The following is a 250744-nucleotide window of genomic DNA, read 5'->3' on the forward strand; positions in this document are numbered from 1 at the left end:
CTCACTAACTGTGAGGTTGGTGCTATTTTTTTTTTGAGCGGGGCAGTGAGGGTTAAGTGACTTGTCCAGGGTCCCACAGCTATTAAGTGTCAAGTGTCTGAGGTCAGATTTGAATTCAGGTCCTCCTGAATCCAGGGCTGGTGCTTTATCCACTGTGCCACCTACCGACCTTGGTTAGTGTTATTTTTAATCCCATTTTACAGATGTGGAAACTGAGGTTAAGTTACTTGGCCAGAGTCACATATCTAGTTTTTGAACTCAGGTCTTCCTGACTCTACCCCCATTGTTTGATCCACCGTAACTCCTAGCTGCCTTTTTAAATATTAGCCCCTTTCAACTGCTCAAATATATTTACCTTTCTAGCTTTCTCCTGATTCCAGGCCTGGCACTCTGTGCACTATGGCGCCACCTAGTGACCTATCTACTCTTAAGCACCTTACATTCTATGGCTTCAAGTTAGAATCTTTTTTGAGGGCTATCAGTGATCTCTTCCTTCCTTCCTTCCTTCCTTCCTTCCTTCCTTCCTTCCTTCCTTCCTTCCTTTCTTTCTTTCTTTCTTTCTGGTGAGGCAATTGGGGTTAAGTGACTTGCCCAGGGTCACACAGCTAGTAAGTGTCAAGTGTCTGAGGCTGGATTTGAACTAAGGTCCTCCTGACTCCAGGGCCAATGCTCTATCTACTGCGCCACCTAGCTGCCCTCAGTGATCTCTTTTTTTTTTTTTTTTTTTTTTTAGTAAGGCAATTGGGGTTAAGTGACTTGCCCAGGGTCACACAGCTAGTAAGTGTTAAGTGTCTGAGGCCAGATTTGAACTCAGGTACTCCTGAATCCAGGGCCAGTGCTCTGTCCCCTCAGTGATCTCTTAACTATTAAATCTGACTTCTCTGCAACTTTGGACACTCTCAAACAAGCCCTTCTCATGTATCCCTCCCACTTTGGTTTCTATCTTATGATTGGCTTCTGATTTTCTTAACTGTATTTTAATACGTATCTGAACAACATCTCATTTCATCTCTTAGACTAAACTGAAATTCAGCCCACTAGGGCTCAAAATAAAAGCTGTTTTTGAGCCAAGGGATGCTTCAGTGTTGAGGATGGGGATGCCCTACAGTTGACGAAGGCTGCCATCCCTGCTAGAAAGTGACCAGCCAGGGTATGGACAGGCAGATCCAGAAGCTCAGGTGTTTATGGGTTCTGAGCACCAACTGGTGACTAATTCAGATATTGCACTCTGAGTTAATTGACTGGATTAGCACAGTGCCTGGCACATAGTTAAGTGCTTAATAAAAATTTGTTGACTGACTTAACTGACTGAATTTATTATCACAGTTACACTCGACTCCTTGTGCAGATGAGGGAAGCAGGACAGAGCCCAAGTGTTACAAGAATATGAGTTGCTAGAGCACACACTTTAATTCCTAAGTCTTAAATTGCATTATAAAAGGGTCTTCTAGAACTAATACATAATTATTTTTCATATTTCAACTCTGTTGTTTTAGTTTGTATCTATTAAATAAAATGATTAAAAGGAATAAATTAGTGTAACATCCCTGACATTAATTGAAAACATATACACACCATACAAAGACATAAAATATGTATGTATGTAATGCAACTCTCCAATATGTCATGGTCTAGGAATTTAATAAGAAATGGCCCTTTATAAATAAATTTGCCACACCCTGGTTTAGAGACATAAAAATAGAGTAGTGAGACTTTTTCCCCCAGAAGCCAAGGTAAATATTAAGAAGGAAAGGGTAGAAATCACTAATAATTTGAAAAATGCTCATTAAAGCATCAGAAGTTCTGCTTCCTTCATCAGATCAGCAAAGCGGACCAAAAAAAGGGAAAATGACAACTATCAGACTAGTTGAAAGAAAAGAGCACATGAATGCACTGCTGGTGGAGCTGTGAACTGGTTCAACCATTCTAGACAGCCATTTTTGTTCTATGTCCCAAAAGTTACTAAACTGTGCATATTCTTTTGACCTACTATTAGGCCTGTACTCCAAAGAGGTCAAAGAGAGAGGAAAGGTTTCTATATATACAGAAATATTTATAGCAGCCCCTTTTTGTTGTGGCAAAGAGCTAGAAACCAAGACATGTTCATCGATTAGGGAATGACTGAACAAATTTTGGTACATGAAAGTAATGAAATGCTATCGTGCCATAAGAAATAATGAAGGGTACTGTTTCAGAGAAACCTAGGAAGATTTAGAAAAAACTGAGGTAAAGAGAAGTGAGCAGGACCAGGAAAGTATTTTAGACTATAGCAACAACATTGTAGAAACACACTTGGAAACACTTAAGAACTCTAATTAACCCAATGATTATTCACAATTCCAGAGAAATTATGCTACCCTCCTCCTGAGAGAGAGGTGATGAACTAAATATGAAAATGCAAGGGGGCAGCTAGGTGGCACAGTAGATAAAGCACCGGCCCTGTATTCAGGAGGTCCTGAATTCAAATCTGGCCTCAGAAACTTGACACTTACTAGCTGTGTGGCCCTGGGCAAGTCATTTAACCACCATTGTCCTGCAAAAAAAAAAAAAAAAAGAGCATGTTTGACCAGAAGAGAATTTGGGCTGGTCACATGGCAAGAATAAGAAACAAGAAATGGACATTAGAGAGCTACATTGGTTCCTTCAAGATAATAAAAGAATGAGGTCTTCAGTCAGTTGCCATTAATTGTCATTGTTCAGTCATGTCTGACTCTTTGTGACCTCATTTGGGGTTTTCTTGGCAAAGATACGGAAGTGGTTTTCCATTTCCTTCTCCAGCCTATTTTACATATGAGGAGACTGAGACAAGCAGGATGAAGCAACTTGCCCAGGATCACACAGCTATTGAGTGTCTGAGGCCAAATTTGAACTCAAGAAAATGAGTCTTCCTGATTCCAGGCCTGGCACTCTGTGCACTAATGGCGCCACCTAGTGACCTATCTACTCTTAAGCACCTTACATTCTATGGCTTCAAGTTAGAATCTTTTTTGAGGGCTATCAGTGATCTCTTCCTTCCTTCCTTCCTTCCTTCCTTCCTTCCTTCCTTCCTTCCTTCCTTCCTTTCTTTCTTTCTTTCTTTTTGGTGAGGCAATTGGGGTTAAGTGACTTGCCCAGGGTCACACAGCTAGTAAGTGTCAAGTGTCTGAGGCTGGATTTGAACTAAGGTCCTCCTGACTCCAGGGCTCTATCCACTGAGCCACCTAGCTGCCCTCAGTGATCTCTTAACTATTAAATCTGACTTCTCTGCAACTTTGGACACTCTCAAACAAGCCCTTCTCATGTATCCCTCCCACTTTGGTTTCTATCTTATGATTGGCTTCTGATTTTCTTAACTGTATGACCACCCCTTCTCAGTCTCCTTTAGTGAATTATTATCTTTCTCCACCCCCTGAAAATAGATGCCCTCCAAGTCTTGACTCTCTTATCTTCTTTCTCTATGCCTTCTCCCTTATTTAGCACATCTCCTCCACTGGGTTCATCTCTTCGCAGATTATGCCCAAATTTAGATATGTAGCCCAGGGGTAGCTAGGTGGCATAGTGGATAAAGCATCAGCCCTGGATTCAGAAGGACCTGAGTTCAAATCTGACCTCAGACACTTGACACTTACTAGCTGTGTGACCCTGGGCAAGTCACTTAACACTCATTGCCCACCAAAAAAAGAGTAGGAAGGGGTCTAGATATCTAGCCCTAATTTCTCTTCTGAACTCTAGTTCCACATGGCCAACAGCATAGTCACCTAGATGCCAAATTCAGCATTATAAAACAGAACTGGATCCTTCCTATGAAACTGGTCAGGCCTCTACTTTTCCCTACTTCTGTTAAGGGAACTACCATTCACTCAATTATACAGGTTCTAAGGTTCAGCATCATCCTTATTTCTTCCCTTTCCCCTATCAACCAAATTCAATCATTTACCAAGTCTTGTCAATTCTAGCTCCCCAAGCTCTTTTTCCTATTTTCCTTTCTCTCTACTCAAAAAGACCATGATTTTAGTTCAATCTCTTATCATTTCTGATCCAGTCTTTTGTAACAGCCTCCTAATTGGATTCCCTGTCTCCGACCTCTCCCCTTCTAATCCACACTCTACACTAGTACACAAGTTCCAAAATAGTGTTCCTCAGGCAATGATGTGACCATGTAACTCCCCTGCTCAAACACCTTCAGTACTTCCCCATTACCACTAGGATAACATACAAACTCCCTATCCTGGCATTTTGAGCCCTCCATAATCTGGTTCAAATCTATCATTCCAACCTTATTTTATAATACCATCCTGAATATAGTATATATTCCAGCTAAATGAGTCTATCTGATATTCCCCAAACTCAGCATTCTATATCCCACCTCTGTCCTTTTCCCCAGGACATCCCCATGCCTAGAATCTACTCCTTCCTTATCTCCTTCTCCCATAATCCTTATTTTCCTATAAGGATAAATTCAGGAGCTATAATATCATACAAAAGGATTTTGGAATCCATCATCATTCAACTGTTCAAGGGCTGGCACCAACTTCTAGAAAGGGAAATATTTTCTGGAGAACATCTGTGGAAGGAGAACCAACAAGTGGGGGAAAGAATCCATGATGTCAGCCTTCATAAGACTATAGCAGCAGAACAGTGAAGCTTGAGGAGCAGTACTTCATAATGGAACAGTGAGGAAGAACATAACACTGGCAAGAAGAGGAGAACAGTGAATAAAGAAGCAATGGATATCTGCCAAAAGCAGAGCCACTGCTATACGTAAGGTAGAGCTACCATGATGAGTGATGAGGGAAGCCATTCAACCTCCCCTCCTTACTGGAAATGCTCTCATAGCAATACTGAAATTTATGGGGACTCCACAGGTTTTGTTCAGTTCAACTGAACACCTAGAAAATTGAGCACTAAGAAATTTCATTGATAACAATAAAAATAGTTGCCATTTCATCTGACAAAGATCAGACACTCTCCAGTCCTTAATAGGCAGTTTTGCTAGTCACTGTGGACAAAAAGATTCATCGCCTCATAGACCAGCCTCTACTCTAAACTTGTCCAAGCTATTCCCAAGGGGGAGAAACACAGAGTCCATTGCCAGACCCACACATGAAGCCTTTTCAATTTGGGAGGATCTGCTACAACTTCTGATTTACTAGCCAAGATCACCTCCAAATTATAATAAGGCATCAGACTAGAGATTTCATAGAGGAATAATCATGATAATAGCTTATATGTACATGGTACTTTCTGGTCATAGCACTCTTCATGCATTATTTTATTTGCTCCTCTGTGAAGCAGATAGTGCAAGTCTCATTTTACATATGGGAAAACTGAGTCAGAGAGATAATATGACTTGTCTAAATTTAAAGAGCTAGATCATAGAATCAAAGAATTATAGATTTAAAGCTTGATGGGACCCAGAGATCATTTCAGTCTAACTTCCTCATTTTATAAATGAGGAAATTAAGGCCCAGTGAGATTAAATAACATATCTGAGATTACCAGCCAGACACAATAGAGCCAAGCTCAAACTAAGATCTTTTGACACCAGGTCCGGGGTCTTTCTATTGCATCACATTGGACTCCAGTATGGTCCTGACCAAAGTAATCTCACACTATAAAACATTACACATGTCACACCAAAGACCTAATCTACAACTTGGTAACCCACCCAGGACTACCTGCTGTATTAAGGAACTTTTTAAAAAAATAAATAAAACTGATCCTACTGAGTCCAAATCTATATAACATGCTTGCCACCTAGTGGCCAAAATAGGCAAAATAATTAAAAAACTTTTTTGGGGATGGTACTTTATATTTTTTCTGGTACTTTTATTCCAAAGATCTCAAAGCATTTTATATGTATAATTTCATTAAGCTTGTGAGACTGAAAAAATAATGAGTAATTGAATCCAAACAAGTCTATGATAGATTAATAGTTGACTGCATTTCAATATCATTGGCATCCTTTGTAATCGCATGAATAGATTTATAGTTTGGAAAGCACTGCTTTACTTAGGCCATTTGAAGTTCAGGAAAAATAAGGAAGGGACAGGAATGTTTAAGGTCTGGCTTCCAGGTCAAGCCCTTCATTTCATGTTTACCTTGTTGAAGGAGAAATCTCTACAGTGTTATTTCATACTGGTCCTATTTTTCCTGAATATTTTTACTCAGGAGCACAAGTATTTTGATACATCAGCAGAACTGTGATCTCATTAATGTATATCTTCCCATTAACAGTGCAGAAACCAATCCATCCATGCCTTCTTATCCCTGTGTCATTCTCTACATCGATCTTCCACAAAGGATCTACCCAACACATTAGAGGCCTTCATCCAGTGGTATGCTGATAAATTTTTCACAACCAGCTCTCTGCAATAAAGAAACCCTTTTAAGTTTAATCTGCATTGTTATTAACATTTTTCCAACACTTTCTTAAGTCTAGACAATCAAGACAAGAAGTCAAGCCCTGATTTGTAGCATTTGCTGGTTTCCAAAGGGTAAATGTTCATGCTAAAAATTTAATAAACAATAACAAGCTATTTCAAGATTGTCCCACATTCCTGCTTTCCTCTAATAAATTCTTTCTGATTGATTGGTTTTGTGGGTACATAAATTGTCCATTCATCTCTCTGCTCTCATCATATACCTCTCTCCCCATATGACCAGCTCTTCTTCTTCTTCTTCTTCTTCTTCTTCTTCTTCTCCTTCTTCTTCTTCTTCTCCTTCTTCTTCTTCTTCTTCTTCTTCTTCTTCTCCTTCTTCTTCTTCTTCTTCTTCTTCTTCTTCTTCTTCTTCTTCTTCTTCTTCTTCTTCTTCTTCTTCTTCTTCTTCTTCTTCTTCTTCTTCTTCTTCTTCTTCTTCTTCTTCTTCTTCTGGCAGGGCAATGAGGGTTAAGTGACTTGCCCAGGGTCACACAGCTAGTTAAGTGTCAAGTGTCCGAAGCCAGATTTGAACTCAGGTCCTCCTGAATCCAAGGCCAGTGCTTTATCCACTGCGCAGCCTAGCTGCCCCTCCCCTTCTTTTCCAATCAAATGTTTCAAATCATATACATTTATGAATTTAGGTCCACTACAGTCTCCAAGGATTCAAAGTTTTGAATATCCCAGAGAATACACGAGAGATACCTAGTAGGTGCAAGCAAGCTGAAATATATTTCCACTGATAACCTGTATTCAAGAAACAACTTGGCTTAAGGAAGTCTAGAGGAACTGTATGATGAAAATGTATCAGGATCACCAATATGGTCCCAATATGAAAATGGACTAAGAAATCCCTGCTTGGTAATTATCACAGAAATGTATGTCATTGCACACTGTTATTTCGGTTTGTTTCTTAAAAGCCAAGCATTACCCAAACTAGATGAAAAAATTGACAATTTTAGTTTGAAATCTGGATATTTAATTTATATAATCCCAAATATACAGGTGGCCAGCAGGTGGCACAATGGTTAAATTGCTGGTCCCGGAGTCAGTGTTCAAATTCCACCTGAGACACTTACAAGCTGTGTTGTTGTTTGACCTTTATTCCCAAAGGGACCATGTCATCGGGATGATGCCATGACTTGTAGTGAACTGGATTTAAGTGAGGGAGGACTGTGCAAGGTCACCAACTTCACTCTCTCCTCCAGTCATCTGCATCTAGTGGCAAGATACATATCAGGAGGGGCAGCTAGGTGACACAGTGGATAAAGCACTGGCCCTGGATTCAGGAGGACCTGAGTTCAAATCCGACTTCGGACACTTGATACTTACTAGCTGTGTGACCCTGGGCAAGTCACTTAACCCTCATTGCCCCACCCCCCCCAAAAAAATATACATATCAGGATGACTGGAGATAGCCCTGGATGTTTAAAGTAATTGGCATTAAATGACTTACCCAGTCACATAGCTAGTAAATGTCTGACATAACTTGGACCAAGTCCTTTAGCATCTATTTGCCTCAGTTTCCTCAACTGTAAAATAAGGGTAATAATAGCACCTCCCTCCTAGGGGTACTGTAAAGATTACAAGAAATAACATTTGTAATGTGCTTAGCATGGTGCCTAGCATACATTAGATGCTATATAAAAGTTTATTGTTGCTATTGTTATTGTTATACCTTTTTTTTTTCAGGGCAATGGGGTATAAGTGACTTGCCCAGGGTCACACAGCTAGTAAGTGTCAAGTGTCCAAGGTCAGATTTGAACTCAGGTCCTCCTGAATCCAGGGCTGGTGCTTTATCCACTGTGCCACCTAGCTGCCCCTATTGTTATACCTTTTATCATTATTATTATTTGTGGTCATCATTGCTATTATTCAGTTTTTTAATAACTAGATCACTGATTGAAGTTTATAATCAGTTTTTTGTAGAAATATTAGTATGATCTCAGAGTAGTAAGCTAGTAAGCTATCCTTTATTATAAATATCCTGGGCAGCTAGATGGCACAGTGGATAGAGTATAGGACCTGGAGTTAGGAAAACCTAAGTTCAAATCTGGCTTCAGATACTTACTAGTTGTATGACCCTGAACAAGTCCCTTAACCTGTTTGCCTCAGTTTCTTGATCTGTAAAATGAGCTGGAGAAGGAAATGGCAAATCACTGCAGTATCTTTGTCAAGAAAACCCCAAATGGGGTCATGAAGAGCTGGACATAACGAAATGAATGAAGGAATTATATCTTATTCTTTCCAGAGGGAAACAGTCGTTTTTTTATCTTGTTTCAGATCAAGTAAAACACCTTCTCCACTTCTGATAAGGTAATTTTGGCTCAGAGGAGAAGAAAGAAGAAGACAAATTTACATAGCACTTTAAGGCTTACAATATGCTTTACATACATTCTCATTTGAGACTCACAAAGGCCTAGTGAAGTAATGACAATAATGAGAATGTATTTGGGGTATCCCAAATCAGTGAAGTTTGAAGCTACTGGAACTCTAAACTGCACTAAGATTTTTGGGACACCCTGTATACCACTTTAAGGTTTGCGAAGCTTTTTATATATGTTAACTCGTTCGATCCTATAATAGTTACTCAGAGTATTTTACTCATATAGTAAAATAGCATTTTATTCATATAGTAAAATACCCTTTTACTCATATGGAAAAATTTGAAGAAACTAAAGCTTTTAGAGGTTAATCAGCTTGCCCTAAGCCACAGAACCAATAAGTATCAGAAGCAGAATTTGAACTTGTAACTAAATAAACATGAAGATACAGCAATAACTGGCCTAGGTTTGATGATAGCTTTCACATCTCCACCCCATGCACCAAAAGAATAATTAGAAAAGAGGAGCTTTGCCTTATAAAGTGAACGTGGGTATTTAAGTATTTCTTAACTTAAGTAGTTCTTATTTTTTGCATTTGTTGATGGAAGGGGCAGCAGAATGAAGTGAGAGTGAAAAGAACAGTGAACTGGGAGTCAAGAGGGATCTGTATTTGAATCCTGCTTCCAACATTTTCTAACTGTGTGACCATGAGCAGGTCCCAAGTCTCATAGGACCATAAACCAGAACTGGAAGGAACCTTTACTACCACCTGGTCCCATCACCTCATTTTACAGATGAGGAAGCCTTGAGGCCAAGGGGGATAAAATGATTTTACCCACAGTCACACAGGTAGTAAGCATTAGAGGTAAGATTCAAATCCAGGTCAGTGGTCTTCCCCTTCCTCATGTAAAATGAGGGAAATAATAACAACTATCCCGAAGTGATTGCCGTAAGGCTCAAATAGGAAAATATACATGGTTTATGAGTCACAGTGGCCAAAAATAAAGTGATGTGAAAAGTTTAACCTGCCATATAAAGGTCAGCAATTATTGTACTCAACTTCCCATTCTAGCTAAAGTTAAGGCACAAATCTTAGATTCAATCGCTCTTATGATCCATATGATGACATATGCCTCAAAGGTCAAGAAGCAAGGGTTCCTGTATCCATGTAGCCATTAGTACTTCATCTGATTCTACCAATTGGTACTGCTTTTAGAACCCCATTTGGTCATATATACGCCAATACCATTGATTACTGACTGTAGCCTCCAACTCATTTCAGAGGTAGTTGTGGTTGTTCAGTCTGATTCTCTGTGACCCCATTTGGGGTTTTCTTGGCAAAGATACAGGAGTGGTTTGCCATTTTCTTCTCTAGTTCATTTGACAGATGAGGAAACTAAAGTAAACAGGGTTAACTGACTTGCCCAAGGTCACACAGCTAGGAAGTACCTGAGGCCACATTTAAACTCAGGTCTTCCTGACTCCAAGCCCAGGACTCATTCCACTGTACCACCTAACAGTCAACAAATATTCTTGAATGATCACAACTTATCCTATATGACAAGATAGTATGTTTATTTAGCAGGGAGGTGGTCAACAAGCATTTATTAAGTGCTTACTATAGGGAAGTGCTATATGGAATAGGCGATATCTTTAGGCTACAATATAGATGATGACATATTATGAAATGAAGTCTTTCTAGTAAGTAAAGTCCTTCTGGGCATGAAATAAAGCCCATTTATACCAATTTGTATGCTAGGGTAGGTAAAAATGTGTTGATTTCTAAGTCTTCAGAGACTATCTGTTCCTTCCCTGCCATTACTTCTAATGCAAGAGATTTGAACCAATTATAGTATTTGAATCTAGTATAGAGAAATAAAATAAAGAGGAATAAAGTCAGAAAATTATACCTTAAGTCAAGTTAATACTATATCTTATGTTTCCCTAAAAGTTGACTACATAGCCTGTCATGGATGGATGGATGGATGGATGGATGGATGGATGGATGGATGAACATATGACTGAATGAGTAAAAGAGCATTTATTAAGTGTCTACTATGTGTTCAATATATATGTTTATACAAATTATTTGTATATACATGCCTGGCTATTTAACCCAAAATCCCTAGGAAGATGCAAACCATGAGAAACTAGTTACTCTCCATTCCCCTTGAAGTCTTCCTGACTTCAATATTTTTATGCAGGTGCAAAAAAAAAAGGTTAAAATTAATATCAGGGCAAACACAAGATAAAAAGGAAACCTTAACCACCTCAATGTTTTCTCATTACCCAGCATAGCTCCATGGGGGGCCGGGGAACTGAAGTTAGGAAAATTGCTATACTATAAGGAGGCACTCAGTTTAGCTATTGCACGTTTGAACATGTCCCTTAGTAAAATTCAAAGCAGGGCCCACTTGAGCTACAGTAGTAGCTTAGAGATGAAAGGGATAAATATCTGAACTATTGCAAAAGCCTGTGTCTACCTCAGTTTCCTCATCTGTAAAATAGAGATGAAAATAGCACAAATTCCCAGGGATGCTATGAAAGTAAAATGAGATAGTTTTTATAAAGCACTTTGCAAACCTTAAAGGGCCATTCAAATGTTAGATATTATTATTATTAGCCTTATAATTATTAGGTCTTCTTGCTTCTGCTATATTCTGTCTACAATGCATAATCCATATAACTGCACACACACACACACATACACACACACACACACACACAAACCCTTCTTAAAGCATGGGTCTGACTAAGAATCTTTCATAGGGTAAATCACAAATTCCTCATCTTGGCATTTAAAGCCCTTTACATATTAATTACCCCTTTCCTTTCCATGTTTTTTTTCACGTCACTCACCTCCATGTACTCTGTGATCTAGACAAACTGGCCTATTTGTTATTCCCCCAATTCAGCATTCCACGACCTGCCTCCATTGCCTTTGCACCCTATTCTTGGAATGCACTTCCTCCTCACCTTTGCCTCTTAGAATTCCTGGGTTCCTTCAAGACCTAAATCAGGCGCCATCTCCTAGAGAAGCCTTTTATGGATCACCATAGTTATTATTACTTTCCCCCTCCCTGTATTATCTTGCCCTTAGTTATCTGTATTAATATTGTGTAAACTCCTACAGGTAGAATATAAATTCCTTGAGAAAAGGGGCTAGCTTTTGACTCGCTTTTGTATCCCCAGTATGTAGCACCTTGTCATGCTTAATCTATACTTTGAATGAATGAATGAATCTCCTGAAAAGCAATAACCCCTCACTGGAAATTATAAAAAACAAACATGGCTCAGAAGAAGAGATATGAGGAGGCAGCTAGATGGCTCAGTGGATAAAGCACTGGCCCTGGATTCATGAGGACCTAAGTTCAAATCCAGCCTCAGACACTTGACACTTACTATCTGTGTAAACCTGGGCAAGTAACTTAACCCTCATTGCCTTGCAAAACAAAGAAAGAAGAAGAAGAAGAGATATGAGAAGAGACCCTCACCCCACCCCCTTGCAGAAGCAGGAGGTTCACAAGTATTAGATACTGGACATACTTTCAGACTTTTTTGATGTGTTGATCAGTTGGGTTTTTTCCTCTTCTTTTTGTTATCTTTTTTTTGTTTGTTTGTTGGGTGAGGCAATTGGGGTTAAGTGACTTGCCCAGGGTCACACAGCTAGTAAGTGTCAAGTGTCTGAGGCTGGATTTGAACTCAGGTACTCCTGACTCCAGGGCCAGTGCTCTATCTACTATGCCACCCAGCTGCCCAGAAATTATAATTATGTAAGAAAACTACAAAAGACATCAATAACTCTTTAAATGTTGCCCTAGAACCACGGGGGAGTTATAGTTCACTTATATTCTTTATACTTGTGTAAAAATACTTTTTTATACTCTTTATACTTGTATACATGTATAATAAGTCCCAGTGTTACTTCAGTTAAGGGAATTTGCCATATAGAATACAACTACAAATTTACCTCATCTTACAAATATTTAAAGACAATAAGAACAGGATACCAAAATGGGAGGAAAGTCTATTGAGTCGAAAGTCTATACAATGCCAAAATATTTAGTTAAAAGTGTGTGTGGGGGCGGGGGGAATCAACATTCATACACCTATTTTGTTTGCATTTATATCAAATATCCAAATTTCTAAACATCAGGGTAATTAACTGATTTTTGTGTCTTATGCCAAAATATCCTTCTATATTATAGAAAAATCCACTCCTTTCAGAATTCTACCAAGAATTGTATAAATTTCCAAGTTTATAGTTATTAAGCAGTTTTCAAAATGTACATATAAATTATATTTTGTTTTTTTCTTTAAGGGTTCATTCTAGTCAAAGGATATTTTTTTGTTAGTCTCATTTTTGTGTTCTGTAAATAATTATTAATTGTTTAAAGGCTTGATGAATTATTTATTTAAACAATGTTTATTTGCCAACTCTGAAAAAATGATTCAGAAGCAATTATTTCTTGGAAAAATATATGAATGAATGAATGAGTAAAAAGAGCATTTTTTAAGTGTCTACTATGTGACAAGTACTGTGCTAAAACCTGGAGATACAAATTCGAAATCTGATGCAATATAACCTTCAAAGAACTTCCATTCTAATAAGAAGAGACAACACATACAAGGGAATGGTGTCCAGAGAAGGATATTTTGATTTGGAAAGTTACAAGGATAATGAGTGAAGCTACAGGGGAGCTGGTTGACACATCCTTCCTAGTAGAAATGTCATTATTGGTACTTAATTATAATTGCAGAACCAGAAAACATGGGGGGAGAGAGGCATAGGGTATACTCAAGTTGTAGCAGGGCAGATGGCAAGAAGGTAGATAGTTAAAATGAAACATGGCTAGGGCAAGTTTAAATTAAATGGGCCATGTGAGATTCACCAATCAGGACATTTGGGCCCCAGAGCAGGCATTGTAGCAATGAAAGGGTTAAGTCCTCCAAGGCTTGATCCTCTGGAATGAAGCCGGCTGTGAAACAGGCTGATAGCTGGCCAGAGGCGCCCCCACCACTACCAAGATAAGGGACTATATAATTATGTTTTACAATCAAAGTTGGGATTTTGAAATGTAACTTCCTTTTGAAAGTAGAAGAAAGATGTGGGCACATGAACAATATAATCCAATTATAATGTGGGAATAAAGTTGTCAAAGCATGCATCTCCCCTACCCCAATATCTTTTTTCTTATTTACATATCTTGATTATAGAACTCAATATCACTGTCCAACATTTTAATCCTGTTATGGAGTCATAGAATCTTAGATGTGGGAGGGACTGCAGAGATCTTTTAATCTGATTGCCTCATTTTACACATGAGGAAACCGAGTACTGAAATGTTAGTTTCCCAAGGTCGCACAGCAAGATGATGATAAATGATAAAGCTCATGGTCTCCTGAATTCCTTACCAATGTTCCATTTGGTTGTATTGCCAAATCAAAGAAAGTTGTGCCAGAGTAAAGACAGACTTCGAATATCCCTGAATAGTTATGTCAAATAATGCATAGAATACACGTTTTTAATTGATAAATGCACTTTAAATAGCAAGGCCAGCTCTGTGATGAATATATCACTGCTTAAGAGCAACTTAAATTGCCAACAATACAATTTGGCTTGGTAAAACACATGCTAAAAGTTTTATAGCGATCAGAATGCAATGGGACATTACAGCAAGCTTAATAGGCAAAGTCAGGCCTCCTTACTCAGCAAAGCTCCCATTGATTCTTAAGCAGACTTCTGCTTATTGGTCAAAGTCAATATGTTGGGGACATTTTTAAAGAAATTCATAAATTACTATCGATAAACAGAAGTTATTGATCAACTATTTATAATTTTATGCATTTCCTAATGGAATTTTTCCTTTTATGCTGATTTTTTTAATTCATGGAACTAATACTTCCTCTTCTATTGAAACAATTATGTTCTCTGATAATTCATTACACTCATAAATCCATGGAAACTAAAAATGAGAACTGGAGACCGGTAGTAAGTGTTGATGGGAAGCTTTTCATATATCCAACCTCTAGCTGTATTAGAAACAAATGAGACTATTACACAAACTTTTAAAAACACCAGGAAAGACTATTAAAGAGACTAGTCCAGTGACTTAACCTTAAGAGCTTGGTGTATGCGTAATAGCTGAAAGGCAAAAGGATTCATCAGTTTTGATCTGGAATCTTAGTTAACAAGTATTTATTAAGCACATACTATATGCTAACGACAGTGCTAGGCACAGATGATACAAAGAAAGGGGAAGAAATCCCTGTTCTCAAGGAATTTACTATCTAACGACAGAGTCAACATGCAAACAACCATGAACAAAGAAGATATATTCAGGATAAATTGGAGATAGACTCCAATGGAAGTCTCTAAAACTAAGAGGGGTGAGGGCAGCTCGGTGGATAAAGCACTGTCCCTGGATTCAAGAGGACCTGGGTTCAAATCCGGCCTCAGACACTTGACACTTACTAGTTGTGTGACCCTGGGCAAGTCACTTAACCCTCATTACCCCACAAACACATCCCAAAAAAATAATTAATTAAAATAAAATTAAGACGGGCTGGGAAAGGCTTCTTGAAGAGGACAGGATATAGCTAAGATTTGAAAGAAATCGAGGAAACCAGGGGGTGGAAATGAGAAGGGAGAAAGTTCCAGGGATGGGGAAATATTTGGAGTTGGGAGATGGAGGGTCTTGTGTGAGGAATAGGAAGAAAGTCAGTGTCACTGAATTTCAGAATATGTAGAGGGGTGGAAGGTATTAGAAAACTGAAAAAGTGGGGCAGCTAGGTGTCGAAGTGGATAAAGCACTGGCTCCAGATTCAGGAGGACCTGAGTTCAAATTTGATTTCAGACACTTCACACTTAATAGCTATGTGACCTTGGGCAAATCACTTAACCCTCATTACCCCACAAAAATAAACAAACAAACAAACAAACAAATGAATAAATAAATAAATGAATATATAGATAAAACATTTTTAAAAAGTAAAGGGGGATGGGTGATATCTTTAAAAAAAAAAAGAAAACTGAAAAGGGAGGAAGGCGTCACATTGAAAAGTAACTAAAGTGTTGAGGCGTGAGTCTTCCTAGTACCAAGGAATGCCCTGCTATACTCTACTTCACCAACTTCCCATACTATTCACTGTGGGAAAGAGGTTAGAAATCCAGAGAGTTCTCATGTTTTCAGTTCAGTGACAGCAATATGATCAGCTGGGAGAAGGAATTTAAGATGTGGTCAGCAAACACAATGCATCTCTGCAAAGTAAGTCCAGAATGATCATGAAAGGAATACATACCTCTCCTCCCAGCCCTTTCAGTTCCATACCAATACCAAACAAAGACAATTTCCCCCCCATCTTGACTAACTTCACCTAAAAAAGGGAAGTATTAGGTGTGAAGAACAAAGCCTTGTTGAGAGAAGTACTTTGCAGAGATGATAATAGTTTAGGTACTTGTTAAAAGAAGAAAATTAATTTATTTAAAGAAAAAGGAAACTAAAAACTTCTTTTCTCCACTCCCAAGATATTTTTGCTGTTTTTCCTCCTGACACAAATAAATGTAATAGGCATGACTGGACAGCCATCAAAAAACAGGTTAAACAAACATCCAAGAAGCCAGGATAAAGAACTGGATTTCTAGATTAGCAGGCCACCATTTTTCTATTTCTGCCCTCTGGAAAAGTAAAAAGCATTTGGCTTCTTTCATGAGGCATTAAGAGGCAGCTTGGTATAATCCATAGAAGGCTGGTCTTAAAGCCAGAATGAGTTCAAGTTTTGCCACTGACACATACTGGCTTTGTGTCCATAAACAAGTCAATTAGCCACCCTTGGAGTAAGGTGCCAACTTGCCTTGGTGGAGGGAATTTCTTCACCTAGGAATTCCCTATACCATTGAAATCACAAATCTAATACCCCACTGGTATAATGAGCCCTCAGGCCAGTGCTGTACTTAGAAAAACCTAAGTAAAGGAAAGCTTGAAAATCAGTTGTTGCCAACTTAAAAGAATCTTAACTTTGAAAGAGAATTGGAAGGGACCTGGAAGGATTAGAAATCATCTGATCCAACTTCCTGTTTTAAAGATTAGGAAACTGAGGTATAAGAACATAGTGTGAATTAATCCTACTGTAGTCTCTTTTTCACTGAGAGCTGAAAGGGAACTTAAAAGTCATTAAGTCAGGGTAGCCGGGTGGCACAGTGGATAGAGCACTGGCCCTGGAGTCAGGAGGACCTGAGTTCAAATCCAGACTCAGACGCTTGACACTTATTAGCTGTGTAACCTTGGGCAAGTCACTTAACCCTCACTGCCCAACCAAAAAAAAAAAAAAGTCATCAAGTCCAAGCCCCTCTTTTTTACAGGCGAGGAAACTGAGGTCCACAGAGCTTACATGATTTGACCATGGTCACACAATAAGTATCCGAGGCAGAATTCATTCCCTTCCTTCTTCCAAGTTCTGTGCTCTATACCAAGCTGCCTCTCTTTTTCTTCACCAACCGTCTCAAATTAATATTGTGAACATCCTTTCATAATTTGTGGTTATATTCTCAAGACAAACTTAAGTATCTCTACGGACACAAAACAAACTAAAAATTAAGTTTTTTATTTTAGAAAAAAGGTTGCATTATAAGAGTAAAGCAACCTCTTCAGCTGCTAGTGCCACCACCAAAAAGTTTCCTCGTATTTATTTTGTTTATATTTTATGTATAAGGTAAGGAGTGTGCAGGAGCCAGCTGTAACAGGCTGCCAGAATTGATCATTCATTTTTCAGTGTGAGCATTTACACCTCATCTTGATCTATTGTTTTGTTCATAGTCTAGACTTAAGAAAATGATGGAGAAAAAGTTAATACAGAATAAACTTACAAGTGTGTTGTATGAGCATTTAGAGGGGGAGGAGAGTATGAGGAGGAGGGTTAAACATTAACTGGCACATCCCTGTACAGTTAGTTATATGTATGTATTTATCCCCTGGTAGGATATAAGCTCCTTGAGGACAAGAACTCCAGCACCTAGCAGAGCCTGGTACATAGTAGGGGATTAATAAATGCTTGTTTGAATAACATTTGGTAGGATCATAGGATCCCAAGATTTAAGGCTGAAAGGACCAAAAATCTGCAGCATGAAGAGGTGAAATAATTTACCCCAGATCACATAGCTAGTAAATGTCTAATGGGAAGGGAGAGGATGTCAAAGGTTTCTATTTTTGCTATAGATGAATGAAAGCGGGGACAGCTAAGTGGCGCAGTAGATAGAGTACTGGCCCTGGATTCAGGAGGACCTGAGTTGAAATACGGCCTCAGACACTTAACACTTACTAGCTGTGTGACCCTGGGCAAGTCAGTTAACCCCAACTGCCTCACCAAAAAAAAAAAATAATAATAAATAAACAAATGAATGAATGAATGAAATCCCCCAAAACGGAGACTATTTGCCTTAGTATAAATTTCATGAACTTAAGAAATGCAGAAGGAAGGGAAAGAAACAAGTATTTATTAAATAACTATGTGCCAGATGCTTTACAAATATCTCATTTGATCTTCACAACAATCATGGAAGGTAGGTGCTATTAATATTCCCATTTTATAGATTAGAAAACGGAGGCAAACATGGTTAAGTGACTTGCCCAGGGTCACATACCTAATAAAATATCTAAAAAACTCTATTCGACTTATTGACTCCAGGCAGGTAGGTGGTAGAGTCAGGGACCTAGAGTCAAGAAGACTCATCTTCCTGAGTTCAAATATGGTCTTAGACACGTACTAGTTGTATGACCCTGGGCAAGTCATTTAACCCTGGTTGCCTCAATTTCCCTATCTGTAAAATGACCCAGAGAAGGCAATGGCAAACCACTCTAGTATCTTTGCCAAAAAAACAAAACAAACAAACAAAAAAAAAAACCCAGATGGGACCACAAACCATTGGACATGATTCAACAACTGAAACTTTTCTAGATAAAGTGCAGAAAAAAAGCCAGATTTCTTTCCTTGTAGATTTGGTTTACATCTAAGATATGACACAGCCCTTTCCCAGCATAGAGGGAAAGGTAAAAGGAATGAATAATTTACTAAGTATGTATATAAAGTGCCTACTACATGGCAGGCAATGTGCTAAGCACTAGTGGTATAAATACAAAATTAGAGGGGGAAGCTAGGTGCCGTAGTGGATAAAGCACTGGCCCTGGATTCAGGAGGACCTGAGTTCAAATCCAGCCTCAGACACTTGACACTTACTAGCTGTGTGACCCTGGACAAGTCACTTACCCTCCATTGCCCCACCAAAAAAAAAAAATTAAAGGAGTGAAGAAAAACATAAATAAAAAAATACAAAATTAGTCAATCCCTTGTTTTATTATATCAGGAAAGAGAACATGTTAATAGATATATGAATGCTATGGATATATACAAAATCAATCAATATATAAAATACACAAATATAGAGCAACTACTATGTGTAAGGTACTCTGATAGGCATTAGAATCACAAAAGGAAAAAAACTGAAATAGTTTTTGCCCTCAAGGAGTTTAAATTTTATGAGGAGATACAACAAATACTGTACATGTATAAATATGTACAAAGTTGATACAATGTGATGGGGGCGGGGAGCAGGGAGAAGGGAGGAAGGGGCTTGAGCTCCTGTGGGGGAAAGAGAGGCCAAATAAGGAAGAAGTTAGCACTTGAGCCTTGAAGGAAGCTACCTGATCTAAGAAACAGAAGCAAGCATATGAGGAATGGGGTTATAGACTGGACAAAGACTTAAAAGTCAGGACATGGGATTTTCTGTGTGGGAAAATAGCAATCAGGCCCTTCTGGCTGGAACAAACCAGGTTTGGGGTGATGATCTATAATCAAACCTGGAAAGATCATTTGGAACCAGATTTTGATGAAGATGATGAGTTTGCATTTTGTCCTAACAGCAAGAAACTTCTTGAATAGAAGAGTGATCTGGCTAAATCTTAGTTTTCGTGATATGGACCCCAACAATGGCAAAGGAAGCTAGATTGAAGGGGAGATGGGAACAGTATACATTAAGACCAATAAGATGACTGCAATGGTCCAGGTAAGAAGTGGAAAGGGTCTGAATTAGGGGTGTTGAACAAAAAATAACTGACAATTCTCTAGTTTCTCCTTAGTACTCAACCTTGTGAGTTTATTATAATAAGTACTATGAATTCCCAGAACAATATTCATAAATACAAAAAAACACTTTCTGGTTTACAGTGGCAGAATACTGTTAAAAGAAAATTGGAGGGGCAGCTAGGTGGCGAAGTGGATAGAGCACCGGCCCTGGATTCAGGAGGACCTGAGTTCAAATCCGGCCTCAGACACTTAACACTTACTAGCTGTGTGACCCTGGGCAAGTCACTTAACCCCAATTACCTCACTTAAAAAAAACAAAAACAAAAACAAAATGGGGTGGGGGGGGGTTGGAAAATCTGCACAAAGTTATTTTGTTAACCTTACCCTGTGATCAGCGCCTTGAAGATCCATGGTCGTCTTCGACTGGTGGAAGCCTACTACCCTGTGATCAAATTCCAACTTAGGGTAATTAGAATGACTATCTAAGAAACTCACTCTAGTTGTTTATTGGGGTGTGTTGTTCTTGATCATTTCTGGATTTAAATAATATTGCTGTACTGGGAATTGCTAAAGGTTAAATTTTTAATACTTATTCCACCACTCAGTTGGCTGCACTTCAGTGGTGCGTGAAATGATTCCCTTTCATTTACAAGGTATTGTAAGATATTCCAAGATTGACAGGGAGAGGGAGAGAAAGAGAGAGATATCGAATGTCATTTTATTATCATTAGTTGTAATGGTGATAGTAATTATAAGATCATAAGTATAACACATATTGAAATAAAACTAAGATGTTAACTAAAGAGATGTTATACTAATTAGAATATTTCATTTATTATATGGGCATTATACTATCTGAAATTCGTGTGTGTATAGATGACAGTGAGAGAAAGAGGGAGACAGAAAGAGACAGAGAGAGACAGAAAGACAGTGACAGAGACGGAGAGAGTATAAGCTTGAAATTGGACTAAGGGGGCAGCTAGGTGGTGCAGTGGATAGAGCACTGGCCCTGGATTCGGGAGGACCTGAGTTCAAATCCGGCCTCAGACACTTAACACTTGCTAGCTGTATGACCCTGGGCAAGTCACTTAACACCAATTGCCGGAAGGAAGGAAGGAAGGAAGGAAGGAAGGAAGGAAGGAAGGAAGGAAGGAAGGAAGGAAGAAAGGAAGGAAGGAAGAAAGGAAGAAAGGAAGAAAGGAAGAAAGGAAGAAAGGAAGAAAGGAAGAAAGGAAGGAAGAAAGGAAGAAAGGAAGAAAGGAAGAAAGGAAGAAAGGAAGAAAGGAAGAAAGGAAGAAAGGAAGAAAGGAAGAAAGGAAGAAAGGAAGAAAGGAAGAAAGGAAGAAAGGAAGAAAGAAAGAAAGAAAGAAAGGAAGAAAGGAAGGAAGGAAGGAAGAAAGGAAGAAAGAAAGAAAGAAAGAAAGAAAGAAAGAAAGAAAGAAAGAAAGAAAGAAAGAAAGAAAGAAAGAAAGAAAGAAAGAAAGAAAGAAAGAAAGAAAGAAAGAAAGAAAGAAATTGGACTGAGACTAAGGCTTTTGGGACACACTGAATCTATCAATGGATGGACCTGTGATTTCACTGGTGTAGGGAATGGATAGTGAACCAATAGAGATCTGAAAATTTGTACTTTGTAATCTTAGAAAGTTGTCTGGGGAAATGAGAAGTTCAATGATTTGTCATTAGCACACACACAGTCAGTATGTATAAGAGGCATGATTGAACCCAGTCTGGGATTCCAAGACCAACCCTCTACTATGCCATACCACTTCTCTTGTATATAGTACATATAAACCATTATATTCTATATATAGATAACCAGAGTTTTTAATACTATAAATCTGGTGAAGAGGGGGAAAAGTAGCTTCAACAGCTTAAAACCACCTTTTCATTAAGGTATAATGCGTTTTACTTGACAGACTAAGTGCTGTTTCTAGGTGCTAAGTATACCTTTCCATTTCCAGGCTCAATTCATTTTACAGCTTCCGAAACCTGATAACAGGGTCCTTCCGATGCAAAAGTCCAATTTGTGTTTCTGTTCTAAGTCCACTGTCTGACACCTTTCAAATTCTGACCTCAGCGGAGTAAATAAAGTAGTCAGAGATTTCATTGTGTGGTTTTTCCTAGTAAATTGTAAATACTAGTTGTAATTTCAATAACTGCTATATCCAAAAATTTTATAGGGAAAAAAATCTCTCCAATAAGAGTTTCTACCATTATTTGTCTTCCTTCCTTTTAAATTTTCTATCATTTAAAGAACCAGCCCATGTTGGCTTTTGTTTTTGTTGTTGTTGATTGGGAAGAGGAGAAAGGAAGAAGAGTCCCTCCTGGTAGTCTCCAAGATCAGATACAAAATCCTCTTGCGTTCAAAGTCCCTTTAGAACCCAGCCCCCTTCTACTTTCCAGTCATTCTTTGAACCATTAACACTGGCCTCCTTGCTGTTCCACTAGCAATCTCCCGTCTAGGTATTTTCTCTGGCCGTCCCCTATGTCTGGAATGCTCTTCCTCATTACTGTGTCTACAGAGTTCCCTGAATTGCTTCACCCCAATGAAAGATCATAGATTTGGAGCTGGATTGTCTAAATCCAACCTCTTCGTTTTACAAATAAAGAAACTGAGGCCCAGAAATAAAATCATTCGCCTATCGTCACACAAGTTGTAAATAGATAAAAGGAAGTTTCAGCCCAGGTCCTCTGACTCTGAAGTCAGTTCTTTCCAATGCATCACACAGTCTCTCCAGACAGAATAGATGATGTCATTAGTGTGGGTACACCCTCCACCCTTGTGGATCACGGCCCCTCTCCGCCATAGTACTAAGTCTTCGGGAGTTACAACAAACAAACAAACAAAAAAACCGCGTGTACAATTCTCTGGTCATAAGTCTCGCTCTCTGGTTGACAAAGTCATAGCTCACGGCATTCATATTGTTAAAACTTTTCCTTTATAGCTTGGGCACACATAAAGATGCCCACTCCTAATCCTGGTTTCTATGTCCCCTCCGTGCATTTGGGATTTCAGCTCGAAGAATGAGAGGTAGGGAGTTGGAGAGAAGTCGGCACCCTCTCACCAGCAGCGTCAGACACCTATAAGAGGAACTCGGGATGCTTTTTTACACTCCCCGCAGCCACCACCCCAAAAACAAAAAAGAAACTTGCTCGGTCTCCTAGGATGGCTCTCCCAGGGCAGGAGTCTGGAGAAAGCACATGCCGCAATTTGGGAAACTTGGAGAGATCCTGGCACCGCCAGGCTCCAAGTTACTCCCCTCTGGACTGAGTTGGCGCGGGAAAGTAGGGACGAGCCAGCCGCCTTCGCTCCCGCCCTCCGAGGGTCCCTCCGCTCGGCCGTCCTGCCCCAGGTGATCCTCGGGACCCCGAGGGTCCTCAGGCCGGCGGGATGGGATGGGGGAGGGACCCCGGGCCTGTGCCGGGGTAGGGGTGCAGGCCCCGGGAGAGGGCGCCCTGCGCTCAGCAGAGCGCACCCGGTACCTCCCGGAGCCGGCCGCCCCTCCCGGGCTGGAGGCGCTCCGGCGGAGCTCGGCTCAGCCCCAGCCCCCGCGCAGGTAGGGCCAGGCCGGGCCCCGCCCCACCCCGCCCCTCCTTCGTTCCGGCTGCCGCGTCAGGCTGCTCCGCCCTCCTCGGTGCGCCCCCCCCCCCCCCCCCGTCCTGCTCCCACTTCTGCTCCTGCTCCTGCTCCTGCTCCTGCTCCTCCTCCTCCTCCCGGACTGGCCGAGGCAGCGGCGGCCGCTGCGGCTCCCCAAGTTTTGACAGTTTCGTTGGGGGCTCCGACGGGAGGGAGGGGCGCTCCGGAGCGGGCAGCGGACAACGCGGACCCAGCCTCGCTCCTCCTCCCCCTCCCTGCCCGCACCCTCACGCGGTCCCCTGCCCGCGGCTTGACTCCCAGGGGCACGCGTCACCGGGAGACGGGAGCGCCCCCGGCCTCCGCTCCAGCTCCCCGCGAAGGCGGCGTGGCCCCGGACCAGGGGACGGCACCGCCTCCTTCCTCCTCTCTGTCCCTGAGGCAGCCGCTGAGACTCCCGGCCGAGGCGCAGAGACACCGGCACCATGTCTCGGGGTCCGGAGGAAGTGAGCAAGCTCACTGAAAACACCTACCGAGTAAGGGACGGGGGTACCCGCCGTGGCTGGGGAAGGGGCTAAGAGTGGGGGGAGGGACCTGTTGGGGGGATCTTCAGGAACACCGAAGAGAGACTCTGGAGGTTCGGTACTCTAGAGCACTCGAGGGATGCCCAGGAGAGTTTTCTGGAGCTTGGAGGGGACTGGGGGGGGGGGGAGGAAGAAGGCGGGGAATCTCCCTGAGATTTGTAGATTGATGCAAGACCACCTTTTGTGTCCCTGGTTTGTGGAGGAAGAACGGAAACAGTTCCTCCCTGCCCTGAGTTGTTTGTTCTCTTGAGTCTGGGCTGGGGGTCATAGGGATTGGAAGGGAAGGAGTGGGGCGGGGGTTGGGATGTGGGGAGTTGTTGGGCGGTGAAGGAAACAGTACTTACCTATCTCCTGGAGCCTCTGCTAGCAAAAACTCCAGTCTTTCATCCCCACGGCTGGGTTTTGTGGCAGAAATTTCTACCACATCTACAACTTAAGGGACGCTATCCAAGAGAATCAAACTCCCTTACGTTAGTCGGAGTAGTCAGAGGTTGACTTGGATTGAGGTAAATAGCCAGATTTATCGTCCCAAGAGGCAAATATTGATCAAGGCAAGGATGGTGCTTTCCAGAGGGATTTTTTTTCCTACATAAACATTTATAAGAACTCTTTGGATGTTAGGGACATAAAGCCAGTCTTTTTAAAAATCAGTAATAATTAATTTGCTGTAAGAAACTTAAATCCTGGAAAAAGGAGCTTCCCTTAAAACATTTCTCATTTTTCATCAAACCACATCCAAAATTATTAGTTAAAACACATAAAGGTAGCAGTGGTATTACTATTACATGCTTTTCTGACGCCGAAAAAGGCATCCAGTGTCTAGTCTTAAGAAAATAATACTCGCAAGAATGTGAAAGAGAAACTCCCCATTTAATTAAGAATTGCCAGGTGAGCAATAGCTCATTTGTAGTTCCTGCAGCTGAAAAGGCTTTATTGTAGTACACTCATCTTGTTGGATTTTACTAAAGTGGCAGTTAGTCTACTTTTCAGTGGATCTTGAAACACCCTTTTCTTTTTTATACCTTCTCTCATGTTAGACTGGTCTTTGATATTTGCCGATTATGATTGTGAAACATTTTGAGTCAACAAAAACTCAAGGTTTTAATAAAGTGGATGTTCCTTTTTTACTCATGACTAACATTTGTGTTTCTTAAGAAATTTTTTATATTCGGTAATGTATTTTACATTTATTTGAGCATTTTTCCAGAAACAGACTTATGATTAGTGATCTATTCAGTAATTAGATACTTTTAAGTTTAAGTATTTGTAAATGAATTCCTTTTGAAATAAGATATACACTTAATTATTTATAGACTGCAAAGCAACTTTTGTTTTAGTACAGGGTATATATATATAACGACTTTTTAATATCTATTGTACTCAGACATATGACTTCCCTAAACTCCATAGATTTTTTTGAGGCCTATATAACTTTTTTTTCTTTTTAATCCAAGATTTAGTTTGTGTTGCCTAACTATTCTCAAAATGAGAAGGACCTTTAGTCTTTTTCCTGGAGTAATGTAAGAGACTAAAAATGTTCCCACAAATTAACCCGATGGATCCCAAAGACTAAACTGCCTTTTCAGATGTATGCACAAAATGTACCTGCAATTCATTTTAAATTGTTTGTTTCATTTTTATTACCTTTAGCACACATTGATTCTGTACAGTACTGTCCCTAACTGAGCTACTGTTGTTATCAAATGAAAGGGCTTATTTGAGAAAAGTGTGTGTGTGCTCGCACTCGAGCATGTAAGACAAATACCTATGGCTGATGGATTTAACAAGGTTGTGCTTTGGGACCCATTAACCTTGACCAAATTGCTTCCTTATACTCCAGTTCCCTTTCATTGTTGACAGGATTTTAAATTTCCAGAGACTTGACTGTTAATACTTTATACTTAAATTGAAAAAAATATTTTCTGTTAGGTGAATATATCAATGATTCTGTAGATATTTGTGACCATGGGTGTGACTGTGTACCATATATATTTGGCATGGTGGATAGGGTGCTGGACTTTGCATCAGAAAGATCTTGGGTTCAAATGCCACCTTAAACACTTATTAGTGTCATTGTAGGCAAGTCACTTAACCACTTTGAGCATTAGTTTCCTCATCTGTAAAATGAGATGTGACCTAAAGTTCCTTCCAGCTTTCAGTCTGTGATTTATGATTCTATGAAATAAATGTCCATCCTTCTGGAGTCAGGAAATTGCTGCCACTCAGCTTAGTTGATGACTGATTGTCAAGAAGGTAAAGTTTTGGGGCAGCTAGGTGGCACAGTGGATAAAGCACCGGAGTACCTGAGTTCAAATCTGACCTCAGACACTTACTAGCTGTGTGACCCTGGGCAAGTCACTTAACCCCAATTGCCTACCAAAAAAAAAAAAAGAAGGAAAAGTTTTCATGCTGCCCTCCATGCCATACTTTTTCAGTGTGTTAGTTTTAATTCCCCTCTTTTTTCTTTGTTATAAGGAATGGCCCTCTGGGGAGGTAAGGGTTATGTTGTATCCCTTGTGCTTTGCATCTAGTAAGTATTTAATAATTGTTTTTTAAAAATTCATTCACAAGAAAATCCAGGCAATGTAAAAAGCAAAAGATATCAATGAGAAGTGTATTTTAAAATTTAGCTTGCCCTCATTCTGTGACATTCTGTCATTGTCATATAATGACATCTAGATAGCACTGGACCTGAAGTCAGGAAGACCTGAGTTTAAATACATAGTAGCTATATAGACTATTTACAAAACATGTACAGAATTCTTTAGTTTTTTAAAGGCTGTAAACTTCCCTGAGGGTACAGGAAGGAAAGGAATAAGCACTTATGTATATGCCAAGCACTATGCTAATCATTTTACAGATATTATCTCATTAAACCCTTATAACAAGGATTGTTGTTATTATCCCCATTTTACAGTTGAGGAAACTGAGGGAGAGATTAAGTGACTTGCCCAGAGTCTCACAACTAGTATATCAGGCTAGATTTAAACTGTCTTTCTGACTCCCAGCCCAGCACTCTATCCCCAATGCATTACCTTTATACAGCTATTTCTCTCTTGGACCTTGAGCATAGAAATGTTTGATGATGGTAAATTTTAGTAATTTTTTTCCTCAACGTTTTGGGTCTACATTTTGATCCGGCATTTGGGAGTGGGAGTCTAAATTTACCATGTTTAAAAAAAAAAACCAGACAATGTAATCTGTGCAATAGAAAACTAAAGCTGATCATGGATGATTTCATTGAACCATGACTGGCCCTCACTTTTTTGCATGTACAGATTAGAAGCCTTGAAAACCTCCATTCCTCATCCCCTGTATTCCCTATAAACAAATCAAAAGCTGAACCCTATTGAAATGAAAATGTGTATGGCTTGGCATCAGTAGGAGTGCTTATTATATTCTTTTAAGTGTTTTCTGTGTCCTTTGCATTACCTGCCAACCTACTATATCTTTATAATGCAAAACACAGCATATCCAGGTGCATTTACAATAACCAGCTCCAGGGAAGAGTATGGGGTTTGCAGAAATTGGCTTTACGTTTTAAAGTTCTCCAATTTGTGTAACTTTGAAGGAACAAATGCTCTAAAGAAAGGGGAAGATTAAAATGCCCCTTCTTTATTTGTTTGTCTAGCTATCAGATATCTTTAAATGTTTATTTGTTTCTTTAGGTGTGCTTATGTAAATATTTAAGATGATATTCTCACAAATTGGGGTGGGGTGGGGCAAGGAGGGTTAAGTGACCTGCCCAGGGTCACACAGCTAGTAAGTATCAAGTGTCTGAGGTTAGATTTAAACTCAGGTCCTACTGAATCCAGGGCCGGTGCTTTATCCACTGTGCCACCTAGCTTCCCCCTTGACCATGACCATTTTATTGTTTAGTCATTTCACTTTTGTCAGACCCTTTGTGATGCCATTTTGGGGTTTTCTTGGTAAAGATACTAGAGTGCTTTGCCATTTCCTTTTCCAGCTCATTTTACAGATGAGGAAACTGAGGCAAACAGGGTTAAACGACTTGCCCAGGGTCACACAGCTAGTAAGTGTGAGGCCAGATTCAAATTCAGGAAGATGAGTCTTCTTGACTCCAGGCCCCACAATTTATCCAGTATGCCATCTAGCTGATCGGACTGTGGCCATAGCTAATAAGGAAAGATTTGAACCTAAGTCTTCATGTAGCACTTAAACTCTACACTTTGCTTCATGTTCACTCTCAGGGGAATTTGTGTGATAATACTTTAAAAACAAATGGAGGAGGGGCGGCTAGATGGCGCAGTGGATAGAGCACCGGCCCTGGAGTCAGGAGACCTGAGTTCAAATCCTGCCTCAGACACTAAACTCTTACTAACTGTGTGACCCTGGGCAAGTCACTTAACCCCAATTGCCTCACCAAAAAAAACAACAACAACAAATGGAAATTTATAAGTACAGCAAAATGTTAAAGAGGTGTAATGCTAGAAATAAATGCAAGTGTTTTGCCAACTGCAATGTTTGGGGAGTTTAATGAGTTAAATTCTCTACCATTCCCTGAATTTGCCCTCACACACTTGCCAGGTTACATGGCTTACTAATGAATATACATACCTTAATGACACATAGGAAACAAAGCTTGAGGGTGAAGAAGCATGTAATTAAACCAAGCTATATAACCTTCCTAGAAGTTAGGTGTTGAGGAAGTCTTTGATAATTCATGGGTGTGACATCATCTAGCCACTGTTTTTAATGCTATCCCACCCATTCACTATGGAATTTGACCAAGAGTAGGGGAATGCCATTTTCCTTTCCATACTTTTGCTATGTAGATGCAAGCATTTAAATGTTCATATGGTGACAAAGAAGGAAGAAAACTACCAATTACACCAGCTATAGAAAACTTTAAAGGAACAAACTTACCCGAGTTCATTTCTTGCTCCTAACGTAAAAACTCAATAAACTCCTAGCTGCGTTTTGGTAATTTATGAAGACATCAACATTTTGTGTCATATTCATCCCTTTGAATCATATTTTTTTTTTGCACCTACCTATATAGGTTTGTTTGTTTTGTTTTGCAGGGTAGTGAGGGTTAAATGACCTCCACAGGGTTGCACAGTTAGTAAGTGTCAAATCTGAGGCAATATTTGAACTCAGATTCTCCTGAATCCACCTTTATGCACTGTACCACCTAGCTACCCCAAGTTTATTTTTTTAAGTTGAGGTTCTTTTTTGCTATATTATAACCCAAATGACAGTAAACAGGCATATTATTTTATTAGGATTCTTTTTCTCCCTTGCAGATTATTCTGTGATATATAAGTGAAAGCCTTATTTCCATTAATAATCATGGAACACATCGAGCACTGTAAAACTCAGGTGCAAGTTATTTATTTGAAGTTTCAAATTGCCTCCACCTTCCTTCCCCAATTACTAGCAATACTTATTACTCTGGCTAAAAATATTTGACATTCCTTTCTCTCTTTTTTTTAAGGCTAGTCAGTTTTCCCCAAAAATATGTGCTTTCATCAGGTTTACTTAAAGGGACTAGGGTCATAAGATAAAAGAGGACTTAACAGTTCAAGGTGTCCCCATTCAAGGGCCCCATGGTGACTATAAAGGGAAAAGAGGGAAGCTTCAGAGAGAAAGGTTACTTGTATCAATAGCTCTGCTTCCGTATCTCTGTTGGCCCTAAATAAGTGAGAAATAAAGGTAGGTAGGTTCCTGGCTGTGAATCTACAAAAAGCCTAAGACGGCAACCTTCTCTTAGGAGCAGTAAGATAAAAATAATAATTTTGCTTCATTGGATCTGTTCTCCACGTGAGTATTCCTCCAGTGATACATCCCATCCATGTGTACCCATCCTTTGTAACTTTTGTCCATGTTCTCCTATAAATTCTCCACAGAGAGTCCACCTGTGTTAGAGGCCTTCCCCTAGCTCTCAGGGTTTCATAGAATGGTTGACTAAGTACTTCATCAGTATCCAAAACCAACATGGACTTTTAGAATCATATTTGTTTAATGTTGAAGGATTTTGGGGGAGAAACATGCTTGTTTAATTTTAAGAGTGATTTTAAGAGTGATTTTTAATCATAATCTCTGGGAATTTACTAGTTAATTTATTATCAACCAGAAAAGCCTTTTTTTCTTTTTACAAAGACATCCAACTTTTTTTCAGCTATTTCAACCCTCTCATTTGACAGCTGAAGAAACTGAGGCACAGAAGGTTGAATAGACTTTTCCAGAACCTTTTCACGATTTAAACTTGGAAGGGACACAGTTGGGAAAAGTCAATAAGTATTAGAACACGGGTATCCTGACTACCAGTTCTATCTTCATAATACCTTATAGATAATGCTACATTAATTTTTGTAACTTTGTGAGGTTTCTAGAGGACAAGTACTGTCTATTTGGCAAGTAGAAAAACAGCTACAGAGCTATCCAGTAACTCAAAATGTTACATGTCATTAGAACCTCTGTCTTCTATTCCAGTTAAGTGTACTATTCATTAAATCACTCTTCAATAAGGAATTTTTTAAAAATAGCCAAAATTTAATATTAACATGATATTTTAAAATGTCCAATGTTTAATGTTAATATGCAATATTTTAGTAACAAATATTTAACATTAACTTGCAACATTCTTAAATGATATTTTATGTTAATATGTAATATTTTAACCAATATTTGAAAAACATTACTCCATCAGAGGTTTTTCCACATTTATACCAGAAGTTGTGGCAGTTATGAAACAATAAGTACAGTTAATTATATCACATAGAGGTTCCTTTCACATTTGTACCCTTGAACATAAAACATAAATTACAAACTAACTTAATTTGAAATATTGTGCTACCCAGCATGACTTAATGAAAATAAGAAATATGAATGTCTTTAATTTTATGCTACTGTTCATTTTTTTAAATGTTAAACTTCAGAGTTAATCATAAGTTACTCCTTTTAAGTGTGTAATATTCTCAGTTATTGGGTTAAAAATAACTGCTGGTAGATCATAAAACCTGAAACAGCTGAGAACATACATATTGTTTAGTTAGGTGTTAGTGCCTACCTTGTCCATTGTTTTGAAAAGGTGTGTCATGAAATAAAAATCAGGGGCGTTTACAGGAAAGCACTTTTTTCCTGAAATGGGCCTCATTTGTTTGGAAGCCCGAAACAACTGAACAGGTAACAGGAACTGGAGACTAGCATTAAGAGATGAAACAACAGTGATTTCGGATGAACTACATTTCTTTTGTGTTTACTAGTTTTTCACAAATGCTGCTCTTATAATCGTTTCTGGAATAATTCTCACATATTTTCTTTATATGTAAACTTCGTGTGGATAGCTTTATGTTTCCTTTAAATGTTTTGCAGTTTAAAAGTGTCTTGTGATTGTGATTCTTTCGGTTGATGTTTCTTTTAAACCCTTCAATTTTCATTACTGCTGAAGCAGAGTTGAATTCTTCACATTAGGCATTCCCTATTAAAAATTCTTCTTTTAATTTTTTTTTGCCATAAATAATTTAAAAGGCAGTTTTTGCTAAGCTTAATTTGAGAATATAAGTGCTTGGAAGAAAAGTATGGCTGTCATCTCCGGTTGGTTTCTAGGGTTATATTATTACTAAGCATAATCTTTACAGAATGAATAAAACACTGTCCAGTCTTTAACTATTTTATAGTAAATGTGTATAGCTTTTTAAAAAAATATACCATCCCTTACAGTCACTTTTTAGATTTAGAACTTTAAAATTCTATTCTCTGATCATAACTTCACATATGTGTAGGGAATTTCTGATGAGGAAATTCTCTGTATCAATGCTGGTCAACACCTGTTCTGCAACTTAGAGTCTTAGTTGCCTGGAGCCCTGAGAGGTTGAATAACTTACCCAGAGCTACACAGTCAGTATGTGTCAGAGGCAGAACACCCCACCCCCCCCCCACCCCTTCTGGACTCTGAGACTGCACTGCCTCTTTTTCATGTTCATGGTGGTAAATTTTTGTCCTTTCACGGTTTTTTTAAAAAACAAGTTCAGTTGCACATTGATACATGTACTCAGTCTCTTCTATCTCTGTCTTCTAGTCATTTATTCAAAGGAATATAATAGGGCAGCTAGGTGGCACCCTCATAAAGCACCAACTCTGGATTCAGGAGGACCTGAATTCAAATCTGGCCTCAGACACTTGACATTTACTAGCTGTGTGACCCTGGACAAGTCACTTAACCCTCATTGTCCCACCCAAAAACAAAACAAAGGAATAGAATGGCGTAAACATGAGTCCATATTTACCAGTTACTCTCTGCCCTGGGCTACCTGTCCTAAAGAGATCGGGGAAGAGAAAGAAGTGTCCCTTCTCTTTTTGTTCTGAGACATATCTTACCTCTCTTTGGGAGAGACAGCTTTGGGCAGAGTGAGTAGACTCTAGGTGGCCAATCTACTAATTCCTGCCCTCCAAGATACCATTGTGCTTGTTTGCCTTCTCAACCACCCCTCATTTCCGTCATAAGCCTCCCATGATTGAATCTATATTTCATCATTTCTTAGAGATGCACCACTCCCAAGATTCAGAACTTTATAGTTCCTCTCCCCAACTATAACCTCTCCCATTCTCCAGCTAAACCTGCTTTCTGTCCTTAAGACATTCAATTCAGTTTCCTCATCTGTAATATGGGGATAGTAATAGTATTCTAGGGCAACTAGGTAGTGAAGTGGATAAAAATATCCAGCCTGGAGTCAGGAAGACCTGAGTTCAAATCCAGCCTCAGAGAAATACTAGCTGTGTAACCCTGGGCAAGTCACTTAACCCTGTTTGCCTCATTTTCCTCATCTGTAAAATGAGTTAGAGAAGAACATGACAAACTACTCCAGTTTCTCTGCCAAGAAAAGCCCAAATAAAGTCAAGGAAGAGTTGGACACAACTGAAACGACTGAACAACAAAAATAATATATACCTCCTAAAGTTATTATGAGGCTTGAATAAGAGAATATATGTAAAGTGCTTTATAAAACTAAAGGGATATATAAATGCTAGCTATTATGTAATTCCTTGATCTCTCCCCTTTCTGGCTTCACTTACCTCCATAGATACCCCTTAGTTTGCCACCTTAATGCCTCCCTAGTTACTTCATTTCCCACTTTGACTGTAGTATTTTGGACTTCATGATGGGACTCTCTTCATTTTGCAAGATCCCATCAGCCCTGATATTCCTGTCTCCTCAGTATCCTCTGCTCCTGGGGCCCCTCTGATTATAGGTTGGAGCAAGGGCTCCTTCCAGAACCTGCATTTAAGAAGCCCCCCATCCCAGGCTAACCAGCTCTTCATTTCCCACCTGGCTAAACTCTTTTGCACTTTGTCATATTCTCTCTACTTTTTCTTCCTCCCTCTTTTCAGCTTCCTCTGTATGTTCTCTTCCCCCATTAAATTGTAAATTCCTTGAGGGCAGTGACTGTCTTTCTTTTTTGTATTTGCATATTCAGCTCTTAGCATAGTCCCTGGCATAATAATCCCTTATACTTCCTCTACCCCCAACCTTCTGCCTCATCCAATCTGCAAGCCTATATCCTTACCATCTGACTGACTTTTCCCTTCTTGGTCCAGGGCTACCTACTGAGCATAATTATTGAATGTAAAATATTTTTTTCCCACTTATTAAAAGACAGCTATGTACAAGGCACCATTAGGGACAGATAGACCAAGATGAAAATCTATATACCCCCTACCCTTTAGGCGATTACAATCTTTTAGGAAGGATATCATATAACCAGGTGTGATACAAGGTAGAGTATAAAAAGGGTAAAGGAGAGATGTAGACAATATTCTTTAGGAATATTTGATATCAAGAGTAAATAAGGGCAGCTAGGTGGCACACTGGATAAAGCACCGGCCCTGGATTCAGGAAGACCTGAGTTCAAATCCCACCTCAAATACTTGACACTTACTAGCTGTGTGACCCTGGACAAGTCACTTAACTCTGCCCCACAAAAAAAAAAAGGAGTAAATAAGCATTTATTAAGTACCAACTATGCCAGGCATTGTGCTAAATATTGGAAATATAAAGGCAAAAGAGGGAGACAGGATGCAGACAACTGTGTATAAGCAATACAAGATAAATTAGAAATAATCTCAGAGGGAAGGTATTAGCATTAAAGAGAACTGGGAAAGATTTCTTGCCAAAGGTGAGATAGATGTTAGCTGAGACTTGAAGGGAGTATTTTCCAGTGGGGACTTAAGATTTAACAAAGGAAATGCCATCATAGGATCATGAATAGACCTAGAGCTTCAAGGCCCCATAATGGAAAGTTACTTCTCAAAGTTCACATAGCTAGTTAGTGGCAAAGCTGGGATTCTAACTCAGGTTCGTTGCTCTTTCCACTGCATTCCCAGGCAAGCGGAAAAAACTTCAGAAAGATAGAAACGAAAAAAAGAGAAGAGCGCATCCAAAAAACCAGTTCTGTTTGCTATCTCAGAAGGTGTTCAGTTATGTTGGGAACACTGGGTTGTCCTATTCACACCAGGGCACAGACTGCAAGAAGGCAGATTGTGCAGGGTCTTGAATTCCAAGTTAAGGAATTGCTATTTTATCCAACAGTCAGGAGGGAAGTTTTTAAACAGGAGATCTTTGTGCATTAAGACTGTTATTTCACCCTAGATAACTTCAACTATGAAAGATAGAATGGAAAGAAGAGAGACCAGATAGGAAGTTATTTTGATAGTTCAGGAAATGGGTGATAAAAACCTGAACAATAATAATTGACAGTGGGAGTGAAGAGAAGAAAATAGATGCTGAGCATAAAAAGGTTAAAATCAATAGGACTTGGGGTCAGCTAGGTGGTGCAGTAGATAGAGCACTGACCCTGGATTCAGGAGGACGTGAGTTAAAATTTGGCCTCAGACACTTGACACTTACTAGCTGTGTGACCCTGGGCAAGTCACTTAACCCTCTTTACCCCACCAAAAAAAAAAATCAATAGGACTTGGTAACTGGTTGGATATTGGAGTAGGAAGCAAGGGAGAGTCTAAGATAACTTGGGTAAATTAAACCTGGGTAATTAGGGGGATGAAGGTGCTATCATCTGAGAAGTTACTATCAGACAAACAGAAAAAGAACCAAGAAATATAAATGTCATAGCAGAGGATGAGGAGCAACTTGAGGCAGGGAGACCAACCAGCAGACCACTGCAATAGTCCAAGGGTGAGTTGACCAGGGCCTACACAAAAGAGGCAGTATTGTCAGAGGAGAAAAGGAGGCATATTCAAGAGATGTTACAAAGATCAAACTGAACTCATCTCTTCCCCCACTGCAACTCTGAAAACCTCTCCTCTTCCCAATTTCTCTATAATTGTTGAGGGTACCATGATTCTCTTAGTCATCCAGCTTAGTGCCCTAGGTGTCATTCTTGATTCCTCAATCTCACCCCCCAGACCCACCTTATATTCAGTTTCCAAATCCTGTTATTTCAGTCTTTGAAACATTTCTCATATGCACCCCCTCTTCTCTTTTCTGACACTGCAACTACCCTAGTGCAGGTCTTCATCACCTCACATCTGGACCATTGAAATAGCCTGCTGGCTGATCTCCCTGCCTCAGGTATCTTCCCCACTCCAATCCATTATCCACTCTGCTGTCAAATCGATTGATCTTCCTAAAGTGTAGCTCTTACCATATCATCCCCTTCCATGACATTGACCTCCTTGTTGTTTCTCACACATGACTCTCTTCCAACTCCGGAGCATTTGCACTGGCTGTTCCCTCATACTTAGAATCTTCTCCTTCAGCTTTCTCCCTCCTTCATCTCTGCCTCCTGGCAAAAAACCAAACCAAACAAACAAACAAAAAAACAACTAGGGTTTTCTTCAAATCTCAGCTAATATTCCACCTTTTGTAAGAAGCCTTTCACAGTCCTCTTTAATCTTAGTGCCTTCACTCCTTGACTTACCCCCAATTTATCCTGTAAGCAGTTTGTTTTATATAGTTGTTTGCATGTTATCTCCCCCATTAGACTATGAGCTCCTTGAGAGAAGGGACCCATTTTTGTCATTTTTGCTTTTGCATTTTTTTTGTTTTTTACTTCTTTGTATCCCCAGAGCTCAGTACAATGCCTGGCACATAGTAGGTGCTTTAACAAATGCTTGTTGATTCACTCTTCTCCAGTCACAGAAGAGATACTGCTTCTCTTCACTAAAATTAATTCTTCTACCTGCTCCCCTTGATCACGTTCCTTCCTGCCTCCTCTTGGACCTTGATCTAGCAATCATCCCCCCAACTCCTGAGTTTCTTCTCATTTGCCTATAAATATCCTCAGATCTCTCCAGTCCTAATAAAGCTTTCACTTGATCCTTCTACCCCATCCAGATATTAAGCCTATCTTTTTTTTTCCTACTACTTCTAAAGTTCTTGGAGGAGCTGCCTCCAACTTCCTCACTGTCAATTCTCTGTTCGATTCCTTGCAATCAGACCTTACCACTCTACTGAGACTCCCAAAGTCAACTGTAACTTCCCAATCAAGAAATCAGAACTCATCCTCCTTGAACTCCCTTCAACTTTTGACAACAGCCTGCTTCCTATTGGATATTTTTTCCTTCTTGGTTTCAGAAACACCCCACTTACCTGATTGTCCTTTGACTTATCTGTTTCTTTCTCTTGTGCCATAATTTCCTTATGACCCCTTAATAAGGATATTTCCCAAATTTCTGTGCTTGTTCCACTTAACTCTTTGTACACCCTTCCTCTGGCAGTCATATTCACTTCCATGTGTTCAACTACCACTAGCATGGAGATTACTCCCTAATCTTTATCTCCAATTCTGATATCTCCCCGAAGCTCTAGCTCTAGCTGCCCTATCTCCTACTGCCTACAAGTTGTCTCCACCTAGTTGTCCTCCTATTATCTCAAACTCAACGTAGATGCCCAAGCTAATTATCTTTTTTCCTAACCCCTATCTTGTTTCTCCTTTTGACTTAATTGTTTTTGTCTGGGATCACATTTATTTACCCAGTCTCCTACGTTTGAAACCCCGAGATTATCTTTAGTTCTTCCATGTCTCATATCTCTCATAACCAGTTGGTTCCACTTCTGAAAGCCCTGATCATCTATTCCCTCCTTCCAGGTCCCACTATTTCTACCTTAATTAAAAGTCCTCAATTATTTATAGAAGCTGTTTTTGTAGTAACAAAGAACTAGATATTAAAGGAGGTGTCCATCAATTGGGGAATGACTGAACAAATTATGGTATGTGAATGTAAAGGAATACTTTTATGTTACAAGAAATATAGAAAAGGATGGTTTCAGAGAAACCTACAAAGATATACTGGTGCAGAGTGAAGTGAGCAGAACCAGGAGAATAATTTATAATAATTTTAAAAGACTTAAAAACTTTGATCAAAGCAGTACCCAACCACAATTCCAGAAGATTGACGATGATGCATGCTACCCACCTTTGATAGAGAGGTAAGGGACTCAGTATACAGATTAAGACATATATTTTTGAATATAACCAATTCGGGGATTTGCTTTTCTTGCCTATGTATTTTGTTAGATTTTTGTTTTTCCTTTTAAATAGGATGGGAGGGATAAAAAAATGAATTCTTATTAATTGAAAATATTAAAAAGAACATAAAGGCCTTCAGTACCTGAACTATTATGAAAATAGCCTTCTGGGGGCAGGTAGGTGGTGCATTGGATATGGTGCAGTGGATAAAGTACCATCCCTGGATTCAGGAGGACCCGAGTTCAAACCTCAGACACTTGACACTTACTAGCTGTGTGACCCCGGGCAAGTCACTTAACCCTCATTGCCCCAGGGGAAACAAAAAGAAAATAGCTTTCTAACAGGTCTTTATACTTCCTCATTCTCCCTTCAAAATGTCCCCTTCAGTGGCAGCTAGGTGTACAGTGGATAGAGCATCGACCCTGGAGTCAGGAAGGACCTGAGTTCAAATCGGACCTCAGACACTTAACACTTACTGGCTGTGTGACCCTGGGCAAGTCACTTAAGCCCAGTTGCCTCACCAAAAAAAATATCCCCTTCATATGGCTGCCAGAAGAATCTTGATTACACCCACCTCTAATTGTATCACTCCTGGTCAAAAATCTTTAGTAGTTCCTTATTACCTCAAGTAAATTTCAAATTCTTGTGTTTGGCATTCAGTGCCAATCTACAGTCTGTTTCCTCTCTACCTGTCTTCAATTCAGTTAAACGAATGTTTATTACATTGGATTGGTAGTCTAGAGGCAAAAGAGAAGCTAGGGAATAAGCATTTATATAGCTTCTGCTTTGTGCCAGGCACTATGCTAAGCACTTTTGCAAACAATCTCTCATATGATCCTCACTACAAAGCTGTGGGGCAGGTTAGAGTTAGAAGACTTAGGTTTAAGTGGCCTAATACTACCCGTATGACCTTGGACAAGTCACTTCAAGTAATAATTGGCAAAGCCCTGGATATGTGTTACCTAAACTCTGGCCCTCAGTTTGGTCATCTCCAAAATGAGGAAATTTAACTAGAGCGAGGGTTCATAATCATTTTTTGTGTGTGTCATGGACCCCTTTGGTAGTCTAGAGAAGTCTATAGGCCCAGACAAAAGACAAAATGCATTGGATTACAAAGAAAATCATATCAAAATACAATTATCACATTTTTTTAAGTTAATGAAACCCAGATGAAGATCTCCTGGTCACTAGACAATCACTAAGGTGCCAGATCGAGTATTTGTTAAATGCCTCCTATGTGCTAGCCACTGTGCTGAGTGCTTTTACAAAGTCCTCACAATGATTGGGGGGGGGGGGGACTTTAATTGCTAAATAAATATGGGCTACTTCTTATTCTTGCATTTTTTTTATGCTTCAGCCAGATTAGACAGTTCTCTGCCCCTGAACTTGTCCTGAGCTCTGCTGTCTCTATACCTTTCCCCAAGTCATTCCCTGTGTCTAGAAGGCCTTCTTTATTTGTTGTATTCCTACCCATCCTTTTTTTTGGGGGGGGGGGTGAGGCAATTGGGGTTAAGTGACTTGCCCAGGGTCACACAGCTAGTAAGTGTCAAGTGTCTGAGGCCAGATTTTAACTCGGGTCCTCCTGAATCCAGGGCCGGTGCTCTATCCACTGCACCACCTAGCTGCCCCCTACCATCCTTTAAGGCCCAACTCAATTGCCACTTTTATGAAGCTTTCCCTAATTCCTGCCATCATCCTTCCTTCTCTCTCTCTCTCTCTCTCTCTCTCTCTCTCCCCCTCCCCCTCCCTCCCTCCCTCCCTCCCTCCCTCCGTTAGAGAACTGCAAAAACAAGTACTATGTGAGGTGTGAATAATAAAATACCTGTTGCTATTTTATTCTTCTAGATTAAGCTCATGGGCCGTGTCTTATCTAAACTTTGCCTCTCCTAACATCAAACACAGTACTCTGCACACTGGACATCATACATATTTGGTTGAGCCTAATTTTCTGGGACTATTTATTTTGAACAGGCTATTACTCTTACTGACATCCTTTTTTTTTTTTAATTCTCTTAAGTTCTTTTACACCTGGTCATTATGGTACATTAATGCTGCCTGCTAAGTTTAAGGCTTCTTCAGGTGATAGCTAAATTCACCATTATAATTGCATGTATACTGCTAAGAGGAAAGAATATGACACTAAAAAAAAAAGAACATAAAGAATTAGATCCTGAGAGAGAGAGAGAGAGAGAGAGAGAGAGAGAGAGAGAGAGAGAGATGGAAATGGAGATGGTTTGGCCTTTGTCGTTTTCAAAGCTGTAATGTTATTGGGTAATTTTTCTGTAATAATATTGCAGCTTTGGTCAAACATTGAGATTACTCTGATGTCTGCAATAACTGAATAAATATGATTGTGGTAGACATTTTTAAGGCTAATCTGATCAGTTTGGTCAAACACTGTCTTTAAAAGATTTTTGAGCCTTTCAGTATTCAAATTGAATAAACAAAACAGGACCTCCTGGTGTGTATATTGTACGTGAAGGACTCATAGTTTTAAACCTATTTTGAGCACCTATTTTGCCACCTTTATGTTTCAGAATAGTTAATAATGGAACTGCTAACATTTTCCACACTTTATTTTGCATTAGGAAGGTAGTTCTGGAAGGCTATGGACTCTTAGATCAATATACATCTTTTTTTTTTCTCTTTGTCATGTACAGCGCTTTTTGTTTTTGTTTGGAGAAGAGGATGATGTTCCTGTGATTTGGAAATAATTCCTAGGGAGCAGATTTCCTCTAGTAATGCAGGTCATCACCTCCTCTGGCGCTTATTATGCAACTTAGAGAGTTGCTTGGTGCAATTAGAGAATAAATAACTTGCCCAGCACCCTGTAGCCACTATGTGTCAGAGGCAGAACTTCAACCTAGGTCCACCAGACCCTGAAGCCAGTTCTCCATCCACAGTACCACACTGCCTCCCCTCATCCATGTCACCCTGGTGCAAAACCTTGAAATCATCCTATACTTCTCACTCACTCTCACCACCTACATCATCAGTTAACAAACTCTAGATGTTTAGCCACCTATTACCACCACCACCACCACTACTATTATGCCACAGTAGCCTTCTAACTTCCTCTAGAGTCTCCAGACTCCATTCTTTCCATGTTAAAGTAATGTTCTTAATGCACAGGTTCAATTATCATTCCCCTGCTCAAAACCCTTCATAACCTCTCCATCAGCTCTTGAATGCAGTATGGAATCATTTGCCTGATATTCAAGGTTCCATCATACCTCAACAGCCTCACCTTATACCCCCTTAATGTATTCTATACTCCTGCAAGGACTCTTCATGATTTCCCAAATTCCTCTTTCTTTATTTTTCATCTGCATTCATATCATCCCATTTACCTAGAATTTACATGACCATATTTCCCACTCCTAACACCATTACCACTACCCTTTCCCACCCCCCTACCAATCTCTGTTGAAATATTGCTTATTTTTTAAGCCTCAACTCAGGTACTACTTCCTTAATAAAGCCCTGTCTGATCTTCCTATTCCATTCAAAGCTGGAAGTGATTTTTCCCTTTTTCAATCTCATAACATTTTTTTTTTTGCCTTTCCATCTCATTTATATTCTAATTTGTATTATGGTTATTTTGTTTGAGATTAGTTCTGCTTTCTATAGAAACAGAAATTTAAAGAGATCAACTAAAATGAAAAAACTGATTATAGGGGGTTTTAAACGTTTTTTTTTTTTAATATGGGGAATTGAGTGAAGAACATGTCACATAACTAGCTAGTCCTCAATTGAAGTTCAAGGTCTAAAAGGAACAATACCCCCAAATCATTGCCTAAATAAGGAACTAGTGTAGATCTGAAATCCTTATAAAGTCTAAAACTTGGTAACTGCCAAGAGTAGAAATGCCCACTTTCTACCACTTGAAAGCTTTTTTGGCACTGGCCCATAACTATAGCACCCTATGGACCTTGAACCAGTGTAATTTTTTGTCTTTAAGCTCTAGGTAAAAAAAAAATTAATGATCTTACCCTATAACCAAATGTAAAACCTTTTTCTGGTATTTAAAATAGAATCACATTTTGCAACCCAGTAATGAAATTGGATCCCTTCAACTGTCATTGCATTTTCTTTGATTCAGTTACTTTATTTTTAATGTTTTATTGATGCTTTTTTCCATCAGTATCACTTCCCCATAACCCCTTTCCTCTTTCCTCCCTACCCCCCCCCACCTCCAGTCCCATGGAATCCTTCTTTATAACAAAGAAGAACAATTAAGCAAAAAGAAATGGGCACATTGACTATGTCTGAAACATACGTCACTCTATGCCTGTAATCTACTGTTGGATCAAATATAAAAGCCTCTATTTGGCATTCAAAGCTTCTCATGATCTGCCCCCTTTCCTGTCTTTCAAACCTTCCCATCCCTTACTCCCCACCTCCTTACTCCAGTGACACTGTCTTACTTGTTCCTCAAACACAACAAACACTCCATCTCCTCATTCTGGGTATTTTCCCTGACCCTCTGTTTCCCATGCTTGGAATTCTCTCCCCACACCTCTATCTCCTATTTCACTGGCTTCCTACGACCCTCAGCTAAGTTCTTACCTTCTACAAGAAGCCTTTCTCAACCCTCCTTAATCTTACTGCCTTTCCTCAGAGACTCTCCCCAACTTATCCTATGTATATCTCTATTGTTGATTACATGTCTCCTCCACTGGAATGTGAACTACTTAAGAGCAGGGACAGGGGATGAATTGTCTTGTGCTAGAGACTGCAAGGAGGCCATTGTCACTAGATTGAAGAGTTCATTGGAATGAATAAAGTTAAGAAGCCTGGAAAGGTAGGAGGGGCTGGGTTAGCTATTATTTGGGTTTTGGCCTTTCTTTGTATTCCCAGAGTTTAGCACAGTGCCTGGCACATTGTAAGTGCTTAATCAATGTTTATTGGGTTGTTGGTCAGTATTCTAGAATCAAGACTGGATATTGTGTTGATCTGAGTTAATTCTGTTCTTTTTCAAATGTTTGTTAATTCAGGAGTTAGCAGAGTTGGAACATGATTCTTTTATAACGAATAAACACCTACATTATTTATCTTCATTGCTGTTGTTGTTCAGTTGAGTTTGACTTTTCTTGACCCCCTTTGGGGTTTCCCTCACAAAGACACTAGAGTCCTTTTCCATTTCCTTCTCCAGTTCATTTTACAGATGAGGACACTGAGGTAATCAGGGTTAAGTGACTTGCCTAGGGTCACACAGCTAGGAAGTGTCTGAGACCATATTTGAACTGATAAAAATGAGTCTTCCTGATTCCAAACTCAGTGCTTTATCCCCTGTGCCACCTAGGCCCATTTAACTTCTTAACTGAGTAGGAAATAGCTATCCTGAATGGTGATCGGTTCTACCTTTTACTCTTGGCAAATAGGATGTGTAGTGTATTCTGTTTTATTCAGAATATCTCATGCTACTTTGACAGTAAGAGGTGAGGAATTTGGAAAACTTTGGTACTAAATTATTTAAATTTTTAAAAATCCATTCACTCTTGAAACATTTGGGGAGGTATTTACTGTGAACAGATACAACAGCACAGACTAGTAAGGCTACTCCTTTCCCTGGACCCTGTGGCTCCCTGAAAAGTCTAGTTTGGTGCATCTTAGCAATTTTTTTGTAAGAGATTCTAAGCTGTCATGGAATAAACCAAATCAGATTGCTCCTCATTCCTGACTTGGCTTCACTACTTTGGGACTTCTCTGAGTTTTCCAACCAACCCCCCCATCGTTCCATGCCCTTCCCCAACTTTTCAGCTTTCCTTTGTGCACTATCCATTATGTTGTAAGCTTCTCTGAGGCAAGTATTGTCTTTTTTTCATATTTTTGTCCCTAGCACTTAGCACAATGCCTGGCACATAGTAGACAGCTTAATAAATATGTATTGACTGACTATGTCTGAGGGCCCTGATCTATTTCAAAGAAATTCAAAACCACATAAATCCTTCTAGGACTATCTTGAACCAATCCAGATGACACTCTAAGGGGAAAGAGGCCTTGGGTCTCAGTTGGGCACAGAAGCAGTTGTTCAGTATGTAATGCAACATCTCTGTGGAGGAGATGCTGCACAGATGCCATCCAGTTTTGTGCTATTGAGAGATGTCAAAGTAACAGAGTCTGATAAGAGTTTCATATGTCTGATGTCACCAGACTTACTGATGCTTTTTTTGTTTGGGCAGTATACCTTCATAGTCCTTGTCTCTCCCCACCCCCACCCCCCACCCCACCCCGAATCCATCAGTAGAACCCTCAGTTATACCAAAGAAGCATACTAATGCAAAACAAACCAACACACTGGCCAGCCATATCTGACATTATTTCCCTTTACATTATTTGCCACCAATGCTTCTTCTTACTCTGAAGGGAGAATCAGAAACCTCTATATATAGTAGCAAAAGATGAAAGGAAAAAGAGTTCAAGAGTTGCTCAGGCCAATAAGAAAACCCTAATCTTTGTTTGCAGCTGAGGATTTTTAATGAAAACTTCCTAAGAAAGTGGCCCTGTATTTTTACCTTGAAATCAAGTTCCTTTTCCTGAGAATAGCTGTTAAGAGCTTCAAACTAGAGAGTATGGCTATTGGATTTGATTTACAAGTGACCTGTTTTAGAATCATATTCCACATATTTTAATTGAGTTCTAATTAATGTAGGAAAAAACACCAAAACAATGAGTACAGATGCTTTCTCAAATTTTCCAGACTGATTCCATTGTTCAGAAAGGGAAACATAACTAATTTCTCTGGGTGATTTAAATTTTTCTGTAGGTGTTGTTTTTACCTTTTAATTTCTATAAATATGTACCTCATGTTTCCCAGTGGCACAGAAAGTGAAAGGTGTCCATACTTGGAATTTTTCATGGAAAGAGGAGCTGTCTAATCTAATACAGGAGGAGGGATCTAAGAAAATGACCTCATGGAAAAAAACAGGTCTGGCGATCCATAATCTTTAGGGAGAGCTCTGATATTTCTCTTTTGAAAGCCTGTTATGGTTCACTAGGTAGAAGCTGAGTCTAGTGATTATGGGTTGGAAAGTTATTAATATGATCTAATGAAGCTGGAGGCAGTGGCCTTGTTGCCACACACTCAATTTTCTTACTTAATTGGCCCACTGGGCCATAGGATGTATCAGCAGTGCTTTCAGATGTGTTAGGGAAGATAAAGAGCAACCAAATATAGCTGACTTACCTGTGAAGACATACATCTCAAAGATGATCCAGATATATTATTTTAAGGTGCTCCTGATATGTACAGTATCATAGAGCATTGTGCATTAAGCATAAATCTTGACCACACTTCTCTGACTTAAATGATGAAAAATCACCAATGATGACATTAAGTGAACATTAAAGATGAAATCATCAATTCAATTCTTGAAAAGACTAATTTTTTTTCAGCTCCTACTGAGAGTTTATCAATCAAATGCATTTTTAAAAGCTGACACACAAAAATAACTGATCACAGAGTTTTTTAAAAGTTGTTTCCACTGTCTGCCTAAATAAAAATGACTTTGTAAAGGAAAATTCATTCTTAAAAAAAATCCATTCTTGAATTTCTTGTGATATTAAAAAACAATAATAAAAATGTTCTCTATCAAAATGAGACATAAGATTATATAGAAGTAAAAAATGTCCATTTAAAAAACCTTCCAAGTGAAAAGGAAAATATTTCAAGCAACTCAATAGTAGTAATTTATATTTATATAGTTATTAAGGATTTACAAAGTGCTTGTTCTCCATAGTAACCCTATGAGGTATAGATAGTTTGCGTAATATTATTTCCATTGTATGCATAAAGAAACTGAAGCTCAAAAAAGTTAACTTGCCCAAACATAGATAATTAGTAAATCAGTCCAGGACTCTTTTCTCTATAGCATTTGTCTTTCATGTGTTTAGTACTTCCATCTCTTCACAGTACTTCCATAGTATCTCATCTTTTCTGAACAGTAGGCCTGTAGAGTCTAATGTATTATATTGGGGAGTTTTGGGGGGGGGGAGAGGTTAATTATATTGGTATAAATTTAGAAGCTATCAATAAACACAAGTGATCAAATATCACATGTTTTAATAACATTGTAATAATTTATTCTGTGTTCCCTTCTGAGTCAGTTTGTGTACTTATAAAATTTTGTTGCATTTGTTGAATATATTCCAATCTTATTAAAATTTGTGCATGTCAGAAACTTTTCACATTATATCATTTGATGGTTTATGAGAATCCTTTGAGGTAGGTGGAATAGGTGGGAGAGATCTAACTTTATAAATGGCAGAGTCTCAGCCTCTACCTGGACAATTATGGAGTTAAATTAATATCTGAGGATTGCCTCCTGACTCTAGATCCTGTGATATCAATGGGGGGAAAAGAGAGAGAGAGAGAGAGAGAGATTGATTGATTTCATTATCTTAGTTTTTAATCTTAAAAAAACCAGACAATGTAAAAACTAACACATTGTCCATCAAGAGATAGGATAGTGCAGGTTGGTCAATAATCAAAATCATATTTTACTTCAATATGCATTTTAGCATTTATTTATATGGACATTTTAAATTTCAAAATTAAAAAAACTTTAGCTAAAATTCGTTTGTCCAGCTTTTCCATCTTATTCTAATTTTCCATGTTTCCCATTTCATGCTTCAGAGATAAAATTTCAGAAGAAACATTTGTTTACAAGCAGATCCTCCTTTTCCCTAAATTTACTTAACCTCTAATACTTTAATTTAGAGGAAAATGGCATAAACAGAGAAATGCTATCATGAAGAAAAAAAGGAGGTGCAATGGGAAAGGATGCTGGATCTGAAGTCAAAGGGATGTAGTTTTTGAATCTCGGCCTTGTATCTTAAGTAACTTTGTGACCATGACGAGTTGATTCACATACTTCAGTTTCTTCATCTGTTTGAGAGAGAGAGAGAGAGAAATAGAGATGATCTGAGATCCCTTCCTGTGATTCTAATAACATTACGAGTGTTCCTTAGATCAAAATCTCAGGGTTGGATGGAACCTCAGAAGCCATGTAATCCAGTTTGTATGGGAATAAGTATTTAGTCTACAACATATGTAACAAGTGGTCATCTAATTTTTGCTTGATGATCCTCAGTCTTTTAAATGTAAATTTTATCCTTAACTGGCTAGATGCTTTTTTCCCCCACTTTCTTTTTTTTTAATGGATTTTTACTGATTATTTTTTGTTTTTACATCATCCACATTTACCCCTGTATCACTCCCAGAGAACCATCCCTATAATGGAGAGGAATTTTCAATTTAGACTGTTTTGTGGTTTTTTTTCCATTTACATTGTTTATATTGTTATTATGGCTTTGCACCTTTATTTTGCACCAGTTCATGCAAGTCTTTGTATGCTTCTCAGTATTCATCATGATCATCTTTTCTTAAAACAGTCTATTCCTTTACATTCAAGGATTGTAGTTAGCCATCCCCCATCAATGGGTGTCTACTTTGTTTGACGTACTGTGCTACCATAAAAAGTGATTTTCATACTATAAATATTTTGGTGTAGATAAAGCTTTTGTTTTTGTCAGCAATCTCTTTAGGGTACATGCCTAACAATGGGATCTCTGAGTCAAAGAGTATGGAAATTTTAGTCGCTTTATTTGCAGAATTCCAAATTGGTTTCCAGAATGTTCTCTAAAGCATAGTGGGGGGGCGGGGGGAATTGTGAAATGCCTTCATTTACCCCATAAGATACAAGTGATGAAAACTAATCTTTTTTAGGACAAAGTGTGAATAAGGAAGAACGGGAGGAAATTGGTTGCAACCCTGTAAAATGAGGAGTTTGGATCAGATTATCTCTGAGGTTTCTTTGAGTTCTAAATATGTAATTTTGATTACATAAAATTAAAAAGGTTTTCCACAACCAATGCAGTCAAAATTAGAAGAAAAAAAGCAGGAAACTGGGGGATTGCTGCAAGTTTCTCTGAAAAAGGTCTTATTTCTCAAATATGTAGAGAACAGAGTCAAATTTATAAAAATAGGAGCCATTCCCCAGTTGATAAATGGTCAAAAGATATAAACAGTTTCAGTTTCTTCTCTGAAAACTACCTATCAATAGTCATATGAAAAAATGCTCTAAATAACTAATAAAGATATACAAATTAAAACAACTCACACCCATCAGATTGGCTAAGATAACAGGGGGAAAAAATGACAAATGCTGGAGGGGTTGTGGGAAAACTGTGAACTAGTCTAACCATTCTGGAAAACAATTTGGAACTTTGCCCAAAGGGCTAAAAAACTGCACATATCCTTTGACCCCGCAATACAATAACAACTAGCATAATATCTTTTACAGAGTAGAAGCTTAATAAACATTTGACTTGTAAAAAGATGGGAGCAAAATTTGTTTAGGAAAATAGCCATATTGCTAGCTGGCTGAAGAACAACCTTTAAAATGTCTGGTATTCTTAATAGACATTTTAAAATAGATTTCTTCTTTTTTTTTTTTTTAGTGAGGCAATTGGTGTTAAGTGACTTGCCCAGGGTCACATAGCTAGTAAGTGTTAAGTGTCTGAGGTCGGATTTGAACTCAGGTCCTTCTGAATCCAGGGCCGGTGCTCTATCCACTGGGCCACCTAGCTGCCCCCAATAGATTTCTTCTTAACCCCAATTGCCCCACAAAAAAAAATAATAATAAAATAAAATAGATTTCTTTGGCTTGTATCTGTGATGTCATCGGCAAAGAGAATTCCCAGTGTGGCTACTCCTCCCTCTGGTACAGTTATAATGACTCCTCTTTAAAATCATAGATTTAGAGGTAGAAGGGACTTTAGAGGTCACATAGTCCAAGCCCTTCATTTTACAAAGGAGGAAAGTGAGACCAAGAATATGAATAGATGAAGAAGTAACTTGGTCAAGATAACACAGGTAAGTAAATGGTAGAGCTAAGAGTCAGACTTTGTCTTCTTACCCCCAATCCAGTGCTCTTTCCATGCTGCCTATTTATTGCTTCTAGAATAAAATAGACTCCTGTTCAGCACTTAAAGCCAGATAGCACCAACTTATCTTTACAAACTGTTCTCCCATCACTCTTCTATCACCGAAGATCCTCTACACCCTAACCAAACCAGATGTGGCATTCTGTCATCTGTCTCCACATCTGTGTACAGGCTGTTCTTCCATGCTTGACATGCCTCCCTCCTCCCTTCCACCTCTTAAAATCCCTAGTTTCTCATGCCTGAAAAATTGATGTTTAATCGTCCTCTATTCGCATCTGATTCTTTGTGAACCCATGAACCATAGTACACCAGGTCTTTCTCTCCTCCACTGTCTCCAAAATCTGTCCAAGCTCATATTCATTACTTCCACGATACTTTCTATCCATCTCATCCTCTGCCTCTCCTTTCCTTTTGCCTTCAATCTTTCCCACCATCAGGACCTTTTCCAGTGAGTCCCATCTTATTATGTGACCAAAATATTTAAGCTTCAGTATTTGTCCTTGCAGTAAGTAGCCTGAATTAATTTCTTTTTTGTTTTGTTTTGTTTTTGTTCTTTGTTTTGGGGCAATGAGGGTTATGTGACTTGGCCAGGGTCACACAGCTAGTCTGAGGCCAAATTTGAACTCAGGTCCTCCTGAATCCAGGGCCAGTGCTTTATCCACTGTACCACCTAGCTGTTCCCAGAATTAATTTCTTTAAGTATTGATTGATTTGATCTCCTTTCTATCCAAGGGATTCTCAAAAATTTTCTCTGGCACCACAATTCAAAAGCATCGATTCTGCAGTGCTCAGTATTCCTTATAGTCTAACTCTCATAGCCATACATTGCTACTGGAAAAACCATAACTTTGATCATAGGGACTTTTATCAGCAAGGTAATGTCTCTGCTTTTTAGTATGCTGTCCAGATTGGCAGCTTTCCTTCCAAGGAGCAAGTGTTTGGGTTGTTCTTTGTTGTTTGTTTGTTTGTTTTTAATTTCATGGCTGTAGTTGCCATCTAAAGTGTTCTTGGAGCCCAAGAATATAAAATCTGACACTGCTTCCATTTCTTCTCCCTCTGTTTATCAGAAAGCAATGGAACCGGTCTCTATGATCTTAGTATTTTTGACGTTAAGCTTCAAGCTAGCTTTTACACTCTTTCCCTCATCAAGAGGCTTGTTAATTCTTCATGACTTTCCACCATCAAAGTGATATCATCTGCATATCTGAGATTGTTGATGTTTCTTAATTCTGGCTTTTAATTCGTTCAGCCTGGTATTTCACCTGACATACCAGATCTGCATACAAGTTAAATAAATAAGGTGGCAATATGCAGCTTTGTCATACTCCTTTCCCAGTCTTAAACCAATAAACTCTTCCATGTTTGGTTCTAACTGTTGCTTCTTGATCCTCATATGGGTTCCTCAGTAGACAAGTAAAATAATCTGGTACTCTCATCTCCTTGAGGACTTAACACATTTTGTTGTGATCTACAAAGACTTTAGTGTAGTCAATGAAGCAGAAGTGGATGTTTTCCTGGAACTTCTTGCTTTCTCCATAATCCAGCAAATGTCGACAATTTCATCTCTAGTTCCTCTGCCCCTTTGAAAACCAGCCTGCTCCTCTGGTCATTCTCATTTAACATGTTGCAGAAACCTAGTTTGGACAATCTTAAGCATAATCTTGCTGGCATCTGAAATGAGTAAAGTTCAATAATTTGAACATTCCTTTACATTGTCCTTCTTTAGGATTGAGATGTAGAATGATCTTTTCTAATCCAGTAGCCTCTGTTTTCCAAATTTGCTGGCATATCAAGAGCAGCATTTTAACAGCATCATCTCTTAGGATTTTAAATAGCTTAGGTGGAATTCAGTCACCTCTACTAATCTTATTGTTAGTAATGCTTCCTAAGTGCCACTTGACTTCAGTTAAGTCCCTACCAATTTTTGCCTTTTATCATGCCCATTTTATATGAAACTTCCCCTTGATGTCTCTAATTTTCTTGAAAATATCTCTTCTTTCCCATTCTATTGTTTTCTTCTATTTTTTGTTTTTTGCATTGCTTATTTAAGAAAACCTTATCTCTCCTTGCTATTCTTTGGAATTCTGCATTCACTTTCTCCTCTCCCTTTTGCTTTCCTTCTTTCCTCTGCTATTTGTAAAAACTCATCTGACAGCCATTTTGCCTTCTTAGTTTTCTTCTTTCGAATGGTTTTTGCTGCTGCCTCCTGTACAATATTGCAAACCTCTGTCCATAGTTCTTTTGACACTGTCTACCAGATCTAATCCCTTTGTTTCCATTTCATAATAATAAAGGATGTTATTTAGGTCATACCTATATAGTTGGATGGTTTTTCTTATTTCTAAAGTTACTTTGTAGATATATTTTATTTTTATTTATTTATTTATTTATTTTTGGTGAGGCAATTGGGGTTAAGTGACTTGCCCAGGGTCACGCAGCTAGTGTTAAGTGTCTGAGGTCGGATTTGAACTCCTGAATCCAGGGCCAGTGCTCTATCCACTGTACCACCTAGCTGCCCCTACTAGTAAGCTTCTTGAGGGCAAGGGTTATTTCCTTTTTGTCTTTGTATCTCCAGCTCCTAACATATAGTAAATGTTTAATAAATTATTTCAGGTGAACAAAAGAATAAAAGAGAGGCTGCTTCTCCTAGATTCTTTATCTGAAATCAGCCTTAGTATAAAACAAGTAAAGGGGTTGCCTCATATAGAAATGAACTGGAAATTAGAGCTATAAAAAAAATTTTGGTCAAAAAATCGAAGAGAAAAGCAAAGATCATGTTCTGAACTTGCAAATTCATTGTAAATGTTCCAAATCACTTTAATACCTTTATTCAAATGTGACTATGTATTTTATCTGGTTTACATATGGGAAAATGCTGATAGATCAAGTAAAATATTAGTCATACAGAGTTAGTGTTAGAAAAGGAAAGAGAACTCAAATATAGAAAATGTAGACCAAGACTGACCGAGGCTAGTCTGAAGGTTCGAGTTTAGGACTGAAATGAAGCAAGATATTCATAAGGGGCAGCTAGGTGGTACAATGGATAGAGTACCAGGCCTGGAGTCAGGAAGACCTGAGTTCAAATCTGTCAAATCAGAAACTACCTTTGTGACACTGGGCGAGTCACTTAACCCTGTTTTCCTTAGTCCCCATATCTGTAAAATGAGCTAGAAAAGGAAATGGCAAACCACTCCAATATCTCTGTCAAGAAGACCCCCAAATGGGTTCATGAAGAGTCAGGACAAGACTGAAAACAGCACAAAACCAAGATATTCATAGACTACTCAGCAGTTAACAAAAGGAAGTTTACTTAAAAATAGTATGGAGAGCACATTCAGCAAGTATACAGAATTGCATCAGTTGGCCACAGCTTCCCTGCCTCTTAATGCTGCAGAGTGAGGGTAAATAGCATTTGTTTTTGTTTTGGCCAGAAACCCTGAGGGCCTTCCCCTCCTAGACTTTCTTTTTCTTTTTTTTCCAAGTGTAGAGCAGGTTTTATATATATATATATAAATAAAACTTGTACCATTCTCCTTAAACAGTCTTAAGCAACTCTCCCTTCCCTCTCCTGTGAGCTATAGCTCAAAGACAACTTTTATGTTCATTCTAAATCTCTTCTCCAGGCTAAACACCCTTTTTTTTTTTCCTTTATTTCTCTTTCTTTCCCTTCCTCCCTCTCTCTCTCTCTCTTTCTTTCTTTCTTCCCCTTCCTTCCTTTTTTCCTCCCTTCCTCACTCACTCACTCCCTCTTCCCCTCTTTCTTTCTCCATTCATTTGTTTTTACTAGGTAAAGGAAGCCATTCTTTGCCTTACTTTTTTTTTTTTTAATGAGGCAATTGAGGTTAAGTGACTTGCCCAGGGTCACACAGCTGGTAAGTGTTAAGTGTCTGAGACCGGATTTGAACTCAGGTACTCCTGACTCCAGGGCCGGTGCTCTATCCACCGCGCCACCTAGTTGCCCCTCTTTGCCTTACTTCTTTTTTTTTTTTAATTTTATTTTATTTTTGAGGCAATTGGGGTTAAGTGATTTGCCCAGGGTCACACAGCTAGTTAAGTGTTAAGTGTCTGAGGCCGGATTTGAACTCAGGTCCTCCTGAATCCAGGGCCGGTGCTCTATCTATTGCGCCACCTAGCTGCCCCCCCCTTACTTCTTATCCAGCCTTTATCAATGAGTGGGTGTTGCCTCAGGCAAAGGAAAAGACCTTAGCTTAAAAAGGTCAAAGTCTCCCACTGCATCCAGGACCATCTTCAGTAGTCTTCACTTTTGTCCTTCCACTGGACCCAGATAGCTCTGGAAAAGAGAGTGAGGTTGGTGATTTTGCACAACCCTCCCTCACTTAAATCCAATTCACTGCAAGTCATGACATCACCTCCCGATGTCATGATCTTCTTCAAGAATGAAGGACAAACAACAACAGCTTATATTGGCCATCCTGGCAAACTGGTAAAGTAGAAAGAGGAGCTCCAGACTCCTCTTGGGATGACTTTAGTACTTAGACCACCAGAAGCTACCTCAATGGGCATAGCTGTATTGGTACTTTTTTTTTTTTTACTACTTTTTTCTTTTCTTTTTTCTTTGCAAGGCGATTGGGGTTAAGTGACTTGCCCTGTTACACAGCTAGTGTCTGAGGCTGGGTTTGAACTCAGGTCCTCCTGACTCAAGAGCCAGTGCTCTATCCTCTGCGCCACCTAGCTGCCCCCTCCCCTTTTATTTTTTAATGAAAAATTAGTCTAGCCTAGAGTACATGGCAGGTATTTTAGTATGTGTTAGTCTTGCCCTAGGGCATAGGAAGCAAGCCCTATGCTTATAACTAAATTTAACTCAAACAGTTTCAAGTGGTAAAATACGAATTTTGTCTTTTAGTAATTTCATGTTGTGATAACAAAAAGCTTACTTTTTGTTGGTTTGGGGTTTTGGGGGAGAGGTCAGTGAGGGTTAAGTGACTTGCCCAGGGTCACACAACTAGTAAGTGTCAAGTGTTTGAGGTCAAATTTGAACTCAGGTCCTCCTGAATCCTTGGCTGGGTCTTTATTCACTGTGCCACCTAGCTACCCCAAAAGCTTTTACTTTAAAAGGAATACATAAAAGCCCAGAAAAAATCACAAGACTGCATTTATTCTACTTTAAAAGACTTTAAGCTCTACAGAAAATAACATAAAATTTACTACTGCATACTAGTCAAATCTGGCCAGCCTAAAAACCTACTAGTAGAAATACACTTTCCTAATAGTCTTCATTTATCAGGATTTTATTTTGAAAATAATCGGGGGAGGGGGGAGAGTTTTTTCCTACAATTTTGGAGCAAATGAAGTATGATGTGGAGAATTTGAAGATTAAAATATAAGGTAAAAATCAAAATTGGAAGGATTCATTTCAGGCACTGGAAAAAACAGTCTCTGTACCACCACCCCTTTTTAAAAAATCCTCTTAAGTTTTGAGGGGTGGGGTACATGTCCTTTGAGCAGAGGGAGAAGTTCCAGGTAGGGTACATGAATATCCTGCTTTTCCCCACCATCAACCAGCCCTCAAATTTGTTGTTTTGTAACCATGGCTACACCATGCCCATGTTCCCCTCTAAGAGGGTGTGTAACCTATTCTGGTTTAAACTGGCACTGCAAATGGAATTTCCTCACCAAGAAGTGGATGGTAGCATGGATAGCAATTAGTTATTGTTGAGTCAAAATGATGATTTGGGTATCTTCTATTTTAAATTAATAATAACCCCCCTTAAATTTATCCAGTATCTCATAATTTCTCTAATCTTTGAGCCAAATTCCTTTCTTGAAATCAGTTTGTTCTCTGTGACTAATATACCTCTGAACTGTAAAATTTCAACAATTTAAACTTTGTACCATTGCTGATACTACCCAGATGCTGAACACACAACTAGGAGCCCTCATGTTCTACTCTATATACTGTTTTTCTTTGTATTTATTTCTCTTCCAACTTGGGAATCTATTCAATTCATAAATGTATTAGAACTACAGAGTTCTGTGGGTTACAAGCTGCACTTGTTTGCTGCTGAATTTCAAACTGCATGTGCTACAGCCAAAATAATTGGATTAATAGCCAAGAGTAGCTGCACAAATGGATTTTCCACCCTCAAAGAGGCCAGGATTACTGAGTTTCTTTTTGAATGTGATTCTATAACTGGACCTTAAAGAGTGAAAACCTAGAGTATACCTATTAAACTTTCAAGCCCTTCTCTTTGAAGCCCATCCTGTTGCCTGCCACTCTGAAAAATTATGTTTAGATTAATTTTATTGGGAAAAAAATCATCCAATCTGAGTTGAGTTGTTTTACTTGAACACGTTTTCAATAATTTAACTTGAGCTCAAAATTTCACATCACTAAAGAAACTTAGTACTAGAAGGGACCATCATGTTAAAATGAAGATCCCAATGTAAGTTAACAGGAGTGTTAGAGATCAGGGTCCAGGTCTTCTGACTTCCAATCTAGCTAATGCTTCTTCCATTACATCAATCTGCCTCAGAGAACCATTTTCACAAGAATATAAAAGCTTCAAGTAACAATCTTTCCCTTATTTGGAAAGTCATTTGAAGAGCAGCCTGACTGCATTGTGTAATGAAAAAAGTACAAGTTGGACTTCTGTAATATAAGAAGCACTGTGCAGGACACTGAGCTATGTACTAGGGGATGTTGAAAGCATGGTGGTTGATACGGGTGCTTTTCTTTCTTCGACTAGGTCTCCCTATCTTTCCCAGGTCCACTCACTGGCCAATTCTACTATTGACTGGCATGAGAACTTTGACCTGCCCTGCTCTGTTTTCTGAACCCCGCTGGTTTGTCCCTCCTTAGGTATCCCTGCTGCTTCTGGGGGCTCATGTTGGTACTGGATGTATGCAGACACCCCATTGCCTTAGCCCACTACAGCTCTAAATTGCCAAGTGCCCCAGCCTCAATCTGCTCAGTAGCAGGCATTATGGGCATGCTCCACCACTCCCAACTAAAGCTTTATTAAGACATAATACCTTCCCTCAAGGAGCTACTGTTTCTAATTATATGATGTTGCACATGTTTGTTAAACTGAGTCTCAATTCCCATAGCTACAAACAAAAAAAAAAAAACCTTGTTTCACCCTCAACTCTTTGTGACCCCATGGACCATATGTCTATGGGGGTTTCTTGGCAAAGATACTGGAGTGGGTTGCCATTTCCTTCTCCACTGGATTAAGACAAAGGTTAAGTGACTTGCCCAGGGTCACACAGCTAGTAAGTGTCAAGTGTCTGAGGCCTGATTTGAACTCAGGTACTCCTGAATCCAGGGCTGGTGCTTTATCCACTGCACCACCTAGCCGCCCCTCGATTTCACAGTTTCAATGACAGTGAAACTAAACATAACCAAACAGGCAAATTAACTAATGGTTGGTCTTTTTTTTTTCCCCAAAGCCAGAACTATAGCCCCTGACTTGTTTAAACACCAAGACAGAGCCTTAACCTCAGGAACCTGTACTCAATATGAGTTGCACTTTCACATTAATGACCTGAGTGGCTGCAAAGCACACCATTTATAGTAGTAGGTCATACCCAGCCCTTAGGCATCTGGAAATGTGCCAATGCTTCATAAAGCATGACAAATATAAGTGCCCTTACTCAACCAGGTGAGGAAGTAAATGCTATTAATTATTTTTAAACCAATACCCTTTACTATTTAATTGGTACAAGTTATACTTGTATATACATAGTCTAGGTTCTTCTGTTGCATTCAGTCAATTCATGTGTAAAAATCTGTGCTTGTGCTTAGTTTACTTTTTAATTGATGTTTGTTTGTTTGTTTGTTTATCAGAATGTAATGGAGCAGTTCAATCCTGGGCTACGGAACTTAATAAACCTAGGGAAAAACTATGAGAAGGCTGTTACTGGTAAGTGTTTTATTACTTTCTGACTTTATATTTAAGATACAATGCCAGGGCAGCTAGGGGGCCCAGTGGATAGAGCACCAGCCCTGGAGTCAGGAGGACCTGAGTTCAAATGTGACCTCAGACACTTAACACTTACTAGCTATGTGACCCTAGGCAAGTGACTTAACCCCAATTGCCTCACCCCCCACCCCAAAAAAAGTTAAGATACAATGCCTTGGGGACAGCTAGATGGTGCAGTGGATAGAGCACTGGCCCTGGAGTCAGGAGTACCTGAGTTCAAATCCAGCCTCAGACACTTAACACTTACTAGCTGTGTGACCCTGGGCAAGTCACTTAACCCCAATTGCCGCACTAAAAAAAAAAGAAAGAAAGAAAGAAGATACAATGCCTTGCACATAGTAGGTGAGCAATAAATATTTGTTCTTTAATTATAGTAACATGGTCATGTTTAAATACTCATCTTTTCTTTAGTAACAACTGCTAAAATAAAAAGAGCAGGTTGATTTCTGCTAAGTTGTATATTGCAAGAAAATAGTTTCTTTGGAAATAAGGAAATTATATAGGGAGGGCCAAAAGTAATGAAGGGGTCTGATGTTATAATAACTTTTTGAAAATTATCTTTTCTTTATTTCCTATATGCATATTTATTTCCTATGTATACTGTATCTGATGCTCCAGTATTTTAAATTTAAAACCCCCCCAAAATAGGAGTTATTAAATATTAAAACCCTTTCGTGATTTTTGGCCCACCCTGTATCTAGTACAATGTTGTGTTAATATGGTTCTGATTTCCATATCTTTATCATAAAAATTATCTTCACCTTTAAATTAGTTCCTAGTGGAATTATGTTAGCCCCAAAAGATTTTTTTTCCCTTTAAATCTTTACATATTCCCCATATTTACCACTCTGGAATTATTAGAATTTTCACCAGCGTAATGGAGCTAGAAGAAGCTTTTCAATTCAATAACATTAAATACCAATGCTCTACAAAGCCCTATTTTAGATATTGAGAATGCAAAGAAATACAAAATAGCTCTTGCCTCTTAAAAATTTATAATCTATCTGGGGAATAAAAATTGTAAGATCATAGGGCACTGGAAGAGAGCTTTGTGGACATCTAGCTTATTCGTCTTATTTTACAAATGAGGAAATTGAGACCCAGAGAAGTTATATATCTTGTTCAAACAGCTATTTAGTGTCAGAACTAGGACTAGGATACAAGTTCCCTGGCTCTCAGTCCAGTGGTCTTTCAACTGCAACATGCTATTCTTATTGTTATATAAGCAAGTTCTTGTCTTTAGAAAAAACCCCAGGTGAGAAATTTTGTTTTTAACCTGAATCAAAACAAGTGAATCAATAGTCAATTTTCATATCATTATCTTGAAATTATTTTCTAGACTTAGCAGAATGTAGGGTTTTGGTTTTTTTTAAGTGAGGCAATTGGGGTTAATTGACTTGCCCAAGGTCACACAGCTAGTAAGTGTTAAGTGTCTGAGGCTGGATTTGAACTCAGGTACTCCTGATTCCAAGGCCAGTGCTCTATCTACTGTGCCACCTAGCTGCCCCTAGAATATAGGTTTTCCTATCAAAACAAAGTGAGTTTTATAATATGTATTTATCTATGTGAAACAAAGTAGTTTGCTACATTTGAATCCCTTATCCTAAAGAGGTTTTACTGAGGAATTCAACAACTTTCTAAGCATTTATAGTCTTTTTCTTTTTCTTTTTTTTTTTTTTTTGGTGGGGCAATGGGAGTTAAGTGACTTGCCCAGAGTCACACAGCTAGTAAATGTCTATAGTCTTTCTTTTAAAATTACTGTGACTTTTTTAAAAAATTACATACTTCTAATCAGAAATTAACAAAGGAAATTTCAACTTGAAATAAACTACTGAAGTAAGATGTGATCAAAACAATTCTCCTTTGCTGAAAATGTATTCCCAAACTATCTGGAACCTATTTTTTGCCCCTTCTTCTTTTCCCCTGCATATAAGTTCTAAAAGACAACATATAATGATAACTAGAAGACACATCTTCATATAGTATAAGATGTGAAGATTTTTTTTGTCATCAGCTTTTTCTCATATACATGCACACATACATATATTAACATTTCCGATTTCTTTTCTACATGATTTACGAGGCCCACTTTGGAGTTAGGAAAACTGGGTCCAAGCTCTGACTCTAACATGTATTAGTGACTATGGATAAGTCAATTTCTGTAGCCTGAACTATTCAAAAAGCAAACAATCTCTTCAGGTCTAGTTTTATGTTTTGAATGCCTCTTTATTATTTAACATCCATCTTTTTCCTTTGATGGATAAGCTCAGATTTCTAGGTTATTTGAGCCTCCGTGCCATTGCTCTTCAGAACATATTATGCTTTTCCCTCCTGAATTTTCTGGTGGGTGCCAGTCTTGTGTTATTCAAATTTCCATCCCTTTGTATTTGAAGTCTTTCTCCTGGTTACTTACAGAATTTGTTGTTTCTGAATTGAATTGTTAAATATTGCCACTATGTGTCTTAAAGTTTGCAGCCATAGGTTTTTTTCTGGAAGCATTCTTTCGACTGGTGAAAAGTTTTCTGGTATTATTTCTTGGATTATGGTGTTATAGGGGTTTTTTTGACCTATTGTCATGTTCTTCTGGGAGACCTATTATTTTTAGTTTGTTTCTACACATCCTGTCTTCAATCAATATGTTTGTTTGAATTTGAGAGAATGTTTTCTTTTAATGTTATTGCCTTTTGCTTTTCTTCTTCTAGATTGTTCTTCACTTCTGTGTATTTGCATTCCCAATTAGTTGTCCTTTCTTTGTTTCTTTGATGAGACTTACTATCTCAGATTCAAGCTGTATGTTTCTGCTATTTAGACCATAAATTCTGCTCTCATAATTCTCATTTCTCTTTTAATCCACTTAAGAAAAGTACATTGTGCTTCCATATTCTCCTCAAATTCTACAGGGTTCTCTTTCTCATGAAGTGTTGACATTTTCTTTAGTTTTACAGTATTTATTCATGGATGCTTGAACTTGTTTATTGAAAGCCATATTACCTTCTGCTATTAATGTTTTCCCTGTTGCTCAAGGTTGGGTTTTCTTCCTTCTCAGATCTTTGGCCATTTTGGTCCATTTTTTCATTACTTTCCCCTATTGCTCTCTTTCTGACTCCCTCCCCTCTGGGGTGATTTCCCTGGGTACTGGCCCTTAAAGCAGCTATCTCAACCTCCTCTCATAACATATAATTCCTAATTCACCAGACTTAAGCTGGGGCCAGAACTAACCTCAGATGGATGCCGAATTCTTTCTCTCAGCCTTAGTAGAGTTCCATGCAATTGCCACATGATAGCTTATCTCATTTCATCTATTCCCCAGTTTTCTGGCCTGCTTGATCAAAGTACTATTCCTAATGCTTTTGCATCTAGAGATTATTTCAGTCACTTGGAGTTTGGATCTTTAAGGCTCTGGGAGGAAGTTGGGGGTGGAGAGGGAATCAGGGGGATAGAGTTAAGTTCTGGCAGACCTGCGATCCACCACATTCTATCTCCTTCTCCACTCTCATGCAGGGATCTTTTGCTATACAGAATGCTTCTAGGGAGCTGGTTACTGAAGCCGCATCAGATTTCCACAGCCTGGAGCCTGGTTCTCCAAGGCACTGTAAAGAGGGAGAGAGGACTGGAATATGTGATTGGGTTTTTTTGCAAGTCTGTGCAACAGATCAGCTAATGCAGTTTCACTGCCAGTAGCATGGCAGAAAGTAGGGGAGAGAGTACTGAGTGAGCTCAAGATGGGCATTATTAGTTCATGTATTTTTTTTTAACCTTTTTGGTTAATAGTCGCTTAGACCATGGAGACAAGATGAAGTTGCTTTATCTTTTTTTTTTTTAAGTGAGGCAATTGGAGGTTAAGTGACTTGCCCAGGGTCACACAGCTAGTAAGTGTTAAGTGTCTGAGGCTGGATTTGAACTCAGGTCCTCCTGAATCCAGGGCTGGTGCTCTATCCACTGTGCCACCTAGCTGCCCCTGCTTTATCTTTAATGCATAATTTCTGTTTTGAAGACCTCTGAGTGATTGTGAGGATCAAAGAAAATGTCTAGTCCTCTCTCTGGCTTATCACATGACCCAGAAGTTCCCTACCTTCTTTCTCAAGTCCTCATACTTGGGAGATTAAATTGTGCATTTTGATGTCCCCTCACACACCTTGGCCTCCTAGTTCCTCAACCCTCCTGTTCTTAAAAACTATCTCAGTCATACACAGGAATAGTCATACCCTTGATCTCACTATCACCTTCAAAATCCAGATCTTTGCAATTCCTTTCTCAGACTGTAACCTCTTATTCTTCCATATCTCTCTCTGCTTCAATCTCAAAGCTATTCTTCACCCTTTTCCTAACCTATAATCACTTCATCCCTTTCATCTTTCTTAGAATCATCCATCCTACTCTAGCCTCATTTTCCTCCACTTGGAATCTTAATCTTATGGGCAACCAGTTCAACTTTGTACTATTCTCTATCCTAGAATCACTCGATCCTATTGATTGAACCTCAACCCGGAGCTCCCCACACCCATCTGCCTTTTCCTCTTCCACTGGTATGCTGCTGAATGCCATTGGAAGAGGTCTTAAAACCATGCCAACTGGGACCAGTAGAAACTTATGTTATCCTATCTCAACTGGGCCTTCACTATTGACTGCATGGAAATCCTTTTCTTCTTCCAAATCTTCCCTATTTCCCTCAACCCTAACCTGTACCATCTTCCCTATACCTTTCCACCCCCATAAGAGGAGCTCACCTCACACTTTGCTGAAAAAATAATTTGTCTGGCCATTAAAAACTCCCTCTTCTCAGTTCTATACCTCACATTCTCTCAAATGCTCTCTCTCCTCTAATCTTCAATTTCTGTTTATCCACTGACTCCTTCCTTCCTGCCTATGAATATATCCAGATTTTCCCCATCCTTAAAAAACCTTGACTTAACTCTTCTATCCCCTGTAGTCATCATCCTATATAGCTCTTCCCTTTCCCAGTAAAATTCTAGGAAAAAGCTGTCTATCCTTGTTATGCCTGCTTCTGCATTTACCAATCATTCCTCAAGCCACTGCAGTCTAACTTCTGACCTCACCACTTGACTGAAACTGCTCCCTCTAAGGTTATTAATAATCTTCTTCCTTCCTAATTCCAATGGTCTTTCTCAGTCTTCATCTTTCTTAATTTCTCATCAGGATTTGGTACTGTTGACACACTCCCCTTTCCACGGTTTTCATGTCATTTTTGTCTTCTTCCTGTATAACTTCTCTTTACTCTCCTTTACCAGATTGCCATGAATGTTCTACTCTATTAAGGACTCTGTTTTCTTTAAGGGATCTCATCAGTTATCTTCAGTTCAGTCGTGTCTTTGCAAACAGCTGCCAAATCTACATATCCCCATCCTTGTCCTTCTCCTGAGCTCCAGTCCCACATTTTCTCTCTCTCTCTCTCTCTCTCTCTCTCTCTCTCTCTCTCTCTCTCTCTCTCTTTTTTTGCAGGGCAATGGGGGTTAAATGACTTGCTCAGGGTCACACAGCTAGTAAGTGTCAAGTGTCTGAGGCCAGATTTGAACTCAGGTACTCCTGAATCCAGGGCCGGTGCTCTATCCATTGCAGTCCCACATTTTCAGTTGTCTGCTTGGCATCTCTACCTGGACATCATATAAGTATCTCAAATTCAATGTATCCAAAACAGAAGTCATCGACTTTCCCCCAAACACATCCTTCCCTCTAACTTCCTTATTTCTATGAAGGGTATCATCAACCTTCCAGTTACTCAGGTTCACAATTACAATCATTCTCTCCTCTTTTCAGTTGCCCATCTTTGTCCAAGCTGACTTTACAACATCCATCCCCTTCTCTCCACTCGCACAACTACTGCATTGTCTCAGGGCCTCATTATCACAGTTTCCTCATTGTTCTCCCTGTCTCCAGTCTCCCCTTTCTAATCCAACCTCTAGATAGCTGACAAAATTGATATTCCTAAATGACATATTTAACCATGCCACTCAGGAAGCTTCAAGTGAGAAAGAATACTGGCTCTGGAGTCAGAAATCAAATTTCAAATTTTGTCTTTTATATATATTATCTCTATGACCCTGAACAAGTCACTTAACCTCCCTTGTCCTCAGTTTCCTTTACTGTAATGTGAGGGGGTTGGATTATAGCCTACAAGCTGAAATATAAATTCTGCCATATGACATTTGAATCTCTTTTCTGAATAACTCTAGGTTATGTTTCCAGACATATTTCACATTATTCCCCTTAACACATTCTATGTTGCAACCAAACTGCCCTACTTACTGTCATCTACAAGAGACATTTTATCTTTGGACAAGCTGTACCCCATACCTGATTAAGCATCAATTAGTCAATGAACATTTATTGTCTTCTGTATGCCAGACCTGTGTAGGAACTTGACAAGATGAAAAAAATGAAACATCCTATTCTTACGTTCTATTGGAGGAGATGAATATATATAAATATGCAACACCAGCCTCAATATCCTCTCCCACAGAGACTAGAGATACTGTTACTATATCATTAAGAGGCATTAAAATCTTGGACAAGAATAGTTTGGCCATCATTCTATATGGAGTCTTTAAGGCGATTGAGAGTTTAAATGTTGTTCTGGGGGCAGCTAGGTGGCGCAGTGGATAGAGCACCAGCCCTGGAGTCAGGAGTACCTGAGTTCAAATCTGGCCTCAGACACTTAACACTTACTAGCTGTGTGACCCTGGGCAAGTCACTTAACCCCAATTGCCTCACTAAAAAATTTTTTTAAATTATTTTTTTAATGTTGTTCTGAAGAGATTGTTAACTGTAATGACTGAAGAGAGAACAGAGAAAGACTAAGATGATTTATATCCTGAGAAAACTGGGTTAGAATTATTGAAAAAAAGACTTTAATTTGTATCCTGAGAGAACTGAATGGTGGGACTGTGTGCCCAAAATTGAGAAGTTAGCATTTGTAGTGATGGTTAAAGATGACTTTGCCTGTGATCTTTCTCACAGCTGACATATTATAAATAATTATTTGTGTCTTTGTTTTAATTGTATCTAGCACTGTTAATAAATAGTATAGTCAGTAACCTTGGTTTATTTAAGGCAAGACAATTAGGGGGTTTGACAGAGAGAGATGAGCAAATGTTTATGGGAAAAGAGGTTACTTACTCTTTTATGAGTTGGGGACTCAGAGCTAACTGTGTAATGAGAAAGATGTTGCAATTTAATAATGTGGACAGTAGAATATGCCCCTTTATTACCTTAAAGTCTAAGATAAGAATGAATAAGTAAAATAAGCTAGGAGGAGGGAGAGACAGATAGAGATTGAGAATGAGTACCCTATCTAGGCTACATGAGTGTGGTCAACCCTAAAGTCATACTTTATAAGTATACAGAATAAATATAAGGTAGCTAAGCACAAGGTAGTTAATGAGGGAGGGCCCTAGGTGGGCATTAGAAAAAGGGCATTGTGTGCACAATGGTATTGAAGCTGCTTCCTAAAGGAAATTTGGAATTCTCTGAGGTACAGGTGAGGCACCATTGCATTCTAGGCATAGAGGATGGTTAATGCTGAGGCCCACAGATGGGAGATGGGATGATGTGAGGAACTTAGTAAAATCCAGTTTGGTTGGACCATAGAAAATAGGGAAGAGAGTAATATGTTAAGGCTAAGGTTGGGAACAAATTATAAAGGTCTTTAAAATCCTAACCGTTTATATTTTATATAAACAGAGACCCAACGGTTATATATATTGTACATATTATAAACTCCACCCACCCCCCAGTAGAATGAAAGATCTTTGAAGACCGTACCAGTTTTATTTTTGTAGCTTTATCACCAGTGTTTAACATATCACTAAACTCTGATCATACTAATAATAACCTGGGTAATTGCTTGTTAAATTGAATTGAATTTTTCTTCTGGGTTTCTATTGTTCTTTGCCAGAAATTTTCAATGCCCTGCCTGGCTGTCACAAAACCATCAAGGTTTTGTTGTGAACAAGGCCCTGCAATGAATAATAGGGAACCTGGGTTCCAGTTTCATTTCAGCTGAGCCTCACTTTATTCCATCTGTAAAACTAAGCACTTGGGAGAAGATCTCTACAGGTCTCTTTTAGCTGTTAAGTTCTATGTTAATAGTTCTATTACTTCTCCCAGGGCCACCTTACCAGCTATTAAACAGAAAGTGGCCCCAGTAGAAGTCCCGGAACCACTGGACTTAATAGCTGAAAGGGACTTACAAAGATTATTTAGTCCAACTTCCTAATTTTACAAATGGAGCGAACTATAAAATATGCCATATTAATATATTAGCACTTTTTGTATATAGTTTGTCTATATAGCATAGCTTATATATAGCATATCTGTGTAGCATAGTTGATATATAACAAAGAGAAGAGAGAGAATTTTTTTTTTTTGCAGGGCAGTGAGGGTTAAGTGACTTGCCCAGGGTCACACAGCTAGTAAGTGTCAAGTATCTGAGGTCGGATTTGAACTCAAGTCCTCCTGAATCTAGGGCCAGTACTTTATCCACTGCGCTATCTAGCTGCCCCCTCTTCCAGATCATTTAACCCTAAAATCATTACTGCAGAGTTCTCCTACAGAAAAGTCATAGTGACCTACCCAGATATTGTTCTTGTTGTTTTGTTTTGTCTTTACAACTAAATTGCTTCACTGAGATGGTAAAAAAACAGTGTAAGGTATACAGACAGCTTTCATACCTAATTCCCAAGTAAGATGTGACTCAGTTTCTATAGATCTTTGTTTTTCTCCTTTTTTAGTCTTTGACATTTTCTAAGCTCCCTTAGGGTCATTACCGTGGTAGTTTTGGGTGGTTTCATGTAGATCGTGGCATTTGACTTTAGCCTTCAAGGATGGTTTGAAATTCAGACAGAAGGGGGTGGGGTAAAAGGGAAATTGAGGAAGTTCCCTAATTTTAGGCAAAATGAACATCACGAACAAAGACTGAGGATTTTTTTAAGGGTACATTCAGGGGCTAGTGAGTAACTAATGAAAAAGGTAATAGTATGAGGCAAGATGGCAACAGATTATGGGGGGGCCAAAGTGATTTGAAGTACAAGTCAGATCATGTCACTCCCACCTCACCTCCCCACCCCCCAACTCCCCACTTAGCAAACTCCAGTGGCTTCCTATTGCCTGGAAGATCATTTATAAAAACCTCTGATATTTATATCCTTCCACAACTTGGCCCATCTGCCTTTCTAGTCTTCTTCCATTTAACTCCCATCTTTGCACTTTGCTGTCCATCCATGCCAATCTGTACACTTACACACCACTCCCTGCCTGGAATTCACTCCTTCCCCATCTTCCTTTTGTAATCCCTGGTTTCCCTCAAGGCTCTGCTCTAGTGCCACCTTCTTCATGAAGCATTTCCAGCAGCACCACCCCAGTTGCTAATACACCTCCTCCCAACTCTGCCTTGTATTCATTTTACACATGTTCTGGATACACACACTTCGTCTCCTCCATTAGAGTGTAAGCCTTGAAGACCAGGGCTATTTCATTTTTGTCTTTGTACACCCACACTTAGTACAGTGCTTCATCCAGAGTAAAAGCTCAGCAAATGCTTGTTATTTGCTTGAAGGGAGGGCTTCCTGGGTGGGAGACCAGGAGTGATAAATTTGGAAATAAAGGTGACACAAAACACAAAACATCAATGTTTTAAAATAAAGGTAAAATGATTGCATATGTGTAACCTATAGCAGATTGCTTACCAGATCAGAAAGGGAGGAGGGGAAGGAAGGAAAAAGGGATAGAATTTGGAATTCAAAACTTTTTAAAAAAATGTTTTAAATTATTTTAACATGTAATTGGGGGAAAATATTTATTTAAAAAAACTAAAATGAATAGTTAATGACAATTTTTAATGGAATTTGTATGATGAAGGTAAACAGATAAACCAATAAATATAATGTTCAAGAAACCCAATGTTTATAACTAGAGAGTATCGCTATAAAAGGGAAGCTTAGGTGTTAAAGTAGATAGAGTGCCAGAGTTCAAATCTACCCTGAGACACTAACTAACTGTGTGATCCTGGCTAAGTCACTTCACCCTGTTTACCTTAGTTTCCTCATCAGTAAAATGAACTGGAGAAGGAAATGGCAAACCACTCCAGTGTCTTTACCAAAAAAACCAAAATGGGGTCATGAAGAGTTGGACACAATAGAACAACCACCATAGATATAAAATATCTGCTGTGGTATAGTTTGTGTAGTTTACCTTCAGTATGACATTTTATCCCACAGATTGCCTTTCAGCTAATTGGTACCTATCAATATTTAATTCTAACAGTAAAATATTACTTTATCTTGACAGTTTAATAAACACAAAGACTCAATGTGTGTGTAGATGTATAATGAGTATGTACTTAAAATGTATATATATTTCTATGCAAGGGGTATACTGGTAAATATTTTACAACCAGCTCTCCAGAAAAATGTATGCACGACATATTTTTTAATTTCTTCTGAATTATTAATGTTTTCTCCATCATTTTCTTAAGTCTAGACAATCATCAAAGAAATCAATCAGACCCTGATTTACCAGATTTGTCCATTTCTGAGACATAAATGTTCACACTGAAAACTTAACAATTGGCTCTTAAGCCAGTTCAGGTTGGTTCCAGCACACCCCTGCTTATGTGTATATATTCTCAAAAGGGATTTTTTAATGTTTACAAGCCCAGGAATCAAAACTGTCATAGCATTTTAAAGGTGGTTGTAACCTTAGGTCATGAACGAGTGTGATTATTCTGCTCCATTTTCCCCTACCATACGAACTTGAGCACTTAAGCTTTCTACCTCCTTTCTTAGTTTAGAAGTGGGATTCCTAAGCTATAAGGAACTCCCGAGGAGGGAACTCTGTCAACGAATTATTTTGCAACTTGATAGTCTTAGAGGGTTGCTTAGGGACTTGGAGAGGTTAAGAGATTTGCCCAGAACCAGTATATGTTCAAGCCAAGACTTGGACCTATGTCTTCCTCTCTCTGAGATCAACTCTTAATCCACCACTTCTCTCCTAACTCCTTGCCCATTAGTAAAATATGAATGATATTATTGACATCTGCAGAATGATGTGTAAATTAGCTAATAAGCCCTAAGCATTATGTTATTTATCTTCTTATAATTGCACTATAAAGTTATTACCAGAGGGTTATAAATTGTATAGCGTTGTTTTGAGAGCATTGCATTTGTCAAAGATATGTCTCTGAGTTGAAATAACCTTGAAGAGTTAACATAACCCTTTTTGACAGGGTTAAAATAACTTATTAATGTATTCTCTATTATACATAAAACAAGTTTGATAAATACTGTCATCACTACTCCTACCCAAAGTTCTTACTATACCTATCATTAATACCTCAAATGTCTCAGCTACATTTATAACTTCCAGTATAAATTTATCTCCAAAGCTACAAAATAAACTTATTTTAATTTTTTGTTTTTTGTTTTTTTGGGTTTTGGTGGGGCAGTGAGGGTTAAGTGACTTGCCAGGGTCACACATCTAGTAAGTGTCAAGTGTCTGAGGCTGGATTTGAACTCAGGTCCTCCTGAATCCAGGGTCAGTGCTTTATCCACTGCGCCACCTAGCTGCCCCTCAATTTTTTTTTAATTTGTGGGTGCATATACCCCCAAAATGTGACTACAGCAAAATGTTAACTGTATAATTGTATCACCATATACAAACAAGAAAACCAGAAGAAAAAATACCTGTAATTCACTCTTCAAGTCCTCAAAGTGAGTCTTTTTTTCAAGGAAAGGAAATTCAAATAAAAGACTCTCTGTGTAAAACCCTTCAATTTCCACCCCTCAAAATTAAATCTCCAGACTCAGAACTTTGGAATGAGAATAGAAACAACTTTATTTTGAAAAAATTTGAATACAACCCACATAATAGATACAGGCTTCACTTTCTCATTAGAAGATATTGACTTTAATTGTTATGGCCTCTTTTTTGGAATGATAAACTCTTTCACAGCTTTCTTAGGTTTTTCATGCAACAATTGAACATGGTTTATCTTCTGATTGGAAAGCAAGACTGCTGTAAAGGAAAACAACTGCCACAAAGTTGATTTATGAACTGATTGTTTGGAAATTGGGATATATTTCCTCATAGAAGTAGTGACTCACTGGTAGTGAGCCAATAGTGGCTCACTTTCCCAGTCCACCCACAAAAGCTTATTTTGACCCATAAAATAACTGAACTGTGGTGCTGTACTAACCAGCTCCTTACAGTAGACTTTTTTCTGTGACTCAAGGCCTCTAAAGTTTTTTTGTTTTTTTTTGTTTGTTTTTGGTTTTGTTTGTTTTTTTGCAGGGCAATGGGGGTTAAGTGACTTGCCCAGGGTCACACAGCTAGTAAGTGTCAAATGTCTGAGGCCGGATTTGAACTCAGGTCCTCCTGACTCCAGGGCCGGTGCTTTATCCACTGCACCACCTAGCCGCCCCCCTCTAAAGTTTTAATAGCAGCAGTTCCAGGGATTTCTACATGTACTTGCTTCAGTGACACAAATTTCCCTCCACCGTGGCCTAGGTATTCACATATGTGGATGATGTCTAAGTCAGACACTGTCAAGTCAGAGACTGCCTGTTAAAGGAGCTATTTAAAAAGATCTTCATCAAGGCATATCTATTTTGAAAGGGTTATTGATTTATTTGAAGCTAAAAGGAGTGGATGTATGTTTTTAAGGGGAAATCTGCAATGTTGGTGGTTTGGTTTGGTGTTTTACCATTTTTCTGTTAATTATTTTGAATATGTTTTTCTTCCCCTTCCAGCTATGATAGCAGCAGGAAGAGCCTACTATGATGGTGTAGCAAAGATTGGAGAAATAGCTACTGGTTCTCCTGTGTCCACTGAGTTGGGTAAGTTGAACAACAGCTCACATTCAAACTACCTATATAGCAGGAGTCCTCAGGTGTTTTCCTCCTTTGATCCCCTCCTCTAATTACCCCAGATGAAGTGTGTGAAAGACACCCTGTCTTCCTCTAACCGGCTTGAGAAAGTACCAGGTTCATTTTGAGAGGCAACATGGTACAGTGGGGAAAAAAAATCAAGTCAACAAGCATTTATTAAGCACCTACTATATGCCGGGTACTGTTCAAAGACACTGTGGATTCAGAGAAAGACAAAAAATGGGGAGACAACATATGAACAACTATGTGAAAGTGATATGTGTACGGGATAAATTGGTAATAAACAATAACGAATGGAGAGAAATCACAAACCTTAAGGAGGACGAGGAAAGCCTTCTTTAGAAGGTGCAGATTTTTAGGCAAAATTTGAAGAAAGCCAGGGAAAACATGAGTCAGAAATGAGGAAGGAGACAGCCAATGAAAATGCCTAGAGTTTGGGATATGGTGTCTTGCCTGAAGAGCAGCAAAGAGGACAGTCTCACTGAATCACTGTACATGGGGGTAAATAAAGTTTAAGAAGACCCTAGAAGAAGAGGAAGGTAGAAAAGGTACCAGATTCTGAAAGGTTGGAAAAGACAAACGGTGGATTTTATATTTGTTTCTGGAGGTTAAAGGAAACTACTGGAGTTGATTAAAAAGAGGAGATGACATGGTCAGGTTTGCACTTTAGAACAATCAATTTGACAACTAAATGGAGGATTGACTGGAGTAGGGGAAAGACTTGAGGCAGTGGATCCTTAAACAACTACCAGAACCTTGATTGGGTGATAAATATGGATTGAATGAACCTCAAAGGAGAAAGGCTTACCAAGTGATTGTGGTAAAGGAAGAGCCTGGAAGTGACATTGGGGAACAAGGAGTATTCCAACTCTCCCACCATAAACACCAGTGATGGAAAGGGTGACTACAGAATCTGTGTCATCAGGAGGGAGCCAGGTCTCAGTGAGTACAAGAAGATGAAGGGTTAGATGAAAAGCAAAAGTTGAAATTGAAAACTAGTTTGTTACCTGTGGAGTAGGAATTCCAGACAGCACCATGGAAAGGGGTGAGTAGCTTAAGAGTGGGACATTGGTAGAGTTGGGTTGAGGTGGATGGGAATAAAGGAGCCATCAGTGGGGGACTGGGATCACAATTTAAAGAAGGGAGCAGGTTTTCCAAATCACTGGGATAGGGAGAGAATGATATAGAGTTAGGAGTATATTAATCATTGAGAATGAGTTTAAATAGGTTTGTTGTTCAGTCATTTTTTTTTTCAGTCAAGCCTGACTCTTCATGGTCCCATTTGGGGTTTTCTTGGCAAAAACGCTGGAGTATTTGCCATTTCCTTCTCCAGCCCATTTTACAGGTGAAAAAACTGAGGCAAACAGGGTAAGTGTTTTGCTCAGGGTCACACAGCTAGTAAGTGTCTGAGGTTAGATTTGAACTCAGGTCTTCCTGACTCCCGCTCTATCCTCTGTGCTACCTAGCTGCCCCTTGAATAAGTTATTTTTGTCCAAAAGGGTTCAACCTAGAGGCGGAGTTGTGCCAGGGTTTGAAGGAGAGATTAAGTAGCTGGAGAGGATGCCCTGAGCATGACAGAATGACTGCACAGGGAAGCCAGGAAGCCCTGGCCCTGGAATTGGTAGTCAGAGGTCCAGAGTTCAAATCCTGTCTCTCTCCCTAATTACCCATTGGACCATGAGCAACTGAGCTTATCATTTTAGGCCTCAGTTTCTAAATCTTCAAAATTATGGAGTTGTGGGGCAGCTAGGTGGCACAGTGGATAGAGCACCAGCCTTGGATTCAGGAGGACCTGAATTCAAATCTGGCCTCAGACACTTGACACTTACTAGCTGTGTGACCCTGGGCAAGTCACTTAACCCCAATTGCCTCACCAAAAAAAAAATAATAATAATGGAGTTGTTTCCTCTTTGTATGACCTTGGGCTATTTAACTTCTCTGGGCCTCTGTTTTCTTATTTTTAAAATTAAGGCTGTGCCAAGTTTGGTGATACCCAGCTGTAATAACATAACATGAGAGGCTTGGTGGATCAATTAAGCTCAGGAGTTCTGAGTTGCAGTAGGTTAAGCCATTCAGATGTCGGCAGTAGGGCTGTCACCAAACTAGTGAGCTCCCAGGGGTAGGGAGACACCAACATTTACAAGGAGAGCTTAAAAAGATCAAAGCTTACTGTATCAATCAAGAGCGTAATGGAGCCCATGAGGGATTGCTGCTCTTCCAGCCTGGGGAAGGTGGGAAGACCAGTCTGAAAAAGAGCTCGAGACAGAGAGAGACACTAGATCAGTGGTGCCAAACTCAAGTAGAAACATCTCTGCTGGCACATGCATAATTGACCTAGAAAACCACAAATTAACATTATGCTGTATTGTATTTTTATTTATTTAATTAAACCTTTCCCAATTGTATTTTCATCTGGTTCAGAAGGCCCTGGGGAGTTTTGCAGGCCAGGAGTTTAATACCTCTGGACTGAATGACTTCTGGGTTTCCTCTGAATTCATCTACTCTGTTTTTATCTTTGGTTTTGTATTTATCTTTTTTAATGTACTCATTGACTCCCCCATTGGAACTCAAACTCCTTGAGAGTAGGGACTGTTTTTGCTTTTGCTTTTTACATGATAGAAGAGTAGTTAGCACATAGTAAGCACTTACAGTGCAGTGGATAGTGGAATAAAGAAGACCTAAGTTCAAATCCAGCCTCAGACACTTACTTAGCTATATGACCCTGGGCAAGTCACTTAACCTCTTTGCCTCAATTTCTTCATCTTTACAGATTTTTATCTCCATTGCAAAATAGCATCTATCTCCCAGGGTTATTATGAAGATCAAATGAGAAAATAAAGTGCTTAGCACAGCACCTGGCACATTCTAAGTTGTATATAAATAGTAGCTATCATTATAATTATTACTTAATAAATGCTTCTTAATTAAGAGATAAAGTGCTGGTCCTGGAGTCAGGAAGACATGAGTTCAAATTCATCCCCAGACCCTTACTAGCTATGTGACCCTGAGCAAATTATTTAACCTCTGCCTCAGTTTCCTTAACTGTAAAATGAGAATAGCACCTTCCTCCCAGGGTAGTTGTGCACATCAAATAAAATACTGTAAATCTCTTAGCCCAGTGCTTCCTTCCTTCCTTGTTAATTGATTGGTTCTTTTAAAAAAATAAAATAAAACACATTGGACTAGATAGACTCTGAGATACACTCCAGCTCTAAGTCAGTGAGCCTTAAAGTGAGACTGAATAAAGAGGAGATGATGATTAAGAAAAACTCATAGAGAACAGTTGCTTAACTGGAAAAAACTGACAACAGGATTCACCAGTAGACCTGGCTTCGGGTCCGAGGAAGACTAAATCTGACTGGCCTTCTTGGGACTTTTTGTTTAAAACTCCTCTGAAACTTCCCTCATTTCTACCTCCCATTTGGTGAGAGATACTGTTGTAGTATAGGCAGGATTTTCCCATCAGCTTTACAACTTAGGATTCATATAACAGAAGTTAGTGGAGCTCTGACCTATATTTTATCTGAAAGGGATGGACTAACTGAGCCTCCACTCTTTTCCTGTGACTCACCTAGTTGAAAATCAGACACTCATTTATGTTATATTCTGATGACCCTCCCCTTTTCCCATGGTTGATTTTAGATTGTGTATTATCAGTTTTGTATGAATTGATCTACTTTACAGAGACATCCATAAAGAAAACAACCTATTTAGTAATGCAGATTTATAGTAACAAGCAATCTCAAGTCACCATAAAGTAAGGGGAATTTGGTTCTCTCGAAAGTTTAATTTTTTTTCACTTATACTTAAACAATTCTATTTCTATTCTTTTCAAAACAATTTTCTCACCTCATAGAAACTTCTAAGAAAACTTGATCAATGTGACAGCTTAAATTGGGTGAAAATAATTGGCAAACATTTCAAAGAGAGAAGCCTGTTTCATCTTCTGAAAATTGAAAGAACCATAGCTGAGAAAAAAGCAAAGTCATTTGTAAGGAAAAGTTTTTGAGGGATAAGGAAGAGAAAACAATGAAGAGGGAATCATGATATGTTAAATTTAATGTCTGAAAATTTTTTTAATTTTATGGTAAGTTGTTTTATGGTTTATATCAAGTGTGATGATTGAAATGGCATACTTTAACGATTGGAATGACACCACCTGCTGGAGAACAACTGTAGGAAAGCTCCGCCATGAGGAGAAGGCGCCTGAGGGCAAGCCAATGTGGCTTTTCTTTGGCGTCACTGACGTTTGCTTGTGGGAGGAAGAAGGGGCGAGTCTGGCTCTCTCACTCTCTTTCATGAGGACTCTGGTGGAGAGTGGGTCTAGAAATGCGCTCTCCCTTTAATAGATAGATCAATCTAGGCCTTTCTCTTCTCTTCACCAAATTCTTATTCTCCTTAATAAATGCTTAAAAGTCTAACTCTTGCTAAAGCTTGTAATTTATTGGTGACCACTCATTAGATATTTTAGACAGACTAGCTAGAATTTTAGCCCCTTAAAACACACAGTTCAAACAAGCCTGGGAAAAGGACTAGATGTGTCTGTAATACACTGTAATCAATTGTAATCAATATCAACTTTTATAATTTGACAGCTTATGAGAAATCTTGAGCAATATGAATTAAAGATAGAATTCAAGTGCAGATCAGAATGGAGTAATAAGCATTGCCTTATTTAATAGAGTTAACCATCATAGGAAGTTATTCAAAATGCTATGTTCCCTTTGGTTATTTTTAGTAGGGTTTTTCCATGTTTTTAGCAAGGTTTGAAGTATAATATTTTAAACATCATGTTAATAATATATAAGTGCAAGAAGAAGGAAAGGGGTAAGGATTTGAGGCACCGCTAAAAGTGCTGGGGAAATGGAGTAGCTAAGTTGATAACGTTCCCAAAATATGACTAACTTGGAATGAAAAATCTGTTTCTTTGGCATCTGAAGAAAAAGAATATCTTCCTGTTGAAACATATGGTTTTATGCTTAAACATCAGTCGTCAGTTTACTATTTTTACATTTTATAGTTCTTGCCACTGTTTGAATAAGACTTTCTCTTCCACACCTTCACTTTATACAACAGTGAGTTCATAATACTGAATCAACTATTTCCACAGCAACAATGTTGTTATAAACACTGGATTAAAACCAGTTCCACTAAGAAAAAATGTGTTAGGAAGGTGCAGTCTTTCTTTCCTATTTCTATATAGATACAAATGATATAAATAGTAACACTGCTGTATTGCTTTTTTCCCCCTTCAAGCTTGCCCCTTCGTGTACAATCTCTGAATTCCATATTGGCTGAAGCAAAAAAAATAATAATAATAATTTCCTGCAGCAGTCTAGAATAGTTTTATGGAGGAATGACATCAAAATAGGTGTTGTCCTTGAAAGATTAATATTGATTCCCTTTTACTTACCTGGCTTTTTTAAACTTAAAGTACACCACTATCATGTGACTTTTCACATTCTGTGTTCCTATGGAAAGAACAGTAAATAAAAAAGAGCAAACAACTTGAAAGTCTCTATTTCTTTTCCTGTTTCGTGGGTGTTTGGTCTAGTTACTGTTCTGCTTTGCTCTATATGTGTGTGTGTGTGTGTGTGTGTGTGTGTGTGTAGAGCTAACATGTTTTTAATACATTGGTCAACTTACTCTGATCTTTTGGAATGTACAATTAAATCTTTCCCAGGGAGAATGAATCTTCCAATGAAAATTAAAGAAGAATATTGTATGAGAAGATTGTGTTTAAGGATTTCCCCCAGATGGGAAAAAAATCTTTTTGACAAAATTTTTTACTATGAGTTGTATTGAAAAGAGTCAGTATCTAAAAGTCATATAAATCTTGGGTCACAAACTAAAGTTATTTTAGTTTACATAATACTTTGTGATGGGTTTTTAAAGTTGGCTTCATTGTAATTCACTTCTCACTGTTTCTTCGTTTTGTTTCATATTTTATGTTAGAATTCCTTATAGTATTTTTTTTAATTGTTTGTAATTTGGGAGTAGGGAAAATCCTCTCTGAAGGAAACTTCTTAAATTAACAGAAATTTGGAATGAAATTTTAGCTTTGGAAACTAGGTGAACTACATTCATGTGAATACTTCCTCAGTAACAATAAAGAAGAAACCAATTCCAGTGTGTTCCCAAATAATAAAAACTAAGGGATTTCTGGTGATTTGGATTTGTCTGCTGGGAACAGGTTTCTTCCTGAAATTTCTTAGATGGCTTCCTAGAAAGTTGATTAAATTTATTACACACACATACCCCCACACACAAATCAATGTTCTTATTTCGCAGTTAAAGCCAACTCCCTACATCAGTCCTTAGAGTCCTCTCAGCATTTTGGGTTTGGGAACCAATTGGTATGCTACTGTTCAATGGGGGTGGGGAGAGGGGTGTAACAGATGAATCCAGGGTTACTCTTATTCTTACAGCCAGGGAATTGCAGAAAAGAAAAACTTAAAAGACTACAAAAAGGAATTTATGTTTAATGGAAAGTAATCTAATTGATTAATTGCTTGAAAAAAAAAAGGTAGGGTAGTTTTGTTTTTACCAAGAATTTAAATCAAACTTTAGTGCCGAGTGATTTGTAAACTCTACTCTCTTTTCTCCCCTCCCCTGCCTTTTTTTTTTTAAATCAGAATAATATTTGCCCTTCTCCAGTCCTGTGCCAACTAGAATTGATTGCTCCACAATCACTTCTGCCTGTTTTCAGGATGCTAAAATATAGTTAATCTGGACCTGGTGATTTAAATTTGTCAAGTGTAGTGGTGTTCTCTTTCTACCTTCTTTCTTAGCTTGGGTTTTAACTTCTTATTCGTCATTTTTTGTTCTTTCCTTTCCAGTCTAAAGATCATTCCCCTTAAAGACAAAAGAGGAGCAGAATAAGATTAAGATCTGTTTTTTCCCAATCATTAATTCTCATCCTGTCCCTTTTACAATCATTCTCTTTTCCCAGTGCATAACTAAAACAGAACCACCATTTTGTTGTCCTTGCTGTTAATTGACCCTCTTCTTATGAACACCTTTGTCTCCATCCTTTGCTACTTCTGTTACACTAACTCCAGCCCTTTTTACCTGAATTGTTTTTCTTTGAGTGCTACGAATTTTCACATCCTTTGGGGGATGATTGTCTTTTCTTTTTTTAAAAGTTATTTTGATGACTTTTGTTTTTACATCAAAATCATTGCTGTATTTACTCCCTTCAGCCCCCTCATGAACATTCCTTTATAACAGGGGTGGGGGGCAGGGATTGCAGCAAGCAGTCTACCTATCAAGTGACCATATCTGATAGCATCTGCAGTATTACACACATATGTTCCCATACCTTTCCAATAGAAAGGGGAGAAATACATTTCCTCGTTTCTTCTCCAAGGCCAAGGTTGGTCACTATAATTCCATAGCATTCAGTTTCAGGTTAATGTTCTTTTCATTGTCATTGTGTATATAATTTTCCTGCTTCTGCCTACTTCATTCTCTAGTGGTTCATTCAAGTCTTCCCAGATTTCTCTGAATTCCACAATATTCTATCACATTCATATACTACAGTTTGCTCAATCATAAAAATGAATGAAGAACCATTTTATTTAAAGGTCCTTGCCACCTCCAAATAAAATCCTGCTATGAATATTTTGGTATGTATGGGATATTTTTTTTTTTAACCTCATTCAAGTAATGACCAGCAGTGAGAACTTTGGATCAAAGAATATGAGCAATGTAGTCCACTTTCACATGATTCTAAATTGTTTTCCAGAACATTCGATCCATTCTTCAAGTCCACTAAAAGTTCATTGTTGGCCTGTCTTCCCCGCAGCCCTGGACTGACATTATAGAATCTTGGGCCATGGAATCCTATCTGTTCTTTCTCTGAACACTTTGAAACCTTTCTCTAAAAGTCAAGACTATGCTTAGTTTTCCACTTCTGTCTCACAGATTTTGAGTTGGCATGTTCATGATTCCCCATGCTTCTCAGAATTTGTTTCCTTATCTACTTCCTCCTTCTATAAAATAAATCTATAATATATTCTTTTTGGTTTTTGGTTTTTGTTTTTTTGCTGGGCAATGAGGGTTAAGTGACTTGCCCAGGGTCACATAGCTAGTAAGGGTCAAGTGTCTGAGGCTAGATTTGAACTCAGGTCCTCCTGAATCCAGGGCCCATGCTTTATCTACTGCGCCACCTTGGCTGCCCCCATAACATATTCTTATATAAATATCACTTCTGTTTTGTTTCCCAGCTTTCCCCAGAATGATTCCCCAGTCTAGCTCCTACATTTTCTCACATTGGAACATCTTAATATTACAGTACTACTAAAAAAAAATTACAGTACTACTATCATATTCCCCCCCCCGCCCTTCCCACTCCTTTATCTGTTCTGTTCCTTTTGAACAAAGTATATTCTTTTGGAGTCATGTTGTAGTCATGAGTTTCATCCCACCAAGTTTCACTCATCTTTCTTCTTAGCCTCACTTTCTGTATTTGTGTACAGATATCTGAAAGCATAGGGTCTGTTTTGCTCTCTCCTTTCTTGGATATTAATTTCTCAGTGTTCCTATGTTGTGACTGAAACTTTCTATGATCTATCTATGTGCATGTATATGTGTGTACATATACATATATGTATGTGGGCACCAAAGGGCTCCAGGGGACATCTTGTTCCATGGAGTTGAAACCAGGTAGAGCAGTAGATGCAGAGTTAAATGAGCTAAGAATCCAGTTCCTACCCTCTATAAAGGAAGGCATTGGGAGGAGTTTGGTACTCTATTCTCCAGCCCTTCTATCAGAGGGGAGAAGAGGCTGAAGGAGGTTTAGTCACTGAAGGCTTGAGTTAGCCACGTGGTGGTGACTTCAGACATGATAAGTTTATCCTGAGAGGTGCATCATGTTCCAGGGAGTTGAAACCAGGCAAAGCAGTAAATACAAAGTAGAAATACACAGATATATAGTTTTCTCCCTTTTCAGTTTAAATGTCTCCTGTATTTGTAAGGTCCCGGAAAAGTTTAAGTCTTGGTTTAACATTTTGTGATCTGAAAAGTAAAAGTTCTGGTTCTAAGTTCAGCTTATTTAAATACTTGGTTTCATGACTGTAATACCTGAAAAAGATACCTTACACAGTTATATGAGGCAGCTAGATGGTGCAGTAGATAGAACACTGGGCCTGGAGTTGGGAAGACCCAAGTTCAAATGCAGGCTCAAATACTTCTAGCTGTGAGACCCTGTCGAGTTACTTAACCTCTCTCTGTCTCAGTTTCCTCATCTGAAAAATGGGGATAATAATAGCACCTATTTTGCAGGATGATTGCAAGGATCAAATGAGATAATATTTGTACAGTACCTGGTACATAGTAGGCACTATAAAAAGAATTATTCCCTTTCCTTCCCTAAAACTGCGCCAAGATTTTTGGAATAGATCCAAAAGAAATAAATGCATCATTGACTTCATTTGCTCAGTCACAATACTAATTTTAAAAATATCATCCACTATTTTGGAGGGGGCGGGGTGAGGCAGTTGGGGTTAAGTCTCTTGCCCAGGGTCACACAGCCAGTGTCAAGTGTCTGAGGCCGGATTTGAATTCAGGTCCTCCTGACTCCAGGGCTGGTGCTCTATCTACTGCACCACCTAGCATCCACTATTTATGCAAAGGGTTTTGTTGAAATATGGCTAGTAAATTTCTATCTTGCCTAATGTCAGTCAGTTCATACAAACTCACTAAAAGGACTTGTATTTCTTAATAGATTTTTAACAAATGGATTCAAACCCCATTGAAATTATTCATTTGGAATATTTTAACTGGCTATAAAATTTCCTTTATTAGGTTTTTTTTTTTTTTTTAGTGAGGCAATTGGGGTTAAGTGACTTGCCCAGGGTCACACAGCTAGTAAGTGTTAAGTGTCTGAGGCCGGATTTGAACTCAGGTACTCCTGACTCCAGGGCCGGTGCTCTATCCACTGCGCCATCTAGCTGCCCCCCTTTATTAGTTTTTAAAACACAAAGATATAACCATTTTACAGGTGACATCATTTTTAGCAAAGAAGGTTCATTTTAAAAATTCTTCTTAATTCTAATGTCTTCATATTATCATTAGCATATTATCATAAAGCGTGATACACACTGAGTGAAAATATATTCCATCAGATTCAACCATTATATCTGTTGCCTTTGTTTATGTGATTCTTTGCTTTGGGAAAGATTCAATGGGGCTAAAACCTCCCTTTAAAGGAAATAATTATAGTATAAAAACTAAATTGAGAAGTATAACTTTTTTAAAAAAATCATTTTCTCCAAAGAAAAATACTTGTTAATGTCAGTTTTTCCACCTATGAAATGGGAGAAATAATACTTGCTTTCATCAATTTAGCAAGGACAATAATTTCTTCAGGTGATCTATCCATTGCTTTGAGATCCTTGCAGTTGGACATTATAAAAATTTATCAGGTTAGAATTACCTGTTTTGTTAACCATAATTCCCTAACTGTGGTTTTAAATGTGATCTCACAGATCACAAAAACGTTATTCTTCTATTGTGTAACGATTGGAATAACGCCACCTGCTGGATACTAACTGTAGAAGAGTTCTGCCCATGAAGCGAAGGTCTTTGAGGGCAAGACCAGGAGTCTTGTCTTTGGTATCAGGAAGTGACGCGGACTAGTGGGAGGAGGAAGGAAGAGACTGGCGCGGAGTCTGGGGCCTCTTTTCCTCTGGACTCTGGTGGAGAAGGGAGCTAGAAATGTGCTCTCCCTTTAATAGATAGAAATCTAGGCCTTTTTCTCTCTCTTTACCAAATTCTTATTCTCCTTAATAAATGCTTAAAAGTCTAACTCTTGCTAAAGCTTATAATTTATTGGCGACCACTCATTAGATATTTTAGACAGACTTGCTAGAATTTTAGCCGTTAACAGATGGCAACCACGAAGGGAAAGCTAACCCTCAGTCTTCTTCTGATCTTCTAGTTGGGTAAGAAATTTCCCCTCCCTCTCCCTTTAACTGCTAAGTACTGGTGTACTGGCTGTGTTTTCCTTTAAATTTTTTCGAATGGACCTTTTAAACTCCCTAATTATCCTATTTTTGATTTTAGTCTGTTTAACCAGACAAATGGGAGATAAGATCATGTTAATGCTTTGTTTTTGTGGATTTTCTATTTTTCTTTTTATTTTTGTTAAAAGAGCCAGCAACTTACTCACACAAGGAAATATCTCTCCCTCTCCCAACCATGCTTTTTCAGAGAAACCTGAAGAGATTCCTGCAGCTTTTCCCAATTCTAACACTAATTGTTGCTCTAATTTTGCATGCCTGGAGGCAATGACCCACCCTCTAGAAGCTTTTAATTCCCTAGCACCTGGAGGCAAAGTGGGGGAAGAGGAATCCAGGCCTGAGTTCAAAATCAAGTCTGATTCAAATTGTGCTGGTCCCTCCCCTCCTCTCCAGACCCCACCCTCTACTCCTCCTATGGCCAAGCCCATAGCTTCCCCTGCCTGGGAAGTCCAGAGATCTGATGCGCATGCTCAACTTTTTCTACCTGCATTTGCAGCTTCAGGCTCAGCCCTTCCCCAGCCTGACTGTGCTTCTGAGACAACCTTAGAAAACCCTTTAAATTCCAGATATGCTCGTTTTGTTCATAATTTTGCTAACCTGCTTTTGTCTTTAATTAGTAATCTTATAAAGCATTTGTATGGTGAAAAGCCTGACAGACAATATAGAGGGGTTAAAGAAGAAAAACTTAAGCTGAATAAGAATGACAATCAACATAGTTCAAGACTCCGCTTCTTTTGCCATGGAAGGGTATATATTTTACAGAAATGTGGAAGTAAGCAGCAAGGTATTGATATGAGTATTGGGGATTTTAGATATCGGAATCAAAAGTGTTCTAACTTTACTCAGAGTATTAAGGTCAGTTCAGAGGTTACATAGGATTTCTATGCCATTACATATACATTTTGAAATTAATGGTATGGGTTTATTTTCATAGAGATTTTCATGCTTTTGAGATTGGATCTTATACTTAGTTTCTAAAACAAGGAGAATATCTGTAAAAGTTTTTTATAGTCATGTGATCAAGTTTATATTTTATAATACTCTTATTAATATTAAGTTCATATTCATTTAGATTTCCCTAGTTTGAATTTCATTGTCTTTTATTGTTCCATGTGTATTTTTTTTCTATTTATTCATCTCTAATTTTGAAACATTGCAAGATGGTTTTGATTTCATAATACAATGTTAATTCTAGGAGTATTGTGCTCCCATATTCTGAGTTATTTGTTTTTGTTATTTTTCTCAACTGATTATTTGATCAAACTCTTTAAAGCATTTCCCTGGCAAATTGGTTGCCATGGCAAGTGTAAATTGATTCTAGAAGTATTATTTTTGATAAGCATATTCCAAAAAAAAAAAAAAAGAGGGGAACATTTGTAAAAGTTTTCTTTGGGATTGTGTTGTGCTTTAACTTGTATTTAAATATGTTCAGATTTTTCAAAAAGTAATTGTATACTAAGTTTTTAAAAAAGGGGTATTATTTGAAATTGTTGCATAATTATATATTGTGTTCTGAGTCAAGATGTATTCACATTTTTTGCAATCATTTATTATCCTCAATTTTTAAATACATATGAGACTTGGATTATGGGAACTTATCATTTAAGACATTAATTGCCTTTATTCTGAGTTATCAGATGCCAGTTGGCCAAGATGCCATCCAATCACAAGAGGAATACACATGAGGGGAGACATGCATGAAGTCAAGGTATGGCCAAGGGAACGGCTTTTGACAAATGTTGAGGTTGGATTCTCTTGGTTTAATATTTTATTTTATTTTTCCCCACAATATTGTACAGATGGCTGGAAGTATTGATCCCACCCATCTCACTTCTACACCTGGCTTCTATGCTCCCTCCTATATGCCTGATGCCATGGACATCTCAATCCCATGCATCTGATTAAGTCTGACTCAGTTTCTTCCAATATGTTCGGTGGCATGGACATATATTCCATCCACCTCTTTTAAGCCTGGCATACTGTATGGGCAGTACATACTGCTCAAGTGTGGGAATGCTCATATCCCATCATTTCTCTGTTCTTTTATGGTAACCCCCATAATTATCTCAGGTGTCATGATAAATACAGTGTTGAATTTGGCCTTGACATCTGTTACCAATTATATTAGATTTTTAAATTTCTCATAATGGCATGAGGATAATTAGGCAGATGATGCAAAAAGTGATGAAACAAAGATAAAAAATTATTTTTAATAATTAATATCGCAGCAATTGTCTTCTCAATTACCCTCCATAAGGGGGGGACTATAGTAATATTATAATTTTAAAGAATGTTTCAATTTTTGTTTTATTATATGTTTCATGTGTAACAACTAAGATTCTGAATTCCCTTAGACATGTTTTTGAGAACTTTCATTGTTTGATTTGATTATTGACAAAGCTATTTTAAAGTTGTGTTAAGCTCAATTTTGTAGGAAATTTCCTGGCTGATTACCAGTATCCACACATCAACCCCTGAAAAGACTTCCATTCCACGACTACACCTAGAGGACATCTAAGAAAAGACTTTCAGAGACTTTAAATGAACAGTTTTGATTTGTTGTTTTTGTTTTTGTTTTTTTTTTCTCTTTCTGTTATAATATACACCATCTGTAATATGTATTCTCTGCAGAGGCCCTCCCTTTGCAAGACTAATGTCAAAGCGTCAGTTCATGAGGACAAAAAAAAATCGCCCCTCTGGACAAAACTTTCCTCTCTTCCTTTTCTATATTGTTGTTCACATATTATTAGTTATCAATAGTTATTATATTCTTTTTACTGTTCCGTCAAGGAAACATTTTGCTTCTTGAGGAACAACAGGGGGGACTGTAACGATTGGAATAACGCCACCTGCTGGATACTAACTGTAGAAGAGTTCTGCCCATGAAGCGAAGGTCTTTGAGGGCAAGACCAGGAGTCTTGTCTTTGGTATCAGGAAGTGACGCGGACTAGTGGGAGGAGGAAGGAAGAGACTGGCGCGGAGTCTGGGGCCTCTTTTCCTCTGGACTCTGGTGGAGAAGGGAGCTAGAAATGTGCTCTCCCTTTAATAGATAGAAATCTAGGCCTTTTTCTCTCTCTTTACCAAATTCTTATTCTCCTTAATAAATGCTTAAAAGTCTAACTCTTGCTAAAGCTTATAATTTATTGGCGACCACTCATTAGATATTTTAGACAGACTTGCTAGAATTGATAAGAGAACTTTTAAAGACCAAACTTCTTTTAAGGATAAATAAGATTTGTAGATACCATACATTTATGATTTTGTTTTGGTTTTTTGTGGGGCAATAAGGGTGAAGTGACTTGACTAAGGTCACACAGCTAGTAAGTGTCAAGTGTCTGAGGCTGGGTTTGAACTGAGGTCCTTCTGAATCCAGGGCTGGTGCTTTAGCCACTGTGCCACCTAGCTGCCCCCATTTATGATTTTTAAAGGAGCAAGAGTTGGTTACTTAAATTTTTTAACCAGTGACCTCTTTCATAATTTTCTATATGTTTGTTTATGTATTTTGTAATACTCAAAACCAGTCTTGAAAGTACTTTTTTTTTTTCATGGAGAGAATGAGAATGCATTTTTTAATAAGATAATCTTTCTAAGAAAGGTTGCTCAGTAATGAAAAGACTTCACAATCACTTTTAAATTGCACATTACACGACATTTGAATAAAATAGAAAAGGGTTTTATGCTAAAGTCAGCAAGAGTGTGATAATGGAGACAGTGCACTACATTTGAAGTCCAGGGAACTGTATTCAAATTCCTACGTTCTACCATTTGATAGTTATCTAACCTCTTGTTAGATCGATTTCTCGTAGCTGCAGTTCCCTCATCATTGGAATAGATGATCTATAACAAAAAAGTGGTTAATAATAACTAATAGGGACAGCTAGGTGGCGCAGTGGATAGAGCACCAGCCCTGGATTCAGGAGGACCTGAGTTCAAATGCGGCCTCAGACATGTGACACTTACTAGCTGTGTGATCCTAGGCAAGTCACTTAATCCCAATTGCCTTGCCAAAAAAAACAAACAAACAAACAATAATAATAACTAATAGCATTCATGTAGCACTTAAGATTTGAAAAGCACTTTACAAATATTTTCTCATTTAATCTTCATACCAATCCTATAAAGCAGGTACTATTGTTATCCCTATTTTACAGATGGGGAAACTGAGGTGTCCATGGACACAGCTAGCAAGTGTCTGATGCAGGATTTGAACTCAGGCCTTCTTGATTCCAAGTCTAACGCTCTACCCATTGTTCTCCCAGTAACCAAAATTAACTTGGATTTAAGTAGTAATTTTTCAAACACAATTGCATGTGTTTTAGAGAAATTAAGATCTCTCAAAAAGGTAGTACAGAGAAACAATTGAGAAATTGGATTTTCTTTCTGCATTCAAAAGTCAAAATTCATTTGTAAATCCAGCCTGTGTTTTTCTAATAAGTAAGTTATATAGGAATTTAGAGCAGAAAGAGACCTGTCCTTGAGTAGGTTCTTAACCTTGAGTAGTTCATGGGCTCTTTTGGCAGCCTAGTGATGCCTATGAACTCCTCGGAATAATGTTTTGGGGTTTGTTTTTGGTGGTGGTGTTGTTTTTTGGTGAGGCAATTGGGGTTAAGTGACTTGCCCAGGGTCACACAGCTAGTAACTGTCACATGTCTCAGGCCAAATTTGAACTCAGGTCCTCCTGACTCCAGGGCCAGTTCTCTATCCACTGCGCCACCTAGCTGCCCCTGGAGTAATGTTTTAAATGTGTAAAATAAAATATATAAAAATACAAAAGAAACCAACAGTTATCAAAACAAATTTTTTTTAAAAAAATTCACAAGTGTTATGTTAAGAACTGATCAAAGACAGGTCATTTTATTCAGGCTCAGATTTTATATATGAAGAAACCAGGGTCCAGAAAGGTAAAGACACTTGGCTAAGATACCATGTCTAGTAAATAGCATCAGGATTCAAACCCAGGTCCTCTTCTTCCAAATAGAACGAGATACTGGTATAACATGCTGCCAGCAGACAAGGCTCTCATCCCTTTAGAAAAAATTCAGTAGGATGGGTGATTATATAAAATAATTAGAGTCAGAGGTCTCTGACAACTGGTTCTAAATTATCTTTAAATTTTTAATAGTCTTTCATAGTTGACATTTTTCAGGGGTATTAGAGGATATGTGTATTCTATAGAGCATCAACAATGTGTAGTTGACACTTTATTACAGCTTTTTTTTTTTCATGTTGTTTCTTTTGACATTTGGAAGTTTTTCTAATGCAAAATGAGAATCAAATGTCTTTTTTTTTTTTTTGCAGGGCAGTGAGGGTTGAGTAACTTGCCCAGAGTCACACAGCTAGTAAGTCACGTGTCTGAGGGCGGATTTGAACTCAGGTCCTCCTGAATCCAGGGCTGGTGCTCTGTCCACTGCACCACCTAGCTGCCTCCTCCCCCCCATTTACTTTCTAAAATGAATATCCTCATAAATGTTGACTTTTTTTTTTCAAGTATAGAGCTTATGAACTTCTCCTTGGCAATATTTCCAAGTATCTATTAGCAATGATATTGTAGCAGCCTAGTTGCAGACCATATTTTGATGACCCCTTCACAAAAAATGCATGCCTGATTACTACCTTGGCAATGATAATCTTTTATGAGGCAGCTAGGTGGTACAGTGGAAGAGGTTTGGACCTGGGAGTCAGGAAGACCTGACTCCTCCATCAAACACTTAATAGCTTTGTGACTCTGAGCAAGTCACCTCTCCGTCTGTTTCCTCCTCTGTAAAAATGAAGATAATCACAGCAACTCTTGAGGTTGTGGTTAGAATCAAATGAGATTTTTAAAAAATCAAATGAAATAATATATGTAAGCTTTACAAACCCTAAAGTCCCATATAAATGCCAACTATAATTATTATCATCTAGTTACATTACTTTTTTCAGCTGTTTAAGAGAAAAGAGGGAGATTTCAATGCTTGGACTAATCTTGATAAATCAAAACCTCTTTTAGAGAATATATATATATTATTCAGTACGAACTATCTAACCTGTGCTCATCCATAGCTTTTAATCATCCACATTGTTTTGTCAGCAAATTGTTTAAGCCCTTCTTCCATGCTAGAATACCAATCACCTTGAGATTTATACATTATTTACTGTGTCAATTTGCACAGGCCCAATATCTCTCCACTGCAGCACCTATCTGATTAAAAGCAAAAGGAGAAGGCTTTGAATTGTGCATTCCAACTTATCTAGATCTTAATTAGTCCAGGTCAAGGTTGCACTTTATTGTTTACTGGAAGTTGTCCCCAGTGGAAAATAGGTAGCATATAAGTAGTTTTATGTTTTCTCTTACTGGGAGTGGTTTTTCCCAAAGTGGTATTCTAAATAATAGTTAAGCCTTTATGGGCTAGCCCAGAAACCTGTTTATCTCCTAAATATCAAAACAGCTGAGCTATATTATTCATAGTGTTTTAGATAACTTAAAGATATGTAAAGATATGTATTCAGATATCTAAAGGTTATCATTTGGGGCAGCTAGGTGGCACAGTGGGATAGAGCACCAGCCCTGGATTCAGGAGGACCTGAGTTCAAATCCAGCCTCAGACACTTAACACTAGCTATGCAACCCTGGGCAAGTCACTTGATCCCAATTGCCTCACCAAAAAATATATATATGTGTGTGTGTGTGTGTGTGTGTGTGTGTGTGTGTGTGTGTGTATGTATATATGTATATACTATTTCCTTCTGAAGGTTATCATTTGCAAGAGGGATTTGACTTGTTCTCCTTGGTGGGTGCTTAATAAATACTGTTGATTAATATGATAGCTCTCTTAAAAATGAATGGTTGTGGGGGCAGCTGTTTGGCACAGTGGACAAAGCACGGGCCCTGGATTCAGGAGGACCTGAGATTAAATGCAGCCTCAGACACTTGACACTTACTAGCTGTGTGACCCTGGGCAAGTCACTTAACCTTCATTGCCCTGCAAAAACAAAACAAAACTAAACTAAACAAAATGAATGGTTATATGTAAGGATTCTTGGAATAAGCTGTAATTTAGCTATTTTTTTTACTTATGAGACAAATAGAATCCCATTCTAGTCTACAAGTGTTTAACTATCATTTATAATATAAATTCAGGAAACTTATTCTTCCTCAACCTGGTGGTATAGAATTAGGAGCAGTAGTAGAAGCTACAAGAAAGATGATTCAGGCTCAACAATTAGAGCCATCCAACTATGGGATAGGTTGTTTTAAAAGCCATTGAGTTGGGAGGGGGCAAAATACTTTTGAGGAGGGATAGGGTGAAAGTTGATAGAAAATAGAGTAAATATCAAGGGGAGGGAATAGGATGGAGGGTAATACAGTTAGCAGTAGTAACTGTGAAAGAAATGATGAGCAGGATGCTACCAGAAGGACTTAGGAAAAATTCATTCCATCTACAGAGAAAGAACTGATGGTATCTGAATACAGATTGAAGTATAATTTTTTTTTGTTCTTTCTAAAGTTATTTTGTCTTTTCTTTCACAACATGACTAATGTGGAGATGTCTTGTGTGACTGCACATATATAACTTATATTGAATTGCTTGATTTCTTAGGGAGGGGCTGGGAAGGAGGAAGAAAATTTGGAACACAAAAGTTTTTTAAAAATCAATGTGAAAAAAAAAATTGTTTTTTACATGAGTTTCCTGGGATTGGAGGTCTTCAATTAAAAGACCACTTGTTGAAGATATTGGAGATAGGATTAATGATTTAAGTAAAAGGCAAATTGGATGGCCTTTGAGGTATTTTCTAAATCTGGGTCTGTTATATAAGCCACTTTACAACTCCCTCTCCCCTCTCAGATAATCGAATTTCTTACTTTACTGAGATTTACTCTGTGATTTGAATTCTCTCAATTCTTTTTTAAAATTTCAGATTACCCCTATCCATCCTTTCTGCCTCCCCTCTGTCTTTAAGCAAAAATATCTGATACAGAAACCCTATGTAAAAAATGAACAGGGGGCAGCTAGGTGGCACAGTGGATAAAGCACCAGCCCTGGATTCAAGAGGACCTGAGTTGAAATCTGGTCTCAGACATTTGACACCAGCTGTGTGACCCTAGGCAAGTCACTTAACCCTCATTGCTTCCCCCTCCCCCCCAAACAAAACAAAACAAAACAAAGTGAACCGTATTCTGTCAAATTACTGCTCTTCTCCCACCATCTTGTAAGGGAGAAGGTATGTTCCTTTAGTTTTTCCATTGTTGTTATTTGTACTTTATTTTTGAAGAGGACATCACAGGGTGATGTTTTGACTCCTGGGTGAACTGGATTTAAGTGAGGCAGAGTTGTACCAAGTAATCAGCCTCACTCCAGTCATAAGAGTTTGGTCATAATTTTGTATTTACCTTAGGTCAATAATAATTCCTTAGAGCAAATGTTCAAAGCGCCTCCTATTGGCACTTCAGTTAAATGGGCACCTAAGTTGGCTTTTATTTGGTTAAATGAATAAAGCCATTACTTGGATGGGTTAACAAGAACTTTTCCTCAGAGTGCTAAATATAAAGAACACCTTGAGTCCTTTTAGTCCTCCAATTTAAAAGCAGCTTTTCCATTACTCAGAATTCAACTTCCTTTGGGAGACTGTTTTTATTCATCTCATAATCATTGTCAGTCTTGTCCTCTTGGTTTTATTTATTTTGCTCTGCATCATTTCATACATAATTTCCTAAGTTTCACTAAATTCCTTATATTTGTCATTTCTTACTGCACAAAATAGCCCATTTTATTCATGTGCCATAGTTTTTCAGACATTCCACAATCAATGGGTATTTGTTTCAAATTCTTAGCAAAGAACACAGTCCTTAGCAGGACCATGGTCCTGCAATGAATATTTTGGTTCATATTGAACTTTTTTTTCTGTCTTTGGTTTCCTTGGGAATTGTTGGGTTTCAAAGGGAATGTATTATTTAGTCACTTTTCTTGCATAATCCCAAATAGAAATCCAGACTGGTTAGATCCCAGCTCCAACAACAAGGCATCAGTGTGCCTGTCTTCCCAAAACACCTCAGACTGAACTGTTGCCATTTTTTGTCATTTTTGACAACTTGCATAGAGTGAGGTAAAACCTTGATTTCTGTTTTCCTTACTATAAATGACATAAAGCAAGTTTTCATTTAGCCATTTGTAGTTTGAAAAGCTTCTTTTTAAAACAGTTTGTGGTACAGTGGAAAGTGTGTTAGATTTGGAATAAGAGAACCTGAGTTCAAATTGAATCAAAGTTCTACTACTTGTTACCTTGGGCAAGTCACAACTGTGGGTCACAACCCACAGTTTACGAAGCTAGGGACTAGATGATGTTTCCAGCTAGGTCCCTTCCAGTTCTAATCTATGACCTTTTAACATATCAATTGTCTTCCTTCCAGTCCTTTTTTTTTTTTTTTTTTTTTTTGCTGGGCAGTGAGGGTTAAGTGACTTGCCCAGGGGTCACACAGCTAGTAAGTGTCAAGTGTCTGAGGCCGGATTTGAACTCAGGTCCTCCTAAATCTAAGGCTAGTGCTCTATCCACTGTGCCACCTAGCTGCCCCCCTTCCTTCCATTCTTAAGGAAGATGTGCCTGTCCTCTTTCAAAAGCTATGCCTTCCATTCAGTAGATAGCTTATCATCTCCCTGACCCTGCTCCATCAAATTATTCCTTCTCTAATGCTTAAATCCCCAACCATTGTATTGCCCTAAACCAAATTTATTAGCTCTCCCCATCCAAGATAAGGCATTTATTAAATATTTACTCCATGCAAGACATTGTGCTAAGTGCTAAGGATATGAATACAAGCAAATAAAATCTGCCCTCAAAGAGCATACATTTATTGAATGGTAGAAGATCGCACATAAAAGGGAACTAGAAAAGTTTGGGGTGTGGGGTGGGGGGAAGGAGAGAATAGTAAAAGAATACTATATACCTTCCCAAGTAAAAGACTAGGTACTATCCATCTTCATCACTGATCACACAGGCTTATTATAAGGTAGGAATTCTTAACCTGGGTTCCATGAACGTGTGTGTGTGGGGGGGTGTCTCTCTGTGTGTCTAATAACTTGGTAACAGTATTTCTGTATAATTGGTTTCTTTTATAATCCTGTGTATTTTCTTTTATGCATTTTAAAATATTGTTCTGAGGGGTCCCTCCTAGACCACCAGACTGCCAAAAGTGTCTATGACTCATACAAAAAGGATGAGGAGGACCTGAGTTTAAATCCAGCCTCAGACACTTGACCCTAGCTGTGTGACCCTGGGCAAGTCACTTAACCCCAACTGCCTCACAAAAAAAAAAAAAAGGAGGGCCTCATATATGGCCTTGTGTTCTCCCCCTCAGACTTCTTGCAGTTAAAACAGCCTGATTTCTGAGGAAACCTCCGCCCTATTCCTAAGACAACTCATTCCAACTATTCCTCACATCTAGATACAAAGACTTGAGTGGCTTTAAACATCAAGGTAGGATGAGCAACAGATACTATTTTAAACATATCCTAAAATTTGATGGGGCAGAAGTACCCTTACTACTCTCATTCTAGATTCCCCAACACAAATTTACTAACAACACCATAGGCTGGTCACCAATTATCTTATCTGTCTCAAGTATTAAAAAACCATTCTAATGTTCCTTACAGGAAAGAATATCATCATCCTCTGCCTACATAACATGGCAGCAAGTGTTATGCCTCCTCACATCATCCACAGAACATCTCTTTGTCCAGACCTGGTGAAGGAGCTGCCCCAGTCTCCTGCCCAAAATTGACTTGCCCCAGTCTGTACAGTGAATACCCATCGCTAAGGTTTGGTGCTATTCAAGTAGGATTCTGCTCAGAAATCAGGACCTAACTACCCCAAACAGTCTGGTCATAAGGAAGGGGAAAAGATCATGGAAACAGGGCATACATTCAATCCACCAAACCCATCTTTTAAAAAACAAAACAACTTCACTCTCTCCCTTGCTGTCCTTGGTTATGGAGGGAAACCCCCAAATCTGTTCTCTTCCTAACTTCCTGTTGCCATTGAGGGGTTCACAACCTCAGTGCCATCCTTAACCATAGTCCAAGCCCTAATCATCCCTCACTTGGACTACTGTAATAGCCTTCTGTTTGGTTCCCCTGCCTCAAGTCTTTCCTCTCCATATATTTTCCACATAGCTGCCAAAGTAATTCACCTAATGCACAGGTCTGATCATGTCATCACCACCCCCAACAAATTCCACTGGCTCCCTATCGCCTGGAGGATCATATAAACTCTTCTATTTGACATTTAAAAGTTTTTACCACCTGGTCTCTTCTATATTTCCAGTCTTCTTACATGTCACTCCTCATCTCAAACTCCAAGATCAGCAGCTCCACTGGCTTGCTTTCTGTTCCTCAAATGTGACACGATCTCCATACCTTTGCACTAACTGACCAGCTAAGGCAACTGGGAAAAAACTTCTGCAGAAGGTGGGCTTTGAGCTGAGTCTGGAAAGGAAGCCAGAGAAACTAAGGGGCAGATCACAGTGTCTGAAAATAATAGACTTCGACTGCAGCCAAGCCAGCTTCAAACCATTCTTGACTCTTGGGCATCTCTTATATAACTAACAAAAGTGCCGGCGATTTAAAAAAAAAAATGGTGCTTTTTCTATATTATTTTCCATCTAAGTCTTTATGTCTCTTAGTTATTTACATATTTTCTCACTCATTAGAATGTAAGCTCATTGAGGATAGGAACTTTTTTTTCTTTTTTCCTTTGTATATTCAGTACCTAACAAAGGTGCTTGGCACATAGTAAGCATTCAGTAAATGACGGCTGATTCACTGTACAGTAGGTACTGCCTTTCATAGATATCAAATCAGAGGATCATAGATTTAGTATTGGAAGATATCTGAGAGGCCATCAAGTCCAACCACATTTTACAAATGAGAAAACTGATATAGAAAAAGGTTGTGATTTGCCCAGGATCCCACATCTGGTGTGTCTGGGGCAGGGTTTGGACCCATGTGTTCTTGACTCCAGGTACAGCACTCTACTCACAGTCCCACCTGTCTGCCTCTTGTACCTGAAGTTTATGAATTGAAGATTGCCTATAACTGATTCGACTGTGAATTTAACGTGTTTCAGCTTATTTCTCAGTGGGGGAAAATGCAAAAAGCATGGCATCTCAAAACTGTGACAGTCCACTTGGGTTAAAAAAAACTTTCCCCCCCAGAAAACTGACTAGTATTTTAGAAACAGTTCAGAAACAAAATAGGCATTCACTAGGCGACTGGTGGGGGAAATTAAACCAAATATCCTGCCATTTATGACAGTGTATATTTCACAGTGAAGAGCTAGACACTCTTCATATGCATATTATCTTAATTCCTAAAAATTTTGATTGTAGTTAGACCATAATATATATCCTGGCTAGGTACTTAATAGTCCCTTTTCATAATAGTGTCATGGAGGGAAAAGTGTGGGTCCTTAGGTATTCCTCAATAAAGAACTACACTCTCTGGTGGAGGATCCAACCATTCTGGAGAGCAATTTGGAATTATGCCCAAAGGGCGATAATGCTATGCATACCCTTTGACCCAGCAATACCACTTTTGGGTCTTTCTTTCCAAAGAAATCATGGAAAGGGGAAAGGGACCCACATGTACAAAAATATTTATAGCTGCTCTTTATGTGGTGGCAAGGAATTGGAAGTTATGGGGATGCCCATCAATTGGGGAATGGCTGGACAAGTTGTGGTATATGAATACAATGGAATACTATTGTGCTGTAAGAAACGATGAGCAGGAGGAGTTCAGAGAAACCTGGAGGGTTTTTCGTGGGCTGATGATGAGTGAGATGAGCAGAACCAGAAGAACATTGTGCACAGTATCATCAACATTAAGTGTTGATCTACTGTGATGGACTAGATTCTTCTCACCAATGCAATGGCACAGAAGAGTTCCAGGGAACTCATGATGGAAGAGGATCTCCAAGTCCAGGAAAAAAAAAAAAAGAACTGTGGAGTATAGATGCTGAATGAACCATACTATTTCATTGCTCTGATTTTTCTCTTATAGCATGACTAATGCAGAAATATGTTTAATGTTATTATGTATATGTGTGTATATATATATAAAAAAACCTATATCAGATTACCTGCTGTGTAAGGGAGGGGAGGGAGGGAGAAAAATCTGAAATTGGAAAGCTTGTATAAACAAAAGTTGAGAACTATCTTTATATGTAATGGGAAAAAAAATACTATTAATTAAAAAAAAATAGAACTACACTCTCTCACACATAGTCCAGTTAGAATTAAAGTGGTCTTTTATTTGGTACTAGAGAAAGTGACTGAGTGGGAAGCCAAAGATTTCACCCCCAGGAGAAGCTGACTTAAAAACATTCTTCTCCCAGAACAGAAGGAGGGAAAAATCTTTTTAGAGGATAGATGGGGGTGTCCATTCAAAAATGGAAAGTTCCTTTTAGGAGCGGGGTGGGGAAAGTTTGTCATATTCCTGAGAGTCAAGGGAGATTTTTTTTTTAATAATGATCCTGACCTTTGGGGTTATCTCTGTCTCCTGGCTCCAGTCAGGTAGTAGCCACACCTAATTGACTTTCCTGTTATAGAATTTTATCTCCCCTTCTTGGTTATGTCTGTCCTGATATCTAGTTGGTCAGTCTAAACTTTAATAGTCCCTTGATTCCTCCATATGTCTGTCCTGTTATCTGGTCATATTTGGTTTTGCTTCTCATTGGTGAAACTTCTTCAGATTAATCCTAAGCCTCATGTCAATAGCTTGGAATTTTGTGACCCTCCAAAGCCTATTAATGTTTTATAATTTTTACAGTCATTTATGACAGCATTCACTTCCCACTTTCATTCCTATCATGGTGAACATGAAGGTGCTTTTTGAAAAGAAAACCTCTTTTGTCTGATGGTTGTTAACCTGTTGTAGCCATAGTTACAAAATAACATTAGTAAATTAGTTTATTTGAATCGAGGAGTAGCTAAATATTATAGTTGCCATAAAGTCATTCTTAATTGCATGTGTTGTACAAGGTACTTCCTTTAAAATGTAATTGGGTGGTTTTGTTTTTTTATAATTTGTGCTATTTAGATAATTGTAATAGCTGTATATTTGGCAAACTATTCAAGTTTTCAGTGGTATTACCCCCCCCATGAAAAAAATATAATTGGTTTTAGATCTCCTTTAATAGTTAAATTGAAAGAATTGCCGTAAACATATGATAATTCTAGACTAATCTTGAGATAGCTGAAAAGGGGGCAATGGAGTGAAGGGTTCGTCATCAGAAGATCTGTGTTTGAATCCTGGCTCAGCCTCTTACTACTTCCTGTGTAACTTTGGGAAAATCATTCAACCTCTTAGGGATTCAATTTCTTCATTTATAAAATAAGCAAGTTGGAATAGGTGACATCTCAAGTCCCTTCCCACTCTAAATTTTATGATGTTTGCATTCTTCTGATGCAAACTAGGTAAACAGAATAGCTCACTCTCTACACTAAACAATATTCTTTAGAAAGGTGTTTTGGGAGGTTAAGTTGAAATAAGTGCAGTTGTATGTAGATATGGTGTTTTATGGAATCTTGGAACTTTCTGCTAACTTTCTGTAAAGGAACCAAGAAGATTCCTTGTTAAAATAGCAGGCTCAAGTTACTAGGTAAGGGGCTTCTACTGAAGCCCCATATTTTAAGATTAAGATTTAAGGTTCTGACTCTTCTAACCTCTTAGTGCCACCATCATATTGTTAAAGGCTAAAATTCTAGCTAGTCTGTCTAAAATATCTAATGAGTGGTCACCAATAAATTATAAGCTTTAGCAAGAGTTAGACTTTTAAGCATTTATTAAGGAGAATAAGAATTTGGTAAAGAGAGAGAAAGGCCTACATTCATCTATCTATTAAAGGGAGAGCGCATTTCTAGCTCCCTTCTCTGCTGGAGTCCTCAGGAAAGAGCGAAAGAGCGTGAGTCAGAGCACCAGGCTCCCCCTTCTTCCTCCCACAAGCAAACATCACTTCTTGATGCCAAAGAAAAGACGCATGGTCTTGCCCTCAAAGACCTTACCTCATGGCGGAGCTTTTCTACAGTAAGTCTCCAGCAGGTGGCGTCATTCCAATCATTACAATATTCAAGGGTTGCCTGTTAATACTCTGTTCTTGGAGTTAACTCTCTTTGAAGAAGGCAGCTAGGTAGTACAGTAGAGCACCAGGCATGGAGTCAGGAAGAATTGAGTTCAAATGCAACCTCAGACATTACTGGGTGTGTGAGACCCAAACTCAGGTTGCCTCAGTTTCCTCCAAGATAACAAGGGCCCCTACCTTGAAGGGTGTTATATGAATCAAATGAGCTAATATTTGTAAAGTACATACATAGTACCTGGCACAGAGGCAGTGAAATACCTGTTTCCCTCCCTCCCTTCCTCCCTTTCTTCCTTCTTTCCTTCCTTTATCAGTGTGCTGCTAACAGTGGCTAGATGTATTAGAAAGCGAATGGGACTTGGGATAGAAGACCTAGGTCCAAACCCCAACTCCAAATACTAGCAGTGAAGTCTTTGGAAAATCATTTAAGCAATCTGAGTTTCAGTTTCCTTATCTTTGAAGTGGACATACAGTCTATACTCCTTAGCTCACAAGGTTGTTGTAAAAAGCTCCCTATCATCAAGCTCCCTCCTTGGGGAGGATGGGGAGGTGGACCGTGACTGTGGGATGTTGCATGTGATTTCACACGGGTCAGATCCATCAACCAGTTTTGCTGAAGTTTTTTTCTTTTTTTAATCTTTGTTTAAAAGGGAAGCCTCCCTTGAGTAGCCTGCAAAGCAGGGCCATGTTCAGAATTGAATATGACTTTAAAACAAACAGAAGAAAGACAGTCTATAAGTATGTGAGTCGTTGTTTCCCTTTTTCCTAAGAGATAATAAGAATAGCTTTTTAACCATTTGTCTATATAGCCAAAGAAAGGATAATTTCCCCCCTTTATCTCCATTAAAATCCTGTATTAATGCCCCTTGATGGTATGCAGATAAACCGGCTTCTCAAAGTCTGTGCCAGATGACATAAGCTCTAGAGGGTTTGATCAAGCTGGAAATGTTCTGGGGACCACCCTGACACAAACTGCATAGGTGTTTGTCGGAAGACCAGGCAAACGAAGTTCCAGAGAGGCTCCTTATCAAGGAGTTTGACCATTAGGTAACTTTTTCCTAGGCACAGCAACTCACGAAGATGGCAATAATAACTGATAACACTAGCTGACATTTATAGAACCTTTTGTTTATGTCATTTGATCCTTCAAGCCTCCGAGGTAGGTGCTATTATTTTCTCTGTATTACAGATGAGAAAGTTGAAGCAAACAGAGGTTGACTTGCCCAAGGTCGTACAGCTAGTAAGTGACTAAAGCACGATTTGAACTCGGGTCTTCCTGACACCAGGCCAGTTGCTCTATCCACTGTATCACCTAGCTCCCTGGTGTTGTGGAGGTGGAATGGGTTGAAACTGAAATAAATAATCTCTTAATTATAATATTTCATCACACAATAGGTTTTGGGTGATTCCATTACTACTCATTGGTATTAAAGAAAGTCTAAATTATCCATCACTGTGAAGGAGCAAGAGAACTGTTTGATACCTAACTTTTGTTGTTGCTGTGCCATTTCAGCTGTGTCTGACTCTCCATGACCCCATTTGGGATTTTCTTGGCAAAGATACAGGAGAGGTTTGCCTTTTCCTTCTCTGGCTCATTTTTACAGATGAGGAAACTGAGGCAAACAGCATTAAGCGACTTGCCCGGCCAGGGTCACACAGCTATTAAGTATCTGAGGCCAGATTTGAACTCTGAAAGATGAGTCTTCCTGACTCCAGGCCTGGCTCTCTATTCATTGCGTCACCTAACCTTTAACTAATCTGAGTTATGAGGGAAAAGATGAGTGATCGGAAAAGGGCTAGACACTCAATGACACTGACAGTGTTTTAATTGGCAGGACTTTTTTCACTAGATTTGAAACTATTGAGAAGTAGCACCTTGACTAGTTGTCGTCGTTGTTAGTTAATGTAGACAAGAAGTTTTCCATGCCATACCACACAATACCATCACTTAAGACTTAACAATTCACTCATTTCTTAATGGTTTTCTTTGTTTAATTTAAAAAATATGATCAGTCCCCAATTTATGAATGGAGTCAATTCCAAAAATTTGTCATTAACTCTGTTGTATGAAAATTGGAATACATTTTTACCATAAAAAAAGTTATGAACGTTGGTTAGATTCCTAAGTTAACCCACAAAACCTATTTAACTAGTAATATACTGGAAATAAATTACTGTACTAATAATTCTAGCTAGGAGTAGCCAGGTGGTACAGTGTGTAGAACATTGGACTTGGAGTCAAGAAGGCTCATCTTTGTGAGTTCAAATTTGGCCTCAGATACTTACTACCTGTGTGACACTGGGCAAGTCACTTAACCTTGTTTGCCTCAGTTTTTTCATGTGTAAAATGAGCTGGAGAAGGAAATGGCAAACCATTCTAGTATCTTTGCCAAGAAAACCCCAAATCAGGGCAGCTAGGTGGCACAGTGGATAAAGCACTGGACCTGGATTCAGGAGGACCTGAGTTCAAATATGGCCTCAGACACTTGACACTTACTAGCTGTGTGACCCTGGACAAGTAAGTCACTTAACCCTCATTGCCCCACCCAAAAAACAACAACAACAACAAAAAATGGGGTTGAGAAGAGTCAGATGTGATTGAAACAACTGCAAATTGACAACAGAATAATTCTAGTTTATCTATAACAATACCACTTGTGGTAAGAAAATTAGACCTATTATCTAACTTGGGACTCCCAAGAACATGGTGTCCCTACCCCAAGATTGTCAGATTCCTTTTGGGACCTTTTTTTGGGAAGCAAGGAAAGAAATAGAGGAAGGGAAGATGTTCTTTCATACCAATGATAATGAGTTGCCAGTGTATATTAGTGACAACATGGTGCGATAGAACAAGTAACAAATTTGGGGGGTCGGGAAACCTGTATTTAAATCCTGGTTCTGACACTTGCTATGGGAAGGTCATTTATTTCACCTTTTAAGCCTCAGTTTTCTTATCTGTAAAACTGGGATATTGCTCTCATAGAGACAAAAGGAGGCTTTGGAAGCTCCTGTTCAGCATTAAGAAATTCAGTGTGAGTTGCATAGTCAGCTGTCTGTTGTTGTTTGGTCGTTTCAGTCCTGTCCAACTCTTGATAGAGTTTCCTTGGCAAACATACTGGAGTGGTTTGCCATTTCCTTCTCCAGCTCATTTTACAGATGAGGAAATTGAGGCCAAAAGGGTGAAGTGACTTGCCCAGGGTCACACAGGTAGTAAGTGTCTGAGGCTGGATTTGAACTAGGGTCTTCCTGACTCCAGGTCTGGTACTCTTATCCTCTGTGCCATCTACCTACCCCCAAGGTACCTGTTTAAATATATGTAATGTAAGGTACAATTCCAAATAATGACAGATTTTCTGTGTAGCTTGAAAAGAGAAGCTTGCCATTTTATTGTCACATGTATGGAGATGCTTCCCATTCTGATGTAAACAAATGATCGGGGGTTTTTCTCTCACCTGACATGCTTAATATTATTTACTTCTGTGGGCAATATTGAATAAGGTTTGTTAGAGAATCAAATAGACATCTGAGGTTATGGAACCTCCTTAAATTTAGATCTTGGGGCAGCTAGGTGGCACAATGGATAGAGTACTGGCCCTGGATTCAGGAGGACCTGAGTTCAAATTTGACCTCAGACACTTAACACTTACTAGCTGTGTGACCCTGGGCAAGTCACTTAACCTCAATTGCCTCACCAAAGGGGGGGAAATTTTAGATCTTTAAGAACAAGATCAGTCAGTAATTATGATATGGTTTATCATACAGGAATGGGTGAGCTGATAATAAAACAAGCAATATGGTGTAACAAGGGACCTGGGTTCAAATTCCAGACCCTTCACTATTTATGTTACTGGGCAAGTCAGTTTCTTCTCTGGGCCTCATCTTCCTTATCTATAAAAAGAGAAGAGGCCTAGAGGATCCTATCTGGATCTAAATCTTTGATCTCAAGGGCCCTGGAAGATCTCTGAATTTTTTTAAGCTTTCCTGACCAATAGAAGTTAAATTCTTCCTCCTTTGCATTATAACCCTCACTTTAAACTTTAAGAATAGTTCCATTTGCTGATATGTTGAGATCTTCGTTTTGCCTCAGTGTTTTCTTTGCTTGACTAATGTTTAGATTGAAAGCCATCTCTTTGCATAGATGGAGGCACTGTTTTCCTTTTTAAGTTTATATTTCTTGGTCTTGACCAACATGTCTGCAGGTCTTCTAAAGTTTGTTACTGCTATGAAATGAAAAGACCAAGTTTTGTCATCGTCATTCATTATTTATAGTACACCTGTTTAGGTTTTTTGTTGTTGTTAACATTAGATGGTGGTTCTTGCACCTTAATTTACCAGTTGCCTAAAAAAAAAAACAAGATTAATTTTTAATGTTAATTTGCCTTGCTTGATAGAATAAGCCTTTAGTAAAGTCTTGATCTCTTAATGGTGAGGGTTTTTTTTTATTTTCATGCCTGAAGAAAACAATCTTTTTGTGTGTGTGTATGTATATATATATATATATATATATATATATATATATATATATATATATATATTCAAATTAGTAAATTATTTCCTTGATATACATAATTAATACACTTAAACCTTTTTATAAATAACATTTTTATTGAGGTTTTCAAGATAAGAATCCAAATCAGACTTAGAAAATATATTCTTTTTTCTTAACATATAGCAAGTTTATTCGTTAATTTGTCAAGATTTGTAGCACAGTTGGGTAAGCTTAGCTAGAAATTAGTTAGTTGCCACTCAGGAGCAAAACATAAAAATAAACTTTAATTTGCTTCTGGAATCAAAATTTATAAGATATAAAATAATACTGTGCAGAATTATCCAGGCCCAGAATCCTTCTGGATTCCACCAACATAACAGTGTTCAATAATTTTTTATTTACCATATGTCAATAATTATTCCTTAAAGAAAATGTTCAAAGTACCTCTTATTGGCAGTTCAGGTAAATGACCACATCAAGATAATTGGCTTTTATAATGTTAAATGAATAGCCATTACTCCAGTGGGGTAACCAGACTTCCTCTGAGTGCTGAATATAATGAATACCATAAGAACTTTTCGTCCTTTTGTTTAAAAGCAGCAGAACTTAGCATCTAATTAATATAATTAGTTAAATTATCTGGGGGTGAATTCTGACTTCAGCCTGCCCTTAGTAGCAACCTCAAATGACACTCTGAGGTCCCTCTTCCTACTCTTCTCAGTCAATCTTCACCCTCACCTGGCCTTTGGGGTTTTCAGGAAGTAATCAGTGGATTCTTTCAATTTCAACTTTGCTCTCTAAGAGATGTGAGCAATTTTCTTTATAGTTTTCTTAAGATATAATGATTAGTCTCCTTTATTGGTCATAATTAGCTGGTCCAATGATTCTTAGGTGTTTTTTTTTCCTTTTTGATCTGTTATCCAGATCAGTTGTTTTGCTATAACACATCCTACATTTTTTTCCTCAGTCTTTTGACTTTGTTTCTTGTTGTGTCATGGAGTCATTGGATTCTAGTTGGTCCATTCTTAATTTTCATTTTATTGTATGGGCAAGGTTTTGTGCTTCTTATGCCAAACTGTTAATTCCTTTTCTAATTCTTTCATAACTCTCATTTCTTTTATAATTTTTTCCTGTAGCATTCTTATTTCATTTATAAAAATATTTTTATTATTATTCATCTCTTCTAGGAATTCTAGTTGAATTTGTGCCTGAGCCATATTTTCTTGTGAGGCTTTATTTATAGATGTTTTGGAATTATTCTTTTTCTAGGTTTGTCTTAAGCATCTTGATAATAGCTGTCTTGGTAATAGCTTGGTGGGATTCTTTTTGTTGTTGTTTTTGTTTTTTGTTCACTCATAGTTCTACCTTCTTCCAGATTTTGGACTCAGTGCAAGTTCTTCATACTCTTAGAGGGAAGATCTAGGCTGGTTCTGGGGTTCTGGACTTCTTTTTAGGTTATTTGTATTCCCAGCTCTTCACTCAAGAGGATTATGCTTTATCCAATCAGCTCTTAGCCAGTCAAACCTCCTTATGTTAAAGCAGATGCAAAGCCTCTATTTCCCCTCTATTTCTCTCTTTTAGTACAGAGCAACCAGGAACATCTTTAAAGATTTCCTTTCTCTCAAGCTGTGAAGGGCACAGGAGGTCAGTAGCCTCAAACAGCACCATAATTCAGCTAGCTTCCAAAGAGCTTTCAAACAAGCTTCCAAGCCTTTTTTTTTTTTTCAGCCAATCAGAAAGGCAATACTTCTTTTCCTACTAGTAGGCTCCCAGGAAAGCTGCTGAAGCCTTCCTGTCATCTTATTCCCCTTTTGGCTTGGGTTTTTGGTTTTGTTTTGGTCTGTTGGTTAACCCTATTCTCTGTGCGTCAAATCAGAGCTTCCTATGATCAGTGACTTTTACTTTATGAAGTAAGACTCACAAAATCCACATTTCTACCAGCTATGGACCAAACAGCTCTTATTGAATCTTTCCACAGCCTCCAGTTGTAATCTTTAAAACATAGTCACATGCAAATGACCTGAAGAACCATAATGCCCTGCAGCTATCATTACCTCAGTCATTTCCTTCAAAGAGGTCCTGTCCTTTTTGTACATTTTTCTGAGGGGCAGTTTTCTCTCTCTGCTTATCCCAATAGTCTGTGTTGTCTCTCCTTCACATTTTATCTGAGAGACTGTTTCTTCACAAGCTGATTGCATCCTTTTTTCCTTACACAAAAGTTCTTTTTCTTCTTTCAGCAACCACACTGTGGACACTTTCTTACATTCTGAAGAAACACTATAAAGAGCCATTGCTGGATTAGAATCCATAATAAGATTGTAGAGTTTGGCCCATAGATAATTCTTGTCTACCAAATCTGATGGTACATCAGTGAATGCTATGTTCTATGAATAATGGTCTTCTTAATATTTTCTTTTTTAAAATGGAAGAAAGATATCAATAATCTGTAGTAAAATAATTGTGTTCTGTTTGTAAGATATTAGAAATTCAGTCCTATAATTTCTTGAGAAAACTGGCATAGAATTTTAGGATCAAAGGACCATAGATTTAAAGCTGCAAGGAATCTTTTGAGAACTTTCAGTACAATACTCTCATTATAGATGAGGAAATTGATGCCTAGGGTGATAAAATTATTTGCCCAAATGCATTCAAGTAGTAAGCAACAAAGCTAGAAATAGAGCCCAGGTCCCATAGTTACAAATCCACTGCTCTTTCTAGTACTGTCTCCCAATAAATTGCAGAAACAAAAAGACTGCCCAGGACTGAGACCCATTTTATATTTTTATTTTATGGGTTACCCTGACATAAGAATTTGTTAGCTACTGACCACCCTATTGATGATGAGCTTCTCTGTACTTAGACTGGTCCTTGGATAGAAGACATTGTTGCTGGGATTTCGGTCAAAATCCTTCCAATTTGGTAGAAACCACCAGAGCTTGTTCTCCATTGACATAACCTTCAAGAATCACTGTTTTTTAGACCACTTGTAAACATTAATTTAACTCTTAGTATTCTAAGTGCAAGGTTCTTGTTCAATGACCAGCAAATTGATATACTACAAGAAGATGTGAACCACATCAAAATTGGCATACTTACTATAAATTAAACCAGAAGACACATAAAAACAATAAGAAACATTATTCCACACGACAGTTGGTCATTTTTACCTTGCAGCATTCATGAGCAAAAATGCCAGTGAAAAATTAACTGAAGCTTGAGGACTAACATGGTGAAGAACATGAAGTAAACATTCTATCAGGAAATTGACAAGCTCTTCAAAACAAATTCAAGCATCTGTCTTAATACTAAATGTTTTCAGTGTAAAAGTAGGCAAAGAGGAGGGCAGGGAAAGAATGTCAGAAAATATATTTTGGAATTAAATGAAAGAGACCAAAGATCTGTAGATCACTCAGAAGCCTAGTGCATGTACATCATGAATACTTCCTTCAGGAACACAGTTGGAAGTCATTGGACATTGTAATGAGAACTTAGCTTACTGAAGACACTTGGTTGCCAGCAAAGAAATTATTTTCAAATCATCTGTCTGTGTGCAGTCAAACAATCAATGAGTTAAAGTAAAAGGCAAAGCCAACACCAAATTGGGGGGGAGGGGTGAGAAGATAATATTGTATATTGATAAAATACCCTTAATCTGACTTATTCAAATAAGATGTTGCTACCCAAAAAATACAGGAAATGAGTAAAGACAGAGATTCCCCCCAAATTAGAAGTAGACAAAGTGAACTTCTTATGGAAGATTAACCAATCATAAAGCACAGCAAGGAGACCCAAAAAGCCTAGAAAACCACCTTATTCTATTTAATTCAGCAGGCACTTATTAAGTAGTTAATATGCAAGGCACATTGAGAATCACTGAGGGTATGAAAATACAACAAACTTACATTCTACAGTGGAGAGAATAACACATGCATAAATATATGTGTGTGTGTACATATATACATACATCTACATGTATACATATATACCTATACCTATATGTGTGTATATAGATATATGTGTATATGTACATATATGTAAAAAGTGGGGGAGAATGAATAACATGAAAGACTTCTTATATGAAGTGACAGTTGAACTAAGCTTTGGGAACTAGGGATTTGCAGGGGTAGAAATGAGGAAAGGAGAGCATTCTAGGCATAAGAAACAGATTGTGTCAAGTCATGGAGGCAGGTGATGAAATATCATGCAGAGGGAACAACAAATAGGTTAGTTTGCCTGGGAATACAGAGTAGGAGGGAGGACTGATATGAAAGCAGCCTAGAAAGATAAACGAGACAGGGCAGGTAGGTGGTGCAGTGGATAAAGCACCAGCCTTGGATTCAGGAGGACCTGAGTTCCAATCCAGCCTCAGACACTGCCCCACCAAAAAAATAAAAAATAAAGAAGAGCCACAGTGAAGGGCTTTGAATGCCAATCAGAAGCAACAGGGAGTCACTGAAGCTTCTTGAGCAGGGAAGTGATACAGTCAGACCTATGCTTTAGGAATATTGATTTCATAGCCATGTGAAGATGTATTGGAGAGGGGCAGCTAAGTGGCACAGTGGATAGAGCACCAGCCCTGGAGTCAGGAGGACCTGAGTTCAAATCTGGTCTCAGACACTTAACACTTACTAGCTGTGTGACCCTGGGCAAGTCACTTAACCCCAATTGCCTCACTTTAAAAAAAAAAAAAAAGCTGTATTGGAGAATGGAGGATGGAAGCCAGAAGTCCAAATTAAGAGGCCGTTGCAGCAGACCAGGAGAAAGGTGATATGGATCTGAATTAGGAATCTTTCTAAAGACTGTCTTCATGTATGTCAAGAATCACAATATGTCTAGGGCCTCCAAAAGTTAAATCAGTTGCACAAAGCACCTACATTGAGTAACCAAAGTTATTCATTAATTAAATTAATGTTTATAGACGGTCTAGAAACTGAGGTTGTTAAAATAGATCAGGGCTTCTTAAACTTTTTCTATTCTTGACCCCTTTTCAACTGAGAAATTTTTACTCGACCCCAGGTATATAGGTGTATAAGAGAGGTATACTTAACCTTTTACTGTTAACAAATTTTTTGCAACCCCCATATTCAGTCATGTGACCCCATATGGGGTCACAACCAATAGTTTAAGAAGCTAGGTAATAGATTACTTCGAAAGTCCCTTCCAATCTCTAAACTCTAGGTAAGGCAACAAAAAATCAGATCAGTGTAACCAAAACCATATACCCACCAACTCTAACTATGTTAGGGGTGTGGTGGTAGTGGTAGTCATTTTAAAGGTTAGGCAAGAAAATAATGCCAAAAGTCGTGGAACTGGGATTCTGAAAGGGGACGCAGAGCAAATGTACTTTTTTTTTTCTTTTCTGCTTGCTAACTTTGATCATTCATTTGGTTCTGTCTGGTTAAAAATCTAGGATTTGGGGTAAGATTTTTCCCTTGTTTTATATGTGTATTCAGTAGTTTTTTCAGTGGTTAAGTTTATTTTTTTAAATACATTTAATTAAATCAGGCAATAAAACTTTGGTTAAGCCCATACTGTGTCAGGCACTGTACAATACAAAGTAATTTGAAGGAGGGGCAGCTAGGTGGCATGGTGGATAGAGTGCCAGATGTAAAGTCAAGAAGATTCATCTCCCTGAGTTTGAATTTGGTCCCAGACATTTACTAGCTGTGTGACCCTGGAAAAGACACTTGTTGAATATTAAAATATAGTATTGTATCTGCCTGTCTCCTACAAACAGATCAGAGAAATAATGTTTAATTTCTACTACAAAATAAGAGAACATGAGATCCATATCTATCCTCCTGTGAAACAGATCAGAGGCAGACACAAAAAACATAATATCAATTTAATATTTTGTCCCAGGAAGAAAGATAACACAACATGATCATGTGGAGACTTCCCTCCTAAGAGAGAAGCTCAAGGAAGGGACTCCCCAGTTTTGAGGGAATATATGGTTTTTGTCCACTGATTACAGGGTGTTGTCAGTTTCAGTAGTATCATACAGAAATCAACCCAGAAGCAAAAAGCAGTTTAACAATTTCAGTTATAACAAGTATTGAGGAAATACAGAAGTATCATGATAAGACTACAGGATTCCAAAAAAGGGTTTGGCAAGGATGAGGATGCCCAGATGTTACCATAAGATAGGGACTTACTATCCTAAGGGAAAAAAGTCACATGGTAGGGTCTTTTATCTGCTATCTGGGTTCAGGTTTGGAGTTCAGTTGAAGGACATTTTGTTCCTATTAACCCAGGGTTTCATAAAAAATACTTTTGGATGATAAGGTACCTCCATCAAATCCAGGTGATCCATATATTCATATGAACACACTTACCCCTGTTTGCCTCACTTTGCTCATCTGTAAAATGAGTTGGAGAAGGAAATGACAAACCACTGCAGTATCTTTGCCAGGAAAACCCCAAATGAGATCACAAAGAGTCAGACACGACTGAAATGACTGAACAACAACAAAAATTTGGAGTAAGCCACTAGCAGCTGAGGGGGATAACAACAACAACAACAACAATAATAATAATAGCGTTGTGTATGTGTACTTTAAAGTTTACAAAGTGCTTTGCAAATATCTCATTTAATCCTTCACAGTAACTCTATGAGATATTATCATCATCCCCTCTTTACAGATGAGAAAATTGAGGCAAAATTGAGGATAAGTGACTTGCCCAAGGCCAACTAGTGTTTGGGGCAAGATTTGAATTCAGGTCTCTCTAACTACATGTACAATGCTTATCCACTGTGCCTGCTGACTTCGTGTAGGAGGTAGCTCTGGAGCTTAGGTCTGAAGGAAGTTGGGGGTTCTATGAGGCAGAGGTGAGGAGTTAGCTTGTTCCAGATATAAAGACACCCTGTGCAAAAGTTGTAAAGAACATCCACAGGGCTAGTTTGTCTGGCAGCGTAAGTATTTAAAGCATGGCAAGATCATAAAACCTACTTTACCTGCTCAGCTCCCAGGTGAACCACCACCAGCTGTCAATCTGGTATTCATAGGGTGTGTTCTTATATGTAAAAATATCTTTTTTCCCTTACATTATAAAAATATTTAATGATGTTGGGTTGCTGCAGTTGGTATTTGGTTTTAAACTTTCATTTTAAGATACTAAATTTGCCTTATTATGTGTGCAATCTTAATGCTATAGACCTGACAAAGTTTGCCAGTTTTTTAAAACCAAGGTCAGGTTCATTAATGAATATCTAGAGGTGTACATAGATGCTGATTTGATTCAGCATTTGTTTAATGCATGGTATTTATTCAAAGCACTATCCCTAGGGGTAAAGAGATGAAATAAATAAATAGAGTCTGCCCTCAGAGGCTTACATTCTAATATAGAAAGGCAGAGGGGAAATGGTAGATCTAGAAATAAATAGAATACAGATCTGTATGACATATAGGCTGCTAGCAGAGTTCTTTTTTTTATATATTATTTTCTAGTTACATGTAGAGATCATTTTCAACATTTGTTTATTTTTATTTTTATTTTATTATTTTCCAGTTACATATTACATATTAGGATAGTTGTCAACCTTTTTTTTTTTTTTTTGCAGGGCAATGGGGGTTAAGTGACTTGCCCAGGGTCACACAGCTAGTGTCAAGTGTCTGAGGCAGGATTTGAACTCAGGTACTCATGAATCCAAGGCCGGTGCTTTATCCACTGCGCCACCTAGCCTCCCCCTAGGAGAGTTCTAATTGAAGCAAGTGTAAGTTCTTGTTCTTTTTTCTAGTTTTATCATTTATCAGTTTCTTTCTATTTTCTCCTTGAAACATCTAGTTGGTATAATGGATAGGGTGCTGGACTTCAAATCATTTAACTTCCATTGTCCTCAAGTTCCTCATCTATAAAATGGAGATGATAATATCACCTACCTGACAGGATTGTTATGAGAATCAAATGAGATAATATATCTATGTAAAACACTTTGCAAAGCTTAAAGTGTCCTAAATTAACAATAATCACCTCACATTTGTAGAGTCATATACTTCTGTATTTATTTCTTTGCTAAGTAGATTTAATTGAGTTTTTCTGTTTATATTTTAAAATAAATTACCCTGCATTTTGTATGTTTATAAATCCCTTCTATTAATTTTTCATTTTATTTTCTCTGTCTCATAAATAAATGAATAAAATTTGCCAGAGACAGTACCTTCTTATAATCTGTAGTGATATGTTTATGCTTAATAAAACCCAAGTCATAGAGGAAAAAGGACAAAATAGCTGTCAGCTCAGGGAGGGCTTCATCTTTGACACGTGCTGGGCCTCTTGCACACTCTGTGCTTCTGGAAAATATGTTTCCGGTGGTTCTGGAAAATATGCCAATTCAAAGAGACATTCAGGAAGCCCCAGGAGTCCCTTAATACCCTCGATTGATTTGGGATCAGATTTTAGATCAAACCTATTCCAAATATCACCCTAATGGAGAAAACTGAGAAGAAACTTCAGCACATCACTGTTCTGTCACATTCCCAGAAGTATTACTTAAAATTAAAAGGCTAGGGAACTGTCATGCTGCCCTCCCCTCCACATACACACATTTCTCAAGGCTAAGTGCATGCTACTGCTCAACAGATTGGCTTTTCTGCCATTTGAATGACAACAGTCTTCTTTCTATCTATTTAAAAGAGCTAGGAGCTCAAAAAATGCTTACGGTTTGCATCCCTGCTTGGGGGATATTTAACATGAATCCAAAGTTGGGGGAAAGGGGGAAGGAGTGATACTGGTCAAAACCTATGATCTTTTCATCTCTGTAAGGGACCGCCCTGTACCAATGCCAGATCATCTACAATTCCAAAAATGAAAGTTTACTGAGAGGCATCTGTTTTAATAAGATTTGTTTAATTCTCCCTCCCTCCCTTCCCTTCCCAAGACAATCTGATATAGGTTATACATGTACAATAAACATATTTCTGCATTAGTCGTGTTGTGAAAGGAGAATCAGGAAAAAAAAAAAAAGGAAAACCTCAAAAAAGAAAAAGAAAACCAAAAAAAGTAGAAACAGTATGGTTCAATCTGTACCTAGATTCCACAGGTTTGGTGTTTTTTTTTCGTGTGTGGGGAGCATTTTCCATCATGAGTTGGACTTACTTTCTTGATGGCTTCCCTAAATTTCTGGTCCTAGGTTCTTTGGAAGTTTTTCGAGGGCAATACAACATTTGTCAAGTAGAACATCTTGTTGTTGTTTTTATCTACAGGGTCTTTTTTTTCTTACTATTATTTTTGCACTTGGTTATCTCCAGTTTCTCTTGTTTTCATTTGTTTTTTTTTTTAATAAATATTTATTGATATCTTGTTTGTAAATTCCCTACATGTCCTCAGTATCTCTTCTCCTCCCCCCCCCCACCTTTCTAGAGAGCCATTACACATAATTTTTTAATATATATAATAAAAGAGAAAGAAGGGGTCAGGTAGGTGGTACAGTGGATAAAACACCGGCCCTGGATACAGGAAGACCTGAGTTCAAATTCAGCCTCAGACACTTGGCACTTACTAGCTGTGTGACCCTGGGCAAGTCACTTAACCCCAATTGCCTCACACAAAAAAAAGAGAGAGAGAAGAAATAAAACTAATCAATTGGGGAGGGGGGGTTGAGAGGTAGGGGAAGATGAAAATACATGAACTATTCCATACTGAGGTATATTAGAGACTTCCTGTCTCTAGTGACTTCTTTTCAACAGAAGGTATATTTCTGCTGTCTTTGTTGCTGTTGTTTTTAAGTGGAAGAATATGTAATTGGTAATTTAGCTCTAATTACATTCATTTTTGGAACTGTTAAGTATGTAGTTGTATATGTACCACAAAATATGCATGTTATGTGCATATGCATATATATATATATATATACACATTCCTGCTTATATTTTTAGTATATGCTTTTCATTTCCAGTATCAAGAGCAATAAATACCCCTCTTTTGAGCCCTTATCTATATCTTTTAAATATTCATCATTATTATTTACTTTGTAATTTGTTTTTATGGTAAGTAATCTTTGTGAGTTGATGAAAATTTTCAAATTGAAATACATCAATGGGGTTATGAATAGGTTTCCATTTAAAACAAGGATTCATTATGGTGTAGTTGAAAAAGCACTAGATTTGAAATTAAAAGACCTGGGTTGGAGTCTGATCTCTTCTACTTATTGTATCACACCTTTGCCACATACTAGCTGAATGAATGACCTTGGACAAATAATTTTATTTCTCTAGGCTCCAGTTTCCTAATCTATAAAATGAGGGTCTTGTACTAGATGGCCTGAAGTCCCTTCCAGCTCTAAATTTCCTAACCTGCCTGGTAATACTAATGGTAACTTTTAATAATTTGGTTTCCAGGTCACTTGTGTTTCCAATCAGAGTTCATATTTCTTCTATTTTTTCATTCTTTTTACTTTGGTTTATTGTTTTTTGATGTCTCCTGGTGTCATTAGCTTCCACAAGTGCAATTTTCACTTTTAAGGTATTGTTTTCTTCAGTGAGCTTTTGTACCTATTTTTCTATTTAGCCATTTCTGCTTTTTTAGTTCTTCAGTGAATTTTTGTATCTCCTTTTCCATTTGGCCTACTCTGCTTTTTAAGGAGTTCCATACTTCAGTGAATTTTTTGTGCCTCTTTTATCATTAGGCCAGGTCTATTTTTTTTAAGTGTAGTTTGAGAGAAAGAGAGAGAGAGAGAGAGAGAGAGAGAGAGAGAGAGAGAGAGAGAGAGAGAGAGAGAGCACGCGCACGTGCGCGTGCGCGAGCATCTTTTACCAAGCTGTTAATTCTCTTTTCATAATTTTCTTGAATCATTCCAATTTCTTTTCCCAATTTTTCCACTATCATCTCTTTTCTTTAAAAACTTCAGGAATTCTTGTTAGGCTTGGATCCAATTAGCATTTTTCTTCGAGGCCTTGGTTGTAGCTGGTTTCATATTGTTGTCTTCCTCTGAGTTTATGTCTTGGTCTTTCCTGCCACCATAGCAGCTTTTTATGGTCAAGTTCCTTTTTTTCTTGTTTGTTCATTTTTCCAGCCTGTCTCTTTACTTTGAACTTTGCATTAAGGTTGGGCTCTGCTTACCTGGGGATGGGGAGCACTCATCCAACCTTCAGGCTTTTTTGTGATGCTATTTTCAGAACTAGTTCTGTGGGTCTGCAAGTTTTCAGTGCTTCTAAGATGGTAGTCACTGCTCTCCTGTTCTACATCTGATTTTTACCCAGGAAGGGTCCCTGCTCCCCTGCGGTTGAATATGCACATGTTCCTCTTATACTTAGAACTGTGGCCAGGCCCACCCCCCGTCTTCTGCATCCACAAGGGTTAGTGCTTTTCTGTGCCTTAGAACTACAACTAGGGTCAGTGCTTCCTTGTAACAAACCACAAGCACTCCTCTCCACCTTGGAATTGCAACCTAGAACTATGTATCTCTGGGCTGTTGCTGCTGTCATCTTGGCCACCTCCAAAGCCCACCACTGGTATTGTTGCTGCACAGACCTCGGCATCACAAACTTATTCTACTGACCTCCAAAGTTGTCTTAGGCTGGAAAAAATGTCACACTCTGACCTCTTGTTTGCTTTACCTCTCCAAAATTTGATTTGAGGAGTTATTTTAAAGTTATCTGAAGGAGAATGAATTTAAGTGGGAAATTGGTGGGAGAGATTACTTTTAAATTATATTTAGTTTCTTACATATATGTAATCCCATTTCCTTAGTATGTCCATATGACAATATACTTCATTCACTCTTACCAAATCACAGTAAGTTTATGTACTCCAGGTTTATTCTCCAAATAACTAACTCAAAATCTAAAAGAGAAGAAATGATTAAGCCTTTACTTACGGTAACTCTGAGGTTCTGATAGCATCAAGTTAATTCGAGCTTGGGCATGCCTTTAGATCTACTCTTCTGATCTTGGACTAGTCTTTTCTCCCTTTTTCCAAGCTTTTTTCTTCCTCTTTCAAAACAATTTATGTAAGAGGAGGTCACAGTAATAAAAATAAACAGGCGTGTGTTGTGAAACATTTCAAACATAAAGTAACATTTGATATTAATATTAAGCTACTCTAAATGCTTAAAATAACATACAAGATATTTTCATTTTCTATTTCAAGATAAACCTTTGGCAGCATCATAATAAAGATGAGGGGGTTTTTTTGTTGTTGGCTTACTAAATCCTTCTGACCAAGGATTTAGTGTCTGATGCTTTGAGGTCTACTTTTAAATTCCATGCACTGTGAGGGACAAGAATAACAAGCTGTGTAAGGTTAAGTTTTCCATTACTGGCCCACAGAGTGAATGGCTTATTTTATTAAGCTTTTGCACCAGGGTGTGAACAAGAAACCATAGGAAGGGTGTGTTAGTGATGAGAGAGTTCAAAGTCACAACTATATTCTCTTCTGTCTTGTGTCTCACTGCTTTCCAGCATTAGCAGGTAATTTTCAGAATGGCATATAAAAGGAGGCAGCTAGGTGGCACAGTGGATAGAGCATCGGCCCTGGAGTCAGGAGGACCTGAGTTCAAATCCATCCTCATCCACTTTAACACTTACTAGCTGTGTGACCCTAGGCAAGTCACTTAACCCCAATTGCCTCACCAAAAGTTAAAAAAAATAAAATTTTAAAAAACAGTATGGCATATAAAGTTGGAGAAATATATTTCATGAAAAAACATGTGAATGGCATGTCCCTAGAATATATTACTATTTAAGTAAAAATATTGTAATTTAAGCAATTTTTAAACTAAACTTGCTTTAACAAGAAAAAGATGCTTAATTTTTAGCTATTTGAAGAGTCTATCTTTTTGCAGTTTCTGTCAGGGTTTTGCCCATGGATTTATAATGTGTATTTAATTTACTCACAGAAAGGACATTTTCACCACTTTTATGAAATCTTTGAAAATTACTTACATTGAAGGTCTTCTTGATGCAAATATGACAAAGGTAGAGGAAGGCTTTTACAGAAAGTTCTCCATAACAGACTATATCTTTACAGTAATGTAATTGACTAAAAAATACTAATAATACTAAATCCCACTCTTTATTATTTGTTAATTATCTGTGGATTGTTCCTTTTTATATATGTTTGACTCAAGGCAAAATCTCCACCGTGATCTCTTCAATAATTCAGGCTTGAGAGTAAAAATGCATGCAATAAGGTAAATGTGGACCATAAAATTCAGTTAAGATCAACTTTACTAATCAGATACTAAAGATACAAAGTTAAAAGGATCCTGAATTATAATAAAACTACCCCCCTTTTTATGGTAATTCTCACTTAGGTGGGTCTTTCTTATACTCCTGTAAGCAAGGCAGTCAAATGGCCTCCTTTCCCCTAACATTAAAGAATCATCCTAGTATGTATTTTTCCCCCTGGTATGTCCAGTGCTGGGCAGGGTTGAAGAGAGTGAAGGTGTAGAGAATGAGGTTAAGACACCCCATGTGCCTCATATAGATCCCCAGCACAGCCACCAAAAGCAGCAGCATCATGAACATGACTGTAGCAGCACTGAACAAGTTCAAACCACGTACACATATTTTTAAATCCCATAAAAATCCTTGATAAAAATAACCACAAAGATAACTCTTCAATAGAATTCAATAGATCATTAACATCCAGCAAGGTATAAATCAAATTTTGTTGTTCTTCAGTTGTTTCAGTCATATCCAAGTCTTCATGACCCCATTTGGAGTTTTCTTGGCAAAGATACTGGAATGGTTTGCCATTTCTTTTTCCATCTCATTTTTACAGATGAGGAAACTGAGGCAAACAGGGTTAAGTGACTTGCCCATGGTCACACAGCTAGTGTCTGAGGCTGAATTTGAACTCAGGTCTTCCTCACGCCAGACTTGATCCACTGCACCACTTTGTTATCCATAAATCTAATAGCAAGCATTTATTAATGTGAGGGGAAAATCCATCCTCTTCTCAATAATTCTCAGGAACTCAGCAGCGAAGTGACAAAGGCTCTTTATTTTCGTCTCATGAGAAGGAGGCACCCTAGTGTGGAGCTAGTGGGTGCCCAGAAAGGGGGCTCACAGGTCCTGTTTTATACCCTAGTCCCTAACACGAATGGACCCTTCCCTTTTTCATCACTGGTCCAATTACTCAAGGGTTACAATCTACACGCAAAAACTAGCTAATCAGGATGCAGTATTCCCACCCCTCTTCCTTGTATGGGCATAACTCAGGAGTGGACCTTATACTTCCTTATATGGACACAACTCTGGAGTGGACCTTATTGAGACCAGGGCTCCTTGAACCATTTGATTGTGTTAATCTGAGGGGGAGGATGGAATCTGAGACCTTTGTCCTACAGACAGGTCAGGAGGAGTATGACTGACTGTTACATCCACATGGAGAGGCGACAACTACCCATTTTCTCACAATTAAGTACTTGCTGTATACAAGGCACTACTCTAGGTGCAAGGGTTAGAATCCAAAAAAAAGGAACCATCTCTACTCTCAAGTTTACATTTAATCAAGAGATACAATATGGGTTCAGTAATAAAAGAAAATGTTCTTTCAACCAAGAGTGATATAAATGTTTCTACTAGGGCAACTGAAGAAGGAACTATGCACCAAGAAAAAGTTTGGTTTGTGTAACATTCAGATGGATCTGTGATGTGGGTTTTAACTTCAGTGATACAGAATCAAGCTAGATAATATATGAAAAATGCTTTGCCAACCTTAAAGCACTATGTAAATTCTAAATATTATGTTGTTATTATCATCACAACCCATTCGTGCATAGCTGCGTGCCTGTCCTGCGAATTCCTGTCTTTGTATTCCCATAAATTAACTTAAGGGGTTCCACCCAATTTGTCTTTGGCATAACAAGAATCACTCTACTCCAGACTTATGTGTGTATACATGCATGAATGAATGAAGAGACATTTACCAAGATTTTATTATGTACTAAGCACTGTGCTGGGAATACAAATATAAAAAGCTAGACAGTCCCTGCTATCTGGGAGCTTTTACACTCTTATTGAAGGAGTCAAACTTCTAGGCAGATTGAAAGGCCTGGCAAAGTTCTAAGGGTGTGACACATATGGACTAGTGTGTTTTTAATTCTGAGGACTGTTTAGGACCTACCACAGAGCATCCAAAGGAATGCAACCAGTGTGAGGGGATCTTGCCATGTGAGGATCATTTGATGGAATTAGAGGTACTTATCCTGGAGAAGGAAAGGAGAGCCTTATAGGAGAGAGTTGAGGGTTGACATTTAGAAGGATTACATTTGTTCTGCTTGGCCTCCTAGGGGCTAACTCTTAGATCAGTGGATGGAAGCTGCTGGGAGATAGACTTCAGCTGGCTGTAGGGAGCAAGTTCCTAATCTTTAAAATTATTTATTCAAAAGTAAAATGGAGGGCAGCTAGGTGGCACAGTTGATAAAGCACCAGCCCTGGATTCAGGAGGACCTGAGTTCAAATCTGGCCTCAGACACTTGACCCTAACTATGTGACCCTGAGCAAATCACTTAACCCTCATTGCTCTCCCCCCCCCCCAAAAAAAAAGTAAACTGGGCTAGCTTTCTATAAGAGCATGTAGTGGAGCTTCACAGGCAATCAACAAGCATTTATTAGGCACCAACTAGGTGCCAACTACTTTTTTAGACTTGAGGGATACAAAGAAAAGTCAAAAATAGTCTCTGCTCCCAAGGAACACAGTCTAGTAGGTGAGATCACTTGCAAATAACCATGTACAAAAAAGATGTTTGATCAATTGGAGATAATTAACAGAGCAAAGATGCTATTATTAAATGGGCAGTCAAGAAAGGCTTCTGGGGGACAGCTGGGTGGCGCAATGCATAAAGCACTGGCCCTGGATTCAGGAGGACCTGAGTTCAAAGATTGTTGTACATAGCATGAAAGAAAGAAATAGATCTGTGTAGATGATAGGCAGCTGGGCAGCACAGTGGATAGAGTGCCAGGCTTGCAGTCAGGAAGATTCATCTCCCTGAGTTCAAATCTGGCCTCAGACACTAGCTCTGTGACCCTAAGCAAATCACTTAACCCTGTTTGCCTCAGTTTCCTCATCTGCAGAATGAGTTGGGGAAGGAGATGGCAGACCACTCCCCATTATCTCTGCCAAGAAAACCCCAAATGGTGTCACAAAGAGTCACAGGACTAAAACAACTTAAACAAGGGCAGCTAGGTGGTGCAGTGGATAAAGCACCTGCCCTGGATTCAGGAGGACCTGAGTTCAAATCTGACCTCAGATGCTTGACACTTAATAGCTGTGTGACCACGGGCAAGTCACTTAACCCTCATTGCCCCCACCAAAAAAAAAAAAAAAACAACTTAAACAAAAAGATAATAAATCTAGCGGGGGGAGAAATAAGCATTTACAGAATGTCTACTGCGTGGTAGCCTCTGTGCTAAGTGCTTTACAAATATTATCTCATTCAGTCTTCACAACAACTCTATAAGACAGGTGCTATCATTATCCCCATTTTACAGTTGAGGAAACTGAGACAATAGAGGTTAAAGTGACTTGCCCAGGGTCACACAGGAAGAAAGTGTCTGAGGCCAGATTCTGAATTCAGGTCTTTCTGACTCCAAGTCCAGGGTTCTACTCATGCAGCCACTTAGCTGCCTCTTAAATCTACCAGCAGGCTCAATGTAAAAGCAGCTTGTCTAAGTTCTCTCTCTACTGATAGCCTTCAAATCCAATAATCACTATGTAAATAAGCTACTGCTGTTTGGATATTAGTCCTGGAGTTGAATGAGCAAAAAGATTCTGGTAGATGCCATCTTGCATCTATAACCACATACATACATACATACATACATACATACATACATACATACATACATACATACATACATAGGTGTGTGTTGTAGCTAAGGGTAAAGGACCAACTAATAACCATCCCTAACAGATTCAGTGAGCAGATATGTCATGTTGTGTTTCTGTTTACATATCTGATGACTTAATGCCTTTTGCCTTGATCATAAATATTAGTCCTAGATTGTGGTCTTTAATCATGGCAAGTACAATTGAACTGCTATGTTGCTTCAGATGAGGACATCTCCAACCCATCCTTCATGGTGGTGAGAGATATACAGGTTACACATTGCACATGTTTTGGGACTTTTTTCAATGTATTGATAAGTCGTGCTGATTTTTCTTCTGAGTTTTCTTTGTCTTTTTGTCTTTAAAAAATACTATTTATGGGCAGCTAGGTGGCGCAGTGGATAGAGCACCGGCCCTGGAGTCAGGAGTACCTGAGTTCAAATCCAGCCTCATACACTTAACACTTACTAGCTGTGTGACCCTGGGCAAGTCACTTAACCCCAATTGCCTCACTAAAAAAAATAAATAATACTATTTATTAGGGGCAGCTAGGTGGCACAGTGGATAGAGCACCGGCCCTGGAGTCAGGAGGACATGAGTTCAAATCCAGCCTCAGACATTTAACACTTACTAGCTGTGTGACCTTGGGCAAGTCACTTAACCCCAATTGACTCACCAAAAAAAAAAAAATACTATTTGTTATATAGGATGGCTCTCTGGGAAGAGGACCAGGAGGAATAGTGGGGATAACTATGAGAATGTAAAAAACAGAAGACATCAATGAAAACTTTTTTAAAGTAATATAAAAACAAGGCATCAATTAAAAAATTCTTGAAAATAACAGGACTAGAACAAAAACTTTTAACATCTGGTTCTTTGGTGTAAAATTCAGATAAGTGAAAATGCAAAGATATTTTCTGATGGGGATATGAGATCTTAGACAAATTTAAGAACCAAAGTATGAACTAGAAAATAATCTTTTAAATGTGTCATATTTTTATGACTTTGTTATTCTTTCCTGTTTCAGACTTGGTTGAGGGAAGATCCTCCAAATGGTCTTAAGAAATATTCCTTCTGGGGCGGCTAGGTGGTACAGTGGATAAAGCATGGGCCCTGGATTCAGGAGGACCTGAGTTCAAATCCAGCCTCAAATATTTGACACTTACTAGCTGTGACCCTGGGAAAGTCACGTAACCCTCATTGCCCAGCCAAAAAAAAAGGAAAGGAAGGAAAGAAATGTTCCTTCCTTTGTATAGCATAAACATTCTGAACATAACATGCATTCTCTATATTTCGCATACATCAAGGATCCCACACATCAAATGGTCCCAGAACTATGTATACATAGCATATTCATTGAGCACATAACATACATACTTACATACACTGTACACATATATACTGTATATGTCAAGGATCTGTGGTTTTGGCACCAGATGCATATAGCAACTCCTCTGTAACTCAGCAGATACATTCTTTGATACAATTTAAGAATTTGCCCGAGTTTCAGAGAAGTAGATTTACCCTTTGTCATACATGTAAATGTCAGAAACAAGATTTGAACCAATCTCACTCTGTCTAGCTCTTTTCCCAATATAACGTATACCTTCTAATAGCAAATATATCTCTTTTCATAGAAGTAGAGCCAAAAGGGACGTTAGGGGCCATAGAGTCTAGCCCCCTCATTTTCCAGATGAGGGAACCCTAAGCAAGCAATGACATCTTAAGGACTTGCCCAGGGACACACACAAGCTAATAAGTATCTGAGGCAGATTTTGAACCTGGGTCTTTCTGACTCCCAGCTCAGTGCCCTACTCTCTGCCATACTTCAAAATTAAAATTACTACTTTACCAAAAATTTACTGAAATTTTAATGACTTTGACTTGTTTGTTTGTTTGTTATGGGGCTATGGGGATTAAGTGACTTGCCCAGGGTCACATAGCTAGTCTGAGGCTAGACTTTAACTCAGGTACTCCTGAATCCAGGGCTGGTGCTTTATCCATTGCGCCACCAAGCTGCCCCCAATGACTTTGACTTTTGATCTGTGTGTGAAGTGGCTTTCAAACATTTTTAAAACTTTAATTTTTTTTGTAATATCAAAATAACCGGTATCATGAAGGGCCTTGAGTCTTTGTCATGAGGATCAGTTGAAGGAACTGGGCATTTTAGTTTGGAAAAGAGAAGTCCCAGAATTACTGACAGCTGTCTCCAAGCAGTTGAAGACTGATCACTTGTAGGAGCTGTTAGAATTGTTCTTTTAGGGGGCAGCTAGGTGGCGCAGTGGATAAAGCACTGGCCCTGGATTCAGGAGTACCTGAGTTCAAATCCGGCCTCAGACACTTAACACTAGCTGTGTGACCCTGGGTAAGTCACTTAACCCCGATTGCCTTACCAAAAAAAAAAAAAAAAAAGAATTGTTCTTTTGGACCCCAGAGGAGCCAGAAACAATGAGTGAAAATTTCAAGGTGGTAAATTTAGACTTGGGGGAGGGGAACAACAACCTGGAGCAATTAGAATTATCTGACATTGGAATGAACCGCCTCAAGATTGGATTCCTCATCTTGACCATTTTCAAGAATCTGGACAACCACTTCTTGCTTTGTTAGAGAGAAGGTTCCTTTGGTGTATAGATTAGATCAGATGGCCACCGAGGTCCCTTCCCACTTTCAGGTTCTGGGGTCAAATCACAAGCATGGAGCTAAATACAAGCTTTTGAGGAAGGAATTTAAGAACACCTAGTAATCATCTAGGCGCCATGCTCTCTCTCAAAGTGGTTACAATGAATAGGAAAATGCTAAGTCCAAAGTCAAGGGATGTGGGTCTTTATCCAGGCTCTGCCCCTTACTACCTTTTATTTTGATCCTTGGGTTTACCATTCTTCCTTTTAGATTGTGCTTTTAATACTCCTCTATTGGTTTCTTTTAAAAATTTTATTTTATTTTTAACTTATGGAATAAAACAAGCATTTCCATAACAGTATAATAAAAAAAAAAGATGATTACGCATGGAACTGCACATCTATTATGTACAATTTGCTATTCCTTTGAAATATATAATAAAGTTATCATGTAAATTTTTTTTCTTCCCTACCCATATCCTGCCCTTGAGATGGCTACCATTAAATGCAAATAGGTATATAGATGTAAAATTATTCTATACATTCTTCTATTATCAGGTCTTTCTCTGTTTGCAAATAGCATCTTTCTTCATGTCCTTTTTTATAATAGTCAAAATGACATTTGCATTTTTCAAAATCATTTTTTTATTTATTTAGAATTTTATTTTCCAAATTACATGTAAAAACAAATTTTGACATCATTTTAAAAAAACTTTGTGCTCCAAGTTCTTTTCCTCCCTCCCTCCCTACCCCTTCTCCCAAGAACTAAAGCAATTCAATATAAGTTATACATGAGTAATCATGCAAAACATCTCCACATTAGCCAGGTTGTGAAAGAAAACAGACAAAAACAAAACTTCAGATTAAGGAACTATCAAAAAAATTATGCTTCATTCTGTTTTCAGATACCATCAGTTCTTTTTCTGTAGATGGACTGAAATTTTTCTAAGTCCTTCAGAGTTATCTTGGATCATTGCATTGCTGAAAATAACCAAGTCATTCATAGCAGATCCTCTTACACTATTGCTGTTATTTTGTATACAGTACATTTCACTTTGCATCAGTTCATGTAGGTCTTTCCAGGTCTTTCTGGATAGTATCCTGCTCATCATTTTTTTAAATAGAAAACTACATCAGAATCATTCTTTTGGGGGGGGGGGGCACGGGGATTAAGTGACTTGCCCAGGGTCACACAGCTAGTAAGTGTCAAGTGTCTGAGGCCAGATTTGAACTCAGGTACTCCTGAATCCAGGACTGGTGCTCTATCCACTGTACCACCTAGCACAGTTTTGCTGTTACTATATACAGGGTTCTCTTGGTTCTGCTCATTTGCTAAATGCTCTAGGTCACCATTCTGTCTAGGGTAGTTGGGAATCAATCTTTTGTCTCCCTTTATTTTATTTCAGTTATTATACATATATGTTTGCTTCTCTACTCTGTAAATTCAATTTCTTTTGGCTTTTTTTTTTTTAGCTCATATTATATTTTTCTAGCATCACACCATTGCCTTCTGCTGAAGACATTTGATGGAAAGTTGGTCATATTTAACTGTGCTAGAAAAACACAGCAAAAAAGATAAAGATATACATCCCAAAGACAGAACAGATATATGAGCAATGCAAACCAGAATATCTTTAATATAATGTCAGAAACTTATTGCCAGGTCTTTGGAGAAAGGATGATGCCAAAATATCTACAATTCCTTGTAGCTTCAGCATTCAGTGAGCTACAGCTAACATCCAGTTAGTAAAAATAATGAATCCCATGAAATGATCACATTATTCTTATTTGAAAGGCATATTTCTATTGGGCTGGAACCAGTTACCTTTTTTTATGTAATCACACCTTCAAATAATTCTAATTCAAATACACTTCACTAGATTAATCATTCCTATTAATCTGGACCTCCCTGTACTTTGTTTTTAAACAATGTCTTCTTTCTAAGTGAAGGGCTCCTGACAGAATTGTTGCAGTTGTTTCAATAAATTGATTAGTCTTATGTCCAATGAGATTCACATTCCAATAGAGTTCATGCTGCTTACCACAGCAGCACTACTTTGTTCCAGGTTGAGGAAATTGCAAATGTTAGAAAAAGGAAGTAATCTCTTCCTTTAACCCTGACAGATAATCAGATTATCTTTGAGGATTATACTTTTTAAAAAACCACTATAATCTGCTCCTATAATTAGTTACTGTAATCATGCAGGTAATTGTTTGTCAGACCCAACATCTGGGGCAAAGTATGGTGAGCTTACGTTAAAAGATAAAGGACAATGTACATTTTAAGAAGTCACTTTATGTTACATGCTCTTGTAATGTCTCTATACTACTCTGTTTGCATGGAGCAAAAGTTAGTAAAAAGTGCCCCCCACACACACACCATCCTAGGGAGACTAGCAATGAATATAGCCCCAAAGAGTCTTCTTAGAAGATAGTACCACAATAACAGTAAAGTTTTGATATGTTATTACAGCAATTTTATATCAATTTCTGAAATGGAGATGCTGTTTTCCAATGTATTTGGGTTTATTTGCAGGACACGTCCTTATAGAGATTTCAAATACACACAAGAAACTTAATGACAGTCTTGATGAAAATGTAGGTGAACCTTTTTCATTTTTACCTTTTTGAAATTCATTCAATTTTGTTTTAGAATTTTCAACAACTATTTTTAAATGTCATGTTCTATTTTTTCCTCCTGATAGTTCAAAAAATTCCATAAAGAAATTATACATGAACTGGAGAAGAAGACAGAACTTGATGTCAAATACATGAATGTAAGTATGCTGTTTTATTTCAATCATGAGAAGCCCCAGAGTCCTACTGGTGAATGTCACCAAGGAAGTAACTTAACTGACTGCTTTCAATCCTGGGTCAATTTTTTCAGTTTAATTTGAAAACCAGAGTCCTGTTGTTAGCTTCCCAACTAGCTTCCCAGTTTTCCCCAGCCCTAAAATCTGGATGGAGTTTCTTCCTTTCTTTTTTTCTTGCATTCTTACCTTCTTACTCTTTTCATCTCTCCTCCTGTCTTCCTTCCTCCCTTTCATCTTTTCTTCCTTTCTTCCGGGATTGCTTTTAAAGGATACTTAGATCCCTGCTTAAAATGGATAGAAGAGGGGGCAGCTAGGTGGCGCAGTGGATAAGGCACCAGCCTTGGATTCAGGAGGACCTGAGTTCAAACTCAGCCTCAGACACTTACTAGCTGTGTGACCCTGGGCAAGTCACTTAACCCCCATTGCTCTGAAAAAAAAAATGGATAGTAGAAATATTATTAAGAAATCATTAAAACTTTTTGCAAAGTTAATAGCTAACATTTAGATACTGCCCACTAAGCACTGTGCTAAGCACTTTTTATAAATATTATCTCATTAAATCAATTTAATTTATTTAAATAATTACTTTGATTTATGTAAATATTTAATTTAAGTAGCTAAGTGGCACAGTGGATAGAGTGGTGGACCTGGAGTCAGGCCGACCTGGGTTCAACACTCACCGGTCTGTTTTGCCTCAATTTCCTCATCTAAAAAAATAAGAGCACCTATCCCACAGGGTGTCATGAGGATTAAATGAGATGATAATAATAAAGAATGTATGTTGACTATAGCATTTTCTTTTTTAATAAAGCAGATATTAAATTTCACAAATTAGTGACTTTTTAATATATTGAAACATAGTGAAAGATGTCACAATAACTTAATAAGAGATCAGTACCGTCACCCCTAAAATACTGCTCTAATCCAATCAGCTTCAACATTTATTAAGTGCCTGTTCCATGCCTTCCAGGAGCACAGAAGAATAACCATGATTATTTGAGGACAAGGGATTATGCACTATTAAGAACATCAGGGGGGCAGCTAGGTGGCACAGTGGATAAAGCACCGGCCCTGGATTCAGGAGTACTTGAGTTCAAATCCGGCCTCAGACACTTGACACTTACAAGCTCTGTGACCCTGAGCAAGTCACTTAACTCCCATTGCCCTGCAAAAAAAAAAAAGAACATCAGGGAAGGCTTCCTGAAGGAGATGCTACTTCCAGGAGCTGAAACTTAAAGGAAAACTAGGGATTCTAAGAGGCAGAACTTCTCCCTTTCCTGTCCTAGTGAGGCAGGCAATTTGGTGGCCCAGTGGATACAGCACAGGATCTGAAATCAAGAAGCTCTGAGTTTCAATTCGGCCTCCCAACATTTTGCTAAGGGTCACCTTCTGGTTTCTTGTCCATAGGCAAATCACTCAACTTCTGTTTGCTTCACTTTCCTCAACTATAAAATGGAGATTAGTATTAATGTTAGGATTAAATGAGATATTTGGTTTTGTTGTTGGGGTTTTTTAAATGCTTAACACAGTGCTAATCCCTTAAGTATTTTATAAATGCTTATTCCCTTCCCCTTTCCCCTTTCCCCTTTCTCTTTCACCAATCTAAATAACACTTTTGGCCTTTTACCTTTGGTCACTTGTCCACCTTTTCAATAAGAATTTTCTTTAGTGCTCCTAGAACTTCCATTCCATCCCACACTTGTCCTTTATGCTCCTATAATTGTAAAATTGCAGCCAAGCAAAGCTTTCCATATTTAGGCTTTCCTCTTTTCTGTTAGTACAAAAAGCAGCTAACCATTTTCTTTCTTTCTTTCTTTTTTTTTTTTGGCTCATTTTCTTTCACTTTGATGTGGCCTTAGGGCTCCCAATCACCTTATCTGAGCCCTTCCCAGAATTGCCCATACATTCTTACATTCTTACATCCACCTAATCTGCCCAAGGTTTTGGGTGTTTTTTGTTTTTGTTTTTATTTTTAATCCAATTCCGTTATCTTGCTAAATATCTTTTGCAGTTCTTTTGTTTCCTAAATTCCTTTCATTATATCTCTTGCTTCTTATTCCTTCTGTCTTCCGGTCCTCTCTGAAACCTAATTCCCTTCTAATGACCCTCCCTTCCATCACCACCCTTTCCAATATTGGCTGTTCTTTTTCACCCTTGGGGAGGGTGAAGGGGAATCAAAATATTTTTTATTCCTTGTTGCCCCTTCCTATCTATCCCTCTACCCCATTTGCTATATCCTGTTGATTATTATCTATGGACTGCTACCCCATCTCTCTCTCTCTCTCTCTCTCTCTCTCTCTCTCTCTCTCTCTCTCTCTCTCTCTCTCTCTCACACACACACACACACACACACACACCTTCCTTCCTCAATGAGCCCTGTGCTAAATTCATAAGCCTTCTCTCCTCTCACTCGCCTGTACTCATACTAGAAGACTTAACCTCCATAATGATTTTTCCTCAATCTTCTGACTTCCCATGACTTGTTCCTCCACTGCACCTCAGCTACACACAGACATTCATACCCTTGATTTTGCCATCATCCATAAGTGTCCCACTTCCATGTTTACAAACTCTGAAATTCCTTTATCTGATCACATCATTTATCATTCCATCTTTCTCTGTGCCCTATGACCTTGAAGACTATTCTTTCTCTTCACTGTGACCTCTATTCCTTACATTCTCCAGTTCTAATTGGTCTCCCTTCTTCATGTCTCTGTTGACTCCAGTCCATCTCCCACTCACTGGATTTCTCTAAAGTGTAGGTCTGAACACTGTCACCCCCTGCTCAGTGGGCTCTAGTGACTTCCTGTTAACTTCAGGATCTAATATAAATGCCTTTGGCACTTAAAGCTTTTCTTAACTTGACCCCTTCCACATTTCCTGACTTTTTATACCTTACTCTCCTCCACACACTATGTTTGAGCAATATGGCCCTATTTACAGTTCCTCAAACACAAAAGCCCGTCTCCTCAAAGCAGAGTTTTTGCATTTCAACCAGCAATGCTTTACCTCCCTACTATAATTATAAGATTTTCAGAGATGCAAAATAGAAGACCTGGCCCTTCATTAATGCTAATTGACAGTGATAATTGAATAACCATGCATATGGCGTTTTAATTACAGGCAACTCTAAAGAGATACCAAACAGAACACAGAAGTAAATTAGATTCTTTGGAGAAATCTCAGGCAGAGTTGAAAAAGATTAGAAGGAAAAGTCAAGGTGGGAGAAATGCCCTGAAGTATGAGCACAAAGAAATCGAGGTAAATAGAAGCTTCCTATCTGATTTTTCCAATGTCACCTTTGGGGTTGATTTGATTTCTTTGTTATTTTGCCTATAGATGATTCCTGGTAAATGGTAGGCTTCCCTATCTCAGTCTTTATCTACTAATATTCTACCAGATAGGATGAATGAAAACTAATTTAATTTGATTTAGTTTAAAGCAATTAGTAACCAAAAGCCTAGAGGCTGTTGAGTTTTCTATAGTTAAAGACTGTTCTTAAGTAAGCCCTAAAAATGTTAGCATTTTCTCCTGAATCAGATTGAATATGTGTGGTGCCCTGTTGCCCAGTTTAACAATGATCACCTAAAAATAGGCTAAGTGACCTTGTTGATATCTGATCCAGCAAGGGTATCTACATTTCGCTTTCACTATTTTCAAGCTTTAAAAAAAATAATGAACTAACATTACCAAGTGTTGGACTACAAATATTGAACTTGTACTGTGAATTTGGATTCTGTGCTCTGGATAGCTTGACTATTAACATTGTTACACTTGTATAATTGCCATTTGTTTCCTTAGTATGTAGAAACTGTCACCTCTCGTCAGAGCGATATCCAGAAATTTATTGCAGATGGCTGCAAAGAAGCTCTCCTTGAAGAGAAAAGGCGATTCTGCTTTCTGGTTGACAAACATTGCTCTTTTGCTAATCACATAAATTACTATCACCTACAGGTAAGTATAAAAGGGAAATAAAATTGCGAGGGGGCTAGCAATCTTATTTCCAATTTCAGATAGAATTCCCACTCACATAGGATTATAAAGTTGTAGATTTAGAGCTGGGAAGGGACATCCTAAGCCAGGGGATCTAGCCTAACCCCTTCTTTTTATGTCTGAGGAGAGGGAGGCCTAGGGAAGTTGAGTGATTATATTATATATAGAGAGAGAGAGAGGTCATAGAGGTAATAGGCAGCAGAAGTAGAATTTTAACTCAGTCCTCTGACTCAACTCTTTCTACTCTATCTATCACCATGCTTATGTTCTGCACACACACACACACACGTGTGTGTATGCAGGATATATAATATATCAAATACAAGCATGTATATTTCCTATGATGCACTACTGAGCACATAGTAAGTAGATTTGTTGTTGCTTTTCAGTAATTTTAGTTATCTGACTCTTTATGACCCCATTTGGGGTTTTCTTGGCAAAGATCCTGAAGTAGTCTACCATTTCTTTCTCCAGCTCATTTTACAGATGAGGAAACTGAGGCAAAAAGGGTTAAGGGACTTGCCCAGGATTATACAACTAGTAAGAATTAGAGGCTGGATTTGAACTCGGGTCTTTCTGACTCCAAGTCTGGCACTCTATCCATCGTGCCATTAATAAATGTTGTTGAATTGAATTCAAAGCCTAAGTCCTTTTGAGTAAGTGATGATATCTTCATGTGTCACAAAGGCAGAATTTGGGAACCAGAAGCTAAAAGGCAGGCATTCCCATTCTGAGCCATGCAATAATGGTCCAATCTCTTACCCTCTCTGAGCTTCAGTGTCTTTGTTTAGAAAATGGGAGGTTTGGACTAAACGATTTCCAAAGTCCCTTCCAGCTCTCTAGCTGATCACTACAGGAGATGTCTTTTATCACCAAGTTCCTCTTTAACTCTTTATTTCTTTTGCTTTTACAGTCTGCAGAATTACTCAATTCTAAACTACCAAGATGGCAGGAAACTTGTGGTGATGCCACCAAAGTGCCAGAAAAGATCATGAGTATGATAGAAGAAATAAAGACACCAGGTTCCACCCCAGTATCAGGAACTCCTCAACCTTCACCAATGATAGAAAGAAGTAGTATGGTGGGTACTTTTATTTCCACTTCTATATTATTATGTGTTTAGGCATACCTTTTTCTAGAAGACAATCTGACCCAAGAGTTGTCTTGGTATAATGAATAGAGCACTGGGCTTCGAATCAAAAAGACTTAGGTTCAAATCCTGCTTCTTTCTTTAAAAATAATAAACATTTTTATTTGTGATTTTGAGTTTCATATGGCCAAAGGGCTATAAAACTGTGCATACCCTTTGACCCAGCAATACCATTATGTCTTTTCCAAAGCAATCATAAAAAAGGGAAAAGGACCCACATGTACAAAAATATTTATTGCTGCTCTTGTTGTGGTGGCATGGAATTGGAAGTTGAGGGGATGCCCATCCATTGGAGAATGGCTGAAGAAGTTGTGGTATATGAATGCAATGGAATACTATTGTGCTGTAAGAAACGATGAACAGGCAGATTTCAGAGAAACCTGGAAGGACTTACATGAACTGATGTTAAGTGAGATGAACAGAACCAGGAGAACACTGTACACAGTATCAACAACATTGTGTGTTGATCAGCTGTGATAGACTTGACTCTTATCAGCAACACAGTGATCCAAGATAGTTCCAAAGGTCTCATGATGGAAAATGCTCTCCAAATCCAGAATCTAGATGCAGATTGAACCATACTATTTCTACTTTTTGGGGGTTTTTTTTGAGGTTTTCCCCTTTTGTTCTGATTCTTCTTTCACAGCATGACTAATGCAGAAATATGTTTAATGTGATTTTATATATATATATATATATATATATATATATATATATATATATATATATATATATATATATATATATGTGTGTGTGTGTGTGTGTGTATATATATATATAACCTATATCAGATTGCTTGGTTCCTTAGCCGGGGGGACAAAAATTTGGAACTAAAAATCTTATAAAAACAAGTGTTATGGGGCAGTTAGGTGGCGCAGTGGATAGAGCACCGGCCCTGGATTCAGGAGGACCTGAGTTCAAATCTGGCCTCAGACACTTAACACTTACTAACTATGTGACCCTGGGCAAGTCACTTGACCCCAAATGTCTCACTTAAAAAAAAAATGTTGAAAACTCTCTCTGCATGTAACTAGAAAACAATAAAATACTTTTAGGATTAATTTTGAGTTCCAAATTTTGTTCCTCCTTCTGTCCTCCCCTCTCTCCTCCCTGAGGTAGTAAGCAATCAGATATGGGTTATACATGTGCAATTATGTAGAACATTACCATATTAATCATTTTATATAAGAAAACTTGAATAAAAGGAAAAAAGAAAAGAAAATGAAAAATAGCATGCTTCAGGCTACATTCAATCAATATCAGTTCTTTGGAGGTGGAAGTATGCTTCATCATTGGTCCTTTGGGATTGTCTTGAATCATTGTATTACTGAGAATAGTTGTCATTCTCAGTTCTTCATCAAACAATATTGCTGTCTCTGTGCATAATATTCTCTTGATTCTACTCACTTCATTATACATCAGTTCATACAAGTCTTTCCAGGTCCTTCTGAAATCATCCTGCTTGTTATTTCTTATTGCACAATAATATTCCATCACCATCATATTTTGTTTAACCATTCACCAGTTTATTTAACCATTCACCAGTTGATGGACATTCCTTTGTCAAATCCTGCTTCTGATACATACTAGCTGTGTGATGCTGGGACCAGTCACTTAACCTCAGTTTCCTCATCTGTAAAATGAGGGTGTTGGTCCTTTCCATTTCTAAATCTTCTCTGCCTCCTAGTGGAGATTCAGCACACTTTCAAGAAGAAGCCACTCTTTCTGAAAAGATCCTTTCATTCCTTTCTTCTGCCCCTCCCCCAACCCAGGTTTTGAAACTCTCTGTGGGAGGTTTGCAGCATCACCTTAAACAACATTCTGGGTACTGTGGAAATTTCATTTCTTTTTCTAATTTTTTGAAGGTCCCAAGGTGAAAACATATATTTCTCCTGGGAATTTACAAATATCTGGAACTATAGCTGTGAAAAATTATTATGTTACATGCCTCTAACATCTCTTACAACAACTATTGTATACAACAACATGATGCAAAGATCATTGCCCTCCCCACCCCCTCCAAAAAAATGAATGATACTAATAGGCGGATGGAAATCTATCCTTGATATCTAAAAACCCTGGGTTTAGGTCCTGTTCCTTACATGTACTGACAGTGTGATCCAAAACAAGTCAGTTAATTTCCCAGGCTCTTAAGTAATGTACTAGGGTTATAAATTGCTAATCTCTGCCTTGATAAAGGGAGCTTACTCGCTGCCAGTTTCTTGTACCAGTAAAATCACAATTGTCTAGTGCAACTCAAAATAATAATAATGTTCTAGGTTTAGGTTGGGCTTTCCAATAAAGACTGTAAAGCATTAAATCAATCAACAAGCATATATTGAATTCCTACTATGTGTCAGGTGCTGAGTATACAAATACAAAGAAAGAAACAATCGCTATTCACTAAGTAACTGTTGTTTTGTTGTTCGGTCGTTTCAGTCATGTCTGACTATTCATGACCCATTTGGGGTTTTCTTGGCCAAGTTATTGGAATGATTTGCCATCTCCTTCTCAAGCTCATTTTACAGATGAGGAAACTGAGGCAAACTGGGTCAAGTGACCTGCCCAGGATCACAAAACTGCTAAGTGTCTGAAGCTGGATTTGAACTCAGGTCTTCCTGACTCCATGGCTGGCATTCTATATACTGTGATACCTAGCTGCCTCTTAAGCAACTTGGTCATGTCTAAATTTAATAGAACTTTACTAATAACACAGAAATGATATTTGTGCTATAATTTCAGGCAATTAATTGAATATCATTACTTTTGCTTTGTTAATGTAATATTAATTATTATTCACAGGTTGGGAAAGAATATGACACTCTCCCTAGGTATTCACCAAAGATGCCCCCAATTTCTTCGGCCAAAGCATATGCGAGTCCTCTGGTTGATATGTTTAACAACCCAGCAACCATCCCAAAGACTTCAGAAAGGTTAAATAATACAGCTGGTAAGGAATTTGGTTGTAGTCTCTTTGAACCAATACTTAATTTGTAATTATACTTTATGAATACTTTAAATAAGACATGTAGTGAAAAATAGAAATCTATCTAGTGCCAGCAATAAAAATTAGATTTAAAGGATTAATCCTTCAAAAACAAAGGTCCAAAAACCCCAAAACAAAGGTCCAGTAATGTTTTAAGAACATTTTGATTAGTGATGTGCTGGTTATTTTGTGATACATGCTGAATTTATACATTGATAGATGGCTTAGGACCTGGGAAGGAATGAACAAGCATTTTTTTTTTGTTTGTTTTGTTTTGTTTGGGGGGGGGGGTTGAGGTGACTGGGGTTAAGTGACTTGCCCAGGGTCACACAGCTAATAACTGTGTGAATCCAGACTTGACCTCAGATCCTCCTGACTCCCAGGGTCCATGCTTTATCCTTTGTGTTGCCTAGTTACCCCAGTGAACAAGTTTTTGGGTTTTTGTTTTGGTTTTTGGGTTTTTTTGTGAGGCATTTGGGGTTAAGTGACTTGCCCAGGGTCATACAACTAGTAAGTGTCTAGTGTCTGAAGACGGATTTGAACTCAGCTCCTCCTGAATCCAGGGCTGGTGCTCTATCCACTGTGCCACCTAGCTGCCCCTGAATAAGCATTTTAATGAATGTTTACATTCCAGGCACTGTACTGTATTGTACAATGCTCTGCATTGTATTATCTCTTGTATTCAGAACCTTACTTTCTAAATCTTCACTGAACAAACATTAATTAAGCATCTACTTATGTCCAGGGCACTATGCTACAGTCTGGGAAGACAAAAACAAAACGAGTCCCTGCCCTCAAGGAACTTACCTTCTACTGGAGGGGCTCATATCCTGGGGATATAACCTATAGCCAGTGATATCTGTGGCCATTATCATGAAACCGTATTTACAATGAAACATTCTGAGACACGTTTCAGATTGTAAATTCACAGACTATTACTCCTCTTGCCAGTAGGCTCAGAATCCAAATAAGTGTTTTTCATCTTTTCTAGCAAAGAATTATGTGTGCAAAATCAATACTATTGGGTGACTTTCCCAAATGATTAAATTCTTCATGCAGCCAAGATTACTAAACAGTTCTGAAAATTAAAAACCAAAATGTAAACTTGCATTTTTAGCCCTAAGCATAGAAGGATTAATTTTTGTATGAAAACTACTAAGCCCCCTAGGAGGTCATGATCCCTTTCCTTTTCCTCTGTCCTCAGTCTACTTTTTGAGTCCCACTTCAAATAAAACTGACAAGAATCAACTGTGTGTAAAAAAAAATAACATAAGATTTGGCCTTTGAAGTAGCTGGGACAAATATGAGCATAGGAAATCTTTAGAAAGACTTTTGATTGAGAGAGATCTGTATGGCAAGAATATTCTGTAGTCTTTTACCTTTGGGAAATGCTACAAGCAGTAGTAGTTTAGAATGTGTAATTAAAATATTGTTTATAAGATTCATATTCATGTGACTTTGATTTTGTGGTTTTGGCAAATGTCAATGAAAACATTTAGTTGTTTCAGTACTACCTGGGTAATTAGAGTTTGGAAGGATTGCTATATTTAAACATTTGAGTATTACAGTCTATACAAGTACTAAAGAGGAACAAAAGCAACATTTTGTTAAAAAAAGAAATACACCAAAACGCATCTCAGGTTTAAAAGTTGGGAACAACAACTATTTGTCTGGAAAGAAACAAATTTCTCCATCCCTTCATATTATGCTTTTCAAAGTGGTATAATGTATCTTTTTTATTATTATTATTTTGTGTGTGTGAGGCAATTGGGGTTAAGTGACTTGCCCAGGGTCACACAGCTAGTAAGTGTTAAGTGTCTGAGGCCGGATCTGAACTCAGGTCCTTCTGACTCCAGGGCCGGTGCTCTATCCACTTCGCCACCTAGCTGCCCCAGTGTAATGTATCTTGATTGGAATGTTTAAAGTATTTTCTCTACTCTTATGTTTCCATTTACTTGTTTTTTGGGTAAGCCCATTAGGTGAAGTTGGGGAAACTCACATTTTTAGATTTTTCCGTCCTGAGTAGTGATGTCAAGATCCTTTGATCAAAAATTTTCTCTCTCTCTCTTTTTTTTTTTTTTTTTGGAGGGAGAGTAAAGGAACAGTAGAATCTGTTATTGGGATTTGAGTTGTAGTTTTAAAATTTGGCATTTATTTCCTTTGAATATGATTAAAGTGTAGAGTACATGGGATGAGAAAATACTTTCTTGCCATCAGGGAGTAAAGTAGCTTTAGAGTTACAAAAAGAATGACCATGAACAGAATCAGACTGGCAAACTGAAGAAAGTTTTGGTTTTCTTTAATGATCTAAGGGAAAATGTTTGTGGTCTGGGGGGAAAAAAAAATTCCTCTGGCTATGTTTCTTTCTTTCTCCCATGCCCTTAGTCTGATACTGATCAGAAGCATTGTGAAAAGCCAGCCAGTAACTTGGTTGGATAGCTTGGGATTGTTGGCAAGGGTTACAATAAGTGGCTTGGGGATTCTACTGATTTGAAGCTGGCCTACATTTTGTTTAAAACAATTTAATGTTTTATTGTATTGATTAGCCATCAATGTTGCATTCATTTTAACAGATAATTCAGAGGATCCCAGTTTACAGCGATCTATTTCTGTGGCAACGGGATTAAACATGATTAAAAGGCAGAAAGTAAAAACAATCTTCCCACATACTGCTGGAAGTAACAAGACATTGCTTAGCTTTGCACAGGGAGACATCATCACATTGCTCATCCCAGAGGAAAAAGACGGCTGGCTCTATGGAGAACATGACCAAACCAAAGTGTAAGTCAGTGAGTTGTGTGCACCGTGGTTACACAAGAATTAGAATGACTATAACCCAGAGTAATTGTGGTATTTGGAAAAGTCCTGTTAGATTGCTGCTGCAATGAAATTTAGCAAGCAAAAGTAAGATTGTTGTTGTTCAGTCATTTTAGTCATGTCCAACCCTTCACGAGGACATTTGATGTTTTCTTTGGCAAAGATACTGGAGTGGTTTGCCATTTCTTTCTCCAGCTCATTTGATAGATGAGGAAAACAAGGCAAATGGAGTCGAGTGACTTGCCTAGGGTCACATAGTGTCTGAGGCTAGATTTTGACCCAGGTACCTCTGATGCCAGGGCAGGTGCTCTATACACTGAACCACCCAGCTGCCCAAAGATTTTTTCCTAGAAAGACTTTAAAACAGAAAATAAAACCTTGGCCAGATTATATATATATATAGTTTTCTATGATCATTTAGAATAGAGGCAGTGTGGAGCACTGGATAGACACCCAGTCTCAGAGCCTGAAAAACCTGGGTTCAAGTCCCACCTCTAATACATACACTCAACAGTGACCCAGGGAAATTCACTTTATTTTTGAATGCTCTGGGACTTGCCCAGGGTCACACAGTAAATGGCTGAGATCTGACTTGAACTCAAGAAGATGAGTCTTCCTAACTCCAAGCTGGGCACTTTATCCACTGTGCCACCTCACTTCTCTAAGGCAAGTTTACAGTGAAGGAAAATAATAATAATAGCAGATGCATATAACCACTTTGAAGCTGACAAAACATTTTATACGTAGACACATGCGTACATGCAGAGTAAGAGAGAGAGAGAGAGAGAGAACAATGTGCATAATTTTATCTTCTAAGTATAGTCCAAGGCAAAATAATGTTAAGTTCCTAAAAAAAAAAAATACAAGGTGCTATGAGGGTTAAGTACAGGAAGAACTGACACACTGTTAAGGGAATCAGGCAATGTTTCATGGAAGAGGGAACACTTCAGATGTGCCCTGAAGGATAGGCAGGTAGATTTTTGACAGGGATGCAGGAGGAAGCCACTGCAAACAAAGAAACCTCACAAGAAGAGGCATAAAGGTAGGAGAAGACAGTGCATATTGAATAGTTCAAGTTGGCCAGAAAATAGATTAGGCCAAGGGAGCAGTGACAGATGAAGATTAAAAAGATAAAACGGGCCATACTGTGGAAGGCCTTGAATGCCAAATTGAGGAATTTGGACTTCATTAGGTAAGCAGTTGGGAGCAATTCCCATGTTTTTGAGTAGAGCATGATCAGAGCTGTATATCTATCTACCAGATATCTATCTACCATTTCAATAAGGAGGGCCACCGTACCCTGCTCACCTTTTGAGATAAAAATATTACTGGAACAGTGAATAAAGTGTTAGACTTGGATTTAGAGAGAAATGTTCAGATTCTACCTCAGACTTGCCTCTCTCGGCCTCAGTTTTTCTCATCTGTAAAAGGGGATAATAACAACTGCAATACTTAATTCACAGAGAGATTGTAAGGATCAAACAAGATGACATATGTAAAGTGCTTTGCAAACCTTAAAACACCACATAAAATCTGTTATTGTTGTACTTATGTGCCAAAGAGAAATGTTACCCATGATTTTTCATTTCAGACCTTCATATTTTTCTTTACTAGTCAAGCCTTATGGTAAATTATTTCATTATAAACAAAATAAAATTCAAATGAAAATATAGGTGATGGTTGTTTTTTCTTCACTGTAGGAGGGGCTGGTTTCCATTATCATATACAAAACCACTAGAAGAAAATGAAGAAGAGACACTAAATGTGCCAACTCCCAGGTAATCATTTGAGTTGTTAGTTGTATTTCTCTATGCAGAATGCACTCTTTGCCTGAAAGTTTTATTGTCCAATACTTCTCCAGGTAGAGTCATTATTCATTAACAGACCAGAGACTCATTGCATGTTGAATAGTAATAAAAAGCAGCTTCTAAGTTGTTATCACTATTCTGCATTTTTTACCTTACATTTATGTAATTCCTTTCCTTAAATCTTCTACAACATGAAAATAGTATTTCAGGCCCAGAATCTCCAAATAGGAGAGGAAGTCGATAACAGATTGAGATATTAAGAGGAAAGTAGATGATAATGTATAATATCTAACAAAAATAAAAAATTCATCTTAATTATTGACCTCCCTCACATATTTCTTCAGTACCTAATGTGTTCTAAGGAGGCCCATAACAAAACAAATGAGAAGGATAACAAGCATAATAGAAAGTGATAAAAACTATTGTACTTCAAGGGCCAGCGTACTGGTTTAAAAACAAACAAATTAGGCCAATTTGATACCAGCAGTACTAAATACAACTGACATTTATTATGTGTCAGGGGCTTTAAATTTCAATGTATTTAGAAATCTCCCAGATATCATAAATTGTTCTCTCTTATTCCTAATGCTTTTTCAGGATTTCTCAAGTGTCTAGTTATAAGTTCTCTCAATATATAGCCCTTTCTTTTTTACTTTGCAAATAAATTTAGTGCAGGTTCTGATCACTAGATATTAGAAGCTTTGTTGTTTGGACTGTGAGACATGATCTAATACATTTCTCCCCCTTCCCCTTCATTTTTTGGTTTGTAGCCCTGCACCTGTTAGAAGCATCAGTACAGTGAACTTAGCAGAAAAAAGTAATGTTGTCATCCCGCCTCCTGATTATCTAGAATGTTTGTCTGGAGTTGCTGCTGCAGATAGAAAAATAGATACTTCTTCGAAAAGTTCTACATTTAAACCACCAGCACCCAAACCAGAAATCACATCTCCTGTGAGTAAAACTGACCAATTCCCAACCTGAACAGCAAAACCATATTCCCTAGGCTAGAAATATTTCACCTCTTGACACAATGAGGTCATTCTTTGTTGTTCAGTTGTTTCAGTTGTGTCCAATTCTTTTTTACCCCATTTGGGGTTTTCTTGGCAAAGATACTAGAGTGGTTTGCCATTTCCTTCTCCGGCTCAATTTATAGATGAGGAAACTGAGGCAGACAGGATTACACAACTAATAAGGAGTTTAACTCAGGTCTTCCTGATTCTATATCCAGTCCTCTATTCTCTGCCATCTAAGCTGCCCTGAAGTCATTCCTACCAATACTTTTATCTCCTTCACGAACTTTAGGTAGTATCAATACAATAAGGAGTGTTTCCTCAATGCCTACCTTCCAGGTCCTTCTTTGTCATACAACCCTTAACTTAAATAATTCTTTTGTTCTTGTGTTATCCTTTAATTGTTTACAAGCCATTATTCTCCTGCTGGCCAGATTGTTTTTTCATATACACATCTCTTATCAAGCTCTTCCCCTCTTCTTGTTTAAGCCACGAATGCACACTAATCCTTTGTCTAGTTATCTCTTTGGCTTTTCTTCATTTACCAATGTGTTGTTTTTTCTTTTCTGTAGAGCCACTCTAAAATTTAGGTTTACCTATGTAACTTACTGTTGTTTACTTATCTTCAGTCATGTCCAGTTCTTCATGACCCCATTCTGGGTTTTCTTGGCAAAGATACTCAAGTGGCTCCCCATTTCCTTCTCTAGCTCATTTGACAGATGAGTAAACTGAGGCCAGCAGGGTGAAGTGACTTGCCCAGGCTCACACAGCCAGTAAGGATCTAAGGCCAGATTTGAATCCAAGAAGATCCTGACTCCAGACCAGGCACTCTATTCACTGCACCATCTAACTGCACTTATTACTTATACATAAATCAACTCATTTTTATTATTCTTCACTTGACTCTTTAAAATATCTTTACTATCCTTATTTGACTAGAAAATAACTAAAGTTTTAAAGAGGATGAGGGCTGTTCATTGATTCCTTCCTATCTTAGGGACATGGGAAATCTCTGTGCTGGTTGGGCCTTTTCAGGAGGAAGAGTAAGTCTCTTCATAGTTGTACTCTGCTTCTGCTCACGACCTTTTCTCTTTTTACAATTCTGTTTGTTATATTAAATGGAGGAGTGACTTGTATAGTGAAAAGAGCAACAGACTCTGAGTCCTAAGACCTAAATTCAAATCCCAGCCTACTACATACTACTTGTACAAATTGGAGCCCGATGGGACCTCGTTTTCTTCATCTGTAAAACGAAGGGGTTCTACTTAAATGATCTCTGGTGCCCTTCCCAGTTTTAAATCTTCTGATCCTAAATAGGTTGTCCTTCATTTAGAGTTAACCTTGAGGAGTGTTGGCAAAACAAGTAGACTGCCTAAGCACTGAGCCATATTGTAGTGTATTTCAGTTCCCACAAGTTCAAGCTCTTGGATTCACATTGAGGAACATATTTCTCCCACATATGTTCCTTTAGATGAAGAGACCATATTTCATAATATTTATACCCTGTATTACTCTAAAGCTACTTTTAAAAGCAGTTCCTCATAAGAACTTAATGCAGTATTGAAAGTAGACCTTTAAAAAATAAAAAGTAGGACTTTCCCATTTAGCTAAGGGAATACAATTATACATATGGCAATTGACTAAAAAGTTATTTGTTAGGGAAGAAAATTAAAGGCATATTTGTTGTTTTTTTCATTTTCAGTCATGTCTCACTCTTCATAACCCCATTTGAGGTTTTCTTGGTAGACATACTGGAATGTTTTGTCATTTCCTTCTCCAACTCATTCTTAGAGATGGGGAAACTGAGGGTTAAGTGACTTGCCCAGGATCACACAGCTAAGTGTCTGAGGCTGGATATGAACTCAGGTCTTCCTGACTCCAGGCCTAACACACTTATCTACTGTACTATCTAGCTAGTATATAGATATGTTGGCATGCATCTATCTATCTACCTATCTATGTATACACACACACACACATATGCACATACATATATACATGTATGTATTTGGTTTTTAACAAATTGTAATTATTTTATTCATGCATTCATTCTATCAAGAATCTAAATTGAAATTCAGTTTCCATTGATGCAAACAAAACTATCATTTCTCTGGGCTGAGGAGGAGGGGGGAAAAGAAATTACTTTGGTTCTATTCAATAACTAGGTGTTAAATTTGGAACTGGTCTCCACATAATTCTTGGGACACAAAAATAGTTTTTCACATGACAAAAGAACCTCTGTAGTGCATTTTATAATGTTATAGTTTTCTTAAAAGTAACTGCATTTTACAATAAATTCAAGGTAGGGTTAAAAAAAAGTATATTCCTTTTGAAGAATTAATGGTTAATCTAACAGTGCTTTTTAAAATGAAATAAAGAAATCTCAGCTAGAAAGTAAACAATTCATTCAAGAAGCATTTATTAAACACCTACTGTAGACACTGGGGATACCAAAAAGAAAAATGTAAACACAATCCCTACCTTCAAGGATTGCAGATTTAGAGTTGGGCAAAATCTTAGAGGTCTTTAACTTAGTCCAAACCTCTCATTTCACAAGTGAGGAAATTGTAGCCCAGGGAGATAAAATAAACTAATAACATACCCATGGCCACATGGCCACTAAATGTTAGAGAGAGGATGTGAACCTAGTTTTTCCTGACTTTACGCCTGACTCTTAAACAACTCTACCACACAATCACTCATGAATCCTAGAATAGAATGATTTCATATTGACTTAGATTATGGACCTAGCACACTTCTGCTTACCTTCTGTTGGGAAGAAACATACTCAGATGAGTAAATATGAACCATCTACAAATACATTACACAAAGTAATTTCCAGTAGGGGAGGGCACTAGCAACTGGGAGGACAAAGAAGAGGCCTCCCATAGGAGGGGGCCCATGAGCTGACCCTTGAAGGGAGCATGGGATTCTGGGAGATGGAAGAATATGCTAAGCAACACTTGACTATCTGGCTAAGAGAGAGACTGGTATCTAGTTTTAAAAGCAAGAATTTTTATTCCTTTCTTATGTTTTTACTTCACGTATAAAGTGATGGTTAAGAAAATACATAATAATAGGCAGCATTTCTATAACGCTTTGAAGTCTGCAGAACAGTGTATGTATATTGTCTCATTCCTCCTCACAACAGCTGTATGAGGTAGGGGTTATTATTATCATCCCCATTTTACAGATGAGGAAACTGAGGCTGAGAAGTCAAGTGATTTGCCTGTAGACATGTAGCTAGTAAATATCTGAGTCAGGATTTGAACACATGTCTTCCTGACTCTGAATGTTCTGTGTTGTACCAACTCAGTATATATAATACACACATGCATATGTGTATATGCATGCATATATATATATATATACACACACACACACACACACACACACACACACACATAGAAATGCATATATCACTGATTGTGAATTGATTATTTGGTATCTGAGATCTAAATTTGTACCTTAATTTCTGAGTGTACCATGTAGATAAGGATATCATGAAAAGTGATCAGATTACATAACATGCAAATGAACTGACACCCATAAAATATCTCTTTTTTTCCCCCTCTACTTCCTTGTATCTAAGTCTTTTGAATGGAGAAGTTCTAACAAGGAAAAGAATTGTGTATGTTATTGCAAGGTAATATAACCAAGAAGGGTGTGGAGATGAAAGGGAAGAGAAGGGAAAAGTTAAGGTGTGTTTTCTTCTCCCTCCTACCCCCTAACAGCAAGCAGACGTGCTTAGCTCTCTGATTTGCTTTTGTCTCCCTCCATGTACTCCCTTAGTGAGCTAATTCCCTCTCTCATGACTTCAACTATCACCTTTCAGGAGATGAATTCCAAACTCACATTTCTAGTCTTGACTCTTCATTGGAACTTCAAGCTGTTAATTGAGTTCAAATCCAGCTTCATATTCTTACTAGCTGTACAACCCTGGGCAAGTCACCTAACCTCTCCATGCTTCACTTTCGTCATCTGTAAAATGGGGATAATATTGCACCTTCCTTACCAGGGTTGTTTTGAGGATCAAATGAGATAATATTTCTAAAGTGCTTAGCTCAGTTCCTGGCACATAGCAGATGCTATATAAATGTTAACTATTGTTATTATTATTAATGGAAAGTTGGCTTAAAATCTGGCCACTAGGCTATATGGATTCCCAAGCCCAGAGTCAACCTTGCCTCGGATGACCATATCTAATGAGTTGTCAAATCATATTAATTTTACCTCCACAAAAGTGCTTACATGCATTCCTTTCCATTCACATAGCAGCCATCCTAGTTCAGGTCCTCATCTCCTTTCACCTGCACTATTGCAACTTTTTTTTTTTTTTTTTTTAGTGAGGCAATTGGGGTTAAGTGACTTGCCCAGGGTCACACAGCTAGTAAGTGTTAAGTGTCTGAGGCCGGATTTGAACTCAGGTACTCCTGACTCCAGGGCCGATGCTCTATCCACTGCGCCACCTAGCTGCCCCTATTGCAACACTTTTGTTGTTGGACTCCCAGTTTCCAGTATCTTCTCTTATTTTTCCTCCACAAAACTGAACAAAATAATCTTCATAAAAGCATGACCTTTTCACTTCTCTCCTCAAGAATCTTCAGTGACTCCCTCTTTTCTCTAGAATAAAATACCTACTCCTCGGTTTGGCCTTTAAAAACCTTTCACACTTTGGCTTTAGCCTATATTTCCCATTGCTTCCCCATAGGCATGATGTATTCCAGCCAAACTGGCCTATTTATTGTTCCTTGAATTCAGCACTCCATTCCCTACCTCCATGCCTAGAATGCATACCTTTATCATCTTGGCCTCTTCAAGGACCGACATGGATCTCCTTATATATCAGATATTTCCTATTGTTAGCACCCCTCCCTCCTAAAATTATCTTTTATTTACATCTCTGTTTATTTCCCCCATAGAATGTATTCTCTCTGAGGAGGACTGGTGTACATTTCCTGTTCACCCTTACCCTTGGCACTGTGCCTTATGAGTAGTAGGCTGCTTGGTAGATATTTGCTGGAGTGTGTTGAATATTTTTCACCTTTTTGGGGGGTTGTTTTTGTGTAAACTTTAGTATTGCATTTAATCATTTTTTTATATATTTGAAGATAAAGACAAACTCAGTTTTGGTCATGGCATGTCCATCATTTGGAAAAAAAATCAGTAGCATCTTCAAGAGGATTCAATTTTTAATATATGATTGATGGGCTATTTCTATACCTCTATGAATCAAAATAAATGCTGAGGATTATGCAACAGTTAATAAGTTGCATAAAGTAAAAAAGAACCACTGTCTACTATAGAGACATTTCATTTTAATTTCTTTTCATATTTTAATGAACTCATTTACCTCTTCCAGGGACAAAAAGAAAATGTGTTGGTTTTGTACATATTCATAAATTGGAAAATGATTGTTTTTCTGATCTGGAAGTTAATGAAAGGGGTAGGGGAAAGATACTTTCTTGTTCCAAGTAACTATCAACTGAGTTTTGAGATTTGGGAGGGAAAACATGCGGTTCCTTAGAGCTAGAAACATAACCTAGTAACAGAGACAGAACAAGATATTTGTGTTTCCTTAGCAAGTTTTGAAAATTGGGCTTTGTTGGAAAACAATTTGGAACTATGCCCAAAGGGCTATAAAACTGTGTATACCCTTTGACCCAGAAATCCCAAGAGATCATAAAAAAGGGAAAAGGACTCACCTGTGCAAAAATATTTATAACAACTCTTTTTGTGGTGGCAAAGAATTGGAAATTGAGGGGATACCCATCAATTGGGGAATGGCTGAATAAGTTGTGGTATATGAATATAATGGAATACTGTTGTGCTATAAGAAATGATGAGCAGGCAGATTTCAGAAAAACCTGGACTTACATGAACTGATGCTGAGTGAAGTGAGAAGAACCAAGAGAACATTGTACACAGTAATAGCAACATTGTATGATGATCAACTATGATAGACTTAGCTCTTCTCAGCAATACAGTGATCCAAGATAATTCCAGGACTTATGATGAAAAATGTTCTCCACATCCAGAGGAAGAATTATGGAGTCTTGATGCAGATTGAGGCATGCTATTTTTGCTTGTTTTTTTGTTTTTTCTTTCTCGTAGTTTTTCACTTTTGTTCTGATTTCTCTTTCACAGCATGACTAATGTGAAAATGTTGGTTTTTGGGGGTTTTTTTACAAAAAAAAACACTACCAGCAAAAAAAAGAAAGAAAAGAAAATTGTGCCTTGACTATAACATAAGGAAGTACAAGGCAGAACGGCTTAGCGGATAGAATACTGAACTTGAAAGTCAGAAAGACCAGGGGCCAAATCTCATGTTCGTTAACTTATTAACTGTGTTGACCCCAAGCCTCAGTTTCTTCATCTGTAAAATTGGAATAATAATACCTACTTTGCAGAGTTGTTATGAGCCTCCAACAAAAAGAAAGCAGTAGAGCGCTTAGCTTAAAGCTGTCTATAAATCTGAGCCATCATTTTTATCACAAATGATACATGTCTAGCATTTGAAACAAATGAAATACATTTGAAAGCAGATTTGGGGGCATTTAAAATGTGCACACTTAGTTTTTTGTTTTTTTGTTTTTGTTTTTGCAGGGCAATGAGGGTTAAGTGACTTGCCCAGGGTCACACAGCTATTAAGTGTCACGTGTGTGAGGTCATATTTGAACTCAGGTCCTCCTAAATCCTGGGCCGGTGCTCTATCCACTGTGCCATCTAGCTGCCCCATCACACTTAATTTTGTTTTGTTTGGTTTTTTTTTTTAAGTGAGGCAATTGGGGTTAAGTGACTTGCCCAGGGTCACACAGCTAGTAAGTGTTAAGTGTGAGGCCGGATTTGAACTCGGGTACTCCTGATTCCAGGGCCGGTGCTCTATCCACTGCGCCACCTAGCTGCTCCTCACACGTAGTTTTTTAAACCCAGCTTTAAAGGGTGAGCTTCGCTGTGCTCTTCCTAACTTTGCTTGCTTTACAGCTGCCCATAGCCAGTGGATCCCTTTTCTGCCCATGTTGTCTGAATGCTGATAACCTTTCCTTAAGGACTACTTATTGTGTGACCTTGCTGCTGCTTCTATTTCTCTTGTTTTCCATCTGCAGACTAATCTGTCCCTGGGAAAGGGAGAGCAATAATTGTGTTTAAAAATGGAAAACAATCATATAAAACTAAAAGTACTTTGCCATTATGGTTAAATTATTCCTGCTGTTGTAAAATTACTTGGAGCTAACTTCCATCACTGATGCAGAAGGCGATTTGTGCATTTGATACAAAGGTTTAGATCTTTCCTATCCTAAAAAGAAAACCCATCCACTGGAATTTTTTTTTTTTTTTGGTGAAATGCAACCAGCTATGAGTCAGTATACATTTGTTACTTATTCATTTGTTAAATTTGTGCTCAAGAGGTCAATCTCAATACAGTATTTCGCAGTGCTCCAGTCAAATGAGATAGTCTAAGGATGTAGCTGTCAGCAAATAGGTCATCATCAGTGAGGACAGAAAGAAAGCAAGAGTTATTCCAAAGGAAATAATTCCAACAGGTGAAATTACTCCTATTTATAATAATCAGCCTCTGGCAAAGACAGCAGGAGACACATGATCTGGCTATCTTTGTCTCTGGAAGCCTAGGGAAAAATTGGATGTGCTTCAAGAAATGAAAGCAGGGAAAGTACAGATCATACAAAGTAGAACAATGAGCCATTCACATGTTTGATCCAGAATTTAACGGTCAAGGAACACTTATTGTAGCTGAAAACAAAACATAAATTACCTGGAGAAGAGTCTTCCAAAGCCCATAGAGTTGGAGAGAGGAAATGTTCGACTTTGCTGAGGAGGGGGTGGAGATAAATGTCAAAATCAAAAAGAAGAAGGAAGTTCTTCTAACATTTATTTACCTAGAAGATAATTATCTCCCCCTTCCTCAGCCACAGCCTATTGATCAACTGAGGATGTTGGAAAGATAGGTCAGAATTCAGCCTGTGCACTGGAGCAGACAGTTTATGGTTCTCTAGAAAACTTTCAAAACCTTGTATCCTCCCAAAATGTAATAAATTTACTTCTCCCTGCACACACAGACAACCATTGAAATTCTTAAATTCAGATAAATAGAAATCTCTGCTACCAAGTATAGGTTCAGAAATTTAGAGCTGGAAGGAGCTTTAGAGGGCCTTTAGTGTTAGAGTGGAAGAAACTGAGGCCCAGAGGGATTGAAATTTGCCCAAGGTCACACAACTAAGAGGTGGCAGAGCCAGTGTCTTCCTGACTCCAAGTTTAGCAATCTTTCCACTGCACCTCTTAGAATGCTTGTTCTTGAACCTGTTCACCTGGAAAATATTGTCACCTGCCCTAAGGTAGTTGTGCTGCCAGGGCTAAAATGTGACTCAAAGAAGAAATATATTCATTCTCTCTCTCTCTCTCTCTCTCTCTCTCTCTCTCTCTCTCTCTCTCTCTCTCTCTCTCTCTCTCTTTTTAATTGAGTATAAGGAATGAAAAGTAGGGACATTCTAATTAATCAAGGAAGTAGAACAGAAGTGAGGAAGTAAACAGGTAACTGGTTTTCCCGTAGCAATTGTGACTACTAAGAAAAAGTTTATGGGTAAGGTCATAGCTTTAGAGCAGCAAGAGACCTCAGAAATCCTCTAGTCTAACTCCCTTGTTTCACAGATAAGGAAACTGAACCTTGGGAAGTTTAAGTGATTCGTCCAAGGTCATCAGAGGTAGGTCCTCTGACTTGATAGTTTCATAGGACCTGTATAAAAGAGTACTATCTCGGTACCTCTCGGTTTTCTTTTGTTTTTCCCTTAAAAAAAAAAGTATCCTAACACCACTGCTATGGAAGGTCAATATTTCAAAGGACATGTTTGCTTTGAGTGTGAATGACTTTGGGGTTAGATTTTTTTTTTTAAATATCAGTTGGTGCCATGCACACAGGTAGCACGTGTCAGTTAGTAGATGTTCACAACTTAATGCCGTGAAAAAGAATACTTGTTTAAATCACCCAGCAAATACAGCCTCGAAATAGCACTTTTATGAAGTGTGAAGGCAAGTATAAGACTTTTTAAAAATTATGTTGTTTTTACATCACCCACATATCCTAATTTATTCCTCCCCTTCCCAGAAAGCCGTCCCTATAGTTAAGAATAAAAAGAGAGGGTGTGGGGAGTTCCATGATCCCCACCTCTGTCAGGATAGAAAAGGGGAAGTGCCTCCTTGGTCACTACACTCCATTGCAGTTCTTTTGTTGATGCTATCTTTTCCATTTACCTTGTAGTTATTGGGTGTATTGTTTTCCTGATTCTACTTATTTCATTTTGCATCAATTCATATTATTCTTCCCATACTTCTTTGTATTTCTCATTCCTTATAGCATACTAATACTACATTACATTCATGTGCCCTATTTCTTTCATCATTCTCCAGTCAGTAACAGGCACCTACTCTGTTCTTTGCTACTACAAAAAACACTGCTATAAATATTTTTGTACATAGGACATTTCTTTTATTGTTGAGCTCCTTGGGGTATAAGACATAGACTTTTTATAATACTAGTAACTTCAAAATAGAAAGGGCAAGTGACTGGCATAAAGCACAAAAATGGTTTCCAGAGACTGACTATATAGATGTGGGCAAATCACCAAGTCTTCTTGTAGACCTGCCTGAGAGGCTTAGACATAATGATACCCTTCTGACAGGGATTTTGTGAGAATGTACGCAAAGTACTTTGAGATTGCCCAGATGAAAGACACTCCATAAATGCAAAGTGTTATTATTATTTATTAGTTTAAGGAGGTCTGGTGATGTAGCTTGGGATAGGTTATGGAAGAAAGGAAGGAAACAAACATTTATTAAGTGCTTACTAGGTGCCAGGCATTGGGCTAAGTGCTGAGAATACAAATGCAAGCCAAATAAATAAATAAATAAATAAATATATATATATATATTTTTTTCTTAAGGGCGTATTTGCCCTTCAGGAGATTACGGGGTTGGGGGGGGTTGTTTGTTTTTTTTTTTAGTGAGGCAATTGGGATTAAGTGACTTGCCCAGGGTCACACAGCTAGTAAGTGTTAAGTGTCTGAGGCCGGATTTGAACTCAGGTACTCCTGACTCCAGGGCCGGTGCTCTATCCACTGCGCCACCTAGCTGCCCCAGGAGATACGTTTTAATGAGGGAAGATAGCAGCAAACAAAAGGAAGCAGAAAAGGGGGGAGTGGGGGAGAGAGAGAGAGAGAGATGGAGGCACCAGGTATGATATGTGCTTCATTGGAGGAAATGCCCACTCTGATGATATCCCACTGTGCTCTGCCCTCATCAGATCTCATCTGGAGCACTGTGTTCAGTTTTGGGTACCACAGTTTAAGGAGGATATTGATCATCTGGAGAATGCCCAGGAAGGTAACCAGGGTGGTGAAGAGCTTTGAGCCCATGAATTATGGGAATCAATTGGAGAAATTGCGAGATAGATGCTTGGTCCAAAGAAGACTTGGAGGCTGCAGGACTGTCATAGGCAAGAGGGGGTTTGACTTGTTCCGTTGGACTTCAAAGGGCCAGAGAAGATGCTGTAGGTAGAATCAGAACTATCCTAAAGAGTAATGGCAGGGCAGCTAGGTGGTGCAGTGGATAGAGCACCAGCCCTGGATTCAGGAGGACCTGAATTCAAATCTGGCCTCAGACACTTGACACTTACTAGCTGTGTGACCCTGGGCAAGTCACTTAACCCTCATTGCCCACCCCCACCCCCCAGAAAAAGAGTAATAGGGTAGCTTTAAGAGTGGATGTTTCCACCTTCTTGGGGGTCTTCAAGGAGAGTCTGGATAAGCATTTATCCATATGTTATATTGGGGGTCCTTTTCATGTATTGGTTGCACTAGATGGGGAAGAAAATAAACACTTATTAAACTTAGCACTTTCCAAAAATTATCACATTTGATCCTCACAACCTGTGAGGTAGGTGCTATCATTTTTTTATTATTGTTATTATTCCTGTTTTACAGTTGAGGAAACTGAGGCAGAAGTTAAATGACTTGCCCAAGATCACACAGCTACTACATGTCAGAGGCTGGATTTGAATTCAGTACTTCCTGACTCCAGGCTGTCCACTGGGCCACATAGCTACCTCCAAAGATAGCCACTGAAACCTCTTCCAACTCTCGAGTTCAGTGATATTCCAAACATCCATGTTAAAATATAAGAGAGTGATGTATAGGAGAGATTATAACATAGTACCTGACACAGGAAATAAGATTTTCCAAATAACTGGATTTTCCAGATAACTGAAGCCTATCCTTTTATTTTTTTTTTAATTTTTTTTTTTTTTTAGTGAGGCAATTGGGGTTAAGTGACTTGCCCAGTGTCACACAGCTAGTAAGTGGTAAGTGTCTGTGTCTGAGGCCAGATTTGAACTCAGGTACTCCTGACTCCAGGGCCAGTGCTCTATCCACTGCGCCACCTAGCTGCCCCCAAAGCCTATCCTTTTAAACACAGAAACCATTTTTTTCTTTTTAAGTCATTTTGTGTACAAAATAATTACTTAAATGTGCTAATTATTATACTTCCCAGCCTTCTTGAACCGAGGATTCTGAGTATAATTTAACCATATGGATAACTAAGGATCATCATAAGGAGTATTATTTGCTCACTATGCCTTACCAATGTTTTTTAACATAAGAGGCTGTCAAAGTATATTTGTCTCTGTGCCAGATAAGTGGCCCCTCCCTTCTGTGCTTTATAAATACAGGTTTTTAATCAAGGGCCACCAGCAGTCTTCATTTCTCTCTGCTATCAAGTGTTTCCTACTTTATACCCTCCTCTTCTAATTTATTACTTTTCTAAGCCATGGATTGAACAATCAGATAGTCCATTTGTTATACTGTTACCTAAAGTAAGAGTAAATTGGTTCCAAGCGAGGACCCAGAGAACTCTGAAACTTGTACAATTTCTTTCTGACTACTGGAGGACTTTTTTGCTTTCTCTACCACCCCGCACATACTTTTCAGCTGTGTTCTGGATAAATGGTGTTCTGCTTTATGTGGAAGCAGATGGTACATACTGTTAGTCCTCAGTGAGGAGGAGGCTAAGATTGGTGAATCTATTGAACTCTGGAATTCTAAGTTCCTGAAGGAATAACCTTATTCAGGGGTCTGCAGTAAGCCCAGCAGCATCATGATTTGCCCCTTAAAGTGATTGGGGGTTGGGCACCAAGCTGCCTAATGAGAAGCAAATCAGTCCATGGAGCTGGTTAAATGGAGCTTCAGTGCCTATCAGCATTTGGGATCAGGCCTGTGAATGTCCCTTGCACGTCCAGCCTAGGCAAGAGCTTTAAACATAAGATAAATATGTGGGGATAGAAAACTGCCTAAGATTTTTTTTTAAGTTGAACGACTTCCAAAAAGAAATGAAGTTGGTTCCTCATAGGGAGCAGAGCAAAAGGGAATAGAATGTATTATTTATTTGAAGGACTGGATATGATGTAAAATTTGCCATGACCTGAACCACATACCTTCTTGAAATTTCTTTGCTCTTTTTTTTTTTTTGGTGAGGCAATTGGAGTTAAGTGACTTGCCCAGGGTCACATAGCTAGTAAGTGTTAAGTGTCTGAGGCTGGATTTGAACTCAGGTCATCCTGAATCCAAGGCTGGTGCTTTATCCACTTCGCCACCTAGCTGTCCTCTTTGCTCTTTAAAAGTTTGATTTGGCCTGGAATATACTTTTTTTCAAACCCCAGGGTACAATAGCAAACTTCCTACTGATCTGAGGGACTGAAATAAGGGAAGTCTCAAAAGTTAAGAAGTTTAATTATAAGGTGACTACTAGAAAGTATGATCTACTGTGGGCTTTCTCTCTTCCTTCATTTGATTTATCAATTTAATCCATTTTAACTTTAATCAAGTGAATGAAATGCTTTTTAATCTTCCCTCCCTGCTTTTGAAAAGATGAATTTGAAAAAAAATAATAAGAGAACCCCTGAAGGTCATAACAGCTAAGCTGAACTGAGTGTTGGACTTCTTAGGAAGACCCAGGTTCAAATGCCACTTGCGGCATTTAATAGCTGTGGAATATCCTATACACGTCATTTCATCTTTCTTTTGAGCCATTTAGCATTTATATACTTTGTCATAGGTGGTTATGATTTGTCAGTCAAGGGAGAGTTCCCCCATGAGGAAATTCCCACACTGACCAAATTTATGTCTTAACTCAGCTTCAGTATGTCTTACAGTCATCCCCTCTCTCACCACCACCCTCATCAGGTCCTCATTAATTTCAGGTGGCTCCCTACTGCTTACCAAATAAAATGTAATCTTAGTGTCATTCTAGACCCTTCAAAGACTGGCTCCAACCCACCTCTGCAGCCTTGTACAGCCATAGCCAAAGGAAAATAGTCCTGAGCTATAGTAAAAATGCCCTGAACTTCCCTCACCTTTGAGCTTTTGCCCACATCTTCTCTGGTGACATCTTACCAATGAAAGCCCAGATAAAACTGTGTCCTCCTGCCTTCTTTGATCCCTACCACTAAAAGCGATATCAGTAATCTCTCGGCTCTGAACTTGTATCTTACGTTTGTATTCAGTCCAGCAAACACTTCACCACATATTTTGCTCAAACTGCTAAGGACTTAAAGACAAAAAAAGAAAATGGCTCATGTAGTCAAGATGCAACATGTAGTATGCATAATAATTGCTGGCATTTATATAGTACTTTAAAGTTCATTAAAATACTTTATGTGGGTTCTCAATTAATCCTCGTAACAATCCTTGTGAGGTTAGTACGCTAGATGTATGTTCTCTTTTATAGATGAGGAAACTGAGTCTCAAATGCCTATTAAGTATCAAAGGTGGGGTGTACACAGATAACTAAACATAAGATGGTTTGAAGAGGGATAGAAACAGAATTAACAAATAAGGAAATCAGAAAAGGCTTTTGTAGGAGGCATCTCTTGAGGTGAACCCTGAAGGAAAGTCTTCTTAGTGCTTTCCCTCTGACATAACCTCTGATTTATCCTACATATGTATTATTTGTACATAACTTTTGGCACATGTTGTGTCCTCTATTAGATTGTGAGCTTCTTGAGGGCAGGGACCATTTTTTGCCTTTCTTTGTCTTGCTAGCCCTTAGCATTATTATGTGCACTCAGTAAAGGCTTGTTGTCAAATAAGAGATTGAGGTGAAAAGGAAGTACATCTGAAACACTGAGGGTGGGAGTGACAGCTGTGCAGAGAGAGACAGAGATGGAAAATGAAATGCCAATTTGGGGAGACAACTGGTAGGCCAATTTGGCTGGAACACAGGGTATATGAGAAGTAATATGAAATATCTGGAATATATGAAGTTGTAGCTAAATTGTGAAGAGCTTTAAACATTAGTTTCTGTTTTAATGAGAAGTTAGCATTTTTTCAGAGACAAAGGGAGCCACTACAGATCTTTAAGTAGGTGAATGATGGGTACCTTAAGAATTTAACCTGTATATTTTTTTAGTATTTATTTATACTTTTCATGCAAGAATTATGAATGGAGGAATAACAACAGGGTAAATTTATTCCTTTGGATGATTATTTTGGCAGGTTGTGAAGGATGGATTGGAGAGGGGAGAGCTTAGCCACCAAGACACCAACTAGAAAATTAGTACAATAGTCCAAGTGACAGATCAGAGCCTAAGCCAAGGAGTGGCTGTGGAAGAGGAAAAGAGGCAGAAGTATGCAATAAACTTTTGAACAAATAAACAGATGCCTTGGGCTTTTGGTTAAAACATTGCCCAGCTGTCTCCAGATTACTGTATTCCAAACCCAAAATATGTACCTGAATTTAGTAAAAAGGAATAATCCAAATCCCTGGTTGTAGAATTGCTCTGTGATACCATCCCCAGTACCTGCCCCAGAAAGACACTGTCAGTGTACCGGGATACGGTGTCATAAGGTTTCCCAACCTCAAAGTTTCCATGTTAACTCACTCAAGCAGCATATGTTTAAAATGGAAGAGTTAGCATTTGGACTCATTTAAACTAGCTTTCATTTTATTGGTTTCAACCTAAAGAAGGGAAATTTCTAAATGGAGTCCTGCCAGAATAATCTGTTGTTCCAAAGTCTAAGGAAGTGATCATTTTACTTTGGTTAATTATACCATATTAAGTCATAGGAAATTCCAAGTGAAGTGATTTTTATGTGGTTTTAGAGCCACTGTCTAGTCAGTTAAAAGTATAGCCTGTCCCCAAATGTAGGCTGAAGGTCCTATGTGACAGTGCAACACTGCCATCTCCTGGACAGCTGTCTGAATAGCATGAAGAATCCTGAGTATTTGATTAGGAAAAAAGGAATTTTTGGACAAAAAAATTATTGCACATTTTATGTATTTCATTATATATATATATATATTTGCTTTTATTATACATTTTGTGATGGGTTTGGGACCTGAAAATAAGATAAAGTTGGTGTGTGTTTTTTTTAATTTTGTGTGTATCTGAATAAACACATAATTAGAATTTAAAAGACCTTATAGGGGGCCGCTAGGTGACGCAGTGGATAAAGCACCAGCCCTGGATTCAAGAGGACCTGAGTTCAAATCTGGTCTCAAACACTTGACATTCACTAGCTGTGTGACCCTGGGCAAGTCACTTAACCCTCATTGCCCCCCCCCAAAAGACCTTATAGATCATCTAAGCCAATCCCCTCATTTCATTTAGTACCTCCTTTTTTTCCAATTGATGTCTTGTTTTTGTTTTTAAATATTACAAGAGGACTATAACTAGAAATTTTATACTTGTTCTAACTCACATAAGAAGAACCCTTAGATGGAAGTGGAACATAGTGGGGAGATGGGGAACCCCAACATCATCCCACGGAGGAAAACAGATATCAAGACACCACTGAGGCAACAGCTGGGAAACTACCCTCTAACCCCCTCCCCTTTCCCCAAAATCATTTGGTAGTCTTCTCTTTAAGACAACTTTAGTTTGGCACTTAGTTATCAAGAATACACTGATGAACTTTAAATATTAGTTTCTATTTTTATGAGAAAGTCATATTCTTTCATAAAGACAATAGGGAGCCACTATAGATTTTTAAGTCAGAGGAATAGCTTGTGCTTTAGGAATTAAATGGTTTTGGTATTCATATTGCATTTTGCGTGCAAGTATTTGGAGTACAGAGGTACCAAGAGGGTAAATTTATACCTTGGGATAATTATTTTGGCAGTGTATAAAGGATGGATTGGAGAAGAAAAGACTAGCCACCAAGATACCAAATAGCAAGCTATAAAAATAGGCCATCCAGCTATCTATTCACAGGAACTTAACCTCTAAGAAGCTTGAGTATGTTAAGGGCTAAAATTCTAGCTAAACTGTCTAAACTATTTAATGAGTGGTCGCCAATAAATTATAAGCTTTAGCAAGAGTTAGGCTTTTAAGCATTTATTAAGGAGAATAAGAATTTGGTGAAGAGAAAGAAAGGCCTAGATTCCTATCTATTAAAGGGAGAGCACATTTCTAGCTCCGCTCTCCGCCAGAGTCCAAAAGGAAGAGCGCCTCCGTCTCCTCCTTCCTCCTCCCACTAATCCGCGTCACTTCCTCCCGCCAAAGAAAAGACTCCTGGTCTTGCCCTCAAAGACCTTCGCTTCATGGGCAGAACTCTTCTACAGTAAGTATCCAGCAGGTGGCGTCATTCCAATCGTTACAAGTATAAGCTAGACTTATACTCCCCACCACCAAATAATTTTTTGTTTAAATCACCTTCATGTTTGAGCCAGAAGGCATCTTAAACATCATCTAGCCCTGCCCCTTTGATATGTATGTGTGAAAGTCCTCTCTTTTTAGAGAGGATTTGAGTTGGAAGGGCCTTCCACAGATATTTGGTTCAGCCCATACTCAAAAGGAATCTCTGCTGTAACATGGCCAGCAAGTAATGATTCCGTGTCCAGGCTGTCAAGAACCTTAGGGACCCTGACTTGGATATCCCTCCTATCTGTGTCATTTAAAACAAAATTTATGAACTTAACATCTATGTTTCATCCAAGTCATTACCAGAGGAGAAAATTCTTCTAAAACACTGAGAGGTTAAGTGACTTGCCCCAAAAAAGTAATTTTATGTTAGCTTTATTCTCAATTATTATCTCTTTATTGTTACATTATCATTACCTGGATTATCACACAATCAGTATGTCAGAAGCAGAACTTGAACCCAGATCTTCCAGGTTTTAAGGCCAACTCTATCCACTCCCTCTCATTACCTCTGTCTGTATCCAGGTCATTAACAAAAATGTTAAACAGCACAAGATCAAGCATAGTTCCCTAGATTACTCCACTGTTGACACTGAACCATTAATGACTACTCTGTGAGTCCAGCAATCCAACCCATTCTGCATCCATCTAATTGTTTGTTTGTTTGTTTGTTTTTTGCAGGGCAATGAGGGTTAAGTGACTTGCCCAGGTCACACAGCTAGTTAAGTGTCAAGTGTCTGAGGCTGGATTTGAACTCAGGTCCTCCTGAATCCAAGGCCAGTGCTTTATTCACTGCGCCACCTAGCTGCCCCCCCACATCCATCTAATTGTACTATTGAGTCCACATCTCTCAATCTGCTCCACAAGAATATAGGATACTTTATTAAAAGCTTTGCTAAAATCTAGGTCAACTGTATCCATGGATTTCCTTCATCAGCAGATTCAGTAATATCACCAAAAAAGCCATACTAGAGCTCTATAATCACTGCTTCTTTTCTAGGTATTCAACATCTTAATGATCTGTTCTAAAAAATCTTCCAGGGATCCAAGTCAAGTTCACTGGCCTCTAGCTTGCCAACTTTTCCCTTTCTTGAAAAACAGGACCTTTGCTCTTCTCCAGTCTTGTGGTACCTCTCCCATGTTCCATAATCTTTCCTATCTGACCAGCAGTGGTTCAGCAATCCTATCTACCATTTGATTAAAGAGGAGTAACTTGAATTCATCAAGATCAAGGAGGAGGTGCTTTCTGACAATCTCCTGACTTATCTTGGGTATCAGTACCCATTAGTCATTTCTGTTCTGTCATTTCCCAATGCAAAGGTCATTCTTTTTTATTTTATTTTTTTGTTTGTTTTTGTTTTTTAGTGAGGCAATTGGGGTTAAGTGACTTGCCCAGGGTCACACAGCTAGTAAGTGTTAAGTGTCTGAGGCCGGATTTGAACTCAGGTACTGCTGACTCCAGGGCCGGTGCTCTATCCACTGTGCCACCTAGCTGCCCCACAAAGGTCATTCTTGAGAGAGAAAGCAAAATAAGAAATAAGCAGTTAGACCTTCTCTTTGTGATCAGTTATCATTTTCCCATCCACACCCCATAAAGTTCCTATCCTTCCTTTCATCCTCTTTTTTTTTTTTCCCCAACACACCTTAAAAATAAAAACTTTTTGTTGTCTTTAGCATCTCTCACCTGCCTCTGCTCATTCTGGGTTTGAGTTTCTGACAGTATTTTTATAGGACCATGCCACACTTTTATATTCATCCTCTTACCTGGCCTTGTTTCCATCTTTTATAAATTGCTTTTGAAAATCTAAATTGGTCGGTGACTCTCCTGTGCATCCATATCAGTTTCTCTCGCTCTCGCTCTCTCGCTCGATCGCTCACTCGCTCCTCTCATTTCCAGTTATGTTGATGTATTTTATGTTACAAATATTTACAGATTACTCCTGCTTCATGAGTACTCTAAAGTAACAAAGTGAAACACTTAAGTAAAACTGATAATATAGTGACTTTATCTGAATGTTAGAGCAACATTTCATATCTACAGCACCTCCTCTTCATCCATTTAAAAAAAATAGCAAAACTCTTTTCTCTCCTTCTTATCTCCCACCCCATGGGCAAGAGGAGAAGAAAAGAGGGGAAAAGGAGATTTCTTATAATAAATATGCATGATCAAGCAAAATAGTTTCCCCCAATGGCTATACACAGAAATATGTCTCATTCCAAACCCTAAATCCATCACCTCTCTCTAATAGATAGCATGTTTCATCATCAGTTCTCTGCAGGCATGAATAGTCATTGTACTGGCTATAGTTCTTAAAGTTTTGAAAGTTGTTTGTTTTTAATGTTATTGTATAAGTTGTTCTCCTTGTTCTTCTGATTTCATTATTTCTTCATTTATAAAAATCCTCAAAATTGTTCCTTTTTATAATATAAATTGTTCTTGTTTCTCTTCACTCTGCATCAGTTCATCTTAGTCTTTCCATGTCTTTTCGAAATCACCTATTTCCTCATTTCTTATAGCACAGTAGTACTCCACATTCACATAACCACAATTTATTCAGCCATTCTTCAATTGTTGGACATCCTCTTAGTTTGTTTTTTGCAACCACAAAAAAGAGCTACTATAAATACTTTTGTACATAAAAGACCTTTTCTCTCTTTGGGGTATAGGCATAGCAGTGGTATGTTGGGTCAAAAAATCTGATTTTTAAATTTTTTTTTTATTTTTTTAGTGAGGCAATTGGGGTTAAGTGACTTGCCCAGGGTCACACAGCTAGTAAGTATTAAGTGTCTGAAGCCAAATTTGAACTCAGGTACTCCTGACTCCAGGGCCGGTGCTCTATCCACTGCGCCATCTAGCTGCCCCAAAAAATCTGATTTCTTAATACCTAGTTGCGGGCCCAAATATGCCCAGATTTCTTTGCCTGTATCAAAAGCCTGATGAGTGACCACTTCCCCCTAGGGTTTCACATCATTTCCACCCCAGTAATCAGTTCTTCCCTTTTAATGAGAAGCTAATCCAGAATTGAGTTTTCCTCATCATAAAGTCAAAGCATTATAAACTGTTTTATTTTTTTTTTGTTTCGTTTTTTTGTTTTGCGGGGCAATGGGAGTTAAGTGACTTGCCCAAGGTCACACAGCTAGTAAGTGTCAAGTGTCGGAGGCCGGATTTGAACTCAGGTCCCCCTGACTCCAGGGCTGATGTTTTATCCACTGTGCCACCTAGCCGCCCTGAAACTGTTTTACTTTTAGCAGAGAGAGAACTCAAGCAAATGCCTGGGTAATTGACCCCCCCCCCCCCAATCAGTATGCTATAATTCCAAACTTGTGATACTTTTCCAAATGCATCTATATCCTCAAGGTGATTTGCATTGTGCTCCAGCATTCCTTATTTATAGTCCACCTTTCACAGCCATACATTGCTACTGGAAAAACTTTGACTATAGGGATCTTTGTCAGCAAGGTGATGTCTCTGGTTTTTAGTCTGCTGTCCAGATTTGCCATAGCTTTCCTTTTAAGAAGCAAATATTTAAGGGCAGCTAGGTGGCACAGTGGATAAAACATCAGCCCTGGAGTCAGGAGGACCCGAGTTCAAATCCAGCCTCAGACACTTAACACTTACTAGCTGTGTGACCCTAGGCAAGTCACTTAACCCCAATTGCCTCACTAAAAAATAATACAAGAAGCAAATATTTAATTTCATGGCTATAGTCACCTTCTGCAGTGATCTTTGACCTCAAGAATATAAAATCTGACACTGCTTCTATTTCTTCTCCCTCCATTTGCCAAGAAGTGATAGGACCAATTGCCAAGATCTTAAGGTTTTGTTTTGGTTTTTAATGTTAAGTTTTAAGCTAGGTTTTACAATCTCCTCTTTCACCCTCATCAAGAGCCTTCTTTGTTTCCTCTTCACTTTCTGCCATCAGAGTGGTGTATCATCTGCACATCTGAGATTGTTGATATTTCTCCTGGCAACCTTAATTCAAGCTTTTGATTCATCCAGCCTGGCATTTCGCATGATGTACTCTGCATATAAGTTAAATAAGATAACAATAAACAGCCTTGTCATACTCCTTTTCCAATCTTAAACCAATCAGTTGGTTTTAACTGTTGCTTCTTAGCTTACATGCAAGTTCCTGAGGAGACAAGTAAAATGGTCTGGTACTCCCATCTCTTTGAGAACTTGCCACATTTTGTTGTGATCTATACAGTCAAAGACTTTGTTTTCCCTGTAATTTGTCAAATGTTGGCAATTTCATCTCTAGTTCCTCTGCCTCTTCAAAAACCAGCCTGCTCTTCTGGTACTTCTCAGTTCACATGTTGCTGAAGCCTTGCTTGCAGAATCTTTTTTTTAATCATAAAATTATTTTCCAGTTACATGTAAAAATAGTTTTCGGCATTTGTTTTTTATAACATTTTGAGTTCCAAGTTTTTCTCCTTCCTTCCCCCTTCTCCAACCCAGAAAATAATCTGATATAGGTTATACCCATTCAATCACATTAAACATATTTCTGCTTGCAGAATTTTTTTTTTTTTTGGATGAGGCAATTGGGGTTAAGTGACTTACCCAGGGTCACACAACTAGTAAGTGTCAATTATCTGAGGCTGGATTTGAACTCAGGTACTCCTGAATCCAGGGCTGGTGCTCTATCCACTGTGCCACCTAGCTGCCCATCTTCTTGCAGAATCTTAAGCATAACTTTGCTGGCATGTGAAATGAGCACAACAGTTATTTGAACATTCTCGGGCGTTGCCATTTTTTAGGATTGAGACATAAACTGATCTTTTCCAATCCAGTGGCCACTATTGAGTTTTCCAAATTTGCTGGTATATTGAGTGCAGCACTTGAACAGCATCATCGTTCAGGATTTTAACAGCTGGAATTCTATCCCCTCCACTAGCCTTATATGCTTCCTAAGACTTGCTTCTCCAGGATGTCTGGCTCTAGGTATGTAAGCACAACATCTTGGTTATCAGAGATGTTCAGATCTTTCTTGTATAGTTCTTTTATATATTCTTGCCACCTCTTTTTACTTTCTTCTGTTTCTGTTAAATCCCTACCATTTTTGTCTTTTATTATGCCCATTTTTGCATGAAACTTTCCCTTGACATCTCTAACTTTCTTAAAGAGATATGTTGTCTTTTCCATTCTTTTGTTCTATTTCTTTGCATTGCTCATTTAAGAAAACTTCTCTTTCTTGTTGTGCTCTGGAATTCAGAGCTGTAACCCCTGGTCTAAAGACTTGCTGCTAAATAAGACCAGAATCTCTAGGTTTTTCATGCCATCTTTTCCACACTGAAAGTTTATGCAGATCAGAAAGGCTAATCCTGGGAAAGAAAAAGTCCTAGGTGATATGAAGGGCTGAAGAATTTCCAGGAAGTCATGTCCTTCCAACACAGTCTCAGGAATTGGCTGCATCCCTCCCTTTCTGTCTTTCTGCCACAATAGACCATGACAAACAAAACTCCCAGGCCTAAGGAAGCATTTCTTCTCTCTTGGGCCATCCTTCTTATCCAATATAAAGTGCTATATGTAAACCCAAGGGTCCAAACCTCACAAAAATGTGAAGAGTTGCAGAGAGCAAAAGCTGAGAAAGGTCCCTGGGATTAAGGAGCAGGTGTCCCCAAAATGGCACAAAGAGAAACTGAAAACTAGGAATGTATGTTTACATGGTCTATTATTCTCTGGAACCAAGATTGTTCATCTGACTTCAAATGCCTTTTAGGGATACTTTCACTTATCTTTGTGATCATTCTTTCTATTCTCTTGGTTTTGCATTATTCACCCTATACTGTTTCATATCAATATTAATTTTTCTCTAATTTCTTCAATCATTTCCTTAAAGTTCCATTAGATTCCTACACAACCCCCTTATTTTATAGATAAGGAAATTTTGGTCCTGAGAAGCAAAGCAGTTTTCCCAAGGCCAATTAGCTAGTAATTAGCAAAGCTGGGTTTCAAATCCAAGTTCTTTTTGGAATGAAGACTTGAAAATGTACCCAGTATCTGCTGTGGAATTAACACAATCTTCTCTGCCCTGTTGATATCTTTTCAAAATAGGAAATTTAGTTCTATTTTCGACCTTCCGAACTCCTTATCAAGCTATTCCTAAGGCTTAGTCATGCCAACTGCTGCTGCAAGTTGTCCTATTGAGCTCTGTAACCTCTTGAAAAGCTGTCATTGTTTCTGTTACCTTAATTTGTACTTTGATAAGGATCTTTTTTAGCCCCAGAGTTTGTGTGTGTGTGTGTGTGTGTGTGTGTGTGTGTTTGTGTGTGTGTGTATATAAAATGTGTGTATGTAATTGCCAAATCTTTTCTTTACCAGAACAGTAAAGCATTTATGAATAGATCTATTGTCCCCAAATTCTACAGTTCACATAGCATTAAATCTTCATCAGAAGCTACAGAAGGAAAGTAACCTTATCAGTCTATTTTTTTGTCTTTTTTTGAGGCATTTAGGGTTAAGTGACTTGCCCAGGGTCACACAGCTAGTAAGAGTCAAGTGCCCTGAGGCCAGATTTGAGCTCAGGTCCTCCTCAATCCAGGGCCAGTGCTCTATCCACTGTGCCACCTAGCTGCCCCCTTGTCAGTCTATTATAGAAACAAAATTGTACTGTACTTACTGGGGGAAAAAATCAAGTTATTTAACTGATTTGAGTGGCCATAGGAATTTTCAGTCAGGAGGACTTGGGCTCAGATTCTACCTCTGACACTTATTAGCTATGCAACCATGGACAAGTCACTTCAGTAAACTAAAGTAAGAGAAATTATTCATAAAATAGGATTAGTGCTTCTGCTACTTACTTGGAAAGTTTGTTGTGAGGCTCAGATAAAATATTGTATGTAAATCACTTTGCAAACTCTAAAGTTCAGTGTCAATTATGACCTTGATTTAAAAATGCAAATAGATCTTGCTATCAATGTTGGTGCCTCAGTGGAGAGGGTTATATTTTAAAACATATACCACTTCTATACTTTATATATTTGCATTTAAGCAAAACTTAATAAAAATGCTCACATTTTTCTCTTAATATTGTTATGCTTGAATGAGACATACGTTTTTAGGCATTGCAAATGTGTGGGTTTATTTCACTTAACTATACTTATTTGTTAGAAGGATCATGTTTTTTCCCTTTGCATTGGAGTAAGGGATACTAGTGATAGTGGCCAAAAAAGAAAGAAATGGGTGTCACTGAAGCACCTTTAAAAATGCATAAAACAGGGGGCAGCTAGGTGGCGCAGTGGATAAAGCACCGGCCCTGAATTCAGGAGGACCTGAGTTCAAATCCTGACCTCAAACACTTGACACTTACTAGCTGTGTGACCCTGGTCAAGTCACTTAACCCTCATTGCCTCACCCAAAAAAATGCATAGAACAGAACGAAGTTCAGAAGGAAACAGACAAGTAGGATAGCTCTGAAATGAATGTGCTAAATTATATTTAATTATTTGTGGTTTCTGAAAACAAGCTATATATGCTAGTCATGGTTCTACATGTAATCCATTTTCGGTTCTACTTTGTATAGGAGAATGTTCTTTTTGTGTATTAAATTCAGAATAAATTTGTCAACTGCTGTGATATTAATAATTTTCATCTTCTTTCTTTGCAGAAGCCAGATACAAATGGAATAGCAAAGCCTCCTTTTCTAAGGTATTTAATTTTATCTCAGCACTCCAGTCTGCTGCCTTTTCCCACTCTGCCCAAAGATGCTTTTATTCAATGGTCACAAAATGATACCCATAACCCTGGACATCTGCCTTACAAATATCAGTCACAAGGGGACATACATAAGAGTATGGATGGCTCAGCCCCTAGCTATCCTTGCTATTGGAAAAACTAAAGCACATACCATACCAATGAATCTCTGGCTTTATCCCACTATTCCCCTTTATGTGTTGCATCCCCCAGTAGAAAACTCCTTCAACACAATAGTTGTCTTGCTTTTGTATTTAACATGGTAAAGCCCTACAAATGTTTTCTAATTGATCTAGTGTCAAAGGAAGATGGCTTTTATCATCTCCAGTCATCTTGACTTTTGCCCTGCTACTGGTCTATGATGGCTCTGGAAGAGAAAGTGAGGCTGGTGACTTTGTGCAACTCTGCCTCACTTAAGTCCAATTCAAGTCAAGACATCACCTTATGATGTCACTGGTCCTCTTTGAAAATGAAGGACAAATAACATCAACAATATTTTCTATAGAGTATAATTTAGTATGAGGAGTTCCATCTTAGAACATCTTCAAAGCAGGGTTACTAAAAGGATTGTTATAGGGAAATTCCACCTATAAGGTATGAACCCAAGGACAGTCCTAGTGTATTGCTGTTAATCAAGAAGGGACTCTGCATTTTTCTTTTTTTTTTTTGGCGGGCCAATGAGGGTTAAGTGACTTGCCCAGGGTCACACAGCTAGTAAGTGTCAAGTGTCCGAGGCCAGGTTTGAACTCCGGTGCTCCTGAATCCAGGGCCGGCGCTTTATCCACTGTTCTACCTGGCTGCCACCCCCTCCCCTCACTATATTCTTAAAATGCAGAGTCCTGGGGCAGCTAGGTGGCACAGTGGATAAAGCACCGGCCCTGGATTCAGGAGCACCTGAGTTCAAATCTGGCCTCGGACACTTGACACTTACTAGCTGTGTGACCCTGGGCAAGTCACTTAACCCCTCATTGGCCCACCTCCAAAAAAAAGAATATAGTGGAAAGAGGCCTGGATTTAGAGTAAGGGAAAACCTAAGTTTTAATCGCACCTCAGACACTTCTCATGTCTAACTGCAATGAAGTCATTTTAACTTTATTGAGTCTATTTTATTATCAAAATATCCATATATATATATATTCTATACTTATATACATATATATACACACACACACAAACACACACACACACACACACACACATATATATATACACACATATATATATTCTATACTTAGAAGGGACCTCAGAAAGAGGTCTTCTAGTCCAACTCTCACTTTTTTCTTTTTTAAGTGAGGCAATTGGGGTTAAGTGACTTGCCCAGGGTCACACAGCTAGTAAGTGTTAAGTGTCTGAGGCTGGATTTGAACTCGGGTCCTCCTGACTCCAGGGCCGGTGCTCTATCCACTGCGCCACCTAGCTGCCCCCCAACTCTCACTTTTTACAGATTTTTAAAAAAACTAAGAACTAGAGGAATTAAGAAACTGGCACCGCTCTACCCAACCAGCAGAGCCAGGATTTGAAGCAGGCTCCTCAGATTCCAAATCATGCTGCTCTGTTTGCCCCAAGGCAGCATGACATAATGGATAACAGGATTGGCTTTGGAATCATGAAGACTCATATTCAAGTCTTGTCTCTGACATCTACTGATTGACAAGGGACCAGTGACTTAACCTCCTTACCTCCAAGCAATTCTCTCAGTTAATTTACAGTAGAAATTCTCACTATAGGGTCTACAAACTTTTTTTTTTTTTGGTGAGGCAATTGGGGTTAAGTGACTACAAACTTTTAAAGATATTTTGCTAAATGGGTTTCAGAAGAATCCTATGTATTTTAGTTTAAGCACTTAAAAAACTGCAAGAGAGGAGTCCATGGGCTTCACCAGTATTGGTGCTTGGAGTTTCCACACATACAATTCTATAGAATGATTAAATCACAGATCTGGATTATAAGTATTTTCTAAGTTTCCCATAGATAATGGACTCAAGGTACAGAACAATATGTATATCTTTTGGACATGGCCAATGCAGGAATTTTTGCTTCACGCTACATTTGTTACAAAGGGTTTTGGGTTTTTTTTCTTCAATAGGCAAGGGGAGGAGATAGGAGAAAAATACTTTTTGTTCATTAAAAAATTAAATTTAATTAAGTTCCATTAAATAAAATTATACTAGGTGCTTTGCAAATCCTACTAAAGTGCTATATCAAATAATGGCTATTATTCTTCTCATCATGGCCTGCCGAATGTATATAGTTTCATCAGATTGCTGGTAAAAGAGTACGTGAGAAAATTCTGATGTACAAAACAAAATCTGATGGCGAGCTAAGATCAAATGGCTGTTTCTTGTTTATTCCTTGTACTAAAAATTAGACAGACATTGATACCCATCCCTCTATTTCCTGCTCATGAGAACTCTCCTGGTCTTGCTGTGCCACGATTTGCCCCTTAATGAATCTATTCCAAGTTTGCTCCAAGATGACATCTTCATGTAAAACCCAAGGGAAAAGAGCAAGATATATTTTTATTTCGGTTGCATGAAAATAATTTAGTCTTAACATCAATGTATACTGTGTTTTTTTGGGGGGAGGTTAAAATTAAGTGTATTGTTAGGTAAAACAGGGTCATTGTTTCAGTTTTCATTACTATACATGTAGAATTTACATTAAGTGCAAGGGAGTTGGAAATGTTATTTCTTAAAATTGAAGATATTAGTTCAAATTTGGCAGAGCTAGTGGTCAAATATCTCTATAGCTTTTCTTTCAGTAACTGTTTTTTCCCCCCTTGGTCCACAGTGGAGAAAATCCTTTTGCTACTGTGAAACTCCGACCAACAGTGACAAATGACAGGTCAGCACCAATAATTCGATGAATGAGTCAAGAAAGCAACTCCCATCATTATTCCCCATGTAAACTACATGTTCAACATTATGATTATCTTGTTTAACATCTGCTCTCCGCTCTCATTGCATAGGAATGGAATGTAACAAAAGTTTTTCCAGTTTTCAATGAATCTGTTAAATTAAGGAAAATCATAATTGTTCATAAGATCTGAGAGTGAGCTCACTTCTGTCTTTAAGTGAACATAATATATTGTAATAACCACCGCAATTAATAACTTAAATGTTTTCTTGCTCATCTGTTTAGCAAACCAATAGACTGTTCCATTGATTCTCTTTGGGGGTTGTAGCATTCTATTTTTTAAATGCCTAACTTTATAGAAATAAGCAATTATCTGCTTTCGTGCTTTCTGCATTCAGGTACAAAAATGATTCTTTTGCTTTAAGGTTAAACATGCACTATTCTATATGAGCAGTAGCACTGTAATATTTCACGGATTTGCATGATGCACAGATATGTTATTTGTGCTGACTTAGATGATTATGGTACCATTTCAAATTGTAAAGTTTCTTAGGTTTTTTTATTTAAATTTTTATTTTTAAAAATCAAATCAAACCCCAAATGCAGAACCGTAAAGGAGAATCCCTTCCCTAACAGTCAAATGAAATCTTGGGAGAAATCATCCTCATCACACACAGAATTGTTAGAACCTTTCTTCCTAAGAAATGACTTGTAAGAAATATGAAATGTTGGGTTGTACTCCAAATTCATAAATAAAATTTCAAAATATAACATAGGCTGCATGTTGGGATTCTTGTACTATACCATGTCAAATAAACCTATGATTATACACAAAACTGTTATAGTTTGAGACTTCTAAATATAGGCAGTTATTAATGACCTGTCTTCGATTCTATTGGGTCTTCCCCCATGAATTTACAATGTCCGAGTGCGGGTTTCTCCATCTTTAAAAGGAAGTCATGTGCTTGCCTCAAATAGCATTTAGTAAGAATAGATGAAGAGGCAGCTAGGTGGCGCAGTGGATAGAGCACCGGCCCTGGAATCAGGAGTACCTGGGTTCAAATCCGGCCTCAGACACTTAACACTTACTAGCTGTGTGACCCTGGGCAAGTCACTTAACCCCAATTGCCTCACTTAAAAAAAAAAAGAATAGATGACTGTTTTGCTCAACCTTCAACAATGAGATTATCTTGTGTTGGATATTATCTGTGTTTGTTTCATCTGAGAGAACAATTAGAACCTCCAGAATTCTCTACCTTTAGCAAGCTAATCAAATGCCACTTCAGTTAAGTTTCATCTGAAACACAACAGGATAAATGGATGTCAAACGTGAGACCCACAAGCAAACCATATTAAAGTTTAAGTGGGAAATGTTTAACAAAGTAAATAAAAATACAATAAAACAGTCAGTCAGTATGTCTGTGTGGCCCCATAGGGATCCTAGGTACAGGTAAATGGCTCCATTTCTATTTGGGTTTGATAACACTGGTGTAGACAGCCAAAGTTCATTTCTTTCTGCCTTAGTTTCTGAAAGCCAACTAAGTCTCTGGAGGCTACTTTGGAATATCACACTCCCTTATAAGTGAGTGTGTGGGAGGGAGAGAACAATACCACAGCATCAGGAATAAAATTATTTAAACCTAGCCTACTGCCTGCATGTATTGCTACTCACATTTAAGCCAAGTTGTGTCCCTATTTATATTTTTTTTCTGGATTGCATATACACAAATTTAGAAGGCACTAATGTAACCTTCCTCTTCTTAAGCTCAATTATTAGAGGTCAAATGCAAAGTTACATGTAAAAAAATTCCATCTGAAGATCAGCTATCCCAGTCTCTTCTCATATGAAAAGTCATCCTCTTCTCAACAGCATGTAAGAGCCTTTAGCTCTGGTGACCTGGCTACTAATAGAGAAAAGCTTATATACATAAAGCTGATTCAGGACAGTTAAGCCCATAGCTTTTATCAAAGAATAGCTAGTCTTGGCTCTTCCCCCAGTACTGTTGTATTCAAATAGAAGAACTTCATGTTTGTCTGTTGCCTTAGGCCGTGGAATGGAAGCGTATGTTCTACCTTGAGCAGTTAGTTATCTTAAATACAAGTTAACTGTCACATGACACCAGAAACACCAGGGGTAATTATTGAGGTTTCATGGCCACCAAGTCTCTGGAAAACATCCATTCTGTACCGGATAGAAGGAAATCAAAGTGCATTTAAGAAACCGATTTCCCTTTAAAAAGATGTAGAAGTTTAACAGCTCTTTACAGGTCAAGTGTGCACACGAAAGGAGAGGCTTAAGGAAGGGGGAGATAGGGTGGAATAACACCATTGGATCATTTTGTTACTTCCCTGTGCCTACAACCAATCTTAAAAGTATAGCACACTGAGGTAGTGACTTGCAATTTTCCAGTCTACTACTGTCCTTGCTCTATAGTTTAGAGGGAATACCTATACCTGCCTGTCACCTTAACTACCTACCTACCTCACAAGGATGTTGTGAGGAATTTGTGAGTTTGGATTTTAAAAATCTGTAAAGTTACATTCTGAGTGAGGTTATATGCCACATAAATTTCAAGGTACTGCAGTAATAAAAAAAAATTCAAATCAAACAGTCACTTTTTGTTCAGCTGATTTTCTGAATTATTACTTTAATAAAACAATTCTGAGTGCATGTTATAAGCTGGGCTCCATCCCGACTGCCATTTAACTTGCTCAGTGTTACACTAATAGAAACAACCTCTCTGAGCCTCAATTATCTCACCTACACAGTGAGATTGGACTGCATGATTTTTAAGGTTTATTCTTGTTCTATATCTATATATATAAAATGATATAGTCTGTAAAATAACTTGTCTAGCCAACCAATGTACAAGCATAATTCATGTGTTCCAGAAGATAGATATTAACTATATGTGCACTTAAAATATAAACATTAATACTGCTGAACCAGTAGACTATTTCTAGATAAGTGGAATAACTTAATTTGTAACCAAAGTAGTGCTTCTCTTGTATTTTTACATATACTACATGTTTTAGAGATAAAGGAATTTACAGATCCATTTTTTTTTTAAGTGAGGCAATTGGGGTTAAGTGACTTGCCCAGGGTCACACAGCTAGTAAGTTTTTTTAAGTGTCTGAGGCCGGATTTGAACTCAGGTACTCCTGACTCCAAGGTCAGTACTCTATCCACTGCACTATCTAGCTGCCCCAGATCCATTTTTAATAACAAAACATGTCCAACATTCGGGCTAGTCACCACGAATGGAGTGCTGCACCTGATTTCAAGGCAATGACTGAAGTCTGAGAGTTGAGGTGAGTGAACTTTATTTTTTAAAAATATTCAGAAGTGACAATGTGCAAACATCAAATTAAGCAGGACCAGTTAAAATAGTATGAACCTCATTTATAAAAACAGCATTTCTCAATTTGCACAAAGTGAAAACTGCAAAAAAAGAAGCCCGCGTTTTAAATCAGAGTTGTCATTAACTTTGAAAAGCAAGTTTGTTTTTTTCCATATTCTGCAAACCACAAGCCCAAGAAACATTGGCTATCCCATCACACTTTACAAAACAGTTGATACTTGATCAAATAAAGCTATTATACAAGACATTTACATTAGAAAAAGAAAAGTGGGGATAGGAAAGCTGGGTTGTGTTGTTCCATTTAGAGATAAACTACTCCACAGTTAGGGCATTTTTGCCTTCTCAAAGCAAAACAGCAGATAATCCCAATGGGAAACAAGAGAATGGCCAAGAGGATACCTAGGCAGGTAAAGGACTCTTCCAAAACACCAACTCTGTAGAGAGAGAGGAAAAAAAAGAAATTATTCATGCATAGTATTGTTGGCAAGTTGCTTTAATTTCTTCCTGGATAAAAATAACCATTTTACAGATGAAGAAACTAAGGCTCAGGTTACTTATTTGACTGCTTCATCTAACTTTCTCTTATCTGCTATAGTAGGTCAACATATGGTTCCACATAGTCAAATTAAGAGAAGTAAAAGAAGTAAAAACATTTAAAAGGGAGCCTTTATCCATAAGGATAATTCATTTAGTCTACAGACATAATTTCATGTTACTGTACAGTAGTGTTATTTGCAAAAACAGTTATCTATAGCCTTCAATTTAATATCTATTTCAATCAAAAGGAACACCACCTGAAAAGGTATAACAGTGACTTCATAAAAGGGGGTTAGGGTGAGGGACCACAAAGGTTTTTTATTCACTGGCCATAAAATTCATCTCATTCCTCTGGATAAACAACGACCCAGAAGAACAAGGAAAAGACAAGAACCTGGCCATAAAGGAAATACCAGTTATTATATTCTATGTATTTTTGTCCTAAAATAAAGCTGACCCTTTTGCAAAATCCACAGTCTACCAATTAAGTCAGAATGAAGTACATTCAATATTTCACATAGATCTTGCACAAGTTTTACATACAAAACCAATCTTCCTTCAGAGAGGGATGGGGAAGTGAAGAACCCTTTATATTCTTTTCCTCTTTCCTTCCACACAAGGAAATGCAATGCAAATTCTATAATTGCAAACTGTGTGGTTTCTTATAAGAATTTTACCCAACTTCCCACAGTCAAATGTTAGGGCTGCATAGTCACTACATCTGGGAGGCCAGTTTTATGAGAAAGTAGAGCTCCATTTTTTAATGAGTGTAGTGCCCTGAAATTTCTTGCAAGAATTTCACCCACATAATGAGCAACTGTTTGTGAGTCTCTGGTGAAGTGATGAAGTGATGGAGTTATATACTCAAAAAAGAATCAGTTCTGCCTGTAGGCTAAGTAAGTGATGGTCACTAACTTTGCGGCTATTCCCCAAACAGATTCGAACTTAAAAACAACTGTTTAAATAAGTTTAAAGTTAATTATTCTCCAATAGTTGCCGACCAGACTTCTTGGACAAGGCAACACAAAAGGAAGCCAGACAAGGTTTTCCAACCAACAAGAGAAAGTGAGAAACAAAATTAACTGACATCTTCAGCCAGTGAACAAACCACTTTTATCACTGTTTTACTATGAGAATGAGCAGCAGGAGGAAGAATTAAGTTGTGAATTTAAACCAAAATTGAAAGCAAAAAGCTGAAAATAAAAATCAGAGTTAAATCTCTGGAGAAATAAATGTTATAACTGCCATTTTACATCATATTCATGTCTCCCCACTCCCATCCCCTTTCCTAAATTAAAGTTATTGTTACATATATCTTTGCCTGGTCCCCGATTTAAGTTTGCCTCAAATTCCACTAAAGAGACAAGCAAGACAGAGTCAGGAAACCGAGGTTCTCATCCCGAGTCAGCCCTTCACTATCTTCATGAGCTATCTGGCCCCTTCTAATGCTAAAATGCCATAATTATGCAAAAAGAACTCTCCCTGATCTGGGTCAAAACAAGACTTGATGTTGCCAAACTTCAGGGAACCCCACTCAGAAGAAGAAAGAGTCAGAAAAGCAACCTCATTCTAATCCACTTGGCCTGAATAGAACCTTACAAGAGATTAAAATATAAATAAATCATCATAGTCTCCTGATTCCCAGGTGTAAAAAACCTTGTCCTTGAGCCAGGGAAATAGATCATGTGCATATCACAGGCTTTCAGAAACATGTCATTTAGCCTTCATCTCCTCTCCCTTTTGTTCAGCAGGATGTGCAGCCTTTCTTTTAAAGAAAAAAATCTCTTTTTAATCCCAGAAGCTGTCATTTTTTTGAGCACTTAAGATTAATGTGTGCCACCGTCAATTTCTACATTCCCCAGATAACTTCTGTTCTAACTTAAACATCAAACGTGCTTATTTCCCCTTCCTCAAAAAAACCATCCATTAATCCATCCATCCCCAGCTATCATCACATCCATCTCCTGCCTTTTGTGGCTAACCTCCTTGTAGGTGCCATCATTTCTCTTTCACTCTCTTCTTAATGCTCTGCAATTTGGTTTCCAACCTCATCATTCAACTGAAAACTGCTCTCTCCAAAGTTACCAAGGATCTTGATCCAATGGCTCCTCAGTCTTCATCCTTCTTGACTTTTGCAGCCTGTGGCACTGGCGATCACATTTTTTTTCTACACCCAAAAGTAAAACTCAATTTGGATACAAATTATGTGCAAGGCAAGGCATTATGCCTAGGAGCTGGGAATACAAATACGGACTATTCCTGCCCTCAAGGAGTTTCCCTACTACTGGATTTAACTAATGATCCAGCCTACAATAATGCCAAGTTGTGTAGCCTGCCAATTTGATATGGATGACTACTAGTGTTTTCTCAAGCCCTGAAGGATACGGAACTACTGAGGATGACATTTGCTTACACCATTCTACCATGAGACTTTCCCAAGAGGAATCCCTCAATCTGGAAACCAACAACTGATTCATTTTTTGAAACATTAACAGTTATAAAAGCAACATGAAAGTCGCTATCAAAAAAGAATCAGAACATAGCTCGAAAGGGACCTCAGAAAGCATCTCATTCGTCTCTTCACATCACCTATCTGGGTCTCAGTTTCCTCATCTATAAAATAACAAGATAAACTCTATGATTTCTGTAGTTCTATATCTATACTTAAAGATATGGTGACTTTCTTGATTTTACCCAATATAGGCCTCTATGCTCCTCCTCCCTACTAACAGGGGTACTTTGGGGCTACTATAGTTGCTATAACCATAGTCAGTGCCATACCAGGAAATGAACTTGACAAAATGGTCACTGAGGGCAATACCAGTGCCAATATCAAAGGTAGAAGAGTTTTAAAGTCACAGGAAACAACCTGCTCTTCTGTATAGCCCAAGATGCTCTTCAAGGGCCCTTCTGATGCTTGCTTCACCACTTCCTTACTATCATCATATTCGGCAGGTTTCTCCAGGCATCAAGTCAGATCCACAGAAGATACACCAGAATTAGGAACACAAAAGGTCATGCCTGTGAGCTTCCCATTCAGCCTTAGCAGCACCAGTGGAAGCAGGGATGATGTTTTGGGAAGTACCATGACTAACACACTACAGCATGCCAGAGGGCCCATCGACTACTATCTTCTGGGTAGTAGTAATGGAATGGACTTCGGTCATGAGTCTTTTCACAATGCGAAAGTCATGAATGACCTTGGCAAGGGGGCCAAGGAGTTGGTAGTACAGGAGGCATTACTGACAATCTTAAGGGAATTATCTTGTTTCTCATAGTTCACTCCCATCACGATAATGACCCTTCATCGGAGCCTTGGCCTGACTCTACAACATACTTAGCCCAAACATCTCCCCATTTAATAGTGGTAGGATTCCACTCCTAGAAGATGGTAATGGCTTTTCCATTGATCACCAGCCATCTATTCTCAGCCTTGACAGTGCCCTTGAACTTTCCCCGGTGGAATCATAATGAAACACATGAACCATGTGGTTGAGGTCAATGAAGGGGTCATGGATGGCCACAACATCTACTCCCTCTGAGCTGAATGCAACCCTGGTCACCAGGCACCCAGTATGGCCAAATCCATTGACTCTAACCCTCACCATCTTGTCTCAGGGATTTGGCTGCAGCACCAGATGCCAGCACCAAGCCTGGGAGAAGAGCTTGAGAACCTTAGATTTCTTTTCAAAGATTTTTTTCCTATACAGAAGATCGACTTGACTGCTCCAAACAAACTTAATTATCAACAGCAAAACAAAAAGAACATTGGATTTCAGGTGACCCCTAACAAGTCCCTTTACACATTAAACCTCAGTTTCTTCTCTTCCCCCCCCCCAAAAAAATAGTAGTGATATTCTGATTCCCTATTCTAGAGTTGAGTATGGGCAGGTCCCAGCTAGCTGGAAAGGCTGTCATTAGAGGTTCTGCTCAAGTAGGGAAGGTCTTACCCCCAAAAGGGTGGTTTAAATCAGAGGTTCTTAATGTTTTGTGCATTATGGGCCCCTTCTTGGGCAGTCTGGTGAATCCAAAATCCCTTCTCAGAATAATGCTGCATATAATTGAAACACCAAGATTTCAGAGGTAATCAATTATAATTTGAAATAAATGTTATTTTGCCCCATGAAAGTTCACAAACACCACCCCCCCCAAAAAAATAAAATCTACCCATAGAACCCTTAAAAGTCTGTGGATCTGGGGCAGCTAGGTGGCGCAGTGGATAGAGCACTGGCCCTGGAGTCAGGAGTGCCTGAGTTCAAATCCAGCCTCAGACTTAACACTTACTAGCTGTGTGACCCTGGGCAAGTCACTTAACCCCAACTGCCTCACTAAAAAATCTTAAAAAAAAAAAAAAGTCTGTGGATCGGGGGCAGCTAGGTGGCACCGTGGATAAAACAGCGGCCCTGGATTCAGGAGGACATGAGTTCAAATTCAGTCTCAGACATTTGACACTTACTAGCTGTGTGACCCTGGGCAAGTCACTAAACCCTCACTGCCCCATCCAAAAAAAAAAAAGAACAAGAAGTCTGGATCCCAGGTCAAGTGTCCCTCATCTAAGTAGCAATTTATTTTTTGTTCACTATAATTCATAGACAGTCTACCTAACATACTAAGGACAGTTTAGCAGGCATATTAAAGTAAGGAATAACTTCTAAATGGAAATTCAGGGTACCAACACTGGATCTCAAGCAAACCACTACAATGAAACAGCTTCAAATGTCAAACTTTCCCATGGGTGGTATGGCAGAGTTAAATTGGATAAGCCCAAACACAAAAAGCACTTCTGACAACTCCCTAATTTCACTTGTGAAATATTGCACAAGAACAATCTCTGACCTCCACCACTGCTTACAGAAACCAGTCATTCAGCTGGGTGACAGGGAAGAGGAGGAGGAGGATGTGTACTTCTTCCTTTCCAGAATTATTACAAAAACCACATGACAGCAAGGGTAATTGACTAAGGTTTTCTCTATGTGCTGTTCTACAGAATTCATAAAGGAAGTTACACATCTGACTACCACGTAATATACCTACTGGTCCAAACACTAAACTGATAAGGCAACGGACCATTTCTCAAAATGGCCCCTGTAGGGAGGGGGTGCTTTTGTGAAGGTATGTGCCAGCACAAATCCAGCCCCCATCCATGAAAATAACTCCAAGAGCACATTCTGCCAATGGTGATACAGTAATATCCCCTACAATACAATCTATGTAACAGACCACTCCATCATGAGCTCCTTGCAAACAGGGACTGTCTTTTGCCGCTTTTTGTATCCCCAAGTGCTAATAAGCACAGGGCCTGGCACCTAGTACACACTTAATAATGTTTACTGACTGACTCATCCTGTGATTTTTCAACAATATGAAAACACAAATTCTGCCATGACCTAACAAGAGCCTTAAAATGTTAACATCATAAGCTGGTCTCAAATTATCATAGCTTACTGAAAGAGAGAAGAATCCATTTTTATCTCCCAAGACCCAGGAAACATATTCAGGTTTAGTATCATCAATTCATACCAATGTAGTGGCACTCACTCAATCCAGGTAAGGCATCCTCTGCGTTGAGTTCTCCCTGCCCGATGAGCAAATTTTAACAAAATGACAGTATTTATAACTAGCCAGTTTGGGCTAAAGGATGGAACCTGCTGGGATAAAGGAGACTCCCTTTTCTATCATTTTAAGGTTTATAATAATAAAAATGGCCATGCAATATCCCAATTTAACAAATAGAGAAACTTAAGAGTAAAGAAATGTTAAGTAGCTTCTATGAAATCACAAAGCTCTTAAGGATGAAAGCCAGAAAGCAAACCTGCATCTCATGACTCCAAATTAGGACTCTCTCTGGCCTCGGTAGACAGAAGCTGTGTGGGATGGGCCATTGAGAGGGAGACTCATAGACATGAATCTGAATCTTCCCCCAGACACTTAATAGCTGTACAACCATGGCAGGCAAATCATTTAATCTAGGAGCCTCAGTTTCTCCATTTACTTCGCAAAACTGTCGAGAAGAAGAAGTAAGAATGCACACAAAGAGCTTTAGCAAAAATCAAAGCCTATACAAAAATATAAGCTTTCTTTCCACAGCAAACATTTATCAGGTACCTACTGTGTAATGCACTGTTCAAGGCACCAGAAATAGGAAGATGAAAATAAAACCACGCAGACAAGACAATATAACCCCTCACTATGTTGCTCTCATTGAGTGAAGCCCTTAAAGGTTTTCCAGGGAGAAAGGCTGCCTTTTCCCAAACCTCCAAAAAAAAATTCTCAGTTTAATGAAGAAGTCTGATTATGCAAACTGTCTTAGCTAAGATATGGTGATTCACAAAGTCCTCTCTGGAAAATATCCCAGACTGTCCAAAAAAAAGGACTGCTTAGGACTGCCTGATCCCTTTAAGTTAAACGACAAGGCTATCTCCCCCACAAACTTAGGAGTCCATCATGACTGATTTCAATTAATGCCAATTTCAATTAATGCCTAGTTCTTTACCTAAAAGAGGCCACCAGAAATTAGGGCACAAACTAGCCCCCCCAAAAGGAGAGGGGATGCTAAATCTGGCTCCTTTGTTGTAAGTTCTCCCTGAAGTAGGTTTATAACTTACATTTTTTAAAAATTAACCCACATATATTGGGGGGGGAGACCGACCAACACCCTGGTTCAAATCCTAACCCCAAAACAGGCTTATAAATTATTCTACTTCTGTTTTCCAATACTGAGTGCTTTGAGGATTATTTGAAATAATCACACATAAGCCTCCAGCTACACACTACACTACAAGTTTTATTACTAACTGGCATATACACTACTATTCATTGTTCAATTGTTTTCAGTCCTGTCCAAGTCTTCATGACCCCATTTTGTGGATTTCTTGGCAGAGATACTGGAACAGCTTGCCATTTCCTTCTTTAGCTCGTTTTGCACATGAGGAAACTAAGGCAACCAGTGTTAAATGACTTGCCCAAGGTCATACAGTAAATGTCTGAGGCAGGATTGGAACTCAGGAAGAGTCTTCCTGATTCCAGGCACAGCATTCTATCCACTACCCCATGTACACTACTTAAAATCCCCCAAAGAAGTCATTACATCATCTATATAAAGTAAGATTTGGGGTTTTCCACAGGATGATTGAGACACTAATCATGTAACCAAGTAGGAGTTTTCTAATAGCATTTTCTCCCATACATGGTATTCTGAAAACACTTGACACTGAGTCAAGTGTTTTCTCTGCAATCTTCACAACAGAATGTGAGCTCTTGGAGGCAAAGGACTATCTTTTTTTTTTTTTCCCCGTTCTGTCTATCCCTAATACCAAACGCAATGCTTGTCTGGCACATGATAAGTGCTTACTAAGTGCCTGCTGACCTTAGCAAGTGAAAATATTTCTAACACAACTGCTTTGGGACTTGAGGACTTCCAGGAGTCCCTACCTCCTTTGGCCAAGGTAGTAATGGGCAACAGGATAGCCTTAGACTATTTACTTGCTGCCAAAGGTGGTATAAGCAAGGTTCAGAATACTTTTGTGCGCATGTATATCATGGCAGACATAACCAACTATTCTCCAGCTCTCCATCCTGGACTTCATGGTTGTTTTCACTACTTGTTCCTTTCATACCTACAATTTTGATCATTGTATGCATCTTGCTGTGTGGACCCTGTATCTGTAAAATTGTCACTTTAGGTGCTTCTAGGATTAAAGCTTTCATTAAAGCCAGAGCAATGTCCCTGTGACCCTTGGACTATGCCCATCCATCTTTTCACTCCCTCTCTTCTTTCTTTTTTTTTTTTTTAATTTTTAGTGAGGCAATTGGGGTTAAGTGACTTGCCCAGGGTCACACAGCTAGTAAGTGTTAAGTGTCTGAGGCCGGATTTGAACTCAGGTACTCCTGACTCTAGGGCTAGTGCTCTATCCATTGTGCCACCTAGCTGCCCCACACTCCCTCTCTTCTTAAAGACAGGGACATCTCTATGCCCCATTTTTTCAGCCTTGAAGAAGCTACAGAAGATGGACCTTTGCTCCTTTCCAGAAATAAGGAGAGGGGGAGAATGTTATGGGAATGCAGTGGGACCCCAAGAAACCTAAAGATCCCAACCCCCAAGGCCAAGGGAAAAACAGTTCTCTCTCCCACTTCAGTATGAGGTGTGGCAAGACATGACCCCAAATGCTGATAAGCAATATCAAGGTCTTCAAGATGATATACAAGATATGGATGGGTGCTGCATATCTCAACCATGCTCCATTATTCCAAAATCCCCTCCCTGTTGTTTCCCTCCCAGTTCTTGGTAATGCCCTTCCCTCCCTTTTAGTTTTTGTAGTTGTTGTTTTGTTTTGTTTTTTGTTTTTGTTTGGGTTTTGGGGTTTTTTTGTGAGGCAATTGGGGTTGAGTGACTTGCCCAGGGTCACACAGCTAGTAAGTGTCAAGTGTCTGAGGCCCAATTTGAACTCAAGTCCTCCTGACTCCAGGGCCAGTGCTCTATCCACTGCGCCACCCAGCTGCCCCCCTTTTGTTTCGTAAAGATACAAAAGACCATCATCGACTTAACTACTCTCGGCAGTACAATGATCCAAGACAATCCCAAGGAACTCTAGAGGAAGTTTACTCTGCACCCCTATAAAAAGAACACTTGTGGATTGTACATATATAACCTGATTGCGATCTTGTGGAGGGGAGAGGAAAGGGAGGGAGAAAAATTTGGAACTCTAAATCTTATGGCCATATATTCCTCTCCTAATAAATCTCTTTATTTTACAAAAAAAAAAAAAAAAGACTGCTGGATTGAATTGACAGCAGCACAGGACATCAAAAAAAAAAATTTGGATTCATAGGACCTGGGTTCAAGTTTGACCTTTGTCACTACTTGTGAGGCCAAATCCTATCAATTCCCTGGGCCTCAGTTTCCTCATCTGTACAATGGGGAGTATGGACCAGCCAGTCTCTAAGGTCCCTTCCAGCTCTAAATTGGTGACCCTCGACATTAGATTTTTTAACATTATCATTTTCCCACTTTTAATGAGAGATGCAAGATTGATATTGACACAATCATTCTGGAATGATATTTCTAAGAGTATGGAAGCTATATTAATTAAAAAACTTAACTGGTTTTGTTAAAAGCCAGATCTTCAGCAAAATGAGCAATAGAGGGGCAGCTAGGTGGTGCAGTGGATAGAGCACCAGCCCTGGAGTCCGGAGTACCTGAGTTCAAATCCGACCTCAGACACTTAACACTTACCGGCTGTGTGACCCTGGGCAAGTCACTTAACCCCAATTGCCTCACCAAAAAAAAAAAAAAAAGAAAGAGCAATAGACTGAGAAGTCAGAAGACTCTTGGTTCTACTATCCCAGGTTCTTCCACCATCTTGCACAAGTCATTGGAGCTCTCTAGGCCTTAGTTTGCTCATCATATATTAAAGAGATGGAATTAGATGGTCTCTAAGGTTTATTCCAACTTTAAAATTCTACAATGCTATCATCTGTCCTCATCAAAAAAACTTCTAAAGTTACAGGGGATTAGCACATTTTTTTGGCTTGACGACAGATGATAGCACCACTTAATTCCACCTCTTAAAAAAAAAAAACCAATTACTAACTCCCTAAAACTTCAGAAAGAGCAGCCAGGTGGTGGAGTGGATAGAGCACCTGCCCTGAAATTAGGACGACCTGAGTTCAAATGTGACCTCAGTGATCAGCTGTGTGATCCTGGGCAAATCACTTCACCCTGTTTGCTTCTGTTTCATCATCAAAATGAGCTGGAAAAATGGCAAACTACTCCAATATCTTTGCCAAGAAAACCCCAAATGGGGTCACAGACTGAAATGACTCAACAACAATATAACTCCAGAAACCAAAGGGAAAGATGGGAACAAATGTACCAAAGACATTTAAGTCTAAAGGCCTAATCCTGTTACAACAAATTAAAACAAAATATAATGGTACTAGTAAAGGAGTGGAAAGGTAGACAGCTAAAAGAATATGAATTTTGCCATTTATCATCCATTCTGATGAAGGTAAAGAACGGAATCCCTTTGCCCTTCATTCAAATGGATTCGAACTTTGAATACTGATCCCTCTAGAGAATGAGAATTTTAAAGCTGAATGGAACTGGGAAATAATTTAGTCCATCCCCCTCTATTATTACCAACATTTAACTTGGAAGCCAGGATTCGAAAGTACCAGAGCATGAAAAATCCCTTTGCCCTGAAGAAGTAACTACTGATCACCATCTCAACCTGTTCTTACTCGCCTTACTTCCTTGTCCCCTATAAATGCAACAAAGTCTAAGTCAAGACAGGGCAAGTCCTAGCTATTTTATCCCTTGGCAGAAGATGATCTTAATATGAAGCTCTTCTTTTAAGAGTTTTCTCAAGAATCTGTTTAGCATTTTTCCCCTTTCCTTAAGAATTATTCCTCCAAGTCGAAGGTGTGTTAGGAGCTTTGGGCTTTTTGGGGGGGGGGGGTGGAGTAAGGAATTAAAAATTAACTTTTTTTTTGCACATTTTGCTGTATTCGGTACTTTTAATAAATAACAGGAAATTGTTACTTATTAACTAAAATGTTTGGCAAGCATTTGGCATGCATGATAGAAATATGAGCAAAAGGTGATGGTTCAATTAGAGTAGAAACTACTTTTGAAGGGGCAAAATAGTTAGGGTTAAGTGAAAACAAATGTCACTTGAGTTTCACTGTTTGTCCCTACTTGTCAGCAATAACATGACCAGTATACATTCAATAAATATTTGAATGTCTACTGCAGAGTCAGCTAAAGAGGTGCACAAATAAAGCTGCCCTGGAAGACGAGCCAAAAAACTGGCCAACTCCCTCCAAATATTGGCTGCTTCACAATTAAAATTTATTCTAATTATTTCTCTGAACTAAAGACTTATGATTCTGAGCTTGTAAGATTCAGCAGGATGAGAAGTAGTGCACAGCAGACTAGGCACTTGGAATACGCAATTAGGAAAGAACTAACCCCTTCCCCACCCCCACCCCCAGGATGCTGCCCAAGTATACTAAAACAATGCCCAACATTTCAGTAAACTGTCCCAAACACTAGGTTCAAATAATACCATCATACTATTAACAGTCTGTCCCAGCTTAAAGCATTGTTGTTGGTTTTAGAGCTCAATTCCAAACTACCTAACTTTACTGGAGACAAAAATGTAATGTATAATAAAAGGACTAGGTTGTAAATAGTTGACTCAGTTTCATGTGCATTCTCCATTTTCTGGCCTATGTATGGTAATTCCATGTTTGTTAATAATTTTCTAGTTCATAATAAAAATATTTAAAAAGTTACATATGCCTGGGTGGAAATCCATGAACTTAAGAAAAGGAAGAAATAAGGAGACCTTTTAGATCAGATTCCAAGGAGAAAGAAATCAAACTGATGTAGCATGATGTAGCATATTACAGATTACCTGCCCCAGTGGAGAAAACGGTTGATGAGTTCTTACAGAACACAAAACTGAAAGAGGCAAAATATATCAGTGGTGAGGAATTTCAACTACCAAGCAATTGCTACCAGTCTCATTCTGCTACAAGTGGAAAACTGACAAATTCATCTCTCAAAAAGAAGAGGAAGTGATCAAAGGAAGCGCTCCTTTGGATCTGATTCCAGTCAGTAAAGAAAAAGTTGTCGGTAGAGTTTAAGTAACGTGAAATCTCTGGAGAAAATGGCTGTCATAATAGGAATTTTGATAACTAAGGAGGGCATTGCTGATCCAATGTCTTGATCTACCTGACACTTTTTTTAGAAAGTTCAAATTTCAAAAAGTTCAGAGAAAAGTTAGGCATGATCACGTAGCTTGACTTAATTGTCAACGGTTACCCAAAAATTCACTAAACTGGTACAATACTCCTTGATGAGGAGGAGGATGATAGGGCTGGTGTTTATATAGTGCTCTCAGGTAAAGCTCAAAAAACTTTACAAATACTATCTCAACTGATTCTCAACAACGATCCTAAGAAGTAGGTGCTATTATTATCATCTTTTTTGCAGATGAGGAAACTGAGGTAAAAAGAGGCTTGCCTAAGGCTACATTGATATTAAGTGTCTGAGAGAGAATTTGAACTCAGGTATTCCTGATTCCAGATCCAAAGTTCTATTCACCTACCACCTACCTGCCCCCTTGAGATACATACACACACACACACACACACACACACACACACACCCCAAAGATGTCCAAGTGTAATGATTGGAATGCCGCCACCTGCTGGAGAGCTACTGTAGAGAATGCTGCCACCTGCTGGAGAGCTCCAGCATGAGGAGAAGGCGTCTGAGGGCAAGCCATGTGGTCAAGGTCCTTGGCGTCAGGAAGTGACGTTTGCTCGTGGTTACTGTCTATCAAGGCTACCAGCCAATCAACTTGAGAAGCCTCCCATTTCTGGGAGGAGGACATGAAGTAGGAAGTGGATGCTGGCAGAGGGCTTTTTTCCTTTTTCATTCCTGACCTCACCATGGCTGGTCGGATGATGGGGTCTCTTAGAAATCGTTAGATTTTTACTTTCTCTCTGATCCTAATGCTCTTTAATAAATACTTAAACACTTAAATACTCTTGCTAAAGCTTATAATTTATTGGCGAACACTCATTAGATTTTAGATAGTATAGCTAGAATTTTAGCCCCCTTACACAAGACAGCAAAAAAGGACTTATGTGTACAAAAACATAGCAGAACTTTGATTGTAAGAAAGAATTAGAAACAAAGTGGAAAGTGGAAACTAAAATCAGGGAAGGAGTTGTACACAAGTCATAGGACATAAATATAATAGAATATTATTGCACTGTAAGAAATGATTCAAGGTAAAAAGAATCAGAGAAATGGGGGTCAAGGGTTGTACAGATTGATGATGCAGAGTACAGTGAGCAAGTATGAGAACAGTTTATATAATGACCACTCTAAAGAAAACCAAGCAAAAGATTTGAGAACTCTGGCCAATAAAGCGGTCCACAGTGACTTCAGAAGACAGCTGATTGTGAAGCATGTCCCCTTCCTCTTGACAAGATGACAGACTAGAATAAGACCTACATTTTCAGACATGGCCAATGTGCTGATTTTCATTTGTTACCAGTGAGGACTTCTATTTAGTTAATAGGTAGTATTAGTCCTAGCTTCTCAAACTATGGGTCTCAACCCCGTATGGGGTCATGTCAACTAAACGTAGGGGTTGTGAAAAATTTGGCAGCAGTAAAAGATTATTTATACCTATTTTATACACCTATATACGTTAAAAATTCTCAGGCAAAAAGGGGTCAAGAGTGAGGGCAGCTAGGTGGCTCAGTGGATAAAGCACCAACCCTGGATTCAAGAACACCTGAGTTCAAATCCAGCCCCACACACTTGACATTTACTAGCTGTGTGACCCTTGGCAAGTCACTTAACCCTCCTTACCCCACAAAAAAAAAGGGGGAGGGTCCTAGAGTGGGAAAAAGTTTAAGAAGCCCTGGTGTTAGTGATACCCCCCAAAAAAAAGAAGAAAGGAACAACAATGAAACATTTTAAATATACCCAAAATAGTAAAAGAAAGTTCAGGGAAAGATACAGACAAGCAGAGCAATATTGTTACTGTTGTTTAATAGTTTTCAGTCATGTCAAACTCTTCAATGATCCCATTTAAGTTTTTCTTGGCAAAGATACTAGAGTGGTTTGCCATTTCCTTCACCAGCTCATTTTACAGATGAGGAAATTGAGGCAAATAGGGTTTAAGTGACTTGCCCAGGGTCACACAACCAATAAGTGTCTGAGGATGGATTTGAACTTAGGAAGAGGAATCTTCCTGACTTCAGGCTTGGCATTCTATCCACTGTGTCACCTAATTGCCCATGTTGTTACTATTACTACCATGTCGAATTTAATAGATCCTTTTGTTCTTTTCTTTTTAATTAACTAATAACATGATACCTACTGAGGACAGAAGAAAACAAACCTCCCAGGGAGATTATCAAAAACTGTACATCACAGAACCTAAGTTTTATAGACAATTCCCTTCCGTATAATAAAATGTCCATGTCTATTTATGAAATATTCAAGTTCGCTGAATGTTCATAATCATAGAAAAAAATTTAAATGAAACTAACAAAATACTGACTAATCCAAATTTTTTAAAATGGGAGCAGCATCTAGAGAAATCAATAGAACACACACAATTAAGAAAGAAATGAGTTCAGATATTAAGATAGCACATATGAAGAGATTAGAGAAAGAGTTTATAGGAAGAACACAAGTCTTCTAACTGAAGCGGAGACTGTTTCATAAAGTTGACATTTGCATTTTGCACCGAAGAATGTCAACAGGCAGAAATGAGGAAAGCATTCTTTCCATTATACCGAGCTTCCTCAATCTGGGTCTGTCCTGTTTTACCCAATCCTCTGTAAGCATCTTGAAGATGAGGACAGCATTTCTATTACTTTACAGTCTTCTCAACACATCTATGCTGCTGCTACTATCCCACAAGAGGAAGACTAAAAATAGGTGTTCTCCCACACAAAGAACACATCGCTAGCCTACCTCTCCCTTTTCCAGAGTCAGAACACAAAAGGAAGGATCATCATATTGACTGTTAACTTTTCCTTGGAGTAAAGACTCTTAACCTGGAGTTCATGAACTTAGTTCTGCCCCCCTTCTCCCTTCAATATTTTGATAAGTGGATTTCAATTTAATTGGTTCCCTTTTAAATTTTTTATTTTATTATGTGCATTTAAAACATTCTTCTGAAAAAGGATCCCTAGACTTCAGCTGACTGCCAGAAGAGTTCAAGACATAAAAAAAGGTTAAGAAGGGGCAGCTAGGTGGCACAGTGGATAAAGCACTGGCCCTGGATTCAGGAGGACCTGAATTCAAATCTGGCCTCAGACACTTGACACTTACTAGCTGTGTGACCCTGGGCAAGTCACTTAACCCTCACTGCCCGAAGGAAAAAAAAAAGAAAAAATGTTGAGAACCATCTGATTTTAGAGCCCACTAGGAGCACTTAAGTAAAAACACAAATAACATCTCTTGCTGAGAGGCCATAAGGACCAAGGGGAAGGCTCAGGTTCTTTAGTTCAAAGGTGTCAAACTGTAATGATTCCCCACCACCAGATAAAAATGTAATTAAGAGGGGCAGCTAGGTGGCGCAGTGGATAAAGCACCGGCCCTGGATTCAGGAGGACACGAGTTCAAAGCCAGCCTCAGACACTTAACACTTACTAGCTGTGTGACTCTGGGCAAGTCACTTAACCCCCATTGCCTCTCAAAACAAAACAAAACAAAAATAAAATGTAATTAAGAAATGTTTAACAAAAATCAATAAAAATACAATGCAGGGGCAGCTAGGTAGTGCAGTGGATAGAGCACCGGCCCTGGAGTCAGGAGTACCTGAGCTCAAATCCGGCCTCAGACACTTAACACTTACTAGCTGTGTGACCCTGGGCAAGTCACTTAACCCCAATTGCCTCACTAAAAAAAAAAAAATACAATGCAACAGGGCATCTAGATGGCACAGTGGATAAAGCACCGGCCCTGGATTCAGAAGGACCCGAGTTCAAATCTGACCTCAGACCCTTGACACTAGCTGTGTGATCCTGGGCAAGTCACTTAACCTTCACTGCCCCGCAAAAATAAAACCCTTAGATTTAAAAAAATAATGCAACAGAGATACTGTTCATCTGTGGTTTTCTAAGTTAATATATGGCCTTCAGAAATCTGTTTCTATTTGAGTTTACCCAAACATCAAAATAAATCACCTCTCACTAAAAATAAAAATTCCTAGATGTCAGGGGCTGTAACATTTCCCATAATATATCGTTCTTTTTTAATGTTTACAGAGCACCAGCCTAACACAAAAGTATCCCATTTTTTTCCTTCCCTCCAAAGCACTTTGCCTTTTGCACTATCAATTTCTTCCAAACAAAAATGGTTATTTTTACATCCATGCACAATTAGTGATTCATTTTTCCAAAAAAAAAAAATTATAGCTTTGAGGAAAAGTTGGTGACCTAATCCTTCTGAATTCAACCAATTAATCACAGGAGGCCTATGGCAGAGATTTAAAAGTTATAGGCTGGGGCGGCTAGGTGGTGCAGTGGATAGAGCACTGGCCCCGGATTCAGGAGTACCTGAGTTCAAATCCGGCCTCAGACACTTAACACTTACTAGCTGTGTGACCCTGGGCAAGTCACTTAACCCCAATTGCCTCACTAAAAAACAAAAGTTATAGGCTCCATTACTGGGATGTAATGGACTTGGCTTTATCTCCTTCCAAATCTAACTTACAGATATACTGAGATCAACGATCATTTCTGGGGTCATTTTCTTCCTAGATCTAGCACCAACACAAAGAATCACATATCAGGATATTTTCACTGCAGTCATCCAACTCACAGAGGGAGGAAGGAACCAGAGGCAGGCTACTTTCTCCCTAACCTGAACTTGCAAATCTGTCCAAGTCCCTTGACCTAAACTTTAGTAGGATACTGTGGCAACAGCTAAAATAATGTAAAAACAGTAAGTAGAAGAAAGGTTAATGGGATGATCAAATACAAAAGTCATCCCTTCCGTTCTGGGATACAATTGTCAGCTTGAATCTACTGAGAAATTTTTATTTTCCTGTTGAGTTTCTAGGCTGAACTTCCCAAGAAAGAATACCAGGGATGATCTGTTTGCTAGGAGGCAGGACATAGCAAAAGGACAGGATTTATTTTCATTCTGAAAAATAAATAGAGAACAGGCTGAGGGGGAACAGATATTTGACAAAGGGTGTCAAACTACAAAGGAATTCACCCTCACTGCAGAGATCCATGACTGCTTGTTCTTAATTAACAAGTATAGGGGGCAGCTAGATGGCGCAGTGGTAAAGCACCGGCCCTGGATTCAGGAGGACCTGAGTTCAAATCCGGCCTCAGACACTTGACACTTACTAGCTGTGTGACCCTGGACAAGTCACTTAACCCTCATTGCCCCGCAAAACAAAAACAAAAAACAAAACAAGTATATAGCCTCTGCTAATTTAACATAAATCAATGCTTTCCTCACTCCAAGACCAAATTTAGAGCGCTAGGTCTATAACTGTAAGGCCAAACAGGTCAATCATTCTGGAATACTCTTTTCTTACAGTCATCTGAATCTTAGTATTCTTTTGCATAGATTTTTAAAATACATATTATTATAGGTAGCTCTCAAAGACTTGTAGAGGTAGAGGTTTCCCAAGAATACCCTCGAGCAATGAAATCACCAGTCTAGTCCCTATCCTTAATTTAATAATAGTAAGTCTTTTTCTCTGCCTGGAATTAACAGCTAGAGGAGTCTAGGCAGCTTTCAAAAGGGTGGCCAAGCAGTCAAAGGTAAAAACTACTTCATAATAAAATCTTATCTATGATCTTCAAGAACAGAACGTATGTAGAAGATGGGCTGATCCTTGGCTCCTCATAAAGTGTTAAATCTCTTTGGGACCTTTAAGGGGCCAAGTGTTTTGAAAGGTGGTCTGAGCTTTTTGCTCCTGAGGAAAGCCAACAGGCAAGACTGGCCCTTGCCCCTCATTATTAGTTACAAATGGATAACTATGTAAGAAATTATTTGGGACAAAATGCCTTCATCTTCCACTTCCTCCTCTTCTCTCTGATCTCCCTTTCAAAGTCCTTCAGTCTCTGACTTCCTTAAATCCTAGAAGGTGAAGGGCCAAGTCTTCCAAGGCTAACAGTGAAGAATCCCATTTTTTACTTTGGTTTTCAGTCTATGGCCTTGTTAGGAAGAGGAAGAAGTTGGGAGCCCAACTGATTAGATAACAAAGCAAGCTTCTCCATCCAACCATTCATGAACTTGAGACAGTATTTTTTTTGTCAAGAGGACTAAAGAAAAGGGGAACCATTAGTGCCATGAAAGTCTAGGGAAGCTATTATTCACAAATATACACTCTCTCTTTCCTCTTTCCCCCTTACCCCACAACCCATTCAGAAAGAAATGCTCAGGGAGAAAATGAACCCACCAGCCACCTCAGATTTGGAGACCAGTGTTTTGTCCATATTGGGAGACATGCCTATTCTGAAATAGCTATGACAGACCTGCCAAATGAAAACTGTTCACTGGCCTTCCAATCGACAGCTTTATCACTAACGTGTTAAGCAGGGGCTACAAGAAAACAGTATTCCTTTTCAAGTTATTAAATTTCAGTCTTCTTGGAATGTGGTGCTTTTGTTATTCTGTTATTCTGAACTGGGAAGTCACTGAATTTAAAAGGACAATGTAGGAGTGTTTGCATTGGTAAATTGGTTTTGAAAAGTTTGTTCTCCTTCAAGTAAGGTTGGATCATGTTCAAGGTGGTCTTTGAGAAATAAACGGAGAATTGTGGTATGACTCAGGACAATAATTTGAGAGCTGCCTAAAGGTGATGATGAACCATACCTCTGTTAGGTCTAAGTTTTATAAGTTCAAAGATTGTTCTCAGAAAAGAAATCATTTTTTATCTATACTTCTCAGGGCACACACAACACAACACAACCCCACCCCACTCCATCTCCCACAGCTCCAAATCGTGGATCACAAATCTTAAAATTTCAAAACTGGTAGAGGCAGAGATCTATTCTACCACCACCACTACAACAAGAATTCTTCTTTTAAGATGCATAAAATGAGGCCCAAGAACAATCATTTGAGAAAAGACTTCTGGGGGAGGGAAGGGAGGGAGGAGGAAGAAAAGGAAGAAATAAGGCAGGGAAGGAGGGAGAGAGGGAAGAAAGAAGGAAGGAAGGAAGGATTTCAGCAGCTCCGTACGTCAGATTCTATGCTGAGCACATTACAAATATCTCGTCTGATCCTCACAACAAGCTATTATCATCCCCATTTTACAGATTAGGAAACTGAATTGGGGGAAGGGGGGAGTTGGAGAGGGAGGAGGCAGATATTTCATTAACATAAAATATTTAAATTACGTATTTTTTAACTATATGAGCCAAAACATCCCTAAGAAGTTTCAAATATCAGAATCTCATTAAAGAACAAGATGAAGTTCTATGTTTCTTACTTTCTCAATGCAGAGAGCAGGAGCCAAATGAACTGGTGATAATGCAACATGGAAAAAAAAAGGAAATGGGCTAATTAACAGAGTACAAAACTTTTTAACCTGGTCTTGAGTTGAATAGATCAAAGGGAGACAGTAAGAATGAGTTTAATAGGTCTGCTCTACCTAGCTGCAAAAAAATACATTGGAATGCAAAACTTTTTCTCTCAATTTGGGGCAGAACAGACCCAGACATTTACAGATAGCATTTACAAATGAAGCATTGCAAAGAAAAAATAATATGAATACACAATCAATAGAGAACTACAATATAATGAGTTTTCACATAAGGCTGGTTAAAGGAAATAGTCAAATTACATTGTAGTAACAAGAGCTACGTTTTTCACAAATCCCATGGTTTGATGAGGGCTAATCCTAGTAAACTATCCTTTATTTACCCCAAAGAGATCCAATAGCTAACAATGTGCAGATATTGGTACAAATCTCTAAGTATCATAAACTCAGAAGCATTTGGCAAAAGAAAACACCTGATCTATGTTTGCTTGAGGCTTGAAACAGTACAAACTGATCCCAAAAGGTTTGCTCTAAGTACACTTTTTGAGAGTAACATCAAATACCCTCAAAACCACAACTGAAAACCAAGGTACCTTTGCTCAGTTAAAGGGGAGGGAGAAAGGGGACAAAGGGATGGGGAGAAGGGGGAGAGGGAGAGGAAAGAGGGGTGACTTCTCACCAATTTACCTACTTCCTATGATAGTGATAAGGGTTGAGGGTTTATTCTGCTGCTACATCCTATAAGTCTTAACAGGAAACACATTTAAACAACAAATCTATGTAAATCTATGTACTAATTAAATTCCAATCAAAGAAAAGGGCATAAATGTATGTATATAATACATAATACATACATGTATATACATATAAATACACACATATTTTGGTCATTTAAGTCCAATACTTTGACAACATTGACATCAAATAATTCAAGTTAAATATACCTCCTTCCTTTCTCTTAACAAGTAGCTGATTACATACTGGAAAACTGGAGAATGTAATGAATAGGGACTGACTTGGGAGTCATTAAAGATGAATTGGAATCCCTCCTTTGACTAGCTGGGTTAAAATGTAGGCAAAAACATAGACCCTCTGGACCTTAATTTCCTCAACCATAAAATGGGGGGAAAGGGAGAGATAGAATGACTACAGGGCCTCTGAGGTCCCTTCCAGAACTAAATCAATTATCTTATTGTGTATTAAATTCTTCATTTGTTTTATTTAACAAATCCAGAGAAAAATTTTTTGAATACCAGCCTAAAGATAAAATTAATAAAGCAGATTTGAAAGAAAAAAATGAGAAATTGTCCCTGCCCACCTATACCTGAGGTTATAAAGCCTCTATCCTCTACACAAAGATTCTTTATTCTCAGTACATTATCATTCTGGTTTTGTGAATGCCAGAAAGAACCTACAACTAATGTTACATTAAAAGCATCTCTCAATTTGGAATGGGTAAGAGGAAATAATGTTCAAATTAGTGAAATGTTTTAATTACATTTTTAAAACCTCTGCTTATGAAGCACTTTATAACTTATTAAAACATACACAATTTAGGGGGCAGCTAGGTGGTGCAGTGGATAAAGCACCAGCCCTGGATACAGGAGAATCTGAATTCAAATCCAACCTCAGACACTTGACATGTACTAGCTGTGTGACCCTGGGCAAGTCACTTAACCCTCATTGCCCCACCAAAAAAAAAAAAAAAAAACATTTTAGATGTAAGTGGGTGCTAAAAAGTGCTAAAGTAAAATGAAGTTCATGAAGAAATACTTTTGAATAGCTATGAATATATATATTTTTTCCCTTAGCAAATAAAAAAGATGCTGGGTTATGCTATTTATTTCGAATTCTTTACTTAGAAAACAAAACCTACAGCAGTATATGAATCCGTGTACAAGTCAAATCATTTAGACCTAAATCAATAAGCTGTTTAGTATGGTATTGATGTGGGATGGAATTAAGGTCAAATTGATCATGAGTCGTCCCAAAAGAATTACAAGACTCAGTGACTCAATTTCCCAAGTTCTATTGCAATACTGTGAGTGATCACAGGGAGAGAACCAGAAAAGTGGAAAGGTGTCTCTCAAATAGTGAAAGAAAAGACAGTTACATTTATAGTATGGATAAACTGATTATCAGTCTCATTATAATAATCTCCACCATAGGGAGGTAGAGGGGAGGGCCTGTCCTAATCTGGACTTCCTGGGGTCCTAAACCAACCCCTGAGTCAGGTACCTTTTTCCATGGAGTTATATTTTTGGGGTTTACTCGTCATAAGGTGCATCTGGGGATAAATTTGGTCTTTTCTGCACATGTCTCTTTCTGGTTCCCATGCTTAGTTTCAAAACATCTTCATTTATCATTTATTCCTAGTTTGAGTTTCTATAGCCTGTCAATGTGTCATTGTTATAGTCTTAGGCCTTCATGGTCTAGCTCCCTCTATTCCCATTATGGGTACTGATTACTGTGGGTAAGAGAACTTAGCATCCTGACTTGTAAATTATCCATTAACTAGGGTCTGAATCCTTCTGTGAGTTCATATCTGAATTAGAGCTTGGGTCTTAGGTTTTTCTATTAACCCCTTTCTGCCTCCTACATCAGTATTACCTTAGTAAAAACAAGGTTTAGATGCATGGGAGAGGGGTCTTGCTTAGGATGTAACTGTCAAGGACGTGGTTCTATAGAGAATGCAATTTTCCCCATGGGATACTAGCACAGTAATGGAGGAGATAGGTTCAGATGGACCAACTGTATTCAATACCAGATCTAACTTAGAGGTCCAGAGCTCTAGAATGAGTTGTCTCTGTAATGCCTCTCAACCGAAAAGATTCTACTAGTCCCACTAGTATAATCTAATCAGAAGTTGGCATGGGAGGGTTGGCAATACCCAATTATCCTCTCTATGCATTCAGTCAGAAGAAAAAGGTTGAATAGCAGCTGGTGACAAAAACTTGTGGCCAGGCATAGTTACATGAATCAAAATTAATACTACTTATTATTAGGTTAGAAGAAAACCCACTTAACACTGCTCTCACCCCCCATACCACCAACCAAACTTTCCAAATAACAGGAAGTCCAAGAACAGGTAGTATGTTTTTATAGCTTTATAGCAAAGCCCTAAGAGTAGCTAAGTGGTACAGGAAAAAGTACTGGACTTGAGGTCAGGAAGACTCATCTTCCCTAGTTCCAAATCTGGCCTCAGACACTTACTAGCTGTGTGACCCAGGGACAAGTTACTTAACCCTGGTTGCCTCAGTTTCCTCTTCTGTAAAATGAGCTGGAGAAGGAAATAGCAAACCACTCCAGTACACACACACACACACACACACACACACACACACACACACACAAGAAATGGGGTCATGAAGAGTAGGACATGACTAACATGACTGATCAACAACAAAATGCTATTATTCAACCCCATTATATTAAGCAATTACCATACTAGAATTACTTTCAACTTAACAAAAGTGAGCAGAAAAAAATTATGTGCAGTCAGGGGGATGATTTCTCTGTCAACTAAGACTTGTTTCTAGTTTAAAAAAACAAAAACCACCACCTAGGCAATACAGTACTACCACTGTATTTGTAACACTGCATGTGTTCCTCACAACTTCAGGAATACCCTCTTTAAACCATAAATAATAAGGAATAGTCAGAATGGGGAAAAAGGTACAATACAACCAAAAACAAGTAATTATTTTCTGCTTACCTGATATTTTAGATCCTAGGCTAGCACACCAACCCTCTTTCAGACACACACATATTTTAATCAAGAGACAACTATACCAAAACAACTGGCTAAAAATGAGAGGAAGCTAGGGAAGGAAGGGGGGGAAAGTGAGGAGAATAAGTAATTTTCCCCCTTCCACTGCCACATTGGCCTTTGGTCTAAGACTAGGATAGAGCATAACTCAGAGTCTGATTCCCTAGAACATAGGTCTCCAATTTTCCCCCAAAATATATAGTACTTATTTTCAATGTCAATAGAAAAATCTCTCTTCATAAGAACCTCTTAATCCAATTACACATTCATCTGACCAAAAAAACATACCCTGTGAGCTGTATAAGACCTGAATAGGGATTTGAGATGCCTCCCTAGGAGATATCACCCCAAAGAACATGCATGGATTGTGCCTTGTCTCAGAATCTACAGAAGTACTGAACTTAGGCCCTCATCAAATAAAACCAGATCCTTAATAAATCTTCATTATTCCAAGATTACATAATCCAATGCATCTAGAGGAAAAGTACGAGAAGTGCTTTCCATTTTCAACAATATAGGAGCTAACCAATACAAACCTCCCACCAAAGCTTTCAAAATTCTTTAAGAGGCTGTTCAAATTGGGAGCAGCTACATGGCACAGTAGATAAAGCACTGGCCCTGGAGGGCTTGAGTTCAAATCTAGCCTGAAACATTTGACACTTAGTAGCTGTGCGACCCTGGGCAAGTCACTTAACCCTCATTGCCCTGCAAAAATTTAAAAAAAAAAAAAGCTGTTCAAATTAATGCAGTTAAAATTAGAAGGGAAAAAAGGCAAATGGGATTTTTTAAAAATTGCAACAAGCTTCCTTCATAACCACACTCCAAAAATTACTAAGTTATGCATAACCTTTGACCCACCTATACCATTACTAGGTCTATGTTCCAACAGAGATCAAAGAGGAAAAGGACCATATGTACAAAAATATTTATAGCAGCTCTTTTTGTATTAGCAAAGGGAAGGAAACTAAGAGGGGTGTCCATCAACTGAACTAATTATGCTATATGAACATAATGCAATTTAACTGCACCACAAGAAATGGCAAAGACAATTTCAGAGAAACATGATGAACTGATGCAGTGAGCAGAACCAAGAAAATACTTTATACAATAACAACAGTATAAATAAAAACAACTCTGAAAGACTTCAGAACTCTGATCAAGGTAATGACCATCTACAGTACCAGAGGACTAATGATGAAGCATGCTACCTCACTTCCTGACAGAGACAGGCTCAAGATGAAGAACAAGATGTACATTTTTGGTCATAGCCAATGTGGGGAACTGTTCAGTTGGACTGTGCATATTTGTTTTAAGGATTTTCTTCTTCTTTTCCCAATGAGGGAAGAGAGCAGGAAAATGAGGAGGATAAGGTAACCAAAAAGGGGATCATTGAGGCATATTTTTTTTTGTTTGTTTGATTTTTGGTGCAGGCAATGAGGGTTAAGTGACTTGCCCAGGGTCACACAGCTAGTAAGTTGTCAAGTGTCTGAGGCCACATTTGAACTCAGGTCCTCCTGAATCCAGGGCCGGTGCTTTAATCTATTGAGCCACCTAGCTGCCCCTATATATATATATATATATATTTTTTTTAATGAAAAGAGAACAAAAAGAAACAGACAAGTAGGGAAACTCTGAAAGCTACAGACTGTATCCCAAAGAGATCATGAAAAAGGGAAAAAGAGCCACATGTACAAAAATATTTGTAGCAGCTTTTTTTGTGTTGGCAAAGAATTGGAAATTGAGAGGATACCCATCAATTGGGGAATAGCTGAACAAGTTGTGGCATATGATTGTAATAGAATATTATGCTATATGAAATGATGAGCAGGTAGATTTCAGAAAAACCTGGAAAATTTACATGAACTTATGCTGAGTGAAGTGAGCGGAACCAGAACATTGTACACAGTAACAGCAACACAGTGATGATCAACTGTGAAAGATTTAGCTCTTCTCAGCATTACAATGATCCAAGGCAATTCCAAAAGACTTATGATGGAAAACGCTTTCCATATCCAGAAAAAGAACCATGGAGTCTAAATGCAGATCAAAGTATACTATTTTCACTTTATTTGTTATTTTTTCTTTCCTGCAGTTTTTCCCTTTTGTTCTGATTCTTCTTTTATAACATGACTAATATGGAAACATGTATAACATGATTGTATGTGTGTATAAATAAATAAATAAATAAATAAATAAATAAATAAATAAATATATATATGAACTATATCTGCTTGCTCTTGGGGAGGGAGGAGGGAAGGGAGAGAGAGGGAAAAATGCAGAACTCAAAATCTTACAAAAATGAATGCTGAAAACAATCTTTACATCTAATTGGAAAATAAAATACTACCAAAAAAAACACAAAAGAAAAGCTACAGACAATTTCAGCAAATCTTAAGGAAAAAGGTCAAAATAAATTAAAAACAAAGTTTTGGTTTGACATTCAACTCTAAATAGGATTCACTAACTCTCCTAAAGCTACTCAAGAATTCCTTCTCAGATCGCTCCCAACAAGGTCCTGAAGTAAATCAGTCAAAGGGACCTCCCAGTTATCAATACACTAATTCCTACAGAATGGGGAAAAGGGTTTTTAGTCACTATATAACTTTAGATGGGTCAGAACTTTCATCCCTTAAGGGAAAGAGAAGGGAAATTTCTTAATAAAATAAGCAACTGGTTACCCAGAAACCTTCGTTGTGGTTCTTAACCTCTGACACATTTCCTTCTAAAGGGAAAAAAGTCTATAAGGACTTTAGGCTAGAGAAATATTTATTTATAAAGATTTTCTGTTCAAGTAAATAAAAGTTTAATTTTAGCTTCCACAAAAGTGACTTGCCCAGGATTACAGAACCAGTTATGTCAAAACTGAACCTGAACCCAGTTCTTCCTGACTCTTGAGGCTAGTTCTCTAGCCTCTCTATCAAGCCTCCTCCCCACTCACAGTGACCGTTCCCTCAGCACCCTGCCCCCAAGCTGTCTTTTCACTCTACACTTGGTTTTCTCATCAGCTTGCAAGAGTTCCCTTTTATCATCTCTGCAGATGATCCCCAGATCTATACATCCAGCCCTAGGCTATCTCCTGAGCTCTCTCTCCTGAGCCTCTTAGATCTCAATGTATCCAAAACAGTTCATTATGCTCCCCACCCCCTCTGGTGAACTTTCCAAACTTACTATCCCTAGATGCCTCACCAGCACTAACCTCAGGCAAGGCCTCAATTAAAAATGGTTGAGTACTTGAAGGTCTCTAAATGTATTTCAAAGCCAAACAAGAATTTAATTGGATTATGCAATTTCAAATTATCCTCACCTCAGATGCCACCATTATTGTGCAAATGATTTGATGACCATTAATGTAACCATACTGACTGTACAACTTTATCCTACTTTCATATTAGAATGAAACTAGGTGGCACACTCCAGCCCTGGAGTCAGGAGTACCTGAGTTCAAATCTGGACTCAGACACTAGCTGTGTGACCCTGGGCAAGTCACTTAACCCCAATTGCCTCACCAAAAAAAAGAAAAAAAGAATGTATTCTCCCTGAAACTCTTTGCAGATGATATGATGGTATACTTAGAGAATCCTAGAGAATCAACTAAAAAACTACTTGAAACCATTAATTTTAGCAAAGTTGCAGGATATAAAATAAATCCACATAAATCATCAGCATTTCTATACATGACCCACAAAGCTCAGCATCAAGAGACAGAAAGAGAAATTCCATTTAAAGTAACTATAGACAATATAAAATACTTGGGAGTCTACCTGCCAAGACAAACCTAGGAACTCTATGAACACAATTACAAAGCACTTTTCATACAAATAAAATCAGATCTACACAAATGGAAATATATCAACTGCTCATGGACAGGCCGAGTCCATGATTAATTATTAATATATTAATATTATTGTATTAATATATTAAAATATTAATTATTAATATATTATATTAATATAATAAAAATGACAATTCTACCTAAATTATTCAGTGCCATACCAATCAGACTACCTAAAAATTGTTTTATAGAGCTAGAAAAAAATAACAAAATTCATCTGGAAGAACAAAAGGTCAAGAATATCAAGGGAACTGATGAAAAAAAATGCACAGAAAGGTAGGTTAGCCATACCAAATCTATACTATACTATATATACTGTGTGTGTGTGTGTGTGTGTGTGTGTGTGTGTGTGTGTGTGTGTGTACACTATGCTATACTATAAAGCAGCAGTCATCAAAAGTATTTGGTACTGGCTAAGAAATAGAGTGGTGAATCAATGGAATAGATTAGGTACAAGAGATACAGTAGTAAATGACTATACTAATATACTGTTTGATAAACTCAAAGACTCCAGCTTCTGGGATAGGAACTCGGGTATTTGACGAAAACTGCTGGGAAAACTGGAAGATAGCATGGCATAGACCAACATCTTATACAGTATACTAAAATAAGGTCAAAATGGGTACATGATGGGGGCAGTTAGATGGCGCAGAGGATAGAGCACCGGCCCTGGACAGGACCCGAGTTCAAATCCGGCATCAGACACTTAACACTTACTAGCTGTGTGACCCTGGGCAAGTCACTTAACCCCAATTGCCCAAAAAAAAAAAAAATTGGGGTACATGATTTAGACATAAAGAGTGATACCATAGGTAAATTAGAAGAGGAAGGAATAGTTTCCCTCTCAGATCTACAGAGAGAAGAACAATTTATGACCAAACAAGAGATAGAGAATATTATGAAATGCAAAAGGGATGATTTTTATTACGTTAAATTAAAAAGGGTTTGTACAAACAGAAGAAATGCATCCAAAATTAGAAGGGAAGCAGAAAGCTGGGAAACAATTTTTACAGTCACTGTTTCTGATAAAGGCCTCACTTCTAAAATATATAGGGAACTAAATAAAATGTATAAGAATGCAAGTCATTCCTTAATTGAGAAATGGTCAAAGGACATGAACAGGCAGTTTTCAGAAGAAACCAAAGCTCTCTACTGCCATATGAAAAAATGCTCTAAATCACTATTGATTAGAGTAATATAAATTAAAACAACTCTGAGGTACCACCTCACATCTATCACAGACTGGGTAATATGACATAAAAGGAAAATAATAAATGTTGGAGAAGCTGTGGAAATATTGGAACACTAATGCATTGCTGGTGGAGTTGTGAACTGATCCAACCATTCTGGAAGGCAATTTAGAACTATGCCCAAAGGGCTATGGGACTGTGCATACCCTTTGACCTAGTAATACCACTACTAGTTCTGTATCCCAAAGAGATCATAGAAAAGGGAAAGGACCCACATGTACAAAAATATTTATAGCAGCTCTCTTTATGGTGGCAAAGAATTGGAAATCGAGGGAATGCCCATCAACTGAGGAATGACCGAACAAGTTGTGGTATATGAATGTAATAGAATACTATTGTGCTGTAAGAAATGATGAGCAGGCAGATTTCAGATAAACTTGAAAAGACTTTAGACTGATGCTGAGTGAAGTAAGCAGAACCAGGAGAACATCATACACAGTAACAGCAACACTGTGTGATGATCAACTGTGACAGACTTAGCTCTTCTCAGCAATACAGTGATCCAAGACAATTCCAAAGAACTCATGATGGAAAATGTTCTCCACATCCAGAAAAAAGAACTGTGGATTCTGCATGCAGATTGAACCATACTGTTTCTACTTTTTGACTGTTTTTTTTTTCTTTTTTGAGGTTTTTCCCTTGTGTTCTGATTCTTCTTTCACAATATGACTAATGCAGAAATATGTTTAATGTGATGATTGCACATATATAACCTATATCAGATTGCTTTCTGTGTTGGGGTGGGAAGGGAGAGAAGGAGAAAAATTTGGAACTAAAAATCCTATGAAAACAAACTGGAAAATAATAAAAATACTTTTATGATGAAAAATAAAAAGAAAACCCCAAATGGGAAGAGTCAGACACAAATGAAACAACTGAAACAAATAAAAGCCAGTAAGCAGGGATAAAAAGAACCGTAACAGGAATGGGGGACAGTCAAAAAAATACCCAGAACTGAGAAAGAGGTCTCATGAAACAGCAAGGAGGCTAGAGTCATTGGTTTGAAGAATATTGGGGTGGGGGGAGGCAGAGAAGGTGCAAGACTGGAAAGATAGAAAGGGGATAAATTATGAAGGGCTTAAAATGTCATACAGAAGATTTTTGATCCTGAAAGCAATATGGAACCACTGTGGTTTATTAAGTAAGAAGGATGATATGACATGGTTGGACCAGTATTTTAGGAAAATCACTCCAGTGGTTGAATGAAGGATGAGACTGGAGTGAGGAAAGGCTTGAGGCAGGCAAACACTTCCCACCCACCCACCCCAGCAGAGTGCTATGACAGCCAGATATGAGGTGATGAGAGCCTACACCATAGTGGTGTCAGTGTGGAAGTATATGGGGGAAGGAGAATCACAGGTGAAATTGACAGACCTTGGCAACAGATTGGATATGAGGGAACTTTGTGGGGCAGGGTTGTGGATACTGAGGAGCTGAAAACAGCACCAAAGTTGTGAACCTGAGAAAACTAAGGCAGATAGAGGTTAAGTAACTTGCCCTGGGGCAGTTAGATGGTGCAGTGGATAGAGCGCTGGCCCTGGATTCAGGAGTACCTGAGTTCAGGTCCGGCCTCAGACACTTAATACTTACTAGCTGTGTGACCCTGGGCAAGTCACTTAACCCCAATTGCCTCACTAAAAAAAAAAAAAAAAAAAGTAACTTGCCCAGGAGCTGAATTTGAACTTGGGTCTTCCTGACTCCAGACCCAAAGCTCTACCCACTGTGCTACCAACTGCTTCTAAACCCATAGAGGTATGGAGAGAGAGGGTGGATAGCACCAATAAAGAGAGTAACTGAGTTGATGAGATGCACAGATCCATTAAAAGATAATTGCCAATAGTTCAATGCCTCCTTTTGACTCAAGTATATAGAAAACTCAAAGAACTGAACATCATAACGAACCACACTGTGGTCTACCTCATTTCACCCATCCCCTACAACAAGTCTCTTGGGTCCACAAAGCCAAGTTCTTAACCCACACAATCACCTTAATCAAAAGCAATTCACTTACTTCCCCTAAATACTGGGTGCTACCATAAACTTAAAAAAAAAAACCAACCAAACTTCCATATCTGTGTTTACTAACATAATCTCACCAACATACTAGATACTGGGGGAGGGCCCACAAAAGGGTGCTTCCAATGTTGCATCTGATTTCTGGTTGAGTAATATTACCATTTGTATTGCAAAAAAAGAGCCAGGTATATACATACTTCTAATCACAACCCTATTTTTAAGATTTTTTGCAAGGCGATGAAAGACATCACAGGTTAACAACAAAGAGAGATGTGAAATGGTTTCCAAAAGTCATCAACACCTATTATGATGGATAGATAACTTTACACAGCCACCGTATTTAGTGCTCCCTCTGCACTTAATTGAAAATGGGTCAGAAATATTTCCTAAACACATTTCACCTGAATATGTTTCCTCATTTTTATCAGGGAATTACACTTCAATAAAAAACTTATGAATGGACTTCTGGGGCGGAGCCAAGATGGCGGGGGAAAGACAGTGAGCTCCCGAACTCATGACACAATCGCTCCAAAAGACATCCAAATAAGGTCATAGGAAAATGCCCAGAGCAGCAAAACTCACAGAAGAATGTGCTGAAATCATCTTCTAACCAAGAACGGCTTGGAAGGTCAGAAGGAGGGAGCTGCTGTGCTGATACAGAAGTTGGGCCCAACCCCACAGTCACCCTGACACAGATCCAGTCTCAGGAAGTCCTCACCAGAGAAGGAGACCCCCAGAGCTTCTGAATCAGCTGAAGCAACCAGTGTCGTCTGGAACTAAGCTCACGGTCTGGTGAGTGGGCTGAGCCCTGGGCAGGGGAGAGACTACAGAGGTCTATGCTGGTGCTAAGGCAGAACTTGGATTCTACACCCCGACTGAGGCTAGGTGGCGCAGTAGATAGAGTACCGGCCCTGGAGTCAGGAGTACCTGGGTTCAAATCTGGCCTCAGACACTTAACACTTACTAGCTGTGTGATCCTGGGCAAGTCACTTAACCCCAATTGCCTCACTTAAAAAAAAAAATTACTAATGTTTTAAAGAGAATATGAGAACTATTTCCCACAGAGAGTTTGCTAGAATTTTCAGAAATGTCTAAGTGAACCAAAAATAAGGAGAAAAAAAGATGCAGTCCTGACTAAAATATTTATATTACTTAACTTCTCTATGACAAAGTGCAAATAACTAAAATGACACCTAGTATTGCCTAAGAAGCATACTGGGCTTAAGAAAAAAATAAGAGATGGGAACAATTAATAAGATATTCTTTAAAAACATTAATAATTTGCAGGGGGGGGGGGCCTGGCAGGGCAATGAGGGTTAAGTGACTTGCCCAGGGCCACACAGCTAGTAAGTGTCAAGTGTCTGAGGCTGGATTTGAACTCAGGTCCTCCTGAATCCAGGTCCAATGCTTTATCCACTGCACCACCTAGCTATCCCCAGACATTAATAATTTTAAATACATTGAAAAAGTATTTTGCCCACTATACAAGGCACTCAGCAAGATGCTTTGGAAATACAAAGATACATGATTCTTGCCTTCAAGAAGGGGAGGAGAAATAAGACATATACACAAATAAATATAATACAATTCAAAAAAAATCTTAACATACCCATCTGTTTGGCAAAGTTAACATAAAAGGAAAATGATAAACGTTGAATGAAACTGCATAAAAACAGGAAAATTAATGCACTGTTGGGGGAGCTGTGGTCCAGCCATTCTGGAAAACAATGTGAAACTATGCCCCAAAAGTCACTGTATTGTGCATTGACCCAGGTATACCACTAATAGGCCTATGCCCCAGAGAAATCAAAGAATGAGAAAAACAACCCACAGATACAAAAGTATTTTTATAGAAACAAAGAACTGAAAAATAATGGGGTGTCTATTATTTGAGGAATGACTGACCGAATTATGATATATGACTATAATGCAATACGATTAAACCATAAGAAATTTTGAGCTTCAGAGAAATCTGAGGAAGACTTGTATAAACTGATGCAGAGTAAAGAGAGGAGAACCTAATAAACAATTTACATTGTTGTACATGATAAAGACAAGCCACTCTGAAAAACTTAAGAACTCTGACCAATGCGATATTGCTCCGGGGAACCAATGATGATATCTGTTTTCTATCTCCTAACAGAGAGGTAAATAAACTCTTAGATGCAGAAATATCTATTTTGGATGTGGTCAATGTGAGAATTTGTTTTGTTTAAATATGAATATTTGCTATAAGGATTTTAGTTTTCCTCTTTTTTACCTTATGGTTGAAGAGATTGGAAGGGGGAAAATGAGAGTTGAGAAAATAAATGCTTTATTAACTGAAAAAAATTTTAAAAGAGAAAAAAAGAGTTGAGAGAAGTCATGGCTTAACTTCCAACTGGTGCATAAAAGGCTTTATAGAGGAAATAGTATCTGAACTGAAAAAGAAGAGAGATGGTTGATGCAGCATCATAGTTGAGGAAGAAAGATAATCCAGACAGAGAAAAAAGCACACACAAACCAATAAAGGCATAACAATGCAAGTGTGGTCAAGAAAGAGTGACTACTATTTGGCTAGCATACAGATTATATGTGTTTAAGAAAATAATGGAAGATAAAGCTGTCAAGGTGACTAAGAGACAGTTGGTAGAGAGCCTAGAATGCAATACTAAGGAGTTTGGACTTGATGCTATAAGGAAGGGAAATAACTGAAGGTTTTTAACCAAAGGAGCAACATGATCAGAATCATGCTTTAGAAAGATTAGCATGCAGAATGGATTATGGGATAAAGACTGGGAATCAGGAAGACCAGTTAGGATAATGATACAATTGCAAGAGATGAACATAACAATCAACTAAGATAGCAACAAGAACAGAAAGGAAGAATGAGGTTTCATTGGCAAAATTAAGATAGAAAAGGGGTGGTGCCATTAACGAAGCTGGGAATTCAGAACAGGTTTACAGAGGCAAGGAAAAAGGATGAGTTCCATAATGCCGAGATGCCGAGAGACATGTCCACTGGCTACTCCTACTTGGTTGTCTTGCTAACCATCAGAAACACAAATGTGAACCTCAAGATGAAGGACTAATATTTAGAGATAACAATTCAGGAATCCAGGGGCAGCTAGGTGGCTCAGTGGATAGAGCACCAGCCCTGGATTCAGGAGGACCTGAGTTCAAAGCCAGCCTCAGACACTTGACACTTACTAGCTGTGTGACCCTGGGCAAATCACTTAACCCCAATCGCCTCACCAAAAAAAAAAACAAAAAAAAAAACCAATTCAGGAGTCCTGTATCAATAGCTGAATCAATGAATCAATCAATAGATGAGTAGATGAGTTTGTCTACAAGGAAAAAGTAAAGAGATGAAAAAGATCAAGGACAGAATCAAAGGAAGTATAAGGGGAGTCACTGAAGAGAGTGGAGCAATAGTCAGAAAAGCAAAAGGAGAAAGATCCAACAGCTATTATGAAAGCCAAGGGATGACAATTCAAAAGAAGGGGCAGTATCAAATGCTACAGAGAAATCAAGAAGAATTAGGTCTGAGAAAGTTTCATTAGACAGAGATAGTAATGGCTATTTCAGAAAGAGCATCTTCGGTAGATTGATGAGGGAAGAAGAAAGAATACAAGCAGTGGAAAAGAGCAGTGTTGAAGAAGCAGCAGCAGGAAGTATACATGAGCTTGGCAATAAATGGAGAGAGAGTCACAAAGATTTGGAGAGGGAGCACTTTTTTAGGCAGAGGAGTTAGTGGAAAGAGAACCATATTTGCAAGAACGAGGAGGGATAAATTAGTGGACTGAAATTCAATAGGAGAGGAGAAAAGATGGATTTACAACCACATGCAGATAAGTAAACCTTGGAAAGAAAGAGTTAACACACCAATAAGATGGGTGAAGAAAATGTAAGAAGCTGAAGGAGCTCACATTAGATAGCATACATCTTCTCAAAATAGGAGGACAGATCATCCATCAACTGAAATTAAGAGATGAGGGGTAGGCATGGAGGAAAGTAACTCAACTGTTCCTGATACTCTAAATCATTTACATCAACCTCTCCTAATAATAATTTCCAAAAAAATTAAGATATATCTCTTTGCAGTTATACCTTTGTCCCCCTATGCCCCAAATAATTTGGTCTGTTTTGTGAGAATGTGCTTAAAATGGTTTTAGTCAACAGACAATCAATAAACTTTTAAGTGTTAACTGTGCCAGGCACTATACCAAGCACTGAGAATATAAAGTCAAAATCACGGTCCCTGCCCTCAAAGAGCTTACAGTCGGAGGGGAAAGAGAATAACCAAAAGAAAGAAAGAGTATATATGGTAGCTAATCTCAGAGAAAAGGCACTTAGGACGATGGGAAAGAGGTAGGAAAACAACACTGGGAAATTTGTCCTGAAGAAAGTGGGATCTGAGCTGAGTTCTGAAGGAAGTGAAGAGGTGGAAGTAAGCAGGAAAAGCATTTCAGGCATGGAGGACACCCTGAAGTCTGGAGATAGGACATCGTTTTCAAAGAACAAGGCAGTCGGTGTTACTGGATCACAGGGTACACAGAAGGAAGTAATGTGTAAGAAAAGTGGTACAGTAGGAAGGGACCAGACTTATGTAAAATAAGAAATCACTATCTTTAAAAAATAGCATTAACAATTCAACGTAGATAGAGCCACCATACCTGCAGGCTGGACAGCCTCCAACAACTACTATGGCACTGGAGTGCTGGAACACACCTTGTGCTGGAATATTGTACGATCCAGGTGCATAGGTAGGCCGAGCTGTGGGGAACAAGCATCACATCCAAGGAAAAGGAAGAGGAAAAGGGGAAAAAAATTAATATTTCATAAAACTGAATTGTAAAGAACCAAAAAATAAGTTCCCTTACTCTTATTTGAGGGGGGAAGAAAGTAAAAATGGTCGTTCCCTAAAGAAAGATTTTTCACAATATACATATTGTATAGTATCTCATTAATAACAAAAATAAAATAAGTGGAAATGACCTGGCTTGACCTAATCTTCATAACCACACCTAAAGATAGCTGAATTTAATTCTGTAATAATCAACACTTAATTTCAAGCTGAAGAACTTAAAACATGACGGCAATAACTTGTATCTTAAGATATATGAAGCAGCTTTCTTCACAATTCTGCGGTGGATGGTGCAAATATCATTACAATAATTAGCACCTATTAGCAAGGAAAAAAAAAAGCATTACGTATATTTCAGGTGCACTCCAGCATATGCAGCTGAACCACAGTAGGCTTCATTTGAGCTGGCTAACTCACTTTTTAAAGCATATCCAAGTTAGTGCTGCACAGCGGCTCCCTTATGAACTACTTTTAAAAGGTTCACTTTAGCTAGATTCAAGGACCATTCATCATAATTTTAACCTGTAGTCGAATGTTTATCTTACATTTGCATTCAAATGGTGACAGGATGTGTCAGGAGAGCTTACCAGTTCGACTTCAGGTTCACTTTCAAGTTAAACAGTAACCCGAGTACTAAAAACAAGGTGAAGAAAGAGGAAGACAGCCACCTCCAAAAAGAGCACTCTTTCAAACTATGGACTGAGACAACACTAATCATTTCACTATCATCTAGCTCTCTCCTTAGAGCACTTGGAAAGGGACCATAAATACAACTAAAATCTCCAGGCAGAGTAAAGGAAGGTAGAAAGTTAAAGTCTTAGAAAGAGTATATGCCAGGGGCAGCTAGGTGGCACAGTGGATAGAGCACTGGCCCTGGATTCAGGAGGACCTGAGTTCAAATCTGGCCTCAGACACTTGACACTTACTAGCTGTATGACACTGGGCAAGTCACTTAACCCCAATTGCCCCGCAAAAAAAAAAAAAAAAGAAAAAGAAAGAAAGAAAAAGTATATGCCAGAAAAGGATAAGTATTTCCTCATCACCAAATGGAGAGACAGAGAACCAAAAGGGAGAAAGCCTGGATTCTGTGAAACAACTATGCTGAAATTACAGACCCAACAACTCAAATAAAGTTACGTGTTCTCTAATCCTTTAAAATACTTACCATATTAAGCAAAGCGTCTACTAAAGCCCTACTCTGAGTATGGAATGGGTACTGACCTTGGGTTATCTAAGGCTGCCAGGAGAGCACAAGTTCTGTCTGGCAGGTCCTTCCAAGCTGGAAAGGCTGGGTTAACAGGCTGTCCTCGAAGGAACAGCCCAGCTAAGTTTGGAAAGGCTTGGCACCAGAAGGTTGGCCACCCAGGTGAATTTTTTTTTCCAGCCACAGAAACTTCTAAAGACCATCAACTACATGAGGGCACAGAGGCGAAATCTGTTGTTAGTGGAGCAAGTACCCCACAGGAAAGATAATAAGGGATCCTTGTACTTGGTGAATGCCAGCTATCAATGAACCAGGACGCAGATCAGCAACAACATAAATACTAACTAAAATCACCCAAAGCTGGTAAAACTAGGTCTGAACAATTTCATCCTCCCCTCCATCTTCTAAAGTTGAAAAGGAAGATGAGTTACAAAGAACTAATTTGGGCTTCCCTCCTTTTCTAAGGGGGGGGGGTGGTGGTGGTGGTAAATTGGTAGCAGTGAGAACAAGTAACAAGGAAATCTGTCCCTTAGAGAGTTCACCATACAGGAGCAATTCTTTCTTCCAAGAGCTCCGGAGAATATTAACTCCCAGTCCCAGAGACAAAGAGGGAAGGAAAACAGAAGGCCCAGGCCAAAGCCACACTAAGGAAATAGTTGTTAGCTCTACTCTTTCTCCAAGTGTTTCAAAAGTGAAACGCCTCACCCTAGGCCCAAGTACCCAGATTGGTTTCTTAATATTTCTTTAGGACTGTTAAGTGTAATTCCTTCACTGGCAATGTTAGTAGGTATTCTACAAGCCAGTGGTGTTATTCACATTTGCTAATAAATAATTCCCACTTGTAACGAGTGACTTCAGAAGTCTTGTTACTAGCTCAGAATGAGGTCTTCAATCCTTAACCAACTTAAGACTGTCTTGCCACCTCATGATGCATAGAAATGGGCACACTACAAATCGATAGCTCCGGCGAGATTAGGGGGCATTCTAGGCACTGGTGACTGGGCAGCAGCTACCCACCCAGTAACCTGGGGCATAATCCCAAGGGTTTCTTTGTACCGTCCCCAAAAGGTTTCAAAGTTTCTTCCCTAAACAGCCTGTCCCCTGGCATCCTGGAAAGCTTTCAGGCGAGGAGCTCTGGCCTCAGCCACCCAGGCTGCCTGCAGTTCTTGCAGAGAGAAGGGGCAAATGCAGCTGGGAGGCAGAGGAAACTAGCAACTCCAGATGCATCAAAAGAGGAAACTTTGAAGCCCGAGTATCTCCGACGGGAAGAAGAAGAGGGGTTGAAGTTAGCCTGCCAAAAAAAAAAAACCCAACCAACCCAAGTTTCCGACTTTCCCTGCGTCCCTGGGCGTCTCGACAGACGCCCCCCAAGCCTGGTATAAAATAAATCACATCCTTTTCCCAGGGCCCCGACACCCAACCGGGACCCCACCCACTCTAGAGAAGTGGGGGAGGGAGGGGACTCGCGGCTTGTAAACTTTGCCGCCCTGTACCCAGAACCCGGGGCTGCCTCCCCGGCACTGTAGAGAAAGGGACCCACCTGCAACGTTGTATGGGTAGGGCGGCGGGGGCTGGAAGCCGGGTTGGAAGCCCGGCTGGAAGCCGGGCTGGAGTCCGGGCTGGGTAGGAGCGACCGGGATGGCCCCGTAGTTGTGCCGCCCGTAAGCGTAGTCGCCCTGGCCGGCCTCCAGGTTGTAGGCAGGGGGTCGGTCCTGCAGCAGAGGCTTATCATCCATGGTGGGGCCGAGGGAGGGGGGACGGAAGGAGGGCAGTGAAGGGGGAGGGGGGGCAAAAAAGTGCAGGAGCGGCCAGCGAGCCCCTCAGCTACTGCTTCCTCCTCCTTCTCCTCCTCTTTCTCTTCCTCCTCCCGGGTTCGAACCTCCCAACTTCGCCGCGGCCGGCCCGAGGCTGCAGCAAAGGGAAAGCCCAGACGCCACTCCCCCCACCCCCTGCCCCCGGGCCAGAGAGGGGATTCCCTCCTCCCTCTCTTCCGCCGCCCTCCCCGCAGCGAAGTGGCGCTGCCAGAAGCCAAGCCGAGCGGCTAGGCAGGCACGCGCGCAGGGGCAGGCGTGGCGCGCGGGGCGCGGGGGCTGGGGCTGGGGAGGAGCGGCCGGAGAGGACCCGAGCCCGTCTAACTCCAGAGGCAGGGGGGAAGGGGGCGCGTAGAGGAGGGAAAGTGGCGCGCACGAGCGCGAGCGCGTGCTCTCCTTCTCCCGGGCTGGGCTGGGCAGAACTGGAGCGCGCGCGAGGTGCTCGCTCCCACCCCTCCCACCCCCGAACCAAAGTGCTCGGGCTGCCTCTACAGCTCCCGCTTCCCAGGCGGGTCACAAGACTGGAGGTCACGTGGCGCTGCTCCCCGGCGCGGCGACTCGCCCGCCGAGGCTGGGGGAGGGGGAAAGGGGGCGGGAGCAATGGAGAAGACTCTTAAAGGAGCCGCGCTCTCGGCCAGCCACTTGCTCTTCCCTCCCTCCACCTGTTGGGTCGGCCTGTGATAGGAGGAAGGGGGCACGGGTGATTGTTCTCCCTGCTCTCTCTTCCGATCCTATAGCTGACCCACGCGTGCCCCGGGCCACTGGGAACACGTATTCAGTCATCTTGTCTCGCGGGACCCACTGAGCCCTTCAATTCAATTCAAATCCCAGATTAGCGGCCCATTCCCCTTTTCCTTCTTGGGCGATGGCTTGGGCGGGGGGAGTCCCCAGACACACCCCCCACCTACGCACATATACTGGTTCCAAACACTGCTCACAGTCCTACACACCCCAGGCCGCGGGAGGCGTTGTCTCCCCCTTCTCGTCCCCCCACACCCGACTTAAGCCCCGCTCCTAGAGGGGCTCCATTCCTCTCCCCACACATAACATGATTACATCCCCAGGCTTGGGGTGAGGCTGCCTCCCTCGGGACCCGCAAACTCACCCCACCCCCAAACACCCCCGACCGAGACCCGGCCTCAAACACAGTTATCCCCCACCCCGTGGAAACACTGTCTCCAGATGTCCTCAGCAGAGGTGCGCGCACACACACACACACACACACACACACACACACACACACACACACACACACGAGTCACATTCCCAGGCTACTGAAGGGGATGTCCCTTTGAGAGGCCACAGTGTCACCCCCATACATACAGATACAAACAACCCACGTGATGGCTGACTCCCACAGGGGTCCCATTCCCTCCCCGCACACAATCACATTCCTAGGCCCGTGGTGAAGCTGCCTCTGAGGGTCCCCATACCCACCCTTCCCACAGACACAAGACCTATACACACCACAAACTACACTACACAAAACCACAGACCCCCCCCAAAGGCCTCGTTCTTACTCTTTACAAGTACACCGCCCCCAAAAAATACTCATTTGGAGGCTGAATCCGATTCCAAATTCTGTCCCCTACCCCTCCACATTACACACACAATTAAACCCTAGGGTTACCCCTCCCCCAAACTCCATTCCCACCCAGCTCATACATAATATGCCCAAAGCCTGTGAGGCTCTCTCTCTGGAATTTCACATTCTCATTCACCCCACATCTGGGTGAATACAAATACATACATCACACAACCCCAGGGCTGTGTTGAGGCTGACTCCTGGGTCTTCCTTCCCAGGTACATATACTTCAAACACATCTTCCATCTTTCACTCCTATATAGTTCCAACCCATACACTATACACCCCCACCCCAGGACTGGGCCAAGTTGACACCTATACTCATACATACCTCATGTGGTGGCTGCCTTCCAAAGGATATGTGCACACCCAGTATGGAGGCTGGCTCCCAGAGAAGCACACATGCACACACACATGCAAATACACACCTAACACTTGTCACAGCCCCTGACTTGTGCTGAGGCTGACTCCCCAAAGTCTCCATTCCTGCATACCCCAACCCCCATAAACACCAAACTTCCAGCATCAAGTCTACCTTCCCTAGGGTCCTCAATCTCACATCTCATACAGTATTTTTTTTTTTTGCGGGGCAATGGGGATTAAGTGACTTGCCCAGGGTCACACAGCCAGTAAGTGTCAAGTGTCTGAAGCCTGATTTGAACTCAGGTACTCCTGAATCCAGGGCTGGTGCTTTAATCCACTGCTCCACCTAGCTGCCCCCCATCTCATACAGTATTAAGCTCTAGTCAAAGGATCTTGGTTCAGATACTCCTAGATGCTCATGAACATGTGACCTTGGGAAAATAATTTCACCTGCCTGGGCCTCAGTTGTATTATCTGTAAAAATGAAGGGGCTGAGGGGCAGCTAGGTGGCACAGTGGATAGAGCACCAGCCCTGGAATCAGGAGTACCTGAGTTCAAATCTGGCCTCAGACACTTAACACTTACTAGCTGTGTGACCCTGGGCAAGTCACTTAACCCCAATTGGCTCACTAAAAAAAAAAAAAAAAATGAAAGGGCTGGATGAGATGGGCCCTGAGGCCCAACTCTAAATCTATGACTCATACAATACCAAGTATCCCCACTTACTTACACACACACTCCATAAACAATTGTTAAGGGCTAAAATTCTAGCTAGTCTGTCTAAAATATCTAATGAGTGGTCGCCAATAAATTATAAACTTTAGCAAGAGTTAGACTTTTAAGCGTTTATTAAGGAGAATAAGAATTTGATAAAGAGAGAGAGAAAGGCCTAGATTCCTATCTATTAAAGGGAGAGCACATTTTTAGCTCCCTTCTCTGCCAGAGTCCCCAGGAAAGAGCCAGACCGAGCACCAGTCTCTTCCTTCCTCCTCCCACTAGCCCGCGTCACTTCCTCACGCCAAAGAAAAGACTCCTGGTCTTGCCCTCAAAGACCTTCGCTTCATGGGCGGAACTCTTCTACAGTAAGTCTCCAGCAGGTGGCGTCATTCCAATCGTTACACAATCATACCATAAACAATCATACCAGGGGCAGGGGCCACTTGTAAACAGGTATACACAGTCCAACACCCATGCACCCACACTGACACACACATCCCACCCCATAGACTGGGTCATGGTCCCTTTTCTTAGGGTCTCCACTCTCCCATACAAACATGAATACAAACGCAACCATCCTCACCCCTGGGATAGAGATAAATAGACAAGTGAGGGGGTCTCATTGCAGAAGGTGGTGGTACAGTCTGGGGGGATCTGGGTCCACTTTCCAAGAGCCCAGGGGCTCTGAGGCTTTTCAAGAAACAACCCCTCCCAGTCCAAAACCAAAATTAAACTCTAGCTGAGAAAAGGAAAGGAAGGTCTCTGGTTTCTGGGTTGGAGGTGGGGGCAGCCCTCTTCCCCAGGTTTCAGGAATTAGCAGGCTCCCCCGGCAGTGAGGCCCTCAATGGGGAGACCAGCAGCTGGCTCAAAATTTGCTGCAACCCAGCCAATGCTGGACACTAAATGTGTTTTCTTCTTTCTGATTTTTCCGCTATTCTGTCCTGTCCTCAGGCTTCATCTTCTGTTTAGTTTTCAAAGCCTGTCACAACCTGGCCACAGCCTATCTTTGGAACATTGCTGAACTCTACACACTGTCCCTCACTCCAAACTGGCCTGTTCTATGTTCCTCACAAGAGGCGGGTGGAACACCACCTTCTACTGGAAGCCTGCCCTGATCCCTCCCAAATGCTAGGGCCCTCTCTCACAGAAGACTTTGCATTTAATTACTTTGTATTGAGTCTTTATGTTTATTCTGTATATGCTTATATATGTCCTTGTTGACTCCCCAAATAGAACATAAGCTACTTGAGAGAAGAGACTGTTTTATTCTCATTATTGATCTGCCCAGGACCTAACACATTTATTAAGCATGTAGTGGGGCACCTAATAAGTACTTATCGATTGATTGATTTGTACACCAGTAGCTCTAGTGACATTGGGCAGTGGTGTAGTGGGATGGAATGCTAGGAGTAAGGAAGACTTGAGTTCAAAACTCACCTCAGGCAATTACCTTGGGCAATTCGACCCTGTTTGCCTCAGTTTCCTCATCTGTAAGATGTAGAGAAGAAAATGGCAAACCACCCCAATATCTTTGCCAAGAAAACCCCAAATCGAGTCATGATGAGTTGAACAGGACTGAAATGACTGAACAATAACAAAGCTCCACTGACTTACTCACGGCTAGAGATGGAAGAAATCAGACTCTGGAGCTGCGTTCAAAAGAGTCTTAGGCTGATGTGAGGAAAACAGATGTAAGCTATGAGAATTTACCATCTTGCTCATGGAGACAAGTTTGTCCCTTTGCAGGGTAGTTGTCTGTCACCTACCATTTCCAGCCCTAAATGGGAAACGGTAATTTAACCTCTCCAACCTACAACATGAGGAAATTAGGCTAGATGAACTATAATATTCCTTCTGACACCAAATCTCAGCTCCTATGCCAGCCACCTTCCCTTTTATTGTGTGGATTTTTGCTAAGGTCACTTAGTCCCTAACTTCTTTTTTTTGTTGTTGGTTTTTTGGGGGTTTTTTTGCAGGCAATGGGGTTTAAGTGACTTGCCCAGGGTCACACAGCTAGTAAGCGTCAAGTGTCTGAGGCCAGATTTGAACTCAGGTACTCCTGAATCCAGGGCCGGTGCTTTAACCACTGCACTATCTAGCTGCACCCCCCCCCAAACTTCTTAAACTGTGGGCCACTACCCCATGTGGAGTCTCATAACAAATGTGGGAGTCACAAAAAATTTGGCAACAGTAAAAGGTTAGGGGCAGCTAGGTGGCGCAGTGGATAGAGCACCCACCCTGGAGTCAGGAGGACCTGAGTTCAAATCTGGCCTCAGACACTTGACGCTTACTAGCTGTGTGACCCTGGGCAAATCACTTAACCCCAATTGCCTCACCAAAAAAAAAAAAAAAAAGGTTATGTATATCTATTTATATATGCATAAAAATTTGTTGGAAAAAAAGGGGTCGAGAGTGGAAAAAGTTTAAGAAGTTGTGATCTAGTCCAGCACCTTCATTTTACAGATAAGAATGAGGCCCAAGGAAGTTAAGTGAGTTACCCAAGGTCACTCAGGTAGTATCAGAGGAATGAATTGAACCCAGATTTTCTGAATCCAGAGCCACTGTAATTTCTGCTGTTATCAAACTTTCTCCCCTGGGATTTTGGTGCCATTTAGAAAATGCCCAGGGTTACAGTGATGGAAGAGTCAGCGCTAAAACCTGGGACACTAAGGACTTTCACATAAAAGAGGACTACTGGGGCAGCTGGGTGGTACAGTGGATAGAGCACCAGCTCTGGAGTCAGGAGGACCTGAGTTCAAATCTGACCTCAGACACTTAACACTTACTAGCTGTGTGACCCTGGGCAAGTCACAACCCCAACTGCCCCACCAAAAAAAAAAAAAAAAAGACTACCATCCCTCCAACCACCCAGGTTCATGACCTCAGTGTTAGCCATGACTCTTCACTGTCCTTCATGCTACATATCTCAGTGGTTGTCAAATCTTACCATTCCTACCCCTATAATATCTCTCAAATCCAGCCCCTCGAGTCACCGTATACACAGTTACCCTCCTTATTCATGTATCACCCCTCTCTTAGACCATTTCAATCACCTCCTAAGCGGGTGTCTCTGCCTGAAGCCTCTTCTCTCTCAAATCCATCCTACAGAGATCTGCCAATGATTTTCCTAACATACAAATCTAACTATGTCAATCCCCTACTAAATAAATCCCAATGGCTCCCTATTGCCTCTAAGATCAGATCTAAGTTTCTCTGTTTGGCTTATATAAAGCCCTCCACCACTTCACTCCAACATACCTTTCCAACTTCATTATTCATCATTCCCTTTCCCATGCTCTTTAGTCCAACCAAACCAGCCTTCTTCCTATTTCTCACATGTCTTCTCCCATTTTGCACTGGCCTTGGGTTCCTGCCTCTCTTACCCTCCTAAGAATACTTGTTTCCTTCAAAATTCTGCTTGAGTGTCTCTTTTGACATGTAGCTATTCCTCATTTTCCCCAAGGGTTAGTGCCCTCCCCCCCACCACATTTAATTTGTACTTACTATATATTTTTTTCTTTATGTACATATTGTCTCCTCTGTTAGACTGAAGCTTTTTGAGAGCCAGAACTGTTTCATTTGATTCTGAATAGCCCTCGCACCTAGCACAGTGTCTAGCACATAGTAGGTGATTAGTGTACTATTGATGCTTGATCATTGGTTGACAATAGAATGGTAAGTATGTGTTATTTGAAGTCAGGGTACATCCACCCTTCCCCCTTCCAATTCCTGGTCTACCACTTACTCTTTTTTTTTTTTTTTTTTTTTTGGTGAGGCGATTGGGGTTAAGTGACTTGCCCAGGGTCAGACAGCTAGTAAGTGTTAAGTGTCTAAGGCCGGATTTGAACTCAGGTACTCCTGAATCCAGGGCCGGTGCTTTATCCACTGCGCCATCTAGCTGCCCTGCCACTTACTCTTTTAAGGCAATTTTTACTGAAATTATGCGGGCTTCAGTTTTCTCATTTGTAAAAGGAGGGTGTTAGACTAGATGAACTCTAAGGTCTCTTCTAGGTCTAAATCTATGCAGTCCTGTGAACTAACAATGTGAGAATTCTAAGCATGGGACTATAGAAAACACACAGACTGGGAAACTGCTTGAGGCCTCCATCATATTCCCTTCACTGACCAGCTAAGGAGTTGGGGCCTAAGGTCTCTCTTCTCTACCCCCCACCTATGGAGGTTCCTTTTCCTTTTTTTCCTATTTTCCAATGATACCCAAATATTTTCAATCAAGGATCCATTGCCACCCTAAGTTTTGCAGACTTTCAATTTCTTCCTTAATGCTCCCTTTTTAGAAAGCTATTATTTCTTTATCTGCATAAAAATCCATTCCCTTTTGTTCCCCAACCCTTTCAATTTAAAACCCCACAGAATGTTCAGTTTGGGGTTACTTTCTATGCTAATGTCCTTCTAATAGTTTAGCTTGTTCTGAAAACCATAAACCTGACCTTCAAGGGGGAAAAAAGGAGGGAGTATAGCTTTAGATACTCAGAGATCCTTTTAAGAAACACTTATACGTAAGTCCCAGCAATAAGTGAGTCTTATAAAGACATTAGAGTGAATTGTTACATTGGTCAAATACAGCTAATTTGCATTCAGGCTACGAAAATGGTTTGACATTATTCTCAAGCCCTAGATCATATTAACTGGTTTTGAATCTTCTCAGGTTCAGTCAGGAGAAAGTAAAAGGGATCATTTCTTCTTTTGCCTACATCTGTGAATTGCTGGTGACCCATCATGTGAGATTTTTGGGCACAAATCAAGAAGTTAGCATCACATGATTGTGATTGTATTTGCTGCAAAGGAAATACAATCTGGGATCACAGGATCTAGAGTTTGGAGGCCATGTGTGGATTAACCTCCCTCCTTTTATGGATGAGAAAACTGAGGCCCAGAGAAGTTAAATGATTTGCCCCAGGTCACACGGGCAATAACAGAAATTTTTCTACTGTATCAAAATCTAAAGCTATCGCTAAATTATGTGTCATGAAAGAGGTATTTGCATCATTCCAAAGGGTACAGGGACTCCCCCAAACTCTAATTTATATACAAATGTTAATCTAGTTATTGGTTATTTTTAATACCATTGGCTTATATGGTAACCCAGTGGATAGAGTACCCGGGTGTGAAGTCAGGAAGATATCTTCCTGAGTTCAAATCTGGCCTCAGACACTTACCAGCTATGTGACCCTGGGCAAGTCACTTCACCCTGTTTGTCTCAGTTTACTTATCTGTAAAATGAGCTGGAGAAGGAAATGGAAAGTCATTCCAGTACATTTGCCAAGAAAACCCCAAATGGGGTCATGAAGACTTGGACACAACTGAAAAGACCGAACAACAACGATTTATTTATTAGGCATCTGTTATAGAAACATTTTGTGAATTGGTCACATGTATTCAAAGGAAAAATCCACCTTTATACCAAAGTGAAATAGACACAACTATGACTTCTGTTTTGCTTTATAGTTTTCTTTTTTATCCATACCATTCAAAATGCAACACTGTTAATATCAAACCAAAAACTTATGCCTAGATGAACTACAAAGCATTTGCCTATACTATAGCACAACATTTATCCATACTACAAGATGATAAGTATAACTCTTTGCCAACATTTCCCAACACATAGCAATTTTTAGAAGAATAAAGTCTTTGAATACTAAGTTTCTCGCCAAACACACTTTCAATCAGCTGTACAGTCTCCATCTTAAAAGTTTACTCCAATGATAGCAGATGTACCAATTTCCCTCAACTATGCTGAACCCAGGCTTTGTGGTGAGTAGAATTAAAATAATATGTTTTAAGTATGCTCCTCATTTCTAAATACCTCAGTCTTGTTATCTCAGAAGGACCCCCCCCCCTCCCATTACAAGAGTATATAGAGCATTAGCTCTCTAGACACAGGAGATTATAAAGCAGAAAATGTAGAAGGAAACTCTTTGATAACTTTTCTTTTGGAGAGAGCACATGTATTTTGTCTCACTTTGTCCCTTCATTCATCCATCCAGGCCCAGAATCAGACTCAAGGGATTGGAACTTTGAATGATCATCTAATATATGCTTCTGTCTTTGGGTTTGAAATACCCCTAAGCTATTACAGGGAAAAAACATCCTGATAAAAGCAATATAATCCATGTATGCATCTGAGGCTTTATTTAAGTTAAAAGGAAGGTTGAATCTCTGTACTTGGGAGAAGTCCACAGATTCACCTGGTGGTTCTATGAACCAAAGGCCTTGTTAATTCCATCACTCTTATTCCTCTGTAACCCCTACCCATGGATGGAATTTCATTGACATTTATTAAAAATTAGAGAAGATACTCTAATTTGAAACCTTTTATCAGTTTCCACCTGTCCCAAGATGGGCAGGCTAAGCACAAACCAAACCTGGTTTGTACCTTGTTCTCCATTAGTAGCATCAAAACAAGTGAGTCAGCTTTAAAGTTCTCACGCAATCAGGGGGAGCCAGACCAAAATAAAATGCCAATAGGAAAGAGACTTCACTCCCTTTGGTTTAACAAGGTACTTTTATGATTTTGTTAGACAATACAATGTGCACTTTTGTATCTGGTTCTCTTTATTTCCTTTCTTTTCAGAGTGTTTATTTGTAATACTAATATTTAGACCTTCCCTCAAGCATTTCATGTAGCACTGTGAGACAACAGAAACTCAGAACCTTTTTGGTCAAATTATTTCATGGAGGCCCGGGCCTTATCTGTAAGAAAAAAAAAAAAAAGAAAGGTAGATTAAATGATCTCAAAGGTCCTTTCTATCCCAGCTGAGATCTATAAGGCAGAGGGTTCACTATTCATAAGCTAACTGAAATCTTCTGGGTTATATGGCTAGGAGAGATTATCCCCCAGAAGATCAAGGTTGCCTCCATTGTTCATTTCAATAAAGGTAAAAGGGGCCTCTCTTTTAGTCACTGCTGGCCAGATTCTTGCCAGAATCCTCCTTAATCAGCTGTTCCTTCACCAGGAAGATGATCATTTACCCAAGGGCCAGAATGGCTTCAGAAAGAGCCAAGGATTGGCCAACATGGTATTTGCTGTTTGACAGCTCCAGGAGAAATGCCAAATATAGAACAGAGGTCTGGACACAACTTTCATAGACCTGACCAAAGCCTTTGTTACTGTCAGCGCTGAGGGCTTGTAGAAGAAAACGGCAAAATTTGGTTTCCCAAAGAGTTTCATCAGTATCATTTGCCAGCTCCATGATGGCCTGCTTACTTAAGTTCTGAATAATGGAAAATGCTCTCACACTTTCTCAGTCACCAATGGACTAGAGCAGAGCTGTGTGCCTGCCCCCATGCTTTGTAGAATTATGTTTTCTGGGGCAGCTAGGTGGCGCAGTGGATAGACCCCAGCCCTGGAGTCAGGAGTACCTGAGTTCAAATCCAGCCTCAGACACTTGACACTTACTAGCTGTGTGACCCTGGGCAAGTCACTTAACCCCAATTGCCTCACTTAAAAAAAAAAAAAAGAATTATGTTTTCCTCAATGTTGTCAGATGCCTTCAATGAGGATGAAAATGGCATCTAGGTCAGTTGCCGCACTTCTGGTAAATTATTTAACATGCTAAGACTAAAATGGAGGGAGAGTTAGTATGTAACTTTTTATTCGAAGATGCACTCAATGCAGCCTCTGAGGGTGAGAGTTAAAATATGGCTCAATTCTCTGTCACTTGCACTAATTTTGGCCCGACAATCAACACCAAGAACACTGAGGTTCTCCACCAGTTGGTACCATACCATCCATGCCTGGAAACATTGGTTACATTGAATGGAGAAGTTTTGAATGTTGTGGATAAGTTTACTTACTTCGGCATTAAGGCCTCATTTCTCAAATACACAGAGAACTGGGGCAGCTAGGTGGCGCAGTGGATAGAGCACTGGCCCTGGAGTCAGGAGGACCTGAGTTCAAAGTCAGCCTCAGACACTTAACACTTACTAGCTGTGTGACCTTGGGCAAGTCACTTAACCCCAATTGCCTCACCAAAAAAAAAAAAATATATATATATATATATATATATATATATATATATATATATATATATATACAGAGAACTGAGTCAAATTTATAAAAATACAAGTCAATCCCCAATTGATAAATGGTCAAAGGATATAAACAGGCAATTTTCAGACAAAGAAATCAAAGCTATCTATAATCATATAAAAAAATGCTCTAGCTCACTATGGCTTAGAGAAATGCAAATTAAACCAACTCTGAGGTATCACCTCACACCTATCAGTGGCAAAAATAACAAAAACAGAAAATATTGGATGTTGGAGGGGATGTGGGAAAGCTGGGAAGCTAATCCACTATTGGTGGAGTTGTGAAAATATCCCACCATTCTAGAGAGGAAAACTATGCTCAAAGAGCTATAGAACTATGCATACTCTTTGATCCAGTAATACTACTGCTATACTGTTTATATCCCAAAGACATCCCTCAAAAGAGAAAAAGACCTATTTTTACAAAAATATTTATAGCAGCTCTTTTTGAGGAGGCCAAGAACTGGAAATCAAAAGAATGCCCATCAATTGGGGAATGACTAAACAAACTTTGGTATCCAATGGTGATGGAATATTATTGTGCTATAAGAAATAAAAGCAGGATGATTTCAGAAAGGCCTAGAAAGACACATATGAAATAATGTATAGTAAAGTGAGCAGAAGCAAGAGAACATTGGCATACAGACAGCAATATTGTTTGATGAAAAACAACTGTGAATGACTTGACTATTCTCAACATACAATGATCTAAGATAATCCCAAAGGACTATTGATGAAACATACTATCCACCTCCAAAGAAAGAACTGATATTGATGGAACAGACTGAAGCATGCTATTTTTCACCTTTTTTCATTTTTTTCTTTTAATCAAGTTTTCTTGTAAAAAGTGACAAATATGGTAATGTTTTACATAATCATACGGGTATAACCCATATCTGATTGTTTGCCTCCTTGGGGAGGGGGGAGGAAAGGGAGGAGGAAAAGGATAAAAATTGGAACCCAAAACTATAAATAAAAATATTTATTACACTTACTTTGGCATTATACTTTCCAGGGATGTTCACATAGAAGATGAAGTTGACACAAACATATAGAAGTAGCTCAGCTTTCCAAAAGAAAGTATGGGAGAGAAGGGGTATTAGGCTGCTTACTGAACTGAAGGTCTACAAGGCCATTGTGCCTAACTTCATTATTGTATGCCTGTGAAACCTGGACAGTATACCAGCAGCATGCCAGGAAACTGAATTACTTCCATTTGAATTGTCTTAGGAGGATTCGGAAGATTACCTGCCAAGATAAGGTACTAGACACTGAGGTCCTTTCTTGAGCTGAACTGCCAAGCATTCAAACTCTACTGCAGAGAGAGCACAACTTCGATGAACTGGCCACGTAGCTGGAATACCAGACATACATTTACCTAAAAAACTATTTTAAAAGAACTTGCATGGGGTAGCTAGGTGGCGTAGTGGATAGAGCACTGGCCCTGGAGTCAGGAGTACCTGAGTTCAAATTTGGCCTCAGACACTTAACACTTACTAGCTGTGTGACCGTGGGCAAGTCACTTAACCCCAATTGCCTCACAAAAAAAAAAAAAAAAAAGAACTTGCACAAGGCAAGAGCTCACACAGAAGTCAGAAGGAGATACAAAGACACTCAAGGTTTCGCTGAAGAACTTTAGTATTGATTGTGAGACATGGGAGGCAATGGTACAGGACCACCCAACATCACGGACAGCTCTGTGCTCCATGGGCTAGACAGAATGGCAGTAGTACAAAGGAAAAGTGAAATGTGCAAATCTAGAGACATCTCCATCCCAAATGTTCAAACAGACTATTTGTGCCTAACCTAGTAGAGCTTTCATAGCTTGAATTGCACTGATTAACCACAGATGAACACACTGTACTTTGCCCCAACATTTAAATATGAACCACAACATGATCTTCTCACACCTTTATTTTACAAAGAGTTCAAAAAGCTTGGAATTAGAATTTGGGTAGAAATGAAGGGAGAAGGGGCAGCTAGGTGGCACAGTGGATACAGCACCAACCCTGGAGTCAGGAGGACCTGAGTTCAAATCCAGCCTCAGACACTTGACACTTACTAGCTGTGTGACCCTGGGAAAGCCACTTAACCCCAATTGCCTCACCAAAAAAAAAAAGAAAAGAAAAACAAAAAACAAAGAAATTAAGGGAGAGCCTTCAGGGAAAATAACCTGAAACAAGGAGGAAGCAGGAGAACAAAATGTTATTAATAAGGAACAAGGGATTGACAGGACTAGAGAATAAGTAGGACTCCAGAAACCTCCAAATTTCCTCTCATCTATACTGCTCTATCCTGGCAGAATGGTCATCCTCAGCTTTAATTTTCTCCTTCCCTAATTTCCTTCTCCTAGTCCAAGTTCCTCAGAACCCCCCTTTTTTTGTCCCTCAGTCCCCTTCTCTCCTTCCCTCCCTCTTTCTTTCCTAGCCTTACCTGATGCTTGCACTGTGGACATGTGTAACTTCAGACGTGACTCTCATCCACTGTGGGAAGTAGCAAAAGGATGCTATTGGGAAAAGCTTCCTTAAGATCCAGCAGAAGGTAGCCTGTGACATATATGATGGTCAGCAAGGAAAGAAGTAAATTAGAGGACTAATTGGAAGCTCATGGCAGATAAGGGACTAAGGAAAGGTTGGGGGAAGGACCAACAGGGACCACTGCAGTGCATAGAATGCTACCTCATAATATAGCCAAACCTGAAAATTCTTTGTTGTCAACCTGAGGATTCTTGGAAACTAGGCAGTAAAACAGAGAAAGCTAAAAGGCCCAATTCTGAAAATAACTTGGGTGACCTTTGACACATACAGTGAACACCTCCTCAACCCAATCAACCAATGGCTCATATAAGAAATATTCACATGTACATGGCTTTGCCTCCTGAGGATAGAGTGTTTTTGGCAAATGGGTAGGATACAGATAATCACTGTGAGGAAATGAGGGATGGTCTCCTCTCAGTAAGTTACGGTAGTCACCATTCAAATTACGCTCCTCCAGACCTGTTTTAGGACAAAGGTCTCAGATCCCGTCCTCCCACTGTAGCAAACAAAATCACAGGATTCTAGGAGCCCTGAGCTGGTCTCAATTAGGTTCAACTGGTCTCAGTTAGGTCATTAGGGTTGGGAATACTGCGTTCTGATTTGTTAGTCTTTACTCATAGATTGTAACCCTTGAGTAATAAATTAGTGATGAAAAAGGGGAGGGTTCATTCGTGCTAGGGACTAGGGGATAAAATGGGGCCTGCAAGCTTCCATTCTGGGTACCCACCAGCTGTACATTGGGTTGCCCATTCTCGAGAGAATAACAATAAATGAGCCTTTGACACATCTTCCCCCCTGTGTTCTTCTTCTTTTTTTTTTTTTACAGGGCAATTGGGGTTAAGTGACTTGCCCAGGGTCACACAGCTAGTAAGTGTCAAGTGTCTGAGGCCAGTTTTGAACTCAGGTACCCCTGAACTCCAGGGCCAGTGCTCTATCCCACTACGCCACCTAGCTGTCCCTCCTGCTTTCTTAACCACCCAGGAAATACTCAACAGTCCTTTCCTCCTGTGGGATCTGTGGGCATAGACTTACATGGCTTGAAATTCCCCCATACACACATCCAATAACTTCTTACCCCCTTTGTGAGTGCGCTCAATCCTTCTGCGTTTGCAACATCTCTACCCACCTGAGTTCCTTCTTGGGGCCTCCAGGGATCCACCCCATTCAACCACTGATAATAGTTCAGTGAGATGTCCTGTTGAAAGAACTGAACCCCGGGGAGGTCCCTTTATCTTGGTGGAACCTCCAAATTTTGAAGAAAATGACTCCTACAATAATTTTCTGGAACTCAGAGGTGGTGATGTGTCAAAGGCTCATCTATTGTCATTCTTGAAAGAATGGACAACCCAATGTACAGCTGGTGGGTGCCCAGAATGGAAGCTTGCAGGCCCCATTTTATCCCCTGGTCCCTAGCACTAATGGACCTTCCCCTTTTTCATCACTAATCGATTACTCAAGGGTTACAATCTATGAGTAAAGACTAGCAAATCAGAACGCAGTATTCCCAACCCTAATAGTCTAAGATCAGTTGAACCTAATCGAGACCAGCTCAGGCTCCTAGAATCCTGTGATTTTGTTTGCCACAGTGGGAGGACAGGATCTGAGACCTTTGTCCTAAAACAGGTCTGGAGGAGTGTAATTTGAATGGTGACACTAGCTGTGTGACCCTGGGTAAGTCAGTGTGCCCTGTTTGCCACAGTTTCCTCATCTGTAAAATGAGTTGGAGAAAGAAATAGCAAACCACTCCAAAATCTTTGCCAAGAAAACCTCAAATAGATCATGAAGAGTCAGACACGACTGAAAAGCAATCAGCTGTTGAGTGTAACTGATTTATCAACACTTCCTGGTCCCCTAGGAAATGACCCTTAGAGATCAGTCAGGATAGGCAAGCAGGCCCATCAACTAATCTCCCTCCCCCTCTTCTATCTTCCTGCTTCTTCTTGGGCAAGTGCCCTCCTGACTCCATCTGACTCATTCCTACTTAGTTACACTCTCTCCAGAAGACTATTTATATTTGAAAAAAAAAAAAAAGATAGTATACCATAACAGCTCTCACGAATCATTTCAGAACATTGAGTCTTTTCAAGTGTATTCTAAAATTCAGACAGATCTTCTCTGTTCTCCTCATCTCCAGGAAGTTACCAGATTCTCTCCCTAAAAATAATGAGACAACTTTTCAAACCCCCTATTTTGATACTGTGAAGCCAACATTTCAATGAAAAAAAATGAAATTGTCATGATAGAGGAAAAAATGTTTTAGGGAACTTTAAATTTGTGAAAACTTGGCCTGTTTACATCTCAAAACTTCAATTAAATAAGATTTTAGAGCTGGACAGGACCTCAAAGATCATCTAATCCAACCCCCTCCTTTTTATAGTTGAGGAAACTGAAGCACTTAAACAAGATCACCCAGAGTTTGGACTCATGTTTTCTGATGCCAAATCCAGAGTTCTTTCCATTATGTCAGTCTCCTCCTTGGAACCCTCAGATTCACTACAGAGCATGTAGTCAGCCAACCAATAAGTTCATTCCAGGATACGGTACTTCTAAACATTTCCCTCAGCTTTTCCATGTAAAGGATGCTGCTTGGTTGATTCTAGCCTTTAGCGCCTCAACATCTTGTGTGTTTCTTCTTTCATTGGCTTTTCTCATCCTCTTCACACCTTCTAAAAAGTGAGTGCTTACCAAGGATCTGTCCTTGGCCCTCTTCTCTTCCCACACTCTCTGCCTTGGGAGCCTTACTCATTCCCATGGCTTCAAACACCAACTCTGTGCAGATGACATCTTCTGTCCCAACCTCCCTTGTGAGCCTCAGATCCTAATATTCAACTGCCCACAAGACATTACCATGTGGATGTCTTGCCAGTATCTCAAACTGCTGATTTAACCTCTGTAACATCTTCTGAATTCTTCCCTGCTTCTAAATTCCCACTGACACCATCCATCCTATAGGCCTTCATTACCACTCCCCCCTATACTACTGCAATATATTGCTAACAGGTTCTCCAAATCTTTGTTCCTCTAAAATCTATTCTCCATACTGCTATCAGAACATACTTCTTACCATGCTCAAAAATACTCAGTGGCCCTCTATTGACTCCCTAGGTGGCATAGTAGATAGAGGACTGGAATCAGGAAGACCTGAATTCAATTCTGGCCTCAGGTCCTTACCAGCTATGTGACCCAGGGCAAGTCCCTTTAACCTCCATTTGCCTCAGTTTCCTCAACTGTAAAATGGGGGTAAAAATAGTACCTATCTCGCAGGGTTATTGTGAGTATCAAATGAGGTCATATATGTGTGTGTGTGTGTGTGTGTGTATAAAATTTTTGTCTTATATGATATATCAACATATAATGTATTATATACAAATACAGACATTTATACTTATTCCCTTTCCTGTATCAAATGAGATATGTGTATACATATATGTGTATATATAAATATACATGTGTGTATAGATATGTCCACACACATATATATACATAGATACATATGTGTATACGCATACACACACACACACATATATACTTATTCCCTTTCATTCCCTCCTTTCTTATGCTAAAAAATCTTTCTTGATCATCCCTGCTGGAAATAATTCACTTTCTCTGAACTTTTATAGTACCTATTATCTGTACCACTCATGTGACACTTGTTTACTACCCTTTCCTGGTCACTCTGTACTTGTCTTATCTCCGAACTAGATTATAAAGTCCTGGTGGTTCGAGACTATCTTGGATTGTTTTTTCTGTCCCCTGAAGCAATACCTGACACGGTACCTTGTTCATAGTGAATGTTCAATGGATATTTGTTGAATGAATAATCCCTAGAAGTTATGCTTAACTGAAAACAGACTATTCCAGGGAAGCTCTAGGTCTGTGTGCTGCGTGATCCCTGATTCTGGAAGACAACCAATAATTAGGACTTTTGTCAACCATATGCCAGAATTATAAATTTATGAATTTTAGGATTGTTGGGGAAAGGGGGTGATTGGTTCCAATAAAATGTTGTTTTCCCTCTTTTATTTCATGTATATGTACACAAAGGATAATGAAACAGATGAGGAAACATTTGGGGCCAAAAATATATAGGACTGCTTTAGAATGTCTTTAATCTCCAAGGGACTAGGAAAAGTAGAGAAGATAAAGTAAATATGGAGCTAAATATGAGCCTGTTCCATTCCCCAAAGGACGAGAGAAGAGAGCTAGAAGACATGGGGCATTCCACAGAGGCTAGGAAGCACAAAAGAGAGCTTAGGAAAATGGAGTAGCAGAGGGATACAGGAAGAGGGCACCAACCATGGCATTTCTTTCTCTATATAGTTTGGTGATGGAAGGATACAGTTTAAAAGGGCAAAATATGATTTGTTTTGTTTTGTTTTTTAGTGAGGCAATTGGGGTTAAGTGACTTGCCCAGGGTCACACAGCTACTAAGTGTTAAGTGTCTGAGGTTAGATTTGAACTCAGGTACTCCTGACTCCAGGGCCGGTGCTCTATTCACTGGGCCACCTAGCTGCCCAGAATATGATTTTTTAAAAACCCAAGGCACCCCCAAATAAAAGGATCCCCAAACAGAGTTGACTTTTATGTATGGAGTAATTGTTCACCCATGTAATATGATCACCTTGTGTGAAAAAATGGGTAGTTGTTTCCTCTCATTGAGGATATAACAGTCAATCATACCCCTCCTGACCTGCTTGTAGGACAAAGGTCTCAGATCCTTTCCTCCCCCTCTGGCAAACAAAATCACATGGTTCTAGGAGCCCAAGCTGGTCTCAATTAGGTCCAACTGGTCTCAATTAAGTCAATAATTAGGGTTGGGAATACTACATTCCAATTAGCTAGTCTTTGCTGGTAGATTGTAACCCTTGAGTAATCAATTAGTGATGAAAAAGGGGAGGATCTATTTGCACTAGGGACTAGGGGATAAAATGGGGCTTGCGAGACTCCATTCTGGGCACCTACTAGCTGCACACTAGGGTGCCTCCTCACAAAAAGGAAATAAAAGAGCTTTTGTCACATCGCTGCTGAGTTCCCAAGGATTATTGAGAAGAGTATTGGTTTTCTCTCACACCTTGACACCACAAAACTGCATGTGAAAAGATGCCTCTATCAAAGAATTAGACACACACACACAATCCAATCAAAGTTTAAGTAAAAAGTTTTTATTATTTGACACAAGGTGATATGGCTAGGAGAAGTCTGAACTCCAAATCCAGGGGAGGAGCAGATTTATGGCATGTTCCTCCATCAGCCAGAGTAAAGACAATGCTTTTAAAGGGGGATTAGGGGAGACTTGAAACTGAAAAGTTACAGCTGTTGGGGAGTGAGGGTGCTTGAAACAGTTGGGGGCCACGAGGTTATCACTACCTGGTCTTAGTCACACCTGGTGACTCCTGCTATAAATTTCAAGGCACCCAACCTTCTGGGTACCCATGCTACATCCACTTCATTATCTGTTTGACTAACCACTATCTGGTTAATTAACTGCTTTGCTTTTCCAAGGAAAGAGTACTCTCTAACTAATACCAGCAAGTTGATCAACCATATTATTTCTCATGGTCAGATTGTCCTCCTCACAGTCAGAGTATCCCTAACTGGACCCAGGCCTCCTAGGCTGCCACTACAACCGCATAATATGATTTCAGGTGCAACTACAATGTTCCCTAGTCCCTTAAAAATACTTCCCCCACCTCATCTGAGGATGTCTGAAATTTGTTTAAAGTAGGTGGTCTTAACATGAGGTCCATTTCAGGATGGCAATGAACTTGGATAGCTCATAATAATAATGACATCTTAATTTTCAGTAGCCTCTGGTTACCTTTGTAGTCCTATGTATTTGATACATTAAAAAATATTATTCTGGTAAGTCCATAGGCTTCCCCAAACTGCCAAAAGGGCCTATGACATAAAAAATTTACAATTGAGACAAGGCTTTAAAAATGCAAATGCCCTTAGGATAGTTGGTATTTTGACTCCCATCAGTTTTCTCACATCAAATTCATTTCAATAATTCAGGGGTTTTGGATTTTATTTGCATGAGTACTTCCTTTGGGGGGGGGGGGGTGTTTCTTTGTTTTTTTCCTGGCAGGGCAATGAGGGTTAAGTGACTTGCCCAGGGTCACACAGCTAGTAAGTATCAAGTGTCTGAGACTGGAATTGAACTCAGGTCCTCCTGAATCCAAGGCCAGTGCTTTATCCACTGTGCCACCTAGCTGCCCCTTGTATGAGTACTTTCTTCACCAATGAAGAGTGAAATCTGCTTTGTGCCCTTGTAGAGATCTTCGTGAGTCTCTGTGGCCAAAAATATTTATCTCCTGGTGACCAACACTCTAAGCATAGGCTAGACTGAGAATGACAGGATGAATGAAATCCATCCCAGACCTATATTCAAAGTCTGCAATTTCATAAGACCTGGCAGAGATTGGAGTTCCACTGGCACGTCCACCAAGGTCATCTCACCACAACATGGCAACAGCAGTAGCAGTAGCATTTCTATATCACTTTCAGGTTTGCAACACTAGTTTATGTTATCTCCTTTGATCTTCACAACTACCCTGTGAGGTAGATAAGAAAACAAGCTGACAGGTTAAATAACTTGCCTAGAGTCAAACAGCTAATAAGTGTCTAAGGGAAGATTTGAATTTAGGGCTTGCTTGACTCCAAATCTATGGCTCTAACCCTTGAGCCAGCTGCCTAATGATACTTGTACTACCTGCTTCAAAAGGTATTTTGATAAACATGTTTTATATAGTTCACAAGGGCAGCTAGGTGTTGAAATGGATAAAGCACTGGCCCTGGATTCAGGAGGACCTGAGTTCAAATCTGACCTCAGACACTTGACACTTACTAGCTGTGTGACCCTGGGCAAGTCACTTAACCCTCATTGCCCCCTAAAAAAACAAACAAACAAACAAAAAGGACTAACAGCTCATATAAAAAGCAAAATTACTTTCCTACAATGTAAGGAAATTTCACAGGAGACAAATATATCCATAGGTAAGTTATAAGCACTCCTTCAGTAGACGTTCCTTCATTCCCCTCTTGGGAGTGTTTCTGACTCAGGGTTTTACCACCATGATTCAGCTGCCTTCTTACCCTGGAACATCCCCTCGAAAATTCCACTAGGCACCTGCTCCCAATCTCCAGCTTTTTCCCAAATTACCTCACCTTTGGTCAGGTAACACATTCCCTTCTAGTTGTACATGGCAGCAACTCCCGACCTGGTCCCAATCTCTCTCTCTCTCTCTCTCTCTCTCTCTTCCTTCCCCTCCTTCCCTCCCCCACCTCTTTCTCATTTGTAAAGCACAGGACAGGTAGTACAAAAGTAGATTTGGTCTATGGGGCATAGTTTGTGGGCCCCTGCTCTAAACTGATGACTTTTTTCTTCATCCTTTTGCCCAAACCCATATGTAGTTGTGTTAAAATTGTATGTTGTTCTGGTCCCCCTTGCCACCCTCTCCCCTTCTAGTCATTATAGAAAGTTTATAAGTAACTGGTACAGGGCAACTAGGTGGTGCAGTGGATAGAGCACTGGCCTTGGATTCAGGAGGACCTGAGTTCAAATCTGGCCTCATATACTTGACACTTACTAGCTGTGTGACCCTGGGCAAGTCACTTAACCCTCATTGCCCTGCCAAAAAAAGACAAAAAAACAAAACAAAAAAAGCTTATAAGTAACTGGTACAAAGTAGCAATAGCTGGAAATAAGATTGCAAAGGAGAAACTGGAAGTCACAAACGGTTCCAAGATTAAAGGAGCATAATTTACAAATTGTATCATATATTAATTAGTATAAACCAAAAACCGCATTGTATCATATAATAACTAAAATTCACAATATGTTCCAAATCAGGGGAAACTACACAGGCACTGCTTATCAAGCTTCTGGTCCCGTGATGTGTTATTCAGACCTCCACAGCTCCACACCAGCAGAGCACCAAAAAGGTAATAATAACTTTGGGATGATAAAGTTTTACTGATAACTTTGAGAGATGGTCTGGATGTGTTCATGAAATAACCCCAAGGTGGGCATGGATAGGAGTTGGTCTGTTTCTCCCTAAACCCTAGAAAAATGAAACTTCAAACTCCTTTCCTTCAGCACTCTCCATCTTCATCAGGTCCATTCCAACAAGTGCTCTCAACTCTAATCCATGATATCCTTTGCCTCTCCTTCTCCTCATCCCCTTCTCTGTTACTTGCCTTCCTTCACCTTCCATTCCCTGTCCTCATGCTGCTGTCCACCCCTGTACTACTTGTCCCTGTCTTTATGGGCTTTTTGCCCCCATATTTTCTGTGTTTAATTTAAGTGTGGGGGGCAGCTAGGTGGCACAGTGGATAAAGCACTGGCCTTGGATTCAGGAGTACCTGAGTTCAAATCCGGCCTCAGACACTTGACACTTACTAGCTGTGTGACCCTGGGCAAGTCACTTAACCCTCATTGCCCTGCAAAAATAAATAAATAAATAAAATTAAAATTTAAAAAATTAATTTAAGTGTGTTTACTGCCCCATTTCCCACTGTCAGTCATGGTCTTTCCCAACAAGTACCCAAAGAACAGGGCATGCCTGCTCCTGTTTCATAATTTCAAAAATTAATAATCCATTCAATAGTTATCCTTTCTACAAACATTTTTTGTATCCAATACATAAAAGTGTGGTGAATGTCAACCAGTCATGATATTGACATTTCTAAAATCCACCTTTATATTTAATAACCTTTGCTATTTAGAGAAAAATAGGCATTAACAACCTTATGTGAACTGAAATGAAGTCAAGATATGCAGCTGCTATTCTTTGGCCATAAATTCAATCACCTGACACATTTCTCCAGTTTATATTCACTTGAGGCAACCTCTGTAAATCCAGAACTTTAGCCTTAGAGGCTCATGGGGTTAAACAGAAAAAAAGATAGATAACCAAAGGAAGTGGTTTCTATTTAATAAGACATTAGCTTTACTAACAAAGCAAGGGGTGTGTAAAGTCCTGTTGTTTATATTATCTCCTTCCATCTTAGCATGAGAATAAACAATGTAATGGGAAGAAAACTAGAAAGATTTTTTTCCCTAATTTTTTTTTATCATGTAGGACAACAATTTTGCTTTCCCATAAAGCAACTCTTGGTATCACTGTCAGAGACAATACTGGGATAGAGGGGTCTGACCCAGTGTGTCATTTCCTGTGTTCTTATATAAATACTGGCTTGTGTTGGAGCTCAAACTCACAGTTTCTACGCTAGGCATTTTTTTTTCAAAAATGATTTTTATTATTTTTATTTTTCAAGTAACAAGTTTTCTTTTTACAATGAATTTGTGCCTCCTACTTTCCCCTTGTCAATTAAGCGGGGGAAACACTTTGAAAAACAAATGCCTCATCACATATCTACTGGCAAAACAAATTCCCATATTTAGTAAAATCCAAAAATGTATGTCTGCTCTCCATTTCATCTCCTCTATAATAGGTCAGTAACCTGTTTCATCCTCTTTTTTTGCACCAGTGGTTTATTATTGCATTTCTCAGACTACTAAAGTCTTTCAAAGTTTTTTCTCTAGAATGTATTGTTGGGGGCAGCTAGATGGCGCAGTGGATAGAGCACCGGCCCTGGAGTCAGGAGTACCTGAGTTCAAATCCGGCCTCAGACACTTAACACTTACTAGCTGTGTGACCCTAGGCAAGTCACTTAACCCCAATTGCCTCACTAAAAAAAAAAAAAAAAGAAACCTAGAATGTATTGTTGTTGTTCTGTCATTTTCAGTCATATCTGACTCTTCATGACCCCATATAGGTTTTTCTTGGCAAAGATACTGGAGTGATTTGCCATTTCTTTTACCAGATCACTTTACAGATGAAGAAACTGAGACAAATAATATTAAATGACTCGCCCGGGGTCACACAGCTAGTAAGTGTCTGAGGCTAGACTTGAACTCAGGAAGACTCATCTTCCTGACTTCCAACCTAGCACTCTATTCACTGTGCCACCTAGCTGCCCCCTCTCTAGAATGTAATCATGGTATAAATTGTTTACCTAGTTCTACTCACTTTGCTCAGTATCAATTCATAAAGGTCTTCCCAATTTATTCTGAAATTGTCCATTTAATAATTTATTTTTGTATGATAATATTCCATTACATTCCATAATTTGTTTAACCATTACTCAATAACCCCCTCTGATTTCCATTTTTTAGTTACCACAAAAAGAACTACTATAATTTTTTTGTACAAATAGATCCTTTTCCTCTTTCTTTGATTTGTTTGGGTAGAGAACTTATGATAGGCATTCTTTTCTTTTCTTTCTTTTTTTTTTTTGCGGGGCAATAAGAGTTAAATGACTTACTCAGGGTCACACAGCTAGTAAGCGTCTGAGGCTGGATTTGAACTCAGGTCCTCCTGAATCCAGGGCTAGTGCTTTATCCACTTTGACACCTAGCTGTCCCCATAGGCATTCTTAAAGTTAATCAACAAAGAGATCCCCAAGTGTGGGAGAACCTGACCAAATTAGCTTCTCTCTCAAGTAAGTGCTTTGATGACTCTTTGAAAGATGGTTTCAAGGGCTACATTGGTATACATGTAACATGCAATATATATTATAAAGAAAGAACTAACTCTAGCACACGGTGAAAATACCATATGGAGAATATATAGGAAGATAGATACAATCATTGCTCAGGAAGAAAAGGTATGTATGGATTGTAGGTTTTATATGTGAAGGAAATATTCCCATGAATAAGACCACTGATCTACTGAAGTGTTATTTTTAGTGATGATAATAAAAATAACAAATTATTTTTAAATGGTCTCTTTTGTTTCTTCTTGAAATACAGCATAATCAGAGTCCAAAGGGGAAAAAAAGGAATCTAATGTGGTTGCCTTCAATACTTAAGGACTAACAGATTGAGGTTTTTTGTAAAACCTCAGCAAGCTATACAAATCACAACTGAGAAATTCTTAATGGGTTATTAGACCAGAGGGATTGTTCTCTAAAGAATCATTCATCTACAACATTAGACTTGTTCAATTAATGAACGAAAGAAAATGCATTTATTAAACATTTGTTATGTGCCAGTCACTGTGCTAGACACAGTGGGGATAAAAATACAAGCAAGCAATTCAGTTTCTGCCTTCAAGGAACTTAGATTCTAACAGGTGAAGACAATATCTGTAGGGCAGTGTTGGCCAAGAAAGTATATTTTGGAAAAGAAAGTCAGAGGAAATGGTGATTGGAGTCATAGGACAGATGACTTATATTTCCTTTTTGAAGAATGGAATTATTTATTCAATTAATAATAGCATGTGTATGTGTGTGTGTTTGTGTGTCTTCAAGGTTTGCAAAGCTCTTGTGTACAGGGTGTCCCAAAAAGTCTTAGCTTTGCTATTAAACCTTAAAACTGAACTAAGACTTTTGGGACATTCGTTCTCTCGTTTGTTGTTTTGTTTTGTTTTTTGGTGAGGCAATTGAGGTTAAGTGACTTGCCCAGGGTCACACAGCTAGTAAGTGTCAAGTGTCTGAGGTGGGATTTGAACCCAGGTCCTCCTGAATCCAGGGCCAGTGCTCTATCCACTGCGCCACCTAGCTGCCCCCATTCTCTCTTTTGACCCTCACAACAACCCTTTGAGGAAACTAAATGGAGAAACACTAAATGACTTGTCCAGGGTCACCAGTTTTTGGTGGGGTTTTTTTTGTGAGGCAATTGGGGTTAAGTGACTTGCCCAGGGTCACACAGCTAGTAAGTGTTAAGTGTCTGAGGCCGAATCTGAACTCAGGTACTCCTGACTCCAGGGCTGGTGCTCTATCCACTGCACCACCTAGCTGCCCCAATCAGGGTCATTAGTTATTAAGTGAGGTAAGATTCTAGTCTATGTCTTTAGAACCCCAATTCTAGCACTCTATTCATTATACAGCAGAGTTGCTCTGATACTCTTCTCAGAGAGTTACAGCTGGAAGGCAGGGGTGAGAAGTAGGCTACATATACAACCAATGGCATAGAAAAATAGCCTAGAAATGGTGTGGGCAAAAGTCCAAATAAAAATAAGTGGATGCTCACCAATCAGAAGTCCAGGATTTCAGGGGTGGGAATCTGAGTTCACTCAGAGGTGGGGCAACTGGAACTCAGAAACAGAAACTCCCTCCTCTAATACAGTGACTTAATAGTCTTAGTAGTAGTTACCTGGAACACTTGGTAGTTGAGTGACTTGCCCATGGTTACAAAGTATGTGTCAGAAGCAGATCATGAAGTCAGATCTTCCTGACTAGGCCAGTTCTCTATTCGCTTTTGGATAAGTATTCCATTGTTACAGAACTTAGTAGCACTTCTTGGTCATTTGTAATTCTTACAAATCTAGAAGGTGTGTCTGTATCCCCATCATTATTGTTGTTTATTTTATTTATAATAAATTAAATAAATGACATTATAGTTTCATTTCTGACCCTAACAAGATATATTAGTTATAGAATTTAGGAGGAGGAAGAATAGAGATGGTACACTCTTCTGAAGGAGGATAATGTTATTGAATACAACTAACTTAGGCAAGCAATTTATATCATGCCCCTTAATGATGTGCCCAAAATGATGAGTGCAAATATGCCATGTGAGGTGTTATTGCTACAATTTGCCTCTCTGACAAATTGAAACTCTGTAACTATGCCTCTCTAAAAACAGCCAACAATACATTATCTATTCAACACAACACTCAAAGGTCAAGCGGGACTTGGAATGCTTTCTGAATGTTCTTAACATCATAACAAACTTAAAAAAATATTTATTAAGAAAGCATAGCTACATAGAGTTGTAGAAGCTCACTGTTTTAGCCAACACTAATGTATATTGGACGTAAAGGACCATCCCAGCAGCTTGTAAGTCTACAAATATTACATGCTATAATTAAAGTATGCTCATGTTATGCACAAGTGTTGACATAAGTGGAATTTTCCTAGGGAAAAATGAGGGGTAAATGTGCATGGACTTTGACATTCTCCTCAAAACACTTCCTGATTGATTCATGGCTTTTCTTGGTTTAACTCCTAGTTACTATCTTTTATTCAAATCATTCTTGTCCCTTTCCTGCCTTTTCTTATAGTTATTTCCACCTCTCTCCCCCACCCCTGCATTAAATTGATTGCAAGCTCTTTGAGGGCAGGTACTATCATTCCTCTTTGTATCTGCCCTGCCAACACACACACACACACACACACACACACATTTTGAATTTTGTTTTCACCTTTTGGTTTTTCTTTCTGTTAGAAATGCAACTAACAGCTCAAATAGTGTTGCGCAGCTCTAGTGTTAGCAGCCCTAGGTCGCTGCTCAAAGAATCCAAGCAGGCAGCAGTAAGTGGGCGAAGGTTTCTTTATTCAACTTCCTCAAAGATAGGCACTCTCCTGAATATGCTGGAGAGTGCACTGAAGTGAGGTCCTTCACTTCTATTTATACCCCTCAAGGGTCCCTCTGGACCAATCACATTACAGTTCTCATTTACATACAGCATTACAAAAACAACCAATCACAGCATAAAGCACCAACCTCCCATATATGGTAACTGTAAGGACCAATCAAATTGTATCAGTCGGCCAATCAGACTGTGGCACTAGGCCCCAACCCTATGCTGGAGTAAGAATCCCCCCATTCCTCACTAGAGAGTGCTTGTGTAAATATAACCTTTCAAAAACAAAACAAAACTCAACTCGGGGTTTGAGCTCCGAGTCGTGTGGGGATCACCTCGGGTACCTCAAAGCGAACTCCCAGCTCAGCCCGACTCCCACAAAACCCAGTCCCCTCTTCAGGCCCTTCTCGGGCCTAAGGCCTAGGAACCTTGGCTCCTCAGAGCCTTGTGTGCTGGGCAGCCCCCTGCTGGGAGGTTTGGGCAACAAAGCTGTAGGTCCTGAAACCAGACTCACTCTCTACCTTTAGGGCTCTGAGAAGAGTCCAAATATGGTCTTTTCTCTTATTTCTGTGTGAATTATTTAAACCCAGTTTGGTTATCATGTCATTCCTCTGGGAGCAAGCACTTAATCATAAATGATTTATAACATTTTCATTTTCATATTGCTTATGGTTACCACCCTCCTGATAAAGTTAAAAAGAATACTGTGTAGGTACTTACAGTTTGAATGAGTGGAGCCTCATTTTCCCAGACACCCATCATAAATACTTTTGTCAAGAGAATTTTGGTACCTGGATTCCAAACTTAAACACCTGAATCTTTCTATGCAGGTACTTCTGGTCTTTACTTCTATGTCTAGCTCAGAATCTGCAAATATAAAGACAATTTTTAGATGTGAGAGGTTTGTGGCTTCATTTTCATTTTCCTTCCTTAGAAACAAAGTGAATTATTTTCTTGCATTGAACCATTAGCCATATTGAGATGTATGAATCCCGGTACAGGAACTTTGTAGACTTTTCAGTCCTTGAATGATTTGCAAGTTTCTGCACTGAGCAAATTTTTTCCCCCTTTCCCTGTAGGAAAATATGTTTTTTCAGTCATTTGACTCAGCATTTGAGGTACTACACTAGAGAAAAGGTGGAATTGTTTGACCAAATTAGTTAACACTGATAATGGGTTGTGTATGTGTTAATTGCCCCTGGTGGGATAGTAGTATAGAGGCTAGTTTGGGGAAAGAATAAGGGCAATAAGGAATCGTGTAAAGAATGATCATGTTACAAGCTCAGAATCATAATAACATAGTCCTGTTACAAGCTACTAGATTCAGCCTTGGCACATAGAAAAGTCTCCTTAGTATTAAACAATATTCTTTTTAACTTTATCAGGAGGGTGGTAACCATGAGCAATATAAAAATGAAAATGTCATGAATCATTTATGATTAAGTGCTTGCTCCCAGAGGAATGACATGATAACCAATCTGGGTTTAAATAATTTACACAGAAAGAAAAACCAAAAGGTGAAAAAAAAAATTCAAAATAGTAAATGAAAAATAATTCTGACCAGAGGGAAAGCTATGCTTTAAATTGTCTTAATAAACAATGGGAGGGGCAACTAGGTGGCACAGCGGATAAAGCACTGGCCCTGGATTCAGGAAGACCTGAGTTCAAATCCAGCCTCAGACACTTACACTTACTAGCTGTGTGACCCTTAGCAAGTCACTTAACCCCTCATTGCCTTGCCAAAAAAACAAAAAAAGGGTTACTTAGCCATAGCAGAGGAAAGACTTTCAGATCAGGGAAGGGACAGTCACCAAGAATATAGCCTTGATTCATCTAGGCCCAGCTCTCTAGTTTTGGTATTATTGGTCATTCTGATGGTATGTGGTCAGAATCCTAAGGGAGGAGCTCTAGCCCCTGCTGGATGTTTTTGTACTCAGATGACCAGGAAGCTACATCAACAGCCTGAGCCTTAGTCTCTTGAACTAATAAAATCTTTTTTGTTTTTATGTAGATTAAATGAGATATTTATTAAGCACTTTGCAATTTTAAAAAGCCCTATATGAATGCTAGCTGTTATTGCACATATTCTTATAATTATTTGCTGTGGTCAGGGTCCAGATTAAAAGAAAAAACTCATACATGTGCAGTAGCTCAGTCAGCCTGGTTTTATGATTTCCTTTATTTTCATTGAGCAGCCCATGAATTTCAAGTAGGGGTAGGAGGTGGGAGTAATCTAGAGCAGTGTTTATTGAAACCCAAAGCTTCTAAAAGTAGGAAGATGCTGAAACCATGAGTTCATCTGGGTCTGGATCTAGTTGTTGTATCTGGCTGCTTCTTCTGCAAACTGGGTTTTCTGGCGATCTCAGGACCAATGGTGATGCTGCTGGTGGTGACTTTGAAGATATATGGCCTAGCCGAGTGCAGAGGGGACCTGCCGCCATGCTGGAAGTCGATATAACGGACTCCTGGGGGATAGTTGGAGAATGTATGGGAGACCTCTCTCCACTCAAAGTAACTCCATTCATCAGCCACCAATTCTGTGAGCTTGAACATATCCAGGATTTCAAAGGCATCAGATAGCAAGCGCACACAGATGTACTATTTCCAGGAACAGTCATATCTGGCAGCAAACCAGTCTTTGATCATAATGTCTGACCTCACTGTGTCCATCAGATCTTCACAATAGCCCATGGCTTTCAGGTTCACACTCTGAAACTTGAGAAAATCACCATAGTCCGCAAGAAAGCATTTCCTGACTCGGGTGTCTGGAAACTCTTTTCCATGGGGTCCAGGTATGGTTTTTTGTTTTTTTGTCTTTTGTGGGGCAATGGGGGTTAAGTGACTTACCCAGGGTCACACAGCTAGTAAGTTACAAGTGTCTGAGGCCAAATTTGAACTCAGGTACTCCTGAATCCAGAGCCAGTGCTCTATCTACTGTGCCACCTAGCTGCTCCTAGGTATGTTTTTTACAATCCAATGAATTTTTGCTCTCACAGCATGTATCCAAAAATCTAACCCATCCATTTTACTGTGGCTTTCCTCTCTGGTCTGCAGAAGTTCTTTTTCCTCTTCTGAGGATTTTGAACTAATTAAATCTTGAAGATAGTTTCAATAACCTTTTACGGAAAAACCAGCCTAACATGCATGGAATGGGGGTCATGGTATATTGCTCCCATCATATCCCACTCCTAGGTGGTTAAGGTCCTAAAAGTCTTCCAGAGGACCTTCTACTACTTAAATGGCTTTTCTGGACACATTTGACCTTGGGAATGCAAGAAGCCTAACACAGGCAAGCTCTAAAGAAGGAAAAGAAAAGCTAAAATAGAAAGATAACCAAAACAAATTATTTAAGAGGCCTTTGAAGAGAGAATGACCAAATATGAAGGAATGAAGACCAGAAATCCCAGACTTAACCTCCCCCTTTTGAAAGTCTTGAATCTTAACAATCTGTGCGTGGTATAGGTAAAGGCCGACATTGCAGTTCACAGTGAGTTTCTCAATGAAAAGAAACAATGATGAGCAGGAGCAAAGCTGATACATCAAAAAAATATAGCTCAAATGATGACACATGCAAAGTCACCACTCGTCATCATGAGTCAGAGTCATCTGTAGTACAGTAGCTGAGAATTCATTATCTACTTGTATGAGGCCTCTCCTCATACCCATACAAACACCCATTTAGTGTTCCCTAGTGTAACGATTGGAATGACACCACCTGCTGGAGACTTACTGTAGAAAAGCTCCGCCATGAAAGGAAGGTCTTTGAGGGCAAGGCCATGCGGCTTTTCTTTGGCGAGAGGAAGTGATGTTTGCTGGTGGGAGGAGGAAGGGGGAGCCGGGCACTCTGTCTCACTCTCTTTACCTGAGGAAGCTGGTGGAGAAGGGAGCTAGAAATGTGCTCTCCCTTTAATAGATAGGAATCTAGGCCTTTTCTTCTCTCTTTACCAAATTCTTATTCTCCTTAATAAATGCTAAAAAGCCTAACTCTTGCTAAAGCTTATAATTTATTGGTGACCACTCATTAGATATTTTAGACAGAATAGCTAGAATTTTAGCCCTTAACACTAGTTTACCAGTCAGCATCTTAATATCAAATCTTTGCTCCTTTAGAGGCTCCTTCCAAGGGAAGACCCCCCCACCCCACCCCTTTTCCTATACAGGTTGGGTAGATAATTTCCCCTCCCTTCTATCACTAGAAAGCAAGCTACCACCCAGAAATACTAACCTAATGTTCCTCTAAGTATCCCTAGTGAGATGTCCAATAACAACTGGTAGCAAAATGGAGGCACCCCAGCAGTTCCAGATTCTAATAAGTAAAGTGCTATGCCAATACCTGTATTTCTGCCTATAACCAATGCTATAGGAAACCATTCTGCTGCCACTGGGCTCCAAGTTGCAACCCCTGTGCATGAACATGGCCACCACAGGGGCTGCTACTATCTCTGTGCCAGGCACTGCCTCTGCTGGAACTTGACTCTGTCCCTATGCTGGAGTCAAGCATTGTCTGGTGCCTGACTCTGTTTAGAGTTGCATGTGTGTATGTATGTTATATATACACATACACATACATGCATACATACACATATACATGCATATACACATGCATATGCATACATACACATGCATATAGATATGTGTATTGTGTGTATACACATGTATATGTTTATATAGACATGTATATAAACACAATATATTTACATATAGTATATTAGGTTGCATATAAAATATATAATGTGCATATATATACATATATATATATATACACACATGCACAATATATAAATCTATATATCTGTTGTTGATGATGAAGATGTTCTTTTAGTCATGTCTTCCATTTGGGGGTTTCTTGGCAAAGACACTGGAGTGGTTTGCCATATCCATCTCTTAACTCATTTTACATATGAGGAAACTGAGGCAAACAGGGATAAGTAACTTGCCCAGGGGGTCACGCAGCTAGTCACTGTCTGAAGCCAGATTTTAACTCAGGGAGATTAGTCTTCCTGATTCCAGATCTGGTACTCAATCTGCTATGGCGCCACCTAGCTGCCCTTATATAGCTATATACTTGTACTTGTACTTGTATAACTTTGACAAGACATTAAAAGGAGAGCCACTTCTTCATGTGAGACAGGATTGAAAGAGGAGCCATCAGCAGGAGGCATCATGGTGATAGGCGATGAGAAGGAGGAGAGAAGAGAAAGCTCATGGCGAATAGCTTCAACCTTTTTGGTAAAATGTGAGGAAAGGTTCTTAGGGGATATGGTAGGGGGAAGTGGAAACATGTGAGCTTAGGGGAAGGATGAAAAGGTTTGGAAGAACCACTGTGTGAGTGAGACAGTGAGCTAATTATAGACATGTAAAAGGATTGTTTTGCAATAGGGAGCACCAAGTTTAGGTTATGTAACATAAATTTGTATTGGACCCAGTCAGCATGGTTTTGTGATTTTCTCTAGATTCTACACAGCAGCATGTGTGTAGAAATGAAGGCAGTGGATTGTGGGAGTGATCCAAGCTGAGACTTTACCAGGCAACATGATAAGGGGCCAAAGGACTCAAGGGAAGATGACAGTGTAGATTTGAACTGGTTCACCAGGGAGTCAAAATCGGGAAGGGAGGATAGTGTTAACTCGTGTAGAAGTGATGACCTGGCAAAGAACAAAGGGTCAAATTTACACAATGTCCCAGTATGGAAAAAGAACAAAGTTTGGGGTTGTGAGGTAGAGGTAGAATGACAACATACTGTCATCAGATACAGGAAGTTCCTGAACATGGAAATGGAGGATTTGTGGGTGATGGCAAGATCAAAAGTGTGAAGATCTTTGTGGATGGCTGAGGTTGGGTGGAAGAATAAGTCATGTGAAATGAATTTGTTGAGGAACTATGAGGTTAGGATGCTTGAGGAAGTATCACTATGTAGTGCAGACATTTAGTACAGTGCTTGGCACATAGTAGGTGTTTAATAAATGTTTATTGACCGACTGACTGACTGACTGACTAAAGCCTCCTAGTATGGGAGAAGTCGTTGGGGAGGAGAGAAGGAGTGTGAACCTGGCACTGAATTCATTAAGCAAAGAAGGGGAATGTCTTGGAGGTCAGTAGACAACAGATGCCAGACTAGGAAGAAGTACTCTTACTGATCGATAAAGACTGCAAACACTAAATCACTATGCATCTTCGGGAAGGATGGGAGAAAGTGACAAGGAAAAAAGAGAGAGAGAAGTCAAGAAGAAAAAACATGATGAAAGAAGGAAGCAGTAGCAAAGGAGGGGAGTAGAGTTTAGAAGCAGTGATGGGAGACAGTGAAGAAGATGAAAGCTATAACTTCTCTGGGGCAGCTATGTGGCACAGTGAATAGAGTGTCAGGCTTAGCATCAGAAAGACTCATATTCCTGAGTTCACATTTGGCCTTAGACACTTACTACCTATGTGACCCTAGGCAAGTCAGTTTGCCTCAGTTTCCTTGTCTATAAAATTGAAATGGAGAGGGGAAAGGCAAGTCACTCCAGTATCTCTGCCAAGAAAACCCCAAATGGAGTAGGACACTACTGAAACAACTGAACAACAATAACTTCTTTATGTTATAAGGGAAGAAAATCATATTACCATGCTTCATCATAGCATGAAAAGGGCCCTGAAGTGTATAGATTGGCAGTGAACTACATTCCAACATCTAAAGAGACGCATAGTCAATACCTTGGATCTATATTCAGAATGCTTCCAGCTAAGAAGGGCATGGGACAGCTTATACTCAACAGGCACTTCCTGGGTTTGAAAACCCAGGGCAAAGCCATCACTTGAGGCTAATGAGATTATGCCCCATTTGTTGTTATGGGGAATAAGAGGGTGACACTTCCTCTCCAGGAGGTGCCCTTCTTTCCAACGCTGACCACTGACCCACATAATTCTTCACTCGCCTGTGTCCATGAGGACAAGTTCTACTGGGGTCTTGACACAGTGGCACTCCTCTCTATCTGTCCCACCTTCAAAACCCAAACCCCACAAGGGTGAAAACCAGACTACTCCCCTCTCCTGATGTGATCACACTTCTCAGAGGACTGTTCTCTGAGCTGCTTTGAGCACTACCATCCCTTTACTGTTTCCACTCCAGCTGAAAAAAATTCTAGTTATATCTCTAAAAGAGGGTCACCTCCATACCCCAGTAAGGAAGTGGAAAAAGACTGTAACAAATATTTGACAAGGATCTGACATCCAAAATCTATAAGAAATTGATGCAAACCTATTAGAATAAGTTCCATTTCCTATGGGATAAAAGGTCAACGGACCTGAATAGGTAGTTCTCAAATAAGACAACACAAATTGTCAATTATCACCTTGAAGACTGTTCAGACCCATTAATAATCAGAGAAATGCAAATTAAAAGAATTCTTTGGTCAACCAATTTAATTTGCAAGGATGGTTATAAAGGGACTATGGGGAAACAGGCATACGATTACATTTATTATTATTTATTTATTATATATTAATATAATATTTATTATAAAATATATAATATTTATTATATTACTAGTACATTGCAGCTGAAATTGTGAATCAGTACAATCTTTTATTTTTTATGTTGTATTATGTTTTTGTTTACTTAATTAAACATTTCCCAATGACATTTTTTGTTTAGATGTGTGTATACCTTTTTTAATTATAAAAGTATTTTATTATTTTCCAGTTACATGTAGAGATAGTTTTCAATCTTTTATTTTAATAAACCGTAAGAGTAATAAAGCTGATCCCTTAAGACCCTATGAGCTTTCTAGTGCAAAGGTTCTTAACCTGGTCAAGAAGCCCTGTTGCAGTAGAGCTATGTCCTAAGATTGTTATAAAAAAAAAAGAAAAAGAATGATCTTTCTGAACAATTTATTTGTAGTAGCAAAAACTCCAAAACCTACATGTCCAAAGGATGGAGAACAGCTGAATAAATTACAAAATATTCACATTATAAAATATGATTGCTCTAAAGGAAATGACAGATATGGATACTGTAAAACACTGATGTGAAACAATATAGAAAGAATCACAACATAGACTATGACTATATAAAGAATAACAAAAATTAGACAAAATATATCCAAAAAAGGATTAGAAAGCAACATGGATGTAGTTCATTATTATTTCACTAAATTTAACATAGACATTTTGTAAATAAACTAAACTGAAATTTATAGCTTTATATATGATCTCATTTTTGTTTTGCTTACTGTTTACTAAATGTGACAAAAATTTAATAAAAAGAAAAAAGAAAGTGCTTTCCAAATGTAAATTATTAAAATTAATGCTCAAAATGACTGAGTCATCAACAATTATGATTATGGTAATATGGTCACAATGAATAATAATTATGAATTATGGTCAGTATGTGCAGTTAAAAAAGATAGAGGGGAACAAAATATATTTTAGGATGATTTTCTTCCCACAAAACAAGTTAAAAATGGAAAGGGATGATAAAGTGTTAAATTTCAGTTTCATAGAAAATCCAGCTAATTCACTAGTGGTACAGAATAATTAAAAATGTTATACCATCACACATATGTATGCCAGTTTTTCTTCCTTCACCCTTGTTAACCACCACCATAGTCCATATTCCATTCAAATATTGACAAAAAGCATAAGGGAAGACAGGACATTATATAGTGAACATGCTCAGGTGTCACGGCAGATTAGCTAGGAAATAATATTTTAATCTTGTATTATCTGTCAGGGGCCTTCGAGGAGCCATTAGTCCTACTGGAAAGAGCTTGTGTCTCAGTGCGAAGGTGGAGAGAGTGAAAAAAAAAATAACAGCTTACATTTATAAGTACTTTATTGTTCAGCTGTATCTGACTCTTAGTGAACCCATTTGGGGTTCTCTTGGCAAAGATACTGGGGTGGTTTTCTATTTTTTTCTCTACCTCGTTTTAGAGTTGAGGAAACTGAGGCAAACAGGGTTAAATGACTTGAGCAGGGTCACCCAGCTAGTAAGCCTCTGAGGCCATATTTGAACTTAGGAAGTCTTCCTTATTTTACGCTTGACATTCTATCCACTGTGCCACCTAGCTGCCCTTATAAGTGCTTTACAATTTAAAGAATCATTTTCACATCCATTAACTCATTTAATCTTCACAATAAATCTTTAATGTAAAATAAATATCATTCTCACTTTGCAAATTGGAAAAATGAGGGTAAGAGAATTTAAGTAATTTTCCATGGATCACACAGGCAATAAGTGGAAAAACTAAGATTCAAACTCAGGTTTCCCAATGCCTTCCAGAATTTTTTCCATTACACTTTACTACCTCAAGGTGACATGGTGAATTGAGTGTTGGTCCTAGAGTCAAGAAGATGAGTTCAAATACCAATTCAAATCTGACCTCAAATCTCACCTAGCTGTGTAATGTTGGGCAAGTAATTTTTTTTTTGACTGTCAAATCACCCTTTATTTATTTATTTAGAATTTTCCACCTTACATGTAAAAACAAATTGTAAGATTGATTTTTAAAACTTTGTGTTCCAAATTCTCTTCCTTCCTCCCTATCCCCTCTTTAAGAACTCAAGCAATTCAATATGTTATACATGTACAGTCATGAAAAACATAGACAAAAAAACCTTAGAAAAAGGAACTAACAAGGACAACAAAATATACTTCCATCTGTATTCAGATACCATCAGTTCTTTCTCTGTAGATGGATTGCATTTTTCACAAGTCCTTCAGTGTTGTCTTGGATCATTGCATTGCTGAAAATAACTACGACATTCACAGCAGATCATCTTACAATATTGCTGTTATTTTGTATACAGTACATTTCAGTTTTCATCAGCTCATGTAAGTCTTTACAGGTTTTTCTGATAGCATGCTGCTCATCTTTTTTTTTTTAAACAGTAAACTACATTTATATAGTATTTTATTTTGTTTTATTTTTTTGTGGGGCAATGGGGGTTAAGTGACTTGCCCAGAGTCACACAGCTAGTAAGTGTCAAGTGTCTTGAGGCCGGATTTGAATTCAGGCACTCCTGAATCCAGGGCCAGTGCTTTATCCACTGTGCCACCTAGTCACCCCCTATATAGTATTTTAAAGGGAGATTTCCTTACAAAATACCCATGAGGTTGATTATGGGTAAGTCTTTTTTGTTGTTGTTTTTGCGTGGAGCAATGAGGTTTTAATTTTTTTGGCGGGGCAATGAAGGTTCAGTGACTTGCCCAGGGTCACACAGTTAGTAAGTGTCAAGTGTCTGAGGCCAGATTTGAACTCAGGTCCTCCTGAATCCAGAGGTGCTTTATCCACTGAGCCACCTAGCTGCCCTGGGCAAGTCATTTTTAACCTCTGTTTGCCTCAGTTTTCTCAACTGTAAAGTGGAGTTAATTATAGCGCCTACCTCACAGGACTGTTGTGAGGATCAAAATGGATAATATTTGTACAGCATACTTAGCATAGTCCCAAGCACATAGTAGATGCTATTTAAGTGCTAGATAGCTAGCCTTATTGGTGCATTTTTTATTTAAAGTTTTGAATTCCAAATCCCATCTCTCTTTCCCTCCCTACCCTTCCCCCTAACTGAGGTGGTAAGATATAGGTTATACATGTGAAATTATGTAATACATTTCCATATTAGTCATTTTGTATAAGAAGACTCAAATTAAAGAAAAAAAAGAAAGTGAAAAATAGCATGCTTCAGTCTGTGTTCAACCAATATCAGTGCTTTCTCTGGAGGTGGATAGTATGCTTCAACATTAGTCCTTTAGGATTGTCTTGGATCATTGTATTGCAGAGAATAGCTAAGTCACTCACAGTTCTTCACTGACCAATATTGCTGTCATTGTGCAGAACACTCTCCTAGTTCTGTTCACTTCACTATACATCAGTTCATGTAAGTCTTTTCAGGTTTTTCTGAAATCATCTTGCTTGTCATTTCTTATAGCTCAATATATTCCATTATAATCATATATTGGTGCATTTTAAACTCGTAATAAGATGAGTGGCAGGTAGCTAATTACCCTCTCTGAAGGTCTCATATGTATTTTACATTTAGAGTTATAGAATTTTACATTTGGAAGGAACCTTAGAAATAATATAGTTTAACTCTCTTGTTCCCCAGGTAAGGAAGCCCTAAGTCTAAGAGCCGAGAATGATTTCCCTGGGGAACCCAAAGTGAATTAATGGCAGTCCTGGAATTAGCTTGGATCTTCCAACTTCTCATCCAATGTTCTTCAGCTATCTAGAATGGAGAATTTCCAGAGCCTCCTCTATTTAGTTTAAACTCCTATCTCTGTTGATTTAAATATATTGGAGATGTCTTATATTGTTATTTTATATTATTTTCACATCCATAGGCTATGTTTCCTCAACAAGATTACAGAGGTCTCAATGGTTGGCACCTATGTCTTGTTATTCTGGGTACCTTCTAACCACCTTGCAGACAACTCAATAAATATTTGATCACTGAATTAACAACTGAATAAGACATATTTTTTTTTGTCTGCTAGTTGTTTAGAAGACTAATGATCCGATCCTTTTCATTGGCTGGTTGGGTGAGTTATTTCCTGAGGTTGAGGTTGACCACAGACCACATCTCACCTAGTTCACTAGGTGAGCTCAGCACTCAATCTACCATGTCACCTCAAGGAAGTAATATGTAACAGAAAAAAAGTGCTGGATGGCATCATGAGACCTGAGTTTGAATCTAAGTTCCCACTTATTGGAGCCCATGGGAAATGGTTTAAAGTCTCTCTCTCTCTCTCTTTTTTTTTAGTTTTATAAAAGTATTTTATTATTTTCCAGTTACATCTAAGGACAGTTTTCAACATTTGTTTTCATGCGATTTTTAGTTCCAAATTTTTCTCCCACCCTCCCTTCCCTCCCCACTAAAGTCTCTTACCGTCACTTTTCTCATTTACAAAATGGGAGTGATATTAATTTCACCTCAAAGATTTGTTGTGAAGATTAAATGAATTAATGGATGAGAAATGACATTTACACTATAGATAGGTCAGTGAAAACCCATGACCACAAATGGAAAAACTGATGTTGTCTTTACATATAAAGGATCATGTTGTAGATTATAACTATGAAGACTTGTTCTGTAGCCCTGGATGGATTTCTGTCTAGACTTTAGGGAATGAACCACCTGAAATGCTGATGTTATATGCTAGAATGATGTGTCTATGGCTACTTTTTATTTATTTATTTATTTTTAGTGAAGCAATTGTGGTTAAGTGATTTGCCCAGGGTCACACAGCTAGTAAGTGTTAAATGTCTGAGGTCAGATTTGAACTCAGGTCCTTCTGACTCCAGGGCCAGTGCTCTATCTACTGTGCCACCTAGCTGCCCCTATGGCTACTTTTTAAAAACCATTCACAATCATATTTATCAAGCATATGGTATAGGTGTAATCAATCAACCAACAAGCATTTATTAACTACCTACTATGTGGAGGCCACTATACTAAGTGTTATGGATATAAAGACTAAAATGAAATAGTTCCTATTTTCAAAGCTCTTTTGAAGGGAAACATGTACATACTATGTGTGAAGCACTGTGCTAAGTGCTTGGGATAGAAATATAAGGGGATGGGGCAGCTAGATGGCGCAGTGGATAGAGCACTGGCCCTGGAGTCAGGAGTACCTGAGTTCAAATCCAGCCTCAGACACTTAACACTTACTAGCTGTGTGACCCTAGGCAAGTCACTTAACCCCAATTGCCTCACTAAAAAAAAAAAAGAAAGAAAAAAAAAAGAAATATAAGGGGAAAAATAGTTCCTTCTTTCAAAGAGATTATTTCCTACCTTCCTCCCTCCATCCCTCCTTTGCTTCCTTTTTTTCCTTCCTTCTTTTCTTCCTTCCTTATGAGATAGCACTTGAGCTGTGCTCTGAGGTAAACTAGGGATTCTACGAGGAATGAGTATGCATTCCAGGTATGGAGGGCAACCTGTGCAAAGGCATGGAGACAGGAGATAGACTATCAAGTATAAAGAAAGGCAAGAAGGCCAGCTTGTCTGGAACGTATCGTGTGTGGATTGAGGTAAAATACAGGGTGTCTCAAAAGTCTTTTTGTTGTTGTTCAGTCATTCAGTCATGTCTGACTCTTTGTGACCCTGTGGGCCATGGCATGCTGGGTCCTTCTATTCTTCATTATCTCTTAAAGTCTGTCCAAGTCACATTCATTGTTTCCATGACACTATCTGTCCATCTCCTGCTCTGCCATTCCCTTTTCCTTTTGCCTTCAATATTTCCCAACATCTTTTTCAGTGAGTTCCATCTTTTCATTATGTGGCCAAAGTATTTAAGCTTCAGCTTCAGTATTTGTCCTTACAGTGAACAGCCTGAATTAATTTCTTTAAGTATTGACTGATTTGATCTCCATGTGCAAGGAACCCTCAAAAGTCTCCTTTAGCCCCACAATTCAAAAGTATGAACTCTGCAGTGCTCAGCTTTCCTTACAATCCAACTCTCACAGCCATACATTGCTACTGGAAAAGCCATAGCTTTGAATATAGGGACCTTTGTCAGTAAGGTGATGTCTCTGCTTTTAAGTATTCGATCTAAATTTGCCTTAGCTTTCCTTCCAGGGAGCAAGCATCTAATTTCAGGGCTATAGTTACCATCTGCAGTGATCTTTAGGCTCAAAAATATAAAATTTGACACTGCTTCCATTTCTTCTCCCTCTATTTGCCAGGAACTGATGGAAGCAGTTGCCAAGATCTTAGGTTTTGATTTGGGGGTTGTTATTTTTTTTTTAAGTTAAGCTTCAAGACAACTTTTATATTCTCTTCTTTCACACTCATCAAGAGGTTTCTTAACTCCTCTTCATTTTCTGCCATCAGAGTGGTATATCATCTGCATAGCTGAGATTGTTGGTATTTCTCCTGGCAACCTTAATTCTGGCTTTTGATTCATCCAGTCTGGCATTTAGCATGTTGTATTCTGCATATAAATTAAACAAATAAGGTGGCAATACAATATACAGCCTTGTCATACTCCTTTCCCAATCTTAAACCAATCAGTTGTTTAGTTCTAACTATTGCTTCTTGGCCCACAGACAGGTTCCTCAAGAGATAAGTAATATGGTCTGGTACTCCCATCTCTTTGAAAACTTGCTGTTTTTGTTATGATCCACACAGTCAAAGAGTTTAGTGTAGTCAATGAAGCAAAAGTAGATGTTTTTCTGGAACTTCTTTCTTTCTTCATAATCCTGTGAATATTGGCAATTTCATCTCTAGTTCTTCTGCCTCTTTGAAAATCAGCATGCTCTTCTGGTAATTATCAGTTCACATTTGCTGAGACCTAGCTTGCAGAATCTTAAGCATAACCTTGCTGATATGAAATGAGCACAATTTGAACATTCCTTGGCATTGCTTTTCTTTGTTGTTTGTCCTTCATTCTTTTTTTTTTTTTTTGGCAGGGCAATGGGGGTTAAGTGACTTGCCCAGGGTCACATAGCTAGTAAGTGTCAAGTGTCTGGGGCTGGATTTGAACTCAGGTACTCCTGAATCCAGGGCCAGTGCTTTAACCACTGTGCCATCTAGCTGCCCCCCTTTGTCCTTCATTCTTGAAGAGGACCATAACATTGGGGTAGTGTCATGACTTGCACTGAATTGGATTTAAGTGAGGAAGGGCTGTGTAAGGTCACCAACCTCACTCTTTGCTCCAGAGCCAGCTGGGTCCAGTGGCAAGATATACATCAGGATGACTGAAGATGGCCCTGAATGTTTTTTAAGGCAATTGGGGTTAAGTGACTTGCCTAGGGTCACACAGCTAGTAAGTATCTGAAGTGAGATTTGGACTCAGCTCCTTCTGACTCCAGGGCCAGTGCTTTATCCACCTTGCTGCCCCATTGCCTTTCTTTAGAATTAGGATATAGGTTGATCTTTTTTTAATCCAATGGACACTGTTGAGTTTTCCAAATTTGCTGGCATATTGAGTGCAGCACTTTAACAGAATCATCTTTTATGATTTTAAATCGCTCAGCTGGGACTCTATTACCTCCACTAGCCTTATTGGGGTTTGTTTTTTTTTTTTTTTTAGTGAGGCAGTTGGGGTTAAGTGACTTGCCCAGGGCCACACAGCTAGTAAGTGTTAAGTGTCTGAGGCCGGATTCGAACTCAGGTACTCCTGACTCCAGGGCCGGTGCTCTATCCACTGCGCCATCTAGCTGCCCCTACTAGCCTTATTGTTAGCAATGCTTCCTAAAGCCCACTTAACTTCATTCTCCAGGATGCCTAACTTTAGATCAGTAACCACATCATGTATGTGTATTTTGTGTATTCTTGCCATCTTTTAAAAAATCCATTCTGCTTCTGTTAAGTCCCTACTATTTCCGTCTTTTATCATGCCCATTTTTTTGTGAAACTTTCCCTTGATATTCCTACTTTTCTTGAAGAGATCTCTTGTCTTTCTCATTCTCTTGTTTTCTTCTATTTCTTTTCATTGCCTATTTAAGAAAACCTTTTAATCTCTCATTGTTATTCTCTGGGATTCTACATTCATTTGAGCATATCTTTCCCTTCCTCCTTTCCTTTTTGCTTTCCTTCTTTCCTCAGCTATTTGTAAAGCCTCATCAGACAGCCATTTTGCCTTCTCAGTTTTCTTCTTTGGAATGGTTTTTATTTGCTGTCTTGTGTACAGTATCGAAAACCCCTGTCCATAGTGCTTCAGGCACTCTATCTACCAGATCTAATCCCTTAAATCTATTCATTATTTCCACTTCATAGTGATAAGGGATGTTATTTAGGTCATACCTATATGATTTTTCCTACTTTCTTCAATTTAAGTCTGAATTTTGCAATAAGAAGCTGATGATCTGAGCCATAGTCAGCTCCAGGACTTGTTTTAACTGACTGTATAGAGCTTTCTCTACCTTTGGCTGTAAAGTATATAATCAATATGATTTCTATATTGACCATCTGGTGATATCCAAGTGTAGAATTGCCTTTTGGGTTGTTGAAAATGAGTGTTTGCTATTACCAGCAAGTTATCTTGACAAAACTCTATTAGTCTTTGCCTTGCTTCATTTTGTACAACCAGGCTAAGCTTACCTGTTATTCCTATTTTTTTGGGGGGGGGGTAGGGTAATGAGGGTTAAGTGACTTGCCCAGGGTCACATAGCTAGTAAGGGTCAAGTGTCTGAGGTTGAATTTGAGCTCAGGTCCTCCTGAATCCAGGGCTGGTGCTTTATCCACTGCACCACCTAGCTGCCCCGCTATTCCTATTATCTTTTGATTTCCTACTTTAGCATTCCAAATTCCAATGATGAATGTGACATCTTTTTTTTGGGGGGAGGGGGGTGTTATTTCTAGAAGATATTGTAGTTCTTCATAGAACCAATCAACTCTGGCTTCTTCAGTATGAGTATAGACTTGTGGTACTATAATGCTAAATGGTTTGCCTTGGATTCAAACATATCATTCTGCCATTTTTTAGATTATACCCCAGTACTACTTTTCTCACCTTTTTATTGACCATGAGGGCTACTCTTATTTCTTCTAAGGGATTCTTCCCCACAGTAGTTTATGTAGTGATCATATAGATTAAAATCAGCCATTCCTGTTCATTTAAGTACACTGCTACCCAAGATATTCATATTTGATCTTTCCATCTCCTATTTGGCCACCTCCACCTTACCTTGGCTCATAGATCTTACATTCTAGGTTCCTACACAGTATTGATCTTTACAACATCATACTTTCCTTTCACCATCAGATACACCTGTGGCTGAGGTTCCTTTTGGCTTTGGCTCAGCCGCTTCATTAGTACTGGAGCTACTTTAGTTGTCCCCCACTCTTCCCCAGTAGTGTATTGGACACCTTCTGGTCTGAGGGGCTCATGTTTTGGTGTCATCTCTTTTATCATATTAGTACTGACTGTGAGGTTTTCTCGGCAAAGATACTGGAGTGGTTTGCCATTTCCTTATTTCGTGGATCACCTTTTGTCAGAACTTTTCACTATCACCTCTCTGTCTTTGATAACCCTGTATAGCATAGCTCATAAATTCACTGAGCTACCCAATGCTCCATCAGGAGAAGGCAGTGATGGGGGAGGGGCAGGAGAGGGTGATGAGGGGGAGCAAAAATCTTAGTGCAGTTTTAAGTTGTGAAGATGATTAATCTATTAAAGCTTAAAACTACACTGACTTTTGACACATTCTATATAATAGGGTTAGTGACATATGTTAAAGCCAGGTTGTAAATGATTTTAAATTTCAAACAGAGGAGTTTGATCCTAGAAGTAATAGGAACCAGTAGACTTTATTGATCAGTGGAATGACATAGACATCCTTTAGGACTGAATATTACTTTGATCATTGTGTATAGGAAAGAACGAATGCAGAGGGAAAAGGGAAGAACAATTACAGTAGTCCAGATAGGAAGCAATGAAGGCCTAAACTACAGTGGTCATCATATTTTTAGGAGAGAAGAAGCATGTCAAATATGTGGAGGCAGAATCAATAAGACTTAACACCTCATTGGATATGGGGGGTGGGGCAGGGAGGAACATTCAAACACTGTGGTAAGCACTGAGGGTAACACAAACGAGTTCAATATGAGGTCTCTGCCTTCAAAGAGTTCATAGCCTAGGTAGGGAAACCGTGGCTGGGAATTATGATTGAGTAAATTGTATGGTGTTTCACTGGACCAATCCCTTAACAATGTCTCACTTTCTCTAGACTGACCAAGTAGATTCTTAAGTTATCTTTCCTCAGAAAGCTGCCAATTTTCTTTTGAACTTTAGAATGCTCTTGAGACTTGGTTTGTTTCTCTTTTTCTCTTTTTTTAAAATGTGAACTTTTCCCTTTCTGAAGAGATTTTTGGAGAGGATTTTGAATCTCCTTTCTAAGGCTAATGAGATGCTCAACTGTTTTTTCCAGCTTCTACAAAACTGCCAAGAGTTCATTATATTAACTCCACTTACTCTAACTCAGCTTACATACAGCAGTTCTTGAGTACAAATTTAGAAGTGAGTTTTTAATTTCTAATTTCAAATGACTCATCTTATTTTTATGGTTTCCTGTTAAGAGTAGGAGTGACCTCATGGGTAGCTGACCCCATCTTCAGATCAGGTTACTTAGCTATTCACATAGAGTAGAGTAGTACAAAGAACTTTTAACAGCCCCTAAGAATAAATGAATGAATTCCCTTAAATTCACTGGGAGAAAGAAGGTGGGAGTGGGGGGGGGCATGGAATGGATACAATAGTAATGTAAAACAAATAGTATAGAACACAATAGAAGGAAAGTCAGAAAGAAGCACCGACAAGCAGGATAGTTTTGAAAGTACTTTGTAGAACTTATTATATACTTATTTTAAAAACAAGTGTTATAAAATGGAGATTAATGGTCTCACATAGGATCTTTTTTATGTTCTACTGTATCTATGGAAACTCTTTTCTAGTATTTAATTTCAGAATAAAACAAAACAAAAAACTCAAAAAGAATAAATGGGGCAGCTAGGCGGCACAGTGGATAAAGCACCGGCCCTGGATTCAGGAGTTCCTGAGTTCAAATCCGCCCTCAGACACTTGACACTTACTAACTGTGTGACCCTGGGCAAGTCACAACCCCTATTGCCCCGCAAAAAAATAAATAAAAAAAAAAGAATAAATGAATGAATAAGCATTTATTAAACACCAACTATCTGCCAGGCACTGTACTTAGTACTGGAGATACAACTATAAAAAAAAGTGAGACATCTCTTTCCAAAAAGGAAATTACATTTGAATAGAGATGAGATAAATAGATAGACAGATAGAAAATGATGGGTGATATATATATATGCTTATATATACAAATATATATGAGGTGATATGTATACTATAATATTATGTGTGTGTGTGTAAAGAATTTTGGAGAAATCCCTCCAAATCTCCAAATCCCTCCAAATAATGCCATAAGACAATACCTGGAGCAGTAGAACCCACAAAAGGACAGGGTAAGATTATTTTCCATCAAAAGATGGCTTAGAAGGTCGACAGGAGGGGTCTGATGTACTGGGGTAGGAGTGGAACCCAATCTGGAGGTTGAGCTGACACAGATCCAGCCCCAGGCAGGCTGAGCCAGAGAAAGAGACCTCTGTAGCCTCTGAATCAGCTGCAGCATCACCGTCTTCTGGAACTAAGCTCAGGGTCTGGTGAAAAGGCTGAGTGGTTGACTGGGGAGAGATTACAGGGGTCTGTGCTGGCACTGAGGTGGAACTCAATTGTTTTACCCCTGATGGGAACCAAGAAGCAGCCTTGAGTGGCAGTGGCCCAGGTGGGAGAGGAGAGCAGGCTCACTAGAGCTATCAACCCAGAAAAACAAAAGTTTTGTTTTCTGGTTGAAGAGCAAGTAGGCTTGGGGTTATTTTCAGACCAGAGCACAGGCTAGGTGGGTGCAGAACGTGCCTCTCCTTAAACTATACCACCTGGGACCTGGGACTC

At 39.0% G+C, this 250744-nt stretch overlaps 2 protein-coding genes and 1 pseudogene across 2 annotated transcripts; 1 reads left to right on the forward strand and 2 right to left on the reverse strand.

The window, feature by feature from the left end:
- The first annotated feature begins 23493 nt into the window (after window positions 1-23493).
- BAIAP2L1 (BAR/IMD domain containing adaptor protein 2 like 1) lies at window positions 23494-163814 on the forward strand. The gene is made up of 14 exons (XM_043976763.1): window positions 23494-23911; window positions 56168-56243; window positions 69065-69151; window positions 121751-121812; window positions 121920-121991; window positions 125151-125288; window positions 125829-125981; window positions 126934-127101; window positions 129973-130120; window positions 132730-132937; window positions 134674-134751; window positions 135552-135732; window positions 160107-160147; window positions 162983-163814. The coding sequence occupies exons 1-14, from the start codon at window positions 23861-23863 to the stop codon at window positions 163056-163058; spliced, it is 1539 nt and encodes a 512-aa protein (XP_043832698.1). The 5' UTR covers window positions 23494-23860; the 3' UTR covers window positions 163059-163814.
- A 2541-nt stretch (window positions 163815-166355) lies between these two features.
- Window positions 166356-205197, reverse strand: BRI3 (brain protein I3). The gene is made up of 3 exons (XM_043976764.1): window positions 204454-205197; window positions 201519-201618; window positions 166356-166844 (listed from the first exon to the last, which is right to left on the reverse strand). The coding sequence occupies exons 1-3, from the start codon at window positions 204647-204649 to the stop codon at window positions 166712-166714; spliced, it is 429 nt and encodes a 142-aa protein (XP_043832699.1). The 5' UTR covers window positions 204650-205197; the 3' UTR covers window positions 166356-166711.
- A 28449-nt stretch (window positions 205198-233646) lies between these two features.
- LOC122751392 lies at window positions 233647-248182 on the reverse strand (annotated as a pseudogene).
- Window positions 248183-250744: the final 2562 nt, after the last annotated feature.

Source organism: Dromiciops gliroides, chromosome 1 (assembly GCF_019393635.1).
Source record: "Dromiciops gliroides isolate mDroGli1 chromosome 1, mDroGli1.pri, whole genome shotgun sequence".
NCBI classification, from domain to species: Eukaryota; Metazoa; Chordata; class Mammalia; order Microbiotheria; family Microbiotheriidae; genus Dromiciops; species Dromiciops gliroides.

Bases quoted from the DNA above. Each gene is read 5' to 3' on its own strand.
- BAIAP2L1 (XM_043976763.1), top strand. From the start codon at position 23,861: ATGTCTCGGGGTCCGGAGGAAGTGAGCAAGCTCACTGAAAACACCTAC. The intron at 127,102-129,972 runs GTGGGTACTTTT...TATTATTCACAG, and splicing joins TGATAGAAAGAAGTAGTATG to GTTGGGAAAGAATATGACAC. The intron at 134,752-135,551 runs GTAATCATTTGA...TTTGGTTTGTAG, and splicing joins CTAAATGTGCCAACTCCCAG to CCCTGCACCTGTTAGAAGCA.
- BRI3 (XM_043976764.1), bottom strand. From the start codon at position 204,649: ATGGATGATAAGCCTCTGCTGCAGGACCGACCCCCTGCCTACAACCTG. The intron at 201,619-204,453 runs GTGGGTCCCTTT...TGTTCCCCACAG, and splicing joins CTACCCATACAACGTTGCAG to CTCGGCCTACCTATGCACCT. The intron at 166,845-201,518 runs GTATGGTGGCTC...CTCTCTCTACAG, and splicing joins GGAGGCTGTCCAGCCTGCAG to AGTTGGTGTTTTGGAAGAGT.